The sequence below is a fragment of the Euleptes europaea genome, chromosome 12 (assembly GCF_029931775.1).
Source record: "Euleptes europaea isolate rEulEur1 chromosome 12, rEulEur1.hap1, whole genome shotgun sequence".
Lineage (NCBI taxonomy): Eukaryota > Metazoa > Chordata > Lepidosauria > Squamata > Sphaerodactylidae > Euleptes > Euleptes europaea.
In genome coordinates, this window is record NC_079323.1 from 68,267,470 (window position 1) to 68,534,223 (window position 266,754).

General features: G+C 45.9%; 1 protein-coding gene across 1 annotated transcript; it reads left to right on the forward strand.

Moving 5' to 3' along the window:
- Positions 1-106,466: 106,466 nt before the first annotated feature.
- Positions 106,467-241,172, forward strand: LOC130484989 (amine oxidase [flavin-containing] B-like). The gene is made up of 14 exons (XM_056858089.1): positions 106,467-106,559; positions 106,851-106,988; positions 190,955-191,059; positions 191,988-192,079; positions 197,978-198,119; positions 199,280-199,429; positions 215,723-215,882; positions 217,482-217,578; positions 218,769-218,822; positions 221,066-221,123; positions 221,596-221,693; positions 224,626-224,737; positions 239,805-239,867; positions 240,921-241,172. The coding sequence occupies exons 1-14, from the start codon at positions 106,467-106,469 to the stop codon at positions 241,077-241,079; spliced, it is 1,521 nt and encodes a 506-aa protein (XP_056714067.1). The 3' UTR covers positions 241,080-241,172.
- Positions 241,173-266,754: the final 25,582 nt, after the last annotated feature.

A 266,754-nucleotide genomic window follows, 5' to 3' on the forward strand; every position in this document is an offset into this window, starting at 1 on the left:
CCATTGCATTATTACATCTCAGTCAGCCTATCATACCATCTGGATAGCTGCTTGTTGTTGTATGAAAATATTCACTCATGAGAACTAGCCATGAGGATTAAAATGTCATGAGATGTAAACTTATCTTGAGAATTATTTTCCTTTCTCCAGCTGGCAATGAGTCATAGAGTGAGAAGGAAAAAGTTACATCTGTGCTAACATTGCAATTGTAAAAGCACAAATCTCTAACAATGAATATCCAGGCTTTTCTGTCTTAGAAACCTCTGCTGTGTTCTGTTTGCAGTTCAGTTTGTGTAGTTTGTATGTGTAGTTTTAGGTTTTACAATGAATAATTGCTGCATATGTACAACACAATCTTATAGTTCATGTGCTGATATGTCAGAGCCTGTGACAGAGACACTGTACTTCAGTGTTACTCCTCTGAAGATGCCTGCCACAGCTGCTGGCGAAATGTCAGGAAAGAAAATACCGAGACCATGGTCACACAGCCTGGATAACCTACAAGAACTGACATTAAAGTATGTTTATCATTATATATATATTTTCTTTTTAGACCATTACTTTTCAAAATTATTTAAGTCACAGGCTTAAGTCACTCCTGGGGGGGGCGGGTTGTGCGGTGGCTGGGAGTGTTGCGGACACACCACAACCAAAGAGGCTTCCTGGCCACTGCGAAGAAAAAAGTACCTATATTTAAAAATTATAAAATAGAAAAAGGGCAAAAATGCCCCACTGACATTAGCAGGGCTACACTGCCAAAAAAAAAAGGTGGAATAGCCACTCTGCCACGCCGAGGGGTGTTCCTGGGCTGAAAGGGGTTAGGAAGCTGCCTAAAGGCAGCTCCGCCCCAGAAACAGTCCAGGACCACCCACCCCCCACTCCAACGTATGCTGCCTATTCCAGGATTTAGTTCCCAGAGTAGCGGCACTGCCGGCGTAAGTGCCCCTTAAAGGTAAAGGTCCCCTGTGCAAGCACCAGGTCATTCCTGACCCATGGGGTGACGTCACATCCTGACGTTTCCTAGGCAGACTTTGTTTACAGGGTGATTTGCCAGTGCCTTCTTCCCTTTACCCCCAGCAAGCTGGGTCTTCATTTTACCGACCTCGGAAGGATGGAAGGCTGAGTCAACCTTGAGCCAGCTACCTGAAACCGACTTCCGTTGGGATCGAACTCAGGTCATGAGCAGAGCATGGACTGCAGTGCTGCAGCATTACCACTCTGCGCCACGGGGCCTCCAAGTGTCCCTTACCACAGGATAAATGGGCACTTGCGCTGGCACGGGGTCACACAGGCTTCTAAGGAGCTTTGCCCCAATCCCCCAGGAATGTACCCTAAAAGTATTGTATGATCAAGGATTTTTTGAATACCATGTTTATCAGAAGACAGTGATAATAAAATAACTTTACACTGTGTTTTCCCCCCCCCTTTTTTTTTTCTTTTACTAAAGTTCAAGAAGCACCTCTTACGCTAAAAAACTGTAGATCTCAACAATCCTGTCCTTATCTGTACATCAAAGATCCCTCTGTGGAGTTTTTCTTAAAACTCTGGACTACTCTTTTCACATTTCACATCTCCAATTCAAAAGAAAAGCAGAACAAAGCCATTTTTTAAAAGTATCTCACCTCATTTGGTATTTCTCCCATATCTGTGAATTTGAAGGAATCATTCCAGCTCGCATATCATGAAATTCTCATCATCTCTGAAAAAATACGTAAGAGTAGTGGTATATAGGACATCTTTTCATCTCTCTGAGAATGAGGTGTCACTTTTTACACGGTCTTATGTGTGTGTGTGTTTAGGTGTGACCCGTGAAGCAGCAGTGGGGCTGGGCAAGCCTCTCTGCCCTGGGATGGTGCTTATCAGGGCTATGCAGAGAGCCTGTTTTTTTTCCTACAGAGTGGCTGGCAGGGAGGGGTGTGTGGGGCCCCCTCTCTCTGTACAGGGGAGGGGGAAGAAGGGCTGAGAGGTTTCCCCAGTCGGTGGGTCTGTAAAGCCCCTCCGAGTGGTTTTTTAGCCCTTGCCACCTCCAGCCAGGAGATTCCCAAACAAGTGGTTTTTTACACACCTGATGGGTTTTTTAGCCCCCTGTGTTTAGGGCACAGAGTGTGCTTTAAGCTATAGCTTGTTTCAGATCCCCCTTACAGAACAGGCAGCCTGAAAAGTCCTGTTTTTAAAAAAGCAAGCCTTATTTTCTAGCCCAAGCCAGAGAGAGCCAGGCTTTCAGTCTCTATGTAGTTTTAAGCGCTCTCTTAGTGAAAAAGAACAGCCAGGACGGGGCTGTAGAGGTCTATACAAGGGGGAACGCCTCTAGGGAGGGGAAAGAGAGAGAGAGGGAGGAGCCAGCAGGAGGTTGGGCTGTGTGTATGGAAATGCCTGTGATCTGCCACCGCCTCCATTGGGGAGGGGGAGGGGGGAGGCACTGAATGGCTGCTCCGTCGCAAGGCTTTTTTGCCCCAATAAGTCCAGCAGTGGACCAGAGAAAAAGCCCTCCCTTCCCCCTCAAACAAGCCCTGAAGACCCAAAGCCCTGCTCTTTTTAAAGTTGTTTTTTCTTCCCCACTTTTACAGCCAAGACGGCTCAAAATCTGCAACCCCTCCTTGCAAAAAACAAAAAACAAAACTGAAGAGATAGGCAGAGGGTTTTTTACAGAAGGGAGCTGATTCCTAGCCCCACTCATTCCGTTCCTGAACAGACAGAAGAAAACAGACAGTCTAAACCAGCCCTCCAAAAATGCAAGTTCCTTGCAGGGAACTTTAGAGAGAAAGCAGATTTCGCCCAAACTAACTTCCCTATATCCAACCCCCCCCCCCCCACTAGCTGTTATCTCAGCCCAGGCTTCCTGTTTTAAAAGCCACACGCGTTCTGAGAGAGAGAGACGGCGAGAGAGAGAGAGCCTGGCTTTTCTATAGTCTCTCTTTTTAGTTTAAACCGACCTCATCCCTGCAGAGACGTCCAGCGAAAAGAGAGTTTTTAAAAACTGTACTTCAGCCGTCTCTGCAACGAAGAGGCGGAGTGGGGTCTTTGGAAACGCCTCCTTCTTAACACCTGATCCTGCTGTAAGAATTGGATAGGCTGCTGGCAGAACATGTACTCTCCAACTCAGGGAGGAGGGACGGTTGAGGGGGAAGCCAATGATAGGATCAGGCATAGCCATGCTGCATGCAGGGAAGAAGGTGCAAAAGCTCTGCCCTGCTTTTGCAAAGAATCTTGGGGAGAAAGGAGTATCAGAGACTTTATTTCATTCGGCCGACTCACAGTGAGAAGCCTTCAGTGCCAACCCCCTCCCCCTCTTATCTAGGCCCTGCAGCCGTCCATGTGCAGAAACTTTCTTTCAGGCTTGCTGTCAGTATCTGACCCATTCCTTTCATTTCTAACCATGCAGAGTGGAATTTTTTTAGGGAGACAGCCCCCTGACTGCCAGATGTCTTATCTTTTTTTTTCTAAGCGCCTCTGTGCCAAAAAACGGGACAGGGGAAAAGCCGGAACGGGCCGGAACGGACATTAAACAAATCATACCGCCACAGAAAGCAGTGGCATGCCTTGCAGGAGCTCCAGAACCAAATTTTAGAAATCAAAATGCGGAGAGAGCGCACAGTTATTAACCCTTTCCAGGCCAAAATGCCTCCGGAACGGCACAAAATGGCCCGGAACGGGCATGAAACAAATCATACCTCAGCAAAAAACAGTGGCAGGCCTTGCAGGAGCTTCAGAACAATATTTTAGAAATCAAAACGTGGAGAGAGAGTGCATTTATTAACCCTTTCCAGGCCAAAAAGCCTCCGGAACGGCACAAAATGCTCCGGAACGGCACAAAATGGCCCGGAACGGGCATTAAACAAATCATACCACATCAAAAAAAACAATGGAATGCCTTGCAGGAGCTCCAGAACCAAATTTTAGAAATCAAAACGCGGAGAGAGCACGCATTTATTAACCCTTTCCAGGCCAAAATGCCTACGGAACGGCCCAAAATGGCCCGGAACGGGCATGAAACATATAATACCACAGCAAAAAACAGTGGCATGCCTTGCAGGAGCTCCAGAACCAAATTTTAGAAATCAAAATGCGGAGAGAGCGTGCATTTATTAACCCTTTCCAGGCCAAAAGGCCTCCAAACGGCACAAAACAACCCGGAACAAGCATGAAACAAATAATACCACATCAAAAAACAGTGGCATGCCTTGCAGGGGCTCCAGAACACTACTTTAATAATCAAAACGCGGAGAGAGCACACATTTATTAACCCTTTCCAGGCCAAAATGCCTCCAGAAAGGCTCAAAATGGCCCGGAACAGCCCGGAACGGGCATTAAACAAATCATACCACAACAAAAACAAGTGGCATGCCTTTCAGGGGCTCCAGAAAAATATTTTAGAAATCAAAACGCGGAGAGAGCGCCCATTTATTAACCCTTTCCAGGCCAAAAAGCCTCCAGAATGGCACAAAATGGCCCGGAACGGGCATTAAACAAATCATACCACAGCAAAAAACGGTGGCATGCCTTGCAGGGGCTCCAGAACAATATTTTAGAAATCAAAACGTGGAGAGAGAGTGCATTTATTAACCATTTCCAGGCCAAAAAGCCTCCAGAATGGCACAAAATAGCCCGGAACGGGAATTAAACAAATAATGCCACATCAAAACACAGTGGCATGCCTTGCAGGAGCTCCAGAACAATATTTTAGAAATCAAAACATGGAGAGAGAGCACATTTATTAACTCTTTCCAGGCCAAAAAGCCTCCAGAATGGCACAAAATGGCCCGGAACGGGCATTAAACAAATAATGCCACATCAAAAAACAGTGGCATGCCTTGCAGGAGCTCCAGAACACTACTTTAATAATCAAAACGCGGAGAGAGCACACATTTATTAACCCTTTCAAGGCCAAAATGCCTCCAGAAAGGCTCAAAATGGCCCGGAACAGCCCGGAACGGGCATTAAACAAATCATACCACAACAAAAACAAGTGGCATGCCTTGCAGGAGCTCCAGGACAATATTTTAGAAATAAAAACATCGAGAGAGCACGCATTTATTAACCCTTTCCAGGCCAAAATGCCTCCAGAAAGGCCCAAAATGGCCCGGAACAACCCGGAATGGGCATTAAACAAATCATACCACATCAAAAAACAGTGGCATGTCTTGCAGGAGTTCCAGAGCCATATTTTAGAAATCAAAACGCGGAGAGAGCATGCATTTATTAACCCTTTCCAGGCTAAAATGCCTCCAGAAAGGCCCAAAATGGCCCGGAACAGCCCAGAACAGGCATTAAACAAATCATACCACAGCAAAAAACAGTGGCATGCCTTGCAGGAGCTCCAGAGCAATATTTTAGAAATCAAAACGCCGAGAGAGCATGCATTTATTAGCCCTTAGCAGGCCAAAATGCCTCCAGAAAGGCCCAAAATGGCCCGGAACAATCCGGAACGGGCATTAAACAAATAATGCCACATCGAAAACAGTGGGATGCCTTTCAGGGGCTCCAGAACAATATTTTAGAAATCAAAACGCCGAGAGAACCTGCATTTATTAACCCTTCCCAGGCCAAAATGCCTCCAGAACGGCACAAAATGGCCCGGAATGGGCATTAAACAAATAATGCCACATCAAAAACAAGTGGAATGCCTTGCAGGAGCTCCAGAGCAATATTTTAGAAATCAAAACGCCGAGAGAGCATGCATTTATTAGCCCTTAGCAGGCCAAAATGCCTCCAGAAAGGCCCAAAATGGCCCGGAACAGCCCGGAACGGGCATTAAATAAATCACACCACAGCAAAAAACAGTGGCATGCCTTTCAGGGGCTCCAGAACAATGTTTTAGAAATCAAAACGCGGAGAGAGTGCGCATTTATTAACCCTTCCCAGGCCCAAATGCCTCCAGAACGGCAAAAATGGCCCGGAATGGGCATTAAACAAATCATACCACAGTAAAAAACGGTGGCATGTCTTGTAGGCACTCCAGAGAAATATTTTAGAAATAAAAACGTAAAGAGAGCGTGCATTTATTAACCCTTTCCAAACCAAAATGCCTCCAGAAAGGCCCAAAAGGGCCCGGAACAGCCCGGAACGGGCATTAAACAAATCATACCACAGCAAAAAACAGTGGCATGTCTTGTAGGCACTCCAGAGAAATATTTTAGAAATAAAAACGTACAGAGAGCGTGCATTTATTAACCCTTTCCAGGCCAAAATGCCTCCAGATAGGCCCAAAATGGCCCGGAATTTGCCGGAACAGGAATTAAACAAATCATACTACAGCAAAAAAAGGTGGCATACCTTGCAGGAGCTCCAGGACAATATTTTAGAAATAAAAACATACAGAGAGCGTGCATTTATTAACCCTTTCCAGGCCAAAATGCCTCCAGAAAGGCCCAAAATGGCCCAGAACAGCCCGGAATGGGCATTAACCAAATCATACCACAACAAAAACAAGTGGCATGCCTTTCAGGGGCTCCAGAACAATATTTTAGAAATCAAAACATCGAGAGAGCACGCATTTATTAACCCTTTCCAGGCCAAAATGCCTCAAGAAAGGCCCAAAATGGCCCGGAACAACCCGGAATGGGCATTAAACAAATCATACCACATCAAAAAACAGTGGCATGTCTTGCAGGAGTTCCAGATACATATTTTAGAAATCAAAACGCGGAGAGAGCATGCATTTATTAACCCTTTCCAGGCTAAAATGCCTCCAGAAAGGCCCAAAATGGCCCGGAACAGCCCAGAACAGGCATTAAACAAATCATACCACAGCAAAAAACAGTGGCATGTCTTGCAGGAGCTCCAGAGAAATAATTTAGAAATAAAAACGTAGAGAGAGTGTGCATTTATTAACCCTTTCCAGGCCAAAATGCCTCCAGAAAGGCCCAAAATGGCCCGGAACAGCCCGGAACGGGCATTAAACAAATAATGCCACATCGAAAACAGGGGGATGCCTTTCAGGGGCTCCAGAACAATATTTTAGAAATCAAAACGCCGAGAGTACCTGCATTTATTAACCCTTCCCAGGCCAAAATGCCTCCAGAATGGCACAAAATGGCCCGGAATGGGCATTAAACAAATAATGCCACATCAAAAACCAGTGGAATGCCTTGCAGGAGCCCCAGAGCAATATTTTAGAAATCAAAACTCCGAGAGAGCATGCATTTATTAGCCCTTAGCAGGCCAAAATACCTCCAGAAAGGCCCAAAATGGCCCGGAACAATCCGGAACGGGCATTAAACAAATCATACCACAACAAAAACAAGTGGAATGCCTTTCAGGGGCTCCAGAACAATATTTTAGAAATCAAAACTCCGAGAGAGCATGCATTTATTAGCCCTTAGCAGGCCAAAATACCTCCAGAAAGGCCCAAAATGGCCCGGAACAATCCGGAACGGGCATTAAACAAATCATACCACAACAAAAACAAGTGGAATGCCTTTCAGGGGCTCCAGAACAATATTTTAGAAATCAAAACGAGGAGAGAGCGTGCATTTATTAACCCTTTCCAGGCCAAAATGCCTCCAGATAGGCCCAAAATGGCCCGGAAATTGCCCGGAACAGGAATTAAACAAATCATACTACAGCAAACAAAGGTGGCATGCCTTGCAGGAGCTCCAGGACAATATTTTAGAAATCAAAACGCCGAGAGAGAGTGCATTTATTAACCCTTCCCAGGCCAAAATGCCTCCGGAACTGCACAAAATGGCTCGGAACGGGCATTAAACAAATCGTACTACAGCAAAAAACGGTGGCATGCCTAGCCGGGGCTAGAGAACAATATTTTAGAAATCAAAATGTGGAGAGAGAGTGCATTTATTAACCCTTTCCAGGCCAAAATGCCTCCGGAACGGCACAAAATGGCCTGGAACGAGCAGTAAACAAATAATGCCACATCAAAAAACCAGTGGCATGCCTTGCAGGAGCTCCAGAACAATATTTTAGAAATCAAAACGCCGAGAAAGCGCGCATTTATTAGCCCTTAGCAGGCCAAAATGCCTCCGGAACGGCACAAGATGCTCCGGAAAGGCACAAAATTGCCCAGAACGGGCATTAAATAAATCATACCACAGCAAAAATCAGTGGCATGCTTTGCAGGTGCTCCAGAACAATATTTTAGAAATCAAAACGCGGAGAGAGCGTGCATTTATTAACCCTTTCCAGGCCAAAAAGCCTCCGGAATGGCACAAAATGGCCCGGAACGGGCATTAAACAAATCATACCACAGCAAAAAACAGTGGCATGCCTTGCAGGGGCTCCAGAACAATATTTTAGAAATCAAAACGCAGAAAGAGCGCACATTTATTAACCCTTTCCAGGCCAAAATGGCCCAAAATGGTCCGGAACAGCCCGGAACGGGCATTAAATGAATCATACCACAGCAAAAACCAGTGGCATGCCTTGCAGGGGCTCCAGAACAATATTTTGGAAATCAAAAAGTGGAGAGAGAGCACATTTATTAACCCTTTCCAAGCCAAAATGCCTCCGGAAGGGCCCAGAACAGACATTAAACAAATAACCGGACCACAAAAAACTGTGGGATGTGTTGAAAGCCCTCTTGAACAATATTTAGAAACTAATACTCAGAAATAGTATGCATTTATTAACCCTTTCTGGGTCAAAGTGCCCCCAGAACGTTCATCTTTCATTTTTAAAATAGCAGTTGAATATATCATTATGATATGACAGTGTGTCTCTCTGATTCTCCAAATTCCCATATGTCTTTTTTTAAGTGTCTAGCTACTTTTGTTGCATATATGTTTTCTACTTATATCTCTGCAATTAAATGGGCTAGAGACTTACTTGTTAAAAATGAAAGCTGGAAATTCAGAGAATCAGCTAGATACATTGTCATAACATAAGATTGTATAATGATGTCCATGTGCTGATAAGAGTCATGGTGCCAGAGGGAGTGAACTACTGCTTCCAGGGACAGGGGAAGGTAAGATGGCTTTTTTGTGCGTTGGCCTGGCAAAATTCTACTCACATTACAGCCATCCAGGGTTTGCTGAGATCTTTCTCACAAATTTGCGGCCAAGCAGATTTGGGAAAAATTAGAGACAAGCAGGGGAAATCCCAGGAGATGCACAAATGCATCTCTCTGGGCACCTGCTGTCCCTTTTGTCAAATCCCTCTTCAAATACCAAAGCTTCATGCAGCTTTCTAACCAACTCAAAAGTCAGCAGTTGTATTACAGTTTTTATTCACTTCCATCCACTGTACACAAGGCACATCCTCCCTACCTTCCCTTTATTATTGCACTCATGTTCATTCTCACCCACTGCCTGAACATATTTTAGGTGGCCCTACAGAAGGGGCTACAATCCCTCGGTTCAAGATACTACAGAAGTTTTAACCTTTGGCATGCCCAATTCAAGAAGAATTGCTGCAAGCCGGATTAAAGAATATCGGTGTTAGAAAACTTGGGACAACTACTGCCAGTTTGAGTAGAGGAAGGGCCGTAGCTCAGTGGTATAGCATCTGCTTGGCATGCAGAAGGTCCCAGGTTCAATCCCCGGCATCTCCAGTTAAAGGGACTAGGCAAGTAGGTGATGTGAAAGACCTCTGCCTGAGACCCTGGAGAGCCATTGCTGGTCTGAGTAGACAATACTGACTTTGATGGACCAAGGGTCTCATTCAGTATAAGGCAGCTTCATGTGTTCATGTATTCATGACTGGCTGTGGAGAGCAATGCTTAAATTAGTTTCAGTTGTTCAGTTGTTTATATACGTTAGTATGGCATCTCTTTTTTATCGTTATCTGGTTAAATACTGCACTTGGTCTTGTGGAACTTTAACAAATTGACTGATGTGCAAGTAGGGGACCTGCAAAAACTCTTGGGGAGGGGAAATACCCATTCGCCCCTTCCACAGAACCCCTGGCTCTGCACTGTGTAGCCTCTAGCCAGTTGACCCTCATTAGGTTGAGGCCATGCCTTAAGCCCCAAGCTACCACTGGACAGTCGTGGGGGGGGTGCTTGGCACTGAAAGCATGCCCAGAGGCCCTTTCAGCCCTGACCCACCACAGAAGACCCTGTTGCCTGCCACTCCCACCCAATCCTGTATTGTTCTCCCCTCCTGTCATCTGCCCAACTGTCCTTTCCATAGCCCTCTCTTAGGTCATCCCTACCTTTGCAAAGGGATCTTCAGGTACTAGGCAACCCAACATTTCAGACCATTTTCATGTGATTTTTGAGCGAGTGGAAACGTTGATGGCTAATTTGGATGGATTGTAACCCCCATTTTGGGGGTTACATTGGATGTCATCAAATTTCAGAAGCTAAGGAGGGTTGGTACTTGGATGACAGACCACCAAGAAAGACTTTGCAGAGGAAGGCAATGGCAAACCACCACTTCTCGCTTGCTTTGAGCTCCTAACTAGGATCCCCATAAGTTGGCTGTGTCCCCATACTCACATGCACAACCCCCATTTTAAATCCCACTTTTCAGATTTTTCTGCAGATGGGTATTCCTAAAAATTGTGGAAACATATCTGCTGGGGATGTAATTTAACTCCGTGCCATTAAGCTTTTCATGCCTATTTCCTTTATTAAAGGGACAAGACATTTTTCTCCAGACCTGTTGGAAACCCTTGTTACAGGCCACTTTCTCAACTACATTAAATGAACTTCCAGACAGCAGAATCACATGCACAGCATGTTTAAAGAATAGTTACCTGAGTAATCCTTTGCCTTTCAAATACATTTGCATGCTACCAAAAAGTCCACATATGTGGCATATTAATAGAAAGAAGTATGAACATACAATGTAACACACAAACTGTGCATTCCTGAGCTTTGGAGCCGAAAGTGCTTCCACTGAGAGCCCATGGCCACTTACTCCCCACCGCAGCCCATCCCCGTGTGGTCATGCAACCTATTGGCATAAGGGGGGCAGCGGACTCCCCATGGGGAGCAGAGTGGCCGAGGGTCCATGGGTCGGTGTTTTGCATCGCCGGGAGAAGTGGGATGTTGGCCCTGAGGTCATGGTGGCTGACAGCCCTTATCAAACCACCACACACCCCTGTGGCTTCTTCCATTGTCTTGGCCTCCCAATCCACAAGCTTTCCTGTCTGCATCTTCTTGGTGGTGCCTTGTTGGCAGGGGAGTGGTGGGAGGGCTGGGGGCCACCACAGCACTCTGTCCATGCAGAACCGCACTTTAATGCTGGCCGCAGCCATGAACGGGGGTCCTCTGGCGGTGTCTCTGCACATTGGACAGTGCCTGCTAAGGGCTCTCCGGGGAGGCTGAGGTTCAGTGCCTGGGCAGCTCTGACAGTGGCTGGCAAGCCCTAGAGAAGCTGCAGAGGGCATGGGTTGGCATTGCAGTGCTGGCAGCTCCCAGTCATCCTTGCGGACATTTGTATGGAGCTGGAGGTGTCCTTTGGTGCAGGGATGCTCGCGGCCGCGACCTCCCAGTGTAAGCGGCATCCATCGGGGGTGGGGGGGGGTGGCCTGCACTGCTCCCCTGCTCCCTGCACCCCGAAAAACCCCAGCAGTCGGGCCACCATGACATCTCAGCCAGGCGTCTCCACACAGGTGGCTACCTCACTGCTCAATCAGGCTCCATGGGTCTTGCTGCCTTCCGAGCTTGGACGTCCCATGGCACAGCCACAGGGATGGCCAGGGCCTGCACACTCACGGGAACAGCCGTCTGTACAGATGTGCAGTGTCAGGATCAGGCGTCTACCCCTAGCATCCCATAAGCAAACTCGTCCAGGCAGGTAGTCCTGAAGCAGTAATACTTTATTAGGAGCAAAAAGGTAGAGTAAAAGAACTGACTGTCATCAAACAGAAGAAGGCTGCTAATGGCGCTACATTGGCAGGTTAAAAAGCACTCTAGCCTGTGAAAGTAAAACAAAGTGAGGCAAACCCGAGATAAGGTCTTCCCAGGAAGTGTAGACTAAATATTACACAGCTGTGGAAAACAGGACAGATGAAATTGTACACAGAGTCTACAGGCATGAGAACCAAGGTCTTGACACGGAGCCAGAGGCTGACCTACTCATGTCAAGCAACCAGCAAAGGCCTGACAAACCAGCAAAAGCCTGACATTCAGTTCCTGTGTCTCGCCCCATTGGCTAGAGAGTCTCAAAGGCAGACCCAAGTAAAAAATGGGGCCGACGGAACTATCTGTCAGCCCCTGCCCCTAGCAGAAGTGCATTGGATTATGTGTGGCACCTCCACGCTTGGACGCTGGCAGACCTACCCCCCTCTTTAGGGGGACCACCTTTCCCTTGGTTCAAAGGCAAAGCTTGCAGCCACCCTCTTGCTGTGAGTGGCCATTGCCCCCTTTGCCAATCTGTCGCCTCCAGCGCTGGGAGCAGCCGATGCGTGAGATGGTTTCCAGGTGGTGGCCCAGGGGGTGTTGCCATGCAGCCATTGAGGGCTCCCACCTGTATAGGCACATGGGGGTGGCAGGACTATGTGGGGATGACGGAGGACATGCTGGACATCAGGGAAGGCACGGCGTGTTCAGATGGGTGGCTGCATGGCAGTTGTACTTGCCAGCACCGAGGACTGATACCTCACTGTGACTGGTGATGTAAATGTAGGGCGGGTAGCCACAGATCCATGGGAAGGTCACCTCATTCCCCACCATCTACCCCTCCCCCTCCTGTCTGTGCTCCCACTCCCCAAGGCCTGTTGCCTTCCAATAAAACTGCTGTCGCTGAAGGCACCGCCTCCTGACTCTTGTCTTGGTGGCGGGAGAGCAGCGGATGGATTGGGGGCTTCCATGGCAATCCCAGACCCCGGGGAGGGATGTGGGAGCCCATTGAAGGGGCACTTCTGCTGCCATCTCCATGGCAGCCACCTCTTGGTGGCTGTACTCTTGTGAGGCAGAGATTCAGTGGCTGGACAGCTCCCACACTGGCCGCAGAGCCAGAAAAGAGGTCGCGAGGGCAAGGGCCAGCATCGCTGCACTGGCAACTCCCAGACACCTTCATGGACATTCTCATGGAGGATCCACCGTCCTTTTGGTTTCCAAAATATAGTTCTGAAGTGACTGTAAGGCATGCCACTGTAAGCCTTACAGACACTTCAGAAGTTTAATAAGTGCACATTCTCTCCCTGTGTTGATTTCCAAAATATTGTTCTGGAGGCCCTGCAAGACAGGCCACGTTTTTTTTATTGTGGTATGATTTGTTTAATGCCCGTTCTGGAGGCATTTTGGCCTGGGAAGGGTTAATAAATGCACGCTCTCTCTGCGTTGTGATTTCTAAAATATTGTTCCGGAGCCCCTGCAGGGCATCCCACTATTTTTTGCTGTGGTATTATTTGTTTAATGCACGTTCCGGGCCATTTTTGGCCATTCTGGAGGCATTTTGGCCTGGAAAGGATTATTAAATTGTAAGCACTTGGTCCATAGAAATCCAAAAACCACACCAGGAGACTTGGTAGTCAAAAAGAGTAGGTTTACTGGTAACATAGGCATGCAGAGCTTAGAAATCCAAAGGCAGGAATTGGGGGGGGGGGGAAATGGCAAGCATTTGATTATATGGGAACACCAGAAAAGCAGCAGCAATACAGTCTCATGAAAGAACTCCAAACAGTCTAGAAACACCAAGGCTCCCACGGGTGCCTACTAGCTTCAAAGGGAATAGGAATGCGAGCGTTTAGATAAACAGTCCTTCAACGAGAGTCTGTGAGAAAACGAAACCATCTCAGATACAGCGAGCAGGCCTGACATTCTGCTCCCCTTAGCCCCCCCCCTGCAAGGGGGACGGCTTGTGGGGGTAGGCATCTTGAAAGACGCGCACTAGGGGCGGAAACATCTCGTGATCGAACCCATTCGTCATAGGCAGGGGGGAAGTTTCCAATGAACCAGGTACTGAAGAGAGCCATGACGGACACAAGAGTCCAGGATTTTAGCAACTTCGAAATGCTCCTCCCCACCCACCATCACTAGTTGCTCTGGAAGGGGTTTGGGATGCCATCGTGAGGACGCAATATGAGGTTTCAGGAGGCTCACATGGAAAACTGGATGGATGCGCCTTAGAGTCTTCGGAAGAGAGAGTTCTACGGGTTAATGATTCGAGCAATGGGATAGGGACCCACGTATTTGGCACCGAGTTTATTATACGGGCGGGTGGACCGGAGGTTTTTTGTTGACAGGTAGACCAATTCTCCCACTTTAAAGTCCTGACTAGGAGACCGGTGCTTGTCGGCTTGAGCTTTGTATTTACGTTTAGCCTGCTCCAGATTCTTTACTTGCAAGGGCCAGGTGGTATGGATTGCGTCCACCCAAGCTGCCACATCTTTACCACCCTCCTCCCCCAAAACGTCGATATGGCAAATGGGACCGAAGTCCTGGCCATATACGGTTTGAAATGGGCTGAAACCTGTGGATTGGTGTTCAGCATTGTTATAAGCATACTCAGCAAAAGGCAACAACCCAACCCAATCATCTTGGTGGTAATTCACATAACAACGGAGATAACATTCCAAAACTGCATTGACCCGTTCAGTTTGTCCATCAGTTTGGGGGTGGAAAGCACTAGAGAGACCCTGTTCCACCCCGACTAATTTGAGGAAAGCTTTCCAAAATTTGGCAACGTAACTACTTCCGCGGTCGCTCACAATCTTGAGTGGAAACGAATGCAGTCGGAAGACATGTGACACAAAGAGGTGGGCCAACTTCGGTGCGGAGGGAATACCAGCACACGGGACGAGGTGCACCTGTTTAGAAAACAAGTCGGTAATAACCAACAAAACCATTTTTCCCTCACTGAGGGGGAGATCAGTCATAAAATCCATAGCAATTACTTCCCAGGGTCTAGAAGGGATTGTAAGCTCCTGACCCTTCGAACCAGAAATCACCACAGAGTCATATAGAATCCAAGCAGATGGCTTTTACTGGTCAAAAAGGCAATACAGTGCATACAGGGAACTATGGCAGCTATGAGCGTCTCACTAGCCGAACGATAATATAAGGCAGTAAATGGCGGGAGATTATACAACATCAGCATACACAGACAGAGTCAACTTTCCCAGGAGCAGTATTCCCAGGCCTTGGTATGTGTGGTCGGCCTTGAGGCTAGACAGTACAGTACCGACACAGAAACAATACTGAAACCGAGATAGCAGCCTGACATCCTGCTCCCCTTAAGGCCCCCTCCCAGTCTGTAAGGGGGATGGTCTGTCCGGGTAGGCAGTGTGAAAGGCATCGATTAGTTTGGGGGCGGAGACATCTCGTGCGCGAACCCATTCGTCGTAGGCAGGGGGGAAGTGTTTCCAACGGACCAAATACTGTAGGTTTCCATGGTGAACACGAGAGTCAAGGATTTTGGAGACTTCGAAGTGCTCTTCCCCCCCCACCATAATGGGCTGTTCGGGGGGCGGATCGGGATGCCATTGTGGAGAGGCCATATGGGGCTTCAGGAGGCTAATGTGGAAAACGGGATGCACACGCCTCAGGGTTTTTGGGAGAGCTAATTCCACCGTGACAGGATTTATGACCCGTGTGATCGGGAAAGGGCCAATGAATTTAGCATTGAGTTTAAGGCACGGACGGGTGGAACGTAGGTTTTTGGTGGAAAGATAGACCAATTTACCCACTCGCAGTTCGCCCCCGGGGGAACGATGTTTATCAGCTTGTGCTTTGTATTTGCGCTTGGCTCGGTCGAGATTGCTAACGAGCCAAGGCCAAGTGGTACGGAGGGTGTGTGCCCAGGAAGCAACGTCAGGATCTCCCTCCCCCTCCACATTACTTCTGGGCGTAACAGGACCAAAATCCTGTCCATACACTGCATAGAATGGGCTAAAACCTGTAGATTGATGTACAGCATTATTGTAGGCATATTCTGCAAAAGGTAACAGTTCTACCCAGTTATCTTGGTGGTAGTTTACATAACAGCGTAAATAACATTCAAGGACAGCATTTACACGTTCAGTTTGACCATCGGTTTGAGGATGGTATGCAGTAGACAATCCTTGTTCAACCCCCACCAACTTGAGGAATGCTTTCCAAAACTTGGAAACAAAGCCACTGCCGCGGTCACAGATTATTTTGCGCGGAAACGAATGTAATTTGAAGATATGTGTCACGAAGAGGCGGGCCATTTTTTGAGCAGAGGGGATCCCTGCGCATGGAACTAAATGGATTTGCTTGGAAAACAAATCAGTAACAACCCATAATACAGTTTTTCCCCCGCTGAGAGGGAGATCAGTCATAAAGTCCATAGCAATCACTTCCCATGGTCTGGTGAGTGTTTCTAGAGGTTGCAGTAGCCCCGGGGGTTTGCCTTGTGATCGCTTCACTGTGGCGCAAACAGGGCAGCTGCGAATAAAAGAGTCAACGTCGGAACGCATTCCCCCCCACCAAAATTGTCTGCGCAATAAGTGGAGAGTTTTTAGGAATCCAAAGTGTCCAGCTGTTTTTACTCCATGAGCTAAGTGTAAGACGTCTTTTCGAAGTGCCTTGGGTACATACAATTTAGAGTCTTTGTACCATGAGCCTCCCTGTTCTATTACCCCAGGGGGTAGGGTGTGAGTGGAGCGTTCAGAAAGGCAGTGGTTCCGAAGAGTATTTAAAAAGGATTCGGAGATGGAAACCTTGGCGGGAACCCCCCCCCCCGGCTATAGTAGTCTTAGGACCAGCTATGGGGGTAGTGCTTACGTGCGGTGGTGCGCAGATTGTAGGCGGTAGGGCAGCCGGTGGAGTTGGAGGAGTGGAATCGTCGGTTCGTTGTTGTTGCGAGGGCGGTTGGGTAGCCGCTCGGGTTGGAGGTGCTGGAGAACTGGATCTGGGATGCTGTTGCTGAGATCGAGTTTGCACGGCCAGTACAGGAAGGGCTCCCCTTTGCGTAGGGGTGAACAGAGAGTCAGTTGGTCTCTCGAGTTTTACCGGGTATTGTGGCAACCGTGAGAGGGCATCTGCGAGAACGTTTTGCTTCCCAGGAACATGCTTTAGGACGAAACGAAACTGAGCGAAGAATTCAGCCCAACGTTGTTGTTTTGCTGATAGTTTATGGGACCCCGTGAGGGCAGCTAGATTCTTGTGATCGGTCCAAACCTCGAAGGGGATATTGGACCCCTCTAAGAATTGTCTCCATAGAGTCAGGGCATGGTGAACGGCCGCTGCCTCTTTTTCCCAAATGGGCCAGTTCAATTGTGCGTGCGCAAATTTTCTCGAAAAGTAAGCGCACGGGTGAAGGAGGCCATCCGGACCTTTCTGGAGGAGGGCCCCTCCCATAGCTACATCGGAGGCATCGACTTGCACAATAAACATTTGGTTTGGGTCCGGGTGCTGTAGTACGGGTTCGGATGTGAAGAGGCGTTTGAGAGCCGCAAACGCGGCTTGGCATTGATCAGTCCACAGGATTTTTGCGGAGGGTAAGGTAGCTGTGTTTGCTTTCCCTTTGGTTTTTAGTAGATCAGTAATGGGTAGGGCCACTTGGGCGAAGTTAGGAATGAATCCTCGATAAAAGTTCGCAAATCCCAAAAACTGTTGCACTTGCTTGCAGTTGGTGGGAGGAGTCCAATCGAGAACGGCTTGGACTTTGACAGGGTCCATGCGAAGACCTTGGTGGGAGATTATGTATCCTAAAAATGTGAGCTGGCTTTGATGAAACTCGCATTTAGCCAGTTTTGCAAAGAGTTGGTGGTCGCGCAGGCGCTGCAGAACTTCTCGGACTAGAGTTACATGCTCTTCCATGGTTTTTGAATAAATAAGAATGTCGTCTAAGTAAACCACCACCCCGCGATACAGCAAGTCATGAAGGATTTCGTTGATGAGTTGCATAAAGACCCCCGGGGCCCCTTTTAATCCGAACGGCATCACGAGGAATTCATACATACCGAAACAGCTAGAGAAGGCAGTGAGGTGCTCATCTCCTTCGCGGATGCGGACTCGGTAGTAGGCTTCCACCAAGTCTAACTTGGAGAACACCCGGCCCTCCTGTAACTGTCCCAAAATATCAGATATTAATGGGATAGGATAGGCGTTGGTTTGGGTAACCGCATTGAGTTTCCTGAAGTCAATGCATAAACGAAGGTCGCCCTCTTTTTTTCGGACAAAAAACGCGGGGACCGAGTTCGGGGCATTCGATGGGCGAATGAACCCTCTGGCGAGATTTTTGTCAAGGAAGTCCCGGAGAACAGTGCGCTCGGAAGCGCTCATAGGGTAAATTTTACTTTTGGTTAATGTGCAGTCCTTGACCACCTCAATTGTACAGTCCGAGGCCCGGTGGGGGGGTAAGGTATCACATTCTTTAAGGTCGAAGACATCCGCAAAGTCTCGATATACATTAGGTAGGACTGGAAGTGCTGGGACATCGGAGGCCAATGCTGGTACGGGCGGATATAACAGTGCAAAGTTCTGCCGGTGCTGATTGCACATGGGGCTGGCGAAGGAGATAGTGTTTGTTTCCCAGTTAATACTGGGACTATGTCCTTTAATCCAGTTAATACCCAAGACCACTTCAAAACGGATAGGGGCTATAGTGAAGTCTATTTGCTCCCAGTGGGAGCCAATTCCCATTGCCACCCCTATGGTGCGGTGATCAACTGGACCCCCCTGGAAATGGCTCCCGTCCATTTGGGCAAATTGGACAGGGGCGGGTAAAGCCTCAGATTCGGCTCTGAGTGCAGCAAAAGTGGCTTCGCTTATGAGAGTGCGACAGCAACCGGAGTCGATTAGTGCTTTGACGGGTAGTTGTGGGCCACCGTTAATGTGTTGTAAAACTGCATCCACGTAGACGGTGGAGTCCACTTCTTTGATTTTGGTAGGAGCATTCGGTTTAACAGGAGGATCCTGAGAGGTCTGTGGAGACGCTCCATTCACCACAGACCGGAGCCGTTTTTTGACAAGTCGAGGGGAGATTCCAGGTTTAAGGCTAGAGAATTCCAAGGATTTTCCTCATCCGAAGAGGGAAAGTTGTCCCCCAATGGGGCACTTGTAATCCGAGACCCGGCGGGGTCGTTGGTAGTAGGCAGGGAGGCTGGGTCTCCGGCATGGAGTGCAGAGGGTGTGGGTCTTCCCGGAGCTGCGCTGCGGGTGGCCGCGGTGCCTCTGCGTGGTGGACGACCTCTGGCGTGGGTCGTCGTGCTGGGACGAATTAATTCATGGCGGTGCGGGCAAACAGCTGCAAAGTGGCCCATTTCTCCGCAAGTAAGACAGGCACCTCTCTGAAATCGGACTTCACGTTCCTGGGGCGGACGTGGAGGATTTCGTGGGACGGGCGGTGGTGCCTTGGATTGAGGCTTTAGGGTGCCTTTTTCCTTGTGCTTTTGACGGACTAGGGAAATAAAGCGTCGGCGGCTTTCCACTTCCTCGGCCAATAGAATCCAGTCTTCAAGGGTATCGGGATCGCCCCGCATGTATGACCAGTTCAGAACGTCAGGGTGCAAGGCTTCCCTGAAATGATGAATTAGGGTGGTCTCGGGCCAGCCTACAATTTTGCTTGCCAGTCGTTGAAATTCATCGGCAAATTCTCGAACTGTAGCAGAGCCTTGTTTTAGTTGTAAGAGTTCCGTTTTGGCTCTTTCCCCCAGGAAGGGGTCTTCAAACCTCCTTCTCAGAGCAGTCATGAAGTTGTTGAGGGAACGAATAGCCCGAGAGCGGGTGTCAAACTGGAGGACCATCCAGTCAGCTGCTTTACCTGTCAGAAGGGAAGCTACATAACGCACCCGGCTATCTTCCGTGGGGAAAAGTTGTCCTTGTTCTCGCATATAACTGTCCACTTGATGCAAGAAACAAGGCAAAGTCTCGAGAGATCCGTCGTACGTAGTCCTCAATTTAAGTTGCTTCCAAGGGCCGGGCGCAGGTTGGCCCGGTTGCACGGGTGGTCCGGGCGGAGGAACAACGGGAGCTCCGGGAGGCAAGGGTGGAGCAGGCACATTAGCGGGTGGTTGGGGTGGCTGGATGGGCACCCCCTGACCCGGTATCGGAACAGGCTGTGCTTGGGCTATCAGGGTTTGTTGTAATTGCCTGTTATCCTGAAGCATACGTTCCATTAGTTCTTGGAGTTGATCAACACGGTCGGAGAGCTCCCGATTCTGGGCTCGTAAGAGATGAACCTCCTCACTTGGGCCACCAGTGCGATGAGGTTTACTGGTCCGGAAGCTCGTGGCCCGTTGAGAGCTATCTCCATAAAGATCCTCGTCTTCAGACTCTCCTGAGTCTCGACGTCGGTCAGCCAAACGGCGTGCGCGTTGGGTCGCGCGCGACGGGACAAACGCCGGGGAAAAAGACAGACCTGATAGCCCTTGTACAGTGTCCTTGGGGCGCGTATCCATTCTCGCCCGATCCCTAACCCTTGCTGCTGCCGCCTTGGCTGCGTCAGCAGCCTCTCTCTCTCTTGCGACCTTAGCCGCTTCGGCGGCATCCTTATCCGCAAGAACTTTGGCGTTCTCAAGTCTTAGGGCAGCCTCCGCCGTAATGCGCGGTAAAAGTTCTGTTTCCAGGAGTGAGAGTATGGGGTCGGATTCCCCGCCCAGCAAGGGTTGTATTCGAACCGCCAGTGCAGGTGCATCGGCTCCAAAAGTCGAGGTCAAAGCTTGAGCCAAGGTGGCGACCGGGGTGTCCTTTGTACATTCCACAAGGAGAAGAGCGGTGCGAATAGCGACTCGCTTGGCTTCAGCCTGACAGCTGGCCGCATCCGGGATCAGGGAAAAACCCTCCGGCGGGGCTCCTGCCATGGTAGAACTAGAGGAAAGAGTCTCTCGAGAAATAAGGTTATCCAAAAGTCCAGTTAGTACTTGTAAATCCTCAGTTGCCAACCGGGCATCGTCCAGTAATTGATCCAAGTCTTGAAGATCTAAACGAGTATCAGTATCCTCCGACGTCAACATCCAGAGAGTCCCTTTAAGAGATTGCCACTGCTCCTGTACCAGTCCCCTCAAGCGGCAAACCTCTAGGGTAGTTCTGAAGAGTTCAGCGACTATGTCCTGTAATAGGGTGGGATCCTTCCGAGAGGAATCCAGGATAGTAGGTCACTCGGAGAGCTTCTCAGCTCCCATCCAAGCGGCAGGCGAACCCCCCTGGGCTCCAGCCTGACTAGTAGTACAATAAAGAAGATGATGGATAGCTGCCATAATGTAAGCTCCTGACCCTTCGAACCAGAAATCACCACAGAGTCATATAGAATCCAAGCAGATGGCTTTTACTGGTCAAAAAGGCAATACAGTGCATACAGGGAACTATGGCAGCTATGAGCGTCTCACTAGCCGAACGATAATATAAGGCAGTAAATGGCGGGAGATTATACAACATCAGCATACACAGACAGAGTCAACTTTCCCAGGAGCAGTATTCCCAGGCCTTGGTATGTGTGGTCGGCCTTGAGGCTAGACAGTACAGTACCGACACAGAAACAATACTGAAACCGAGATAGCAGCCTGACAGGGATCTCCAACGGTTGCAATAGTTCAGGGGGTTTCCCTTGGGATTGCTTGACCGTGGCGCAGACTGGACAACTGCGGATGAAGGAGTCCACGTCGGTGCGCATGCCCGCCCACCAGAACTGCCTGCGCAATAAGTGGAGAGTTTTCAAGAAGCCAAAGTGTCCTGATGTTTTGGCACCATGGGCTAATTGCAGGACTTCCTTCCGAAGTACTTTGGGCACATACAATTTTGAGTCTTTGTACCAACAACCACCTCGTTCTAGTAGGCATGGGGGCAGCGCCTGAGCAGTACGTTCAACCAGGCATTGGGCACGAAGGGAGTCCAGGAAGGAGTCGGGCAGGGTCATCCCCACCGTGGAGGGGGGTGAAACAGGACTCACTGGCAGTGGCGGCGGGGCGGAGGGGAGGACTGGTTGAGTTGGGGCACTAGGCGCAGGAGGCGTAGGTGGGTCCAGTGCGGGAGTCAATTCCCTCCTGACAGAGGCTCTGCTGTGCGCTGCTTGGGGCTGGGTCTGAGGCAGAGTTTGGGATCGAGTTTGTACAGCCAAAACTGGTAGCGCCTCCCTTTGCGCCGGGGTGAACAAAGAGACCATTGGACGGTCGATTTTCACCGGATACTGGGGAAGCCTGGAAAGAGCATAAGCTAGCACGTTTTGCTTTCCAGGCACATGCTTGAGCACAAAACGGAATTGAGCAAAGAGGTCAGCCCAACGTTGTTGTTTTGCGGACAGTTTGTGGGCCCCCGTGAGGGCCTCTAGATTTTTGTGATCGGTCCAGACCTCAAAGGGGGCCCTGGAACCTTCCAGAAATTGCCTCCATGTAGTGAGGGCATGATGGATGGCTGCAGCTTCCTTTTCCCAAATTGGCCAGTTCAGTTGGGAGTGCGCAAATTTCTTTGAAAAATAAGCACAGGGGCGAAGAAGACCGCCTGGCCCTCTTTGCAGAAGAGGCCCCCCCCATAGCTACGTCAGACACATCCACTTGCACAATAAACATTTGGTCAGGATCAGGATGCTGCAGCACAGGTTCAGAAGTGAAAAGCTGCTTGAGGCAGATTGACATTGATCTGTCCAATGAACCTTGGCGGTGGGTAACGTGGCAGAGACCCCTTTACCCTTAGTCTTTAGGAGGTCGGTGATTGGCAGTGCCACTTGAGCAAAGTTGGGAATGAAACCTCGGTAAAAATGGGCAAAGCCGAGAAACTGCTGCACCTGCTTGCAGGTGGAGGGAGGAGCCCAATCAAGTACAGATTGTATCTTAGCAGGGCCCGTGGTGAGGCCCTGATGTGAAACTATGTATCCCAAGAAGGTTAATTGTTCTTGGTGGAACTCACACTTAGACAACTTAGTGTAGAGTTGATTGTTTCTGAGACGTTGTAACACTTCTCTGTCCAGAGTAATATGTTCATCCATGGAATTAGAGTAAATAAGGATATCATCAAGATAAACCACCATGCCCCAATATAATAAATCATGGAGGACCTCATTAATGAGTTGCATGAAGACCCCCGGGGTTCCTTTTAATCCAAAAGGCATTACCAGAAATTCATACATTCCAAAGCAGCTAGAGAAGGCTGTGAGTGGTTCGTCCCCATCACGAATCCAGACCCAGTAATCAACTTCGACCAAGTCCAGTTTGGTGAAAATGCGCCCCTCCCTTAGTTGTCCCAAAATGTCCGAGATCAGAGGGATGGGGTAGGCGTTGGTTTGGGTGACTGCGTTGAGTTTTCGAAAGTCAATGCACAAGCGCAAGTCACCTGTTTTCTTACGGACAACGAAAGCAGGGGCTGAGTTGGGAGCGGCTGATGGTTGAATGAACCCGTGAGCAAGATTTTTGTCTAGAAAGTCTTGAAGCACGGCGCGTTCGGAAACGCTCATAGGGTAAATCTTGCTTTTAGTCAGTTTGCAGTCTCCCACCACCTCAATCGCACAGTCCGTAGTACGGTGGGGGGGGGGGTAATGCATCGTTTTCTTTTACATCAAAAACATCCTCAAAGTCTCAGTATACTTCGGGTAATTGGGTCGACAGTAGGGCATCGGAGGCTAAGGCTGAGGCGGGTGGAAGAGCAACCGCGACCTCGTGTCGATGTTGGTCACACTTAGGGTTGGTAAAGGCAATAGTGTCAGCCTCCCAGTCTATGGAAGGACTGTGCCCTTTGAGCCAGTTGATTCCTCAAATGACCTCGTATCTGACTGAAGCAATGGTAAAGTCTATCTGCTCCCAATGGGGACCGATGCCCATCACTACTCCCCGTGTGCGACGGTCGACCGGCCCCCCTTTAAAGTGGCTACCGTCCATTTGGGCGAATTGGACGGGAGCCGATAGGTTTTCGGACTTGACTTGTAGAGCTGCAAACGTGGCCTCATTGATTAAAGAGCGCCCGCAACCGGAATCTATGAGTGCTTTGACACGTAACTGGGGGCCCTTTTTATAGTGTTGTAACACTACGTCCACATACACAGTATTTTCAACTTCACTCACCATGACAGGAGCCTTGGGTCTTGCAGGGGTTTCCGCAGGGGTCTGTAGGGACGCTCCACTCACCGCAGACCGTGTCCATTTTTTGACAGGTCAAGAAGAGATTCCAGATTTAGAGCTGGGGAATTCCATTGATGATCTTCGTCGGAAGAAGGAGAGCTGTCCCCCACTGGGGCACTTGTAATCAGGGACCCTATGGGGTCGATGGGTGCAGGGAGATTAGACGATTCTCTGCCGTGAAGTGCAGAGGGTGTGGGTCGTCCCGGCGCTGCGCTGCGGGTGGCCGCGGTGCCTCTGCGTTGAGGTCGTCCCCGAGCTCGAGGCAGTATGGCCGGCCGAGTGGGCTCTGGAAGTTGAGGACAAGCCGCTGCAAAATGGCCCATAACATCGCAAACGAGACAGGGCTACTCTCTGGAATCGGGACTCGCGATCCAGAGGGAGTTGGGTTGGTCTCCGCGGGCTGGGAGTCGAAGGTTTGGGGGGAGGTTTTTGACTGCCCCTCTCAAGGCGAACATGAAATTGTTGAGGGAGCGAATGGAGTGGGATCGCGTATCGAACTGGAGAATCATCCAATTGGCCACTTTCTCCATTAACAGGGAAGCAACGAAACGAACGCAGCTATCTTCGGTAGGGAAGAATTGTCTTTGCTCCCTCATATAACTATCCACATGATGTAAAAAACGGGGCAAAGTTTCAACTGAGCCGTCATAGGTAATCTTCAACTTCGGTTGCCTCCATGGCATTGGGGTTACAGGCGGGTATCCAGGAACTGGTGCTCCTGGTAACCCTGGTGCACCCGGTAGTACCAGTAAGGCAGGTGCAAAAGGCACTCCGCCGGGTGCTGCAGGGCCTCCGCCAGGAGCAACGGGACCCCTGCCAGGAGCTGCGGGTCCTCCGCCAGGGGCTGCGGGCCCTCCGCCAGGAGCTGCGGGTCCTCCGCCAGGAGGAACCACTGGTGCAGCTGGTTGCTGCGGTGGTTGTTGCGGCGGTTGCTGCAGCATCATGGGAGCCAGGGCAACGGGCACGGTTTGAGCCCGTTGTAACTGGTCATTGTCCCTGAGTACCATAGTCAGTTGGTCCTGTAAGTGCGCCACCTGCTCCATAAGGTCCAGATTTGGGTTTCGCAGCAAAAACACCTCGTCCAAAGAGCGCCGCCACCCGTGTGGCCACCGCTTTCGCCTCTGCTTGGCAGAGCTCGGGGGCTGGTGTGGCTGGGGTCGCCATGTCTGAAGACGTGGCAGGACGGATCAGGGCCGCAGTCAGAGTCGATTGCGTTTCACTGGCAGTTAGTCCCGCCAACAGGCTAGTCCACAATTGTAAATCCTCTGCCGCCAATCGAGCATCTTCCACCAACCAGTCAAGGGTGTGGAGGTCTTGGCAGGCGCTGGCATCTGCGATGTCGGACGTCCAGGGAACCGTCACGGCTAGAGAACGCCACTGAGCACGAACAAGTCCAGTCAGGCGACTAACTTCCACATCAGTACGCTGTAGCTCAGCCAAAACGTCCCGTATGAGCTCTGGGTCGTCAGCTGCTGTTCCTAAGGGAAGGGACCAAGGATGGAAGCCTTCCAGGGCTCCTATCAAGAACCCAACACCCGGGGAGCAGGTTCGCTCCCACCCGGGATCCCGGGCGAACTGCGCGGGGTTCCAGCCACAGGCAGGTCACTCGGAGAGCACCGTCCTAGCTCCAATCCGAGCGGGCAGGCGAACCCTCCAGGGCTCTATCCTGACAGATGAGGGAGGTGTGATTCCTGCCTTATGTAAGCACTTGGTCCATAGAAATCCAAAAACCACACAAGGAGATTTGGTAGTCAAATAGAGTAGGTTTACTGGTAACATAGGCATGCAGAGCTTAGAATGGGGGGGGGGGAAATGGCAAGCATTTGATTATATGGGAACACCAGAAAAGCAGCAGCAATACAGTCTCATGAAAGAACTCCAAACAGTCTAGAAACACCAAGGCTCCCACGGGTGCCTACTAGCTTCAAAGGGAATAGGAATGCGAGCGTTTAGATAAACAGTCCTTCAACGAGAGTCTGTGAGAAAACGAAACCATCTCAGATACAGCGAGCAGGCCTGACATAAATGCATGGTCAATTCGCATTTTGATTTCTAAAATATTGTTCTGGAACCCCTGAAAGACATGCCACTCTTTTTTGCTGTGGTATGATTTGTTTTATGCCCGTTCCGGGCCATTTTGTGCCGTTATGGAGGCATTTTGGTTCATTCCGGAGTCATTTTTGCCTGGAAAGGGTTAATAAAAGCATGTTCTCTCCACGTTTTGATTTCTAAAATATTGTTCTGGAGCCCCTGCAAGGCATACCACTTTTTTTTTCTGTGGTATGATTTGTTTAACGCCCGTTCCGGGCCGTTCCAAGCCGTTCCGGGCTGTTCCGGAGGCATTTTGGCCTGGGAAGGGTTAATAAATGAACGTTCTCTCCCTGTTTTGATTTCTAAAATATTGTTCTGGAGCCCCTGCAGGGCATACCACTGTTTTCTGCTGTGGTATGATTTGTTTAATGCCGGTTCCGGGCCATTTTGTGCCGTTCCGGAGGCATTTTGGCTTGGAAAGGGTTAACAAATGCACATTCTCTCCATGTTTTGATTTCTAAAATGTTGTTCTGGAGCCCCTGCAAGGCATGCCACTGTTTTTTGCTGTGGTATGATTTGTTTAATGCCCGTTCCGGGCCATTTTGTGCCGTTCTGGAGGCATTTGGGCCTGGGAAGGGTTAATAAATGCGCTCTCTCTCGGCGTTTTGATTTCTAAAATATTGTTCTGGAGCTCCTGCAAGGCATGCCACTGTTTTTTGCTGTGGTATGATTTGTTTCATGCCCGTTCCGGGCCATTTTGTGCCGTTCCGGAGGCATTTTGGCCTGGAAAGGGTTAATAAATGTGTGCTCTCTCCGCATTTCGATTTCTAAAATTTGGTTCTGGAGCCCCTGCAAGGCATGCCACTGTTTTTTGCTGTGGTATGATTTGTTTAATGCCCGTTCCGGGCCATTTTGGGCCATTCCGGAGGCTTTTTGGCCAAGAAAGGGTTAATAAATGTGTGCTCTCTTCGCGTTTTGATTTTTAAAGTAGTGTTCTGGAGCCCCTGAAAGGCATGCCACTGTTTTTTGATGTGGTATTATTTGTTTCATGCTTGTTCCGGGTTGTTTTGTGCCGTTCCGGAGGCCTTTTGGCCTGGAAAGGGTTAATAAATGCACGCTCTCTCCGCGTTTTGATTTCTAAAATTTGGTCCTGGAGCTCCTGCAAGGCATGCCACTGTTTTTTGCTGTGGTATGATTTGTTTCATGCCCGTTCCGGGCAATTTTGTGTTGTTCCGGAGCATCTTGTGCCGTTCCGGAGGCATTTTGGCCTGGAATGGGTTAATAAGTGCACGCTCTCTCCGTGTTTTTATTTCTAAAATATTGTTCTGGAGCTCCTGCAAGGCCTGCCACTGTTTTTTGATGTGGCATTATTTGTTTCATGCCCGTTCCGGGCCATTTTGTGCCGTTCCAGAGGCATTTTGGCCTTGAAAGGGTTAATTAATGCACGCTCTCTTGGCGTTTTGATTTCTAAATTATTTTTCTGGAGCCCCTGCAAGGCATGCTACTTTTTTTTGCTGTAGTATGATTTGTTTAACGCCCGTTCCGGGCTGTTCCGGAGGCATTTTGGCCTGGGAAGGGTTAATAAATGCAGGTTCTCTCCGTGTTTTGATTTCTAAAATATTGTTCTGGAGCTCCTGCAAGGCATCCCACGGTTTTTCTGCTGTGGTATGATTTGTTTAATGCCCGTTCCGGGCTGTTCCGGGCCATTTTGGGCCTTTCTGGAGGCATTTTGGCCTGGGAAGGGTTAATAAATGCAGGTTCTCTCCGTGTTTTGACTTATAAAATATGTTTCTGGAGCTCCTGCAAGGCATGCCACTGTTTTTTGCTGTGGTATGATTTGTTTAATGCCCGTTCCGGACTGTTCCGGGCCATTTTGTGCCGTTCCGGAGGCATTTGGGCCTGGGAAGGGTTAATAAATGCGCTCTCTCTCGGCATTTTGATTTCTAAAAAATTGTTCTGGAGCTCCTGCAAGGCATGCCACTGTTTTTTGCTGTGGTATTATATGTTTCATGCCCGTTCCGGGCCATTTTGGGCCGTTCCGTAGGCATTTTGGCCTGAAAAGGGTTAATAAATGCGTGCTCTCTCCGCATTTTGATTTCTAAAATTTGGTTCTGGAGCTCCTGCAAGGCATTCCATTGTTTTTTTTTGATGTGGTATGATTTGTTTAATGCCCGTTCCGGGCCATTTTGTGCCGTTCCGGAGCATTTTGTGCCGTTCCGGAGGCTTTTTGGCCTGGAAAGGGTTAATAAATGCACTCTCTCTCCACGTTTTGATTTCTAAAATATTGTTCTGAAGCTCCTGCAAGGCCTGCCACTGTTTTTTGCTGAGGTATGATTTGTTTCATGCCCGTTCTGGGCCATTTTGTGCCGTTCCGGAGGCATTTTGGCCTGGAAAGGGTTAATAACTGTGCGCTCTCTCCGCATTTTGATTTCTAAAATTTGGTCCTGGAGCTCCTGCAAGGCATGCCACTGCTTTCTGTGGCGGTATGATTTGTTTAATGTCCGTTCCGGCCCGTTCCGGCTTTTCCCCTGTCCCGTTTTTTGGCACAGAGGCGCTTAGAAAAAAAAAGATAAGACATCTGGCAGTCAGGGGGCTGTCTCCCTAAAAAAATTCCACTCTGCATGGTTAGAAATGAAAGGAATGGGTCAGATACTGACAGCAAGCCTGAAAGAAAGTTTCTGCACATGGACGGCTGCAGGGCCTAGATAAGAGGGGGAGGGGGTTGGCACTGAAGGCTTCTCACTGTGAGTCGGCCGAATGAAATAAAGTCTCTGATACTCCTTTCTCCCCAAGATTCTTTGCAAAAGCAGGGCAGAGCTTTTGCACCTTCTTCCCTGCATGCAGCATGGCTATGCCTGATCCTATCATTGGCTTCCCCCTCAACCGTCCCTCCTCCCTGAGTTGGAGAGTACATGTTCTGCCAGCAGCCTATCCAATTCTTACAGCAGGATCAGGTGTTAAGAAGGAGGCGTTTCCAAAGACCCCACTCCGCCTCTTCGTTGCAGAGACGGCTGAAGTACAGTTTTTAAAAACTCTCTTTTCGCTGGACGTCTCTGCAGGGATGAGGTCGGTTTAAACTAAAAAGAGAGACTATAGAAAAGCCAGGCTCTCTCTCTCTCGCCGTCTCTCTCTCTCAGAACGCGTGTGGCTTTTAAAACAGGAAGCCTGGGCTGAGATAACAGCTAGTGGGGGGGGGGGTTGGATATAGGGAAGTTAGTTTGGGCGAAATCTGCTTTCTCTCTAAAGTTCCCTGCAAGGAACTTGCATTTTTGGAGGGCTGGTTTAGACTGTCTGTTTTCTTCTGTCTGTTCAGGAACGGAATGAGTGGGGCTAGGAATCAGCTCCCTTCTGTAAAAAACCCTCTGCCTATCTCTTCAGTTTTGTTTTTTGTTTTTTGCAAGGAGGGGTTGCAGATTTTGAGCCGTCTTGGCTGTAAAAGTGGGGAAGAAAAAACAACTTTAAAAAGAGCAGGGCTTTGGGTCTTCAGGGCTTGTTTGAGGGGGAAGGGAGGGCTTTTTCTCTGGTCCACTGCTGGACTTATTGGGGCAAAAAAGCCTTGCGACGGAGCAGCCATTCAGTGCCTCCCCCCTCCCCCTCCCCAATGGAGGCGGTGGCAGATCACAGGCATTTCCATACACACAGCCCAACCTCCTGCTGGCTCCTCCCTCTCTCTCTCTTTCCCCTCCCTAGAGGCGTTCCCCCTTGTATAGACCTCTACAGCCCCGTCCTGGCTGTTCTTTTTCACTAAGAGAGCGCTTAAAACTACATAGAGACTGAAAGCCTGGCTCTCTCTGGCTTGGGCTAGAAAATAAGGCTTGCTTTTTTAAAAACAGGACTTTTCAGGCTGCCTGTTCTGTAAGGGGGATCTGAAACAAGCTATAGCTTAAAGCACACTCTGTGCCCTAAACACAGGGGGCTAAAAAACCCATCAGGTGTGTAAAAAACCACTTGTTTGGGAATCTCCTGGCTGGAGGTGGCAAGGGCTGAAAAACCACTCGGAGGGGCTTTACAGACCCACCGACTGGGGAAACCTCTCAGCCCTTCTTCCCCCTCCCCTGTACAGAGAGAGGGGGCCCCACACACCCCTCCCTGCCAGCCACTCTGTAGGAAAAAAAACAGGCTCTCTGCATAGCCCTGATAAGCACCATCCCAGGGCAGAGAGGCTTGCCCAGCCCCACTGCTGCCTCACGGGTCACACCTAAACACACACACACATAAGACCGTGTAAAAAGTGACACCTCATTCTCAGAGAGATGAAAAGATGTCCTATATACCACTTCTGTAAGTGTGGTTAACATTTACACCTGGTAGTATTTAGTGACATCAGGATCACATGGATTGTCATTCTCATAACTTCCTCAGTGAGATATAGAAGTGACCTGCTGTAACGGATAAACAATGTATTCATTATAAGAGGATCAAATTACCGTATATAATCACGTATAAGCCGAGTTTTTCAGCCAAAAAAAAAAGGGCTGAAAAAGCCGACCTCGGCTTATACGCGGCTCAATACGGTAGGGGAGGGGGGAGGGAGGGAGAGAGGAGGGAGGAGGGAGGGGGGAACTTACCGCCGCCACCATCGCCGCCGCCATTGCTGCCGTGCCTGCGTGGCTTCCCCCGGCCAGGAGCGCCCTGGGAGGGCCTCCAGAGGCCCCTGCCGGGCGCAGCGTGGACCCTGCCGGCCGGCGCTGGCCTGGGAGGGTCTCCAGAGGCCTCTGGAGGCCTCGTCACCGCCCCTGCCGGGCGCAGCGTGGACCCTGCCGGCCTGCGCCGGCCTGCGCACCTGGATTGAGGTAAGCCTGCGGGGGGGGAGGGGTTATAAGCCGACCCTCGGCTTATACGCGGGTGCCTAATTTTTCCCCATTTTGGGGGAGAAATTAGGCACCTCGGCTTATACGCGGGTCGGCTTATACACGGGTATATACGGTATGCAACTTTTGAAACACTTAGTTTAAAATGCTGGAGGCATAAAATGAAATCCTAGCTTTGGCCAAACGCTTTCTATACTGTTAAGTATGGTTCTTCTGAGGCTGCTTTCCTGTTGTGCACTCATTGCTGATGTGAGAGCAGAAGCATTGACTGTGGAAACCAAGTGTCCCAATGGGTATTTTCCAGGTTTTCCTTTATGCCTGCCATTCACGCCCCTCATTATTAGAGTGCATTTTGCTGACTTAAAAACAAATGGTGGCAGCATTATTCTGTTATGGGCGGATGGGTGGCACAAGGGAAAAGGAAGGGGAAATGTCACTGGATGTGAGCAGGGAGTTTTGGAAATCTGCACCTTCCCATCCACACAGTAGTTGACCTACTCTGACCCCAATCTTTCCAGATTTTATAAAATGTGGGGTAAGCCAGGGGAAACCATGGAAGGAGAATGATGTTTATTCATTTATTTGTTTTATCAATCTTATAGCCCTCCCTCCCCAGCAAAAGCAGGGCTCAGGGTGGCTCACATAACAATAAATATACAATAAAATTATATAAGCTCATAAAAACAATAAATTAAAACAGCCCTATAAAATAGGAAGATTGCGAAGACGCTCCAGAAAACCCCACTCCAGTCTGAGAACCAAGACAGAACAAATTCTCCTGTGGGAGTACTCTGTAGAGCATCTTAATCCAGAAGTTTAGGATGTAACTGAAATTTGATCAAGCTCAGGGTCAAACTAAACGAAGAGACAAGTTCAGTTTCCTCATGCAGATTGTGAAGATACTTGCTGTCACAATGCTATTTGTTCTTTCTAGTATTTTACTTAAAAGTAATATTGAATGAGATTATGTTATATGCTGCCTTTAGGTGGTGCTACTGTATAGCTGAATGTTGAGAGCTAGCACTCCTTTTTTGGCCACGCTGGTTGCTAAAATCATGCCTCCCATTCTCTCTAGAAATACTCTACTGGGGCGATAGCGCCGTTATTGCAGTACATTCAGTGTGATTTCACAGTAGCCTCACTTTGAATGATAAATAATGTTTACTGGGTAAGATGTTTGTTCTGAGTTTCATTTCAAGGATGTAGTTCAAAACACTACATGTTTCACGGCAAACCATTTAAATCATTAACTTAAAGCAATGGATGTCCTAAACAAAGGCACTTCTACTGTGTAACTGTTACAGGTAACAAATAGCTGCTGTTCTGGGATCCTTCTTGCTGTTGGCCAAATTGATGAGATGCTAGGAAACCTGTGTGAATGGATCTCCCAAGCATTTTTTAAAAATAAATAATGGTCACAAAGCCCCCCAATTCATATTGGAGCCATGGTATAGTGGAATTTTCTGGAGGGAGGGGTTTTCACCCATAGCTGCTACTGGCCTTATTAACATGCAGATAATATTCAGGCAACCTGAATATTCAGGGTGTAAATGGCAGCTCTAAAGGCCTCTCTGAGGAAACAAATAACCATTGTTTAGATAAGCTCTTGTGATCAGGCCCTTTCTAACTGGTAGTGAATGTAGTGTTAATCATATGTTTCATATATGGACTTTATATTTTTGACATGTAAGGATTGACTTCATCATGCTTCTACTTTTTTTAAGGTTGCTAACTCTAGATTGGGAAATTGCTAAGAAGTGGAAGTGGAGCCTGGAGAGGGTGAGGCTTAGGCATCACAGGGACCTCAGTGGGGTATAATGCCATAGAATCCATCATTAAAAGCATCCATTTTCTCCCTGTGAAATAATATCTGTAGTCTGGAGATTAGTTGTAACTCTGGGAGATCTCCAGGCAACCAGCAGGGGTGGGACAGGGACATGAGGGATAGCTGTCAGTGACAGCATGATGTAACTTCCAGGGAAAACCTAGAAATGATATCACACCTATCAAGGAATTGCTGGAAACTCTATGGTTCCCCCAGAAGTGGCATCACTCATTAGGCTTGATGGCCTTCTTCTTCCACTCTGAACAGCAGCAGAAAAGTAGAGCTAGGGGTGGGGTACTTGGAATAAACAAAACCAATTTTCCTCTATTGGGAGGCTGGAACCTGTTCAAAGGATAGGTGGGGGCTAGAGATCTCTTGGAATTACAACTGATCTCCAGACAACAGAGGTAAATTCCCTTAGCGAAAATGGATGCTTTGGAGGATGGACTCTGGCATTATACTCTGCTAAGGCCCCTCCCACTACCTTTCCTAGGCTCTGTTGGCAGAGTAATTGACACAGCAAAGGTGCACAACCTGATTAAAGGATAGATAAAGCTTTGTTCAGGAACTAACATACTTAATAGTGAAGAGGAGATGCAGAGATAGTGTCCTAACTACATCACTAGCTGAGAGAGAGAGACTAAGTGTGGAACTTCTGAGATGAAGCAGGATATTGCCCTAAGAGTAGCAATCTGGAGACAGACAAGGAGTGAAACTTAACAGAAGAGGAGGTGCTGCCCTCACTATCCTACCTAATTGTATTCTTGTTGCCCCCTGCATGGTCTTCTTTGTATACCAGATATTGCCTTTTCCAACAGGCTCTACCCCCAAATCTCCAGGGATTTTCCAACCCAGAGCTAGCAACCCTATAGAAGGGTGATCATTTGAGGGTATTATCATATTGTATACAGACTTGTGATTTGCTCACCCATGGGCAATGCGCGAATGCAGACAGAAGGTGTTACTGAACCATAAAATAACTAAACATGCTGTTTGGATGAAATAGCTGTTAGCCGAATTGCTCTTTAAGTGGGGAAATTAGTAAAGCAATCGGAAACTACAATATTTATAAAGCGGGAGCAACCTTTGTATACCAGAGCCGGTATTCTGTGACTTTTAAAATGACGACAGAGACAATGGAATCTGAATTAAGAGAGTTTATGTTTTCATACGTTCAGTGGTGCAACACAAACATACAGAGAATCTAAGAATTCAAAAAGAGAGTAGAGACAGATGCCAATTTAGCAGGAGATCGTTGGTGGGGAAATACTGCACCTTTTCCAGATGAGGAGTTGTCCCAAGTTCCAGTAGACTAAGACAGTAGAAAATAAAGAAGGCGAGGGTAAGGGATTCCCATGGGCTCGGCCAGCGAGGCGGGAGGGAGCGTGGTCAGGCTGCGCAAAACCTTAACCAGCAGAGTAATGGCAAAGATGCCAGGAAACACCTAAGGTAACATTATGGCAGTGGGCTACTCCAGATATACTGTTTCTCTGGGGGCGGGGTGATAGGATTACCCCTCCGAGGTTCCCAGGTGACAAAAAGGTGACAAAGGACTTAATGTTTGTTTACCGGGGTGTGGAGATTGGAATTTGGAAATCTATTCTCATTCCAGTGGCTGGTGCAACCCGGGAGGAACCGGGAGATCCTTGCTGATGGGCTTAACGATCCTAAAACAAAAGGTGCTATCATAATAACGTCCAGAGATCGCAATCTCGCATTGCTGGAAGCGCGAGTCATCGTTATCTTAATGTCTCTGAATGGCTTAGCTTAAGCAGTTCGATGTTGCAAGGGAGGGGAATGCAGATGCAGGCTACGTGCTTGTGCACTTTCTCTGACATGGCTTCTGCTGGAACGAAGATGACCAGGAACATGGCATCTCTCAGGCTCTCTGGAGGTTTCTCTGGCCTCGGTCTCTCAGCTGCCGGCTGCTCGGAACACACAGGAGCGGTCGTGTCAGTTTCGCTGGCGCGCGTTGCAGCCTTCCCTGTAGTGTTTAGGGCAGGCACGCGGCTGGAACAGGGGCACACACTTAGTCTGTTTGCGGGTGACATAACCTCCCTGTTTGTGGGAGGTTGGAACTCGTGGGCTTACATAGCCAATGTTTATTGGCAAAAGCTGAAGATGCCTTGGCGTAGCATGGAAGCAGGTATGGGAACATCGACCGGCCCAAGTGCGATAGATGTGACACACCTGCTCTCTGTGAGCCCACCGGGAGCCCAGGGATGGCACCCATGGGATTTACCTGGGCATGAGCCACTAGGTGTTCCCCACCACTTGGAAGGAGGCATCTGGACAGCCCCTGAGCTAGGCATGCCCCTTCCCCATGCCTCCTCCAAAATCCCTTATTGAGATCCCCATAGCTGAGAAAGGGGGCACGCAGGCCGCCTTTCTCCAAACTGTACCTGCCCAATGCTAACACTGAAAAAGAACTGTTTGCTTGTTCACTATGCACACCACAGCCTGGTTGTCACACCAAAAGCAGATGTGTCAATTCTGGAAGGTGTCTTGCCAAATAGTTACTGCTACCACTAGTGGAAAAAACTCCAAAAAGGTGAGGTCTTTCATGATGGATGTACCCTTTCAATGACCAGGCTATTCCTGTGCATACCATTTCCCATTAAAGTACACACCAAAACCTACACCACCCACAGCATCCCATTGAATCTGAAGAACCCGGCCCAGGTCTGAATGCTCCTGCCAACGTGACACGCCATTAAAACCTCTCAAAAATTCCAGCCAAACTTTGATGTCCTCTTTTAACTGCTTCATTAAACGAATTTGGTGGTGTGGCTGCTTAACCCCTGCCATGGCCCTGATAAGGTGAGCACAAATGGCCCTACCTGGGGGTATAACCCTACAGGCGAAGTTGAGGTACCCAATTACTCTTTTGGACTCTTTGTCTCTGGATGCTGTTTGTGGATTACCACGGGACAAGTGCTCCCATTTTGGCATGAATCCCTTCTCTATTTTTCCCTGCCTGGCTGGAGCCCTGGAGGGTTCGCCGGGGCCTCGGTTTGGAGCAGGGGACGTGCTCTCCGAGTAAATTGCCTGTGGCTGGAGCCCCGGAGGGTTCACCTAGGCCCCAGGTGGGAGCAGAGGCGCCGCTCCCTGGGTGGAGGGTTTCTGACCGAAACCCTGGAGGGTCCTGAACCTTGGTACCCTCCGTTGGAACCGTCGGACGAGTACCCCGACGACCCTTCTTTGCTAGATGACATCCTTGCTGAGGCGCTGCGAACGGATGCTGAGATCAATCGCCTGATTGTACTCCTTCGAGCTCAGTGGCGTAGTCTAGCTGACACGACCCCCTGGACAGACCCCGACGCAGACCAAAGTGCCCACCACGAACTCCGCGTACTGGATGGCTTGGTGGAGGAAGTTCGACTGGCGCAAGAGGATTTAGTAACTTTGACCTGTTTGCTGGAGGGGTTAACTATACGTGATGAACAAGAAGAACTGGTAGCGGCCCCAATCTGCCCTGTTCCACCCCGATCAATGGCGGGATCACAGGCGGAGGAGACTCCGGCCCCAACCGCTCCAGACCCCAACTTGTGCTTGAAGAAAGCATGGGATATAGCAGCCCGAACAGCCTTACTGTTTGTGGGACTGACCTCGACTACAGCCACGGTGGCTGACCTCACGAAGCTCCTAACCCCTAAGTTTGGAACAGACGCTGCTGCTCTGGCAGTTTGGGTTCAACCATTATTGGACCTACCAGATTCCTCTGAACTCCTTCTGCTTTTGGAGAACGAAGCTCTCCTGATCATCACTATGGCGATTGCCGCCAAGCTCGAGGCCGACCAAGTGCTCTCGGACCAACAGTGGGCCGAGGAACAGTTGCGGGCTGTGGATGCGGCGACTCGGGTGTGGGCTGCGCAAGAAGAGGAGCAACGTTTGGCAGCCGTTCGAGCCCGCACGCTCATGGGCGTGCGTCCCAAAGACAGCACCGACTTTGGATTTATCCCCTAATTTTCTCCGAGTTTTGGTCCATCTCGCGACACGCAGCGCGCACGTTGGCATGCAGGTCGCTTCACTGAGCCGGACTTCTCAGATGAGGAGGACCTGTATGGTGAGGAATCCCACTGGGCTACTGATCTACGGGTCAGCCAGTCCTGATGCACGGGGGGAGCTGGGGACGAAATGCGTCTCTTGTGAGTCCCAAACCGGGACTTAAATGATCGTGTGCCCCATCTGCAGGACCAAATGGAACAAGTGCTTTGGGAAAATGAACGTTTACAACAAGCTCTAACCACTCCAGTTCAACCGGTGCCAACTCACCCGACTCTGCCGGCTCCCCGACCGCAGATTCCTCCGCTGAGGGCACCACTTCTCTCCCCCCCCCGAGACTCCCACCACAGCCGGCTCCGGAACACCGGTTTTGCTGCCCCCTGGAGCGCCAGTTGTACCGGCCCCAGGAGCGCCAGTCGTACCAGCCCCAGGAGCACCAGTGTTGCCCCTTCCAGGGCAACTGCCAGCTCCCCTTCCCATACAGTGGAAACAACCTCGGTTGAGAATGACCTACTCAGTTGAAGCCCTCCCCTGTTTCCTACATCAGATGGACAGTTATATGCGGGAACAGGGACAGCACTTCCCCACCGAAGACAGCCGGGTGCGCTTCGTTGCCTCCCTATTGATGGGAAAAGCAGCCGACTGGATGGTCCTCCAGTTTGACACTCAGGCCCGATCCATACGCTCACTCAACGAGTTCATGCGAGCACTACAGCGCCGTTTTGAGGACCCTTTCCTGGGAGAAAAGGCCAAAGCAGCCCTCCTGCTACTTCGACAAGGCTCTACGCAGTGCGGGAATTCGCAGATGAATTCCAAAGGCTCGCCAGTAAAATAGTAGACTGGACTGAGACTACCCGAATACATTATTTCCAGGAAGCCTTACATCCTGAGATATTAAACTGGGCTTATATGCAACGAGACCCAGACACTCTTGAAGAATGGATTTTACTGGCCGAGGAAGTGGAGAGTCACCGCCAATTCATTTCACTGGCCCGCTGCCAAGCCAGGGAAGGGGGCACTCAAAAGCCCCCGACCAAAGCCGCAGCTCCTACACCGCGGAGACCAGCTCTACCCTCTCAGGACCGCACGTCTCGGTTTAAGAGGGGAGCCTGTCTCGTTTGCGGAACCATGGGCCACTTTGCAGTCTCCTGCCCACTTCGGCCGGACTGAGTGGTCCCTTTTCGGCAGGATGGACCGCCCCGGAATCAGGGGTGACCTCAACGCAGAGGCACTGCGGCCAACCGTAGCGCTGCTCCTGGACGGACTGCGCCATCAGCTCTCCACGTCGGAGAAGCGCCCCACGATCCTGCACCAGCGACCCATCGGGGTCCCGGATTACAAGTGCCCCACTTGGGGACAACTCGCCATCTTCAGATAAGGACAGAGACTGGGACTCCCCTGCTTTGAACCTCGAATCTCCTCTGGATCTGTCAAAAAACGGGCAGGGTCTGCAGTGAGTGGAGCGACACAGCGAACCCTCGCTGTTGTTCCTGCAAAAGCCAAAGCTCCGGTGAAGGTGAGTGAGGTCAAAGAGACTGTGTATGTGGATGTAGTATTACAAAGCCATAAAGGGGGCCCCCAGTTACAAGTTAAAGCACTCATAGACTCTGGGTGTGCCCGCTCCCTGATCAACGAAACCACTTCCAAGGCTCTCAAAGCCAAGTCAGTGCCCCTGCCTGCTTCCATCCAGTTCGCCCAGATGGATGGCAGCAACTTTAAAGGGGTCCAGTGGATCGTTGCACTCGCAGGTTGACAATGGGCGTCGGCTACCACTGGGAACAAATTGACTTTACCATAGCCCCTATCAGATACGACGTGGTATTGGGAATTAACTGGCTCAAAGGGCACAGCCCTTGTATTGACTGGGGGGATGGAACGATAACATTCTCCAATCCTAATTGCGATCAACACTGTCTCAAGGTAGCTGTTACACCTCCGTCGGCCTCGGCTTTAGTCTCAGACCCCCCCTCGTCCTTTCCTCTACCTGTTGAATATCAAGACTTTTCAGACGTTTTTGATCTACAGGAATGTGATGTACTCCCCCCCCCCCCACCGCCAGACAGACTGTGCTATTGAAGTGGTGGGAAATGAAAAACTGCCCAAAAGTAAGATTTACCCCATGAGCGCTACCGAACGTACCGTGTTACGTGAATTCTTGGACAAGAATTTAGCGAGGGGTTTCATACGGCTGTCTACCGCCCCTTCTTCGGCCCCAGCCTTTTTTGTGCGCAAAAAGACGGGTGACTTGCGCTTATGCATCGACTTTCGAAAACTCAATGCAGTCACCCAATCCAATGCCTATCCCATCCCTCTGATCTCGGATCTCTTGGGATAATTAAAGAAAGGGCGCATTTTTACAAAACTTGACTTGGTGGAAGCCTACTACAGAATCAGGATTCGAGAGAGCGATGTGCCTCTCACTGCCTTTTCCAGTTGCTTTGGCATGTATGAATTCTTAGTGATGCCTTTTGGACTAAAAGGGGCCCCGGGGGTCTTCATGCAGTTCATTAATGAAATCCTACATGACTTGTTGTATAGGGGCGTGGTGGTTTATTTGGATGATATTCTTATTTATTCTAAAACTGTGGATGAACACGTTGCCTTGGTGAGAGAAGTATTGCAACGCCTCAGAGACAATCAGCTCTATGCTAAGGTGTCTAAATGTGAATTTCACCAAAAACAGTTAACCTTCCTGGGCTATATAATTTCGCACCACGGATTTACCATGGATCCTGACAAGGTGCAGTCGGTAACCGATTGGGACCCACCCTCTACCCTGGGTTCGCTAACTTCTACAGGGGGTTCATCCCCAACTTCGCTCAAATCGCACTCCCCATCACGGATCTCCTTAAGACTAAGAGGAAGGGCACCGCCGCCTTGTTGCCCTCAGCTAAAATCAACTGGACCCCCAGTGCCAAACCGCCTTTGATACTCTCAAATGACTGTTTACCTCTGAACCAGTGTTAAAACATCCCGATCCTGATCAAATGTTTATAGTTCAGGTTGATGCCTCAGACGTGGCGATGGGGGGGCACTTTTACAGCAGGGGAGGGATGGTCTTCTGCATCCATGCACTTACTTCTCTAAGAAGTTCGCGCAATCTCAGCTCAACTGGCCAATCTGGGAAAAAGAAGCGGCTGCCGTCCACCATGCCCTTACCATGTGGAGACAGTTTTTGGAGGGGTCTAAAGTCCCTTTTGAAGTGTGGAGCGATCACAAGAACCTGGAGTTGCTCACAGGGGCCCGGAAACTGTCCGCGAAACAAGTTCGCTGGGCGGACTTCTTTGCTCAGTTCTGTTTCATATTGAAACATGTGCCGGGGAAGCAAAATGTTCTGGCTGATGCTCTATCCAGACTTCCCCAATATCCAACCAAGGTTGAACGCCCCACGGAGTCCCTGTTCACTCCTGCCCAAAGGGGTTTGCTGCCCACGCTAGCAGTCCAAACCCGAGTGCAAACCCGGCTCCCACCGCAACCCCCACAAGGGGAGGGCACTTCAGGCCCAACCACACCGGTCAACCCGACCGCGCCACCCCCCTCGCCTCCTTTGCCAGCTCCATCGGCGCCCAGTCACTCCGACAATCCAGCCGTCCAACCCCCCTCAGGGACATCCCCTCCCTCCACTACAGAGCCCACACCGCCAGATGGATTGGATCTCACAGACTCTTTTGTAGCCTCACTTTGTTCCGCTTGCCAAGCCGAACTCTCTGCGCAGACCCTCCCCTCCACTCTAACTGAACATAGAGGCTTATGGTACAAAGACTCTAAGCTGTATGTGCCTAAAAGGGTCCGGAAAGAAGTCCTACTGCTGGTCCATGGGGCCAAGACTGTGGGACAGTTTGGATTTCTAAAAACATTGCATTTACTACGGAGGCAGTTTTGGTGGGCGGGCATGTGGACTGACGTGGATTCCTTCATTCTCAGTTGCCCAGTCTGCGCTATGGTCAAAAGGGCCCAAGGGCAACCTCCCAGGTTGTTGCAGCCATTAGAGACCCCCACTCGACCTTGGGAGGTTATTGCTATGGATTTTATGACTGACCTCCCCCTCAGCAAGGGAAAAACTGTACTTTGGGTAACCACAGACCTGTTCTCTAAACAGGTACATCTCGTCCCGTGCGCAGGTATCCCATCTGCCCCAAAACTGGCCCGCCTCTTTGTGTCACATGTCTTCCGTCTACATTCCTTTCCGCTGATATGGCAAACAAGGGTGCGTGGGGGGAGAGAGACCTGTGATTGATATTTCAAGAAAACAGTTGATTTGCAGCTGCTGACTCAGAGGCCCTAATGGGCAGAAATCTCTGAGCCCCGATCATACTGAGGAAGGGATATTTATCCAAATCCAAGATATGACAACCCATCAACATTCAGGGTAGCGTTGATAACACTCCAGACATAGAGGCGGCGCAGTACAGTTCAGTTCTATCCAGTTCTTGTTATGGTTTACTGTAATCTTCCATGACTCTTGCCCCAGTTACTAGCTCACAGACACACAGGAGATTCTGCCCAGCAACAAGCTATTCCCTGGCTGTCCTAATACATTTCAATACATTTGCAGAAAGGGAAAGAGATTATTACAAATTGGTAAATCAGTGTATCTTCCATAGTCAGGGGAAGTCTACCTGCTGTCACACCGCGCAAGGTGATAAGCGACCGCGGAAGTAACTACGTGGCTAAATTTTGGAAAGCTTTCTTAAAATTAGTGGGGGTGGAACAAGGTCTCTCAAGTGCTTTCCACCCCCAAACCGATGGCCAAACAGAACGAGTGAATGCTGTGTTGGAATGCTACTTACGCTGTTATGTTAACTATCATCAGGATGATTGGGTTGAATTGTTACCCTTTGCTGAATATGCGTATAATAATGCTGTGCCTCAGTCAACTGGGTTTAGCCCCTTTCGGGCCGTTTATGGGCAGGACTTTGGTCCCATAAGCCATAACGATGTCTCCGGGGTGGAGGGGGGAGAAAGTGTTGCTGACTGGGTCCACACGATTCAGACAACCTGGCCTTGGCTGGTACGTAATCTAGAGCGAGCTAAACGTAAATACAAAGATCAAGCTGATAAGCATCGCTCACCGGGCAAAGACTACTCAGTGGGAGACATGGTTTATTTATCCACCAAGAATCTACGGTCCAACCACCCATGTAACTCAGTGCCAAGTACGTGGGTCCCTTCCCCATTGCTCATGTCATCAACCCAGTCACTGTGGAACTTTCACTCCCAAAATCACTCAGGAGAGTCCATCCTGTCTTTCATGTCAGTTTGCTAAAGCCACACGTGCCTTCCCCCGAGTGGCATCCTGAACCATTTCCTGATGTACCAGTGATGGTTGGGGGGGAGGAACATTTTGAAGTTGCGAAAATCTTAGACTCTCGCATCCGTCATGGGTCTCTCCACTACCTGGTCCGTTGGAAACATTTTGGTCCCGCCCACGATGAGTGGGTACGTGCACGTGACGTGTCAGCATCCCGTTTGGTCCACCAATTCCATACTGCCTACCCTGACAAGCCTGGACCGGTGGTGGACAGTGGAGGGGGGGCTAAAGGAGGGCAGAATGTCAGGCCTGCTTTCCACAGCTCTAAGCAGCCTGTCAGACTCTGACTTTTACTTTCGATTCTACCAGGTGCCTCTCAAGGCCAGACTTGCTAGCTGCTGCATTCCTGTTCCAGTGCTATCTCCCGTGGGAACGACTCCTCAGTAGAAGGGGGGCCGCCTTGATCTGTTGTGACTAATACTTTCCCTCATAGGCCTACTCCGTGCTCCCAGTTGCCATTCGTGCCAATGTACCTGTAAGCTCTGCATACCTGTATGTTTTCCATTAAATCAGCTCTCTTTTGGACTCTTTGTCCCTGGATGCTGTTTGTGGGATTACCACGGGACAAGTGCTCACATCTCTCCACTACAGGCAGGCTTTCAGACTGTTGTACTGGTAAGACAAGCTCTTCCTGACTTTCCTGTATATAGACCACCTATAAAACTTGCAGTGCCCAGCTTGTCTGAGTACTGGGACACAATAAGAGAGGAAAATTGATTTCTCATGGGCACTATCCAATAGGTGGCCACAATTGTCACAGTAAGATGTAAACACATGTACTGCTGTAATGCTTTTCCTGCTACCAGGGCTAGTTTTTTGTTTTGCCAGTGTATGGCTTAAGGTGCTACAAACCCTCATCCTCCCACATAACTACTTGGATGATATATCATATTGAGATGCAAAAAATTAATGTGTATATTCCTGACAAAGACAACTGCATAATGCCACCTCCAAGTTTCTGAAAAGCTATTATTGACATACAATCACTACCTACTACTGGTGCTGTAGAAAGCATTCAGATAATGTGCAAGAAGAAAACATTGACTTTCTTCTGCTTCCTGATAGGCTGTTCATTTTTTAAGGTAAAATCACCAGAGTTGGAAGACTTTCACAAAGTATGACATTATTTTTTGGCAGATTTATTGGATTTTTTTAAATTTAGATTTGGAGATCAGATATATATTCAAACAAAGGGTGTGGCCATGGGCTCAGCATGCACCCCCTCCGTAGCAAACATCTATATGATCAATTTTTGAAAATCAATATATTTATGCTAATAATCCTTTTTGTGACAATATTCTAGGTTAGACGTGATTTATTGACCATATGGCCAATTCTTATGCCTCAAAAGAAATGCTACTTCCTCCATAGATTATGAATCTGCTGCCAACTGTCTTTCAGCATCCCTACTAAATAAGGGCTATCCCATTAATATCATACAGAAAGCAAAAGAAAAATCTAATACATGGGACAGGGAAACCCTCCTACAAGAAGGTGAGAGACATAAAAAAGGAGGTCTTGTCACGGCTTGTGGCGTTAAGGGGTCTACACTCCTAGAATGTACCATCTACTGAGAAATGGAGCTATCTATTCAGTGAGACCTCACAGCCAGAAGTCAATGATAATTCCTACAAGGACTGTAGGCTTTCTATTGAGAAGTGCCAGAAAATTTATGAACAAGGGACTTCCTTTAAATAACATTTATTTCACATAACGTATATATGCATGTGAATACACATTCTCAAAACATGTCATAAAGTACAAACATTATGATTCTTTTACATGTTCAGTTATGTTAACATATGCAAGCAGTTTCATACAATCTTTATAAGCAATTTCTCTATGTAAGGTTTTCTAACCTTAAACCTTTATTACATTTCTCTTTATGAGATTCTAACTAGTATCTCTAGATTCGTTCAGAATACTACAGTTACTGAATCTTATAAAAATCTGATTAGTTTCACAGAGAGAAGATATGGTTAAATATAATGGGGAAAAGATCTGTTATAGTTAAAAGCTTCTTTATCCAAAGTACCTGAAATATAAACTATAAGTTATAGTAAATTGAGTACAACCTTATATTATTTCTAAAACCTCTCCAGCTCATATGCATAGCTGATATGTAGGATATTGCAAACCTTTTCTGTAAGGACATAGACTTTTCCCATGCTTCTATGTCTTTACCATATCTTTGATTCTCTGGTTCTTAGTTTATTTCAGAATTATAGTCCAAAAGCTCATTGAGTATTTCATGCCAGTTTAGGTTCATTGAAATACTGTTCTGAAGTCTATTTACCAGAGAAAACTGAAGTTAGAGCTATTTGAGCTATAGTCAATTATTATAGCTATGTGTAGTATCTTTACCCAATGTAATGTACAGAGGATGAGATACTATGAGCTTTTATATTTAAACCATTCTATGTTTATAGATGTCTGATCACTTTTAAGATCAGGAATGCTTCATACATGCTGATGGTATGTGTATCTCTTAACAGTCAGCAATGCAGAGCTTATATATTATGTACAATTCATTATGTGCAAGCTTAAGGCTGTATTAGTGTTTGTATGGAAGACTCAGCTATTCTCTAGCTTTGTCAATTTCAGTGAATATGTTTCCTGGACTAAGAGTCTCCATGAATAGGCCTAATAGATTTTGTATATGTTTTATGTAAGCATTTTATATGTGCCTTAAGCTTTGTTACAGAGAACAGAGATTCTCCTTTTTCCCCAGGAACATCTCTGGCCTCTTATTCTGAGTACAGAAGCCTCCCCTGCTATTGGTTCTTGTAGGTTATCCGGGCTGTGTAACAGTGGTCTTGGAATTTTCTTTCCTGACGTTTCGCCAGCAACTGTGGCAGGCATCTTCAGAGTAGTAACACTGAAGGACAGTGTCTCTCAGTGTCAAGGGTGTAGGAAGAGTAATATATAGTCAGAAAGGGGTTGGGTTTGACTATATATTACTCTTCCTACACCCTTGACACTGAGAGACACTGTCCTTCAGTGTTACTACTCTGAAGATGCCTGCCACAGTTGCTGGCGAAACGTCAGGAAAGAAAATTCCAAGACCACGGTTACACAGCCCGGATAACCTACAAGAACCAATGAACTCTGACCGTGAAAGCCTTCGACAATATCTCCCCTGCTATGTTGGGGGAGCCTCTGACTCCTTTCTTCCCTGTTTCTGGTTCTAAGAACTGTATGGACCAGTTCTGTAATTTGGGTTTCACAACTTCCATGTTTCTCAAGGAAAGTCAGACTATTTGGATCATTCAGTGAGAACCCATCAACTCCTTACTAGAATTAATGAGATGTCAGTGTTTCCAAATATGGAACTGATCCAATACTCTTAGACCCCACAGTAAGGTTTAGTAGGAATGCTAAGAGCCTCCATTATATGGAATAGTCTATCAGCAATCATTTCAGATATCCAGCCTTAGCAGGTCATCTTGAAATGAATCCCTCTCAAAAAGAGTCTTTCCCATTCTCACAAAGAACCTGTGAAATGGTATAGCTTCATATCACGCAAGACATGAAATAATAGAATGTAATAGAAATGAGTTATGGCCAGACAGACTTGCTGCCCTCTCTGTAACTCACTTCATGTGTCTCACGCAAGAGACAACTATAGGGAGTGAGGTCAGTCAGCGTCAGCCAACTTCCACCAACTCCCTGCTTTCCTAGTTTTACATCTTGGGAGGATGTCAGGGGAGACCCAGCAGCCAGACAGCATTCAGCTGTCCTCTACCAGTCCTCCTGCCTTTTGGCCGTTTGAGGCTTCCTTATATTCTCTCAGATCAGTGGTTATCTGAGCTGAGTCAGGAAGCTGCAGGCTTCTGTCATGGGTCCAACTTAGGTCTTTTTTTGATAGTGACTGGCAGTGTCATTTCCACCTCATCTATGGAGAAAGCATTAAGTCACCAGGTTTACAAGTGCAAGGTCACCATCTGTTGTACTGATGTACTGTCTTATCGGACATTGGCATAATTCCTTCCTTTACCCTGTATCTCAGAGCAGAGACCAAAAATCCCCAAAACAGATATGACCTTCTATTTTATGCCTGGAAAAGCACCTCAGATAAGTGAGTGCCGACTTTTCAGACCCAACTACCAAGCGGGCAACATGAAGTGCCTTTAACCTTGTAGCCGTGTAGTTATCCCAAAACAGCTGTAAGTGGCATGAAGTTTACCCCACATTACTGCATTAGGTCTTAAGGAATGCTTTTTACTTATATAGATCCAGAGGAAAACCATATGCTCAAGCCAATTATTGCCACGGCCTGCCACAGTCTCACTACCTGTTTACAATTTACTTACCGTACTAGAGGCATACAACAAATCATTTGGAAACACTGGCATCTTATTCAATCGATTCCTGGATGCCAACCCCCTCCTGTATTGATAACCGCAGAACTTGCTCTTTAAGGGATATGCTGATTCATTCAGACATTTCAAGAGCTGAGTCTAGTTTGTTTCCTGCGGGTCACTTCAAGTGTAGGGGATGTGCAGAGCGCCCGTTTTCACTTCCAGTTAAAGAATTCCACTGTGTCTCTACAGGTTTTCACTTTACTTTAAAACAGTTTAGTAATTGCAACACAAAACATGTGATTTACATTATTTGTTGTCCATGTGATTTATTGTATATAGGCATGAGCTGTAAGTCCATTAAATATAAGATCATTGAACATAGGTCAAGAATCAGAAATCAGGTGATGGAAGCACCATTGATTTGCCACTATGTGGAAAAAAAGCACTCTGATACAGACCTATTTTTTTTGTCATTTGGCAACTTCGTAGGGGTCTTTATGACCATACTAATGTAGAGAGAGTGCTCTTACAAAAAGTGACTGAGTTTATCTTTTTGTTTAAAACATTTGTTCCTCATGGTTTAAATACCTCTCATGATCTATCCTGTTTTCTGTAAAAATCCTTACTGTCACTTTAACATCTGGTCACAGTTGTAATTTAATTCACCTGCTTGTATTTTGGCAATAAAACCTCTGAGTTCTCAACATATGTGTGGATACTACACCTGACATTTGACATAATACATTCCTGGGAAGAGTGTTATTATACACTCCCTTTAAAAAAAGGTAAAGGTCCCCTGTGCAAGCACCAGGTCATTCCTGACTCATGGGGTGATGTCACATCCCGACGTTTCCAAGGCAGACTTTGTTTGCGGGGTGGTTTGCCAGTGCCTTCCCCAGTCATCTTCCCTTTACCCCCAGCAAGCTGGATACTCATTTCACCGACTTCGGAAGAATGGAAGGCTGAGTCAACCTTGAGCCGGCTACCTGAAACCAACTTCCATCGGGATCAAACTCAGGTTGTGAGCAGAGCTTTTGACTGCAGTACTGCAGCTTAACACTCTGCACCACGGGGCTCCTAATACACTCCCTTTAGGGTGAGCTTTATTTGTTTATACTAGAAGTATAATATGGTGTTGTTGTCTGTATACTGTATTGTGTATTTGCATGATTTATTATATCTTATTATAGTAACTTCTGAATCAACTAGGAAGACACAAAACGTCTTATATCGGAATACTGTCTTATCTCAACTTGCACACAATTATATACTTAGGTGCTCGCCCTTTGGAACTTTAGACTAACTGCTTTACAATGTGGTACAGCGAAGCTTCCAACTTTCCAGATAGCACAACGGCATTGTTTTTGCTACTACTCCCACACTTTAACATCAAAGCAAACTACTGACCTTTCATCACCAATTAGGACTCTAGTTGTGTTTGGGTAAAGCTGCAGCTGGATTTATTTACTTTAGACTTCTATGTTGTACTGTAAGTTACTGTTTTGCATTTTGTGTGGGTGCTCAATGTTAGAAGTGTATTATACATCAATATGAACACATGGAGCTGCTTTATACTGAATCAGACCCTTGATCCATCAAAGTCAGTATTGTCTACTCAGACCAGCAGCGGCTCTCCAGGGTCTCAGGCAGAAGTCTTTCACTTCACCTACTTGCCTGGTCCCTTTAACTGGAGATTCTGGGGATTGAACCTGGGACCTTCTGCATGCCAAGCAGATGCTCCCCCACTGAGCCACAGCCCCTCCCCATAACAATATAATACAATTTTTCTACAGCACACCAGTATATTATTACTATTTGTAGCATTACCATTAATACATTTTGACAGTACATGCTGTGAAATTTGCAGACCTGGCCACAGCGCAGCAAACCACTTAGGAGGAGGCTCAGCTATGCTGTCCATGTGTGAAGCATGAATCATATGTGGAAGAAGAGAAAGTGTGGCAGGAGCAGAATGATGTGACACTATCCTGTTGAGATCAACAGGAGCAGGGATTTCTTTTCTGCCAGACTGTAAGCATGGGTGGGGCCAGCAAAAAGTATGTCTGACATTTAAATATAGCGAGTGAAGCAGCCCTGAGAACAGATGCTGTGGATTAGATAGTTGCTAAGCACCAAAGCTAGCCTGATAGAAGGAAAGGTCTGCTTCTTGTTAATACCCTACATTGAGACAGATCTGGAAATGATTGGGAGATGAAAAACAGTCTTGTGATAGCAGGCTTATTTGATGCAAATGGAATGGCAAAGGAAGAAAGAGTGGGGGTTTTGTCAATAGGATTCAAATATAGTATCTCTCTAAGTCATTCAGATATTTTATAATATGGAAATCCCCCAAAGTCAGAGAATTTGTCCCCCAAAAGCAGGAAACCAACTGCTCATCCATAATTATCTTCTTCTTAATTACTGTTTTTTGAAAAAAGGTCATAAATGGGAACCGTCTCTCTAAAAGGGAAGATTTGCTACCTGATTTACAATGTGATTTTACTACAACTGCCAGAAATTTAGCCATAGGCAAAGTTACTTATTTATCTTCATCTCTTAGTAACCAAGAAGACTTAGCCTCAAAAGAGATGAGTCCTGCTTAAGCAAAGGAAAAATCAATTCAGCTCTCAAATCTGAAAATTCATGGCATCAACAGGTGAGGTGGAATGAGAATAGGATTTTTAAAGCTACAGTCTGGCAGCACCTCAAAGACTAATTTAATAAAATGCTACATACATTGTTTTTGTTGTTCTTACAACAGAGAAACTTAGCTTCTCCGAGTTGTTTTGAGTAAGGTTTTTTTAAAACTAGATTTTGTAAGAATATACATGGACTGCTGACTACATGAACGTTAAGGGATTATAGCAGAGGTGAAAAGACATACAGACAAGGGCTGTTTCTACACGCAGCTCTTACTCTGCCTTGCCTCCTGTCTGGCAGTGTTTTTTGGGGGCTTCCACGTGACAACGTTGCATGGTTGTCCCTCTTCTCAGTTTTCCCTGGCTCCATTGCAGATTTCCCCAAATCTCTTTTGGTATACAAAGATCAAGTTTATGAAAAGTGTGAATGGGAAGGTGTGGATTTCCACACTTCTCTGCCCACATGCAGTAGCACATTTCCCCTCCTCCCTATCATTTCTCCCCACCACTGGTGAGTTTTTTGCTGGCTTTACATAACAATTTCCTGTAGTTGCTGTATAGCCAGTGTTCAAACACTATAGCAATTTAGATTAAATGAGGGAATCAACCCCCCTCCCTTGGAAATGACCATAGGGCAAGGGGGCATGCTAACATAACTCCATGGGGAGGAATTGGGATGCCAGAGATGTTTTAAAGTCACCCTGGAGGACCAATGTAGAAGAAAACAATCAGAAGGCAACGCGTGGGAATGTAGCTTGCTATAGTTTACACTGAAAGAAACGACAGTCGAATAAAAGGAAAGGCAGGGAGCGCTGGTGAGGCTGTGGGGAGGAGAGAGGAAAACTATTTCCATCGCTGCTGAGAGTTGGTACAAACTCCCAAGGGCCTGGGGGGTCCTGACAAGGAGCCACTGGGAGACAGCAACAGCAGACTGGCTCTAGTCAAGCAGGGCCCCAAACAGGAGGGCGTCTTTGTCCGGGAGGTTGTGGTGACTTTCCCCTCTGGTAATCCTGAGGGAGAAGGCTGGAAGGAAGATAGCAGAACTGGGATGGTCTAGATGGGATTGTTGCAGAAATAAAAGCAAAGATGGTCTCTTCTCTGTTTTGAAGACGAAGCTGGGAAGGACCCCTGGCTCCCGTTGCCCACCCGCAGGCACGGGTCAAGCGAGGCAAGCGCCACTCCTGGGACTTGCTGGGGAGCCGGCAGGGAGGGGCGGCTGAGCTGCCCGCTGGGAGTCCCACCAGAAACGTGCGTGGTTGTGTGGAAGCACAGGAGGAAACCATCCTGGCGGTGGGGGGGGGGGGGCTGCGGCGGCGCTCTCCGGGTCACCCCAGGGCTGGCTTCGGAGGCAGGCGGGCCGGCCAGGTTCGAACCGGCGCCTGTGGGGCAGGGATCTAAGGGGTGGAATCCTCTGCCGCCTCGCTGCGTGGCTCTGGCCGGAGAGCCCCCCCCCCTGCGGGACGACGGTCTGCTCGGCCACGGGGCGCGCAGGGCCCCCGCCCCGCCCCGCCTCGCCTCGCGTGGGCCACGCGCTGCGGCCGGGCGCGGCGCTCCCTCCGCCGCCGGATTGGTCGCGGAGCAGCGGAGGGCGGGGCCGAGGGGCGTGGGCGGGGAGGGGAGGGGGGCGCCGCCGCCGCCGCCGCCGCTGCTGCTGCTCGCCCACTGACCGAGCGAGCGAGCGGGCGGCGGGTCGTGGGGCTGGGAGCGCCGCGAAGGAGGCCGCCATGAGCCGCGAGACGTGCGACGTGGTGGTGGTGGGCGGAGGCCTGTCGGGTGAGTGCGACGGCGGCGCGCGGTGTGGGGGGCGAGGGCGCCCCAGCCTGCCCCGGGGGGGGGGACGGGGCCCGCGGCGGACGCGAGAGGTTTCCTCCCGCCTCGTGGGAGCGCTCCGGCCCGCAGGCGACGGGAGGCCCGTCCTGGCTCCCGCGCCTGGAGATGCCGGGGCGGCGGGCTCTTCCCAGGCTCCTGCCGCGAGCTCGGCTTTCTCCAGCCGGGGGTTGGCGCTCACTCGCCCCAGACGCGCGTCACGGACAGCCGGCGCTGCGCCGGCGAAGACGGACCGTCGCTTGTTGACACCTATTTTCACAGCGACTCTGCAACACCCTGATGGTGCGCGAATTGCTCGGCTTGTGTATCCGTATTACCTAGGCGTAGGCACGTGTCTATTTTCTGAATGGGCAGTTTGTTCTGAATGCTGAATGTCATCGCGGGCCTTGAGATGGAATACGCACCCCCTTGAAGTTAAGTTTGAAGGAAACTAGACTACAAGGAAGCCTGTTGCAGACCCTGATGGGCAGTTATTTGCTCTGATGGAGCCCGTGGAACTGTTGCTCCTTAGTGATGTTGCCTCATACCGTTGCTTTGCTGCTGTCTGTAATGCTAAAAGCCTGGGCTGTGTTTGTTCGGCTGCACGCTTTCTCTCTCACACACACTTCTGCCTATTGATTAAAAAGGGAAAAGGCTCACGCTCTATCAGTGTTAGCTACCAAGTACAAGCAAAAAAGGATGGATGGTGCTTCTTATCTCCGCAGAAGAACCTTGGAGCCCAGGAGTGGAGTTCCTGCCAGAGGGTGTGGGTGTGGGTGGGGCTGCAAGCAGAACCAGGGCTTCCATTTTCAGACCACATCGTGTTGTTGTTGCTTTGCCATCAAGTCACCGCTGACTTCAAGGCAAGAGACGTTCGGAGGTGGTTATGCCACTGCCTCTGCCTCCACATCACGACTGCGGTATTCCTGGGATCTAAATACTAGCCAATCTGAGAGTGTGTGACTGACCCAAGGTCACCCAGCAAGCTACCGTGGCACGAGTGTGGGTTAAGTAATGCAGTCTTATTAAACATATGGTTAAAGGTTATGCCACCTCTTATACAGCCACTGTTGCTTGGGAAGGCTGTTGGTCTACAAGCTTTCCCTCTTTTTTCAAATGCAAAAACTAATGCTTTTTAAAGTATCACTTTGAGATTTTACTTTTACAGATGGATCTTTACTCACTACTGTTCTACCTCTGTTCTGAATTATGACCATTTGCTAGTTTGTTTTTATTGTCTATTTTCCTATTATATTAATAGTATATATTATTATTTACTATTCCTCTTTGGTATTTTAACAGCTGTATGCTTGGTACGTTGTGGCCTATTTAACACCATACCTTGTTTGGAAGCCTCTGGCAGGTGCATGAGGGAAAATTCAACAGATGCAGCTGCTCCCAGCTTGCCAGTTAGGGAGATCTGGGCATGTCAACTTGCATATGCGGTTGGTAGACAACAGCTTTCCTGTTGTAACGAAGAAAAAGTAACTACCTTGAGAGCTTTTCTGGGTGCATTAAGCCTGGTAGCTTATTGCTGTTGAATTCAGTTCTTGGTGGTCTCTGAGTACAGAGATTAAGTCTGAACATTTAAATAAAGTAACCCAATATTTTGTGATCAGTTTGAGCTAAATAATGTACAAAAAAGTAGATACAGTTTCTCAAAGCCATTATCAGTAAACCAGTCAGAACGTTTACATCAAATATTGGCAGGATGCTGTGGAACTATGAAAAGTAGACAAAGGTGAGAATGACCATAACCAAGTTTATATTCTGGCCTCTAATCACTTAGCACTTGACTGTATTCAAATTTGGCATTGCTCTCAAGTTCTATAATTCATGGATCCTATTGCCTAACATTTTTCTACAACTCTATGCATTTTACCTTGTTGATTGAAGATGATAGATGTTATCAGTGAACAACTGACAAAACTCTTTGCTCAGCCAGCAATTCACCTGATTTGTACCATCCTGTAATGCTTTAGAAAATCTAGTTAAGTGCTCCCCCCATTATTATTTTCTAAGCTTACTAATCCCAGGTGACATAGTATGTACTTCTAAGTCAGCAGAATGTCTTGAAAAAGCATGATAACATCAACCCTTGTCCCAACTTCTCCTCTCATTTGAGCAGACTTTACCCTCAAAGGCAAGAGGTTGAGGGTACTGAGAAGTCTTAGAATGAGTTAACCCTATAATAGCCCTATACAGTTTGATATCAGCATATGTTAAGCACCACCTACTCCCGTATGAACTTGCCTAACTAACCACAATGGTCATTTTAGAGACCCTGCTTTGGGTGCCCCATCACCTGAGGCTAGATGGGTAACCCAAGAAATGGCCTTCTTGGTCATGGCATCATTGTCCTTTGCCAAAATGGTGATGGTGATGATGATAATAATAATGACAATTAAAAATACATAGAATCATAGAGTTGGAAGGGACCACCAGGGTCATGTAGTCCAACCCCTTGCACAATGCAGGACATTCACAACTACCTCCCCCCCCCCACACACACACCCAGTGACCAGAAGATGGCCAAGATGCCCTCCTCTCATCATCTGCCTAAGGTCACAGAATCAGCATTGCTGACAGATGGCCATCTAACCTCTTCTTAAAAACCTCCAGGGAAGGAGAGTTTACCACCTCCCGAGGAAGCGTGTTCCACTGAGGAACTGCTCTAACTGTTAGAAAATTCTTCCTAATGTCAAGACGGAAACTGTTTTGATTTAATTTCAACCCGTTGATTCTGGTCCAACCTCCTGGGGCAACAGAAAACAACTCGGCACCATCCTCTTTGTGACAGCCTTTCAGGTACTTGAAGATGGTTATTGTTGTGTATGTATATAGTTGGGGAGTAAGCAAGGGAGACTTAGGAGCTTGAGTCCAGCACGAAGGATCCTAAACCCTGCTTACCCTATTGGCTAGGCAAATGGATCCTATTGGCCCTAAGCCAGCATGTCTCATTGGTCACCGAGAGGGTATTCCCCCCCTATCACGGTTCAGGGGGGGAGTGGCTGTGGGACGGCCAGGGGGCATATAAGCAGGGCACGTTCAGTGTATAAGTTAGTTCTGTGCTGAAATCAAATAAAGCTGTGTTTCTGAACTCCGTCTCTGACCTCGTGAATCCTTCCCACGCGGACTTAACAGTGGCGATGAAGACTGGGGAGCGGCCTGACTGACCTGCTGACCCACTCTCGTTCCACCGTTCATGGTGACCTGTAGGCAGCCCGGTCCGCTACGCTGAATCACACGCTGGCAGACCCGCAGTTCCCGCCTCGCTCCACGACCTCGCGGTGTCCAGGCAGCCAGCCCAATTGCTGATTCGCTGGATTCTCGGGAGAGACGACACTTGCCACACAATGGCCACCATCGGCTCCGTAGAAGCCTTCGACATCTCCCGCCCCTGCGAATGGGAGAGTTACGCCGACCGCATCACTTTCTTCCTGTCTGCCAACTCCGTGACTGACGCCGTGAAGCAGCGCGACACATTCCTCAGTGTTTGCGGTCCCCGGACGTTCCAGCTGGCCAAGACCCTGCTGGCCTCGGCGGCACTGAGCTCCTCTTCCTTCGACGCCATCATGAAGGCTCTGGGAGAGCACTTCGCTCCTCAGCTGACGCAGATGGCTCAAAGCCTGGAATTCCATTTGCATGACCAGGATCCCGGGGAGTCTGTCGCCGAGTACCTCGCGGCACTGCGCCAGGTTCTGTGCATTCAAGGACCTCGACAGGACCCTGCGGGGCCGCCTCACTTTCGGCCTCCGCGACGAGAAGATCTGCCGCCACATTGTGGCGAAGAAGGACGTGACTCTGGGCTCCACCGTCGAGGAGGCCACTGCGGCCGAGACAGCAGCCAGGGGCACCCACCGCCGCGACTGCCGCCTCAGCCCCGCCCCATGAAGCTGCCCCCGTCCATTTTGAGGATGCCAGCGACGGCGACTTCGCGGACGAGACCCACAAGATGTCTGCCAGGGCGCCCAGGCCATGGGACCTGGCGTCGAGGGCCTGCGCCAGCTGTGGCAACCCCCATGACCGCTGCACATGCTGTTTCCGCGATGCCCATTGCAGGGTGTGCAGTCGTTCAGGCCACATCGCCAAAGTCTGCCACTCGTCGAAGCGGCAGCCTCGCCAGGAGGAGGGCACCTCCCGACCGGTCCACACTCTCTCCGAGGATTATGACTATGAGTCCCCGAGCTGGGGCTGCGACCGCCGCCGCGTCCACACCCTCACTCTGCACAAGGTCCATGGCGTCGACATGCTCTCTACCACCATTTACATCAAGGGGACTCCCTGCGTGATGGAAGTGGATTTCGGGTCTGCGCTCTCCATCATTTCCGAGGACACTTTCTGGGACCTTGCCAAGCGTGCCCCGCTGCCCGAACTGGAGCCCTCTCGTCTCATCATCACGGATTTCCAACGCCGCCGTGTTTGGGTTTTGGGTGTCGCTCGCGTATCCGTGCGATACGGGTCCCTCATCAGCCACCTGTGCCTTGTCGTGGTCAAGGGCTGCCGCACCAGCCTTCTAGGGTTTGAGTGGTTCAAAGCCCTTGGACTGAATATCATGGGCCTCCACCACCTCAGTCAGGCGTCGCTCGACTCTGTATGGTCTGAGTTTGAGGATGTTTGGCGCAGCCCCCTGGGTTGCTACAAGGGGCCGCCTGTCTACCTCCTCATCGACCCTGCCACCGCCCCCATCCGCCTGAAGCCCCGCCGTGTCCTGTTCGCGCTCAAGAACCAGATCGACACAGAGCTCGATCGGCTCATCGCCCAGGGCGTCCTGGTTCTGGTACCCAACGCGTGGTAAGAGACTCCGATTGTGACTCCGTTGAAGCCGAATGGGGACGTCCGCATCTGCGCAGACTACAAGTGCACCCTGAATTGGGCTCTTCAGAGTCACGCATACCCCGTGCCTGTCGTCAGCCACCTTCTGGCATCCCTCGCTGTGGGCCGGGTCTTCGCCAAACTTGACCTGGCCCAGGCGTACCAGCAGCCGCCGGTTGACGAGTCTTCAGCGGAGGCGCAGACCATCGTCACACACCTGGGCGCTTTCTGGGTGACCCGCCTGCAGTTCAGGGTCAGCACCACCCCGGGGATATTCCAAAACATCATGGAGGACCTCCTGAAAGGCCTGCCCGGAGTGGTCCCATATTTCGATGACGTCCTGATTGCCGCTGCCTCCGAGGGGAACTCCTAGACCGCGTGCGCTTGGTTCTCGGCCGTTTCAGGACCGCGGGGCTCACCGTCAAAACGCGACAAGTGCCAGCTGGGCTTGCCGCAAGTGGAGTTCCTGGGCTACCTCATCGATGCTGCCGGCATCCACCCGACCCCATCGAAGGTGAAGAAGGTCCACAACGCTCCCCCGCCCAAGTGCAAACAGGAGCTTCAGGCGTTCTTGGGACTTTTAAATTTCTACCATGCCTTCCTGCCCAACAAGGCGTCAGTTGCCGAACCCCTCTACCACCTCCTGGACAATTTGTCTCGGTGAATGTGAGGCAGGCCGCAGCAGCGAACCTTCGAGGCCTCCTCTCCTCTTCCAGCCGGCTCATCCACTTCGACGAGAATCTGTCGGTGGTGCTGACCTGCGATGCCTCACCCTACGGCATTGGTGCAGTCCTGCAGCACTGGTTGCCAGACGGCCGGGAGGCCCCGATTGCCTTCTATTCCAGGACCCTCACCCCGGCCAAGCGGAACTACACGCAAATTGACTGGGAGGCTCTTGCCATCATGGCCAGCGTTAAGAAGTTCCACGATTTCATCTACGGGCGGCAGTTCACCATTGTGACAAACCACAAGCCGCTCTTGGGGTGGTTTGTCCCGGATCGCCAAACGCCACAGATACTGTCGCCCCGTATGCTCCGCTGGTCGATTTTCATGAACGCCTATGAGTTCCGGCTTCTCCATCGGCCTGAGAAGTCCATCGGCAACGCCCTCAGCCGCCTGCCGCTGGAGGCCTCTGATCCCGACCCTCAACCCACCTGCGAGGTGATGCTCCTGGAGTCGCTGCCCGAGCCTCCCCTCCATGCATCGGACATCGCCGCACACACTGCGAAGGATTGCACCCTCGCCCGGGTCCTTAACTGGGTGGGGAAGGGGTGGCCAACGACCCGGCCGGACTGGGAATTTGCACCATTCGCCTCTCGCCAGACCAAACTAACCCTGCACAAGGGGTGCCTGCTTTGGGGGAGCCTCGTTGTGATTCCAGCCAAACTATGCACAAGTGTACTGGAGGCTCTACACATTAGCCACCCAGGGGTCGTACGCATGAAGGCCCTGGCAAGAAGCTACGTGTGGTGGCCGGGCATCGACGCTGCTGTCGAGGAGTGGGTGAGCCATTGCCAACCCTGCCAGGAGTCACGCCCGGAGATGCCGCGGGCGCTGGAAGTCTACCCACACACCCTGGTCCCGCATCCACATAGACTTTGCGGGTCCCTTCCAGGGTAAGACTTTTTTTGATTATCGTGGACTCTTACTCTAAATGGCTGGAGGTGATCGATGTTGGCTTGTCAGATAGGGCTTCTGACAGCTCCGGTCCCAAACAAGATGGTTTCCCTGCAAACAAGATGGGATTCTCCGTGTACTCCTTCCCCCCGTTTTGCACATGAACTCCGGCCAGGGATTTACATTTGTATTGGGACCCGCCCGTGTAAATCTCCCATCTGATATCGGGTCCCGCGCACAAAGCCGGGAGCTCGGCCATCTCCTCCACTGATTGCTCTTAATGGTTTCTGTTTCAGTTTTACTTACGTCGTTACCGGCAGGAAACGACTACATTGTCTCTTTGTTCCTATATGTAAGCCCTTGGCCCAATCTGAACCAAAAACCACATCAGAGACAGTCAGGTCCAAAGAAGCTGGTTTTTACTGGTCAAATAGGTTAACAGAGCATAAAGAAAAGGTGACAGCAATGGAGCTTGCTGGCTTGCACTTGGTAATATAAAAGCATGAAAAAAAGCAAGAGATTACAAAACACAAACAGCGCTGTGGTTCTCACAGCTTCAAAAGAGTTTAGGTACACATAACAGTCCTTGAGGGCTGGTCAGTGGGAAACGAAACAAACTGAGACACAGGCCTGACATTCTGCCCCCCTTAAGGCCCCCCCATCTTGCAAGGGGGACAGCTTGTCAGGGTAGGCGGTGTGAAAGGCGTTCACTAAGTGTGGGGCGGATACATCCCGTGCACGCACCCACTCGTAGTAGGCAGGGGGGAAGTGCTTCCAGCGAATTAGTTATTGCAGGGACCCATTCCGTATATGTGAATCCAGGATCTTTGACACTTCAAAATGTTCCTCCCCCCCACCATCACGGGTTGCTCGGGAGGCGGTTCTGGGTGCCATTCCGGGGATGCGATATGAGGCTTGAGGAGACTGACATGGAAGACTGGATGGATACATCTTAAGGTTTTAGGGAGAGCCAGTTCCACAGTGACAGGGTTAATGATCCGGGCAACGGGATATGGCCCTATGTATTTGGCACTGAGTTTGTGGCAAGGGTGAGTGGATCGCAGGTTTTTGGTGGAGAGATACACCAAGTCACCAATTTGAAAGTCCTTGCTGGGAGAGCGATGTTTATCGGCTTGAGCTTTATATTTGCGCTTGGCTCTGTCTAGGTTTCTCACCAGCCAGGGCCATGTGGTGCGGAGAGCATGCGCCCAAGAGGCTACGTCAGGATCCCCCTCCGCCTCGGATACCTCTACAGGGGCAATAGGACTGAAATCCTGACCATACACAGCATAGAAAGGGCTGAATCCTGTAGATTGATGTACAGCATTATTGTAAGCATATTCTGCAAAAGGCAACAGTTCAACCCAATCATCTTGGTGATAATTGATATAACAACGTAAATAACATTCCAGTACAGCATTGACACGTTCAGTTTGCCCATCCGTCTGGGGATGATAAGCACTAGATAGACCTTGCTCCACCCCCACCAACTTGAGAAAAGCTTTCCAAAATTTAGCCACGTAACTACTTCCGTGGTTGCAGATTATCTTGCGTGGGAAGGAATGCAGACGGAAAACATGTGACACAAAGAGGCGGGCCAACTTGGGGGTGGAGGGAATACCTGCACACGGAACCAAATGTACCTGTTTGGAAAATAAGTCAGTAACAACCCACAGTACAGTTTTGCCCCCACTAAGGGGGAGATCCGTCATGAAATCCATGGCAATCACCTCCCAGGGTCTTCTGGGAATTTCCAGCGGTTGTAGCAGTCCCGGAGGCTTGCCTTGAGACTGTTTGACTGTGGCACAAATAGGGCAGCTGCGAATGAAGGAGTCTACATCAGAACGCATCCCCCCCCACCAAAACTGTCTGCGCAACAAGTGAAGGGTTTTCAGGAACCCAAAGTGCCCCGCAGTCTTAGCTCCATGGGCCAACTGCAGGACCTCTCTTCGAAGTATTTTAGGCATGTATAATTTCGAATCTTTGTACCAACAACCACCTTGTTCCAGCAAATCTTGGGGTAGGGTCTGGGCAGTGCGATCGGCTAAGCATTGAGCACGAAGGGAGTCCAGGAAGGAGTTGGAGAGGATCACCCCCCTCCCCCCGCAGAAGAGGGTGGATCAGGAGCTGTTGGCGATTGAGGGGGGGGGGAACTGGTTGCTGCGGGATGCCGGGTACAGGCGGCGCAAGGGGGGCTGGCGAGGGAGCCGGCTGGTTAGTGTTGGATACTCTGTCGACCACTGTGCGGTTTCCAGGCTGGGGCCGAGTTTGGGACCAGGTCTGCACAGCTAGTACGGGCAGAGCTCCCCTGTGTGCCGGGGTGAATAAAGAGTCTATCGGTCTATCAATTTTTACTGGGTATTGAGGCAACCTGGATAGGGCATCAGCAAGCACGTTTTGCTTCCCGGGCACATGTTTAACAACAAAACGGAATTGAGCAAAGAAGTCCGCCCAATGCTGTTGTTTTGCAGACAGTTTATGGGTCCCCGTGAGGATTTTTGTGATCGGTCCAGACTTCAAAGGGGACCCTAGACCCCTCCAGAAATTGCCTCCACAGAGTAAGGGTGTGATGGACGGCTGATGCTCCTTCTCCCAAATGGGCCAGTTCAGTTGGGCATGCGCAAATACAGATCCACCTAACGGTAATAGGATCTAAATCACATTTTCCCAATTTGTCAACTAGAATACTATGTGGAACCTTATCAAAAGCCTTACTGAAATCTAGATAAACGATGTCTATAGCATTCCCCTGATCCAGCAAGGTAGTAACTTTCTCAAAAAGGAGATAAGATTAGTCTGGCGTGACTTATTCTTGAGAAACCCGTGCTGGCTCTTAGTGATCAGATCCATCCTTTCTAAATGCTCAAGGACTGATTGTTTGATGATTTTTTCAAAAACCTTTCCCGGTATAGAAGTCAAGCTGATGGGTCAGTAGTTACCCGGATCTTCCTTTTTCCCCTTCTTGAAGATGGGGACAACATTTGCCCATCTCCAATCTTCTGGCACCTCACCTGTTTGCCAAGACTTTTCAAAAACAATGGAAAGAGGCTCAGAAATTACATCTGCAAGTTCTTTGAGTACCCTTGGATGCAGTTCATCTGGCCCAGAGGATTTTGTTTCATTTAAAGAAACTAGGTGTTTGTGTACTACCCTAGTACCAATTCTAGGCTGCAAATCCCTTCCCTCATCATGCATTTTGTTTAAGGCATGTTGAACACCGCTTCCATCACAAGAAAAAACTGAGGAAAAGTAGGAATTGAGGAGTTCTGCCCTCTCTTCATCTCCTGTTACAATTTCACTTTCCTGTCCCTGCAATGGGCTTATCTTGTCCTTATTCTTACTCTGTACATAGGAAAAGAACCCTTTTTTGTTGTGTTTAGCATCTCTGGCTAGCTTAAGCTCATACTGAGCTTTAGCTTTCCTAACACTCTCCCTTCAAGCACTAGTTATTTGTTTATATTCCTCTTTGGTTATAAGGCTCTCCTTCCACTTCTTACATGAGTCTTTTTTATTCCTCAAATTTTTAAAAAGCTGTTTATGGAGCCACCCATGCCTTTTTAGGCTCCTCCCATTTTTCCTTCTCATAGGAATGGTTTGTGATTGCCCCTTCAGTATTTCATTTTTAAGAAACTCCCGCCCTTCTTGAACTCCCTTCTCCTTAAGAATTTCCGACCATGGGATTCTACCCATCATAAGTTTAAGTTTGTTAAAATTTGCTCTCCTAAAGTCCAACCTATATGTCCGACTACGTACAGTTTTCCCTTTCCCCAAGATTGTAAATTCAAGATTACATGGTCACTACTACCCAGAGTGCCTACTACTTTAACCTCATCAACCAGTTTTTCCCTGTTGGTGAGAATCAAGTCTAAGATAGCAGATCCTCTTGTTTCCCTGTCCACTTTCTGAAACAGGAAGTTGTCAGCAAGACAAGTCAGGAATTTGTTGGATCTTGCAATTTTAACAGAGTTGGACTTCCAGCCGATAGCCCGGTAATTAAAATCTCCCATGACCACCATGTCCAGTCTCTTTGAGAACTTTGTAATTTGGTCCAGGAGTGTCTCATTCAAGTCCTCTGCCTGGTTTGGTGGACAATAGCAGTCCCCCACCATAAATATCACGATTATTTCTTACTCCTTTTATTTTTACCCATAGACTCTCGACTGAACTACCATGCTCAGATTCATGTACTTCTTCACATGTGTACACATCTTTGACATACAATGCTACTCCTCTCCCCTTCCTTATCTGTCTATCTCTTCTAAACAAGTTGTACCTTTCAATCTTAATATTCCAGTCGTGAGTGATATCCCACCAAATTTCAGTAATACCAATTAAGTCAAAATCCTCTTCCTGTATTAGGGCTTCAAGTTCTTCCTGCTTGTTTCCCATACTGTGCGCATTAGTGTACAGACATCGGAATCCATGGTTTATGTGCCCCGAGGTTTTAGTCTCTGAACTTACCCTCAAGTTTATGCTTCCTCGTATATACATGGCACTCCCCTCAAATCTTTATTGTCCTCATCTCCAGTTATTGTCATTCTAGGCTTTAAATTTTTGTCTCGCACCCCCATGGGATTTAGTTTAAAGCCCTCCTTATCAGGTTGGCAAGGCTCTCACCAAAAACATTTTTCCTATCCTCGTGAGGTGCAAACCATCTCCCGATAGAAGAGCTTCATCTCAAAGGCGTAACCCTAGGTTAGTCTATGGCTAGGGTTTCCACCTCAGGGTTGGGAAATACCTGGAGATTTTGGGGTGGAGCCTGAGTAGGGCAGGGTGTGGGGAGGGACTTCAGTGCCATAGAGTCCAATTGTGAAAGTGGCCATTTTCTCCAGGTGAACTGATCTCTATCAGCTGGAGATGAGTTGTAATAGCAGGAGATCTCCAGCTAGTACCTGGAGGTTGGCAACCCCATCTATGGCTAAAATGTCCATAAGACATTATATATGTATATTACAGAAGAAAATCTAAGTTACCATCTAGGAGCCATAGTAGCTTTTACAATAAATGTACAAATGCTGCCACAATTTGTAGCTGCACATACAGATCCCAGCACATAAAACAGGACTTAACCATGTTACAACTTTCTGTTTTTCCATCTCCTACCTGCAGGCAGTGATGTGTGTTTACCCCAAAAGCATAGTGAACTGCAATGAGGCTTGCCAACCTCCCGGTGGCACCTGTAGACCTCCCACTATAACAATTGATCTCCAAGCAACCAAGATCAGTTCCCCTGGATAAAAGGGCTGCTGGGGGGCGGGCTCTATGGCATTATACTCTGTTGAGGTCCATACCCTCCCCAAACTTTGCCTTCCCCAGGCTTCACCCCTCAAAATCTCCAAGTAGTTTCCAACCCAGAACTGGCAATCCTAACTGCAATTCCCACACAGCTTCGCATTAGGATATTTCTATTGTTAAGGCTTTCTGGTCTAATGCAGATCCAAAGCTTTCCCTTTCATCTGTTGACCTGTCTCTCTCCCCCCCCCCCAGTAGTGGCTTCTGGAGAATAAGATTTGAGGAAAAGGGCAGGGGCAGCTCAGCACGGAGCCAAATTTATTAACCAAACCACTCCTTCCTCCTCCTCCCCCCTCCTCCCCCCATCCCTTCCAGCTCAGAAACCTCACTAGTTGCCACTGTTTGACTTGTGCTGTTGCAGCGTTTACAGTGAAATGTAATATCTCTAACCGTAAAAGATAAAGCAACATTATCCTTATTATCAGTTGGACCTAAGAATATATTTGCCCTTATATCAGGATTTTATAATGGCTGCCTGCTATTCAAAGAGACTTTGATTTTGAAGGCACACTTTCGGTAAATTGTTGAAACTTTGAACTTAATACAGCAAATGTAATGTTGTACATATGCCACAGTATTGTTTCGGGGCTGGCAGTTGTGTGACTGGAGGACCAGGGTATCTGAAAGACCATCTTCTCCATATATTCCTGCCTGGGAATTAAGATCATAGCCCTCCTGACTGTCCCACCAATTAAAGACACTTGTTTGGTTGGATACATAGGAGAGGGCATTTACTGTGCAGCACCACAATTATGGAACAATCTCCCTTGAAAGGTACACCTGGACCCTTCATTGTCGATCTTCAGGAGGCAGTCAAATCTCTCTTATGTATGGGACTTTTACCTGAGGTTCATTGTTTGCTGGACCCACACTTTTCTGTTGGGAGTCTATGCACCGGCAGTCTTCAAGCTCAAATCAGGAAATTTTTCAATCCCCACCCCTTGAAATGCTGCTTTGCAATTGGCTGTAGTAAGAGAAACGTTCCCCCAACCAATCGCAGCATAAAACATTTTAAGAACCAAAACAAAAAACGGAGCTATTTGAAAGGAATGGGGGGACTCAAGCCTCATTTTTAAAAGCCTTCTGCTCAGAAAGAACTCTGAGGAATCAGGAAGTATATGACATGCTGCTTTGTAATTGGCTGTCTTCTTGCTGTGAGATAAACCAAGCTTCTGTGTCCCATGCTTTGCCTTATGGATGGGGATTTCAAGTGGGCTGAGCTCAGGGAAGAGGGAAGAATCGGGTTAATAGAGGGATGGGAAGTCCCTGGTTTGGCAAGGGCTGGCAGCGAGGTCATCTCTAATGGAGGGAAAACTCATGCATAACTCCAAGGAACTCCAAGGAGACAGACCGGGGTGTGTGTGTGAACATGAATTAAAGTAACTATGCATAAACGACCAAAGACAGCTTTATTTAGGACTGCATTTTGATTGATTTAGCTTTGATTGTTGGCAGTCCTAATTGGAGTGTTTGATCTGTGACTTTTATGGGTTTTATAATTGTTATTTTTATTGTGTTTTTCATAAAGTTTTATTTATATTGTAACCCCCCTTAAGTTCCATAAGGGACAAAGGTGGATAACAAATGTTTTGAAGAAATACATAAATAAATACTGGATCAATTGCACTGATTCCAGTTATATTCCCATTTATATTGGGTTGGATCCAACAATGACTCCTTTCTGAGAAGTCCTTCTGCATTGGAGTCATGGGAACAGACTCACTGAATCTAATTTATTGTTATGTAATAGCCAGTTCCTAAGGAATGTGTTGGTTATTATACATTACATTTAGCAGAGTAAGTAATAACAGATGGTAATGTTAGCTCAAACATAAAGATGTATCCCTTAGCTAACTAACTACGTATAACTCCTACACAATAGAAAAGCTAAATAAACTGAACCTAGATATAACACAATGTCACTTAAACTCCCCTCTTCTAGAAGAAACTGCTTTACTCTACACACTATTTGGCTATATGCAAAACTAGCAGTTTACTAACAAAAAAGCAGTTAACTCTCATGATTGTGGATGCTGAGACTTGCATATCCCAACAGAATGTCACAGAGGTTTTTATTTAAATTTCATGCATGTCCCAAAGAACCACATTATGAAAATTCACATTGGAACATTTTCTTGCTTCTAGTTCCTTCAGTACTTCGGGTTGCCAGCTGCAGATTGGGAAATTTCTGGAGCTTTGGGGTTGGACCTTTGGGAGGGCAGGGTTTTGGGAGGCGAGTGACGTCAGCAGGGTATATTGCCACAGACTTCACCCTCCCATGTAGCTGTTTTTTTCAGGGGAATTGTTCTCTGGAGATACGTTGTAATTCTGGGAGATCTCCAGGCCCCACCTGGAGATTTGCAACCCTACCAATACCATTTATCATTTTGCCTGAGAGAGCTTACATACTTCACATATAGTAACTAAGTTACTACACCTGTTCAACATGATGCTGTTCCATAGGGAACAGAAACCTCACATCAAGCATGAAATGCACCTGCAAATTCACTTTTCATTTACCCTAGACCTTGGAAACAATACATTCATGCATGTCTTGATAAAGGCTAAAGGGTGTTATGAATATTGGATGTGACAACATCCTAGAAGATGCATATAATTCAGTAGAACATATTATTTCAGTTGAAATAAGTATCATCTAAAGCAACCTTCTTTTTTGGATTTTAGCCTGAAGAGCTTTATGGTGGAATCCACCACATGGTTCTGAAGCCGCCCGTTCGCTGGTCCTGATTCTCCGATGCTGCTCGAGTTGTGTGGGCAAGGAGGTCCACGTCGGCATCTCGGGAGAATCGGTAAACCCAAGCGGGCGCTGCTCCGTGGTCGCTGCTTCTAAGTCAAAATCCATAAGGGAGGTTGCTCCCCGTTCTTCGCTCTGGCGGAGGACTTCTCCCTTCAGGAGCGAGCGTTCAGATTGCGCAGTCATACTAATACTACTTATTACTAAAACAAAAAATAGAAATAAAAAGGAAGGCTAGGATTCCAACCTACTGTCAAACTTCAGTACCTCGTTGCATTTCAGCAATAGTAAACTTCACTCCAGACGGTGCAGAGAGTTTAAAGTTTTATTAAGAAAGTAAACGGGTTCAGGATATCTAACAAACTTAAGGTTGGAATACGGATTGGGGAAATAGTGGTCATCTTTATAGGGAACATACAATACAATTGATTACATCAGTGGTAGGACATGAAAGGGTGCAGCAGAGTTGTTTTGAATATAAAAGGATACAAGGTGACAGTAAGGAAATGTTCGCCGGTGATTGCCCTCTACTAAACCTCCTGGTGAGATTGACTAGCAAGCGGCCCGGTGATCACTGGGCTCCCAGGCATTTGTTCTGTGGTGCCAGAGATCTCACCTGGATCTCTATTGAAACGCTAATGCCAGGCGATCAAAGGAAAGAGAACGGGGGTGGGTGGGGGGTGGGAAGGAGACACGGAGTCTGCTTATCCAGGGCTCGACTGGACGCCCTCGCTGACAATCATTCATGCCGTTGACTAGCACTTGCCTTCTGATTTTTTCTCATTGTGCTTAAACAGGAAGGAGATTGTCTTCATACTTTTTTTTTGGTTCTTGGCAGCTGCTCTTTCCATGCTGTTTATGCCACCTGGATCAGCCACTGAATCCAGCCTTTTGGTTTGCTGCATATTGAAGCAGCTGATCAAACAGTTCGTGCCCCACGTTTTAATTGCTGCACAGCTCATACACAAATCTTCAGCTTTATTTGATTTTAATTTGTTGGGGACCTGCTGAGGAAACACCATATATTGAAGAAAGATGCAGATTCTCTGTTTTTGAATGATGAGGCTAAATTATCTGGCACCTGAATCAAAAGAATTAAACCAGAGGAGATTGAATCTGAAATCTCCTGCTATTACAACTGATCTCCAGCCGATAGAGATCAGTTCACCTGGAGAAAATGGCTGCTTTGGCAATTGGACTCTATGGCATTGAAGTCCCTCCCCTCCCCAAACCCCGCCCTACTCAGGCTCCACCCCAAAAAACTCCTGCCGGTGGTGAAGAGGGACCTGGCAACCCTACCAGTGGTCTTAGAGTTATCAACTTCCTGGTGGGGCCTGCGGATATCCCAGAATGACAACTAGGGTCGCCAGTTCCCTCTTTGCCACCAGCAGGAGGTTTTTGGGGTGGAGCCTGAGGAGGGTGGGGTTTGGGGAGGGGAGAGACTTAGAGTCCAATTGCCAAAGCATCCATTTTCTCCAGGGGAACTGATCTCTATTGGCTGGAGATCAGTTGTAATAGAGGTTGGTAATCCTAATGACAGTGATCTCTAGAGTACAGAGATCAGTTCTCCTAGAGCAGTGGTGGTGAACCTATGGCACCTGTGCCAGAGTGGGCACTCAGAGCCCTCTCTGTGGGCACATGCGCTGTCGCCCCAGTACAGAGTTCACCTGAGTTCATTACTAGAAAGCCAGAGGGATGCGGGGCCTAGCTGCTCCCCTCCCCCTCTTCATGCACGCCTGAGGGCATTTCTCACATCACCCGCCCCTCTGCCCAGCAGCCCAATGGGAGCGCTTCCTCCCTCCCCTGTCTGGGGTAAGGCATGCCAAGGAAATGGGACCCCCCCCCCCCATTCCTTGTTGCTGAAAAATCTTTGGTCCAGGCCTTTGGCCTGGCTGGGGAAATCAAACTGCAAGACATTCCAGGATGTGGCTCAATTAACATTGGTAAAAAATGCAGTTGCTTCCCCCATCTGCCCCACTTGTTGTCATAGTAACAAATGGTCCTGCAATTAACTCTTATCCTGCCTCAGGGAACCCCAGGTGATCTGCTCTGTAAGCATTTGTCACCTTGGTGCTTTCTGTTGCATGCCGGATGTCATCAATCTTCGGTCAGTTGGCATCTCCGTAATCTTAGTGAGGTTTGAACTCCCCCCCCCCCCGAGATCCTGGAAAATAAAAGAGGAACACACACAACTGTGCGTTTGGTGGTCTAGACATGCTGACAGCATGTTGGATACCATCAATCCATCTGATTCCTGGGGCAGGGATATGCCAAATGGAACTCTTGGAACATTTATTGAATGCTGGACTGATATGCATCATCGCTTTTGGAACGGGTAACATTTTTGTAACTTGCTATGCTTTTGCCAAACTCTTGAAGCTAAGAATCCTACTGTGTAGCCAGCTGCTTAAAAGCTTTGTTGTTTTGATTTGCTTTTGCTTCACGAATCCTTTCAATTCTGAAACGAGCACAAACCTTTTGAATAACTCCATAAAATATACTTTCGGTTGTGGTGTCTGACCGGGGATTCCTGTGCTCAGCGTTTTGTTTAAAAGTGTCTCTTTGGCTACCTTAAGAGAGAAACCGGGAGTGGAGGCTCCTGTGTTTTCCTCTACAAGGCGGGTGGCTCACATGCGGCATGAGGGTGCGGTGCGGATGGCAGCCAGTTGAGTCTGTGGCAAAGGTGATTCCAGTGGTGGGGTTGGAGAGGAGCTAGGTTGGAGGGGAGCATAGCTCACAGCGTGGAATAGCTGGAGGGGAGCAGAGTGCTTGGGCCACAGCGCGGGCTTTGCGGCGCCAGCCCTGCACGTGCCGCTGGCCCTGCCTTGTTGCCCGCTGGCGGCTTATCTACAAGAACATTACACAAAACTAATTTTTATATGATCTTAAAGGTAAACCACAGAATTGCTTCTCCAATCCTATTGGAAAAGAAGTGCATGCAGAATTTCACATAGCTGTGAGTGTTCATGAAATACAGCATGATGCAGCTATCCAACTAGGATACTGCAGGTTTAATAAAAAAATAAATGCAATCTTGCACAGTATTACTATTATTGACAGTATTTATATTTCACTTTTCTAACTGCTCCCTGTCCCTAAGGGGCTCACAATGTAAAAAGAAGCAAAAGAACACCAGCAGACAGACACCAGAAAAGACACTGTTGGGGTGCGGAGGACCAGTTACTCTCCCTCTGCTCAATAAAAGAGGAACACCCACTTACCCAGCATGTAATTAACCTGTGGAACTCTTTGCCACAGGATGTGGTGATGGCATCTAGCCTAGATGAATTTAAGAGGGGATTGGACTAATTTCTGGAGGAAAAGTCCATCACGGGTTACTAGCCCTGATGGGTATGTGCTACCTCCTTATTATAGATGTGGGCCAGATACAGGAGCTGGACTAGATTGTTCAAAAGCATGCCAAATGCAAACTTTTACCTTTCCATAAAAAGTTGTTTGTATCATTGAAAGCTCTGTTATTGTGTTTTTCTTTTAAGACAAAAGATGTTAATGTAGGAGTTGTTTTTTTCTAAACTAAAACCTCAGTATTCAGGTTAAATTGCCATGTTTAGCACTTGGCGATAAATAAGTGGGTTTTGGGTTGCAGTTTGGGCACTTGGTCTCTAAAAGGTTCGCCATCACTGCCCTAGAGAAAATGGCTGTGGTTGAAGCATGCCCTCCCCAGACTCCACCCACAGATCTCCAAGAATTTCCCAACTTGATGTTGACAATTGACTACAGCTATTGTAACACTGAGCAGTGGAGCTGAAAAGTGGCTAAGTTTTTCCCCTCCTGATATTTTTCAAAATTAATGGAAAATTAATCCTCCAGGGACTGCACTGTTTTCATTGTTTCCTGGATAAATGAACTGTTCACTGATTTCACCATGTCTGAAATACCATAAAAAGCATATACGGGATGGAAGGTGGCATGGCATAGCCCGATCTCCTCAAATTTGGACAAGCTGGAATGTGTCCAGAGGAGGGCAACACAGATGGTGAGGGGTCTGGAGACCCAGTCGTATGAGGAAAGGTTGAAGGAGCTGGATATGTTTAGCCTGAAGAGGAGAAGGCTGAGAGGGGATATGACAACCATCTTCAAGTACTTGAAGGGCTGTCATATTATAGAGGATGGTGCCAAGTTGTTTTCTGTTGCCCCAGAAGGTCGGACCAGAACCAACAGGTTGAAATTAAATCAAAAGAGTTTCCGTCTAGACTTTGGGAAGAATTTTCTAACAGAGTGGTTCCTCAGGAGGTGGTGAGCTCTCCTTCCCTGGAGGTTTTTAAGTAGAGACTAGATGGCTATCTGTCAGCAATGCTGATTCTATGACCTTAGGCAGATCATGAGAGGGAAGGCATCTTGGCAATCTTCTGGGCATGGAGTAAGGCTCACTGGGGGTGTGGGGGGAGGTAGTTGTGAATTTCCTGAATTGTGCAGGACTAGATGACCCAGGTGGTCTCTTCCAACTCTATGATCTCAGAAGCTAAGCAGGGTCAGTACTTGGAAGGGAGACCTCCAAGGAAGATTCTGCAGAGGAATGCAATGGCAAACTGCTTCTGCTTAATCACTTTCCTTGAAAGCCCCTTGCTGGGGTTGCCAGAAGTCGGCTGCAACTTTACGGCACTTGACACACACAAAAAGCATATATATATCTTGAAACCAAGTACATTAGTAAAATTTTGAAACAATATTTCAAGCCATGTTATTGAGGATTTCAACGAGATTTCATTCCCATACAAGTCAGAGTGGACTATCTGGTGTTAGAAAAAGACCAGTTTTTGTTTAAAAGCTTCTTTAGCTACCGGTAATATTCCATAACCCCAACTCTGCTCCACAACTCACATTTCTTGTGCACTCTTGCCCTTTGTCATGAGATTTTTCTATGAGATCTCGATCTGTTTGATTTTAGTGCATCATGCTTTCCATCATACACCATATTTTCTTGTCAGTTTTCAGTGGCCACAGAATTGGAGTACATGTGCTTAATGCAGAATAGGAAAAGTTGTCTGCCTAAAAGTTTGAGGAATGGCTAGGAAACTTAGCAACAACGTCAACATGGAAAGCTGAGCAGTTTCAGCACCAGCTTGATAAGAGAACATAGCAGTGATTGATGTTGATTAAGCCCAGAGGTGAAGAGGCTTGATGCCAGGTTCAGTATCTCAGCAGCAGCTCAGTAATCAGATTCTTTATATTGTCCTGCCTGCTCTAATGATCCTAATGATATTAAAGACAGGTCTCAAGAAAAGTAATGGGATAAATGGAATACTGGGGCTTTCAAAGAAAACTGGGGAATTTCTTTTTAGAGCAAAAGAATACATTGCATTTGTTGGTTTCTGTCAGATAGGGCTTCTGACAGCTCCGTTCTCAAACAAGATGGTTCCCCTGCAAACAAGATGGAGTTCTCCGTGCATTCCTTCCCCCCCAGTTTTGCACACAAGCTCCGGCCAGAGATTTACAATTGTATTGGGACCCGCCCATGTAAATCTTCGATCTGATATCGGGTCCCGCGCACAAAGCCGAGAGCTCGGCCATCTCCTCCACTGATTGCTCATGATTGTTTCTGTTTCAGTTTTACTTAAGTCGTTACCGGCAGGAAACGACTACATTGTCTCTTTGTTTCTGTAACCCTATTGTATCAGCCCTATAAATGTATCCCCACTCCCCCTGTCATGTATTCCAACCTTGCGTGTCTCTTACTGAAATCACTGACTTCTGAAATAAATCTTTGAATCGCTGCTCTGCCTGGATTGAAGGTCTATTGCTGAAACGCTGTGAATTTGCTGGAGCCTGACAGTTTCTTTAGTAAACTGCATAGTTGAGGCTACCGTATTTTGGTCACATTATGAGAAGGCAAGGGTCACTAGAAAAGACAGTCATGCTAGGAAAAGTTGAGGGCAGCAGGAAAAGAGGAAGACCCAGCAAGAGATAGGTTGACTCTATAAAGGAAGCCACAGCCCTCAATTTGCAAGACCTGAGCAAGGCTGTCAAAGATAGGACATTTTGGAGGACGTTGATTCATAGGGTCGCCATGAGTCAGAAGCGACTTGACAGCACTTCACACACACAGACACACACACACAGAGTTGATCACCCTTGTGCTTGCAAACTAGTCTCTTTGCTATACAAGTTAAGGTGTGCATAATTATAACTAAGTTAAGAAGATGTTTTGATTAGGAGATCTGAACTACTACACAGGGCTAGCCCGTCCATCTGACAGAGGGGCCATTTAGAGAAAATACAGATCCTCAGGGCATCTCTAGGTAAATAACATCTGTTTTCCATCTCTGAATAGTCAGAATTGTCACTTATAGCATAGGCCTTAGGTGGCAAGAATTGAGGTACAATATAATCTGTTTTCCCAGGGTGCAGCAGTTATGTTGCCTAGTGGATTTGAGATTAAGCAAATAACAGTTTAACGTGACCTGAGACCAATTAATTATGTAATTTGATTATGTAAAGCTTATTAAGGCTTTTCATAGTTGTGGTGTTTGTGAGAGTGTAGCCTCCCATAGTAGAGCTCTTTTTCATGTCTAGAGTAATCTACAGATATCCTGCACTAAGCATAATGATTTGTCATTTAGTTGTAAAATTACTCCAAAGCTCAGTTACATCTTAATTGCCTATTCTCTACCATCTTTACAAGAGAAAGAAATCTTGAGGCACTGTTCTAAATTCTGTGTGAAACTGCATATTTAAAAACATGTATATTATTGTGAACACTTCCCCCCCTCTTATAGTTCCTGTGACTAAAATTAGCTTTGGTTATTGTGAAACAGCTAGTGCGGTTTACAACAACCAGAGCTGAGCTTGTCCTCTTTGGAGAAATGTACTTGCTACACATAGAGAAACAGCAAATGGACTTTCCTATGGGAGCCAATGCCTGGGCGCTGCTTCTGGCACTCTAAACAAATGTGGGAAGAGGATGTATTGAAGGAAATGGAGTTTTTCTTAAGAATGATCCTGAGTCTGATTAAGGACTAAATAAAGTGATTTTATTCAGAAATCACAAACTTGGTAAACGACTGAGAGACAGGCTTATTTCTAACTAGAGTCCATGGGCGAAAACGCATGGTCGCTTTATCCTCCTTTAATCACTGTTTTAGCCAGGATCGAACCCACATTAGGCTAAATGCATGCGTTCGATCCAGGCTGAATCCTGGCTGAAACAGGATTAAAGGAGGATAAAGTGACCATGCGTTTTCGCCCCATAACTAACAGGGCAACATGTGGCCTGTTGCTCCTCTCTTGCACTGTAACTAGAAGGAAGAGGAGGGGTGCATTATGGGAACAAACAAGAACACAGGAAGAGAAGGGAGAAGGATCACAACCTTTCTATCCAACTGTCACACTTGCTGCCCCCTGCTGATCTTCCTTTCTTTAATCAATGTTTGTGCACTAGACATTGTATTTCCAACACCCCTTCTCAAGGTCTAGGTTACAAAGTCTACAAGACTGAGGTTCTGGCATAGACCTTTAAACTTGTCTTTTGGGAGAGGCTTTGTAAGTATATCTGCAATCATTTTCTCTGTGCAGCAATATTTCAACTCAACAAGCCCTTCCTCTCGCATACTTCTTACTAAATGCTTCTTCACATCGATGTGTTTGGTTCTAGAGTGTATCTTTTCTGTTTGTGCAAGTTTTATGCACCCTTGATTATCCTCAAAGAGTTTTATCGGTTTCGGTTCTTCTACCCCAAAATCTTGCATCACTTGCAATATCCATTTCAGTTGTCTGCATGCTTCTGCTGCGGATACATATTCTGCTTCAGTTGAGGATAAAGCAAGAGTTTCCTGCTTTCTGCTACTCCAGCTGATTGCCCCACCACCATAGAGAAACAGATGTCCGCTAGTGGATTTTCTGTCCTTTGTATCTCCTGCCCAATCTGCATCCATGTAGCACACTAAACTGGGATTGTTGCTTGCTGGTAGCTTCAGGTGTGCAGTCCCACTTAAGTATTTGGCAAGGTGTTTCACTGCACTCCAATCCCTTTTGCTTGGCGACTCAACCTTTCTGCACAATATCCCAACAGCTGCTGCAATATCTGGGCGTGTCAGCGTACTTATGTACAGCAACTTTCCAATTGCTTCCCTATATAGCCTATTGTCGGGCAGAAGTTCATCATTTCCTTGTTGTTTTAGGTAGTTTATTTCCATAGGAATGGCTGCTGGTTTACAGTTTCTCATTTGCATCCAGTCTAGAAACTCTACAATCTTCTGTTTTTGGCTGGGAAAATAACTTCCATCTTTTTTTTTTTTTTAACTTTTTATTATTTTATTTGTATAAATGGAGGGTACAGGAAGAGAAAAAAGGGAAGGGGTAAACGTTATCGTTATAAAAACAATACAGTATTGTAAAATGATTTCTGATAGAACATAATTACAGAATATCTTTAGTTTGTTATACTTGCATCAGGCTGATTTCTAATGTTTTAAAAATTCATTTTCTGCTTGGCAGTTAATTAAGATAAGAAAATATAATACAGAGTTTATATAATGTTTAAACATACTTCGTTTAGGTTAGCTGCATTTCATGTAAGTATAAAAGGACGCCCACTTCTCCTCGAATTGCTCAGTGGATTCACTAGGTTTAGGATTTAATTCAAAAGTCATTTTGGCCATGGTTGCATATTCCAGAAGTTTTTATTTCCAGTCATCAATTTCAGGTATGTGAGTTTGTTTCCAGGTTCTTGCTAAAATTGTTCTGGCAGCTGTTGTAGCATATTTGAAGACGTCATGCGATTTCAAAGGTAAATTTGATGGCACTATACTGAGTAGATAAAATTTAGGATCAAATGTAAACTTCATATCTAACATCATCTGTAATTCCCGATGAATTCTTTTCCAGTATAGTTGTAGTTTTGAACACGTCCACCATACATGAAAGTAAGAGCCGTCTGACTCTTGACATTTCCAACATGCACCTTTTTTCCCTGGAATTGTCATCTGGGAAAGCATATTAGGAGTCAGATACCATCTGTAGAAAGTTTTGTACCAATTTTCTTTCACTTCTTGACAGACAGTGTATTTCAATTCGGAAGAACAGAGTTTTTCCCATAGGTCTATATTGATCATTTCTCCGAAATTTTGCATCCACTTTATCATATTTGTTTTCACTTGTTCTTCTTCTGTATCGTATTTCAGGAGAAGCTTGTATATTTTTCCTAAGACGTGTGAATCATTTTTAATAACTTCCATCTTCATCCCGTTCTACTTGCACCCCAAGGTAGTAAGTGATGTCTCCCAGTTCTTTTACTTCCACCTCTTGGTTCAGATGGTGGACTATTTCATTATAATCCTTCTTCTCCTCATAACATAAGATTAAATCATCAACATAAACTAAGATGTATGTCCATTTATTGTCTCGAAACCTGGAGTAGAGACATTGTTCAGCTTTACCTCGTTCAAAACCTTGTCTGGTCAACATTTGGTGCAATTTTTCGTTCCAACACTTAGCAGCTTGTTTGAGACCATATAAACTTTTGTGCAGTTTACACACGAGGTGCCTATTCTGAGATCCTTCAAATCCTGGCCGCTGCTCCATGTAAACATCTTCTTTTATTTGACCATGCAGAAATGCTGTTTTTATGTCTAGATGTTCCACATGCATCTTCCTCGCTGCAGCTATGCTCAGGAGAACTGTGATTGATGTGTGTTTCACCACTGGTGCAAAGGTCTCATCGTAGTCTTATCCATATTTCTGGGTGTAGCCTTTGGCAACCAGTCTAGCCTTGTACCTTTGCATTTCCCCTTCTGAATTGCATTTGGTCTTGAAAACCCATTTGCATCCGATTGTTTTCTTCCCCTGAGCAAGTTCCTGAAGAGTCCAGGTCTCATTTTTGATGAGAGATTCAATCTCCTCCTCTGCAGCTTTTCTCCACTTTTCTCCTTCTCTGGCAGGCATTTTTATTATGTATTCCCATGTGGAAGGCTCAGATACAGTCTCTGTTCTAGCCAAATAGGAAAGTCTGTTTGGTGGAATCCCTTTGGTTGTTCTGCCTGCCTGCCTGATGCTTGACTCTTTGGCTTCTGTAGCCCCTTCTGGCTCTTCATTTGTGTCAGGTTCGTGGTCCATAATGTAGAATTTTGTTTGTAGGTGCTGTTCTTCATCTTCCTTTGTCAGTGCTTGGTCACTCACACTTTCTTTCTTTCTTTCTTTCTTTCTTTCTTTCTTTCTTTCTTTCTTTCTTTCTTTCTTTCTTTCTTTCTTTCTTTCTTTCTTTCTTTCTTTCTTTCTTTCTTTCTTAGCTATTGCAGTTATTTCTTTGTCCTTTTCAATAACACATTCTTTTCCAAAAGACACATTCATGCCTGTTTCAGTAAGAACACTCACAGAAATCAGGTTAGACTTTAAGGCTGGCACATAAAAACACTTTGTTATTAGGATTTCTTGAATTTCTTCATTTGGAAGTTTGCATCTCAAAGTCCCTGACCCAACACCTGCTATTTATACAGTCCTGCCATCAGCAACATGCAGTACCTCCCTTTTTTCTTCCTTTAACATTTCAAAGAAGTTTTTGTTTCCTGTCATGTGTGCAGTACATGCAGAATCTATATGCCATACTTGATTCTTTCTCTGCCAGCACAAAACATTTCTTTGGAGGTTTTGATTTCTCATATGAGAAATTCCCCTTTTCTTCTCCTTCTTTCTTGGAGAAATTATTTCTTTGTTTAAAGAAAGGACAATTTCTTTTAATATGTCCACGCTTCCCACACTGATGGCATATGATTTCAGTTTTCTTTTTTAATTTTACAGCACTCATTGCATTCTCACAATCCCTCAATTCACACCCCTGTCTGAATTCTTAAACTCCTTATATCTATTATATTCTTCCAGCATACTTATTACTTGACTCAAGGTTAAGTCTTTCTTAGTTTCAACTTGGTTTATAAAATTTTCATACTCTGGGCGCAGACTTATCAACAACAGTGTTATCAAATCCTCATCAAGAAAGTCTTTTCCAGCTGAGCAGCTGTACTGTTTGCGCCACAGTCAAACGATCTCAAGGCAAGCCCCCAGGACTACTGCAACCACTTGAAATACCCAGCAAACCCTGGGAAGTGATTGCTATGGATTTTATGACGGATCTCCCTCTCAGCGGGGGAAAAACTGTATTATGGGTTATCACTGACTTATTTTCTAAACAAATACATTTGGTTCCATGTGCGGGGATCCCCTCCGCTCAGAAGTTGGCCCGCCTCTTCGTGTCACATGTCTTTAGACTACATTCGTTTCCGCGCAAGATAATCTGCGACCGCGGAAGTAGTTTCGTTGCTAAGTTTTGGAAAGCTTTTCTAAAATTGGTGGGGGTGGAGCAGGGGTTGTCTAGTGCATACCATCCCCAAACGGATGGTCAAACCGAACGTGTCAATGCTGTACTTGAATGCTATTTGCGCTGTTATGTCAATTACCACCAAGATGACTGGGTGGAACTGTTGCCTTTTGCAGAATATGCCTACAATAATGCTGTACATCAGTCCACAGGTTTCAGCCCGTTTTATGCGGTGTATGGACAGGGCTTCGGTCTTATCACCCCAATAGAAGGATCAGAGGGGGAGGGGAATGCCGACATTGCCTCTTGGGCACACACCCTCCGTACAACATGGCCCTGGCTGGTTAGCAACCTAGACCGAGCCAAGCACAAATACAAGGCGCAGCCTGACAAGCATCATTCCCCCGGTAGGGACCTGCAAGTGGGTAACTTGGTATACCTTTCCACCAAGAACCTGCGCTCCACCCGTCCGTGCCATAAGCTCAGTGCTAAATACATTAGCCCATTTCCCATCACCCGCCTCATAAATCCTGTCACGGTGGAACTGTCTCTCCCCAAAACTCTGAGGCGTGTGCACCCCGTTTTCCATATCAGCCTTCTAAAGCCCCATGTTGCTTCCCCACAATGGCACCCGGAGCCGCCTCCTGAACAACCCATAATGGTGGGGGGGGGGGAGAACATTTCGAAGTCTCCAAAATCCTGGATTCCCGCATACACCACGGGGCCTTGCAATACCTGATCCGCTGGAAACACTTCCCCCCTGCCTATGACGAATGGGTTCGCGCACGGGATGTCTCCGCCCCCAAACTCGTCAACGCCTTTCACAATACCTACCCGGACAGACCAGCCCCCTTGCCGGATGGGAGGGGGCCTTAAGGGGAGCAGGATGTCAGGCTGTTATCTCGGTTTAGATGTTTCCTTTCGTTTCTCTGCTGAACCGTCCAGACTTCAAGGACGGCTACACATATCAAAGCCTGGGAACGCCACTCCTGGGAAATAATGCTCTGTTTATGCTTTGTAATCTCCCGCCGTTTCTCTGCCTTATATTTCCAAATAACGGGCAAGACAAACCATAGCTGTCATCTTGCCTTCAATGCACTGTATTGCCTATTTGACCAGTAAAGCCATCTGTTTGGAATCTGATTGTCTCTGTGGTGATTTCTGGTTCGATGGGTCAAGAGCTCACATTGAATCCCTGCCTCTTTACACACTTCTTCTTGATTGGCTGTGAGAGAAGCCAATCTTCACTGCTTCCCCTGTATGGCTGTCAGCAAACAGAGTAGAAGAGGGGTTTGGAAAGGGGGGGAGGGAAGCTCAATCTGAGGCAGGCATATGCACGCTCTTGCAATCTGGTTTGAGCCAGGAAAGACCGTTTGACTCGGGCAAGAAGAGGAATGGGAAAAGCTGAGTTTGTTTAAGGTTGAAACGGGTTTGAGCCAAAAAGGAATGAAGTAACGTGCATTTTCAAAAACTTGATCCTGGCTGAAACAGGGAATGAAGGAGGCTAAGCCGACCATGCATAACCAACCTTCCTGGTTATGCTTGCCATGCCCCCTACCTGGTTGTGGGGAATGCCCCCTTGCCCCTGTGTGCGGAGTCCCTCTCTGTCCCTCTCGGCAGCCCATTCTATACTCTCTAATTGCGTGCCTTGAGCTGCTGCCAGCATCTCTGTCTTGCATTGCGCTCTGTTATTCTGGGTATTGTGTGTAATAAATGCAGAGCCACCTCACACTAATCAAGCTGATTACAAAATCACACACCCCTTGGCTCACTCTTCTTCCCTCCCTTCGCCTCTCTCAGTCTCACATGCTCCCCCCCCCCCCCCGCTTTCTGGTTTTAACTTTCTCCCCCTTTAGCCTTAACCCTCCAGCCCCCTTTTTAATCCAGTTCCAATTTCTACCCCTTCTAGTTGCCCTTTCTTCCCTCCCCTCCCCTGTTTTCCCCTCCCCTGTTTCCTCCCGGTTTCCTCCACCACTTCCACCTACTCCAGGAAATACGGGAGATGGCTGATGATGGGTCAGAGAGGAAGGGTTGGAAAGAGGCTGGCCAAAGAAGGGGTGGGAGGAGAAACTTGAACGGTGGGCGGCAGGGGCAAAGGGAGAGAGATCTGAAACAGAAAACTATTCATGATTTCTGCCACGCTTTGAATTTGAGACAAAAAAATTGTGATAAAAGAGGATCTTGGGGATTTGAGGCAGAGGCGTGGCAGATGCGAAGTGGCTGCAGAAGGAGGGGGAAATTGTGAAGAAACAAACAAAAAAAAGGAGTGGAGCACTTCCATGGGGATTGTGCAGCATACAGCCAAGAATAAATGGCCCTAGTCTTTCCCTAACCATCTCTCACTCTTCGTTGGGGATTGTTTAGGGAAGTTGTAGGCCAGAATGGATTCAGGAATGCTACTGTATAAGGCTTTCTGCCTCCTACCTGGAAATTGTTTTGAATTAGCTTATTCAGACAAAATGAACCATTATAACAGCACCTTCACACATGATGCTATAAGAATGTCTCTTTGTCCAGAATGCCTCATCCGTGACTGTTAGCATGATACAGGCATCAGAAGAATCACTTTTTAAATGTGACTGTATATTCTAGCCAGTGTTAAAACCATCAGGCAACTTCACAGCACTTAACAGAACAGGTGCCAAGCCCTCAACCCTCCACAAATATAAGCCATATGTTCTTAGCATAACTTCCACCGAAGGCCTATCTAAATAAGACTGCCTTACTTTGTCTGGAAATGAGCTATAGTGGGAGGGGAGTGCTCTTCTGGTGAGCTGATCCAAAGAATTGGTGCCACTCATGAAAAGGGGAGCCCCTAGCTAGTAGCCAAGCGATAGAGTTTAAAGAAGGCTGTGATAGCAAGAGAGATTAAGCCAAGTTGGACTACAGTAGAAGAGCAAGATTCAAGTCCAGTAGCACCTTATAGACCAACAAGGTCTTTAAGGGTATAAGTTTTCGAGAGTCAAAGATCCCTTCACCAGCCAAAAGCGAGGAGACGAATCTTACTCGGCTGTCTTCCGTGGGGAAGGAATGCCCCTGTTCTCTCATGTAACTGTCCACTTGGTGTAAAAAACAGGGCAACGCATCCGCGGAGCCATCAAATGTCACTCGTAGACGGGGTTGCTTCCACTGTACAACCGGGACTACAGGGGGTGGTGCTGGTGGTTGCCCTGGAGCCGGTAGTACCGGGGCTGGCTGTCCCGGCTCCCCGGAAGCGGCTGCGCTGGTTGCCCCGGCTGTGCCGGCTGCCCTGGTTGCCCTGGCTGTGCCGGCTGTCCTGGTTGCCCTTGTTGCGCCGGGGTCGGCTGTCCCAGCTGTGCCGGGGTTGGCTGTCCCAATTGCCTTGGGGGTTGTTGGTTTGGGACAGGCGCCCCTTGAATACGTTGCAGGCGACCATACTCGCGCATCACTAATTCCAGTTGGTCCTGCATCTGGGCCATACGTTCCATTAGCTCTTGGTTTTGAAACCGCAAGGCATGGATTTCTTCCTCAGTCCCCCCAGTCCGTCGGGCTTGGCTAACTTGGTAATTAGTATTCCAGTTGCCCTCATCAACGTACTCGGTCTCCTCTTCCTCATATTCGTGGACATCAGGAGCAAAGGTGAGCCGCTGTCTGCGTGCTACTTCGCGGTGTTGTCCTGGTTCCGGGGAGCCCCAGGAGAATGAAGGGAAAGACCAGTCCATCCCCCTAGTAATTTTTGAACGTGTTCCAGTCTCTGCCGTCGCTCGCGCCCGAGCGGCGGCCGCCTTCGCCAACATTTGTTCCTTTGCTCGCCTTTGGTCAGCGAGCGCTCGGTCTGCCTCGCATTTGGTGACTGCGCCGGTCGTCACAATTGGTTTGGCCGTTTGCTCCAAGAGTAATTGTATCTCCTTGTGTTGACCCAACAGCGGTTGGACCTGTTGAGCCAGATCCGCGGAGGAAAGACCAAAGTCCGGGCTTAAAACTTTCTCAACTTCCGCTACCATCTCTGTGTTTAGCGGTAAGTCCATGAGGGCCAGGACTGTCTGGGTGGCCACGTTCTGTGCTTCCCGGTGGCATACGGTGGGGTCCAAGACAGTAAGTGGAACGTCTCCCTCTCGAGCCCCCGCCATCAGGAAGCAGGACTCGAGCCCTTGGATGGGGGCCGCCGACTCCTGTCGTGGCTCGCTGAGCGTCAGCTCAGACAACAACCGAGTTAGCAAGGCAAGGTCCTCCTGCGCCAACCGGGTCTCTTCCAGTAAAGTATCCAGTCCCAAAAGGTCGTCGCGGGCACATAGATCAGCTTCCTGGGTCCTCCAGGGGGTCGTCTCTGCCAGGCGACGCCACTGATCAGTCACCAGCCAAACCAGCCGGGTAGCCTCTGTTTCAGTTCGCAGCGTCTCCTCCAAGACAGCCTGCAGTAAACCGGGATCCTCGGGAGCTTGTCTCGCGCCCCAAGCTGAGGAGACGAGTGCCTAGGCGAACCCTCCAGGGCTCTAGCCAAGGTCAGCAATTAAAACCGATGAAGACTGACTAGTGTCATAATGTAAGCTCTAGCCCTGCGGCAAACCCACAAACAGATTCCAGCAGACGGCAAGTCCACGAAAGCAGTTTTATTGATTAGACTCGACAGGTTACAGAAGCCATATTCAGGATGACACTAGTAAGGGGCTAAGGCATGGCACATGGCATATATGGAAAAGCAAAAGGAGATAACCAAGCAACCCCCCCTCCCAGAGGGAGGAAGGAGTACTTGGCATTTCCCACACTAAAGGAATCTGTGAAGGACTCTATGAAGTTTAAACACGGGGCACGGACTGGCCTTGGAGAGAACTGCAAAACAACACCTGGGAGCACAACGATGAACTGTCATCATGGCCTGCTCCTGACAACCTCCTTCAAACTCTATTTCTTTTGTTGGTTTTTAAAAAAATTATATGCCACCATTCTAGAAAAAAGCAGCAATGCCCTCTCTCTAGTTGCCACCTACCTCACTTCTGCAGGCAGGGGCACAGAAAGCAGGGCTTTTGGGTGTATCTTCATTGGTGGTTTCAAAGTGGTCATTTTGCAATTTGCAATCAAATTGAGGTTATTGCTCAAGGTTTACATTTTATAGTTGCACAGAGTTTGGCTATATCTTTAATATTGACAAAGTGTTTAATGTTTACAGATTCCTCTGTTTGACATCTTGATTTAATCTAAAGCTTTGGCTCATGATTGTGAAAAGATAAACAAACCACCAGGAATGCAAAAGATCAAAATCTGAGATCAAATAATTGTTGTGACTGCTGACATTTCAGTGAAATTCAGTAATTTGAAAACATATTGTTTACCCTTCACTGAGCAATTTCTGCAGATTAAATTTGCCTTCTGAAGCCCTCGGAAGGCGGCCCTCCTCACAGTTGCAGTATTTTCAAGGGGATGCTCTTTGGTAGCAGGTTGCCATAGTTACTTAAGAAGGCTTTGCTGCATTTCCCTTGCTTGACCTCTGTGTAAGCACTACCCTTTGTACAAATAAAATCTGTCTGATGAATGTTTGTTGTTTCTATTATTCTATTGATTTTTGTGTGTGTGTGAAATCAGATTTAAGATTTCTGAATTGCCACAAACACTCACAGCCCATTCCTGAGCTGCCGGCTGCTGAAAGCTCAAAAAAAAAAAAGCCTTTTAAAAACTTTTTGTTTTTTAAATGGGGCTTTTTGCCCCATTGAAAACAGGGAGGCTGCATATTTCTTTATTGGGTCGTATTGCTGTAACACAAATGAACATTTTGCCAAGGATGTTGTTCTTGTTTCAGAACTTACCAATACTCACGCAAACAAAATATTTTGATGTATGGAGGAAAGACCTGTTGAACTTTATTTGGCAAGGGAAAAAACCAAGAATTGCATATAAATATTTGGTAGATGCAAAAGAAAGAGGTGGCTTTTCTCTTCCTAATTGTAAACTTTATGCGGAAGCTTCAACTATGGTATGGTTAAAAGATTGGATAATGTTGAAAAATGCACGTTTACTGGATTTGGAAGGCTTTGACAATAGATTTGGGTGGCATGGGTATTTGTGGTATGACAAAACTAAAATACATGTGGCTTTTCAACACCATATTATTAGATCATCATTGATAAAAACCTGGTTGAGATACAAACATCTGTTGGAGACAAAGACACCACTATGGATATCTTCTCAAGTAATGTTAACTTTGCGACCATTAAGACCATCACAATTTATAATATACCAAGATCTTTTAAAATGGGAAGGGAATAAATGTGCACTGAAGGATTTTTTTTAAATTATTTTTATTATTTTCTACAATTCAACAAAAATAAACATATCTCAACAATATATTCAGTTGTAACTACTTGTAACAAAAAAAGCTCATTGCTATTACTGAGAATATGTTATCTATAGTATTCAATGCTATCTGCTATATATGACTTTCCCGCATCTTCTTCAGTCACTAATTCTACTGGTTAACACTTTTGCATTTCAAATTGATTTCTAATCCTTATTTTCTCTCATACAGACTTGCTTTAAGCTATCTATACTACTTCTATAAGCAATTTCAAGTCCTACATAGTTATAATATTATCATCATTGTCTCTATGTAACATTCTATTATTCTATAATGAAGGAATTAGATCAATACATAAACAAATTTTCCCTTTAAAAATTCATCAAAGTAAATCCACCGTGCCTCCCTTACACCCCAAAAATAAGCATCATCTTAGCCATTATCTTGTTTTGGGAGGGGATCTACCAGTCCTTCTTTATTTCCTAATCTCCAACCCCCATTTTTCAGTATAGTAGCTGCAATTCTGGCCTCTGAAAATGTCTTTGTTTTTTCTTGGTTAACTTTAAACCCCGATACACTTCCAAAGTCGTCCAAAGTTTCCAGCAATATCTTCAATTGATTGTGTTGGGTTCTCCAAAATTAACAGAAGGTCATCCGCGAAAGCTCCCAATTTAAATTCATGTTTTTTAATTTTTAATCCGCGAATGTCCTCCATACTCCTTAGCTTACAACATAGTGATTCCAACACCAACAAAAATAGTAATGGAGACAGGGGACATCCCTGTCTAGTTCCTTTCTTGATTGAACAATTATCAGACATCAATTCATTCACCAAAATTTTTGCCTGTTGGGATGTGTATATGGCCGATATACCTCTCAAGAAACGGTCTCCAAAATTTAATTTTTCCAATATCTTTTTCATAAAATCCCAGGAGACCATATCAAAAGCTTTCTCTGCATCCAAAAATACAAAGGCCGCCATTTGTTGAATATTCTGGTCATAATATTCCAATGAGTCTAATAAAACTCTTATATTATCTTTAATTTGCCTTCCTGGAACAAAACCTGCTTGGTCTTCATGTATAAGGTCCTTAATAAAATGCTTTATCCTATTCGATAAGACCGAAGCATAGATCTTATAATCCACATTTAACAGCGAGATAGGTCTATAGTTTGAAGTTTTTTCTGGATCTCTTCCTTCCTTAGGTATCAACGATATAAATGCATGTGACCAAGTCTCTGGGGATGCTCCCTTATCCAAAATTGTATTACAAAGTAATACAAAAAAATTCACTAAATTGTCACTGAATGTTTTATAAAATAGTGCAGTAATTCCATCTGGTCCTGGTGTCTTATCCGTTTTTTGTTTCATTATTGCTTCTTGTAGTTCCTCCTTTGTAATTGGAACATCTATCCATTCTTGTTGGGGCTTTGAAAGGACATTCATCTGTATTGAATTTAAAAACTTGTCCATTTTCTTTTTTGAGATATTTTCTTTCTGATATAACTTAGTATAGAATGAAACAAATTCTTTTTGTATATCCGTAGTTGTATAAACTGGTCCTTTAGCGGATTGAATTTTTGTTATAATCTTCTTTTGAAATGAATCTTTCAGTTGGGTTGCTAAAACTTTTCCAGGTTTATTAGCATGTTCAAAGTATTTTTGTTTAGCAGATTTTAAATTTTTGTTCATTTCCTCCATTATTATCAAATTTAGTTGGTGTTTAGATACAGAGATCTTCATTTGTATGTCATTTTTCTCTTCTTCATATAGAGCCATAACCAGTTTTTGCTCCAAATTTTGTAAATCCCAGAGTATATTATTGGTAAATTGTAGTTGGGTTTTCTTCCACGCCGTGTGTTTCTGTATCATGAATCCTCTTAGAACAGCTTTGAATGCATCCCAAACTGTATTTAGCGAAGTTTCCCCATTAATATTGATTTCAAAAAAATCTTTAATTAGGTCCTGTAGTTCTTTTTGAATCTTGTTATCCTTTAAAAGTTTATCATTTAATCACCATCTAAATGCTTGTTTATTGTTCCATTCAAATGTAATTGGATTGTGATCAGAAAAAGTTCTTGGTACAATTTGAATTTTACATAGTTGCGTAAAAATAGATTTACTAGCCCATATCATATCTATCCTTGAGTGTGCATCATGTCTTGCTGAATAATAAGTATATTCTTTAGCTGTTGTATTCATTGTTCTCCAGATGTCTTGTATTTCCAATTCCGAAGCCATGGTGAAGAAGGTTTTAGGCAAACATCCTTCATTTTCGTCTTTTGCTTTTGATTTTTTATCCAAAGTTGAGAGGATAACACCATTGAAGTCGCCCATCAAAAGAATCTGATCATTTGCATATTGGGAAATCAGTTCGTGTAGTTGTCTATAAAATTTTGCTTTTCCTTCATTAGGTGCATATATTCCTACCACAATCGTCTTTTGCCCCAATATTTTAGTTTTGATAATTACAATTCTCCCTTCATCGTCTTTGTACAGTAATTCAGGACTAAGGCTAGAATGAGCATATATCACTACTCCCTTTGTTTTTGTTTTGGCCGATGCGACAAATGCTTGTCCAAGCACTTGTCTATCCAGGTATCTTTTATGCTTTGTTGCTATATGAGTCTCTTGCAAACAAATTAGGGAGTATTTGTATTTCTGTAAATATTTAAAAATTCTAGCCGTTTAGTTTTTTCATTCAACCCATTTACATTCCAAGAAATTACTTTTGCCATGGTGTAATAATTATTGAAGCAAAATATTCAGTCTATAACTCAGCACCTCCCTCTGCTCCCTGTAATTCCTCTTCTTCTTCTTCTTCCTCTTCCTTTTGTTCCAAGGTTAATCCTTTAAGTTCTGTCTTATATTTCCTCAAAAAATTTCCCACATCCATTGGTGATAAGATTGTCATTTTCATTTCTTTGTAAGTGAAGGCCAAGCCTTGTGGCATAATCCAACGATATTTAATACCATTAGCTTTTCAAAACAGACACAAATTCTTTGTAATTATTCGTCTGTGAAAGTAAATGTCTTGGTATGTCCTTTAGAAGTATTAGAGGAGTATCTCCTGCAGAAACCGGGTTGTCATAATGGATCTTCATGATCCTATCCTTAATCCTTGTATCATAAAAAACAATCATGAGATCTCTTGGTTTAGATCTTTTCATTCTGGCAGGTAATGGTATTCTATAAACTCTGTTAATGGCTTGGCTCAACACTTGTTCTTCTATTTGAAATAAGTAAGCCAGATTTGGAACTACAGTTTCTTTGTTATCTCCCATCATATCTGGTAAATTGCGCAGACGAAGGTTGGTCTCTCTTACTCTCATCTCCATCATGGCTATCTGGTCTTTGGCTGCTGTCTGATTAGTTTGTATTGTTTCAATCTGTTTTTCTTGGCTTACTAATTTTTTCTTTGTATCCTTGTGTTCTTCCATCACTTTCTTAATTGATAAGTCCATTGTTTGCATATCCATCTTCATAGTATTCATTTGAGTCTGTACCTCTTTGAGGTCTACTGTAACCACATCCAGTTTCTGGTTGATGGCTTGAGATGCTTGTCCAAGATTTGTCATCATAGAAGTCAGCTGTGCCGTCTGTGTTGACATCTGTTCAAACTGCTTAATTGTTGCTTCTGTTTGTTTGGCTAACATGTCTTGTAATTTCTTCTCCATAGTTAAGGTTTGAGCAGTGTCTTTCAATTTTGTGTAGGCAGGGCTATGTAATGAGCCAGAACGGGGGCGAGATCCAGACATTTACATTGAAATAAGGCTGGTAAAATACATGTTGTCAGACAGGGCCCTCTGACTTGTAGTTGATAAAGAATGATTCAATGATCAGCTTAACAATTTTTCCGAATTGAAAAGGTCCAAGTTTCACTTTAAAACAGCTTGTTAAAGATTTGGAATACCAGCGAGTTTTGCCGGACGCTCTAGGTCGGATCAAACCAGGAAGTATTCCGGAAGTTGATTTCGCCGCTAACCTTCTACCGCCTCTTCTCGATGGTTGTTTCCTTCAGGAATTATTTCTATGTTGCTCGAGTGCGACGTGTATCCTGTCCTACGACTTACTTCCTGTTGTTGTGGGTCAGATGATAGAGAGGGTGGTATAGAGGGTCTTCTGGTCCAAGGAATCCCTTGCTATGCAAACGTGGCAGGAAGTCCTTTTTCACCGGGAACTCAGAGAGTAATTCTCCCTCCCCTTCCCTCTAGGTTGCTTCTCATTGGTAAAGATTTTAGTCCGTCTCATAAGCGTCCTTCTAACTCTTTGTTTTGATTTAAGCATTAAATCGTCATCTCCTTAGAAGAACCTTTTATTTCCATTGACATAATTGTTGTCGTATCTTGGGTCTTCATATCGTGGATCTCCTCAATAATTGTATCCAGTTTTCCATTAATTCCATTAATTGATTTAAATAGGATATTCATCATCTCAGCTGGTTGAAATACTTGATGTGAGAGCGCTTGTTGTTTTTCAAAGACTAAATCTTGTTGCACTGCAAACATGTCCATTTGTTTGAGTAACATCTCTTCCATCCTCTTGTTTGACATATCTGCTTGTATTCTTATATAGAAGCAGGCTTTGTAATTTTCAAGATATTCTCAATTACGCTTCAAAGCGGCACAGATAAAGAAAAGGAAGTAGACAGGAAACTGCAGTATCATAGACCCTGCGTCGTCTCCTCTCAGTGGTTAAGTGGTAGGAACGATCTGATGGTTACACCGGGGAGATTCACTTCAAGTCTTCCAATCTGCCCTGTCTTTTCAATGGTAACAAAGCCCTTCTTGTTATCTTCTGGTCTTAAGAGGCGACATGGCTGGATTGATTGAATCAAAGAGAACCGGAATTGGGGGGGGAAGGTTTTCGTCTCCCTCCCTCCCCTCAAAACATTTAATTGGTAGTTGTAAAGTCATTCAAAAGTCCCTTTTATTGCGTCTACTCACTGATCAAGTTGATAAGGTCTTAGTCGGTTCATTTAATGGCATTTGTTTATTTAAAAAGTCTCGTTACGCTGGGCAGGGAGTCGTCGGTTTTCGTAGGTCTTTTTATCGTCATTCAGGTATTCTCAATCAAGATAAAGGCAAAAAGTGTCTTTTTACTCACACTGACTTCCAAAGGTGAGGCTTCTTGTTCTTTTCATAGATTCTTTGATGTTAATGTATAGAGGAGGTCAAAGCCTAAATACAAAGAGTCATTCGTGGCAATGGTAGCCCCTATGTGCCGGCGGGGACAACTCCCACAACTCCGAGAGGCTTAATAAGGCTCTCTCAGAGAATATGGGAGTCCAACCGCTCTTGAAGGCTGCAGGGGAATTTCCTGCTTCTCGATCCACTGTTTAGGACCCAGTTGGGGTGCTTTCTGCACTCCAAATCTAAACGACTCTTGGTGTCTCCTGGGATTTCTTAAAGAAAAATCAATTCTACAACAGACACTTTTGGATAATACTGACCATCTAATTTCCAGGATGTACAAGCTTTTATTGTTGCTATATACAGAACAAGAAAGAATCAAGCCAACAATGATTACCTGGGCACAAACAATTGGTCATTCTATTTCCTTGAAAAGTTGGGAAAGACTTTGGTCAAGAGACATGAAAAAGATTCTTTCCCAATCGATAAGGGAAAATATCTACAAAATGATGTACAGATGGTACCTGACACCGAAAAAAATGTCTGCAATGTACAGTACAATGTCACCAAACTGCTGGAAATGTCAGGATAAAGTTGGCTCTTTTCATCATGTTTGGTGGCTTTGTGATAAAGCTAAAAACTTTTGGGATATGATATACAATGAGCTAAGGTTAATTCTACAACAAAATATCCCTAAAACATCAGAGATGATGTTGTTAAGTATTATACCGGACTATATTATAACACAACGGACCTTTTTACTCTATGCCACCACAGCTGTGAGAATGGTCTATGCAGCTAAATGGAAAATGACTGAAATACCGGACAAAACTGATTGGATTCATAAAATGTTTGAACTAGCAGAAATGGCAAAATTGACTGAGTTAGTAAATCAAAAAGATAATGATGAATTTGTTAAGGAGTGGGAGGCGTGGATTGTTTATTGCAAAAATGAACTTAATGGGCAAAATGTTAAAGGTTATAACTTAGACTAAGTTAATTTTCTTGTATCTACTTTTTTTCTTTTTTAATAACTGTAGAAGGTTTTATAAAAAAATTTTTTTTATAAAGAATTACAAAATAATTGCTAAGAGGATTACGAAGATAAATCAGAGATAGAAGAAGGAAGTGGGGAAGTTAAAGTAGGGGAAGATAATTGTTATATATATGTTAGTTTTAATTGAGAATTAGAAAAGATTGAAAGGCAATGTTAATTGATTGTAGTCAGGTCTGTGTCTCAGTTAGTTTCGTTTTCCCACCAAATGGCCTTCAAGGTTTGTTTTGCTTTTGTAGACTCTTTGAAGCCGACAGTAACCCGTGAGAATCACGGTGCCCTTGGACTGTTTGTAATTTGTAATCTCTTGAAACTGTGCTATGCTGTTGAATGCTTTTTTCTATGCTTTTATATTATCAAGTGTAAGACAATTTGCTCCATTGCTGTCTTAGCTTCTCTGTGCTCTGCTAACCTTTCTTACCAGTAAAGCCAGCTTCTATGGACAATTTCGTCTCCTGTTGTGGTTTGTGGTTCTGGTTAGGCCAAGTGCTGACATTAAGACAGCAATCATCTTTCACCTGTCAGGCTGGAGCCCAGGAGGGTTCGCCTGCCACTCGGATGGGAGCAAGGGCAGTGCTCTCTGAGTGATCTACCCATGGCTGGAGCCCCGTGTGGTTCGCCCTTGGCCCGGTGGACCTGATCCCCGGGTAGCGGGTTCCTGCTAGGAGCCCTGGAAGGCTTCCATCCGTGGTCCCTTCCGTTGGGAACACCGACTGACGACCCCAAGCTCGTATGGGACGTTATAGCTGAGCTACATCGAACCGATGCAGAAGTCAACCGCTTGACTGGACTGGTCCGAGCTCAGTGGCGTTCCCTAGCCGCAATGGTCCCCTGGATGTCTGACATTGCGGATACCAGCACCTGCCAAGACCTCCAGACCCTTGATCGGTTGGTGGATGATGCTCGATTGGCAGCTGAGGATTTACAATTGTTGACTAGCTTGTTGGCTGGACTCACTACTTGTGAAATGCAACCGACTTCGACCGCGGCCCCGATCCATTCGGTCGACATGGCGACCCCGGTCGCACCACCCCCCGAGCTTTGCCAAACGGAGGCAGATGCGGTAGCCACACGGGTGGCTGCCCTCTTCCAGGGCCACACTGTGGCCACTATTTCAGTGGCGGAACTCACGACGCATCTCACCCCTGATTTCGGTGCAAATGCTGCGGCCTTGGCGGTACAGATCCAACCGCTGTTGGACCTGCAAGATCAGCGTGCAGAGCTCCTCTACGTTTTGGCACAAGAGGCTCTTCCCCTCGTTACCACACCACTGACCGCCAAACTGGCAGCCGACCAGACCCTGGCTGAGCGCAAGAAAGCGGAGGAGCAAGCGCGGGCGACAGCTGAAGCCGAGGCAAAAGCTCGGGCAGAGCAGAGGGAGAGGGAGCGCTTAGCCCTTGAACCCGCACGGACCGGCGCATGCCCTCGACAGCCCGGGGGCTATGAATTACCTCCGTTCTCCCCGTCTTTTGTTCCGTCCCATAGCGTTCAACGGTCCCGCAGGTTGGCGGGGGATTTGCCCGAGATACCAGGCAACTCCGACGATGATGACTTATATACTGGAGAATCTCTCTGGGCCGCTAATCTACGGGCCAGCCAGTCTCGCCGGACTGGCGGCGCTGACGACCAAGTATTTTTGCTACGTAACCAAAATATGGATCTTTTGGAACAGGTAGCATGCTTACAAGATCAACTGACCTTAGTACTCAGGGACAATGACCAGTTGCAACGGGCTCAAACTGCGCTCGTTACTCCCGCACCCGTGATACCGCAGCAGCCGCCGCAACAACCAGCTGTCCCGCTGATTCCTCCTGGCGGGGGTCCCGTCGCACCTGGTGGGGGACCCGTAGTCCCGGGCGGAGGTCCTGCAGCTCCTGGCCCCGCAGTGCCTGTTGCACCTGCCTTACTGGGAATTCCAGCCCCTGGATACCCGCCTGTGCCCCCAATGCCATGGAGACCGCCAAAACTGAGGGTTACTTACGACGGCTCTGTTGAGACCTTACCCCGTTTTTTTGCATCATGTGGATAGTTATATGAGGGAGCAACGGCAATTCTTCCCAACCGAAGATAGCCGCGTCTGCTTCGTTGCCTCTCTATTAACGGAAAAAGCGGCCGACTGGATGATTCTACAGTTTGATACACGGTCCCGCTCCATTCGCTCCCTCGACAATTTTATGTTTGCTTTGCGATGGCGGTTTGAAGATCCCTTCATGGGAGAGATGGCCAAAGCGGAACTTTTACAACTCAGGCAAGGCTCCTCTCTGGTTCGGGAGTTTGCAGATGAATTCCAAAGACTTGCGAGTAAGGTGGTGGACTGGCCTGAAGCTACCCTTATCCACTACATTTGCGAAGCATTGCACCCAGACATTTTGAACTGGTCTTATATGCGAGGCGACCCAGATACCCTTGAGGACTGGATTTTGCTGGCTGAGGAAGTTGAAAGCCGCCGGCGGTTTGTTTCGCTAGTCCGAAATAGAGCTAAGGAGAAGGGCGGACAAAAACTGCCCACCAAATCTTCGACTCCCAACCCGCGGAGACCAACCCGGCTCACTCTGGATCGCGAGTCCCGTTTCCAGAGAGGGGCTTGTCTCGTTTGCGGGGGAATGGGTCACTTTGCAGCTGCTTGCCCTCAACGCCCAGATACCACTCACCCAAGCATACCGCCTCGAGCACGAGGACGACCTCAACGCAGAGGCACCGCGGCCACCCACAGCGCAGCGCCGGGACGACCCACACCCTCTGCACTTCATGTCGAAGAATCGTCCAACCTCCCTGCACCAATCGACCCTGTAGGGTCCCGGATTACAAGTGCCCCAGTGGGGGACAGCTCTCCTTCGTCCGACGAGGATAATCAATGGAAATCCCCAGCTCTGAACCTGGAATCCCCTCTTGATCTGTCAAAAAATGGATACGGTCTGTGGTGAGTGGAGCGTCCCCACAGACCCCTGCAGAATCTCCTGCTAAACCCAAGGCTCTTGTCATGGTGAGTGAAGTTGAAAACACTGTTTATGTGGACGTAGTGTTACAACACTATAAAGGGGGTCCCCAATTGCGTGTTAAGGCATTTATAGACTCTGGCTGCGGGCGCACTTTAATCAATGAGGCCACGTTTGCAGCCCTAAAAGTCAAGTCTGAGGCCCTACCAGCTCCCGTCCAATTCGCCCAAATGGATGGTAGCCATTTCAAAGGGGGACCAGTCGATCATCGCACACAGGGAGTGGCGATGGGTATCGGTTCCCATTGGGAGCAAATAGATTTTACCATATCTCCCATCCGGTATGAAGTTGTTTTGGGGATTAATTGGCTTAAGGGTCATAGTCCCTATATAGACTGGGAGGCTGACACAATTACATTTACCAATCCTAAATGCGAACAGCACCGACTTGAAGTCGTGGTTGTACCTCCACCCGCTCCAGCCGCTCCAGCCTTAACCTCCAATACCTCATTGCCAACACCATTACCCGAGGTATACCGAGACTTTGAAGATGTTTTTGATATAAAAGAATGTGATGCTTTGCCCCCACACCGTACCACAGACTGTGCAATTAAAGTAGTTAAAGACTGCACACTGACTAAGAGCAAGATTTACCCTATGAGCATTTCTGAACGTACTGTGTTACGAGACTTTTTGGATAAAAATCTTGCTCGAGAGTTCATTCGACAAACAAATGCTCCAATTCAGCCCCTGCTTTCTTTGTCCGTAAAAAGGAGGGTGACTTACGTTTATGCATTGACTTCCGAAAACTCAACGTGGTTACCCAAGCCAACGCCTACCCCATACCGTTGATCTCAGACATTTTGGGACAATTACAAGAGGGGCACATTTTCACCAAATTAGACTTGGTTGAAGCTTATTACCGGGTCCGGATTCGTGAGGGGGACGAACCCCTCACAGCCTTCTCTAGCTGTTTCGGGATATATGAATTTCTTATGATGCCTTTCGGGTTGAAAGGGGCCCCGGGGGTCTTCATGCAACTCATTAATGAAATCCTCCATGATTTACTATACCGCGGCGTGGTGGTTTATCTTGATGACATCCTCATTTATTCGAAATCCATGGATGAGCACATTGCTCTGGTCAGGGAAGTGTTGCAACGTCTGCGTAAGCACCAGCTCTATGCAAAGCTGTCTAAGTGCGAATTCCACCAGGAAAAGGTAACATTCTTGGGGTATGTAGTCTCCCATCGAGGCCTCAGCATGGACCCTGCTAAAGTCCAATCGGTACTTGACTGGACTCCTCCCACCACCCGTAAACAAGTACAACAGATTTTGGGCTTTGCTAATTTCTACCGCGGTTTCATTCCCAACTTTGCTCAAGTGGCGTTACCAATAACCGATCTTCTGAAAACAAAAGGTAAAGGGGTCTCTGCTACGTTGCCTACCGCCAAAATACATTGGACTGATCAATGTCAAACTGCTTTTGAAACCCTCAAACAACTTTTCACTTCTGAACCTGTGCTACAGCATCCTGACCCAAACCAAATGTTTATTGTGCAAGTCGATGCATCCGTTGTAGCCATGGGGGGTGGGACACTCTTCTCCAAAGGGGTCCAGACAGTCTTCTTCACCCCTGTGCTTATTTTTCAAAAAAAATTTCGCACGCCCAACTGAACTGGCCCATTTGGGAGAAGGAGGCATCAGCCGTCCATCATGCTCTTACTTTGTGGAGGCAATTTTTGGAGGGGTCTGGGGTCCCCTTTGAAGTCTGGACTGATCACAAAAATGTAGCTGCCCTCACGGGGACCCATAAATTGTCCGCGAAACAGCAGCATTGGGCGGATTTCTTTGCTCAATTCCGATTTGTTCTTAAACACGTTCCCGGGAAGCAAAACGTGCTTTCTGATGCTCTTTCCAGGTTGCCCCAATACCCAGTAAAGATAGATCGTCCTACAGACTCTTTGTTCACCCCGGCACACAGGGAGGCTCTGCCCGTGCTAGCCGTACAGACTCGGTCCCAAACTCTGCTCCGGTCCCGAGCAGTGAACAGCAGAGTGTCGGGCACACATGAGCCGGCTCCCTCACCAGACCCACTCGCGCCGCCTGTCATCGGCGCCCCGCAGCAACCAGTTCCCCCCCCCACTCCGTCGCCATCGGATCCTGATTCATCCTCCTCTGCAGGGGGGGGAGTGATCCTGTCCAATTCCTTCCTGGACTCCCTGCGTACTCAGTGCTTGGCCGAATGCAGTGCTCAGACTCTACCCCAAGGGTTGCTTGAACAAGGTGGTTGTTGGTACAAAGACTCAAAATTGTACGTGCCTAAAGTACTTCGGAGAGAAGTCCTGCAAGTAGCCCATGGAGCTAAAACTACAGGGCACTTTGGTTTCCTGAAAACCCTTCAGTTGTTGCGCAGACAATTTTGGTGGGTGGGCATGCGTTCGGATGTGGATTCCTTCATTCGCAGCTGTCCTATTTGTGCCACTGTCAAACGATCCCAAGGCAAGCCCCCAGGACTGCTACAGCCACTAGAAATTCCTAGCAGACCCTGGGAAATAATTGCCATGGATTTCATGACCGATCTCCCACTGAGTGAGGGGAAAACTGTGTTGTGGGTTGTTACTGATTTGTTTTCCAAACAGGTCCATTTGGTTCCGTGTGTGGGTATCCCCTCCACCCCCAAGTTGGCCCGCCTTTTTGTGTCACATGTTTTCCGTTTGCATTCCTTCCCGCGTAAGATAATTTGCGACCGCGGAAGTAGCTACATGGCTAAGTTTTGGAAAGCTTTTCTCAAGTTGGTGGAGGTGGAGCAGGGTTTATCCAGCGCTTATCACCCCCAAACGGATGGGCAAACTGAACGGGTCAATGCTGTACTGGAATGTTATTTACTTTGTTATGTCAATTACCATCAAGATGATTGGGTGGAGCTGTTACCCTTTGCAGAATATGCTTACAATAATGCTGTACATCAATCTACAGGTTTTAGCCCTTTCTACGCTGTGTACGGTCAGGATTTTGGCCCTATTGCTCGTGCAAATGTAACCGAGGGGGAGGGAGATTCCGATGTAGCCTCTTGGACTCAGACTCTTCGCACCACCTGGCCCTGGCTGGTGAAAAATCTGGACAGAGCTAAACGCAAATATAAAGCTCAGGCAGATAAGCATCGCTCACCCAGCAAAGACTTTCAGATTGGTGACTTAGTGTACCTTTCCACCAAGAACCTGCAGTCCACCCGCCCTTGCCATAAGCTCAGCGCCAAGTACATGGGGCCATATCCCACTGCCCGGATAATTAACCCCGTCACTGTGGAACTGACTCTCCCTAAAACCTTGAGACGTATCCACCCTGTCTTCCATGTCAGCCTCCTCAAGCCGCATGTCGCTTCCTCGGAGTGGCACCCGGAACCGCCCCCTGAGCAACCTGTGATGGTGGGGGGGGGGAGGAGCATTTTGAAGTGTCAAAAATCCTGGACTCCCGTGTACGTCATGGTTCCCTTCAATATCTGGTTCGGTGGAAACATTTCCCCCCCGCCTACGATGAATGGGTGCGTGCCCGAGATGTCTCCGCCCCCCACTTAGTACATGCCTTCCACACCGCCTACCCCGACAAGCCCTCCCCCTTGCAAGATGGGAGGGGGTCTTAAGGGGAGCAGAATGTCAGGTCTGTGTCTCAGTTTCGTTTTCCCACCAAATGGCCTTCAAGGTTTGTTTTGCTTTTGTAGACTCTTTGAAGCCGACAGTAACCCGTGAGAATCACGGTGCCCTTGGACTGTTTGTAATTTGTAATCTCTTGAAACTGTGCTGTGCTGTTGAATGCTTTTTTCTATGCTTTTATATTATCAAGTGTAAGACAATTTGCTCCATTGCTGTCTTAGCTTCTCTGTGCTCTGCTAACCTTTCTTACCAGTAAAGCCAGCTTCTATGGACAATTTCGTCTCCTGTTGTGGTTTGTGGTTCTGGTTAGGCCATGTGCTGACATTTGTATCGAATATATGAAAAAACAATAAAAAAAAACAAAAAAAAACAGGGAGGCTGCACCAGCAAAAACACAGGTTCCTCCCGGTGGTGAACCAGAATGAAAGGGGACAGGAGGCTGCCTACAGGCAGCCTTGCCCCCAGGAGACAGATAGAGGAAAGACCAATCCTAGCCTCCATCTTTAACATCCCGGTTTCCAAACACACCCAAGAATTCGATACGCATGGTGGTACTTGAAGTATTGTTCTGAGAAATTTAGCTTGGACCCACTCCAGCAGGGCATAGCTGGACATAGAAGAACCCAGTAAGGTTCCACATAGCATCTGGGTCAAAGACTTCACCTGAATGTCAGCTCTAGTCCCATGATAATCCCATAAACAGACATCCGTAGACAAGTAGTCCAAAAGAGAGTTGATTTATTGGGAAATCCACAGGTTAACAGAAGCTAAGAATCAAATGGACACTAATGAAAACTATAAGCACGGTACAGGGCATATATGAAAGAGCATAGGGCAAATCAGGGTAGATCTGGATGCCATGGCAACCCCCCTCCCAGGAGCTGTCAGGGAGGTAGGATTCTACCGGCATTCCCACAGAGTCCAGTCTAAACACGTTGTTTGCAAAGCTAGAGCTGGCCTTGGCCAGCACCTGGAGAAACCACAACATTCTTTTCTCAGGCCATGCCTGACACTGAAACAATCTTGTGTGTGTAAAGTGCCGTCAAGTTGCAGCCGACTTATGGTGCCCCCTTTTTGGGGTTTTCATGGCAAGAGACTAACAGAGGTGGTTTGCCAGTGCCTTGCTTTGCACAGCAACCCTGGTGTTCTTTGGTGGTCTCCCGTCCAACTACTAACCAGGGCTGACCCTGCTTAGCTTCTGAGATCTGACGAGATCAGGCTAGCCTGGGCCATCCAGGTCAGGGCGAAACAATCTTAGGGCAGCTGGAATAAAGTAGACTCCTCTTGTATGAATTTTTTTTTACTATATTATAAGACAATCTTTCAGCTAAATCCGCAGCCTGCCTGTGATGTTCTGTCTTTAGTCCAGTCAATTGAAAAGTCACCCCTAGGTATTTGATGGACTGTACCTGTTGGATTCTTTTCCCCTTTATATACCAGGCCCCTTTTTATGATGTTTACCAAAAGTAATCACCTTAGTTTTTTGTCATTTACTATAAGCAATTCCCTTACAAAAGTCAGCTAGGCTAGCTAGGGCTCTTATGCCATCTGGGGCCCTTGAAAGAATTACCAGGTCATCTGCATAAAGGAGAAATGGGATGTTTTGCTGGGCCAGTTTAGGTGGATGGAAAGCATCAGAATTCAGGCTGTCTGCGAGATTATTGATGTAAAAAATAAAGAACATAGGAGTCAGCAGGCAGCCTTGCCTGACTCCCTTGAATGTTTCAATGGATTCGGCGAGGTGCCCATTTCTATTACATCTTATTTTTTATTGTTCGCTTGCGTAGCGCACTTATTAGGAAAAGGAGCCTCTTGTCAATGGTAGTTGCTTCAAGTGTTGGTTGCTTCAAGCAACCAGTAAGTCCAGAGAGTACTTAGGCACTGTCATGTACATCTTAGACTTGTGAATTTCTTTTGTTAATCATTACAAGTAATTAAAAATTAGGTGTTGCATAATGATCATAATAAATAGGTAAACAAATTTTTTTCCATCTAAACAGCCTGTAATGAAAAAGCTATGATTTTTTAAAAATTTTGTTCTGGTTTCTTTCATTATTGCAGTCTCTACCTCTCTTGATTTCACTTTTACAGGGCAGCCAGCATTTTCCTAATAATAGCATAGAGAAAGCCCAGTTTTCCTTGAGTGGATGGGAAGAGAGAAGAAGAATTGGTTTTTATGTGCCGATTTTCTCTCCCACTTAAGGAAGAATCAGACCGGCTTACATCACCTTCCCTTCCCCACTTCAGACACCCTGTGACGTTGGTGAGGCTGAGAGAGCTCTAAGAGAGCTGTGACTAGCCCAAGGTCACCCAGCTGGCTTCATGTGTAGGAATGGGGAAACAAATCCATTTCACCAGATTAGCCTCCCCCACTCATGTGGAGGAGTGGGGAATCGAACCCAGTTCTCCGGATCAGAGTTCACCACTCCAAACCACCGCTCTTAACCACTACACCATGCTCTGGGCATTCTGGATTGCATGCAAGATGCAGCCAGTAGGGTTACATAGATAAATCAGGAGAACTGAAATTGTATTCTTTGCAGCTGGGGATGCAAGACTGTGTGAAGAAGATGTGAGAGACTGACCTAAGCTACCACTTAAATTAAGGTCAGATTTGTTCTACACTGTTTTTTGAGTTCTAATGTTGTGTTATTTGTATCTTACCTGCTGCAAAATGTAGAGCATAAGACCAGGTGTCCTCTTTTGTCTAACTGCTCTGTTCTTGCAAAATTGTTCTTTATTTCCTCAGAAGCTGAGCTCTTGCAAGGGGAGAAGTATGATTTGTTTATCTTGTGACATACATTGTTTAGGTATCTTGTGGCCAGTACTATATATTGGGAAAAGAAACAGCAGAACAGCAGAAATTAATATTCTATCACATTTAAGGTGAAACTAACTCAAAATACTAAAGAGAATATGCAGTGACTTACAATTTTATGTGTGTTTATGAGTTATAAGTTCCATTTTATAATAGCAAACTGGAGGCTAAGGGAGGTTTTCAGGTTAATGCAGCATTGTAACTGTATTAAAAATTGTAATAAAATTGGCTTATGGGAAAATATATTATTAGATATTGTTTCCATGCGACATCTCTAAAATGGATAAGAATTGTGGCACAGATGGGGTTCATGAGAATGTTTGCCGTTACACGTATTGAGGCACTGTATGATAAATGGTTGACTGTATCTAGGCAAATTGCACTTGTTTGTCCTGAAAGTCCAGTAGCCACACCAAGAGACAGATAGTCCAGAAGAGTTTCCAACGAACAAGATACTGGAGAGAACCATGATGCCAACGGGAGTCCATAATTTTAACAACCTCGAAATGCTCCCCCCCCCCACCATGACCGGCTGCTCAGGAGGCGGGTCGGGATGCCACTCTGGAGCGGCAAGATGAGGCTTTAGGAGGCTGACATGGAAACAGGATGGACGCGCTTCAGAGTCTTTGGGAGGGATAGTTCCATGGTTACTGGGTTAATTATCCGAGCAATGGGGTAAGGGCCCACGTACTTGGCACTGAGTTTACCACATGGACAGGTGGATCGTAGATCCTTGGTGGATAGATACACCAAATCCCCAACGTTAAGGTTTTGACCGAGGGAGCGGTGCTTATCCGCTTGAGTCTTGTATTTACGTTTTGCCCTTTCCAAATTCTTTACTAGCCAGGGCCAGGTAGTGTGGATAGCTTGTACCCAAGATGCCACATCCTCACCCCCCTCCACCCCAGAAACATCGATTTGCCCAATAGGACTAAACTCCTGACCATATACAGCATAGAAAGGACTGAAACCAGTAGACTGATGTACAGCATTATTGTAAGCATATTCAGCAAAGGGCAACAATTCAACCCAATCATCCTGATGGAAATTGACATAACAACGAAGATAACATTCTAACACAGCATTGACACGTTCAGTTTGCCCATCAGTCTGGGGGTGGAATGCACTAGAAAGACCTTGCTCCACCCCCACCAATTTAAGGAAAGCTTTCCAGAATTTGGCCACATAGGTGCCCCCCCCCCCCCGTCGCTCACTATCTTCCACAGGAAGGAATGTAGTCGGAAGACATGACACAAAGAGGCGGGCCAGCTTCTGGGCGCTGGGAATATCTGCGCACTGAATGAGGTGCACCTGTTTGGAGAAAAGATCTGTAACAACCCATAAAACAGTTTTACCCTCACTGAGAGGGAGGTCTGTCATAAAATCCATGGCAATAACTTCCCAGGGTTTGGAGGGGGTTTCTAAGGGCTGCAAGAGTCCGGGGGAGGGGGTTCCCTTGAGAACGTTTGACGTGGCACAAATTGGGCAACTGCGGATGCCTGCCTACCAAAACTGCCTGCGCAATAAGTGGAGGGTTTTCAAAAATCCGAAGTGTCCTGCAGTTTTGGCTCCATGGGCTAATTGCAGGACTTCTTTTCGCAGCCCTTTAGGCACATACAGTTTAGAGTCTTTGTACCAGTAACCACCCCATTCCAGGAGGGAAGGGGGAAGTGTTTGAGCTGTGCATTCAGCCAGGCATTGGGCACGAAGAGAGTCTAGGAAGGAACCGGGCAAGTCTACTCTGGCTGTGGATGAGGGTGGAGCAGGACTAGATGGCAGCGTTGGTGGGGCGGAACGTACAACTGGTTGATTCGGGGTTCTTGGCGCAGGAAGCGCTAATGGGACTGGCAAGGGAGTCGGGCTGATCGGCTGCCTAGATGCCCCCCCCCTCAGGGGCGATGGTGTCTGCCGGTCGGGATTGGGATCGAAGCAGAGTTTGAGACCGGGTTTGCACCGCCAAGGTAGATAAGGCACCCCTTTGTGCTGGGGTGAATAAGGAGACCGTCGGGCGGTCGACTTTCACCGGATACTGGGGCAGTCTGGAAAGAGCATCTGCTAGTACTTTCAGCTTTCCAGGAACATGCTTAAGCACAAAACGAAATTGAGCAAAGAAGTCAGCCCAACGCTGCTGTTTCGCGGACAATTTGTGGGTCCCCGTAAGGGCTTCTAGGTTTTTGTGATCTGTCCAGACTTCAAAGGGGACCCTGGAACCCTCCAGAAACTGCCTCCACGTAGTGAGGGCATGGTGGACAGCGGCAGCTTCCTTTTCCCAAATTGGCCAGTTCAGTTGGGAGTGTGCAAATTTCTTAAAAAATAGGCGAAGGGGTGGAGAAGGCCGTCTGGACCTTGCTGCAAAAGAGCACCTCCCATGGCCACGTCTGATGCATCCACTTGCACTTCAAACATGTGGTCCGGATCAGGGTGCTTCAACACCGGTTTTGAAGTGAATAGCTGTTTCAGGTTGTCAAAGGCAGTTTGACATTGAGTCGTCCACTGAATCTTAGTGTTGGGCAATGTGGCAGAACCTTACCCTTGGTTTTAAGGAGATCAGTAAGTGGCAGTGCCACTTGAGCGAAGTTGGGAATGAAACCTCGGTAAAAATTGGCAAACCCGAGGAACTGTTGCACTTGTTTACGGGTGGAAGGAGGAGCCCAATCGATTACGGATTGTATCTTAGCAGGATCCATGGTGAGCCCATGGTGTGAAATGATGTAGCCTAGGAATGTCAATTGTTCTTGGTGAAATTCACATTTAGAGACCTTAGCATAGAGTTGATTGTCTCTAAGACATTGCAACACTTCTTTGACAAGAGCAACATGCTTGTCCATAGAATTGGAGTAAATACGAATATCATCAAGATAAACCACCACGCCCCGATATAATAAATCATGGAGGACCTTGTTAATGAGTTGCATGAAGACCCCCGGAGCCCCCTTTAATCCAAAAGGCATCACTAAAAACTCATACATTCCAAAGCAGCCGGAAAAGGCTGTGAGGGGTTCATCCCCGTCACGAATTCGGACTCGGTAATAAGCTTCAACCAAGTCCAGTTTGGTGAAAATGCGCCCCTCCTTTAATTGTCCCAAAATATCCGAGATTAAAGGGATGGGGTAGGCGCTGGTTTGGGTAACTGTGTTGAGTTTTCGAAAGTCAATGCACAAGCGTAAGTCACCTGTCTTCTTACGGACAAAGCGGGGGCTGAGTTGGGAGCAGCTGATGGCCGAATAAACCCTCGAGCGAGATTCTTATCCAAAAAATCCCGCATTACGGCACGCTCCAAAACGCTCATAGGGTTGATTTTACTTTTGGATAGTTTGCAGTCTCATAGCACTTCAATAGCACAGTCTGTCCTGCGATGGGGGGGGGGGGTAACACATCGCATTCTTTCACATTGAAAACATCAGCAAAATCCTGGTAGTCATCGGGTAACAGGGTTGAAGGGGGGGCATCGGAGACTAAGGCCGAGGTGGGTGAAAGGACCACCACGAGTTCGTGGCGATGCTGTTCACAGACCGGGTCAGTGAATGTAATAGTATCAGCCTTCCAGTCTATGGAGGGGCTGTGCCCCTTGAGCCAGTTAATTCCCAGTATGACTTCGTACCGTATGGGAGCTATGGTAAAGTCTATCTGCTCCCAATGCGAGCCAATACCCATCACCACTCCCCGGGTGCGACAGTCCACAGGACCCCCCTTAAAATGGCTGCCATCCATTTGGGCGAATTGGATGGGAGCCGGTAAATTCTCAGATTTGACTTGGAGAGCTGCAAAAGTGGCTTCATTGATTAAAGAGCGCCCGCAGCCAGAATCTATGAGAGCTTTAACATGTAACTGGGGGCCTTTTCTATAATGTTGTAATACTACGTCCACATACACAGTATTTTCGACTTCACTCACCATAACCGGAGCCTTGGGTTTTGCAGGAGAAGCTGCAGGGGTCTGCGAGACGCTCCACTCACCGCAGACCGTGTCCGTTTTTTGACAGGTCGAGAGGAGATTCCAGGTTAAGGGCTGGGGAATCCCAATGACGATCCTCGTCTGAGGAAGGAGAGCTGTCCCCCAATGGGGATTTGTAATCCGAGACCCTGAGGGGTCAGTAGGCATAGGGAGACTGGAGGGTTCCCCGACGTGGAGTGCAGAGGGTGTGGGTCGTACCTGCGCTACACTGCGGGTGGCTGTGGTGCCTCTGCGTTGAGGTCATCCCCGAGACCGAGGCAGCGCATCCGGTCGTGGAAGATCCGGACACTGAGGGCAAGTCGCTGCAAAGTGGCCCATAGCACCGCAAACAAGACAGGCTCCCCTCTGGAATCAAGACTCGCAATCCTGAGGGGTCCACATAGGTCTCTGCGGGCAGGGAAGCGAAGTTTTGGGGGGAGGTTTTTGGCTGCTCTTCTCTTTGGTCCTATGCCGGACCAGGGAAACAAATTGTCAGTGGCTCTCCACCTCCTCCACTAGTAAAATCCAATCCTCCAGGGTATTGGGGTCACCACGCATGTATGACCAGTTCAGAATGTCCGGATGCAAGGCTTCACAGAAATAGTGGATAAGGGTAGCTTCAGGCCAGTCCACTATTTTACTAGCAAGTCATTGGAATTCATCCGCGAATTCCCAGACTGGAGAGGAACCTTGCCTGAGTTGCAAAAGTTCTGCTTTGGCTCGTTCCCCCATGAAGGGATCCTCGAAATGCCTTCGCAAGGCAAACATAAAGTTGTCGAGGGAGCGTATGGAGCGGACTCGCATGTAAAACTGGAGAATCATCCAGTAGGCCGCCTTTTCCGTTAGTAGGGAGGTAACCAAACGGACGCGGCTGTCCTCGGTAGGGAAGAATTGCCTTTGCTCCCTTATGTAACTGTCCACATGGTGTAGGAAGCGGGGCAGAGTCTCAACCGAGCTGTCAAATGAAATTTTTAGCTTGGGTTGCCTCCATGGGACTGGAGGCACAGGTGGATGTCCCGGATGCGGTGCCCCTGGTACTCCGGGCGCACCCGGTAACAACGGCAGGGCAGGGACTCCTGGCACAACGGGCCCTCCGCCAGGTGCAACAGGTCCTCCGCCAGGAGCAACGGGCCCTCCGCCAGGAGGAACCACTGGCGCAGCTGGCTGCTGTGGCGGCTGTTGTGGCAGCTGCTGTGGCGGTTGCTGTGGCGGCTGCTGTGGCGGCTGCTGCGGTGTAGCTGGAGCCGGGGCAACGGGCACAGTTTGGGCCCGTTGTAACTGGTCATTTTCACGGAGTACTAGGGCCAGTTGGTCTTGTAAGCACGCCACCTGTTCCATAAGGTCCCGATTCTGGCTCTGCAACAGAAACACATCGTTGCCGGTACCGCCAGTGCGGCGGGACTGGCTGACCCGTAGGTTAGTAGCCCAGAGTGATTGCCCACCGTATAGGTCCTCCTCGTCGGAATCATCCGGTACATCGGATAAAGTTCCCGCGAACCTATGGGTGCATTGGACGCTGCGAGACGGGACGAAAGTCGGGGAGAACGAGGGAAATCCATAGCCCCCGGTGTTTCGAGGGTGTGTGCCGAATCGCGCCTGTTCGGCAGCCAAGCGTTCCTTCTCCTTCTGTTCAGCCCGAGCCTTGGCCGCGGCATCCGCCGCTGCCCGCGCCTGATCTTCGGCCCTTTTGCGTTCAGCCAAGGCTTGGTTAGCCTCAAGTTTAGCGGCGAGGGTTATGGTAACCAGTGGGAGAGCCTCCAGTTCCAATGTCAAGAGGAGTTTGGAGGGGTCGGTAAGATCCAGCATCCGCTGAATCTGCACCTCCAACGCCGCCGCACCAGCACCGAAGTCAGGGGTCAGATGCTTTGTGATTTCAGCCACAGACATCGTGGCCGAGGTCTTGCCCTGAAAGAGCGCAGCCAGCCGTGTTGCCACCGCTTTTGCCTCCGCTTGGCAAAGCTGGGGATCCGGCGCGGCTGGCGTCACCATGTCTGGCGATGCAGCAGGACGGATCGGGACCCCTGCCTGATCCAACTGCGTGTCACTAGAGGTTAGTCCCGCCAACAAGCTAGTTAACAACTGTAAATCCTCCACCGCCAAGCGAGTGTCCTCCACCAACCAGTCCAAGGTGTGGAGGCACTGGCATCCGTGACTTCGGACGTCCAGGGAACTGTCACGGCCAGAGAACGCCACTGAGCCCGAACAAGTCCAGTCAGGCAATTGACTTCCGCATCAGTACAATGTATCTCGGCTAAAACGTCCCGTGCTAGGTCGGGGTCGTCGTCCGCCGTCCCCAACGGAAGGAACCAAGGATGGGAGTCTTCCAGGGCTCCGGGCAGGAACCCACCACCCGGGGAGCGAGCCTGCTCCCACCCGGGTCCCGGGCAGGTAACTCGGATAGCACCGTCCCAGCTCCAATTCGAGCGCCAGGCGAACCCTCCGGGGCTCTAGCCTGGCAGGTGAAAAGAGAGAAGGGTTCCTGCCTTAATGTAAGCACTTGTTTGTCCTGAAAGTCCAATAGCCACACCAAGAGACAGATAGTCCAGAAGAGTTGGTTTATTGGTACAGGTATGCAGAGCTTAGGGATCAAAAGGCAGGAACGAAGGGGGAAGGATGTACACTTGGTTATATGGAGAAACACAGACAATACAGTCATATCATGATAACACCGTCAGACTACCGGGCTCCCCCAAAGCTCCCAGGCTCTGAGAAGCTATGCCAGCTGGAGGCTGTTCTGATAAACAACCTTGAAGCTGGCGGCAAACGGAGAATCCAAAAGTCAACCTGACAATTGCACAGTGACATTTTAAATGTTGGCTATGCACTGTTTTCCCTTTGAATCCTTTTGAATGTCAACATTCAAGTATTTCAACATCTGACATTTTTGATAGATTCCGTTTTCAAAGTTAAGTCTTCCATTTAGTGTTGTCAGCTCCAAGTTGGGAAATTCCTGGAGATTTTGGAGTTGGAGCCTGAGGAGGGTGGGGTTTGGGGAGGGGAGGGACTTCAAGGGAGTATAATGCCATAGAGCCCACCTTCCAAAGCAGCCATTTTCTCTAGGTGAACTGATCTCTGTCGCCTGGAGATCAGTTGTAAAAGCAGGAGATCTGTAGCCATCACCTGTGTGAGGTACTGTGTTGGTTTTCTCTTGGCTTAGCCCGTACAAGCGGCTAGAGTCTGGTACGAGAGTCTGGCTCTTGACATGAGTCAGGCCTCTGTTGGTATATTCTCACTCCCAGTGCATCCCTCCTCCCCGTGTCCTTGACTGCTAGCAAGCAACTGCTAACGAGCAAGTCCTTTGTTTTGATGTCTGCCTTGCCTTCCTGCCCAAGACTGTGTTATCAATTCCTTTCCCAGGCTTCTGGGTTATGCACCTGTGATGTAGACATGCTTAAAGCTATGCAGTATTTTTTAAGTAGTCATTAGCAGCTTTGCCTTTGCGAGTGCCTAGCTGTGCCTGTTGCTTCTACAATAAAGTTTACCTGCTTCTGACCTGACCGTCTGAGTGAGTGACTTTTGGGGAATTGCCCAGGGCGGCTGGAGAACCTCACAACCTGAAGGTTATTCAAATATAAACAGCCACCATGGCCAAAAATAAAATATAGACTATTGTATGATGTTTTAAATATAATATATTGTAACCCAAAATACCTTGTTACCTCACAAGGATATGTTGTAACCTTGTTGCTTCACAAAGGTTCCAGTAAACAAATATTTGTTTACTGGAACCTTTGTGAAGCAACAAGGTTACAACATATCTTTGTGAGGTAACAAGGTATTTTGGGTTACACTATATTATAATTAAAACATCATACAATAGTGTATGTGTGTGTGTGTGTGTGTGTGTGTGTGTATACACATACACACACATACAATAGTATGTATATGAAACACCAAAATAGAAATCAAACAGTTATTCAGTTAAACAACCATAACAAGACAGACATCCAGTATAGGTCCTGTTTCAAGGAGAATTTCTTCAGTTGGTGAGTATGGTTGTTCCAACTAATAAGTTAATGTTAATAATTGCAAATAATAATTCTTCATCTTTGTTTTTTCTTTCTTTTAGGTGCTGATGTGCTGTTTGCTTTCAATGTAGCTTCAGCAGGCTGTTGTTGCAGCTTCAATAATATTCTAAAAAACATGTATACATATACATTACAGTATAATAAAGTGCCTTCCAAAGTAGCCATTTTCTCTAGGTGAACTGATCTCTGTCGCCTGGAGATCAGTTGTAAAAGCAGGAGATCTCTAGCCATCACCTGAAGGTTGGCAACCCTATTTCCATGGTGCTGTGAAATGCCTTTGATTGTGGGGAAAGTGTAATGTTGCTTTTCATTTGTTCTTTAGGTATGTCAGCAGCCAAGTTACTGTTTGACTCAGGACTGAATGTTGTTGTATTAGAAGCCCGTGACAGAGTTGGAGGCAGAACATTCACTGCAAGAGTAAGTAGCATCACGATGATGCAGAAGTTATGTATACAAGCAGATAAAATATTAATTCAAGTACTTGTTGAACTAGCAGCACACAATATGATTTTATACTAATATCTCTGCCAAGCATAACTTGGGAGCTGCTTTTGTTCATATGCTATTTCTGCACAGTTTTAGGAGCATCTATCTTATATATTTACCCCATATCACGAAATTGGGGGTTTGCTCTAGAAAGTTATGCTTTTGGCTTTCGTTCAACATTTATTTACAAAGAGCTTGTGTTTTTTTCCTCATTCCAACCAGAATAAGCAAGTCAAGTACGTAGACTTGGGAGGAGCTTATGTGGGGCCAACACAAAATCGTGTCTTGCGGCTCTCTAAGGAGTTAGGCCTTGAGACATACAAAGTCAATGAAGAAGAACATCTTATTCACCATGTCAAGGTAAGATCAGATCTGGTTTCAAAATGGTTTTATGGGACTAAGGTAGCTGCTTATGCATCCTTCATATTTGTCTGGGGATATGGGTATTATTGAATTCTTAAATTCTTAAATTCACTTGAAATTAGGAAATGTATTTAACAATGTTGGAAGTATAAAGCATTGTTTAGTATCTGTGAACACTAATCCACACATTGTGTCAGACAGTCAGAATAGAAGCAAAATGGATGGCAGAGAAATACCCAGATTTGAATGGATGGATGCCTTTGATTGTGGGGAAAGTGTAATGTTGCTTTTCATTTGTTCTTTAGGTATGTCAGCAGCCAAGTTACTGTTTGACTCAAGACTGAATGTTGTATTAGAAGTTAGAAGTTAACTGAATATGCAACTATGGCAAAATTAGAAGTTAGAAGTTAGAAGTTAGAAGTTAACTGAATATGCAACTATGGCAAAATTAACATCTTTTACACATAATAGACCAATTTTAGAATTTCAGGAAAAATTGAATGTCTTTTTCAGTTATATAGTTGAAAATTAAGAATAAAATAAAATTAAAATAGAAGAAAATTTAGGTAATACATGTTTTATAATAAATATGATATCAGATATGAAGATATATTGAAAATATAGAATAATGCAACTCAAAAGAAGTGAACTACTAAAATATAAATTTTAAAGGTATACACATAAATTGTACTAATATGATTGTTTATGTTTAATGTTCATGGTAAAACTTTTAAAAAGATAGTCAGAATGGCTAGCATTTACCTTCTGTGAAATCTCTTGAATGAAAAGACAAACAATGATTCTTACATCACTTCCTCAGGGTAGTAGCCTCTGCTATGCAACTGTTCCCTGTGCTGCACATGTAACTTCACAAATCATAGCCTTCTATCAAATAAAACTACCCTCTGACTCCTCCCTGTACCAGAATTGCCTGTTCCAACAACAAGGGCACTACTGATGTGGAGATGAGCCATAACAAAGGCTTTTCCTATGTGACCAAGGGCTTTAGATGTTATCTTGTGGTACAGTGGTTCCCATGGAAGGGGCCCTTATAAGAGCAAACAACAGTTACCGTATATACTCGGGTATAAGCCGACCCGAGTATAAGCCGAGGTGCCTAATTTCACCCAAAAAATGGGGAAAAATTAGGCACCCGCGTATAAGCCGAGGGTGGGAAAGGAGCCCCCCCCCCCCCCGCAGGCTTATCTTACCAGGCCGCCGCCGCCTGCCCGCACGCCTTCCCTGCAGGCCAGGAGCGGCCCGCAGGGCCTCCCAGCTGGGAGGCACAGATCTGTTTAAAGAGCCCTCCGTGCACCTTCATGGAAGCCCCGTGGGAGGCGCAGATCTGTTCCCCCCGCCCCGCCCGGCTTCACGGGGCTTTCCTGAAGCCAGGCAGGGGGGTCTTTAAACAGATATGCACCTCTCACCTGGGAGGCGCAGATCTGTTTTCCCCCCCGCCTGGCTTCACGGGGGGAGGCGCAGATCTGTTTAAAGACCCCCCCACACACCTTCATGAAAGCCCCATGAAGCCGGGCGGGGGGGGGACAGATCTGCGCCTCCCACCTGCAGAGAAGGCGCGCGGGCAGGTGGCGGCGGCCCCCTCCCTGCGCCCAGGTGGCCCCGCGGGCCGCTCCTGGCCTTCAGAGAAGGCACGCGGGCAGGCGACGGCAGTGGTAAGTTCCCCCCTCCCTCCACCTAACGACCCGCGTATAAGCCGAGTTGGGTTTCTCAGCCCTTTTTTGGGGCTGAAAAACTCGGCTTATACGCAAGTATATACGGTATATGTCTAAAAAGTGATGAGAAAATTCTTCTATAATTCTTTCATGCCTAAACTGATTTGTCACACTGTGCTGGCCCACTAGGGCGGGGTGCTCCTATAGCAGCACGGTGCTCTGAAGAGGCCTGCAGCAGGCAGGGCAACAGGCTGGAGTTTCTGAAGCCGAGGATTCTACAGCTGGCAGCTTTATTAATTGGGAGTGGGAGTAATAGACGCAGTCCAGTAACAGTCCAAGGTCAGTCAGGGTGAAAGGCAATCCGTCAGAGCGAAAGGCAGAGTCAAGGTCGGGCCGGTCCAAGGTCAGGCAGGGAGTCCAGAAGAATTCAGGGTCAAGAAAGCAGTCCGAGTCGATACAGCGTCAGCCAGAGTGGAGTGCCGCAGGTTCGCCACTCGTTGCTTCCACAGCTTCTGCTGACTCAGCCCTCCTAAATACTTGCAGCTGTCTGGGGGAGGCAGCTTCTGTAAAGACTCACTCACTGTCTTCATGGCTGTCCTGGTTCCTTCTTTGTTGTTCCAACCTGGCTGAACGCCGGCGTTGTTCTGCCAGGACCCGGCCCATTTTCCTTCGACGAGTCCCAGGAGACATCTGTTCCTCATGGTCTCCCGGCTCCCTGGGCAGCTTCCTTGATGTTCCTGGGACGGCCGGCGTCTGGTCTTCTTTCGGCTGCTCTGTAGCCAGTGACTTTAAGGTATGTCTTGGCAATACAGCGTCATCAGCTGTTTTCTCTGTCAGTGTGGGTGGGGAAGGAGGACTCTGTCCCTGGATCTGGTCTCCGTCAGAGTCTGAATCTGTTGTCAGGCAGCCTCCGCCACACACTGTCCCACAGAACAATTTTAAAAGATCTTAAATTCACCATGCAATCTCCTTTCCTGTTCAATAAAACCAGATTGAGTCTGTGTAATCTGGTAATTGTTCACTGACCCATATTAAATAGTTTAGTGGTACAACTGTCCCTGGGGATATTACCGAGAAGTTCTGCCCAGTCGTATCAGTAAGGCCATTTATGCATGGTCCATTTTGATGCTCGCTGAAAGCTCTTTTTAAAATTGCTACTTTAAAAATGCCTATTCACAGTCCCGACACAAAAGGAGAAATTCCACCCCCCACTCACCTGTTCCTACGTTCCTGTTTGCATAGCCATTTCCATGTGCATAGCTAACACACCGCTGTTATTTTGCATGATTCCTTCAGGGGATTCTTCGCGGCAGGGGCAGAGCAAACACCAAAGGTCACATTAAACAGATTTTTCTGCAAATCCTAGGTTTTGCAGAAAAATCTGACATCCTTAAAAATACATGGGGGTTAAATCCACACACACCCCCAATAAAAAAGAGGGAGGAAAGCCTTGGTGGGCTGCCTGGAGCAGCTGCAAATGAGCCTCCAAGAGTGGGACTGTGGGGGCAGCATCCACCCTCCTCACCACATGCAGCAGACATTAGAGGATGGGAAACTGCTGCTCCAGCTGGGGATGGAAACGGCAGAAGATCTTTGGGCAGGAGAGCTGATGGGAATGTTCTGAGGGTGCCTGAGGCAGCGGCTATGGAGATGCAGGGTGAGAAGAGCCTCCTCCTCCACCAGCTACCAGCCTATAGTGTCGAGGTACTGTGCAGCAGTGGAGCCCTGAGGGTGGCATCGCTGCAGGGACAGCAAAGTGGGCAGCTGGCTGGGTGATGGCGTTGTGTCTCGCTGACCAGTAGAGGGGCAGCAATGTACATGGATGGGGAAGAGCGGGAGCTGCCCTGTTGCAAAACCATGGGCACACATCCACTCCCTCCACTGACCAGCCTTGCAAAGCAGCCCTTCTTAAGGCTAACACACCGTCACTTTGGACATGGAAGCCTCATGGGGCTGCCGTGAGAGGGTCAATCTTGCCCACTTTGGCTGCCCAGTGGCTCAGTCAGGCAGCCTTAGCCAGGCAGCAGCAGACGGTTTGCCCAGGTGCAGGGCTCCTGCAGCAGCAGACGCAGCTTGCAAGGCAGGGAGGGCAGCTTCCCCCTGACTAACAGCACACCCACCACCTGCAGCCATCACCTCCCCCCTCCCATGCAGACGAGAATTGGGTGGGTGGGATTCTACCCTTAACCTGAACCTCCCTTCTAAAGGGAAGAGACAAATGGGGTGGGGTGTCAGATCCTTGCAAAAGGATGGGGGGTGATCAAGCTAGTAAACCCCCCCAACAAGGTTGACAGATAAGAGGAGGGGAGAAATTGGGGGGTGGGTAGGTTTGGTGTGGGAAGGGACTACAATGCCATAGAGTTCAATTGCCAAAGCAGCCATTTTTCTCCAGGTGATCTGATCTCTGTCGGCTAGAGATCAGTTGAATTAGCAGATCTCCTGCTACTACCTGGCAGTTGGCAACCCTAGCAAAAGGGGAGGGGTTAGAAAGAGGGGGAAGATTGTTAGAGAAAGGGGAAGAGGGGAGGAAGCATGGGTGGGAGGGATGAACCTTCTCTGTAAGTTTCTTGTGGGCCCCATCTTGTAACAAACAAAAAGTAAATAAAAAGGTGACAACAGGCAAAATGTTTATCCATGTAAACATACCATCCATGCCTATCTCATTTATGTACTTACCACAAGTATCTGCCATTCATGTTTAACTTTACCACAACACCTGTGCTCTTTCCTGTGCTACCAATTGCTGGCATAGTACTGTTACACGTGAATGACCAAAGCATGTGGTAGATGCATTTATTCAAGACAAGGTGCATGTGGAACGTCTTACAAATTTAAGCACTTTATTTTGTAGCCACTGTCATGTCTGTCTCAGCCCTTAAATGATTTTAAAATGCAATCAAGTCTGAGGAAGAAAGTCAAATGCTTTCAGTGGTCAGAGATAAATTAGTATTAAATCTTGCCTGCTAAATGTTGCTGCTCAAAGAACCAGTGGATTTGCTCTTTGGAGATTTGGACTCAAGCCTAATTTCAGATGTGAGGATGTGTCAGGAGCAGGCCATGAGGATGGTATGCAGTAGTGCGATTGTGCTGCTTCCAGGTGCTGTTGTGCTATTCTGTCCAAGGCCAGTCTATGCCCCGTGTTTAGTCTTCATAGATTCCCATACTGTGGGAATTGCCAAGTACTCCTTCCTGCGTCCTGGATGGGGGCGGTTGCCTGGGTAACTGGTTATCTCCTTTTGCTCTTCCATATATGCTGTGTACCTTGCCTTTGACCCTTACTAGTGTCCTTTTGAATATGGCTTCTGAAACCTGTCGATTCTACCCAATAAAACTGCTTTTGTGGATTGGTTGTCTGCTGAAGTCTGTTTAATGGGGCTGCAGGACTAGAGCTTACTTGCTGACCTTGGCTGGAGCCCTGGAGGATTCGCCTGGACACTCGTCTCCTCGGCTTGGGGCGCAGGACGAGCTCCCCGAGGACCCTGGCTTTCTGCATGCTGTTTTGGAGGAGGCGCAGCAGACTTACGCGGAGTCAACCCGGCTGGTTGGGCTGGTGATTGATCAGTGGCGTCGCCTGGCAGCAGTGACCCCCTGGAGGACTCAGGACGCTGATCTGCGTGCCCACAATGACCTTTTGGGACTGGATACTTTGCTGGAGGAGTCCCGGTTAGCGCAGGAGGACTTTGCTCTGCTAACTCGGTTATAGGCTGAGCTTACGCTCCACGGGACACAACAGGAGTCGGCGGCCCCAATCCAGGGGCTCAAGTTCTGTTTCCCAATGGCGGGGGCTCTTGAGGGAGATGTTCCGCAAACTGTTCCGGATCCCACCCTATGCCGCCGGGAAGCACAGAGCGCTGCCGCCAGGACAGTCCTGGTCCTCATGGACTTACCGCCAACCACGGCAATGGCGGCCATGTCGAGAAGGTACTAAAACCTGAGTTCGGTCCTTCCTCTGCGGATCTTGCTCAACAGGTCCAACTGCTGTTGGGCCAACACAAGGAGCTCCAAATGCTCTTGGAACAAGCGGCCGAACCAATTGTGACGGCCACCGTGGTTGCCAAACTTGAGGCAGACTGAGCTCTCGCTGACCAGAGGCGGGCAGAGGAGCAACTGTTGGTGGATGCGGCCGCCGCTCGGGCGCGAGCGACAGCAGGAACTGGAGCGCTGTTGAAAGTTAGCGGGGGACTGGACTGGTCTTTCCCCTCGTTTTCTTCGGGCTCCCCGGAACCTGGCCTGCCCCGGGAGGTAGCGCGCCGGCAACGGCTCACCTTTGCTCCTGATGTGCAAGAATATTCGGAGGAGGTGGACTTGTATGCAGAGGAGGGCAACTGGAATATGAACTACCGAGTCAGCCAAGCCCGATAAACTGGGGGGGCTGAGGAGGAGATCCATGCCTTGATATTTCAAAACCGAGAGCTGTTGGATCGTATGGCCCATATGCAGGACCAAGTGGACGTGTTGATGAATTAGTATGGTCGCCTTCAGCGAGCTCAAGCAGCGCCTGCGCTGGCACCGGTCCCAGGCCAACAACCCCCTGGCCAGTAGCCTCCGCTACAGCCGGCCCTAGGGCAACCTCCGGTGCAATCGCCTCCAGGACAGCCGGCCCCGGTGCAACCGCCTCCGGGGCAGCTGGCCCCGGTACAACCGGCTCCCAGACAGCCGGCCCCGGGACACCCCATCCCTGGACAACCGCCAGCAGGGCCGCCAGTGGGACTGGTCCAGCCTGTGGTCCCGGTCGTGCAGTGGAAGCAACCCCGTTTGCAAATGACTTCCGATGGCTCCGCGGACACGTTGCCCCGTTTTCTGCATCAAGTGGACAGTTACATGAAAGAACAAGGGCATACCTTTCCCACGGAAGACTGCCGAGTGAGATTCGTTTCCTCGCTCTTGGCTGGAAAGGCTGCAGAATGGATGGTCCTCCAGTTTGATACCCGGGCTCGCTCCATACGGTCACTTAATGAATTCATGCAAGCGTTAAGGAGACGTTTTGAGGATCCATTTCAAGGGGAGAAGGCTAAAGCGGCCCTCCTACAACTCCGTCAAGGATCCTCCTCAGTCCGAGAGTTTGCGGATGAGTTCCAAAGACTCGCTAATAAAATAGTAGATTGGACTGAAGCTACCCGGGTGCATTACTTCAGATCAGCATTGCATCCTGAGATTCTAAACTGGGCATACATGCAGCAAGACCCAGCCACCTTGGAAGAGTGGATTTTACTGGTGGAGGTAGTGGAAAGCCGCTGCCAGTTTATTTCCCTTGCACATCAGCAGGCCAGGGAGGGGGGAAGCCAGAGAAATCCTCCCAAACCTGCCGCTCCTCAGGCCCCGCGGAGGCCGGCTCTACCTCCGCAAGACCGAGCGTTGTGGTTTCAAAGGGGAGCCTGCCTCGTTTGCGGTGCCATGGGTCACTTCGCTGCCACTTGTCCGTCACGTCCGGGATTGCTGAGTTCCACTCCCCAGCCAGAGGGGACTCCTCACGGGAGAGGACGCGCTCGGGGGAGGGGTACCGCAGCCGAGTGGGGCATCGCTCCAAGACGAAAAGCGCCCCCAGCTCTGCACGCCAGAGAAGTGACGATGGACCTTTCGCCAGCGGACCTGTCGGGGTCCAGAATTACAGTTACTACTCCTGGGGAGAGTAGCTCTGCATCTTTAGAGGAGGGAGACCACTGGAACTCCCCAGCCCTTAACTTGGAGTCTCCCCTCGAACAGCCAAAAAACGGACTGGGTCTGCGGTAGAGGGAGCGATACCGCAGACCTCCACAGGTGTTCCTGCGAAACCCCAGGCTCCTGTCATGGTGAGTGAAGTAGAAGAGACTGTGTATGTAGATGTGATATTACGACATTATAGAAAAGGTCCTCGATTACAGGTTAAAGCCTTAATAGACTCTGGATGTGCCCACTCGTTAATTAACGAAACCACCTTTAAGGCGCTCCAAGTGAAGTCAGTCCCTTTGCCGGCACCTGTTCAATTTGCTCAAATGGATGGCAGTGATTTCAGGGGGGGCAGTTGACCGTCGCACTGACGGAGTGGCATTGGGAATTGGCCACCATTGGGAACAAATCAACTTCACTATTGTACCCAATGTTCAATATGCTGTGGTGTTAGGAGCAAATTGGCTCAAAGGACACAGCCCCACCATAGACTGGGAAGCTGAGACTTTAACGTTCAATAGCCTGCTATGTGAGTTACACCGATATGAAGTGGCCGTTAAAACCATAATCAAACCAACTCCTGCCCTGGCCTCGGACACCTCCAGTCCAACCCAATTACCACCCGACTATCAGGACTTTGCAGACGCATTTAATGTGCAGGAGTGTGATGTGTTACCCACCCACCCACCGCCGGACAGACTGTGCTATTGTGGTGGGGGATGGAAAACTGCCAAAGAGTAAGATCTACCCAATGAGTCCTACGGAACGGATGGTACTCAGCGAACTCTTAGACAAGAACTTGGCTCGCGGTTTCAAAGAGTAAAATCTACCCAATGAGTCCTACGGAACGGATGGTACTCAGCAAACTCTTAGACACGAACTTGGCTCGCGGTTTCATCCGACCCTCCACCGTGCCCTATTCGGCACCGGCTTTCTTCTTGCGTAAGTAAACAGGAGATTTGCATTTGTGTATTGACTTTACTCAAACAGATGCTTATCCCATCCCCCTCATTTCTGATCTCTTGGGACAATTGAAGGAGGGACACATTTTCACCAAATTGGACTTAGTCGAGGCTTATTACAGAGTCAGAATCCGGGAGGGGGATGAATCTCTGATTGCCATTTCCAGTTGCTTTGGGATGTTCGAATTTATGGTGATGCCTTTTGGATTAAAAGGGGCCCCAGGGGACTTCATGCAACTCATTAATGAGATCCTCCATGATCTACTGTTCAAAGGAGTGGTGGTTTATTTAGATGACATTCTCATTTACTCTAAAACCATGGATGAGCATGTTGCCTTGGTTCGAGAGGTGTTGCAATGTCTCAGAGACAATCAGCTGTATGCTACAGTGTCTAAATGCGATTTCCATAAGAAGCAATTGACTTTCCTAGGATATATTATCTCACACCAGGGACAGACTATGGATCCTGAAAAGGTGCAAGCAGTGCTCGATTGGGAACCACCCTCTACTCGTAAACAGGTCCAAAGATTCCTTGGGTTCGCAAATTTTTACAGGGCTTTCCTCCCACATTTCGCTCAGATTGCGCTACCCATCACGAACCTTCTTAAGACTAAGGGAAAGGGGAGTACAGCCACCTTACCCAACGCCCGGGTGTAATGGACCCCCCAGTGTCAAGCTGCCTTCGATAGTCTTAAGCAGCTTTTTACATCCGAACCTGTTTTGCAGCACCCGGACTGTAATCAAGCATTCATAGTTCATGTAGATGCTTCCGATGTAGCGATGGGGGGTGCGCTCCTGCAGTGGGGGGAGGATGGACACCTGCATCCATGCGCTTTTTTTTCTAAAAAGTTTACTCCATCCGAACTCAATTTGGCCGTTTGGGAAAAGGAAGCCGCTGCGGTGAAGCATGCCCTGACAGTGTGGAGGCAGTTTTTAGAAGGTTCCCAGGTGCCCTTTGAAGTGTGGTCCGATCACAAAAACCTAGAGACCCTAACGGGGGCTCGCAAGCTGTCCGCGAAGCACGTGAGCTGGGCGGACTTCTTTGCCCAATTTCGATTCATTCTAAAATATGTACCAGCGAAGTGATGCGAGAATTCTGCAAGTTCTCTCCCTTGAGCTCTTTATTTTTTTTAGACTCCTCTGGCTGCTACTTACTAAGCAAAGCCAGAGTGTGTAATAGGAAAAATGTACTTAGGACAGTCTCAGACTACACTTACATTACAGTAAAGCATATAGGTTTATCAAACTTAAAGAGGTTGTAAGGCAAAGAGAAAAATAATACTTAGACAGATTTAACAACATCCCACATAGAGACTGATACACAGACAGACAGACAGACAGAGCCGCTCTGGGTCATTCCAAAGGAGAGACCGAATTATTTCTCCCTGGGAAGGACAAAGGACTGGACATTTGGATCGCCCTTTTATAAGCTGGACCGTGAGGAGAGGGTCTCAAATTACCCCTCCCTGTCACATTCTTTAGGAAATAAGTTTCCACAAATTATGACTAAAATTGTTTAGAAATATCTTGTTCCATAATAATTCTTCCAGTGTCGAGTCTGCTAACTGATTGTCCTGTCCATCACTCAATGTTCATAAACAATTTCCTCCCTTGCGTGAGCAGACAAGTTGCCGCCTGCTTGAACGGCCTTGCTATTATAAACATAAATTTTGGGCATCCGATGTGCTGTGGGTGATTTAACTGCTAGCAATGCAAATCTCCTGTTACTTTCTAAGGTCAGGAACCTAAAGGGAAAGTTGGGGTCAGCTAAAGGGCTGCTTTCTGAAAGCCTTAGTCAGGTTTTGTGTGACTATAGGTTATAATATTAAGGTATGCATGTTGTTATTTTTAACCCAAACTCATTTAATATAAACTAATATATTTAATATGAACTAATGTTCAATAAAAAAATTCTCACGACAGTCCCCCATTTCTGAGTTAAAAATAACCCAAATTACTTATCAGGTGGCAGTCTAAAAGTGTAAATATTGCTGGCATACAATGTGAGAGGCAACAAAGCATAATTATAATAGTAACAGAAATAAATAAGATCACAATTATAATGTACACAAGTATGTTAACCCATCCTGTTAAACTTGGAAACCAATTTTGTACCTGGGGTTTGTGAATGCATAAGTGTGGTTGTGCTGTGCAGGTCGCTCCCATTTTCCTATCAGCTAGCTGTTGAATCTATTCCATACATTCTATTTCCTTAACTTATTGGACACCTTCCCTTATACTTTCTAATATATTCTCCTATCTGCCTACCCTCGTTTTGTGGAGCTTCTATAAAACTCCTCCTTCAATGTGTGTGTGGGCGTTGCAAGGTGGTATGAGGTTGCTGGGTCTGTGAATAGATGTAATATATATTGGGACCGCTTTATTACAATTTGCTATAGAGTTAAATGTTGTCATACTGAGGTCCCCCATTTGTTTATAACAAATGCTTGCTTTGCATAAACTATGCCCAGAGTCAAGAATTCTGGGATATATTTAAAATAACTAAATTTGGAGTATTTCAGATTAGTTTGCTGGCTAGAACTGTGAGCAGAACAGCCATGTATTGTAAAGCCCTTTCACAGATTCAACAATTTCATACCCAAACCCATACAGAAACAAAACAACATACCTCCCACCATCAATTGACGTTCACAATCATTGCTTAGTACCAATCTGAGAAACACTGCACACACACGCACCTACAAAATTCCCTAAATTGTTCTGGATTGTTGTGGGGTGTTGGGATTCCCTTTTTCTTTATTAAAGCTTCTTGGGGATTGGCGAGGGATTTCTCCCAGAGTCCTGTCCAATGGGGATACTCCTGACTATGAAAAAAACAATTCTCTTACTAATCTAGATGGGAAAGCAATACTTTGTACATTTACTGTCAGCAAGTATTCGTTGTTGTAGATCAGAAACTCAAAGTTCAAAGCAAAACGAGGGCAAAAGTTTAAAGCAAAGTTCCAAGCAAAGTTCAAAACACAAGGCTTCAAGGGTCATGAGGTGTCTCGGGCGGCAGGTGGCATGATGTAGAAAAATATAGTTCACACTGGGGCACTGGGCTGGTGGTCGCAGGATGCGCCTCCTCTTGTAGCGTAAAGAGAGGCGGGGGAATTGGGCTAGGGTTGTCGTCTCCTTGGTTGGCCTGGCTCTCGGCTGGCACGTTCCTCAGTCGTCTCAGGGTTGATAAGCTTCTGCGCATGTGAAGCACGGATCCACTTGTCTCTTTCCTGGACTTTGGTGGCAGTAGCTGGTTTACCAGGAGCGGTTTGTGCGGCCCTTTCCACTTTGGCTAGAACTTGTTGTGCCTGCGGAATGTCAGTGTCCACACCAGGTCCCCTGGCTGGATGTTATGCTACCGTCAGCCGATACGGATTGTGAGTTCTGCACCTCTCCGTGGAGGACCCTCAAAAGTATTGAAAAAGACAAAACATATTTAGTAATCATGTCACGTTCCTCCGTTAGGCTGGTGTAGTGAGGAGTATTAAAAAGAATAAGAAAAAGAATAAAAATAAATAAATAAAAACAGGAATAAATTATGGCTGTGGGGAATGGGTTCTCCCACGACAATCCAGTATTAGTAAATAGCTTAACTAATTAGTAAAAAACTTAACTAATCATTACATAACATAACTACATAACCTAACTAAATTAAAAGATTACAAGTTCCCCCAACTAACCTCCCCCCATTCCCATCTGGGCCACTTAGTGGGCCTCATGAGCTAACGTGTACCTCCATTTGTAAAACCAGGGCTTTCCACGTTGCCAAAAGGGGCAGCATGGTCTGCCTGGGCATTGACATAGGTGTCAAAGGTGATTAGTTTTTCAGTAGCAACCAGAGTTCTTGGAAGGTTGCATTTACTTTCCCCTCCTTCATATCCCAAGCGGCCGTTTGGCAGGCCTGTAAGGAAATGAAGCTAGGGGGTCCAAACAGTTGATTAGCAGTTCTATTAAAAGGTTGGGGCTCTTCAAAAGTTTCAAAAATGCCAAACGTAAAATAAAAGACAAAAAAAATGGAAAAAGACCAAAATGACATAGGAACATATATTTAAAAAAAGAAAAAGGGACCAAGCAAAAAAAATGTGGATATGCCCCTATAAAACTTGTAATTTTAGCATAGAACTGCAAAAACTTCCAAATTCAAGATGCAAAAAATAAAAATAAAAATTGGCCCATATATTCTGTGCATGTGTACAGTGCACTTTGGAAGCCGGGGTGGGTTCCAGGTTGGGAGAGCAACGAGGCTTCCAATGTTTCAAAACTGTTTTTCAAATTAAGGCAAAAAAATACATTGAAATGAGAACAAAACAATAAGCATAAAAAAATAGGGCTCCTGTGCTTCTTGGGTATTGAGGTCCTGGTGTGAATATGCTAAATTTAAGCAAACCACAAGGTTCCTGCAAGGGGAGGGGCCCAAAGAGGACAGAAAGCAATGGTACCTCTGTGCATGTACAGAGTGCCAGGGCTTGCTGTGCAAGCCAGAGAGCAAGACTTCAAAAGGGAGATTGGATAGTGCAGACCTTGGGCGCAGGGGCTGATACTCCTTGGCCATTATAACCTTTTCAAAACAAAACAAAACAAAAAATTCTTTTAAAAGCGGAGCTTGGGGGGGGGGGCAGGACAGAGCCGGAGAGCTTGTCCTTGTACATTTTGCTTGAGGGTTTTAAACACCGGCTGGAAGCGGTCTAATCTTTAGAGCACAGAGACAATTGACACTTTTATGAATGCTGCATTTATTGATGGATAATCTAGTGCAAAGGAATTTGTTTCTTTACAGGCAAGGCCGTTGGGGGGTTGTTGCCTCCAGTTGCCTTTCTGCTCTGACTACATTTTGTGCGACTCTCGAGAAGTACGTCTTATCTATCTGAGGCAAAGAGTAGACAGGGCGCTCTCAAAGTACACCCAGGAGGTGTGATCTTTGGAGGGGGGGGGTAGGGTGGATGCATTTGTACAGCAAGAAGTTTGAGCTGTAGAGAGAGTCACTGGGCCTGATGATTGCGTTTCCATCCCCATCCCTCGGAGAGAAGGCAGAGGGGCTGCTTTGGCAAGACATGACGGGGTGAGGCCAGCCTTTTCTTTTTGCAATTAACAGTTTCCTAGACTTGTCCAGATTTTCTAGAGGCATGTACTACCCTATACATTTGCAATCTATACAATTGCTCATAATATTGTCTTTGCCCCAGTTTAATGCTTGCTTTAATGTATAAAAATTTTTTTGTCTGAGGCGGCCAAATGGTGGAGGACATTTGCACTCGGATCGCTGGATTCAGAGTTCTGAGTGCTAACCATTACACTTGTTCCAAGGGAGAGGCCTGTGGGCCTGAGGTGGAAAGGGGATGAAAAATTCTGAGTCTTTAGGATGGGCTCATTTTTCCTTTAAACTTTTATAGTCAACCCTTCAATTGTAAATTTCTCTTCTTTCAACAGAAACTCACCTGAATTAGCCCCTTAGTTTTAGGTTGGTCTCTCAAGACCACTATATGCTTTACCAATTGAGAGACGTTTTCATCAGACGGTCTCTGTGTAAGAAGGGTCCTTGCTTGATATTTGGTAGACAATTTTAAAGCCTTTTCTAGTGCCAAGTTACAAGCTTCTTCTACCGTTTTGGTGGCAGCCACACCACTTCCTTAAACAAAGTGTCCAGCATCAAAGTTGGATCTAATAGCCTGGACAAATTTGTCATTGATCCGGGGTGTCCCAGTCCAGATATTTTCTGGAAGTTTGGCAGACTCAACATCAATGCAAAACCAGATTCCCCAGTCCTTTCAGTTTTTATTTTTTTTACATCTGACCTCCAAAACAATAGCTAATACTTAAACCAAAATGCAAAATCATTTGCATTTTCATTGCAAAATCATTCCCTTTCTGCGGCTCTGGGGGGGCATTTTTGAGGGTAGAGGTCCCAAACTTTCAGCGGAGCTTCAAAGGACCCTTCTTGCCAGACCCCCCAAGTTTTGTATAGATTGGGTCAGGGGGGGCTGAGATATGGGCCCCAAAAGGAGTCCCCCCACCCTTAATGTGCATCTCTGAGCAGAGCTTGCCGCCCACGCACAAAGCTCCCAGCCCCGACAAACAGCTGATGAGAGCAAGGGCAGGGCAGGTGCAAAGAAGTTTGCAAAGCAACACAACTGCAAAGCAACACTGCAAAGCAACACCTTTGCAAACATGCAAAGGGCGGGACAGGTGCTAAGAAGTTAGCAAAGCAACACAACTGCAAAGCAACACTGCAAAGCAACACAACTGCAAAGCAACACCTTTGCAAACATGCAAAGCAACACCTGACACCTGGGAGTTTGCAAACCATGGAAAGGGACAGAGGCAGCTAGCTATGCATAATGAGCAGGAGGAGGTGGAATTTCCCCTTTTGCATGGGACTCGGGACCAGGCAAATGCATTCTTTAAGTCACCATTTGAAAACCAGTTTTAGCAAGCATCAAAATAGACCTAACCATCGTATGAATGAGGGAAAACCTGAGGACATACAATTGAAGCCCCCCCCTCAAACCAGGGAGAGAGAGACTCGAGGGGGCACACCCCCCCAGGCAGAACGGGCGAAAGCCCCCTTTGGCTTCCCCCCCACCCACAGAAACTGCTCCCTCCCCACACACACACAGACTCTGCTTCCCCCCCCACACACACACACAGGAAAAAAAGTATAGATTAAAGCCCCCAAAGGGGTCTTACTGTGGCTGTCTTCTGTTCCATCAAGAGGGGCTGGGAGGAGGACTGGGTAATCCAAGACAATTCCATTTAAGCACGGGACGTTTTGCTCTGGAGATGCATACAGGATCGGGTGATCCATTCATCCCAATAGGGAAAAGGGGAAAGCCCATATCTCGAGGTCCCCTGACCCAATGTTTACAAAACATGGGGGGTCTCTTAAGAAGGCTTGTCTGAAGCTCCGCTGAAAGTTTGGGGTCTGCACCCCCAAAAATGCACCCCTGCAGAAAGAGAAAAGGGGGGGAGCTGATATTTCTGCCCCCATTGAACCCATCTTTACAAAACTTGGGGAGTCTCTTAAGAAGGCTCTTCTGAAGATATCCTGAAGGTTTGGGGACTGCACCCCAAAAAAGCGCCCCCTGCAGCCACGGAAATGGAAAAGGGGAAGGGGTGGAGCCCATATCTCGGGACCCCCTGACCCAAAGTCTACAAAACCTGGCTTGTCTAAATCTCCGCTGAAAGTTTGAGGTCTGTACCCCCAAAAATGCACCCCCTGCAGCCACGGAAAGAGAAAAGGGGGGAGCCCATATCTCGGGACCCCCTGACCCAATGTTTACAAAACTTGGGGGGGTTTCTTAAGAAGGCTTGTCTGAAGCTCCACTGAAAGTTTGGGGTCTGTACCCCAAAAAATGCACCCCCTGCAGCCACGGAAAGGAGTGAATGTGCACAAGCACCCCCCCACACACGAGTATTTCTCTCACTCTCTCCCCCCGGCCCGGCCGCGCATCAGCTGATTCCTCCAGTACTCAGTCCTGACTGATTGGCCAGAAGAAGACCCAGCTTGGCCACCGATTGGCCGGGGAAGGAGAATGCTGCTTACTGATGCCCCGAATTTGCCGGATTTATTTGTGAACTCCCGAACTCGCTGAATTCGGTTCCCCCGGTTTCCCGCCATTTTTGAGTTCGGTTCGTCCCGAACTAAAAACCGCCGAATCGGGAAATTCGGCTGTTTTTCAGTTCGGGACGAACCGAATTGACAGCCCTACCCTAATTAGCAATTCATTAAAGGTACCAGTTAAAACACACACACAATCTTATTTCCTATGAGAGCAAAACACGTTACACAGCTATGTCCTCCCTGTGCCAGATAGATGTCTCTGGTCCAGGGAGGTTTTACTGCAACTGCAAATCATGACTAAAAACTACACATTTTCAATTTTAGAGTTAAAAAAAGAAAAACAGGCCTCCATACTAAGAAGGCTCTCTTTTCCTGGGTGGCACTCTTTCAAAACTGTGCCAAAAACTAAGTATTAACTTTTCCATCATTAATCAGAACAACCCTTTATTTCCTCCCATATTTCTTTTGTATTCACACACACACACACACACACAATAAACATTATAAAGGGAAAAAGGGATTAGTAGGGTGGCTGAATACTAGGACACATAACCTAGCACTGTTTCATGGCCGGCTCTGTCCCCCAGTAAACTTATAAACTAAAGCAGAGATGACAAGGAGGCTGGTCATCTGTTTGCATACAGACAAGCTCATAAATTTAACAGGAGCTGTCCGCCTAAGCCCAGGGTTCCCTCGGTTTTAAACAAGTTAAGTCCCGGCTTTGGGAGGCAGGCTTATTTGAAGCTAATAGGATATAAATGTGTGCTTAAGGAACACTTGGTTGGGTAAGGGTCACAGAAAAGGGGTCACACAACATACACACACCTTCACACACTCCCTCCCCTTGTCGTACCCTTTATATAATAACAGTAAATAAGATCACATAAAGAAGAAAACCTTATAACAATCCGAAGTCAATATAATCACATAAATACTTAGTCACCCGTTCTTCGGGGGGGGGGGAATTCCTTTCAAGGAGGGGTGAGTATCTTAAGTTTCCTTCTTGGGCAAATGCTATGTCTCTTGACATTAATTGAAAGAAACCAGAGGAAAGTACAGAAAACTCATCAAATCAAATTAAAACTCACTCATTCACCCAGGGACTCAAGAAGAAAGAAAAAAAATAACTAAAAAAAGACACACCACATCAAACTTCCAGAGTAAATTACACACCATAATAGAAAAAAAAAACTCTGGATATAACACAGTACAGAAAAGAGAGTTCCTGAACAGTCCGAATTCTTATACCACAGTCAAAATATACTCAAGCTAAAACACTAGTCGCCGTGTTCCTGAGAAGGAAAACAAAATCTTTCTTCTTAAGGAAGGGGCGATAAACTGGATTACCTTCCTACACAAATGCTGTGTCTTCTTGACACTAATTCAAGAAAAACAAACAAAGGATAGAATATAAAAACACATCAAAGTAACCAAAAATGCTCCTTTCTGTAGGGACCCAGTACAAAACAAATAAACAAACCAAATAACCCTTAAAGCAAACACATTACACAAATACTCACTGTCTCAAATACTTCAGGCAATAAATTCTTCACATTATCCCTAACTAGCACTCTGCCTCTAACCCTAGTTTTCTGCCACTTTACACCATCTAGTGGCTCAAACAGCAACTTAATTTACACTCACTTAAACAAATCTTCAATCACTTTAATCTTTAACCACAAAATCTTCACAAAACCATAATCTTCAATAAAAAAAACTTCACTATCTTCACTAATCTTCACTATTATCTTCACAAAACTCAACAATAAAGATAAACTTACTCTTAAACTTAAAATTAACACTTCACTGAACTGAACCTAAGAAAAAGGAAAGAAAGGAATAGGAATATACTTATCCAACTGGAGCAGACAGAAAAGATGCCAAAAAATCTCGGTAGAACCTCCAACTGATGCGAGAATTCTGCAAGTTCTCTCCCTTGAGCTCTTTATTTTTTTTAGACTCCTCTGGCTGCTACTTACCAAGCAAAGCCAGAGTGTGTAATAGGAAAAATGTACTTAGGACAGTCTCAGACTACACTTACATTACAGTAAAGCATATAGGTTTATCAAACTTAAAGAGGTTGTAAGGCAAAGAGAAAAATAATACTTAGACAGATTTAACAACATCCCACATAGAGACTGATACACAGACAGACAGACAGACAGAGCCGCTCTGGGTCATTCCAAAGGAGAGACCGAATTATTTCTCCCTGGGAAGGACAAAGGACTGGACATTTGGATCGCCCTTTTATAAGCTGGACCGTGAGGAGAGGGTCTCAAATTACCCCTCCCTGTCACATTCTTTAGGAAATAAGTTTCCACAAATTATGACTAAAATTGTTTAGAAATATCTTGTTCCATAATAATTCTTCCAGTGTCGAGTCTGCTAACTGATTGTCCTGTCCATCACTCAATGTTCATAAACAATTTCCTCCCTTGCGTGAGCAGACAAGTTGCCGCCTGCTTGAACGGCCTTGCTATTATAAACATAAATTTTGGGCATCCGATGTGCTGTGGGTGATTTAACTGCTAGCAATGCAAATCTCCTGTTACTTTCTAAGGTCAGGAACCTAAAGGGAAAGTTGGGGTCAGCTAAAGGGCTGCTTTCTGAAAGCCTTAGTCAGGTTTTGTGTGACTATAGGTTATAATATTAAGGTATGCATGTTGTTATTTTTAACCCAAACTCATTTAATATAAACTAATATATTTAATATGAACTAATGTTCAATAAAAAAATTCTCACGACAGTCCCCCATTTCTGAGTTAAAAATAACCCAAATTACTTATCAGGTGGCAGTCTAAAAGTGTAAATATTGCTGGCATACAATGTGAGAGGCAACAAAGCATAATTATAATAGTAACAGAAATAAATAAGATCACAATTATAATGTACACAAGTATGTTAACCCATCCTGTTAAACTTGGAAACCAATTTTGTACCTGGGGTTTGTGAATGCATAAGTGTGGTTGTGCTGTGCAGGTCGCTCCCATTTTCCTATCAGCTAGCTGTTGAATCTATTCCATACATTCTATTTCCTTAACTTATTGGACACCTTCCCTTATACTTTCTAATATATTCTCCTATCTGCCTACCCTCGTTTTGTGGAGCTTCTATAAAACTCCTCCTTCAATGTGTGTGTGGGCGTTGCAAGGTGGTATGAGGTTGCTGGGTCTGTGAATAGATGTAATATATATTGGGACCGCTTTATTACAATTTGCTATAGAGTTAAATGTTGTCATACTGAGGTCCCCCATTTGTTTATAACAAATGCTTGCTTTGCATAAACTATGCCCAGAGTCAAGAATTCTGGGATATATTTAAAATAACTAAATTTGGAGTATTTCAGATTAGTTTGCTGGCTAGAACTGTGAGCAGAACAGCCATGTATTGTAAAGCCCTTTCACAGATTCAACAATTTCATACCCAAACCCATACAGAAACAAAACAACATACCTCCCACCATCAATTGACGTTCACAATCATTGCTTAGTACCAATCTGAGAAACACTGCACACACACGCACCTACAAAATTCCCTAAATTGTTCTGGATTGTTGTGGGGTGTTGGGATTCCCTTTTTCTTTATTAAAGCTTCTTGGGGATTGGCGAGGGATTTCTCCCAGAGTCCTGTCCAATGGGGATACTCCTGACTATGAAAAAAACAATTCTCTTACTAATCTAGATGGGAAAGCAATACTTTGTACATTTACTGTCAGCAAGTATTCGTTGTTGTAGATCAGAAACTCAAAGTTCAAAGCAAAACGAGGGCAAAAGTTTAAAGCAAAGTTCCAAGCAAAGTTCAAAACACAAGGCTTCAAGGGTCATGAGGTGTCTCGGGCGGCAGGTGGCATGATGTAGAAAAATATAGTTCACACTGGGGCACTGGGCTGGTGGTCGCAGGATGCGCCTCCTCTTGTAGCGTAAAGAGAGGCGGGGGAATTGGGCTAGGGTTGTCGTCTCCTTGGTTGGCCTGGCTCTCGGCTGGCACGTTCCTCAGTCGTCTCAGGGTTGATAAGCTTCTGCGCATGTGAAGCACGGATCCACTTGTCTCTTTCCTGGACTTTGGTGGCAGTAGCTGGTTTACCAGGAGCGGTTTGTGCGGCCCTTTCCACTTTGGCTAGAACTTGTTGTGCCTGCGGAATGTCAGTGTCCACACCAGGTCCCCTGGCTGGATGTTATGCTACCGTCAGCCGATACGGATTGTGAGTTCTGCACCTCTCCGTGGAGGACCCTCAAAAGTATTGAAAAAGACAAAACATATTTAGTAATCATGTCACGTTCCTCCGTTAGGCTGGTGTAGTGAGGAGTATTAAAAAGAATAAGAAAAAGAATAAAAATAAATAAATAAAAACAGGAATAAATTATGGCTGTGGGGAATGGGTTCTCCCACGACAATCCAGTATTAGTAAATAGCTTAACTAATTAGTAAAAAACTTAACTAATCATTACATAACATAACTACATAACCTAACTAAATTAAAAGATTACAAGTTCCCCCAACTAACCTCCCCCCATTCCCATCTGGGCCACTTAGTGGGCCTCATGAGCTAACGTGTACCTCCATTTGTAAAACCAGGGCTTTCCACGTTGCCAAAAGGGGCAGCATGGTCTGCCTGGGCATTGACATAGGTGTCAAAGGTGATTAGTTTTTCAGTAGCAACCAGAGTTCTTGGAAGGTTGCATTTACTTTCCCCTCCTTCATATCCCAAGCGGCCGTTTGGCAGGCCTGTAAGGAAATGAAGCTAGGGGGTCCAAACAGTTGATTAGCAGTTCTATTAAAAGGTTGGGGCTCTTCAAAAGTTTCAAAAATGCCAAACGTAAAATAAAAGACAAAAAAAATGGAAAAAGACCAAAATGACATAGGAACATATATTTAAAAAAAGAAAAAGGGACCAAGCAAAAAAAATGTGGATATGCCCCTATAAAACTTGTAATTTTAGCATAGAACTGCAAAAACTTCCAAATTCAAGATGCAAAAAATAAAAATAAAAATTGGCCCATATATTCTGTGCATGTGTACAGTGCACTTTGGAAGCCGGGGTGGGTTCCAGGTTGGGAGAGCAACGAGGCTTCCAATGTTTCAAAACTGTTTTTCAAATTAAGGCAAAAAAATACATTGAAATGAGAACAAAACAATAAGCATAAAAAAATAGGGCTCCTGTGCTTCTTGGGTATTGAGGTCCTGGTGTGAATATGCTAAATTTAAGCAAACCACAAGGTTCCTGCAAGGGGAGGGGCCCAAAGAGGACAGAAAGCAATGGTACCTCTGTGCATGTACAGAGTGCCAGGGCTTGCTGTGCAAGCCAGAGAGCAAGACTTCAAAAGGGAGATTGGATAGTGCAGACCTTGGGCGCAGGGGCTGATACTCCTTGGCCATTATAACCTTTTCAAAACAAAACAAAACAAAAAATTCTTTTAAAAGCGGAGCTTGGGGGGGGGGGGCAGGACAGAGCCGGAGAGCTTGTCCTTGTACATTTTGCTTGAGGGTTTTAAACACCGGCTGGAAGCGGTCTAATCTTTAGAGCACAGAGACAATTGACACTTTTATGAATGCTGCATTTATTGATGGATAATCTAGTGCAAAGGAATTTGTTTCTTTACAGGCAAGGCCGTTGGGGGGTTGTTGCCTCCAGTTGCCTTTCTGCTCTGACTACATTTTGTGCGACTCTCGAGAAGTACGTCTTATCTATCTGAGGCAAAGAGTAGACAGGGCGCTCTCAAAGTACACCCAGGAGGTGTGATCTTTGGAGGGGGGGGGTAGGGTGGATGCATTTGTACAGCAAGAAGTTTGAGCTGTAGAGAGAGTCACTGGGCCTGATGATTGCGTTTCCATCCCCATCCCTCGGAGAGAAGGCAGAGGGGCTGCTTTGGCAAGACATGACGGGGTGAGGCCAGCCTTTTCTTTTTGCAATTAACAGTTTCCTAGACTTGTCCAGATTTTCTAGAGGCATGTACTACCCTATACATTTGCAATCTATACAATTGCTCATAATATTGTCTTTGCCCCAGTTTAATGCTTGCTTTAATGTATAAAAATTTTTTTGTCTGAGGCGGCCAAATGGTGGAGGACATTTGCACTCGGATCGCTGGATTCAGAGTTCTGAGTGCTAACCATTACACTTGTTCCAAGGGAGAGGCCTGTGGGCCTGAGGTGGAAAGGGGATGAAAAATTCTGAGTCTTTAGGATGGGCTCATTTTTCCTTTAAACTTTTATAGTCAACCCTTCAATTGTAAATTTCTCTTCTTTCAACAGAAACTCACCTGAATTAGCCCCTTAGTTTTAGGTTGGTCTCTCAAGACCACTATATGCTTTACCAATTGAGAGACGTTTTCATCAGACGGTCTCTGTGTAAGAAGGGTCCTTGCTTGATATTTGGTAGACAATTTTAAAGCCTTTTCTAGTGCCAAGTTACAAGCTTCTTCTACCGTTTTGGTGGCAGCCACACCACTTCCTTAAACAAAGTGTCCAGCATCAAAGTTGGATCTAATAGCCTGGACAAATTTGTCATTGATCCGGGGTGTCCCAGTCCAGATATTTTCTGGAAGTTTGGCAGACTCAACATCAATGCAAAACCAGATTCCCCAGTCCTTTCAGTTTTTATTTTTTTTACATCTGACCTCCAAAACAATAGCTAATACTTAAACCAAAATGCAAAATCATTTGCATTTTCATTGCAAAATCATTCCCTTTCTGCGGCTCTGGGGGGGCATTTTTGAGGGTAGAGGTCCCAAACTTTCAGCGGAGCTTCAAAGGACCCTTCTTGCCAGACCCCCCAAGTTTTGTATAGATTGGGTCAGGGGGGGCTGAGATATGGGCCCCAAAAGGAGTCCCCCCACCCTTAATGTGCATCTCTGAGCAGAGCTTGCCGCCCACGCACAAAGCTCCCAGCCCCGACAAACAGCTGATGAGAGCAAGGGCAGGGCAGGTGCAAAGAAGTTTGCAAAGCAACACAACTGCAAAGCAACACTGCAAAGCAACACCTTTGCAAACATGCAAAGGGCGGGACAGGTGCTAAGAAGTTAGCAAAGCAACACAACTGCAAAGCAACACTGCAAAGCAACACAACTGCAAAGCAACACCTTTGCAAACATGCAAAGCAACACCTGACACCTGGGAGTTTGCAAACCATGGAAAGGGACAGAGGCAGCTAGCTATGCATAATGAGCAGGAGGAGGTGGAATTTCCCCTTTTGCATGGGACTCGGGACCAGGCAAATGCATTCTTTAAGTCACCATTTGAAAACCAGTTTTAGCAAGCATCAAAATAGACCTAACCATCGTATGAATGAGGGAAAACCTGAGGACATACAATTGAAGCCCCCCCCTCAAACCAGGGAGAGAGAGACTCGAGGGGGCACACCCCCCCAGGCAGAACGGGCGAAAGCCCCCTTTGGCTTCCCCCCCACCCACAGAAACTGCTCCCTCCCCACACACACACAGACTCTGCTTCCCCCCCCCCCACACACACACAGGAAAAAAAGTATAGATTAAAGCCCCCAAAGGGGTCTTACTGTGGCTGTCTTCTGTTCCATCAAGAGGGGCTGGGAGGAGGACTGGGTAATCCAAGACAATTCCATTTAAGCACGGGACGTTTTGCTCTGGAGATGCATACAGGATCGGGTGATCCATTCATCCCAATAGGGAAAAGGGGAAAGCCCATATCTCGAGGTCCCCTGACCCAATGTTTACAAAACATGGGGGGTCTCTTAAGAAGGCTTGTCTGAAGCTCCGCTGAAAGTTTGGGGTCTGCACCCCCAAAAATGCACCCCTGCAGAAAGAGAAAAGGGGGGGAGCTGATATTTCTGCCCCCATTGAACCCATCTTTACAAAACTTGGGGAGTCTCTTAAGAAGGCTCTTCTGAAGATATCCTGAAGGTTTGGGGACTGCACCCCAAAAAAGCGCCCCCTGCAGCCACGGAAATGGAAAAGGGGAAGGGGTGGAGCCCATATCTCGGGACCCCCTGACCCAAAGTCTACAAAACCTGGCTTGTCTAAATCTCCGCTGAAAGTTTGAGGTCTGTACCCCCAAAAATGCACCCCCTGCAGCCACGGAAAGAGAAAAGGGGGGAGCCCATATCTCGGGACCCCCTGACCCAATGTTTACAAAACTTGGGGGGGTTTCTTAAGAAGGCTTGTCTGAAGCTCCACTGAAAGTTTGGGGTCTGTACCCCAAAAAATGCACCCCCTGCAGCCACGGAAAGGAGTGAATGTGCACAAGCACCCCCCCACACACGAGTATTTCTCTCACTCTCTCCCCCCGGCCCGGCCGCGCATCAGCTGATTCCTCCAGTACTCAGTCCTGACTGATTGGCCAGAAGAAGACCCAGCTTGGCCACCGATTGGCCGGGGAAGGAGAATGCTGCTTACTGATGCCCCGAATTTGCCGGATTTATTTGTGAACTCCCGAACTCGCTGAATTCGGTTCCCCCGGTTTCCCGCCATTTTTGAGTTCGGTTCGTCCCGAACTAAAAACCGCCGAATCGGGAAATTCGGCTGTTTTTCAGTTCGGGACGAACCGAATTGACAGCCCTACCCTAATTAGCAATTCATTAAAGGTACCAGTTAAAACACACACACAATCTTATTTCCTATGAGAGCAAAACACGTTACACAGCTATGTCCTCCCTGTGCCAGATAGATGTCTCTGGTCCAGGGAGGTTTTACTGCAACTGCAAATCATGACTAAAAACTACACATTTTCAATTTTAGAGTTAAAAAAAGAAAAACAGGCCTCCATACTAAGAAGGCTCTCTTTTCCTGGGTGGCACTCTTTCAAAACTGTGCCAAAAACTAAGTATTAACTTTTCCATCATTAATCAGAACAACCCTTTATTTCCTCCCATATTTCTTTTGTATTCACACACACACACACACACACAATAAACATTATAAAGGGAAAAAGGGATTAGTAGGGTGGCTGAATACTAGGACACATAACCTAGCACTGTTTCATGGCCGGCTCTGTCCCCCAGTAAACTTATAAACTAAAGCAGAGATGACAAGGAGGCTGGTCATCTGTTTGCATACAGACAAGCTCATAAATTTAACAGGAGCTGTCCGCCTAAGCCCAGGGTTCCCTCGGTTTTAAACAAGTTAAGTCCCGGCTTTGGGAGGCAGGCTTATTTGAAGCTAATAGGATATAAATGTGTGCTTAAGGAACACTTGGTTGGGTAAGGGTCACAGAAAAGGGGTCACACAACATACACACACCTTCACACACTCCCTCCCCTTGTCGTACCCTTTATATAATAACAGTAAATAAGATCACATAAAGAAGAAAACCTTATAACAATCCGAAGTCAATATAATCACATAAATACTTAGTCACCCGTTCTTCGGGGGGGGGGGAATTCCTTTCAAGGAGGGGTGAGTATCTTAAGTTTCCTTCTTGGGCAAATGCTATGTCTCTTGACATTAATTGAAAGAAACCAGAGGAAAGTACAGAAAACTCATCAAATCAAATTAAAACTCACTCATTCACCCAGGGACTCAAGAAGAAAGAAAAAAAATAACTAAAAAAAGACACACCACATCAAACTTCCAGAGTAAATTACACACCATAATAGAAAAAAAAACTCTGGATATAACACAGTACAGAAAAGAGAGTTCCTGAACAGTCCGAATTCTTATACCACAGTCAAAATATACTCAAGCTAAAACACTAGTCGCCGTGTTCCTGAGAAGGAAAACAAAATCTTTCTTCTTAAGGAAGGGGCGATAAACTGGATTACCTTCCTACACAAATGCTGTGTCTTCTTGACACTAATTCAAGAAAAACAAACAAAGGATAGAATATAAAAACACATCAAAGTAACCAAAAATGCTCCTTTCTGTAGGGACCCAGTACAAAACAAATAAACAAACCAAATAACCCTTAAAGCAAACACATTACACAAATACTCACTGTCTCAAATACTTCAGGCAATAAATTCTTCACATTATCCCTAACTAGCACTCTGCCTCTAACCCTAGTTTTCTGCCACTTTACACCATCTAGTGGCTCAAACAGCAACTTAATTTACACTCACTTAAACAAATCTTCAATCACTTTAATCTTTAACCACAAAATCTTCACAAAACCATAATCTTCAATAAAAAAAACTTCACTATCTTCACTAATCTTCACTATTATCTTCACAAAACTCAACAATAAAGATAAACTTACTCTTAAACTTAAAATTAACACTTCACTGAACTGAACCTAAGAAAAAGGAAAGAAAGGAATAGGAATATACTTATCCAACTGGAGCAGACAGAAAAGATGCCAAAAAATCTCGGTAGAACCTCCAACTGATGCGAGAATTCTGCAAGTTCTCTCCCTTGAGCTCTTTATTTTTTTTAGACTCCTCTGGCTGCTACTTACCAAGCAAAGCCAGAGTGTGTAATAGGAAAAATGTACTTAGGACAGTCTCAGACTACACTTACATTACAGTAAAGCATATAGGTTTATCAAACTTAAAGAGGTTGTAAGGCAAAGAGAAAAATAATACTTAGACAGATTTAACAACATCCCACATAGAGACTGATACACAGACAGACAGACAGACAGAGCCGCTCTGGGTCATTCCAAAGGAGAGACCGAATTATTTCTCCCTGGGAAGGACAAAGGACTGGACATTTGGATCGCCCTTTTATAAGCTGGACCGTGAGGAGAGGGTCTCAAATTACCCCTCCCTGTCACATTCTTTAGGAAATAAGTTTCCACAAATTATGACTAAAATTGTTTAGAAATATCTTGTTCCATAATAATTCTTCCAGTGTCGAGTCTGCTAACTGATTGTCCTGTCCATCACTCAATGTTCATAAACAATTTCCTCCCTTGCGTGAGCAGACAAGTTGCCGCCTGCTTGAACGGCCTTGCTATTATAAACATAAATTTTGGGCATCCGATGTGCTGTGGGTGATTTAACTGCTAGCAATGCAAATCTCCTGTTACTTTCTAAGGTCAGGAACCTAAAGGGAAAGTTGGGGTCAGCTAAAGGGCTGCTTTCTGAAAGCCTTAGTCAGGTTTTGTGTGACTATAGGTTATAATATTAAGGTATGCATGTTGTTATTTTTAACCCAAACTCATTTAATATAAACTAATATATTTAATATGAACTAATGTTCAATAAAAAAATTCTCACGACAGTCCCCCATTTCTGAGTTAAAAATAACCCAAATTACTTATCAGGTGGCAGTCTAAAAGTGTAAATATTGCTGGCATACAATGTGAGAGGCAACAAAGCATAATTATAATAGTAACAGAAATAAATAAGATCACAATTATAATGTACACAAGTATGTTAACCCATCCTGTTAAACTTGGAAACCAATTTTGTACCTGGGGTTTGTGAATGCATAAGTGTGGTTGTGCTGTGCAGGTCGCTCCCATTTTCCTATCAGCTAGCTGTTGAATCTATTCCATACATTCTATTTCCTTAACTTATTGGACACCTTCCCTTATACTTTCTAATATATTCTCCTATCTGCCTACCCTCGTTTTGTGGAGCTTCTATAAAACTCCTCCTTCAATGTGTGTGTGGGCGTTGCAAGGTGGTATGAGGTTGCTGGGTCTGTGAATAGATGTAATATATATTGGGACCGCTTTATTACAATTTGCTATAGAGTTAAATGTTGTCATACTGAGGTCCCCCATTTGTTTATAACAAATGCTTGCTTTGCATAAACTATGCCCAGAGTCAAGAATTCTGGGATATATTTAAAATAACTAAATTTGGAGTATTTCAGATTAGTTTGCTGGCTAGAACTGTGAGCAGAACAGCCATGTATTGTAAAGCCCTTTCACAGATTCAACAATTTCATACCCAAACCCATACAGAAACAAAACAACATACCTCCCACCATCAATTGACGTTCACAATCATTGCTTAGTACCAATCTGAGAAACACTGCACACACACGCACCTACAAAATTCCCTAAATTGTTCTGGATTGTTGTGGGGTGTTGGGATTCCCTTTTTCTTTATTAAAGCTTCTTGGGGATTGGCGAGGGATTTCTCCCAGAGTCCTGTCCAATGGGGATACTCCTGACTATGAAAAAAACAATTCTCTTACTAATCTAGATGGGAAAGCAATACTTTGTACATTTACTGTCAGCAAGTATTCGTTGTTGTAGATCAGAAACTCAAAGTTCAAAGCAAAACGAGGGCAAAAGTTTAAAGCAAAGTTCCAAGCAAAGTTCAAAACACAAGGCTTCAAGGGTCATGAGGTGTCTCGGGCGGCAGGTGGCATGATGTAGAAAAATATAGTTCACACTGGGGCACTGGGCTGGTGGTCGCAGGATGCGCCTCCTCTTGTAGCGTAAAGAGAGGCGGGGGAATTGGGCTAGGGTTGTCGTCTCCTTGGTTGGCCTGGCTCTCGGCTGGCACGTTCCTCAGTCGTCTCAGGGTTGATAAGCTTCTGCGCATGTGAAGCACGGATCCACTTGTCTCTTTCCTGGACTTTGGTGGCAGTAGCTGGTTTACCAGGAGCGGTTTGTGCGGCCCTTTCCACTTTGGCTAGAACTTGTTGTGCCTGCGGAATGTCAGTGTCCACACCAGGTCCCCTGGCTGGATGTTATGCTACCGTCAGCCGATACGGATTGTGAGTTCTGCACCTCTCCGTGGAGGACCCTCAAAAGTATTGAAAAAGACAAAACATATTTAGTAATCATGTCACGTTCCTCCGTTAGGCTGGTGTAGTGAGGAGTATTAAAAAGAATAAGAAAAAGAATAAAAATAAATAAATAAAAACAGGAATAAATTATGGCTGTGGGGAATGGGTTCTCCCACGACAATCCAGTATTAGTAAATAGCTTAACTAATTAGTAAAAAACTTAACTAATCATTACATAACTACATAACCTAACTAAATTAAAAGATTACAAGTTCCCCCAACTAACCTCCCCCCATTCCCATCTGGGCCACTTAGTGGGCCTCATGAGCTAACGTGTACCTCCATTTGTAAAACCAGGGCTTTCCACGTTGCCAAAAGGGGCAGCATGGTCTGCCTGGGCATTGACATAGGTGTCAAAGGTGATTAGTTTTTCAGTAGCAACCAGAGTTCTTGGAAGGTTGCATTTACTTTCCCCTCCTTCATATCCCAAGCGGCCGTTTGGCAGGCCTGTAAGGAAATGAAGCTAGGGGGTCCAAACAGTTGATTAGCAGTTCTATTAAAAGGTTGGGGCTCTTCAAAAGTTTCAAAAATGCCAAACGTAAAATAAAAGACAAAAAAAATGGAAAAAGACCAAAATGACATAGGAACATATATTTAAAAAAAGAAAAAGGGACCAAGCAAAAAAAATGTGGATATGCCCCTATAAAACTTGTAATTTTAGCATAGAACTGCAAAAACTTCCAAATTCAAGATGCAAAAAATAAAAATAAAAATTGGCCCATATATTCTGTGCATGTGTACAGTGCACTTTGGAAGCCGGGGTGGGTTCCAGGTTGGGAGAGCAACGAGGCTTCCAATGTTTCAAAACTGTTTTTCAAATTAAGGCAAAAAAATACATTGAAATGAGAACAAAACAATAAGCATAAAAAAATAGGGCTCCTGTGCTTCTTGGGTATTGAGGTCCTGGTGTGAATATGCTAAATTTAAGCAAACCACAAGGTTCCTGCAAGGGGAGGGGCCCAAAGAGGACAGAAAGCAATGGTACCTCTGTGCATGTACAGAGTGCCAGGGCTTGCTGTGCAAGCCAGAGAGCAAGACTTCAAAAGGGAGATTGGATAGTGCAGACCTTGGGCGCAGGGGCTGATACTCCTTGGCCATTATAACCTTTTCAAAACAAAACAAAACAAAAAATTCTTTTAAAAGCGGAGCTTGGGGGGGGGGCAGGACAGAGCCGGAGAGCTTGTCCTTGTACATTTTGCTTGAGGGTTTTAAACACCGGCTGGAAGCGGTCTAATCTTTAGAGCACAGAGACAATTGACACTTTTATGAATGCTGCATTTATTGATGGATAATCTAGTGCAAAGGAATTTGTTTCTTTACAGGCAAGGCCGTTGGGGGGTTGTTGCCTCCAGTTGCCTTTCTGCTCTGACTACATTTTGTGCGACTCTCGAGAAGTACGTCTTATCTATCTGAGGCAAAGAGTAGACAGGGCGCTCTCAAAGTACACCCAGGAGGTGTGATCTTTGGAGGGGGGGGGTAGGGTGGATGCATTTGTACAGCAAGAAGTTTGAGCTGTAGAGAGAGTCACTGGGCCTGATGATTGCGTTTCCATCCCCATCCCTCGGAGAGAAGGCAGAGGGGCTGCTTTGGCAAGACATGACGGGGTGAGGCCAGCCTTTTCTTTTTGCAATTAACAGTTTCCTAGACTTGTCCAGATTTTCTAGAGGCATGTACTACCCTATACATTTGCAATCTATACAATTGCTCATAATATTGTCTTTGCCCCAGTTTAATGCTTGCTTTAATGTATAAAAATTTTTTTGTCTGAGGCGGCCAAATGGTGGAGGACATTTGCACTCGGATCGCTGGATTCAGAGTTCTGAGTGCTAACCATTACACTTGTTCCAAGGGAGAGGCCTGTGGGCCTGAGGTGGAAAGGGGATGAAAAATTCTGAGTCTTTAGGATGGGCTCATTTTTCCTTTAAACTTTTATAGTCAACCCTTCAATTGTAAATTTCTCTTCTTTCAACAGAAACTCACCTGAATTAGCCCCTTAGTTTTAGGTTGGTCTCTCAAGACCACTATATGCTTTACCAATTGAGAGACGTTTTCATCAGACGGTCTCTGTGTAAGAAGGGTCCTTGCTTGATATTTGGTAGACAATTTTAAAGCCTTTTCTAGTGCCAAGTTACAAGCTTCTTCTACCGTTTTGGTGGCAGCCACACCACTTCCTTAAACAAAGTGTCCAGCATCAAAGTTGGATCTAATAGCCTGGACAAATTTGTCATTGATCCGGGGTGTCCCAGTCCAGATATTTTCTGGAAGTTTGGCAGACTCAACATCAATGCAAAACCAGATTCCCCAGTCCTTTCAGTTTTTATTTTTTTTACATCTGACCTCCAAAACAATAGCTAATACTTAAACCAAAATGCAAAATCATTTGCATTTTCATTGCAAAATCATTCCCTTTCTGCGGCTCTGGGGGGGCATTTTTGAGGGTAGAGGTCCCAAACTTTCAGCGGAGCTTCAAAGGACCCTTCTTGCCAGACCCCCCAAGTTTTGTATAGATTGGGTCAGGGGGGGCTGAGATATGGGCCCCAAAAGGAGTCCCCCCACCCTTAATGTGCATCTCTGAGCAGAGCTTGCCGCCCACGCACAAAGCTCCCAGCCCCGACAAACAGCTGATGAGAGCAAGGGCAGGGCAGGTGCAAAGAAGTTTGCAAAGCAACACAACTGCAAAGCAACACTGCAAAGCAACACCTTTGCAAACATGCAAAGGGCGGGACAGGTGCTAAGAAGTTAGCAAAGCAACACAACTGCAAAGCAACACTGCAAAGCAACACAACTGCAAAGCAACACCTTTGCAAACATGCAAAGCAACACCTGACACCTGGGAGTTTGCAAACCATGGAAAGGGACAGAGGCAGCTAGCTATGCATAATGAGCAGGAGGAGGTGGAATTTCCCCTTTTGCATGGGACTCGGGACCAGGCAAATGCATTCTTTAAGTCACCATTTGAAAACCAGTTTTAGCAAGCATCAAAATAGACCTAACCATCGTATGAATGAGGGAAAACCTGAGGACATACAATTGAAGCCCCCCCCTCAAACCAGGGAGAGAGAGACTCGAGGGGGCACACCCCCCCAGGCAGAACGGGCGAAAGCCCCCTTTGGCTTCCCCCCCACCCACAGAAACTGCTCCCTCCCCACACACACACAGACTCTGCTTCCCCCCCCCCACACACACACAGGAAAAAAAGTATAGATTAAAGCCCCCAAAGGGGTCTTACTGTGGCTGTCTTCTGTTCCATCAAGAGGGGCTGGGAGGAGGACTGGGTAATCCAAGACAATTCCATTTAAGCACGGGACGTTTTGCTCTGGAGATGCATACAGGATCGGGTGATCCATTCATCCCAATAGGGAAAAGGGGAAAGCCCATATCTCGAGGTCCCCTGACCCAATGTTTACAAAACATGGGGGGTCTCTTAAGAAGGCTTGTCTGAAGCTCCGCTGAAAGTTTGGGGTCTGCACCCCCAAAAATGCAACCCTGCAGAAAGAGAAAAGGGGGGGAGCTGATATTTCTGCCCCCATTGAACCCATCTTTACAAAACTTGGGGAGTCTCTTAAGAAGGCTCTTCTGAAGATATCCTGAAGGTTTGGGGACTGCACCCCAAAAAAGCGCCCCCTGCAGCCACGGAAATGGAAAAGGGGAAGGGGTGGAGCCCATATCTCGGGACCCCCTGACCCAAAGTCTACAAAACCTGGCTTGTCTAAATCTCCGCTGAAAGTTTGAGGTCTGTACCCCCAAAAATGCACCCCCTGCAGCCACGGAAAGAGAAAAGGGGGGAGCCCATATCTCGGGACCCCCTGACCCAATGTTTACAAAACTTGGGGGGGTTTCTTAAGAAGGCTTGTCTGAAGCTCCACTGAAAGTTTGGGGTCTGTACCCCAAAAAATGCACCCCCTGCAGCCACGGAAAGGAGTGAATGTGCACAAGCACCCCCCCACACACGAGTATTTCTCTCACTCTCTCCCCCCGGCCCGGCCGCGCATCAGCTGATTCCTCCAGTACTCAGTCCTGACTGATTGGCCAGAAGAAGACCCAGCTTGGCCACCGATTGGCCGGGGAAGGAGAATGCTGCTTACTGATGCCCCGAATTTGCCGGATTTATTTGTGAACTCCCAAACTCGCTGAATTCGGTTCCCCCGGTTTCCCGCCATTTTTGAGTTCGGTTCGTCCCGAACTAAAAACCGCCGAATCGGGAAATTCGGCTGTTTTTCAGTTCGGGACGAACCGAATTGACAGCCCTACCCTAATTAGCAATTCATTAAAGGTACCAGTTAAAACACACACACAATCTTATTTCCTATGAGAGCAAAACACGTTACACAGCTATGTCCTCCCTGTGCCAGATAGATGTCTCTGGTCCAGGGAGGTTTTACTGCAACTGCAAATCATGACTAAAAACTACACATTTTCAATTTTAGAGTTAAAAAAAGAAAAACAGGCCTCCATACTAAGAAGGCTCTCTTTTCCTGGGTGGCACTCTTTCAAAACTGTGCCAAAAACTAAGTATTAACTTTTCCATCATTAATCAGAACAACCCTTTATTTCCTCCCATATTTCTTTTGTATTCACACACACACACACACACACAATAAACATTATAAAGGGAAAAAGGGATTAGTAGGGTGGCTGAATACTAGGACACATAACCTAGCACTGTTTCATGGCCGGCTCTGTCCCCCAGTAAACTTATAAACTAAAGCAGAGATGACAAGGAGGCTGGTCATCTGTTTGCATACAGACAAGCTCATAAATTTAACAGGAGCTGTCCGCCTAAGCCCAGGGTTCCCTCGGTTTTAAACAAGTTAAGTCCCGGCTTTGGGAGGCAGGCTTATTTGAAGCTAATAGGATATAAATGTGTGCTTAAGGAACACTTGGTTGGGTAAGGGTCACAGAAAAGGGGTCACACAACATACACACACCTTCACACACTCCCTCCCCTTGTCGTACCCTTTATATAATAACAGTAAATAAGATCACATAAAGAAGAAAACCTTATAACAATCCGAAGTCAATATAATCACATAAATACTTAGTCACCCGTTCTTCGGGGGGGGGGAATTCCTTTCAAGGAGGGGTGAGTATCTTAAGTTTCCTTCTTGGGCAAATGCTATGTCTCTTGACATTAATTGAAAGAAACCAGAGGAAAGTACAGAAAACTCATCAAATCAAATTAAAACTCACTCATTCACCCAGGGACTCAAGAAGAAAGAAAAAAAATAACTAAAAAAAGACACACCACATCAAACTTCCAGAGTAAATTACACACCATAATAGAAAAAAAAACTCTGGATATAACACAGTACAGAAAAGAGAGTTCCTGAACAGTCCGAATTCTTATACCACAGTCAAAATATACTCAAGCTAAAACACTAGTCGCCGTGTTCCTGAGAAGGAAAACAAAATCTTTCTTCTTAAGGAAGGGGCGATAAACTGGATTACCTTCCTACACAAATGCTGTGTCTTCTTGACACTAATTCAAGAAAAACAAACAAAGGATAGAATATAAAAACACATCAAAGTAACCAAAAATGCTCCTTTCTGTAGGGACCCAGTACAAAACAAATAAACAAACCAAATAACCCTTAAAGCAAACACATTACACAAATACTCACTGTCTCAAATACTTCAGGCAATAAATTCTTCACATTATCCCTAACTAGCACTCTGCCTCTAACCCTAGTTTTCTGCCACTTTACACCATCTAGTGGCTCAAACAGCAACTTAATTTACACTCACTTAAACAAATCTTCAATCACTTTAATCTTTAACCACAAAATCTTCACAAAACCATAATCTTCAATAAAAAAAACTTCACTATCTTCACTAATCTTCACTATTATCTTCACAAAACTCAACAATAAAGATAAACTTACTCTTAAACTTAAAATTAACACTTCACTGAACTGAACCTAAGAAAAAGGAAAGAAAGGAATAGGAATATACTTATCCAACTGGAGCAGACAGAAAAGATGCCAAAAAATCTCGGTAGAACCTCCAACTGATGCGAGAATTCTGCAAGTTCTCTCCCTTGAGCTCTTTATTTTTTTTAGACTCCTCTGGCTGCTACTTACCAAGCAAAGCCAGAGTGTGTAATAGGAAAAATGTACTTAGGACAGTCTCAGACTACACTTACATTACAGTAAAGCATATAGGTTTATCAAACTTAAAGAGGTTGTAAGGCAAAGAGAAAAATAATACTTAGACAGATTTAACAACATCCCACATAGAGACTGATACACAGACAGACAGACAGACAGAGCCGCTCTGGGTCATTCCAAAGGAGAGACCGAATTATTTCTCCCTGGGAAGGACAAAGGACTGGACATTTGGATCGCCCTTTTATAAGCTGGACCGTGAGGAGAGGGTCTCAAATTACCCCTCCCTGTCACATTCTTTAGGAAATAAGTTTCCACAAATTATGACTAAAATTGTTTAGAAATATCTTGTTCCATAATAATTCTTCCAGTGTCGAGTCTGCTAACTGATTGTCCTGTCCATCACTCAATGTTCATAAACAATTTCCTCCCTTGCGTGAGCAGACAAGTTGCCGCCTGCTTGAACGGCCTTGCTATTATAAACATAAATTTTGGGCATCCGATGTGCTGTGGGTGATTTAACTGCTAGCAATGCAAATCTCCTGTTACTTTCTAAGGTCAGGAACCTAAAGGGAAAGTTGGGGTCAGCTAAAGGGCTGCTTTCTGAAAGCCTTAGTCAGGTTTTGTGTGACTATAGGTTATAATATTAAGGTATGCATGTTGTTATTTTTAACCCAAACTCATTTAATATAAACTAATATATTTAATATGAACTAATGTTCAATAAAAAAATTCTCACGACAGTCCCCCATTTCTGAGTTAAAAATAACCCAAATTACTTATCAGGTGGCAGTCTAAAAGTGTAAATATTGCTGGCATACAATGTGAGAGGCAACAAAGCATAATTATAATAGTAACAGAAATAAATAAGATCACAATTATAATGTACACAAGTATGTTAACCCATCCTGTTAAACTTGGAAACCAATTTTGTACCTGGGGTTTGTGAATGCATAAGTGTGGTTGTGCTGTGCAGGTCGCTCCCATTTTCCTATCAGCTAGCTGTTGAATCTATTCCATACATTCTATTTCCTTAACTTATTGGACACCTTCCCTTATACTTTCTAATATATTCTCCTATCTGCCTACCCTCGTTTTGTGGAGCTTCTATAAAACTCCTCCTTCAATGTGTGTGTGGGCGTTGCAAGGTGGTATGAGGTTGCTGGGTCTGTGAATAGATGTAATATATATTGGGACCGCTTTATTACAATTTGCTATAGAGTTAAATGTTGTCATACTGAGGTCCCCCATTTGTTTATAACAAATGCTTGCTTTGCATAAACTATGCCCAGAGTCAAGAATTCTGGGATATATTTAAAATAACTAAATTTGGAGTATTTCAGATTAGTTTGCTGGCTAGAACTGTGAGCAGAACAGCCATGTATTGTAAAGCCCTTTCACAGATTCAACAATTTCATACCCAAACCCATACAGAAACAAAACAACATACCTCCCACCATCAATTGACGTTCACAATCATTGCTTAGTACCAATCTGAGAAACACTGCACACACACGCACCTACAAAATTCCCTAAATTGTTCTGGATTGTTGTGGGGTGTTGGGATTCCCTTTTTCTTTATTAAAGCTTCTTGGGGATTGGCGAGGGATTTCTCCCAGAGTCCTGTCCAATGGGGATACTCCTGACTATGAAAAAAACAATTCTCTTACTAATCTAGATGGGAAAGCAATACTTTGTACATTTACTGTCAGCAAGTATTCGTTGTTGTAGATCAGAAACTCAAAGTTCAAAGCAAAACGAGGGCAAAAGTTTAAAGCAAAGTTCCAAGCAAAGTTCAAAACACAAGGCTTCAAGGGTCATGAGGTGTCTCGGGCGGCAGGTGGCATGATGTAGAAAAATATAGTTCACACTGGGGCACTGGGCTGGTGGTCGCAGGATGCGCCTCCTCTTGTAGCGTAAAGAGAGGCGGGGGAATTGGGCTAGGGTTGTCGTCTCCTTGGTTGGCCTGGCTCTCGGCTGGCACGTTCCTCAGTCGTCTCAGGGTTGATAAGCTTCTGCGCATGTGAAGCACGGATCCACTTGTCTCTTTCCTGGACTTTGGTGGCAGTAGCTGGTTTACCAGGAGCGGTTTGTGCGGCCCTTTCCACTTTGGCTAGAACTTGTTGTGCCTGCGGAATGTCAGTGTCCACACCAGGTCCCCTGGCTGGATGTTATGCTACCGTCAGCCGATACGGATTGTGAGTTCTGCACCTCTCCGTGGAGGACCCTCAAAAGTATTGAAAAAGACAAAACATATTTAGTAATCATGTCACGTTCCTCCGTTAGGCTGGTGTAGTGAGGAGTATTAAAAAGAATAAGAAAAAGAATAAAAATAAATAAATAAAAACAGGAATAAATTATGGCTGTGGGGAATGGGTTCTCCCACGACAATCCAGTATTAGTAAATAGCTTAACTAATTAGTAAAAAACTTAACTAATCATTACATAACATAACTACATAACCTAACTAAATTAAAAGATTACAAGTTCCCCCAACTAACCTCCCCCCATTCCCATCTGGGCCACTTAGTGGGCCTCATGAGCTAACGTGTACCTCCATTTGTAAAACCAGGGCTTTCCACGTTGCCAAAAGGGGCAGCATGGTCTGCCTGGGCATTGACATAGGTGTCAAAGGTGATTAGTTTTTCAGTAGCAACCAGAGTTCTTGGAAGGTTGCATTTACTTTCCCCTCCTTCATATCCCAAGCGGCCGTTTGGCAGGCCTGTAAGGAAATGAAGCTAGGGGGTCCAAACAGTTGATTAGCAGTTCTATTAAAAGGTTGGGGCTCTTCAAAAGTTTCAAAAATGCCAAACGTAAAATAAAAGACAAAAAAAATGGAAAAAGACCAAAATGACATAGGAACATATATTTAAAAAAAGAAAAAGGGACCAAGCAAAAAAAATGTGGATATGCCCCTATAAAACTTGTAATTTTAGCATAGAACTGCAAAAACTTCCAAATTCAAGATGCAAAAAATAAAAATAAAAATTGGCCCATATATTCTGTGCATGTGTACAGTGCACTTTGGAAGCCGGGGTGGGTTCCAGGTTGGGAGAGCAACGAGGCTTCCAATGTTTCAAAACTGTTTTTCAAATTAAGGCAAAAAAATACATTGAAATGAGAACAAAACAATAAGCATAAAAAAATAGGGCTCCTGTGCTTCTTGGGTATTGAGGTCCTGGTGTGAATATGCTAAATTTAAGCAAACCACAAGGTTCCTGCAAGGGGAGGGGCCCAAAGAGGACAGAAAGCAATGGTACCTCTGTGCATGTACAGAGTGCCAGGGCTTGCTGTGCAAGCCAGAGAGCAAGACTTCAAAAGGGAGATTGGATAGTGCAGACCTTGGGCGCAGGGGCTGATACTCCTTGGCCATTATAACCTTTTCAAAACAAAACAAAACAAAAAATTCTTTTAAAAGCGGAGCTTGGGGGGGGGGGGGCAGGACAGAGCCGGAGAGCTTGTCCTTGTACATTTTGCTTGAGGGTTTTAAACACCGGCTGGAAGCGGTCTAATCTTTAGAGCACAGAGACAATTGACACTTTTATGAATGCTGCATTTATTGATGGATAATCTAGTGCAAAGGAATTTGTTTCTTTACAGGCAAGGCCGTTGGGGGGTTGTTGCCTCCAGTTGCCTTTCTGCTCTGACTACATTTTGTGCGACTCTCGAGAAGTACGTCTTATCTATCTGAGGCAAAGAGTAGACAGGGCGCTCTCAAAGTACACCCAGGAGGTGTGATCTTTGGAGGGGGGGGTAGGGTGGATGCATTTGTACAGCAAGAAGTTTGAGCTGTAGAGAGAGTCACTGGGCCTGATGATTGCGTTTCCATCCCCATCCCTCGGAGAGAAGGCAGAGGGGCTGCTTTGGCAAGACATGACGGGGTGAGGCCAGCCTTTTCTTTTTGCAATTAACAGTTTCCTAGACTTGTCCAGATTTTCTAGAGGCATGTACTACCCTATACATTTGCAATCTATACAATTGCTCATAATATTGTCTTTGCCCCAGTTTAATGCTTGCTTTAATGTATAAAAAAATTTTTGTCTGAGGCGGCCAAATGGTGGAGGACATTTGCACTCGGATCGCTGGATTCAGAGTTCTGAGTGCTAACCATTACACTTGTTCCAAGGGAGAGGCCTGTGGGCCTGAGGTGGAAAGGGGATGAAAAATTCTGAGTCTTTAGGATGGGCTCATTTTTCCTTTAAACTTTTATAGTCAACCCTTCAATTGTAAATTTCTCTTCTTTCAACAGAAACTCACCTGAATTAGCCCCTTAGTTTTAGGTTGGTCTCTCAAGACCACTATATGCTTTACCAATTGAGAGACGTTTTCATCAGACGGTCTCTGTGTAAGAAGGGTCCTTGCTTGATATTTGGTAGACAATTTTAAAGCCTTTTCTAGTGCCAAGTTACAAGCTTCTTCTACCGTTTTGGTGGCAGCCACACCACTTCCTTAAACAAAGTGTCCAGCATCAAAGTTGGATCTAATAGCCTGGACAAATTTGTCATTGATCCGGGGTGTCCCAGTCCAGATATTTTCTGGAAGTTTGGCAGACTCAACATCAATGCAAAACCAGATTCCCCAGTCCTTTCAGTTTTTATTTTTTTTACATCTGACCTCCAAAACAATAGCTAATACTTAAACCAAAATGCAAAATCATTTGCATTTTCATTGCAAAATCATTCCCTTTCTGCGGCTCTGGGGGGGCATTTTTGAGGGTAGAGGTCCCAAACTTTCAGCGGAGCTTCAAAGGACCCTTCTTGCCAGACCCCCCAAGTTTTGTATAGATTGGGTCAGGGGGGGCTGAGATATGGGCCCCAAAAGGAGTCCCCCCACCCTTAATGTGCATCTCTGAGCAGAGCTTGCCGCCCACGCACAAAGCTCCCAGCCCCGACAAACAGCTGATGAGAGCAAGGGCAGGGCAGGTGCAAAGAAGTTTGCAAAGCAACACAACTGCAAAGCAACACTGCAAAGCAACACCTTTGCAAACATGCAAAGGGCGGGACAGGTGCTAAGAAGTTAGCAAAGCAACACAACTGCAAAGCAACACTGCAAAGCAACACAACTGCAAAGCAACACCTTTGCAAACATGCAAAGCAACACCTGACACCTGGGAGTTTGCAAACCATGGAAAGGGACAGAGGCAGCTAGCTATGCATAATGAGCAGGAGGAGGTGGAATTTCCCCTTTTGCATGGGACTCGGGACCAGGCAAATGCATTCTTTAAGTCACCATTTGAAAACCAGTTTTAGCAAGCATCAAAATAGACCTAACCATCGTATGAATGAGGGAAAACCTGAGGACATACAATTGAAGCCCCCCCCTCAAACCAGGGAGAGAGAGACTCGAGGGGGCACACCCCCCCAGGCAGAACGGGCGAAAGCCCCCTTTGGCTTCCCCCCCACCCACAGAAACTGCTCCCTCCCCACACACACACAGACTCTGCTTCCCCCCCCCACACACACACAGGAAAAAAAGTATAGATTAAAGCCCCCAAAGGGGTCTTACTGTGGCTGTCTTCTGTTCCATCAAGAGGGGCTGGGAGGAGGACTGGGTAATCCAAGACAATTCCATTTAAGCACGGGACGTTTTGCTCTGGAGATGCATACAGGATCGGGTGATCCATTCATCCCAATAGGGAAAAGGGGAAAGCCCATATCTCGAGGTCCCCGACCCAATGTTTACAAAACATGGGGGGTCTCTTAAGAAGGCTTGTCTGAAGCTCCGCTGAAAGTTTGGGGTCTGCACCCCCAAAAATGCACCCCTGCAGAAAGAGAAAAGGGGGGGAGCTGATATTTCTGCCCCCATTGAACCCATCTTTACAAAACTTGGGGAGTCTCTTAAGAAGGCTCTTCTGAAGATATCCTGAAGGTTTGGGGACTGCACCCCAAAAAAGCGCCCCCTGCAGCCACGGAAATGGAAAAGGGGAAGGGGTGGAGCCCATATCTCGGGACCCCCTGACCCAAAGTCTACAAAACCTGGCTTGTCTAAATCTCCGCTGAAAGTTTGAGGTCTGTACCCCCAAAAATGCACCCCCTGCAGCCACGGAAAGAGAAAAGGGGGGAGCCCATATCTCGGGACCCCCTGACCCAATGTTTACAAAACTTGGGGGGGGTTTCTTAAGAAGGCTTGTCTGAAGCTCCACTGAAAGTTTGGGGTCTGTACCCCAAAAAATGCACCCCCTGCAGCCACGGAAAGGAGTGAATGTGCACAAGCACCCCCCCACACACGAGTATTTCTCTCACTCTCTCCCCCCGGCCCGGCCGCGCATCAGCTGATTCCTCCAGTACTCAGTCCTGACTGATTGGCCAGAAGAAGACCCAGCTTGGCCACCGATTGGCCGGGGAAGGAGAATGCTGCTTACTGATGCCCCGAATTTGCCGGATTTATTTGTGAACTCCCGAACTCGCTGAATTCGGTTCCCCCGGTTTCCCGCCATTTTTGAGTTCGGTTCGTCCCGAACTAAAAACCGCCGAATCGGGAAATTCGGCTGTTTTTCAGTTCGGGACGAACCGAATTGACAGCCCTACCCTAATTAGCAATTCATTAAAGGTACCAGTTAAAACACACACACAATCTTATTTCCTATGAGAGCAAAACACGTTACACAGCTATGTCCTCCCTGTGCCAGATAGATGTCTCTGGTCCAGGGAGGTTTTACTGCAACTGCAAATCATGACTAAAAACTACACATTTTCAATTTTAGAGTTAAAAAAAGAAAAACAGGCCTCCATACTAAGAAGGCTCTCTTTTCCTGGGTGGCACTCTTTCAAAACTGTGCCAAAAACTAAGTATTAACTTTTCCATCATTAATCAGAACAACCCTTTATTTCCTCCCATATTTCTTTTGTATTCACACACACACACACACACACAATAAACATTATAAAGGGAAAAAGGGATTAGTAGGGTGGCTGAATACTAGGACACATAACCTAGCACTGTTTCATGGCCGGCTCTGTCCCCCAGTAAACTTATAAACTAAAGCAGAGATGACAAGGAGGCTGGTCATCTGTTTGCATACAGACAAGCTCATAAATTTAACAGGAGCTGTCCGCCTAAGCCCAGGGTTCCCTCGGTTTTAAACAAGTTAAGTCCCGGCTTTGGGAGGCAGGCTTATTTGAAGCTAATAGGATATAAATGTGTGCTTAAGGAACACTTGGTTGGGTAAGGGTCACAGAAAAGGGGTCACACAACATACACACACCTTCACACACTCCCTCCCCTTGTCGTACCCTTTATATAATAACAGTAAATAAGATCACATAAAGAAGAAAACCTTATAACAATCCGAAGTCAATATAATCACATAAATACTTAGTCACCCGTTCTTCGGGGGGGGGGGGAATTCCTTTCAAGGAGGGGTGAGTATCTTAAGTTTCCTTCTTGGGCAAATGCTATGTCTCTTGACATTAATTGAAAGAAACCAGAGGAAAGTACAGAAAACTCATCAAATCAAATTAAAACTCACTCATTCACCCAGGGACTCAAGAAGAAAGAAAAAAAATAACTAAAAAAAGACACACCACATCAAACTTCCAGAGTAAATTACACACCATAATAGAAAAAAAAAACTCTGGATATAACACAGTACAGAAAAGAGAGTTCCTGAACAGTCCGAATTCTTATACCACAGTCAAAATATACTCAAGCTAAAACACTAGTCGCCGTGTTCCTGAGAAGGAAAACAAAATCTTTCTTCTTAAGGAAGGGGCGATAAACTGGATTACCTTCCTACACAAATGCTGTGTCTTCTTGACACTAATTCAAGAAAAACAAACAAAGGATAGAATATAAAAACACATCAAAGTAACCAAAAATGCTCCTTTCTGTAGGGACCCAGTACAAAACAAATAAACAAACCAAATAACCCTTAAAGCAAACACATTACACAAATACTCACTGTCTCAAATACTTCAGGCAATAAATTCTTCACATTATCCCTAACTAGCACTCTGCCTCTAACCCTAGTTTTCTGCCACTTTACACCATCTAGTGGCTCAAACAGCAACTTAATTTACACTCACTTAAACAAATCTTCAATCACTTTAATCTTTAACCACAAAATCTTCACAAAACCATAATCTTCAATAAAAAAAACTTCACTATCTTCACTAATCTTCACTATTATCTTCACAAAACTCAACAATAAAGATAAACTTACTCTTAAACTTAAAATTAACACTTCACTGAACTGAACCTAAGAAAAAGGAAAGAAAGGAATAGGAATATACTTATCCAACTGGAGCAGACAGAAAAGATGCCAAAAAATCTCGGTAGAACCTCCAACTGATGCGAGAATTCTGCAAGTTCTCTCCCTTGAGCTCTTTAATTTTTTTGGACTCCTCTGCCTGCTGCTTACCAAGCAAAGCCAGAGTGTGTAATAGGAAAAATGTACTTAGGACAGTCTCAGACCACACACACATAACAGTAAAGCATATAGGTTTATCGAACTTAAAGAGGTTGTAAGGCAAAGAGAAAAATAATACTTAGACAGATTTAACAACATCCCACATAGAGACTGATGCACAGACAGACAGACAGAGCCGCTCTGGGTCATTCCAAAGGAGAGACCGAATGATTTCTCCCTGGGAAGGACAAAGGACTGGACATTTGGATCGCGCTTTTATAAGCTGGACCATGAGGAGAGGGTCTTAAATGACCCCTCCCTGTCACATTCTTTAGGAAATAAGTTTCCACAAATTATGACTAAAATTGTTTAGAAATATCTTGTTCCATAATAATTCTTCCAGTGTCAGGTCTGCTAACTGATTGTCCTGTCCATCACTCAATGTTCATGAACAATTTCCTCCCTTGCGTGAGCAGACAAGTTGCCACCTGCTTGAACGGCCTTGCTAATATAAACATAAATTTTGGGCATCCGATGTGCTGTGGGTGATTTAACTGCTAGCAATGCATATCTCCTGTTACTTTCTAAGGTCAGGAACCTAAAGGGAAAGTTGGGGTCAGCTAAAGGGCTGCTTTCTGAAAGCCTTAGTCAGGTTTTGTGTAACTGTAGGTTATAATATTAAGGTATGCATGTTGTTATTTTTAACCCAAACTCATTTAATATAAGCTAATATATTTAATATGAACTAATGTTCAATACAAAAATTCTCATGACAGGAAGCAAAACCTTCTAGCTGACACTTTATCTAGACTTCCCCAATATCCCACCAAGGTTGATCGGCCCACAGAGTCGCTCTTCAACCCTGCCCAACGAGGTCTATTGCCCACTTTGGCCGTACAAACCCATTCTCAGACCTGATCCCCACCGCCGCCACTTTCGGTGGGAGGGGAAGCCCCACACCCAGCTGAGCCGGCAGCGCTGCCCACCTCGCTTCCTCCTCCCCCTGAGCGGCTGACAGCCACGGTTCCCGAGGTGCGGGGACTTGAGCGCCCCGTTCAGTCGCTCCCTGCACCTGTGTTGGCTCCGTCCCTGGTCAAGCTGCCCGCCGGCACAACTCCGGAGGGGGTGGAAGGACTGACTGATTCCTTTAAGGAGATCCTCCTCCGCAGTTATCAAACAGAACTTTCCTTGCAGGCCCTTCCAGCTACTCTAATTAAACGTGGGGAGTTTTGGTACAAAGATTCTAAATTGTATGTTCTGGAAGTGTTGCGGGGGGAGGTTTTGGGTTTGGTTCATGGTGCTAAGACCGCTGGACATTTCGGTTTTCTCAAGACATTGCATTTGCTACGGAGACAGTTTTGGTGGGCGGGCATGGGGTCAGATGTGGACTCCTTCATCCGCAGCTGCCCCATATGTGCAGCAGCCGAACAATCTCAGGGCAAGCCGCCCGGACTTTTACAACCGTTAGAGACTCCCTCGAAACCATGGGAAGTAATTGCAATGGACTTCATGACAGACCTACCCCCTAGTGGGGGAAAGACAGTTCTTTGGGTGATTACTGATTTGTTTGTGAAACAGGTCCATCTTGTACCCTGTGCAGGTATCCCTTCCGCCCCGAAATTGGCCCGCCTCTTTGTGTCACATGTCTTCCATCTCCATTCCTTTCCACGCAAAATAGTCATGGACAGGGGTTCAAATTTCTTGGCCAAATTTTGGAAGGCTTCTCAGGTTTGTCGGAGTAGAACAAGGACTGCCTAGTAGAACAAGGACTGCCTTCCATCCCCAAACGGACGGTCAAACTGAACGGGTGAATGCGGTGTTGGAATGCTATTTACGCTGTTACATTAATTACCATCAAGATGATTGGGTAGACCTGTTGCCTTTTGCTGAATATGCTTATAATAATGTGGTTCACCAATCCACAGGGTTCAGCCCTTTCCAGGTTGTTCATGGTAAAGAGTTTGGCCCCGCTGGTCATGTTGATGTTTCTGAGGAGGAGGGGGGAGCTGACGTGGCTGGATGGTTACGTTCAATTCAAACAACCTGGCCATGGCTGGTTAAAAATCTGGAGCGAGCCAAACGGCGTTACAAGGCTCAGGCTGACAAACATCGTTCCCCCGGTAAGGAATGCAAAGTGGGGGACCTTGTCTATCTGTCCACCAAGAACCTACGATCCACCCGCCCGTGCGATAAACTCAGTGCCAAGTATGTGGGTCTGTTCCCCATTTCCCGGATTATTAATCCAGTGGCTGTGGAACTCTCCTTGCCCAAGTCTCTACGAAGAATTCACCCTGTGTTCCATGTCAGTCTTTTAAAACCGTACATTCCTTCCCAAAAATGGCATCCTGAGCCACAACCCGAAGTGCCTGAAATGGTGTGTGTGTGTGGGGGGGGGGAAGCATTTTGAAGTAGCTAAAATACTGGATTCTCGCATTTGCTATGGTTCCGTTCAGTACCTGGTCCGCTGGAAACATTTTAGTCCTGCCCAGGATGAATGGGTGCGTGCCTGTGATGTCTCTGCCCCCCGCTTAGTACAAGAATTCCATGCCGCCTACCCTCACAAACCCACGCTGGGAGGGTGAAGGGGGGGTCTTTAGAGGGGCGAAATGTCAGGAGCAGGCCATGAGGATGGTATGCGGTAGTGCAATTGTGCTGCTTCTAGGTGCTGTTGTGCTATTCTGTCCAAGGCCAGTCTATGCCCCGTGTTTAGTCTTCATAGATTCCCATACTATGGGAATTTCCAAGTACTCCTTCCTGCCTCCTGGAGGGGGGGGGGGTTGCCTGGGTAACCGGTTATCTCCTTTTGCTCTTTCATATATGCTGTGTACCTTGCATTTGACCCTTACTAGTGTCCTTTTGAATATGGCTTCTGAAACCTGTCGATTCTAACCAATAAAACTGCTTTTGTGGATTGGTAGTCTGCTGAAGTCTGTTTAATGGGGCCGCAGGACTAGAGCTTACAGGATGTTATTCACCATGTCAAAGTCCCATTTCTACTTTTCATGTTTGTAACTTGAATAGCACTTTATCTCATTCAGTTGTTATGAAATAAGAATTATATGGGATTTTACAAGCTTGTCTGATGATCGTATAGCAGCATTTTTATATTTAAAACTGACAAAACAGGTTTTGCAAGAAGGCAGTGAGGTGGAAGGGATTCACCTCCCTGTGTCTTTGAAAGCTTTACTATGGATCATGTAAAACATCTTGTTGCTTTACTGCTGAGTGCTTCAGAGTTAATTAAATTCACTAATTGAAGTGCTCTTAAAGTTCAAGTAATATGAGCCTTTCTTTGTAGTACGCCATTAGCAGAATGCTTCCTGAGTAGGAGAGAGTGTGTGTTAGAAAATAATTATTATGCTTGGATAGGGCAATGGTTGTTCTAAAAATGAATATTTTATTCAGATTAGTAGTTTTAATGGACTCTGATTGCCCTCTGTGACTTGAAAAAATGGCAGAAATTGTTGGCAGATTATGTATGGAATACACACACACGCATATATATATATATATATGAGGGGACCCCGCAGTACTCGCACAGGGGATCCTTCCCTCTCTTAGCTTTAACCCCACCACCATCACTGCCAGAGGCCTGTCAGAGTTCCCACTTCAAATTAAATTTAAATTAAATCTGAGAGAGGGAAGGGATCATCGCCCCCGTGGGCATTGCAGTTCCCCCCTCCACAAGGCCACAGCTGCCAGTGAGGCCACTGCAGCTCTGGGCCCTCTTCCACAAGGCCTGCTGGGCTCCCCACCCCAAACACAAATACTGGCCAGCCCTGCATGGCTCCTGGCCTTTGCCACCTGGCTTGCTGAGGGTCCCCAAACCCCTCTACCCTTGCAGCTGCCACCTATGAGCTCTGTGCATCTCCCATCCTCTCACCCCCTCCACCAGTGACATTGATGGTGATAAAGCCCAATGTGGCTCCTGGCCCTTCACCTCCAGGAGTGTTGCAGCTCCCCAAACCCCTCCACCCTCACAGCTGCCATGGGCAAGCCTGGCACAGCCTTCACCCCCCCCACACACACACACACATCAATGCCAGCGAGCCCAGCATGGCTTCTGGCCTCCAGCGATGGCCCCGCTGCACCTCCTGAACACTTTAACCGTCACAGCTGCTGCTGGCCGGCCCGTTGCAGCTCCCAGCCTCCTCCCCAGTGCCTCCTAGATTACACCAACAGAGCTAAGTGCATTGCCTGTGCATATGCAGATGACACTTGTATTTGGGGGGATTTAACCCACCAATGTATTTTATGGGTGTTTTTCTGCAAACCTGGTGGGGTCCCCCAAGTTTGGAGAAGAATCTCCTTTCAGTGTAGGCCAGATCCATGGATTTAGGTATCTGCAGATTGGCTCACACTTGAAAAATAGATATCTAGGTAAATAAACATTGCATTAGCAAGACAAAATGGTGAACTGAAATGGCCTAATTATATGGGGCATATTGCATTGGTAGGGTTGCCAACCTCCAGGTATTTAACAAGACGAGCAGCACCAAGGCTCATAAACTTAATAAACTTAATACAACTTAAAAATGCTCACACGCCAAAGAATTAAAGATATAACCAAGGTAGGTACCAATCATATGTTAATAGTCCAATAGGTTACAAAAATACAGCATCTCAATGCCGGTGAAGTAACCGGGCATTGTGACGCTGTATTTTTGTAACCTATTGGACTATTAACATATGATTGGTGCCTACCTTGGTTATATCTTTAATTCTTTGGCGTGTGAGCATTTTTAAGTTGTATTAAGTTTATTGAGTTTATGAGCCTTGGTGCGCTCGTCTTGTTAACTAGTGTTTACTCAGCACACGTATCAATTGATTCAGGTTTAACCTCCAGGTATTAGCTGGAGATCTCCTGCTATTACAACTGATCTCCAGCCAATAGAGATCAGTTCACCTGGAGAAAATGGCCAGTTTGGCAATTGAATTTTATGGCATTGAAGTCCCTCCCCTCCCCAAACCCCACCCTCCTCAGGCTCCACCCCAAAAACCTCCCACTGGCTGTGAAGAGGGACCTGGCAATTCTGTGCATTGGATTGCACAGTTCTTTTAACTGTGGCACTTTGCTCTGATGCAAGAAGCTTTCCCTCATGCAAAGAGGCTCTTCTGTCAGCAGGGAAGAGGAATGCTGCCTAGGCTGGAGCGCTGTTGTGGGGGTGGGGCCATCGCCCAGTCATAGAGTATCTGCTTGGCATGCAGAAGGTCCCAGGTTCAATCCCTAGAATCTCTAATTAAATGTATCAGTAGCAGGTGATGTGAAAGATCTATACCAAGACCCTTGAGATGTAGGTTTGCCAGGCTGCAGCTCCAAATCCCCCCAAAAGATTGAGGGGTGGGGCCTAGTGTATTGACCTCACAGTGGTGTGCTTACATCATTTCTGGTTGAAACTGAAAGTAAGATAGTGGATGTGCTAGCATTTTACAAAAACTCTATGGTTTTACCATAGAGTTTTTGCAAAATGGTGGCACATCCCCTATATCCCTTCTGGTTATAACTGGAATTGACATAAGCACGCTGGCACAATGCCAGTGTGCATTCATTCCCCTTACTTATTTCCTCCTACCACTGCCCTAGGCGCCAGCAGGCAACAAGAGGGAATACCAGGAGGCATTCCTACTGGAGAGTCACTGCCGTTCAGTACTAACCTTGATAGACCAATGGACTGACTCAGTATTAGGCAGCTTTATGAGAATGTGTAGAAAAGTGTCTTTGTTACTGGAACAGATCCATGAGATCCAATCCATTATGTTAGCTCAGCTGGTTAAGCTGTTTAGTTTTGTGAGTTAATTTAAATGTAAGAAATCCATGATACATCATTGAACAGAGCTATTTTGCAATTCCATGAAATTCCAAGGTTCATGTAAAAAATTATAAGAGCTCTTACCCTAATCGTTGCATTATTTATGAGATAAATGGAACCCAGAAGAATATTTTAACTTAAAAACTCAAGTGCAGCAACTATATAAATGTAAACAAAAAGTGGGAGAGGCTTATCCAGGCCACGAACTCAAGAGATTCTAGAAAGTTTTGGGCCTTAGTGTCAGATGACACTAGGGGGAGATGCCTCCCTAATGCGGTCATAACAGCACAGACTTGGCAAGAATATTTTATGAAGGTTTTCTATGAGGACATGGAGACTAGGACAGAGGGCCCCGTAATAAAGTTAGATGATGTGGAGGAGTGTCCTCCGGTTACAACAAAGGAGGTCAAATGCCTTATTGACCAGTTAAGACCGAGGAAGGCAGCAGGACAGGATGCAATTAGCCCTGAAACCATCAAAGATTTCCCTGTTTGGTGGGCCTCTTTTTTGGCCAACCTGTTTACAGCAGTTGATAAGACTGGCCACACCCCAGATGCTTGGACAAATGCCATCCTGGTCCCAATATACAAAAAGGGCAACCGCTTTGCTCCCCAACAACTATAGGCCTATAAGTCTGCTTTCCACAATAGGGAAACTATACTCCAGACACTTGCTTAACAAACTTATAGCATGGATGGCAGAGCAGAAAATTTTAGAACCTGAACAAGCTGGATTCTGTAAAGGAAAATCGCCACTGGACCATTGTATTATTCTATCACATTTGGTTAATAAATACAACAGTAGGACGGGCCCCAAACTTTTGGCAGCCTTTCTGGATTTAAAAGGAGCATTTGACTCTATATCTAGAGATCTGCTCTGGGATAAAGCAAGGCTATATCTAGAGATCTGCTCTGGGATAAAGCAAGGCTATATCTAGAGATCTGCTCTGGGATAAGGGGTAAAGCAAGGCTGTTTATTGGCACCTCATCTTTTTAATTTATTTATAAATGACCTTGCACTCTTTCTGAGTACACCCCCTAAATTGGGCTCAATACACGTCCCGTTACTCCTATACGCGGATGATGCGGTAGTCCTTTCCCTTACAAGAGTTGGCCTGAGACGGCTACTATCACGATTCCTAGAGTACTGTGATCAAAATAGATTAACAGTGAATTTTGAAAAAACTAAAATCATGGTCTTTGCTAAATCATGGACCCCTCTTAAATGGAGGATAAGAGGAAATGAGATTGAGCAGGTAAAATGGTTTAAATACCTTGGTATTCACTTTCACTATAGAGCCAGTTGGGTGACACACAGGAAACTAGCAATAACTACGGTTACGAATAGCATTTCAGCAATCACCTGGTTTTACTATACTAAGGGCCATCAATATGTCCCTGCAGCTCTCAAAGTTTTAATGCTAAGGCAACTTCTTGTAAGCACTTGTCCCCGTAGAACTCCCAAAAGCAACATCCGCAGGCAGGTAGTCCAAAGGAGAGTTGACTTTATTGGAAAACATACAGGTATTCAGAGCTTGCAGAAGTAAAAAGGCAGGAATGGGGGGGCAAGGACATACAGCAGAATATATGGAGGAATAGTGGTCATACAGGTCATATCAGATACTACAGGTTGACATGGCACCCCAGGCTAACGGTGCCAGGCTCCCACGGGCATCAAAGGCTGGAGAGGAATGCAACAGTTAGATAAACAATCCTTGAACAAAGCATCTGCGAGAAGACAAAACACTTCCAAATGCAGAAAGAGGAGAGCAGGCCTGACATTCTGCTCCCCTCAGGGCCCCCTCCCGCTGTAAGCACTTGTTTGTCCTGAGAGTCCAATAGCCACATCAAGAGACAGATAGTCCAAAAGAGTTGGTTTATTGATAACAGGTATGCAGAGCTTAGAAATCAAAAGGCAGGAACAAAGGGGGAAGGGCGTACATTCGGTTATATGGAGAAAGCCAGACAATACAGTCATATCAAGATAACACAGTTCACACTACCAGGCTCCCACAGAGCTCCCAGGCCCTGAGAAGCTATGCCAGCTGGAGGCTGTTCTGGTAAACAACCTTGAAGCTGGAGGCAAATGGAGAATCTAAAAGTCAGCCTGACATTCTGCTCCCCTCAAGGCCCCGTCCCGTCCCGAAAGGGGGCGGGTTTGGCGGGGTAGGCACTGTGAAACGTGCGCACCAGTCGGGGGGCGGAAACATCGCGGGAGCGCACCCACTCGTCATAGGCAGGAGGGAAGTGCTTCCAACGAACAAGATACTTGAGAGAACCACGATGCCAACGGGAGTGCAAAATTTTAGCAACTTCGAAATCTTCTCCCCCCACCATGACCGGCTGCTCAGGAGGCGGGTCGGAATGCCACTCCGGAGCGGTCACATGAGGCTTTAGGAGGCTGACATGAAATACAGGATGAATGCGCTTCAGAAACTTTGGGAGGGACAGTTCCACGGTTACAGGGTTAATTATCCGAGCAACGGGATAAGGACCCACATATTTGCACTGAGCTTACCACACGGATGGGTGGATCGTAGATTCTTGGTGGACAAATACACCAAATCCCCTACATGAAAGTTCTGACCGTGGAGCGGTGTTTATCCACTTGAGCTTTGTATTTACGTTTTGCCCTTTCCAAATTCTTTACCAGCCAGGGCCAGGTGGTGTGGATTGCTTGTACCCAAGATGCCACATCCTCACCCCCCTCCACCCCAGAAACATCAATTTGCCCAATAAGACTAAACTCCTGACCATATACAGCATAGAAAGGACTGAAACCAGTAGACTGATGTACAGCATTATTGTAAGCATAGTCAGCAAAGGGCAACAATGAACCTCCCAGGGCCCCCTCCCAAAGGGCCAGGCAGGTCAGGGGTATGGAGGTTCTCCACAGATTCCCAGGACCTATCCTCCGGTCCGTATACCTTCCATTCGACCAGGTATTGGAGGCATTCCCTGCGTCATCGTGAGTCTAAGAGTCTGCTGACCTCATACTCCTCCTGCCCATCCACGATTACTGGAAGGGGTGGTGGTTCTGGTGCACGAAGAGGGTGCGGGGGTGCCACAGGAGCGAGAAGGGAATGGTGGAACACTGGGTGAATGCAAGGCAGGTCAAGATGAAATGCCATGGGGTTCAATTGCTCCACAATCTGATAAGGCCCAATGAATCGATGGTCCACTTTTTTGGACGGCTGTTGGCTTCAGATGTACTTGGTGGACAGCCATACCTGTAAGCTCTAGCCCTGCGGCAAACCCATAAACAGATTTCAGCAGACGGCAAATCCACAAAAGCAGTTTTATTGGTTAGAATCGACAGGTTTCAGAAGCCATATTCAAAAGGACACTAGTAAGGGTCAAAGGCAAGGCACATAGCATATATGGGAGAGCAAAAGGAGATAACCGGTTACCCAGGCAACCCCCCCCCCAACACGGGGCTTAGACTGGCCTTGGACAGAATAGCACAACAGCACCTGGAAGCAGCACACTACCACATACCATCCTCATGACCTGCTCCTGACATTCTGCCCCCCTAAAGACCCCCCTTCACCCTCCCAGCATGGGTTTGTGAGGGTAGGCGGCATGGAATTCTTATACCAAGTGGGGGGCAGACACATCACAGGCGCGCACCCATTCATCCTGGGTGGGACTAAAATGTTTCCAGCGGACCAGGTATTGAAGGGTACCGTAGCGAATGCGAGAATCCAGTATTTTAGCTACTTCACGGGGCTTAGACTTACTCGGCTGTCTTCCGTGGGGAAGGAATGCCCCTGTTCTCTCATGTAACTGTCCACTTGGTGTAAAAAACAGGGCAACGCATCCGCGGAGCCATCAAATGTCACTCGTAGACGGGGTTGCTTCCACTGTACAACCGGGACTACAGGGGGTGGTGCTGGTGGTTGCCCTGGAGCCGGTAGTACCGGGGCTGGCTGTCCCGGCTCCCCGGAAGCTGCTGCGCTGGTTGCCCCGGCTGTCCCGGCTGCCCTGGTTGCCCCGGCTGTGCCGGCTGTCCTGGTTGCCCTTGTTGCGCCGGGGTCGGCTGTCCCAGCTGTGCCGGGGTTGGCTGTCCCAATTGCCTTGGGGGTTGTTGGTTTGGGACAGGCGCCCCTTGAGTACGTTGCAGGCGACCATACTCGCGCATCACTAATTCCAGTTGGTCCTGCATCTGGGCCATACGTTCCATTAGCTCTTGGTTTTGAAACCGCAAGGCATGGATTTCTTCCTCAGTCCCCCCAGTCCGTCGGGCTTGGCTAACTTGGTAATTAGTATTCCAGTTGCCCTCATCAACGTACTCAGTCTCCTCTTCCTCATATTCGTGGACATCAGGAGCAAAGGTGAGCCGCTGTCTGCGTGCTACTTCGCGGTGTTGTCCTGGTTCCGGGGAGCCCCAGGAGAATGAAGGGAAAGACCAGTCCATCCCCCTAGTAATTTTTGAACGTGTTCCAGTCCCTGCCGTCGCTCGCGTCCGAGCGGCAGCCGCCTCCGCCAACAGTTGTTCCTCCGCTCGCCTTTGGTCAGCGAGCGCTCGGTCCGCCTCGCATTTGCCAACTGCGGCAGCCATCACAATTGGTTCGGCCGTTTGCTCCAAGAGTAATTTATCTCCTTGTGTTGACCCCACAGCGGTTGGACCTGTTGAGCTAGATCCGTGGAGGAAAGACCAAACTCCGGGCTTAAACTTTTATCAACTTCCGCAACCGTTGCTGTGGTTAGCGGTAAGTCCATGAGGGCTATTCCAGAAATGGAATCCTCCAGACTAACAAAGACTACAGTCCACAATAGCCATGCAGATTAGCTTTGGATTCCACATGTTAACAGATCACTTCAGGATACAATGGTTCCATATAAACATACCCCACCCTCATTAGCACATTATCTTGATACTTACAGGACAATGATTAGCATATTACCTTTGATACTTTTTGCAGGACAATGATTCAGCTCAATCCCAACCCCTTTCTGACTATATATTTCTCTTCCTACACACTTGACACTGAGAGACACTGTCCTTCAGTGTTAATCCTCTGAAGATGCCTGCCATAGCTGCTGGCGAAACGTCAGGAAAGAAAATACTAAGATCACGGTCACACAGCCCGGATAACCTATAAGAACCAATATCCATTATAAATCTTCAAATGTAAATGAATAAACTTAATTGAAACATGCAAGGTCAAAATCGGTTTTTAAGTCCCCGGGAGCAAGAGTTCTAAGCATATAAATAAAACACATTTCTTGTCTAACCAAAATTTGTTGTATATTACTTTCATTATGCTGATGGCCACAGAAAACCCACAGGACAAAAAAATCTAAAATCATTTTCACTATGTCCTTGTTCTGTAAAATGGGCTACCAGAGGGGCTTCCAAGACTCTTGCCCAGATCCGAGACCTATGTTCACCCACTCGGACTCTTATGGATCTTAAAGTGCTCCCAATATACAATTTCCCATAAGGACAAGAGATGGTATAAACCACCTTGCTAGTCCAACAGTTGGAAAAGTGCTGCAACTGGAAGCAGAACCCAGTGGTGGTAGAGCTAATGTCTTTTACTGGAAAGCATAATGCACAGACTGAGTAGGATCCACATTTGGAATGACCGGTAGTGGAATGACGAGTAACCTGTGTAGGAAAATCAGAATGAACCAGAGATCATCAATGTACTGCTTGAAGAAGAACATCTGAGCATGGAAAGGATTGTTGGGAAACAAAAATCTGGACTCAAAATCAATCATATAAAGATTGGCTATTGCCAGGACGCAATAGTAATTTGAGCCTCGGCTACCTGGTGGTTGGCAACCCTACTAATCTTCCTTCATTAACTTCAGTAGTGTGTGTGGTAATCTGAATGTTTTCAAAGCTAAATGTATTTTACTCCATACATGCTTCCCACCTGATTGATATTATATATAAAAATTAATTTCTTAATGGAGGGTAACTTCAATTTTATTGCTTTCTCATTTTTTTTTGTACCTAGAAAAATTTCAACCAAATCTACAATACATATTATTAGAAAATATATGTTTACCTGCCTGAGATCTGTGAATAACACTGCTACATTCCTTTTAGGTTTTGTTTATTTTGCATTCTAGTATGGAACTGAGGTTGGGTATTGAAATGTTTATTTGCTAGATTCTTGTTCATGAATAAAATATGGGAGACTGCTGTTAACATTTGGATTTAATTAGCTGCAAAGTAAGTGATTGCGATCTTGGAAGGCAACAGATTTTGTAGTGTTCCTTTGTAGCAATAATGCTGGTGATACATGTGTACACGAGTTAAATACGGTGATTTATTCAAGTCCCCAACCTGCTTCACCAAAATTAATGGCAGTTTCCCTCGGCATAGTTTAAATGGACTTTAAATGACTAGATTAAATTGCCTCCATTTTTCTCTTTTAAGCTTTTCTTTACAGACCCATCTAATTAAAGGGAAAAAATGAAGCTCTTCATTTTCATCTATTTAAAATGACCTAAAATGTCATTATTCTTTTGGGGTTTCTCCCAACTTTTGAAATATTGGATATGATGGATTTTGTAGCTGAGCTTATGGTAAAAAGGTAAAGGTCCCCTGTGCAAGCACCAGGTCATTCCTGACACATGGGGTGACGTCACATCCTGATGTTTCCTAGGCAGACTTTTGTTTACGGGGTGGTTTGCCAGTGCCTTCCCCAGTCATCTTCACTTTACCCCCAGTAAGCTGGGTACTCATTTTACCAACCTCGGAAGGATGGAAGGCTGAGTCAACCTTGAGCTGGCTACCTGAAACCAACTTCTGTTGGGATCGAACTCTGGTCATGAGCAGAGCTTGGACTGCAGTACTGCAGCTTACCACTCTGCGCCACAGGGCTCCTTGAGATTATGGTAGCATATATATGAATGAAGTTCTTCTTCTGTTGCATTGTAACTTCATTGCCTTTCAACAATTGTCAGAAATAAAGCCAATAGAATGTTAGAAAGCCCAACTGTGAAATTACATGGAACAATTTGTGTAACTATAGTAAATATATACAAATGGCTTACCACATAAACCAGCCACAATATGGAGGCAAGTTCAGGGGTGGCAGTAATATGAGAAGTGATTCATCACATCTAGAAATGAGTTTCAATTTTTTTCAACTGTCATGGCTTCCCATCAAGGAATGTTGGGAATTGTAGTTGTATGAAGTTGCTGGTGATATCTAACAATTCCTTAGCAGTCCACAAAGCTACTGGTTTACAACCAGAAGTGCCGCATCGCAAGGGGCTGTTTACCACTCAGCCGTTTACTCCCAGTTTGAGTGGTAAAGGGCCCCTGGTGATGCATTTACACTCGGAAGTGCCACATCGCAATGGGCCTTTTACCACAAAAACTGGTAGTTTGAGTGGTAAACGGCCCCTTGCGATGCAGCACTTTTGGTTGTAAATCAGAAGTGATGTGGCACAGTGGGTAGATGCACATGCATGCTTTGCCTGCCGACCCTCAGCTGGTCGGTGGGCAGCCAGGTGGATTGGCAGGGGTTTGCCCACCACCACCTGGCACTTGGCATCCCTAATGTGCCAAAATAGGATTTAAGATCAACAGGATGCACAGGGTGTAAGCACTTGTTCCCGATGTACTCCCAAGCAACACTCGCAGACAGGAAGTCCGAAATAGAGTTGACTTTAATGGAGACCATACAGGCTTATACAGAGCTTGCAAAAATAAAAAGGCAGGAATGGAGCAAAAGGGACATACAATGGAATATATGGGGGAATATCATATCATGATAGCACAGGTTGGCATGGTAACCCCTCAGTCCAACAGGCCAGGCTCCCAGGCTCCCACGAGCTCCCGTGAGCTTCAAAGCCTAAGAGGAATGCGATCGTTAGGAAAACAGTCCTTGAGCAGAGAGCATCTGTGAGAAACCAAAACTACTCCTAAATGCAGAGAGCAGGCCTGACACAGGGCAAGATTTTTTAAAAATAGGACAAATTCCATAGGGTAGAGCAACCGTCCCTCATCATCAGCTTCTGGGAGCTTCCTTTGGAGGAAAACCATCACAATGAAGTCCCTCCAACTCCCAACCTGGAGAAATGACTCAGAAGGATGTCACAAAATAGACCTGTGCTGTAATATGAAAGCCTCTAACAACAACCACAATTGGCAACAGGAAATGTAGTCCACCACTTAGAAAGATGCTTGCTTCTTCTAATGAACTTTCTTATCATGCCGATGTGTTAAACTTATTATGTATTAAGACACATGTAAGTGTAATTGACATCTTTTGACTGATTAAGCCTTTGGCACAAATGGAAGAACAGATATCTGGAAATTCCATCTCATGAGATTGTTTCCATGTTTGACATTTACTTACCGGTGATCCAAAGCTGAAATCACAGGATCATACACCTGTGGGCAAAAGAGAATAAGAAAGTTCATTAGAAGAAGCAAGCATCTTCCTAAGTAGTGGACTACATTTTCTGTTGCCAATTGTGGTTGTTGGACATGTGTTGATGTAATTTACCTATTCAGGGCTCTTAGAGCTGGTTTGGTATTGTCATTGTTATGTTGTTATAGTTATGTTTTCAGTTACCTTGTTTAAGTTTGTTATGATTACATTTATTAGAGATTAGCCAGTGTGCTGTTCTGTTTTGTAGAGATTTTTTCAGAAGGATGTCAGTCATAACCAAAGAAGAATATAAACAAATAACTAGTGCTTGTAGAAAGAGTGTTCGGAAAGCTAAAGCTCAGTATGAGCTTAGACGAGCAAGAGATGCTAAACACAACAAAAAAAGGGTTCTTTTCCTTAGTACAGAGTAAGAATAAGAACAAGGACAAGATAAGCCCACTGCGGGGACCGGAAAGTGAAATTGTAACAGGAGATGAAGAGAGGGCAGAACTCCTCAATTCCTACTTTTCCTCAGTCTTTTCTTGCGATGGAAGCGGTGCTCAACATGGCTTAAACAGAACACATGATGTGTAAGTACTTGTCCCAACGACAACCAAAAGCCACACCAGGAGACTTAGTAGTCCAAAAGAGTTGGTTTAATGGTATCACAGGCAAGCAGAGCTTAGAAATCCAAAAACAGCAATGGGGGGAAATGGCATGCACTTGATAATATAAGAACATTGAAAAAAGCGTTCAGCAATACAGTCTCATGAGATCACTTCAAACTGTCTAGAGGCATCCCAGCTCCCACGGGCACCTGCTAGCTTCAAAGGGAACAGGAATGCAGTTTAGGGAAAACAGTCCTTGAACAATCCTTGGAGGAAAGTCTGTGAGAAAACGAAACTATTTGAGACACAGCGAGTAGGCCTGACATTCTGCCCCCCTTAGGGCCCCCTCCCGTCCTGCAAGGGGGACGGCTTATGGGGGTGGGCAGTGTGGAAGGCGCACACTAGGTGCTGAGCGGAGACATCCCGTGCACGAACTCATTCATCATAGGCGGGGGGGGGGGGAAGTGTTTCCAACGAACCAAGTATTGCAGAGAGCCGTGACGCATATGAGAGTCCAGGATCTTTGACACTTCAAAATGCTCCCCCCCCCACCATCACAGGCTGTTCTGGAGGCGGTTCCGGGTGCCAATCTGAGGCGGCAACATGAGGCTTGAGGAGGCTGACATGGAAGACAGGATGGATGCGCCTCAAGGTTTTCGGGAGGGTCAGTTCCACAGTGACTGGGTTAATCAGCCGAGCATTGGGATACGGCCCCACGTACTTGGCACTGAGCTTATCACACGGCCGGGTGGACCATAGATTCTTGGTGGATAGGTACACTAAGTCACCAATCTGAAAGTCTTTGCTGGGAGAGCGATGTTTATCTGCTTGAGCTTTATATTTGCGTTTGGCCCTTTCTAAATTTTTTACCAGCCAGGGCCAGGTGGTATGGATAGCTCGAGCCCAAGAGGCTACGTCATCACTTCCCTCCTCCCCCGCAACATCAACATGACCAATAGGACTGAAATCTTGACCATACACAGCATAAAACGGACTAAAACCTGTAGATTGGTGCACAGCATTATTGTAAGCATACTCAGCAAAAGGCAATAATTCAACCCAATCTTCTTGGTAATAGTTGACATAACAACGCAAATAACATTCCAGTACAGCATTTTAGGGCTGTCAATTCGGTTCGGCCCGAACTGAAAATCAGCCGAATTTCCCTTGATTCGGCGGTTTTTAGTTCGGGAGGAACCGAACTCAAAACTGGCGGGCAACCGGGGGCCCCCGAATTCAGCGAGTTCGGGAGTTCGCGAATAAATTGGGCCAATTCGGGGCCGTCAGTAAGCAGCATAACCTTCAGTAAGCAGCATTCTCCTCCCCCGGCCAATCGGTGGCCAAGCTGGGTCTTCTTCTGGCCAGTCAGGATTGAGTACTGGAGGAATCAGCTGATGTGCGGCCGGCCGGGGAAAGAGATATAGAGAGGGAAATCCTCATGTGTGTGTGAGGGGGTGCTTGTGCACATTCGCTCCTTTCCGTGGCTGCAGGGGGCGCATTTTTTGGGGTACAGACCCCAAACTTTCAGGGGATATTCAGACAAGTTTTCTTAAGAGACTACCCAAGTTTTGTAAACATTGGGTCAGGGGGTCCCGATATATGGGCTCCCCCCTTTTTCTTTCCATGGCTGCAGAGGGCGCATTTTTGGGTGTGCCAACCCCAAACTTTCAGCGGAGCATCAGACATGGCTTCTTAAGATACCCCCCAAGTTTTGTAAACATTGGGTCAGGGGGTCCCGAGATAAGGGCTCCACCCTTTTCCTCTCCCCCCTTTTCCATTTTCGTGGCTGCAGGGGGCGCTTTTTTGGGGGTGCAGCCCCCAAACTTTTATCATAGCTTCAGAGAATCCCTCTTAAGAGACCACCCAAGTTTTGTAAAGATGGGTTCAGTGGGGGCTGAAATATCGGCTCCCCCTTTTCTCTTTCCGTGGCTGCAGGGGGCGCATTTTTGGGTGTGCCGACCCCAAACTTTCAGCGGAGCTTCAGTCAAGGCTTTTTAAGAGACCACCCAAGTTTTGTAAACATTGGGTCAGGGCCCCCCGAGATATGGGCTTTCCCCTTTTCCCTATTGGGATGAATGGATCACCCTCGAGAGATGCATACATATGGATCTTATATTGGATACAAATGGAATCATATTGGATTACCCAGCCTCCCAGCCCCTCCTGCTGGAACAGAAGACAGCCACAGTAAGACCCCTTTGGGGGCTTTAATCTATAACGTCCCGTATGAGCTCGGGGTCGTCAGCCGCTGGTCCTAAAGGAAGGGACCAAGGATAGAAGCCTTCCACACCGCCTACCCCCATAAGCCATCCCCCTTGCAGGACGGGAGGGGGCCCTAAGGGGGGCAGAATGTCAGGCCTACTCGCTGTGTCTCAAATAGTTTCGTTTTCTCACAGACTTTCCTCCAATGATTGTTCAAGGACTGTTTTCCCTAAACTGCATTTCTGTTCCCTTTGAAGCTAGCAGGTGCCCGTGGGAGCTGGGATGCCTCTAGACAGTTTGAAGTGATCTCATGAGACTGTATTGCTGTCTTAATGTAAGCACTTGTCCCAACGACAACCAAAAGCCACACCAGGAGACTTAGTAGTCCAAAAGACTTGGTTTAATGGTATCACAGGCAAGCAGAGCTTAGAAATCCAAAGACAGCAATGGGGGGAAATGGCATGCATTTGATAATATAAGAACATTGAAAAAAGTGTTCAGCAATACAATCTCATGAGATCACTTCAAACTGTCTAGAGCACTGGTTCCCAACCAGGGGTCGTGAACCCCCAGGGGTCCACGAGAACTAAATTAAGGTCCGTGAAACAAAGTTATAAACCCATAATAAATTAATATTTTCAATTATAAGTTCTCTATTATAAAAATATATATTCAAAAAATATTCTAAGTTTAATGTTTAACTAACAGTTATGATTAAAGTTTATTTTCAAATTCTCGGAATTTTTATTTTGAACCTTGGGGTCCCTGCACTGAACAAAAAAGTCCTAATGGTCCCTGGTCAAAAAAAGGTTGGGAACCGGACTTCCGGTGGTGTCGCTGTGGTGAATGCCACGTTCTCCCAGGGGCTCCTGGGGGAAATCCAAGTTTGCGTTAATTTTGGGGTGTTTTATTGCACCCCAACCCGACCCTTGCAAGTGGGTTGGATAGCAGGACTTCCCTGCAGCCCATTATGCAGTTTGACCTCCTAAATACTCTGAGGGAGCTTTTATAAGTCCCCCGGAGTTTTGGATGCCGGTCCTGCGGGCACCGAGGGAATTAAATCGCCAGAACGCAACTTCGGCATAAGACTCTACCCTCCACCACCTTATGATTAACACAAGGACTACTTTAAGATAAGAACCTCACCTCTAGATGCCCAAGTGAGTACGCAAGAATCCTTCGTTTTTTACTGGTGTTACCGAATAACCGGGGGGTAGATGAAGATATTCCCAGTACCCTTGCTCCTCCCTTAATCGAATCGGATAAATTTGATCTATAAAATCCATCAGGAATAGCTGCAGGAGCCTTATCAAGTCGATCAGCTTCAACCAAAACAATGAGTTAGAAGGACGGCTATGTGATGGACTCAAACTTTTACCAATGAGAAGCACTTTCAAAGGAAGGGGAGGGAGAATTACCTTCTGTTTCTCCGGCGAAAAAAAAGGACTTCCTGCCACATTGTATAACAAGGGACTACTTTGACAGGAAGACCCTCTATACTATCCTCTCCCTCTCTATCTGACCTACATCAACAGGAAGCAAGTCGTAGGACCGGATACACGTCGCACTTGAGTAACATAGAAATAGTTCCTGAAGGAAATAACCATCGAGAAGAGGCGGTAGAAGGTCCGCGGCGAAAATAACTTCCGGAATACTTCCTGGTTGAGCCGACCTAGAGCGTCCGGAAAAACTCGTTGGTACTCCAAAACTTTAAGAAGCTTTTTTAAATTGAAAATTGGATCTTTTCAATTCGAAAAAACTGTTAAGCTGATTGTTGGAACATTCTCTATTAACTACAAACTAGAGGGCCCTGTCTGAGGACATGTATTTTACCAGCCTAATGTCAATGTAAATGTCTGGGACTCGCCATCGTTCTGGCTCATTACATAGCCCTGCCTATACAAAATTAAAAGAAACTGCACAAACCTTAACCATGGATAAGAAACTACAGGAAATGTTAGCCAAACAAACAGAGGCAACAACTAAGCAGTTTGAACAGATGTCAACACAGATGGCCCAGCTGACATCTATGATGACAAATCTTGGCCAAGCATCTCAAGCTATCAACCAGAAACTGGACGTGGTTACAGAAGATCTTAAAGATGTAAAGACTCAAATGAATACTATGAAGACTGACATGCAAGCAATGGACTCATCAATCAAGAAAGTGATGGAAGAACATAAGGATACAAAGAAAAAACTAGAAAGCCAAGAAAAACAGATTGAAACAATACAAACTAATCAGATTGCAGCCAAGGATCAAATAGCCATGATGGAGATGAAAGTCAGAGAAACCAATCTTCGTCTGCGCAATTTACCGGATATGATGGGAGATAACAAAGAAACTTTAATTCCAAACTTGGCCTACTTATTTCAAATAGAAGAACAAGTGTTAGACCAAGCTATTAACAGAGCTTATAGAATACCATTACCTGCAAGAATGAAAAGATCAAAACCAAGAGATCTCATGATTGTTTTTTATGATACAAGGATTAAGGATAGGATCATGAAGATCCATTATGACAACCCGGTTTCAGCAGGAGACATCCCTTTGATACTTTTAAAGGATATACCAAGACATTTACTCTCACAGAGGAGTAATTACAAAGAATTTGTATCTGTTTTGAAAGCTAATGGTATCAAATATCGTTGGATAATGCCACAGGGCTTGGCCTTCACCTACAAAGAAATTAAAATGACAATTACATCTCCAGCGGACGTGGGAAAATTTCTGAGGAAATATAAGAAAGAACTGAAAGGACTAACTTTGGAACAAAAGGAAGAGGAAGAAGAAGAGGAGTCACAGGGAGCAGAAGGAGGTGCTGAATTATAGACTTGATATTTTGCTTCAAAAATTATCACAACTTGGCAAAAGTAATTTCTTGGAATGTGAATGGCTTGAATGAAAAAACTAAATGGGCTAGAATATTTAAATATCTACAGAAATACAAATACTCCCTAATTTGTCTGCAAGAGACTCACATAGCAATAAAACATAAAAAATATTTGGATAGGCAAGTGCTTGGACAAGCATTTGTTTCTTCGGCCAAAACAAAAACAAAGGGAGTAGTGATATATGCTCATTCTAGCTTTAGTCCTGAGCTATCATACAAGGATGATGAAGGAAGAATTGTAATTATCAAAACCAAAATATTGGGGCAAAAGACAATTGTGGTAGAAATATATGCACCTAATGAAGGGAAAGCAAAGTTTTATGGTCAATTACATGAACTGATTTCCCAATATGCAAATGATCAGATCCTCTTGATGGGAGACTTTAATGGCGTTATCATCTCCACTTTGGATAAAAAATCAAAAGCAAAAGACGAAAATGAAGGATGTTTGCCTAAAACTTTCTTCACCATGGCTTCAGAATTGGAAATACAAGACATCTGGAGAACTATGAATACAACTGCTAAAGAATATACTTTTTATTCAGCAAGACATGATTCACACTCCAGGATAGACATGATATGGGCTAGTAAATCTATTTTTACGCAACTGCGTAAAATTCAAATTGTACCAAGAACTTTTTCTGATCACAACCCAGTCATATTTGAATGGAACAATAAACAAGCATTTAGATGGCGATTAAATGATACACTTTTAAAGGATAATAAGATCCAAAAAGAATTACAAGATTTAATTAAGGATTTCTTTGAAATTAATTTAAATGGGGAAACTTCATTAAATACAGTTTGGGATGCATTTAAAGCTGTTCTAAGAGGATTCATGATACAGAAGCATATGGCGTGGAAGAAAACTCAACTACAATTTACAATAATATACTTTGGGATTTACAAAATTTGGAACAAAAACTTGTTATGGCAATACATGAAGAAGAAAAAAATGAAATATTAATGAAGATCTCTGTATCTAAACACCAATTGAATTTGGTAATGATGGAGGAAATGAATAAAAAATTAAAATCTGCCAAACAAAAGTACTTTGAACATGCCAATAAACCTGGAAAAGTTTTAGCAACCCAACTGAAAGACTCATTTCAAAAGAAGATCATAACAAAAATTCAATCCGCCAAAGGACCAGTATATACAACTATCGACATACAAAAAGAATTTGTTTCCTTCTATACTAAGTTATATCAGCAAGATAACATTTCAAAAAAAATAGACAAGTTTCTAAATTCAATACAGATGAAAGCTCTTTCAACAACCCAACAACAATTGATAGATGCTCCAATTACAAAGGAGGAACTACAAGAAGCAATAATGAAACAAAAAACGGATAAGACACCCGGACCAGATGGAATTACTGCGTTATTTTATAGGACATTCAGTGACAATTTAGTGGAATTTTTTCTATTACTTTGCAATACAATTTTGGATAAGGGAATATTCCCAGAGACTTGGTCACATGCATTTATATCATTGATACATAAGGAAGGAAGAGATCCAGAAAAAACGTCAAATTATAGACCTATTTCATTGCTAAATGTGGATTATAAGATTTATGCCTCGGTCTTATCGAATAGGGTGAAGCATTTTATTAAAGATTTAATACATGAAGACCAAGCAGGCTTTGTTCCAGGAAGGCAAATCAAAGATAACATACGAATTTTATTAGATTCATTGGAATGTTATGACCAGAATATTCAACAAACAGCTGCCTTTGTATTTTTGGACGCTGAGAAAGCTTTTGATATGGTCTCCTGGGATTTTATGAAAAAGATATTGGAGAAATTAAATTTTGGAGACCATTTTTTGAGAGGTATATCGGCCATATATACATCCCAACAGGCAAACATTTTGGTGAATGAATCAATGTCTGATAATTGTTCAATTAAAAAAGGAACTAGACAAGGAAGCCCCTTGTCTCCATTACAATTTATTTTGGTGTTGGAATCACTATGTTGCAAGATAAGAGATACGGAGGACATTCGCGGATTAAAAATTAAAAAACATGAATTTAAACTGAGAGCTTTCACGGATGACCTCCTGTTAATTTTGGAAAATCCAACACAATCAATGAAGATATTGATGGAGACTTTGGACGACTTTGGAAGAATATCGGGATTTAAAGTTAATCAAGAAAAAACAAAGACAATATTCAAGAATCTGACAGAAAGGGAACAGCAGGACTTTATATCATATACAGGTTGGGAGAAAGCTAACAAGGTCAAATATTTGGGAATTTGGATCTCTGCGAAGAACAAAGAACTGATAACCAATAATTATTTTAAATTATGGGATAAGATAAAAACTGACATGATCATTTGGTCAAACAAAAAGTTGTCACTCTTGGGTCGTATATCAACAGTCCAAATGAATATTTTGCTAAGGATACTTTTCTTATTCCAAAACTTGCCTATAATATCACATGTTAAGTATTTTGACACTTGGAGGAAAGACATATTAAATTTCATCTGGCAAGGGAAAAAACCGAGGATTGCTTATAAACACTTGGTGGACTCTAAAGTTCGAGGAGGCTTAGCACTACCAAACTTTCAACTTTATGCTGAAGCGACAGCTTTAGTTTGGCTAAAGGACTGGATTAACCTATCAAATACACGCTTGCTAGATCTTGAAGGTTTCAACAATATAAGTGGATGGCATGGCTATTTGTGGTATAACAAAATTAAGACACAAGCATCATTTCGTAATCATATAATCAGGTCCTCCCTAATTCGTATTTGGATGAGATATAAACATATTCTTGAACCAGCAACACCGATGTGGATATCACCCCAAGAAATGTTGACATTACGCCCACTTAGACCGGATAAATTTGTTACTTATCAGGAGTTAACAATTTGGGAAGGGAAAAAATGTTCACTAAAAGACTTTCAGTTACTTAAAGACGATTTACAATGGCTTCAATATTATCAAATCAAATCAGTCTTTGCACAATATATGAAAAATGGATTTTCTAAAGAAAAATCGCCTTTTCACAGGATGTTATTAGATAATAATACTCAACTGATTTCCAAAATGTATAATCTTTTATTAACAATATATTGTGAGCAGGAAACAATTAAATCAACAATGATCAACTGGGCTCAAACTGTGGGACATGATATCGTTTTAAGTAAATGGGAAAGACTATGGTCGAAAGACCTGAAAGGAATAAATGCACAGTCAATTCGAGAAAATATTTACAAAATGATGTATAGATGGCATTTAACACCAAAGAAGATCGCAAGGATTTACAAAATGACATCCCCTTAATGTTGGAAATGTAATAAAGAAATTGGTTCTTTTTATTATATTTGGTGGACTTGTGATAAAGCTAAGGATTTTTGGGACATGATTTATAATGAACTAAGATTAATAGTACAAAAAATATACCCAAAACACCAGAAATGATGCTATTAAGTATGATACCTGATGACTTGTTGATACAAAGGACTTTTTTGATTTATGCGACAACAGCTGCAAGATTGCTTTATGCAGCAAAATGGAAAGGGGCAGATACACCTGGGAAAAAAGACTGGATTATAAAAATGTTTGAACTGGTGGAAATGGCAAAACTTACAGCTACTTTAAACCAAAAAGACAATGTACGATTTATGGGGGAATGGGAGGCTTGGATGAAATACTGTGAATATGAATTAGGACTGGGGAAAATGGAAGAGTACCTTTTAATCTGACCTAGACAACACTATTAACATAAAGAAGTGTAATTAATTATATTAACAGATTATTGTAAATGAAACTTAATTGAGATATAAGAACAATTAAGATCAGATCGTATCACGATGGGATAGAATATTTTATTAAGAGGCGGATGGAGATGATGGGGAAGTCAAAATTTTTCCTATATTTTTATTTTATTAAGTACTTAAATAATTATAACAACATTAGTTATGATTTAGATTTTCATATTACTTTCATTGTTGTTTGTAAACATGGAAAATTTATATTATAAAAACCAATAAAAATTTTCAAAAAAAGAAGGTTGGGAACCACTGGTCTAGAGGCATCCCAGCTCCCACAGGCACCTGCTAGCTTCAAAGGGAACAGGAATGCAGTTTAGGGAAAAAGGTCCTTGAACAATCCTTGGAGGAAAGTCTGTGAGAAAACGAAACTATTTGAGACACAGCGAGTAGGCCTGACATGATGAGGGAAGGGATTTGCAGCCGAGGATTGGCATTGGGGTAGTGCACAAACACCTAGTTTTTTTAAATGAAACAAAGTTCTCGGGGCCGGATGAATTGCATCCAAGGGTACTTAAGGAACTTGCAGATGTAATTTCTGAGCCTCTGTCCATTTTTTTTGAGAAATCTTGGAGAACAGGTGAGGTGCCAGAAGATTGGAGGCGGGCAAATGTTGTTCTCATCTTCAAGAAGGGGGGAAAGTAGGATCTGGGTAACTACCAACCCATCAGCTTGACCATCAGGATGGTGCTGCTGCACTCATCTTGTTTGTGGCTTCCTAAAGGCACTTGGTTGGCCACTGTGTGAACAGACTGCTGGACTTGATGGGCCTTGGTCTGATCCAGCAGGGTCTTTCTTATGTTCAATACCGGGAAGTGATTTGTGATTTTGTATTGTGGGATCCTGCATGGCAGGGGGTTGGACTAGATGGCCCTTGTGGTCTCTTCCAACCTTGTGTGATTTTGTGATTTGAAAAGTTTTCGAACAAATCATCAGTCAGTCCTTGAGCATTTAGAAAGGATAAATCTGATTACTAAGAGCCAGCACGGGTTTCTCAAGAACAAGTCATGTCAGACTAATCTTATCTCCTTTTTTGAGAAAGTTACTACCTTGCTGGATCAGGGGAATGCAGTATACATAGTTTATCTTGATTTCAGTTAGACTTTTGATAAGGTTCCATATAGTATTCTAGTTGACAAATTGGGAAAATGTGGTTTAGATCCTATTTCTGTTCGGTGGATCTGTAACTGGTTGACAGATCGCACCCAAAGAATGCTTGTTAATGGTTCCTCATCCACTTGGAGAGAAGTGGCTAGTGGCGTGCCTCAGGGATCAATCCTTGACCGTGTGTTATTCAATATCTTTATAAATTACTTGGATGAAGGAATAGAGGGGATGCTTATTAAATTTGCAGATGATACTAAATTGGGAGGGGTAGCAAATATGGTAGAAGACAGAGCCAAGATACAGGATGATCTTGACAGGCTGGAGAATTGGGCTAAAACTATTAAAATGCACTTCAACAAAGATAAATGTTAAGTTCTGCATTTAGGTAGGAAAAATCAAATGCATAATTATAGAATGGGGGAGACTTGTCTTAGCAGTGGTGTGTGCGAAAAGAATCTTGGGGTCTTAGTAGACCAAACACTGAACTTGAGTCAGCAGTGTGATGCGGTAGCTAAAAAGGCAAATGCGATCTTGGGCTGTATCAACAGAAGTATAGTGTCCAGATCATGCAAAGTGATGGTATTGCTTTAGTCTACTCTGGTTAGACCTCACCTAGAGTATTGTGTTCAGTTTTGGGCACCGCAATTCAAGATGTAAACAAGCTGGAACTTGTCCAGAGAAGGGCAACAAAGATGGTGAAGGGTCTGGAGACCAAGTCATATGAGGAAAGGTTGAAGGAGCTGGGTATGTTTAGCCTGAAGAGAAGACTGAGAGGGGATATGATAACCATCTTCAAGTACTTGAAGGGCTGTCATATGGAGGATGGTGCAGAGTTGTTTTCTGTTGCTCCAGAAGGTCAGACCAGAACCAATGGGTTGCAATTAAATCAAAAGAGTTTCCGTCTAGACATTAGGAAGAATTTTCTAACAGTTAGAGTAGTTCCTCAGTGGAACAGGCTGACTTGAGAGATGGTAAGTGCCCTGGAGGTTTTTAACAGAGGCTAGATGGCCATCTGTCAGCAATGCTGATTCTATAACCGTAGGCAGATCATGAGAGGGAGGGCGTCTTGGCCATTCTGGGCATGAAGTATGGTTCACTGGGGGTTTGTGGGGGAGGTAGTTTGGAATTTCCTGCATTGTGCAGGGGGTTGGACTAAATAACCCTGGTGGTCCCTTCCAACTCTATGATTCTACGATCTATAACAGGTGGAGTTGAAAGTTGCTGAGAGTTCCAAGGGAATCAACAGGGTTACATCTCTCTCTTGATATCCAGGCCAAGGCCATCCTCTAGGACAGGGGTCTCAAAACTGCGGCTCTAGAGCCGCATGCGGCTCTTTGGCCCGTTGAGTGCGGCTCTCTGAACTTGGTTTGGAGCCCCTGCTCTTGCGCTCGTTTGCGCAGGCAGCCGGGCTGCGGAGCTGGCACACCTGAGAGAGAGAGAGAGTGGGCGAGCGGGTGCACTGTCTCTTCCCCCCCCCCCCGCCATGGAGAATGGCCGGGTCCCCTTTTCCCTTGCCCTCAGTGGTTGGGAGGCTAAAGCCTCCCCTCCCCTCTATCGCGCGATTGCTGGGCGGGTGGCTTGGCAGTTCCTGCCCCCCTGCCTATCAGCTGTTGGGTGGGGTGGGCTTCCTTTGGTAGACCTGGCCTCTGGCTGAGTCCCATTGGGAGGACATGTCTACCCACTGGCTTTCTTGGCGGTAGACCTGGACTCCGAGGAGGGGAAAAAGTCCCCCTTCAGAGGCCAGGTCTACCAGTTGGCTTCTATGGGCCTCCGGAGGCCAGGTCTACTGCCAAGAAAGCCAATGGGTAGACTTGGCCTCCCAATGGGACTCCGCCGGAGGCCAGGTCTACCAATAGGCTTTTATGGCGGTAGACCAGGCCTCTAGACGAGGACTCCGGATGGGGAGGGGGAAATGGCAGGGACTTACAATTTAATTTTTATCAATAAATAAGATCACTATTAAGTATGATATCAAGTTTTATTCAGTGTACCTATAGTTTAATTAAGACTTAAAACTTTAATTACAGATTATTAAGTTAATAAACAGTGTACCTACCTATATAGTTTAAGAAATTTGGCTCTCAAAAGAAATCTCAATCGTTATACTGTTGATATTTGGCTCTTTTGACTAATGAGTTTGCCGACCCCTGCTCTAGGATGACCAAAGCACTTCCCATTCCAAAAATAGTTCTGATGCCAGAGAGATAGGACAGATAGGACTGAAATATTTTTAAAGAATTCCCTTTTTTTGCTAAAATGGAAACAATTATCTCCTCATGCTGTCCTTGGTGTAGAAAACAGTTATTCTTTCCAGTTGGGTATTGTCTTTGTTATTACTTACAGCAATGATTTTGCTTTGAGATTACGCCTTTCAAAGTATAGCTTTCCCATTTGAATTTGATTTCCTCTGACTTTATTAGTATCAAGTTTAAGTGTTTCTCATGTGCATTATCCAATTGATATTTGTAGTCACCAGTTGCTTTTGGTATCAATTTCTGTCCTAAGAGATATTCTGCAACCGCTGCACATTAAAACAATATCCTGTCTACCTTTCATCAAAGATTATTGTTAGATACGAAATAAAATGAGACAACAGTGACCATATTGTTTCCTACTAGGCAATTCATATCATGATCAATTTATTAACAGTGAAAATCAGATTACCATGCTTCTTTAGCACTTAATTTGAATTACTTTGCCAATTTAAATGACACTGTATTAAATACTTATTAAAACTGAATATTATACACAAGTAAGCCAATCCAATTAAAGCAAAAAATGGAAGGCAATTTAGCTGCATTGATAGAAACAAGGAGGCTAATCTACTTTAAATTCTTTATATTGGAGTATTTAGATTGCAGCTACTGGTGCTTTGCCATGAAGGATATAACACGCAATATAACACGCAAGGAGAGAAACACCATAAAGACCCTCAATGCAGATCCAGAAATCATTATTCTACCAGCTGACAAAGGCAATGCCACAGTGATCATGAAAACAGAAGAATACAAAAAGAAGATTGAGGAACTTCTGGACCCTGCCACATACAAAAAAACTAAAACAAGATCCAACCTGCAAAATTACCAGGAAAACTAGCATACTGATCAAGAATTCCACTCTTCATCCGGACACACACAGAAAACTATGCAAGACAGAAGCACAACCACCACGATTATATGGACTACCTAAAATTCATAAGGATTCCGTCCCACTCCGACCCATCGTGAGCGCCATTGGTTCCCCAACATATGAATTAGCTAGATATTTGACCACCCTCCTACAGGTCCACATTGGAAAAACCACTTCTTACATCAAAGATTCAACTCACTTCATCAACAAAATCAGTCCGTTGAGACTCAATCCACAGGATATATTAGTCAGTTTTGATGTTGTATCCCTATTCACCAAGGTTCCAGTAAAAGACACAATCTCATTGATTAACCAGATTTTTCCGGAAGTTAGAACAGCCTTATTTCACCATTATTTGACAACAAGTTATTTTCTATGGGATCAAGAATTTTATGAACAGATTGATGGAGTAGCTATGGGAAGTCCTCTCAGTCCAGTAATAGCAAACATTTACATGGAATATTTTGAAAAGACAGCATTAGAATCGACACCTTACAAACCTACAGTCTGGTTCAGGTTCGTGGATGATACGTTTACTATTTGGAGCCATGGTGAAGAAAAATTAATGGACTTTCTAAACCATCTCAATAATATCCATCCAAACATTCAGTTTACCATGAAAAAAGAAATTGAGGGTAAACTCCCATTTCTTAATACCGTTGTCATCCGTAAAACAAACTTTCAGTTAGGTCACAAGGTCTACCGGAAACCAACTCATACAGATCGCTACTTACACAAAAACTCCAACCACCACCCCCGACAGAAAAGAGGAATAATCAAAACATTAATGGACCGTGCAAGACGGATCTGTGAACCACAGTTTCTCAAGGAAGAAATTAATCATCTAAATCATGCACTGCTAGCAAACAGCTATTCCAGGAATGAAATCCGAAGGGCCATTAAACCAAACAAAAATCAGAAAACTCAGGAAAAACAGTCTCCCATAGGAAAGGTATTCCTGTCATTTATTAAAGGAGTCACTGATAGGATGGAGAAACGTTTGAAAAAACATAACCTACAAACAGTGTTTAAACCAACCAAGAAAATACAACAGATGCTACGATCAGCAAAAGAGACCCCCTCACCTCTGCAGGAGTATATCGTATACCTTGCAATTGTGGACAGGTTTACATCTGGACCACACAACGCAGCATACAAACAAGGATAAAAGAACATGAAAGATACTGCAGACTTGGTCAACCTGAGAAATCAGCAGTGGCTGAACATGGACTGACACAAACAGGACACAGGGTCTTATTCCAACACACTGAAATACTGGACAATTCTACCAACTATTTTGTCAGATTGCACAGAGAAGCCATTGAAATTCATAAACATCAGCACAACTTTAACTGAAAAGAAGAGAGTTTAAGAATGAATAAGGCTTTGCTTCCTGTCCTGAAAACCTCCAGACTAACAAAGACTACAGTCCACAATAGCCATGCGGATTAGCTTTGGATTCCACATGTTAACAGATCACTTCAGGATACAATGGTTCCACATTAACATACTGTGAGGGTCTCTGTCTTTGTGTCTCTGCTTTCCATCACCTGCGGTGTTATCAGTGAACTCGTAAAAGCAGTTCACACCTTCTGGTCTCAGGCGCCAGGCCTGATGGCCCATGTATCTTCCCCCCCGCTGTTCTTCCTGCCAGTACTCCCTCAGGCCGGTGCGGCCTTGGAAGTGTGATAGCCGCACCAGACTTCCTGGGATCCGTCTGATGTTTTGTATTATGCCAAGCTTGTAACTTCCCATAACAATAAGTGTGAACCCCAGTGCCCCAGTGCCCTGGAGTCAATATATTCTGTAAACCCGTATAGCCCCTCACTTGCAACTTTCTACCTGTGCCTGTCTCACCTCCTGAAGGCTTCAATAAATCTATTGTTTCTGTATTAACGTCTGAGCAACTGATTTGGAGAAGCAAACTCAGAGAGGGGGATCTCTCACATTAAGTTGCAAGTCTTTGCCTCTCGGACTGCAGCTGTACCGCTTTGGACAGAATGTCAGCCGACGAGGACACCACCCCTAACCCCGATGCCCCCAAGGAACCGGACGAGCCGGAGAAGCCGGACCCGAAGGAGGAGGGAGCCAAGCCAAAGAAACCGAAGGGTCGCGCCCCCGACCAAGATCGGGACGGACGTCCCCGGGGGCTTACTTATTGGCTGGACTCTCCCAAGGGCTGGTCGCTCTCGCGGACTGCGGCGAAGGATCGCCGGTTGGCCTTCCCCAGCACGGGACTCGAAGGGGACCCGGCCCGCAAAGAGGCCCTCATGGAGGAAGAACGAAAGCAGTGGCAGGAAGACCGCCGGGCTATGCAGGAGCAGATGGAGATCATGCAACGCGTAATGGGTGAGATGGCCACGACCCTAGATGCGCTGAAGTTGCAACCTCCAGCCGGTGCTCCCCCAGACGGGGCGCCGGTAGTTCCGCCCGCAACCCCTGCCCCCCCGGCCCGTCGGGACCTGAAAGTCACGTATGACGGGTCGGGAGACCAGTTGACCTTTTTTATGGTCCAAGTAGACATTTTTATGCGGGAACAAGGCCGAACCTTCGTTTCTGAGGAGTCCCGGGTGCAGTACGTGGCTTCCTTACTGCAAGGGGAGGCGGCTGCCTGGATGGTGTTGCAGTATGAACTCCGCTCGCCGGTGCTGCGAACCCTGGACGAGTTCATGGTAGCACTCCGAAACCGTTTTGAGGACCCGACTCTGGGTGAGCGGGCTAAAGCCTCCCTGATGCAACTGCGCCAAGGGACTAAGTCGGTGGCGCAGTATGCAAGTGAGTTCCAGTCACTGGCTAGCCGAATTCTGGACTGGAGTGAAGCTACCTTGGTACAATGTTTCAGGGAGGGTCTCAACCCAGACCTCCAACATTGGGCCTTCATGCAAGGGAACCCCCCGGATGTGGAAGGTTGGGTTCGCCATGCTGCTGACATCGAGAATCGCAAACAACTCCTGAACTTGTCCAAGCAACGGCTTGGGCGAGACCCCAGGCCCCGAGGTGACCGTGGCCGGGAACTCCGGCAAGGGGGTGGCGGGGGTCTCTCGGCCGCGGAACGCCGCAAGCGGTTCGAGGCCGGCGTCTGCCTGATCTGCGGGGGAAAGGGTCACTTTGCATCGCAATGCCCCTCTCGCTCAGGCCGTCCGACCCCCCCCCGCCAAACCCAGGCCGAGCCGACGAAACCGGCCGCCGACAGCCAGCCTCGCCGCAGAAGTGGACCACTGAGCCGGCGCTCCGGCGCACCCTCCGCTCTCCACGCGCGCCCCCAGGATGGGGCATCCGACTCTACGGTCCCATCGGGGTCCCGGATTACAAATACCGCCTTTGATTCGGACGGCTCCCCGGAAGCCACCACCCCGTCCCCCTCTTCCAGCGAGGAGGAAGAGTGGGAACAGCCGGCAAAAAACGCCGTCGGTCTGCTGTAGAGGGGGCTCCGCAGCAGACCGTCCCTATCGTTGTGCAAGGAGCTCCACCGATGGTAAGCGCCCAAGAGGACAATGTATTTGTGCGTGTTCATCTGTCCCTACCCAAAGGGGGTCCCCCGTTAGAGGTCCCCGCGTTGGTCGACTCGGGGTGTGCCCGCACCATGATAAATGAGGAAACTGCCAAGAAGTTGGGTGTCCGGCGCAAGCGGCTTCCGGGACCCCTCCGTTTTTCCCAAATGGACGGGAGTGACTTTAAACGGGGCCCTGTGACCCACAGAACTGCAGCCGTGATTATGTCCGTGGGGGAACATTGGGAACGGTTGTATTTCACCATCGCCCCTATTGTAACCCCTGTGGTGTTGGGGATGAACTGGTTAAGGGGACACAATCCCTCCATTGATTGGGTTAAACGGGTGCTTTCCTTCCCCGAAAACCCCTGTGGGTTGCATGACAAGGAACGGGTACTCAGAACTCCAGCCGCCGCACTGGTAGGGTCCCCCGCCCCAGTCTCTCCTCAATTACCCTCTGAGTACTCGCAGTTTACTGATGTTTTCGATGTTAGAGAGTGCGACGAACTGCCTCCCCACAGAGAAACGGACTGTGCCATCGAGATTGTAGGGGAAGGCAAACTGTCTAAGGGAAAGGTTTACCCCATGAGCCCTAGTGAAAAGACTGTATTGCGAGACTATCTGGATGTCAATCTGGCGAGGGGTTTCATACGCCCCTCCAAGGCTCCTTATTCAGCCCCAGCTTTCTTTGTAAAGAAAAAGACGGGAGATTTAAGACTGTGTATTGACTTTCGCAGACTGAACGCAGTCACCCAGTCTAATGCTTACCCCCTCCCTCTTATTCCTGACCTTCTAGCACAATTAAAGGAGGGCCGAATCTTCACCAAACTGGACTTGGTAGAAGCCTACCACCGCATTCGCATCAAAGAAGGAGACGAACCCAAAACGGCCTTTTCCAGTTGTTTTGGGATGTTTGAGTACCTGGTCATGCCGTTCGGACTTTCGGGGGCTCCGAGTGTCTTTATGCAATTAATTAATGAAGTTTTGCATGATTTACTGTTTCGGGGGGTGGTGGTATTTCTCGATGACATTCTTATTTACTCTGAGACCATGGAAGAACATGTGCGCCTAGTACGAGAAGTGCTCCAGCGGCTGCGGGAGCACAAACTGTATGCTAAGGTGTCCAAGTGTGAATTCCACCAACCTTCTATTACATTTCTGGGGTATGTGATTTCCCACCAAGGGTTGGAAATGGACCCCGCCAAGGTCCAGGCGGTGCGGGACTGGGAAACCCCCACTACCCGCCGCCAACTTCAACAGTTTTTGGGGTTTGCCAACTTTTACCGGAATTTCATTCCCAACTTTGCCCAAGTTGCGCTTCCCCTCACTGCCCTGTTGCGTACCAAGGACAGGGGGGCTAGCGCCGCACTCCCCTCAGCCCGTCTGCAATGGTCTCCCCAGTGCCAGCAAGCTTTTGAACGTTTAAAGCTACTTTTTTCATCCGAACCCGTTTTGGCTCACCCGGATTGCACCAAGCCCTTCGTGGTGCAGGTGGATGCCTCGGATGTAGCCATGGGCGGGGCCCTATTGCAGAGGGATGAGGGGGGACGGTTGAGGCCATGCGCCTACTTCTCCAAGAAGTTTTCCCAGTCCGAAATCAACTGGGCCATTTGGGAGAAGGAGGCAGCAGCGGTCAAACATGCCCTTACCATATGGAGACACTTCTTAGAGGGGGCCGAGCTGCCGTTCGAAGTGTGCACAGATCACAAGAATCTTGAGGCTCTCAAGGGAGCTAGAAAACTCAATGCCAAACAAATTCGGTGGGCCCAATTTTTTGCAAAATTCCGGTTCACCCTCAAACATGTCCCTGGCAAAGAAAATGCCCTAGCTGATGCTTTGTCACGACTTCCCCAGTATCGCAACGATTTCGATCGCCCCGTCGACTCCCTGTTCACTCCCGAACAGCGAGGGGAAGTCCCTGGCTTGGCCGTCACCACCCGATCCCAAGCCCGCCAACCGGAGACCCCCCCTACGCTCAAAGGTATCCCGGAAGCATTTCAACAGCGACTCCGGGACGCCTCCTTACAGGAGGAGGAGCACCATCTCCTCCCCACTGGCTTGGAACGAACCAACACTTGGTGGGTGCAAGGGGGGAAACTATATGTCCCATCTTCCCTTCGCAAAGAAGTATTGGGACTTGTACATGGGGCCAGGCTAGCGGGTCATTTTGGTTTCATAAAAACGCTTCACCTGGTTCGAAGGCAATTCTGGTGGCCCGGTATGAGATCTGATGTAGAGTTGTATGTGCGCAGCTGCCCCACCTGCGCCACAGCCAAGAAACGGATGGGAAAACCCCCGGGGCTTCTCAAACCGCTTGAGAACCCCTCCCGTCCCTGGGAAGTCATCGCCATGGATTTTATCACCGACCTACCTCCAAGTCGGGGGAAAACGGTTCTCTGGGTTATCACAGACCTCTTTTCCAAACAGGTTCATTTCGTTCCATGTGCAGGTCTTCCTTCAGCCCAGGGCTTAGCTAAACTGTTCATCACGCACGTCCTCAGGCTACACTCGATCCCGAGGAAGGTCCTCTCCGACCGGGGGGTCCAGTTTGTTGCCAAATTCTGGCGGGCTTTCCTAAAGTTAATGGGAGTGGAGGAACAGGGCCTTTCTTCCGCCTATCACCCCCAAACGGATGGTCAAACGGAACGAGTAAATGCGGTAGTAGAATGTTATTTGCGTTGCTATGTAAATTTCCACCAGGACGACTGGGTCGACCTGCTGCCATTTGCCGAATATGCGTACAACAATGCGCCTCATTCCTCTACCGGCTTTAGTCCCTTCCAAGTTATATACGGGACGGAGTTTGGCCCTTTCGGTTCTGCCCCCGTCTCGCCAGAGCTCCAGTCTACCCCTGATCTTCAGGAGTGGATTCAGGTGGTTAAATCCACCTGGCCATGGTTGCTCAAAAATCTGGAAAGGGCAAAAAGCAAGTACAAGGAACAAGCAGACAAACACCGGTCTCCGGGATGGGAACTCAAGGTGGGGGAGCAAGTCCATCTGTCCACCAAAAACCTCCGCTCTCTTCGCCCCTGCAAAAAACTGAGCGACCGTTATGTAGGACCTTTCCCCATTACCAGAGTAATCAACGAGGTTACCGTGGAACTGAGTCTCCCTAAGACTCTCAAGGGAGTTCATCCAGTCTTCCATATAAGCCTCCTCAAACCTTATGTAGCAGCTCCCCAGTTCCACCCCCCTCCCGCTCATGAGATTCCTACCGTAGTAGGAGGGGATACCCATTTGGAAATATCCAAGGTTTTAGATTCCAAATGGAAGAAAGGGAAACTGTTTTACTTTGTTCGCTGGAAAAACCTTGGCTCCGCTCATGACGAATGGGTGGCCGCACCCCACATGGCGGCTCCTCGCTTGGTCCGAGAATTCCACCTCGCTTATCCCGATAAGCCTCGTCCTCTCGGAGGGGGGCCTTAAGGGGGGCAGAATGTGAGGGTCTCTGTCTTTGTGTCTCTGCTTTCCATCACCTGCGGTGTTATCAGTGAACTCGTAAAAGCAGTTCACACCTTCTGGTCTCAGGCGCCAGGCCTGATGGCCCATGTATCTTCCCCCCCTCACTTGCAACTTTCTACCTGTGCCTGTCTCACCTCCTGAAGGCTTCAATAAATCTATTGTTTCTGTATTAACGTCTGAGCAACTGATTTGGAGAAGCAAACTCAGAGAGGGGGATCTCTCACACATACCACACCCTCATTAGCACATTATCTTGATACTTATAGGACAGTGATTAGCACATTACCTTTAATACTTTGCAGGACAATAACTCAGCTCAAACCTAACCCCCTTCTGACTATATATTACTCTTCCTACACACTTGACACTGAGAGACACTGTCCTTCAGTGTTACTCCTCTGAAGATGCCTGCCACAGCTGCTGGCGAAATGTCAGAAAAGAAAATACCAAGACCACGGTCACACAGCCCGGTTAACCTACAAGAACAGATTATTGTATTCGTCTGTGAAACTGAAGCTGACACACCAGCAGTTGAAAAAAATCTGCTAAGGTTTGTTTGATCCTGGGGTGAAAAAGAAAGCAAGAACTTCCCAAATGCCACGTTCACCCACAGGTTTTAGAGTTCTGAGTTACCCAGGGTTGGCTCCAATGAAAGATTTTCCCTAATAAAGGGGGCCGATTTTGCCAATTTCCCCCTCCCAGCACAGATCTCTGTCCCTCAAGAGCAGCCCTTCAGTGGGTATTTTAGACTGCAGCAGGAGGGAGGATGTGAGAACATTGCTCTCCGCTGATGGAAATCTCTTCCATCAATGGAAATTTTCAGTTGGTCCAAGCTCAGGCATTGTTTCCAAAGTGGAACAAATACTCCGAACATCTTTTATTGTTTATTTCCTGTTTTTGCGCAGAGCCCTGAAGTTCCTGGATTTCTTTGTATCTTTCCCCCTCTAGATTACTGATGTACACATGTGCACTTGGGCTTGCCAACTCCACACTGGGAAATTCCAGGAGATTTGAGGGGGGAGCCTGAGGAAGGCTGAGTTTGGGGAGGTGAGGGAGCTCAGCAGGGATATGATACTTTACAGTTCACCCTCTGAAGCTGCCTTTTGTCTAGGGGAAGTACTCTGTAGCCTGGAGATCAGCTGTAATTGTAGGAGAGCTTCAAGGTTGGCAACCCTATGTACACTGAAAAAAAAACACTTCAAAAATTAATCTTAATGCAATTACATGTATGATTACATCAAAGTTTTTTGGGGGTAGTGTTTCACCCTTTGTGCAGGAACATATATGCAGTAAAACACGTGATGCATGTTGATGCATTCATATGGATGACATTAAGGTTGTTTTTTCCATTGATTTATCAATGCACACATATGCATCCGTTAAGCAAAGAAGGGACAAAAAGGGGGCAACTGAAACAAAGTAAATGGAACTTGCAGCCAAGCTGTGCGTACTTCAGTTCCAGAATTGGTGTTTTAGAAATTACAAATTCTTCTAGTTAAACAGAGACATGGGGAGTCACAAGCCTAGGATTCTCCACCCACTCTCTGTTAGAGCTTAATAATAATCAAGTAAAGCAGAGGCTTTTTGACATTGAACGTCAAAATGAGCTTGTGAACTCTCCGGCTTTTTTTGCCCCAGTGTCAGGCCTGTATCTCAGTTGATTTGTTTACTTTCGTTTTCCCACTGGCCAGACTCAAGGATTGTTGTGCATACCTAACTCCGTTTGAAGCTCTGGGAACTCAGCTCTGTTTGTGATTTGTAATCTCTTGCCTTTTTCTATGCTTTTATATTACCAAGTTCAAGCCAGCAAGCCTCATTGCTGTCACCTTTTCTTTATGCTCTGTTAACCTTTTTGACCAGTAAAAACCAGCTTCTTTGGACCTGACTGTCTCTGATGTGGTTTGAGGTTCGATTGGGCCAAGGGCTTACATTGTGACAGCAAACCACTTTCTTTCTTCCGTCACGCTGGAGCCCCGGAGGGTTCGCCTGCCATTCGGATGGGAGCGAGGAGAGCGCTCTCCGAGTGATTCGACCATGGCTAGAGCCCCGTGAGGTTCGCCCCGGGCCCGGTGGGTTTGATCCCCGGGTAACGGGTTCCTGCTGAGGACCCTGGAAGGCGTCCAGGCGTTCCTTCCGTTGGGAACATCGTCTGCCAATCCCGACCTCGTACGGGACGTTGTAGCTGAGCTATTTAGGACTAGCACGGAGGTTAGTCGCTTAAATGGACTGGTACAGACCCAGTGGCGATCTCTAGCGATAACCCCCTGGATGTCCGACGCTGAGGATGCCAGTGCCTGCCTAGACCTCCAAGCCTTTGATCAGTTGGTGGATGATGCCCGAGTGGCGGCTGAGGATTTACAACTGCTAACTGGCTTGTTGGATAAACGTATTGCTCGTGAGACTCACCCAAATCTGTCCACGGTCCCAAGTCGTCCTGCCGTCTTGGCGACGGGAGCCATGGCGGGAGCGGCGCCGGAAGGTGTTTCTCTGGTGCCAAATGCAGCTGACTGCTAAGCAGAGGCGCAACGGATCGCTGTCCAAACGGCGCTACTGTTTGTGGGACTACCGAAGGATACCACGGTAGCCAATCTGTCACAATTGTTGACCCCAACTTTCAGGACTGGTGCACCCGCTCTAGCGGTCCAGGTTCAACCGCTGCTGGGCGGGGAGTCTGAACCGCTCCTCGCCCACTTGGAGAAGGAACTTCTACCGCTTGTTACCACTGCTGCTGCCCTGAAGCTCGAGGCCGCCCAAGCTCTCGCGGACAGAGAGGCAGCTGCGGCGGCTGAGGCGGCGGCCAAAGCTGAGGCCGAGCGGGAAAGGGAGCAGCAGTTGGCTGCGGAACGGGCGCGGGCGGGTGTGCACCCCAAAGACACCGGGCGAACCAGCCCCTCGTGGGGCCAACGTTTTCTCCGGCTTTTGCTCCGTCTCGCACCACCCAACGCGCGCGTCGCCTCGCAGAACAGCTTCGGGGCTCCAACGATTCTGACGAGGAGGACTTGTATGAAGACGGCTCTCATTGGGCCACGGGTTTGCGGGCCAGTCGAGCACATCGTACAGGTGGACCTGAGGAAGAGGTGCACCTATTGTGAGCTCAAAACCGGGAGTTATACGATCGTGTAGACCGTCTCCAGGATCAAATGGAATGCTTGTTTCAGGAAAACGAGCGCTTACAGCAGACGCTGATGACTCCAGCGCAGCCCATTCTCCCTGGGCCCGCAGCACCGGTTCACCTACCAGGCCAGCCGGTTGTGCCAGCTCAACCACCCGCTCAACCACCTGCTCTCCCCCTGGTCCCTGGAGCCCCGGTTGTGCCAATTCCCGGGGCACCCGTGCAACCAGGACAGCCCGTGCCCGGCCAGTGGAAGCAGCCTCAGCTGAAAACGACCTATGATGGTTCGCTCAAGACTTTACCCTGTTTTCTGCATCAAGTGGATAGTTACATGAGAGAACAGGGGCAATACTTTCCCACAGAGGACAGCCGAGTCTGTTTCGTAGCTTCCTTATTGACGGGGAAAGCATCTGACTGGATGGTCCTCCAATTTGACACTAGATTGCGATCTATCCGCTCCCTCAAAAATTTCATGTTTGCCTTGCGGAGACGGTTTGAGGAACCCCTTTATGGGAGAACGAGCCAAAGCAGAACTGTTACAACTCAGACAGGGCTCCTCTCCAGTCCGGGAATTTGCGGATGAGTTCCAGAGACTGGCAAGTAAGATTGTGGACTGGCCTGAGGCCACCCTTATTCATTATTTCGGGGAAGCCTTACACCCTGACATTCTGAACTGGTCGTATATGCAGGGTGATCCCGAGACCCTAGAAGATTAGATTTTGCTAGCTGAGGAGGTCGAGAGCCGCCGACGTTTCATTTCCCTGGTCCGACAGCGAAACAGGGATAAGATCGCCCAAAAACCCCCACCGAAAGCGCAGCTTTCCAGCCTACGTAAACCTACGCGGCCACCTCTGGATCGCGAAACGAGGTTCCAGAGAGGGGCTTGCCTTGTTTGCGGGGAATTGGGCCACTTTGCAGCGGCTTGTCCTCAACGCCCAGAGACCACTCGCCCCAGCATACCACCTCGAGCTCGAGGACGACCTCAACGCAGAGGCACCGTGGCCACCCGCAGCGCAGCGCCGGGACGACCCACACCCTCTGCACTTCACGTTGAGGAATCGGCTAACCTTTCTACACCAAGCGACCCCGTAGGGTCCCGGATTACAAGTGCCCCGATGGGGGACAACCCTCCTTCTTCTGACGAGGATGATCTATGGAATTCTCCAGCTCTAAACCTGGAAACCCCTCTTGACCTGTCAAAAAACGGATACGGTCTGTGGTGAGTGGAGCGTCTCCACAGACCCCTGCAGAATCTCCTGCTAAACCCAAAGCTCCCGTCAAGGTGAGTGAAGTGGAAACCACTGTTTATGTGGACGCAGTGTTGCAACACTATAAAGGGGGTCCCCAACTGCCTGTCAAGGCACTTATTGACTCTGGCTGCAGCCGCACCTTAATTAGTGAGGCCACGTTTGCAGCCCTCAAAGTCAAGTCCGAAGCTTTACCAGCTCCGTCCAATTCGCCCAGATGGATGGGAGCCATTTTAAGGGGGGACCAGTCGATCATCGCACACGGGGAGTAGTGATGGGTATTGGTTCTCATTGGGAACAAATAGACTTTACCATAGCCCCCATCCGGTTCGAAGTTGTCCTAGGGATTAATTGGCTCAAAGGTCATAGTCCCTGTATAGACTGGGAAACGGACACTATTACCTTTGCCAATCCCAAGTGCGAACAGCACCGACAGGAAGTCGCGGTGATGCCTCCACCCACTCCGGCGTTAACCTCCGATGCCTCATCGCCAACGCCTTTGCCTGAAGCATACAGAGACTTTGCAGATGTCTTCGATATTAAAGAATGCGATGCCTTGCCCCCCCTTGCAAGATGGTAGGGGGCCTTAAGGGGGGCAGAATGTCAGGCCTGTATCTCAGTTGATTTGTTTACTTTCGTTTTCCCACTGGCCAGACTCAAGGATTGTTGTGCATACCTAACTCCGTTTGAAGCTCTGGGAACTCAGCTCTGTTTGTGATTTGTAATCTCTTGCCTTTTTCTATGCTTTTATATTACCAAGTTCAAGCCAGCAAGCCTCATTACTGTCACCTTTTCTTTATGCTCTGTTAACCTTTTTGACCAGTAAAAACCAGCTTCTTTGGACCTGACTGTCTCTGATGTGGTTTGTGGTTCGATTGGGCCAAGGGCTTACACCCAGTCAACAATAGGTATGTGTTAGCGCCTGCAGAATATCTTTCATATCTGGAAACGAACAAACAAAGAAGGGCTTTTTCGCTTGCTAGAAGCTCTGCCCTACCCTTGGTGATCCTGGAAGGTAGATTCAAGAGATTACCAAGATCAGAATGGGGATGTCCTTGCAAGTCGGGAGAAGTTGAATCTATTGCACATGTCTTTTTCAGGTGCTCTTTCTATCAGTAAGTCCGATACAAGCTAATCTCCCCTCTCCTTAATCTAATAAAGGACAGCTCCGAGGATGGGAGACTGAGGAATCTCCTATGGGAAGGATCAGACCAGAGGGTGAAACAAGTAGCTAAATTCTGTGGTGCAATATATAAGATCCGTCAGACAAAGCTGGGGCTTTGTAACTCAACTTAAAATGGAGAATGTTTTTATTAATTCGAGGTCTGTTTACATTGTTTAAACTATCTATGAATCATATACCCTCTAGTTTTAGATACTGTATATTCTTCAATTTTATTCTGTAACTGATATGAATGTTTTTAATGGCATTTGCCGTATTAATAAATCTGAATCTGAAGAGACATGGAATGCACCACAAGGTATAATTTCAGATAATAAAGGAATGGGGTAAGGGAAATCAACTCCTTTTCATTTTCAGTTTATGTCACTAATGTATGTTGTACAGTGTTTAAACAATTCAGAGCTTGCATTCAGTTCAGGGGATTTTGTGCAAGGGTAACAAATCACATCAACATCTCTGTAGATACTTAATATTACTTTTTATTATGTGATTTCAACTGAAATTTTAGAAACTGGTTAAAGGCTTCTGTATTCTTGAAGGCTTGTTTCTGGAAGAGGTTTATAATTTTGATTAACATCATTTCATAATTTCCTAAGCCAAGTTGTCAGTTAATAGTCTGGTTCAAGTTTTTCTTTTTCTTTTTTATCTTCTAGGGCAAATCATATCCTTTCAAAGGCCCTTTCCCTCCTGTGTGGAATCCCATTGCTTATTTGGATTACAATAATCTGTGGAGGACGATGGATGAAATGGGGAAGGAGGTATGGCCTGTTGGGTGATGGATATTTCTCGCTATAAAACATACGGTGCAGAAATACTCTGGTCTAAGTCCATTGAAAGCCATGGGATTAGCCTGGAGTATCACTGCATAGGATTGCACTGTAGGGATGCATACTAATTTGTGAGTAATTCTCATAGAACTACCTGGGAATTCTGTGTGTAAAGTTTTGTCAAGCTTCAATCAACTTGCAGTGACCTCACAGGGTTTTCAAGGTGAGTGGTTAAGCACAGGTGGTTTGCCATTGCCTTTCTCTGCAAAGTCTTCCTTGGTGGTCTCTGATCCAATTACTGACCCTGCTTAGCTTCTAAGACCTGCTGAGATCAGGCTATACAATACCATTCCACAATCCCCCTGGAAATTACTTCCAAGTAAAAATCTAAGCTGTAAGTAGGATAAGAATATTTCACCCCATCGAAACATATATAACTTTTAAAAGGTCAAAGCTAATCTGTTTCAGGTGGAGTGATTAATGTATTCTTAAAAAAAAAAACAGGTATCCAGTGTAACTCTAAGAAGAGTTCAAGCCTTCTAAATTCCTTACCTTCTACAGACTAGGAAGAGTATAACTCTGTTTAGGACTGCACTGTTAACCTTTTAATTTGACATCTGCTGTGGATAAAGATGGATCTGGGAGTCCCATGTTTATGTGCAGACATATTGTGTAGCCTTCTGCCTTAAAACAAGGCATACATTGTCATCCATGGTTCCTCATATGCAAAATGGACAACAATATCCTAATGGAGTTTTACTGTTAACACAATAAAAACACAATAAAAATAATACAGCACCCGTTTGTGCAACTTCCTGAGCATCTGGTTGGTCACTGTGGGAAACTAGATGGATCACTAGTCTGATCCAGCAGGGTTTTTAAAATGTTCTTATGAGATATGGCTCTTCTTCTCTCTTAGATTCCAAGGAAAGCTCCCTGGAAGGCACCACATGCTGAGGAATGGGACAAAATGACTATGCAGGAGTTTCTAAACAAAGTGTGCTGGACAAAGTGAGGATTGTTTTTGTATATAATAGCTTTAAAGACAGATACCAATAGTACCTGAGAGAAACTGGATACTAAACTTCTTGCAAAGGAGTCATTTCCATTACCCCGAGGGCCAAACTTGAGATGACACCTGGGGGAAGGGCCTTATTTGCTCTATTGGAGAGCCGCATGTGCACTGATAGGCTGTATGTAAGCCCTCCCCCAGTGGGGCAAATGATACCTCCAGAGTGTTTCAATTCAGAGAAACAGCACGGGAGGCAAGGCTTAAGCCCCCCCCCCCCTTCTGCCACAGCCCTGATCCGAATTGGGTCCCTGTGGTGCTTGGGAAATTAGTTATCAGCAGCTGCTGGTAAATACTATGTCTAGTTTGGCCCTCAGAGTGAGACATCAAACTAACTGTGGTTAGAATTAGCAGCCACAATGAAATAATTTGTGTACAGAGATGGTCATTCTCATTATTCTTCCACTGACAAATAGAGCAAATTTTCCTTTGTGTGAAATAGCAAGCTGGAACGTTAGTCTGTGTGGTTGCAAGTGCATGGCGTATTAGACAAAATGTTGGGTTTGGCAAGCTGAAATGCAGCAAAAGAATTGTGTCACAAAACTGTGTATATTAGATGATTTCTTATAAACTGTACATATTTCAAGCAGTATATCATTCAGGGCAACAGTATGTGAAAAAGAGTCATCTGCTTCCCTACAGGAATTACATTTATGTAAAGGAAGAAAGTAAAATCTTCCTAGGGTCAGAATTCATACAGTCTAGTATGGCAAGTAAACTGTACATTCTGGGTTGATCGGAGAGAAATTATTTATTTAGGGTACATTTCAAAACAACACAAGGGTACACCATGCTTTCAGTGGGACTTCCATGGCTTCCATCTGGGGGGATACCTCTCTACACCATTCAACAAGCCAGTTTCCAGACAGGGAGAAACTTAGGAGGGGCTTTGACAGTGCATGCCTATGGCTGGAAACTACTGGGGTAGTTCCAGGATGCATACACACTGCTTCTTTGTTTTTTAATACATTTATATTCTGATCCTACTGGTAGCCAAAATGATAGTTTTGGAGCATCCCTTGATCACCTGCCTCCTCAGGAAAAATACTAAAAAGGCTAGAGAAATAGTTCAGCTGCTGCTTCCAGACATGGATGTCTTTCATAGAATCATAGAGTGGGAAGTGGCCACCAGGGTCATCTAGTCCAACCCCCTGCACAACTACCCCCCCACAGCCCCAGTGACCCCTACTCCATGCCCAGAAGATGGCCAAGATGCCCTTTCAGAGAAATGTGGCTTTGTTGAATGTCTAATAAATTTCAAAACTTAGCAAATAGTAGGGGGGAAATCACCTAGACAATTCTTGGGTTATTTTTATCATTTATTTATTTGCGTGTGCAGGACAGGTCAAGAACATGATGAACAGCTGCTTTGTCATAAATGTCAAAAACATATAGTCAATAATTCATAACATTGCAGGTTTGCTGTCTCAGCATTTGACCACTTGGAAATATAACTCAGCTGTCATAAAGATGCATGACAAGAGATCAAAAGACAGAGTTCCTAAAGAACAGATCCAGCTTTAAGCATTGTGTGCTCTTTCAGCTTTGAACAAGTGGAAGATGTTGATTTCTGTAAAGAACTAAACCAAGAACAATTTGAAATTGCATGAATAGCATTTCCTTTTTGTTTTAGTTTTTTTTTTCTTGGCCCTTTGTACAACTTTACATTCTTTCTTAATTAGCCTGCCCCAATATCAAAGTTATTTACTAGATGACAAATAAATACTAACATCAGAATATTTGGCAGGAAATTAATAACTGAACTAGGAGTCTTTAGCTGTGAATCATGAGATTTATAAACTTTAGCAGAGTTGATCAGTATTTGCAGTGAAGCATTAACAAACTGTAGGCCTTCCAACAGCAGAGAGACCTTCAAGATATAAGTACTTACTTACAGGCAGAGAGGAAGCACATCAAGAGACAAGAGGAAAACAAGAGAAACATTCAGTAAGCTTTGATCGGTTGATAGAATGCATTACATCTCCCTCTAGAGTTCAATTCCACAAAAGTGGGCTTGATGGCATATTTCACTGAAGTCCCTTCTCTTCCTAAACCCTGCCATCACTGTTTCTACCCCCAAATCTCCAAGAATTTCTCAGCCTGGAGTTGGCAACTCTACAACAGCTGGCAACCCCTGGATGTATTTAAGGAATAGGGACTGGTGTGATGACATCACTTCCACTGAAGGTAAAATAATAGAGGTCCCCCCCCCAATCCTAGAGAGTCCTAGAGTGTCCCATGATGTCACTTACGGTTATCACCGGAAGTAATGTCAGCATGTTGGTACAATGCTGACATGCTTCCCCATTTCCTCTCACCAGCTCTTCAGGTACTGGTGAGCAACAAACTAGGTTGCTGGGAGGCTACAGTGGGAGACATAGCAATGCTGGGCAGGAAGTAGGTTTATACTCCTCTCTTGTATGTGTGTTGAAAATATATGTGGAAGTGTTATGTGTAGGACCTTCCTTTTTCCACATAGATCTCCCCCCTTCTTTATTTCGCTGTGCTTTATTTTCCTCTACATTTTTGATTGCTGTTTTATACATCATTCTTAGCCCAGGCTAGGGTCACCAACACCCTAGAGGAAAAGAATGTCCTGTTCCTTTAGCAGAAGATTAGAATATAAGACCATAAAAAGAGCCTTCTAGATCAGACCAGTGGTCCATCTAGTCCAGCATCCTGTTTCATATTGCAGCCAACCAGTTGTCCTGGAGGGCAAGCAGGTAGGGTTGCCAACCTCCAGGTACTAGATCAAAGATGCACTGGTACTAATTAGACAAGTTGTATAAAAGAATAATACCAAGCTCGAGAATTTCTATGAAAACTTATATTCTAAATGGTGAAATAAGTGCTATTACAACTGACCTCCAGCTGATAGAGATCAGTTCACCTGGAGAAAATAGCTGCTTTGGCAATTGGACTCTATCGCATTAAAGTCCCTCCCCTCCCCAAACCCTGCCCTCTTCAGGCTCTGCCCCAAAAATCTCCCACTGGTGGTAAAGAGGGACCTGGCAACCCTACAAGCAGGCCAAGCCACTCCGTAGCTGCTGCCACCCTGCATTGATATTCAGTTACCATGGTTGGTAGCCATTGATGGCCCTCTCCTCCATGAACCTGTCTAACTCTCTCTTAAAGCTGTCTATGCTCATGCCCATCGCTACCTCCCCTGGCAATGAATTGCACAGTTTAATTACTTGCTGAATAAAGAAGTATTTCTTTTTGTCTGTTCTGACCATATTTCCCAAAAATTTCATTGGATGCCCCCAAGTTCTAGTATTTCATCCCAGGTAAGGTATCCCAACCTCCTAATTATCATGGTTGCCCTCTTTTCCCGCAATGTCCTTTTTGAGACCAGACCTACACACAGTGTTCCAAATGAGGCTGCACCATAGCTTTATACAAGGTCTTTACAACGTTGGCCAATTTGTTTTCAATCCCTTTCCTAATAGTTCTTACTGTGGGGTTTGCCTTTTTCACTTCTGCTGCACACTAGGTTGACGCTTACATTGAGCTATCTACGATGACCCTCAAGATCAGGGGTCCTCAAACTTTTTAAACAGGGGGCCAGTTCACTGTCCCTCAAACACTGTTGGGGCCGGACTATAGTTTGAAAAAAATATGAACAAATTCCTATTCACACTGATTCTAAGAATGTTCTTCTAAGCTCCTTGAAGGAAGGGTACCATTTAATCCCAAAAAAGTTCGTAAAACAATTAACGTAAGAAAGGCCATGCTGGATCAGACCAAGGTCCATCAAGTCCACCAGTCCATTCACACAGTGGCCAACCAGGCCAACACAAACAACTGTATTGGAATTCGTCTTATGTCTTGTTTGTGGAAGCCCACAAACAAGATGACTGCAGCAGCATTATCCTGCCTGAGTTCCACAGCACCTAATATAAAAGGCCTGCTCCTTTGATCCTGGGGAGAACAGGTATGCATCATGACTCGCATCCGTTTTTACTAATAGCCATGAACAGCCCTCTCTTCCATGAACATGTCCACTCCCCTCTTAAAGCCTTCCAAGTTGGCAGCCCTCACCACATCCTGGGGCAGGGAGTCCCACAGTTTAACTATGCGTGGTGTGAAAGTCTGCTTTATGCGTCTTCATCCTCCACGGCAAGGGGAAGCGTCACCTGTCACATTTCTGCCTGTCGCAGCCAGCTAGGGAAAGAGGAGGAGGCGGGGGGAGAGGCCGCCCAGCCCCACTCCCTTCCACCCAAGCCAGGCTTGAGCGGGGATGGGCGGGCGGCTCCCCGCCACTCCCTTACTTGGAAGTGCCGGGTGGCTTTCGCCTTGTCCTCCAGGTCGGTGCGGTCTGGGTGCACCCGCAGGGAGGCCTTGTAGCCGCGGCAGATCTCCTCGGCCGAAGCGCCGCGCGGCATGCCCAGCACCTGGTACAAGTCTCCGGCGCCGAAAGCCTCGCGGCACTGCTCCAGCAGCCCCATCCCGCCCACCGCTGCCGCGCGCCCTCCCCTTCCCAGACTTGGCGGCTCGTGCTTTTCCCGCCAGCCACGCCCCCCTGCTTTACAGCCGGGCACCTGTAAATGTTGCGATAGGCAGAAAGGTGAGGGGCGGAAAGGGAGGCTCACCATAGAGAGGGGAAGGGCTAGAGTGACACGCAGCTTCCTCCCAGCATTACCTTGCGGCTGCAATTTTTTAAAGGGGCCGGGTTCAGGACCCTGACGGGCCGGATCCGGCCCGCGGGCCGTAGTTTGAGGACCCCTGCTCAAGATCTTTTCAATCTCAGTCTCAGCCAGTTCAAACCCTATCAATGTATAATTAAAATTAGGATTCTTTTGTACCAATATGTGTCACATTACCTTACCCATGTTGAATTTCATTTGCCACATGGTTGCCCACTCACCCAATTTAGATAGATCCTCCTGTAGTTCTTCTCGGTTCATCTTGGTTTTCACCATCTTGAATAATTTGGTATCATCTGAAAACTTGGCTACTACAACGCTCAGCCCCAATTCAAAATCATTTATGAACAAATTAATAAGGACCAGTCCCTTGTGGGACTCCACTACTCACTTCCCTCCATTGTGAGAACTGTCAATTTATTCCTGTTCTCTGTTTCCTGCCATTTAACCAACTTTTAATCCATGAGAGGACCCATCCCCTTATTCCATGACTGCTAAGCTTATTCAGGAGTCTTTGGTGAGTACCTTGTCAAAAGCCTTTTGAAATTTCAAATATATGATGTCTACTAGATAGCTCTTAGGCACATGCTTGTTAACCTGCTTAAAGAACTCCAAAAAGACAATAACTTAGTGGGATATTATTGTTATTGACCTCCATGTAATGAAAAGCTTCAGGTGCCTGTTTCCACATATTAAGCATCTATTTAAGGGGACAGGACTTTTTTTTGTCTGTCGTCAGCTCTAGCCCTGGTCCCTCTGTTCACATCCTCTTGTTTTCTTATTTCCTCTCATCATTTTAATCCTTTTCTAGTTCACTCCCCTCCACCTTCATCTGTTTACAGAACTCCACCCCCTTCTATGAAAGTCTCCTCTTGGATGCAGGATTTAATTTGAAAAAGAACTTTGCAGGGCACATCTAAGGGCACGTGATTCTAAGGGAAGTTTCTGTTAAATCTTGTTATTCCTGTTCCCTCCCTATTCCAGAATTGTCTTTAGCTAGGTACACTGCAGGGGAAAATGGAACATGGCATTTGGTCTATTCAGTTCAGAACAAGGGAGAGTTCAGAGAAGCTTAAATACATAGTAGGGAGTATTGCAGCATTTCAATTTTTTCAGATGCTTTGGTATCTTCCAAGAGGGATTCTTTGGTCTAAGAAAAACAATGTCATGCCTTTAATTTACTTTTGCTTGCAGTGCTGCCAAGCGGTTTGCTACTCTGTTTGTGAATGTGGATGTTACTTCTGAACCACATGAGGTGTCTGCTCTCTGGTTCCTGTGGTATGTTAAGCAGTGCGGAGGGACAACCAGAATATTTTCAACTACCAATGGAGGCCAGGTATAGTAAGCTATACCTATCCAAGTCAGTAGTTTCTCAGTTCTGAGGAAACATGGTGTAGATTTTTGGTAGTTTAATGTGTTGTGAGGTTTGTTTGTTTTTTAGCAGATGAGAGTAATTTAATTAATCTTAACTCTATGTGGAGGCACAAGCAGTAGGCAACATCTCCACTGTTGCTGTACCATGCCATACAATAGCACAGAAATGGGAGAAGAGCAGGAAAACCACATATGATTTCTCTACATACAGCCTAAAGCTGTTCTGACATCTAAGGAGTCAATGACCTGGAATATCAGTTATAGCAGAAATCTATTGTGATGGATTATAGTTGACAGACTACACAGCAAAATAAGATTTGACCATGTGAAGTGGCTTTAGTTTGTTGGAATTATTTGTTCTCACTGTCAGCAGCTCTCAAGAATCTCAGGGGTTGGAACCAGTGCAGCGTTGCTATGGGTGTGAGGACTACTGCCATGACTTCCAGAACTCACTACTCACAAGGCAGTCCAGAATACCTCCCAAATCTGATTCCTGGAGTCTCCTCTCCTCCAGCAGCAGGATTGGGGTTCGGTGAATAAATTCGGCAAATTTGGGGTTCGGCTCCCCCCCCGCACGCCTTCACGGGGCTTCCCTGAAGGTGCACGGGGGGCCCTTTAAACAGATCTGCGCCTCCCGGCCAGGAGACACAGATCTGTTCCACCTGCAGATCTGTTTAAAGGGCCCCCCGCTCACCTTCAGGGAAGCCCCCTGAAGGCCTGCGGGCGGGCCGAATTTTCCCCTGAACTCCAGATCTCGCCCAAATTTCGGGGATCCGAAGCGGGGCAGTTCGGACGTTGGCACGGCCCGAATTTAAAAGAGCCGAATTTTGCCAAAGCCGGACTGTACCGAATTTTTTTTTTTCAACAGCTCTACTCACCTCCTTTCTTTAATACCTGAGATGGAATCTGGGGCCTTGTGCATATATCGCATGTGCGCACCCTTGGAGCTCTCAAACAATATGCAAAAGGAACTTTATAGTATGCAGAAGTGTTTTCACAATACTATACCTATGGGTAGTTAAAAAAATTAAAAAGTAGATTACTTTGTAGTTCATATGGATATTATTTTACCTTGCCAAATTTGCCTGTAGTACCATGTTTTTTTCTCTATCCATCTTCCAGGAGCGGAAATTTGTTGGAGGTTCTGGTCAAATTAGTGAAAAAATTATGGAATACCTTGGAGACAATGTTAAACTAGAGAAGCCTGTAATCAGCATCGATCAGACAGGTGAAAGTGTCATAGTGGAGACACTAGACCACAAAACGTATGAGGTGACTTATAGTTAGAATCCTAACATCTGGAAAGATTGTATTTGCCAAGTATGGGGAAATTAATACAAAAGATAAATGTATATTTTGTTTCCCACCCACCCTCCAAAACCCTTAAAATGTACTGAAACCATCAAAAATACATACTTTTTATGCTTTTTTATTTACTGTTAAATTATTTCCAGTGATTTATTTGCTCCTGTTCCTATTGGTGGTGGTAGAAAGTGCCGTCAAGTCACAGTTGACTTATGGTGACCCCGTAGAGTTTTAAAGGCAAGAATTGTTCAGACATGGTTTGCCATTGCCTGCCTCCATGTGGGCTGAGAGAGTTCTGAGAGAACTTTGACTGGCTCCATAGGCATTAACTATGGGGGAAGCTGAGGAGCTCGAGCCCCCCCCCCGAATTTGGCCAGGGGGGTTAACCCCCCCAGGCAACCAGTGCCCACATGAGTGGCTCAGTAACAATGGTAGCTGAAGCACAGTCCTGTCCTACATTCCTATTGTATCATATTACAATTTCCATTATTCTTTGGGGCTTTGTTCCTGTTTGCTAGTATGTATTTGTGACTTTACTAAGAATTTATACATTGCGTTAAAAGACCTGTTCCTATGGCCCAAACAAAGGATCTTGCCACTGAACCCTGCAGGTTTGTTCTCACCCACAACTACTTCAGGTGTGGTGAGGAGTTATACCTTCAAATCAGTGGCACAGCCGTGGGTACCCGCATGTCTCCACAGTATGCCAACATTTTCATGGCGGTCCGAACAGCATTTTCTGAACTCCTGCCCATTGGCACCTCTCCTTTACTTGAGATTCATTGATGACATTTTCTTTGTCTGGACTCATGGCAAAAAAGCCCTCAAAAGATTTCACCAGGCTTTCAACAACTTCCACCCAACCATCAATCTAACTATGAATTTCTTTGAACAAGAAATAAGCTTCCTGGACACCACAGTACAGATATACGAGGGACGCGCAAACACCACATTATACTGGTCAGCAAATGTATCTACATGCCTCCAGGTACCACCCCAACCATATCAAACAGTCCATTGTCAAGCCCTATGCTATAGTCGCATCTGTTCCAACCCCTCAGTCAGAGATACTCACTTGAAGGAGCTACAGTGAGCATTTTTGCAACTACAATATCCTGCTGATATGGCAAAAAAGATGATTGGAAATTCCAGAATGATACCCAGGCACACTTTGCTACAAGACAAACCCAAAGAAAATGACAATAGAACACCTCTGGTGGTCACATACAGCTCAAAACTCAAACCAGTCTAACGTATTATTATTATTAATGACCTACAAACAATGCTGGGTTGTGATACTTCCCTTCTCTGAGAAGAGAGCTTCTAATGTGAAGCAAAAGCCAGGCCGACAGTACCAAGATGCTTCAAAAAGAACCTATGAATGGCTCTCATGATGTGGCAATGGAAAAAGCATATTGTGACATCCGTCGCTTAGCAGCAAATGACATGAATGTTCCTCTTCCAAACACATCAAGAGACAAGGATGCACATGAAACTTTTGTTCAAACTGGCTTCTCAGACTGGAAGAAGTCACTGTTTAGATTTCAGACCCATCAGAATTCTAACTTGCACCGTGCAGCTGTCCAAGCTATGGCCTCTGTTAAAGCAGGAGTAAATGTACAGAGCAAGTTTTCAGAAGGCCAGCAGAAGCAAATGCGAGATGCTAGAAAGGCACTGCTGACCATTTTAGCCTCAGTAAGGTACTTTGCCTGTCAGGGCATTGCAATATGCAGCCATGATGAGGAAGAGTCAAACCTGAAACAGCTCTTGCTGCTACCTGCTACAGATGTTCCACAGCTGAAATCATGGTTGAATCATACAAACTACAAATGGATTTCACCTACCATTGTGAATGAAATGCTTGAGATCATGGCTCACAATGTTCTATGTACACTAGTGAGAGGGATTAAAGCAGCTGTTTAATACAATGTAATTGTTGATGAGACCACAGATATCACCACACAAGAACAGGTTTCATTTTGCTTCCGCTTTGCTACAGAGGATATGTTTGTGGAGGATTTTTTTTTAATGAAATTGAATCCACCACTGTTAAACTCTCTTTTCTGTTTTGACAGATGTACTCTGTCGCTTTGATCTTTGTGGACCCACGGGCAAGTGGCTCCAAGGAAGGAGGGGAGTAAGAAAATAAAATAAACACACATACACTGTATTCTTTGGGAAATAAAAATGGCCACAGTTTTATTGATCAAACCAGAATGGAGCGTTGACGGAAAATCATGGGGGCGGATCCAAGATATCGGGTCACCACCCTGTAACCCGATAGTATCGAACCGATCGATAAACGCTCCCCCAACACCCGTGGGGGTACCACACCGGAGTAGCGCTTAGGTGGTCCCACCGGACGCACATCTCTGTGTAGAGCCAGCGCCACCTGGGATTGTAGCTCCCAAACAGGTCCCCGAGCCGGGCAACGCTGTTGAGCTCCATCCCAAGACCCCTTATGGGGGTCCCCACAAACAGGAAGGAAACACCCATCTTCCCTTCTTGGATCAGACCCCATGCAAAAACCCGCCAAAGAGCAGGGCATCCGCCCTGCTCCCGCCAATGCTTCTACTGCTGTGACCAACAAAGTAGCGAGCCCCGAACAGCATGCAGCCACAAATCGTGACCCCAGTCCGACAAGTGCACACCATCAGGGCGATACAGCTCTGGTAACCGGAATGAGATCTCTGTGTGGGGAATCACGATGCCCCCAAGTGACTCAATGAAATGGCCCACTGCACGGGACAACTTCCATCTGGCAAAATCCACTCGGGCCGGCTCCTTCGCGCCATGCCACACCCGCCGTTGCAACAGTTCTGACCAAAACAGCCGGGTGTCCGGCACCTCTTCATGCAAAGTCCCAAAGTCTCTTAACATCCTAGAGCACAAGTCCATTCCGTTCTGAGCCAGCAGGTCGTTCTCCCCCAGCTGAACCACTATGGCAGCCAGAGCTCCGAAACGGGCAATGGACGTTCTTATCACTTGCGAAAAGGAATCCCAACGCATCCCACGTCGCCCGATCACCTCACAGACTAATTAGTTTGAGCAGACTAATATGGAACACTGGATGCACCCCTCTGAGCGTTTTAGGAAGCTCCAACTCCACAGTGACTTCATTGATTACTCGGGTGATGGGGTAAGGACCTACATACTTGTCACTGAGTTTCTTGCAAGGACGTAACGATCGCAGGTTTTTAGTGGAAAAGTACACTAGATCTCCCACCTTCAATTCCCACCCAGGGGAACGGTGTTTGTCAGCTTGTTCCTTATATTTACGTTTTGCTCTCTAGATTTTTCTGAAGCCAGGGCCAAGTGGTCTGTACCACTTGCACCCAGTCTTGTACTTCATTCACCCCCTCAATCTCAGGGGTGAGAGCGGTTGTACCTAACGGCCCAAACTCCCTCCCATACACAACTTGGAAGGGACTGAACCCTGTGGAAGAATGAGGAGCATTATTGTATGCATATTCAGAAAAGGGTAAAAGATCCACCCAATCATCTTGGTGGTAATTCACATAACATCGCAAATAACACTCCACCACAGCATTAATGCGTTCCGTTTGTCCATCAGTTTGAGGATGATAGGCGGAGGACAATCCCTGCTCCTCCACCCCCAACACTTTAAGAAACGCTTTCCAAAACTTGGCAACGAACTGGGGTCCTCTGTCGGAGAGGACCTTCCGTGGAATTGAATGATGTTTAACCACGTGTGTAACGAACAGGTGGGCCAACTTCTGGGCAGAAGGCAACCCAGAACAGGGAACAAAATGAACCTGTTTGGAAAACAAATCATTTATTACCCACAACACAGTCTTACCCTGGCTGGGAGGCAGGTCAGTAATAAAGTCCATGGCCACTACCTCCCAGGGAACAGTTGGGGTTTCTAGAGGCTTTAGAAGTCCTGGTGGCTTTCCCATACGTTTTTTTGCAGTGGCGCAGGTGGGGCAACTGCGCACAAACAAATCCACATCGGCCCTCATACCTGGCCACCAAGACTGGCTTTGCAGCAATCAAAGACTTGACAAACTCAAAGTGCCCCGCAGTTTTGGCTCCATGAACCATCTCCAACACCTCCCTCCGAAGTTTTTCAGGTACATACAGCTTGCCCCCATGAAACCATAAAGTCCCTTGACGGGTAAGGGCTTGAGGGAGGGTTTGGTTCCCCTCCTCCTGTTGAGCGGCTTAGTTTTATTTGAAAAGTTTCTGGGACTCCACAGTGGGGGGTAGAGTCCTTAGCTCGAGCTTGAGCTCGAGTAGTCACTGCCAGTCCGAGAGTTTCCCCTAGCTGCTCTCGGGTAAACCGACTCAATCGGCCGGTCAAAGTCATTGCGGTATTGGGGGACCCGAGACAAGGCATCTGCCAATGTATTGTCCTTCCCTGGTACATGTTTAAGGATGAACCGAAACTTAGCAAAGAACTGCGCCCAACGAACTTGCTTGGCTGACAATTTTCTAGCCCCTTTCAAGGCTTCCAAATTTTTGTGATCGCTCCAGACCTCAAAGGGGACCTCAACCCCTTCCAGAAAATGCCTCCAGATGGTGAGAGCATGTTTTACGGCCGCCGCTTCCTTCTCCCAGATGGCCCAATTGATTTCTGCTTGGGAGAACTTTTTGGAGAAATAAGCGCACGGCCTCAGCTGACCACTTTCATCTCTTTCCAAAAGGGCACCCCCGATGGCAACGTCAGAGGCATCTACCTGTACCACAAAAGGCTTCTCGCAATCGGGGTGCACCAAAACGGGTTCGGACGTAAACAACCGTTTGAGTGTATCAAACGCTTGCTGACATTCTGGAGTCCACAGTAGTTTGGCGGTCGGCAAAGTAGCTGCCACTCCTTTCCCTTTTGTGCGCAAAAGCGAGGTAAGGGGCAGAGCTACCTGAGCGAAGTTTGGGATGAAGTTCCGATAGAAATGAGCAAACCCGAGAAATTGCTGTAACTGTTTGCGCGTAGTGGGGGCGTCCCACTCAACCACTGCACGAACCTTCTCAGGGTCCATTTTCAAACCTTGATGGGACACCACATACCCCAAAAAGGTAATGGAAGGCTGATGAAAGTCACATTGAGAAACCTTGGCATACAGTTTATGGGCGCTATCGTTTCAACACCTCTTGCACTAAACGTACGTGTTCCTCCATCGTTTTGGTGTAAATAAGGATATCATCCAGATAAACAATAACTCCACGGAACAACAAATCATGTAAGACCTCATTAATCATTTGCATGAACACACTCGGAGCCCCCGTTAATCCGAATGGCATCACCAAATACTCAAACATTCCAAAGCAACAAGAGAAGGCTGTTTTAGGTTCATCCCCTTATCTTATTCTGATGCGATGATAAGTCTCCACTAAGTCCAATTTAGTGAAAATCCGGCCCTCCTTCAAATGTGCGAGCAGGTCTGGAATGAGAGAAAGGGGGTTAGCATTAGACTGAGTGACCGCATTCAGTCTATGGAAGTCAATACAGAGTCTCAAGTCCCCCGTTTTCTTCTTTACGAAGAAGGCGGGTGCCGAATACGGTTCCTTCGAGGGGCGGATGAACCCCCGTGCTAAATTGGCATCCAGATAGTCTCGTAACACTGTCTTTTCCTTGGGACTAATTGGGTAAATTTTCCCTTTTGAAAGTTTACCGTCTCCCACCACTTCAATCGCACAGTCAGTATCCCGGGGGGGGGGGTAAATCGTCACATTCCCGGACATCAAACACGTCTGCAAACTGGGTATACTCCTTGGGGAGTTGGGGTGCCAGAGTCTTGACTGACGGCAACTCCGTCAAAGCGGCCGCCTGATCTCTGAGTGCCCACTCTCGCCTGTGTCGGTTACACAGGGAGCCCGGGAAAGTGAGAGTCCATTCAACCCAATCTATCGCCAGATTATGTCTCAGTAGCCAGTTCATCCCCAAAACGACAGGGGCCTTAATGGGGGCAATGGTAAAATAGAGTTGTTCCCAATGTTCTCCCATGCCCAGTACCACCCTGGCCGTACGATGAGTGACTGGTCCCCCCTTAAAGTCACTACCATCCATCTGGGCAAACTGTATGGGTTCGGGTAACCTAACCCGTTTAACTCATAGTTCTTGAGCGGTCTCCTCACTTATTAGGGTGCGTGCACAGCCCGAGTCAACTAGGGCCGCTACACGTACTAGAGGTCCCCCTCTGGGCAAAGTAAGGGAAACCTTCACATATACATTGTCCTCCTGGTCGCTTACCATGATCGGAGCTCCCTGCTCAAGGTCTGGAGCGGTCTGCTGAGGAGCCCCCTTTACAGCACACCGATGGCGTTTTTTGCCGGCGGGACCCACTCCTCCTCGTCACTAGAGGAGGGAGAGTCAGAATTTGTAATCCGAGGCTCCAATGAGCCCAAGGTGTTGTTTGTATTCCGCAGCCCCGATGGGCTAGTAGCTGTCGACTGTCCCTGGTCGGGCTGCACTTGCAGGGCCGAGGGGGTACTCCGTCTCCCTGGTGCGCTGCTTTGGCAACGAGACTGTCCCTCGGAGCGCGCTCTGTCCAGTTCGCTTGCTGCAGGCTGAGACGGGCTCGGCTTCCCGGCACGGGATGGGCATTGAGAGGCGAAGTGTCCCATACCACCGCAAATGAGACAGGACCCGCTCTCGAAACGTTTCCGGCGTTCAGCTACCGACTGCCCCCCCCCAAGGGGAAGCGAGAGTCCTTTGGGGCGCCCGGCCTGTCTCCACGGGGTTTAGCCTCTCGCCCCGTCCTCTGCTTGGATGGGTGCAATAACTGCCTTCGGTTTTCGATGTTGGCTGCATGCCGGACCCAGCCCTCCACGTCCGGAGGGTTTCCTTGCATAAAAGCCCAATGTTGCAGGTCGGGATTAAGTCCTTCACAAAAATATTGAACCCGGGTGGCTTCACTCCAATCCAGGATCTTACTCGAAAGCAGCTGAAATTCGCTGGCGTACTGCACCACTGATTTAGTCCCTTGGCACAGCTGCAGCAAAGCGGTCTTGGCCCGCTCACCCCGGTGCGGATCTTCGAACCGGTTCCGAAGGGCTATCATGAAGTCATCGAGACTTCGCAGCACATGGGAGCGCAATTCATACTGCTGTACCATCCAAGCTGCCGCCTCTCCCTGTAGCAATGAGGTGACATACTGTATGCGGCTTTCATCCGAGACGAAAGTCCCAGCTTGCTCCCTCATAAAAACATTCACTTCGATCAGAAAATACGACAACAGATCACTTGACCCACCAAAGGTGATCTTCAAGTCCCGCCGCACCGGCGGAACGGGACGATCTGGCAGAGCAGGCGCCATGGGCTGTCTGACGCCTACGGGCGCTGCAGGCTGTGGTGGGTTCTGCCGCAAGTCATCCAACTCGCGGGCCATGTCAATCATTGCAGCCTGCATGGCATCCATCCGGTCAGCCATCTCCTGCCACTCCAAATGCCACTGCTGACGTTCCTCTTCCATCTGGTGCTGCCACACCGCTTCTTTTCGGGCCGGGTCCTCCTGGAGCCCAGCACCCAAGAATCCAGGTCTCCGAGCCCGTGTGTCCACCCCCGACACTGCCCAGTGTCGAGGGGACTCCAACCAGGCACTCACCCGGGTCGTCTTTGACTTTGCGCCCAAGCCAGATCCAGAACCGGCCCCGCTGGGTGTTTTATCCGCCGGCTTCTCCCCCTTGGAGTCAGGATCGGGCCCCACTGGCACAGTCTTGTCATTGTCCTTCTTGTCATATCCATCTCCTGCCATAGCTATCCAAACGTTGAATAGGAGCAGAGAATGAAGCAAAGGACTTGCAGCTTAATGTGAGGCTCTCCAGCCACCCTGGGCTATTCCAAAAAAGCCACTCGCTCAGATGGTCAGGTCAGAAGCAGGTAAACTTTATTTAGAAACAACAGGTTCAGCTAGGCCCTCGCAGAGGCAAAGCTGCAAGTGATTACTTAGAGAACAGTGCAAAGTTATAACCATGACTACAAAGCAGGTGCCCAGTTCAGTGTTTTGGGAAAGAATTGATAACGGCGTCTAAGGCAGGGCGGCGACGCAGACATCAAACATAGGCATGGACTTGCTCGTTAGCAGTTGCTTGTTAACAGTCAAGGACACGGGGGGGGGGAATCACTGGGAGTGAGAACTTCCCGGCAGAGGCCTGACTCATGTCAAGAGCCTTTGTGCCAGACTGTATCCGCTTGTACGGGCGAAACCGAAAGAAAGGCATGACAGTACCTCACTCCGATGACAACTCAGGTTGCCAAATTTTGTGCTGTCTCTATGAAGTTTCGTAGACTTCTGCTAGAATGATGTTATTGGCACTTATTGCACTTTTTTCTACTCCATCCACTTTTATGTAAAGTGTTCTTAAAATTTATATAAATATTTCTTATTTTTAAATGCTTTTTTATATTGTTCAGGTGAGGTTTATTGTTGTATAGTTTTTGCTGGTCTGATTGACTGTACCAATAAATAAATAATAATAATAAAAAACTGACTTGGATGGTGCCTCTGACTACAGTTCCTTTGGGACACGTTTTTGGATATTGCAAGGGAGAATATTTGATTTTACTCTAATTTTTAAAATGTAAAAAAAGGAACAGTTTGCATTGTTAATTAAAGGTTAAAGTTGTATTTCAGCTGTATGAAGATAATTTGTTGAAGCCCCCCTAAATTTCTTGAGAGCACCTCCCTAAACCCTCATGGCCCCTCCCTGTGATGTCACTGGCCCCTCCCTGTGATATCAGCAATGCCTCTTGCTCATCCCCCCCCAGGAAATTGGAAAGTCTGCACCCCTGATTGGTTCAAGGTCACCCAGCAGGCCTCATGTGAAGGAGTGAGGAATCTAATCCAGTTCTTGACCACTATACCACGCTGGCTCTACCTGTGCTTAATTACCTGTTCTAAACCATTTGTCAAGGTGTCATGAGCACAGTGGGCTTTAAAAAAAGGATAGGTACAAGAGTGTTTTGATTGTCAAAGGCAAAGACTTTGATTTTCAAAGGCAAATAAATTTTAATTACAGCAAAAAGTTAGAGGGGTTTTATTGTTTCCTTTCTCACTTCTAAAATTTCCAAAGGATTCTAAGATACCCATATCTTATTGTCAGGAGCAGGCCATGAGGATGATTCGTGGTTGTGCTTCCAGGTGTTGTTTTGCTATTCTGTCCAAGGCCAGTACATGCCCCGTGTTTAGTCTTCATAGATTCCCATACTGCGGGAATCGCCAAGTACTCCTTCCTGCCTCTGGGAGGGTGGTTGCCTAGGTTACCAGTTATCTCCTTTTGTTTTTCCATATATCCCATGTACCTTGCCTTTGCCCCTTACTAGTGTCCTTTTGAATATGGCGTCTGAAACCTGTCGATGATAACCAGTAAAACTGCTTTCATGGATTAGCCGTCTGCTGGAATCTGTTTATGGTTTGCCGCAGGGCTGGAGCTCACATTAGGACACTAGTCATCCTTATTGCCCTTGTGTCAGGCCTCCTCACTGTATCTGAGATGGTTTCATTTTCTCACAAACTCTTGTTCAAGGACTGTTTATCTAACCGCTCGCATTCCTATTTCCTTTGAAGCTAGTAGGTGCCCGTGGGAGCCTTGGTGTTTCTAGACTGTTTGGAGTTATGTCTTGAGACTGTATTGCTGCTGCTTTTCTGGTTTTCTGGTTTCCCATATAATCAAATGCTTGCCATTTCCCCTCCATTCCTGCCTTTGGACTTCTAAGCTCTGCTTGCCTCTGTTACCAGTAAACCTACTCTTTTGACTACTAAGTCTCCTGGTGTGGTTTTTTGGATTTCTATGGACCAAGTGCTTACACCTTGGCTGGAGCCCTGGAGGGTTCGCCTGGACACTTGTCTCCTCGGCTTGGGGCGCAGGACGAGCTCCCCGAGGACCCCGACTTACTGCATGCCGTCTTGGAGGAGATGCTGCAAACTGACGCGGAGGCCACATGGCTGCTTGGCCTGGTGATTGATCAGTGGCGTCGCCTGGCAGCGACGGCCCCCTGGAGGACCCAGGACGCTGATCTACGTGTCCGCGATGACCCACCTTATGCCACCGGGAAGCACAGAGCATTTCTGCCCGGACAGTCCTGGCCCTCATGGACTTACCGACAACCATGGCAATGGCAGCTGATGTCGAGAAGGTACTAAACTCTGAGTTTGGTCCTTCCACTGCGGATCTTGCTCAACAGATCCAACCGCTGTTGGGCCAACACAAGGAGATCCTAATGCTCTTGGAACAAGCGGTCGAACCAATTGTGATGGCCGCCGCGGTCTCCAAACTCGAGGCGGACCGAGCGCTCACTAACCAGAGGCGGGCGCAGGAGCAACTGTTGGGAGATGCAGCCGCCGCTCAGGCGCGGGCGGCGGCAGGAACTGGAGCGCAATCTAAAGTTAGCGGGGGAATGGACTGGTCGTTGCCCCCATTATCTTTGGGCTCCCCGGAACTTGGTCTGCCCCAGGAAGTGGCGCGCAGGCTCACTTTTGCTCCTGATATACAGGAATATTCTGATGAGGAGGACTTGTATGTAGAGGAGGACGACTGGAACACGAACTACTGAGTCAGCCAAGCCCAACGGACTGGGGGGGGCTGAGGAGGAGATCCATGCCTTGTGTTTTCAAAACCGAGAACTGTTGGATCATATGACCCATATGCAGGACCAAATGGACGTGTTGATGCGTGAGTACGATCGCCTACAGCAAGCTCAAGTGGCTCCTGTGCAGGCACCAGTCCCGGGCCAACAACCCCCCAGTCAGCAGCCTCCGATACAGCAGCCCCCAGGGTAGCCGGCCCTGGTGCAACAGCCTCTGGGGCAGCCGCCACCGGGGCAACCGCTGGCACCACCCCCTGTGGTTCGGGTCATGCAGTGGAAGCAACCTCGCTTGCGAGTGACATTTGATGGCTCCGCAGACGCCTTGCCCTGTTTTCTACACCAAGTGGACAGTTACATGAGAGAACAAGGGCATACCTTTCCCACGGAAGACAGCCGAGTAAGATTCGTTTCCTCACTTTTGGCTGGAAAAGCTGCAGAATGGATGGTCCTCCAGTTTGATACCCGGGCCCGATCCATACGGTCGCTTAATGAATTTATGCGAGCATTAAGAAGACGTTTCAAGGATCCGTTTCAGGGGGAGAAGGCCAAAGCGGCCCTCCTACAGCTCCATCAAGGATCCTCCTCAGTCCTAGAGTTTGCGGATGAATTCCAAAGACTCGCTAATAAAATAGTGGATTGGACGGAAGCTACCCGGGTGCATTACTTCAGAGCAGTGTTACATCCTGAGATTCTAAACTGGGCATACATGCAGCGAGACCCAGCCACCTTGGAAGAGTGGATTTTATTGGCAGAGGAAGTGGAAAGCCACCACCAATTTATTTCCCTTGCCCGACGGCAGGCCAGGAAGGGGGGAGCCCAGAGAAACCCTCCCAAGCCCGCCGCTCCTCCGGCCCCGCAGAGGCCGGCTCCACTGCCGCAGGAACGAGCGTTGCGATTTCAAAGAGGAGCCTGCCTCGTTTGCGGTGCCATGGGTCACTTCACGGCCACTTGCCCATCACGTCCGGGTCTGCTGAGTCCCATTTCCAAACCAGAAGGGACACCCCGCAGGAGAGGACGCCCTTGGGGGAGAGGCACCACAGCCGAGCAGAGTATTGCTCCAAGATGAAAAGCCTCCCCAGCTCTGCACGCCGGAGAAGTGACAACGGACCTTTTGCCAGCAGACCCGTCGGGGTCCAGGATTACGATTACTACCCCTGGGGAGAGTAGCCCCGCTTCTTCAGAGGAGGGCGACCACTGGAATTTCCCAGCCCTTAACTTGGAATCCCCCAGCAAACAGCCAAAAAACGGACCGTGTCTGCGGTAGAGGGAGCGATACCGCAGACCTCTGCAGGCGTTCCTGTGAAACCCAAGGCTCCTTTCATGGTGAGTGACGTAGAAGAGACTGTATATGTAGATGTGATATTACGACATTATAGAAAATGTCCTCAATTACAAGTTAAAGCCTTAATAGACTCAGGTTGTGCCCGCTCGTTAATAAACAAAACCACCTTTAAGGCGCTCCAAGTGAAGTCAGCCCCTCTGCCTGCACCTGTCCAGTTCGCCCAAATGGGTGGCAGTGATTTCAGGGGGGGGCAGTCGAACGTCGCACTAATGGAATGGCAATGGGAATTGGCCACCATTGGGAACAAATCAACTTTACTATTGTGCCCAATGTTCAATATGCTGTGGTGCTGGGAGCAAATTGGCTCAAAGGACACAGTCCCACCATAGACTGGAAAGCTGGGACCTTAACGTTCAATAGCCCGCTATGTGAATTGCACCGATTTGAAGTGGCTGTTAAGACCGTGATCAAACCAACTCCTGCCCTGGCCTTGGACACCTCCAGTCCGACCCAATTGCCACCCGACTGTCAGGACTTCGCGGATGTATTAAATGTCCAAGAGTGTGATGTTTTACCTCCCCACCGCCAGACGGATTGTGCTATTGAGGTGGTGGGGGATGGAAAACTGCCTAAGAGTAAGATTTACCCAATGAGCCCTACAGAACGGAGAGTGCTCCGCGAGTTCTTAGACAAGAACTTGGCTCGCAGTTTCATCCGACCCTCCACCGCGCCCTGATCGGCACCGGCCTTTTGTGTGTGTAAGAAAACGGGAGATTTGCGTTTGTGTATTGACTTCCGGAAACTCAGTGCTGTTACTCAAACAAATGCCTATCCCATCCCCCTCATTTCTGATCTCTTGGGACAATTGAAGGAAGGACACATTTTCACCAAGTGTCAGGAGCGGGCCTGTTTGGCTCCTCGGCTCCTCTGAGGTGTTATGACTTTCTCGCGGCTTCTCACAGCTGCCTCGCTTTGTTGTTCTAACGGACACTTTATCTTGTGCATTCCTCTCCCGTGGGAAACTGTGTTACTATGCCAACCTGCCATATCAGCTATGCTAATATATATTACTGATTTGCGCCAGCCAGCCATTCTTGGCTTAGTTAATTTGCAAGCACTGTTAACCCGTTTGATTTCCAATAAAGTCAACTTGCCTTAGGACCACCTGTCTGGGTTGTTGCTTTTGGGGATTCTTCGGGCCAAGGGCTTACACCAAGCTTTGGTTTGGGTTTTGGGTTTGGTTCATGGTGCCAAGACCGCCGGACATTTCGGGTTCCTCAAGACATTGCATTTACTAAGAAGACAATTTTGGTGGGCGGGCATGCGGTCAGATGTGGACTCCTTCATTCGCAGCTGCCCCGTATGTGCAGCGGCCAAACGAGCTCAGGGCAAACCGCCCAGCCTTTTACAACCTTTAGAGACCCCCTCTAAACCTTGGGAAGTAATTGCAATGGACCTCATGACGGATTTACCCCCTAGTGGGAGAAAGACAGTACTTTGGGTGATTACTGATTTGTTTTCAAAATAGGTGCATCTTGTGCCCTGTGCAAGTATCCCTTCTGCCCTGAAATTGGCCCGCCTCTTTGTGTCACATGTCTTCCGTCTACATTCCTTTCTGTGCAAGATAGTGATGGACAGGGGTTCAAATTTTGTGGCCAAATTCTGGAAGGCTTTTCTCAAACTGGTCGGAGTGGAACAAGGACTATCTAGTGCCTTCCATCCCCAGACAGATGGTCAAACTGAACGGGTGAATGCGGTCTTGGAATGTTATTTGGGCTGTTATGTTAATTACCATCAAGATGATTGGGTAGACCTATTGCCAAATATGCTTACAATAATGTGGTTCACCAATCCACTGGGTTCAGCCCGTTTCAGATTGTCCATGGTAAAGAGTTTGGCCCTGTTGGTCATGTTGATGTTTCTGGGGAGGAGGAGGGAGCCAATGTGGCTGAATGGGTACGTTCCATACAAACAACCTGGCCATGGCTGGTCAAAAACCTGGAGCGAGCCAAACGCAATTACAAGGCTCAGGCTGATAAACATCGCTCCCCCGGTAAAGATTGCAAAGTGGGGGATCTCGTCTATCTGTCCACCAGGAACCTACGATCCACCCACCCGTGCGATAAACTCAGTACCAAGTATGTGGGTCCGTTCCCTATTTCCCGGATTATTGATCCAGTGACTGTAGAACTTTCCTTGCCCAAGTCTCTACGGAGAATTCATCCTGTGTTCCATATCAGTCTTTTAAAACCGTTTGTTCCTTCCCAAAAATGGCATCCTGAGCCACAACCTGAAGTGCCTGAAATGGTGGGGGAGGGAACATTTTGAAGTGGCTAAGATACTGGATTCTTGCCTTTGCTACGGTACCCTTCATTACTTGGCCCGCTGGAAACATTTTGGTCCTGCCCAAGATGAATGGGTGCATGCCTCTGATGTCTCCTCCCCCCCCCGCCTGGTACAGGAATTCCATGCCACCTACCCTCACAAACCCTCGGTGGGAGGGTGAGGGGGGGGTCTTTGGAGGGGCAGAATATCAGGAGCAGGCCATGAGGATGGTTTGTGGTTGTGCTTCCAGGTGTTGTTTTGCTATTCTGTCCAAGGCCAGTCCATGCCCCGTGTTTAGTCTTCGTAGATTCCCATACTGTGGGAATCACCAAGTACTCCAGTTATCTCCTTTTGCTTTTCCATATATGCCATGTACCTTGCCTTTGCCCCTTACTAGTGTCCTTTTGAATATGGCGTCTGAAACCTGTCGATGATAACCAATAAAACTGCTTTCGTGGATTAGCTGTCTGCTGGAATCTGTTTATGGTTTGCCACAGGGCTAGAGTTCACACTTATGGCTAACGTGAGCAGGGTGCTTCAGTCTGCATGGTTCTCCCATCAACCCACCAAACTAATGAGAACAACAAACTTTATGTCCTAGTCTCCTGCTGTAAGTATGGAGGTGGTCTGAAAAGACAGAAAATAGTACATTCCAACACATTTCGAGCACTACTGGTTGTATGTGTGGTTCTGTGCCCATTTGGGAGTGTTTGCTACTATTTTAATTTGCTTTTGGAGTAGATTGGGTGTGCAAAAACAGGCAATGTTTATGTAGCAGCTTAGTTCTCTTTACTTTCTTGTGGTAGTGGTAACTGGTGAGGTGGTACAGTGGTAGTAAATGATAGGAGCTGTGATAGACAAATGGTCCAGTGCCCCCACCAGTTGATGTTGAGGGCATTTTAGAGGCAGAAGTCGGCACCTCACATGGGTTGGTAACATTAGCAATCTCTGCAATGCAAGACTACTAGCTCATTAGCAGCTATGCACTTGTGTGCTGATGACCTTGCTTTCCCCTGAGTGTGAGGGTCTGTACGCCTTTGCCTTGTGTGTTCCCCCCCCCCTGGACTCGTAAAAGCAGTCCAGGCCTTTTGCCTTTCCTTGGTTCAGGCGCTGCGTCTAGCAGGCCCCGGATTGGAATGTCTCTTCCCACGTCCACCTCCCTTGCTCTCTCCGACTCCCTCCCACCAGCTATGGCCTTGGTAGGCAGATAGCAATAACGAGCTTCCTGAGGTCTTTGATGTTCCTGTACCATGCACAATTATCTCGTAGATTCCCATAACATACATTTGACATCTGCTTCCCTGTAGGGGTTATAATTCTGTCTTTGTGAAATTGTGAGCACTTGCAACTTTACCAGTGTAAGGCCTATACTAACCTGAAGCTTCCAATAAAGTTCCTTGTTTCTGCATGACCGTCTGAGCAAGTGATTTTATGGAGTTTGCACAGGGAGGTTGGGAACCCTCACACTGAGTCTACATCCTCCTATTTTGTTATCAGTCATTGGCTGCAGCTATTCAGTGTTTCTGCGCCACCCCAACAACTACCTTTGCTGATGAAATTCTCTGCACCATCTATAATTAGAAATGGCTGAGTCCTGCTGTCTGGAATAGGACTTGTGCAACAAGGAACAGTCTTAATGCTCATCTGCTCATGTCAGTATAAGACTGTGTGATTCCATTTCAATTTATTATTGAAGGATGGGGTTGTATTATACAATAGCTTAAGTTGAATCACTGCAAGCTATCTTCTTATGAACACTTTGGTACAGATTAAGAGGCTATCTTCTGGAACTGTGCAGTTATTTGAAGAATGTTTTTTTCATGGTGAAATTTAACCCAGATAAGTTTTGCGGTCTTTTGATCATAAAAGCCTTTTCAATGGCTTGCTTTTTGTCCATTTAGAAAAGTGTGAACATACACTTTTGTTGTTTTGGTAGTGATAGCTTTGACCATAGCTTAGTGAGAAATGCATTGCCATTCATGCAAGTGAAATTTTAATCTTCTTAGATACAGGGATTATGCATTTTCTATAAAATAGGATTTGAGATCTACTGTAACATTTTAATTGCCTGATGAAGATCGATTCAATTTTTGTATTTCTTTTTAAGGCTCAGTATGTTATTAGTGCCATCCCCCCAGCTCTTGGTTTGAAGATTCACTTTAATCCACCTTTGCCTTCACTGAGAAATCAGTTGATTAATCGAGTTCCTATGGGATCAGTCATCAAATGTATAGTGTACTACAAGGAATCATTCTGGAGAAAAAAAGGTATTTTGTTTGAACGGAGGTACAAGTGAGTGAGGATAATGTGCTTCAGTTTACAGTAATTCATCTGTCCATTTTTGGGAGCAATATCAGCCTTTTAAAAGGAATGTAAAAGACGTTCAGCTGTTTTCCCTAAAGTTTGCTGTGTGCATGTCCAGAAGTGTCCTACTGCTGCTTCTCATTAATGTGGTATCCAAAGACATGTCACTACAAGCAAACACATTTTAGTGTCTTAATATGTAGGAAGAACCAAGCAGACAGGCAGAAACTCAGGTCTGCCCGTGAAGTGCTACCTTTAAATGTTCATTTGTTTTCAGTTCTTCTCATGCTTTCTTTCCTTTTGGCATGTTCTTTACTACAGATTAAGTATCCAGAAATCCAATATCCAAAAGACTCTAAAATCCAAAAGACTCTAAAATCCAAAACTTTTTGAGCACTCACAAAGGGTAATAAAATGACATGTGTGCAGCCAAGGGAAAGTCACAGCATTCCTCCCCCCTCAATTAACCGCCTCAATACCTGAATGGGGGGGGGGAAGGGAGCACTTGGCTGCTCTTGTCTTCATTTCTGTTTATAGATTCATTGTTATATTGGTAAAATAAATATGGCAGACAAAAAAATTTAACAGGCATGTGTCCTGAGTGTGATTCTCTGCTTTGTTTGTTAAAGCACTACGGGGCTCAGTTAAAAAAGAAACTTTGAGATCAGGAGTGAACACAGTTGGGCAGATCCCCCCTCCCCCCCCACAAACGTCCTCTTAAAGGCACAAAACCCTTTTTATTTGCGAGTGATAGCTAACAAAAAAAAACCCCACTATGGGTGGATGAATTGGAAATGGTGGGGGGCATGGAGCACTATTTTACAGCCAAAGCAAAGAAGGACCCCCCTCCCCAAAATTTTGTTTCTGGCAATCTCAAAGCTGGGGTCTAGCGCCAGCAAACTTTAAAGAACTCTGGCAGTTGAAACTGACCAGAAAGGTCACATGTAAGGTGTGTGTGTGGGGAAGAAACACCCCGCTACGTTCCCAAGAAGTTAAAACATGTTAAAGTTAAAGCACTATTCAAAGAAATTGCCTCTGTAAGCTTCGCTTTGGGATCGAGGCAGAATTTAAATTTGTGATAAAATGGTTTCGTGAAACCGCAGAACAAGTGCAGGGTGGCTGTGAAGTGAACCCTGAAAGATGGAAAAACCATGAAGAACTCAAAAGAAGACCCAGGGCAGTTTCCAGGGATCGCGCAGCTAATAACTAAGCATAAATGGCCTTAGTGTCAGGTACATCTCTCAGTTCTTTGCTTTGTTGCGTAAATTTCCAGGCTCATTCCCAGTAATCTCTAATTAAGGGATCCCAGGTAGAAAGAGTGACTTCCTTATAAAACCCTAGAGAAGTGTGTGTGCGCATGTGTGCATGTGTGTGTGTGTTGCAATATTTAGAAATGTGCTTTTTGCAATTTTTACATATGTTTAATGTAATAAATATTCCTTTGGTGCCTCTGCTAATAAAGTCACCTGAGAAGTATAGTTAGAAAACATGAGATGGATATCATTTTATATGTTACAATACCTGGACAACTGACATTTTGAATGACTTTCATTCTCATTAAGATTACTGTGGTACTATGATAATTGAAGATGAAGAAGCAGCAATTGGTTTGACTCTAGATGATACCAAACCTGATGGAAGTTTTCCAGCCATAATAGGGTAAGACTCTAAAAAGTCATCTATTGGGTGTTGTACAAGAGGAAAGGTGAACTGTTAGGAGAATCTTATATGTATCTTGACTGAAGTATGTACCATATGTTTGGAGAGTGATGATAAGACTGTCTATGGTAGGAGTGAAACAATAAAGATTAGGCTGTACCCAATGAGCAGAGCCAACTCACCCTTATCACATTTAAGACTGCTAAAGAGTCTGCTTTCAGATCTTCACATTTTCCTCTCATCCATGTGAGCTAGTGACTCAAGTGTTTTTTTTTAAATGAAAGTGGAGATTTTCAGGGTGTGTGCCAGATTCTCTACATAGTAGATGTGCTGATACAGAGAGGGTACTGAGGTTTGCATAAAATCTTGCTCTCCATAGTGCCTCATAAATTATGGGACGTGTCATGAGCCAAGAGTGGAGTGACTTTCCTGCCTCCTCAATTCCACTACAGTACCAGAAATTCTGGTTATGGGCAGAACATAGAACCCTCACAAGCAGAGTGAGAAGGAAAGTGTCTGCAGAAGGAGGGGAATCAGTGAAAACTAACACTCCCTCCATTGACAGAAAACAGAGGTTGGATAAAACCTTGCGGCTTTGTATGTTCCTGTGTGGTTTTGAAAGTTATCCCTAAGGAAGGATCTTGGTATATATTCAGAACATGCTGTAGATTTAGCTTGGTTCAGTCTAGTAAATTTAACTGTACATCTATTTGGTTTTACTTGTATGTCTTTTCTGATGGATTGGTGCAGCCTTTTCCTGTACTTCTAATAATTTTAAGGTGGTTTCACGTGGTATGTAGGACTACTGAAACAGAAAGCATACCTGCTTTCCAAACTTCTCTGGAAATGAAGGAGCCCTTTTTTCATATTTGTCCACTGTGTAATATGTGTGGTCCCTTATTAAATTCCTAGATTAGGAAATGCAAGCCCTCTCTCTTTCCACATTACCCTGGAAACATGGAAGGAAGAAAACATACCTCAGTCATGCTTTCTGTTTTGGTGCTTTTATGAATAATGGAAAACTGCCTTAAGATATTACAAAGGTTAGGAAAAGGACTTTAGGACTTAACCATATCAAACTGACACCAGCATATTCCATTTTAAAGTTAATGATTTATATGTTTTATGTTTATATAAAAACCTTTTATATTTCTCTTAATTAATTAGCTGTTTGTGTTTTTAAAATTTAGTTTCATCCTTGCACGGAAATGTAGAAGATTAGCACACCTTAGTAAAGAAGAAAGGTAAGAACAATAAATCACTACCTGTAGGTTTCAGCTGACAAAGATTTCAGTCCTTTCATTAAATGCTTGTATGATATTAAAAATAAGTATGCCTTGATGATTTGGATTATGATGCTTTGAGTTTCACTTTTTGTATATATTTATTAATGTTGTTCATGCAGAGTAGAAATTGGATTCATTTCAATTAACCACACATTCCAACAAATGTTGATTTTATATTCATACTATAGAGATGGGAAATGCAAAGGCACTTTTAGAGTCCAATTTTTTAGCAGGAACATCCTTTGAGCTTTTACTAGATATGATAAAATTAACATGAGTACACAGGCATGAGTCAATTACAGAAGCATTATTATGGCATCTTCAATTGCATTCACACTATGAGATAGTTATTATGAACTTCAAATTATTTCTGTTGGGTAGTATCACTACAGAGAGAACTCTACTTTAAAAGTAGCCTGGAATTTGCACAGCTGTTGGTTTTAATATTTCATTTGCTGTGAAAGAAGTCTAATTACTTGATGTGTGCAGCATGTAGCATTTCAGGGTGCCATAAACTTCAATAAACAAAGTGCCATAAACTCCAAGTACCATATTGCAATTAGTATCCGTGTACTATTGAACATCTGCACCCCATTTTGCTGTGAAATGAATGAATGCTCACGTTATTTATAGGGGAATGCCATAAAAGAACAGTATTGGTAGGTGAAACGTGTATCTGACTGAAAATACCTCTTTGCTTTGAAAGATTAGCATTTAGCACTAGGACAATCAATATTTCCCATTGGTGAGGTCAAAAGTATTTAGCTGGAACATTAATTGTTTGTGAGGAGAAGTTTAATGGCAGTTAACCTGAAATCATATGTCACTTGTAACCAGAGTCAGGGCTGATTCACACATTATAAAGTACTTGTGGGTACCGGACAAGTTTCTATCAGACGTGTACTGGGGGTTCCCCACTGTAATTCCACTTCTTTTGCATGGAAGGGTCCTATTTGGATGGAGAGAAGAGGCTGGAGTCTCTCACTATGCCAGTTTCTCAACCTGAAATGGCGTTGAGGAGTTGCTATGTGCCCACTTGGGGAAACTTACATGTAAGTTTCTTCACCAGCGCAAGTATTGGTTCACCAGGGCCATTTCAGGTTGGGAAAACAGTGTTTGAAGAAAGCATATGCTCCTTCTCCTACTTGCTTTGGTCTCAGTCTGAACCAGGCCTATGCATGCCTGGTTACTGACTTCTCAGGAGGCACATGTCTGACAGAAAGACCTTGTGATGGCCACAAGGACTTTATAAGTTGTGAATTGGCCCTCAGTTTCTATCCTGGATTCTGTACTCAAGAGGGGAGAATAGATATATGTGAGTATAACAATGAACCAGATGCGTGCACATATCAGTTTAATGTTAGCTTAAAGCAGGGGTGGGGAACCTTTTTTCCGCCAAGGGCCATTTGGATATTTATAACATCATTCACGGGCCATACAAAATTATCAACTTAAAAATTAGCCGACCAAGCCCCAAGCAGGCAGCTGCCCCAGATGACCAAGCAGGCAGGCATCCAACCGGTGGCACACTCGCTCACCTGGTGGCACAGGGTGGTCTGTCGCACCAGCCAGGTGTAGTCATTCAGCCACACGCTGGAGTTGCTCCTGCTCCGCATGGTCAGGGCCGGATTCTACAGCCAGCTTCTGCTACCTCCGCCTGCAGGGATGAAATGAGGACACACTGGCTAAGAACTCGGGGCCAACCATGCATTCTGGCCCTGCCCCCTTTAAACCCCTCCATTGTTGCCACTTTCTCTCCCAGCCCTCTTGTAGTACAGAGAGAATACGTTTCTCCACTGCCCGGGTGGGAAAGGATTTATACAGTTTCTTGGGCAGTCCTAGCAGTTCCATAGATAACGACTCTTCTGCAAGGGGGGAAAAGGTTCCTTTTCTCAGCAAAACAAACTCACATCTGTCTTGAATAGAGGCTATACCTGTCTGTGGGAGGGAGTGGATCACCAGTCTTAGATCCTTCTGAGCTAGAGACCTGAAGACCCACAAAGGGCCAGACCAAATGATTTTGCAAGCCTTAAATGGCCCCCGGGCCTGACGTTCCCACCCCTGGCTTAAAGTGATGTCAGAATGCAAACTAAAACTTAAAATGTAAACATTTACATGCAGCTACTGGACCTTACTATTCTTTATTTTCTTGAAGTAAGTAAAGATACTATATTTTGGGCTTGTTTACTTTTCTTCTACAGGAAAACTTTGATCTGTGAGCTCTATGCAAAGGTGTTGGGATCACAGGAGGCCTTACATGTGAGAACTTAATAACCAGTGTATTATCCTTTCTGTAGCATGCACAAAGAATTAATTTAGTGATCTGTTTATGAATTTTCAAGTTTGATTTCCAAAATATCGAAACAGAAATAGTCAACAAAATTCACTGCCCATTTGATAATTGATATGCACCTTCATTTTTGTATGAAAGCCAAGAATTAGTAATTTAAAGGAACTTCCAGAAAATGGAAGGAAGAAATTAAAACACTGGCATAGATCCACAAGTAATTTCCATAAACAGAAGGGATTTTTGTCCGCATGGTTCAACTGCTTCACCTCTCCCCTCTTACTTCAGCCCAAATCCGCCTTGCCCTCTCCAAATGCTGCTCAGGGAACTTCCTGAGTTGCTGTTTCCTTCATTGGTGAAGGAAATACATTCTGTATATTATCAGAGGAACTCTCCTGTTCAAGATTCCTCTTCCCTTCACACTTTGTTTAATTTGCCTTCTAGCCAGTGCATTATGAAGAGAAGAACTGGTGTGAAGAGCAATATTCTGGAGGGTGTTACACAGCCTATTTTCCACCTGGGATAATGACACAGTATGGAAGGTATGATAACAGCAAACAGGGATGTCTCATTCATGGCCTTGGCCAAAAAAAATTAAAAAGAGCAGTAAGATTATAGAACAGTAATGTGAGAAAGTGTTCATTCTCTAATATGTGACAAGGCAGCCCAATCTGAAGGGGGGCAGTTCCATGGCGGCCAAGAACAGCACAGCTGCGCCACCCTCCTTTGCTTCCCGGCTGCTGCAGAGGCATAAAAAGCTTTTAAAAAATAGAGGAAATGGGGGAACGGAGCTGCGTCACTGAAAAAGGTGGCACAGCCCCGCCACCACTTGAGGGGATGTTCCCGGGGTGAAAGAGCTGTGGAAGCTGCCTAAAGGCAGCTCCACCCCCAGGAACTCCTTGGGAATGCCCCCCATGCAGGCATGGGCTTTCCCTTCTGGGAAAGTCCTGCTGGTGTGACTGTGCTGGTGGCGGGGGCTGGCAGCACCGGGACGCCGGTGTGTTTGCCCCTGTGTCGGCATATGTGTCGCCTTATTCTGTGATAAGGTGGCATGTACGCTGACTCTGGGTCATGCCAGCATCTAAGGAGCTTTGCCCCCACCCTTTTGGAATGGTGTGGGTTGTTTTCTTCCTAGGAATTAGTTAAAGTTATACAATTTGTTGCTGACTGAAAGCCACATTAATTGTTAATTGGTAACAATTAAAATAAGAATTACAACTTGGGAAAATGTGGTTTAGATTCTATTACTGTTAGGTGGGACTGTAACTGGTTGACAGATCACACCCAAAGAGTGCTAGTTAATGGTTCCTCTTCCACTTGGAAAGGAGTGACTAGCTGAGTGCCTCAAGGATCTGTCCTGGGCCCTGTGTTGTTCAATATCTTTATAAATTATTTGCATGAAGGAATAGAGGGGATGCTTATTAAATCTGCAGATGATACTAAATTGGGAGGGGTAGCAAATACGGTAGAAGACAGAGCCAGGATACAGGATGAACTAGACAGACTGGAGAATTGGGCTAATACCAATAAAATGCATTTCAACAGAGATAAATGTAAAGTTCTGCATCTAGGTAGGAAAAATCAAAGGCATACTTATAGGATGGGGGAGACTTGTCTGAGCAGTAATGTGTGCGAAAAGGATCTTGGGGTCTTAGTAGACCAAACACTGAACATAAGTCAGCAGTGTGATGCGGTAGCTTAAAAGGCAAATGGGATCCTGGGCTGTATCAGCAGAAGTATAGTGTCCAGATCATGCAAAGTGATGGTATTGCTTTACTCTGCTCTGGTTAGGCCTTACCTAGAGTACTGTGTTCAGTTTGGGGCACCACAATTTGAGAAGGATGTAGACAAGCTGGAACGTGTCCAGAGGAAGGCAACAAAGATGGTGAGGGATCTGGAGACCAAGTCCTATGAGGAAAGGTTGAAGGAGTTGGGTATGTTTAGCCTGAAGAGGAGAAGGCTGAGAGTGGATATGATAACCATCTTCAAGTACTTGAAGGGCTGTCATATAGAGGAGGGTGCTGAGTTGTTTTCTGTTGCCCCAGAAGGTCAGACCAGAACCAATGGGTTGAAATTAAATCAAAAGAGTTTCCATCTAGACATTAGGAAGAATTTTCTAACTGTTCGAGTGGTTCCTCAGTGGAACAGGCTTCCTCAGGAGGTGGTGAGCGCGCCTTCTCTGGAGGTTTTTAAGAAGAGGTTAGATGGCCATCTGTCAGCAATGCTCATTCTATGATCTTAGGCAGATGATGAGAGCGAGGGCATCTTGGCCATCTTCTGGACATGGAGTGGGGGTCACTGGTGGTGTAGGGGGGAGGTGGTTGTGGGTTTCCTGCATTGTGCAGGGGGTTGGACTGGATGACCCTGGTGGTCCTTTCCAACTCTATGATTCTATGATTCAATATCAACACCGATGACATAGTATGGCTGTTTAATGCAAATAACCATTTTTATCAAAAGAGTACATCTTTATTCTTTGAAAGACTCTTAAGCATACTTCCTAAATCATGTGTTGAATGCTAGCTAATTGCTTACATTATTACAGCAATTAACATCCTTCCACATCAGGCAAATCCACATTTCTACATTTATAATATGTGAGTAACAAGTCCACTAAGTCATCAAAATTATTAAATTGTTAGCATTAATCTTAAAAGTAATCTTTCATGTCCAGAATCAGTTCCCTTGACCCAACAAGAATGATTTCTACAGGGAGAGAGTTTTCTGAACATACCAGTTCCCTTACTCTATTGGTTTCCACAGATGCAGAAGGATGCCGCATAGGGTAATAAACCCACGTCCAGATCCTGGGGTTGGAACATGCATCATGCAGCAACTTGTACTGTTTCAGATCTGAACATGTAGTTCCTTGTGGATGAGTTGGTATGGTCATCTATGAAAGGATCTATTATGGAATAGAAGATAGGAAGGGTCTTAGTTTAAGCCCTCCTGTCCCTTAATGGACTGCATCAAACATCTGTTTGGAAGATGCATACCTTACAGGTCATCCTGACAAACCATGTGCAGGTACTGACTGAAGCCAGGATGCTTTTTAATGTGTTGATTTGATGGCAAATGATATGTTGCTAATGGTGGTCTTGTCTTCAGTCACTATCAGCTAGTCCTTTATCACATATATATTTAATAAGGCAGCATGGTATAGCTTGATCTCATAAGATCTCAGAAGCTAAGCAGGGTCAGTACCTGGACAGGAGACAACCAAGGAAGACTCTGCAGAGGAAGGCAATGGCAAACCACCTCTGCTTCTCACTTGTCTGGAAAGCCCCTGGCTGGGATTGCAGTAAGTCAGCTGCAACTTGACAGCACTTTTCGCACACACAGTTGTGTTGCACTGAGTTGCAGTGATGGAGTGTTGCAGTCTAAAAGTCTCTTTTACAATTCATGACATAACCTTGGCTAATTTACAATCAGAAAAATGTGTAATGCTTTTCATATTCTCTTTTCTTTTTGAAGGATCATTCGCCAGCCTGTTGGGAGGATCTTCTTTGCTGGCACTGAGACAGCTTCAGAATGGAGCGGCTACATGGAAGGTGCAGTACAGGCTGGAGAGAGAGCAGCCAGAGAGGTATAGAGGACACTGTTCACCGGAGGCATATTCATTCTCTCTCTCTCTCTCTCTCTCTCTCTCTCTCTCTCTCTCTCTCTCTCTCTCTCTCTCTCTCTCTCTCTCTCTCTCACACACACACACACACACACACACACACTTTCTCTCTCTCTCTCTCTCTCACACACACACACACACACACTCTCTCACTCTCACTCACCCCGGTCAAGCTGAGAGCAGCCTTGGAACACGTTAAAGTTAAAACACATTAAAGTTAAAGCACTATTCAAAGGAATTGCATCTATAAGCTTCGCCTCAGCGTCAGGCTGTTATGAATCAGAGTCGATAAATCTTGATTGTGGTTACAGAAGAGTCAGGTCGCAGCACACAACAAAACAGAGACAAAGACTTTTGTCTTAATCAAACAAAATTCCTTTACTTTTCTAAACAGGGTAGGGTAACATGGAGTAAAAACAAATAACAGTTCTTACTTTCTCGTTCCCTATAAAAACTTGCTAGATATTCCAGCAGGTAACTACGGCTTAAATCCCATTGTATGTGTCTCAGCTCAGGAGAGCTAAGACAGGCATCTTACTGGTTTGATTTTCAACAGAAGACTACATGCTCCCAAGCTTGTCCTCTTTAACAAAACAAAAGAGCAATAAACTATAATTGCTTTTACGTGACCCGAGAACATGTACTCAATGGCGATTCCCTGACCAATAGAATACTGACATATGTCATTACATCACTTTCTTGAGACTAACTAAACTGTCAACACAAACAATTAACTCTTAACTGTCTGACAGAGATGGAACCCGCATTGTACCTCCAACACAGGCTCATCAAGCTTGCAGAGGCAAGAAAGAATTTCAGGAGGACAGACCAAATCCATCATAGTGAGGGCAGCCAAGCACCAGGTAAACGGCAGAACAAAACAAAATAAAAGCCAAACAGAGGCAAAGAAACTGAAGCAAATCTGCAGAGTCGCTGGCTGTTTTCAGCTGAGACTTATTCATATATATATATATATATATATATATATATATGAATAAGATATATATATCTTAATTTATTTTGATATTATTTTATATAATTAAAATCATACAAAATTATATAATTTTAATGAAATTAAAATAAATTTTAATTTTATTTCTTTTTATTAGTATAGACTTTATTATTAATTATATTGGCACCATGTCCTCTAAAATGGGTAGAAAAAGAGGATTCCCCTCTGATTCTAATATTGAAAACCTCCCCTCTAGCAAGCAAAGTAAGATGGACGATTTTTTTACGCCTACTAACACCAGTAATAGGTTTTTTTTTTCTTTTTTTTATGGTGCTACCAAGTGTTGAATTTTATTTGCTTCTTTGGGTTTCTGATTGCATACAGAAGTATGGTAAGGTTATCCTCCACACCCAATACATCAACACAAATGACCTGTTTACTGGGAGAAAGTTACCACTGGATAGGTAGGGTTTCCAGGTCCCTCTTTGCTTTTTTAAAAAAAGAATTTTTTATTCTTTTTAATAATATCACATCAATTTTCATTATATTCATTTAAAGAAAAATAAAATAAAAAATACAGATATAATCGTTACCAAGAAAAAAAATATTGACTTCCCCTCCATCCTCCTCTGACCATTTGTATTCTTAGTAATCCCTTTTGCGATAGTTTTCTATAAACATCATTCTCTATCCTTGGATTATATTAAATGCCTCCCTATTTAAAAACTAACTATATCATTCTTATATAACATTCGTAGATATACCTTAGGATTAACATAATTCAAATCCTTAGATATTTACTAAGTTAAATTCATTTCCACAATACTTTATCCATGCCTCCCATTCTCCCACAAATTCCCCATTGTCTTTTTGATTTATCAATGCTGTGAGTTTAGCCATTTCTGCTAGTTCCATCATTTTATTTATCCAGTCTGTCTTGTCCGGTACTTCAGATAATTTCCATTTTGCAGCATACACCAATCTTGCTGCAATGGTGGCATATATCAAAAAAGATCTCTGAGTTATAATAGTATCCAGTATAATACTTAACAATATCATTTCTGGCATTTTAGGGATATTTTGCTGTAAAATCAGTCTAAGTTCATTATAAATCATATCCCAAATTTTTTTAGCTTTTTCACATGTCCACCAAATATGGTGGAAAGAACCAACTTCACTTTGGCATTTCCAACACTTTGACGACATATTTCCATACATTTTTGCCAGTTTTTTTGGAGTCAAATACCATCTGTATATCATCTTGTAGATATTTTCTCTTAGTGATTGTGAAAGTAAACAATTCATATCCTTTGACCACAGCTTTTCCCACCTATTCAATGGTATATTATGTCCTAATGTTTGAGCCCATGTTATCATCGTAGGTTTAATTTGATCTTTTTCTGTATAAATCATCAACAACATTTTATATATCTTGGAAATTAAATGATCATCTGTATCTAACAATGTTCGTTGAAGGATTGATTTATCTTTTGTAAAACCTATTTTCATATCCTGGGTAAATACAGACTTTATTTGATAACCTTGAAGCCAAGTCAAATTGTCCTTCAATACTTCATATTCTTTTAAAACAGCTTTGTTACCTTCCCAAAGTAGAAGATCCTGATAAGTTATAAATGAGGAAGGTCGCAGTGGTCGTAGTGTTAACATTTCCTGTGTTGAAATCCATAAAGGTGTTCTAGTCTCCAAAAGATGCTTGTATCTTAACCATGTTTTTATAATTGAAGATTTAACAACATGATGTTGAAAAGTTAGATGTTTCTTAAGTTTGTCATACCATAAATACCCATGCCACCCAAATCTATTATCAAAACCTTCTAAGTCCAATAACCTAGTATTTGTTATTTGAATCCAATCCTTTAGCCATACCATTGCTGAAGCTTCCGCATATAGTTGGACATGTGGTAAAGCAAATCCTCTTCTTTCTTTAGAATCAACTAAGTATTTATAGGCAATTCTAGATTTTTTGCCTTGCCAAATAAAGTTCAATAGGTCTTTCCTCCAAACATCACTGTACTTTTTCTGTGCAATTATAGGTAGATTCTGAAACAGAAATAACAGTCTTGGTAAAATGTTCATTTGAATTACTGAAATGCGACCCAGAAAGGAAATGTTTTTATTGGACCATGTTATCATGTCCGTCTTCACTTGTCCCCATAATTTGACATAGTTATTGAATAGTAAATCTTTACTTTTATTTGTAATCCATATACCTAAATATTTTACTTTGTTGGCTTTCTCCCATCTTGAAGCGTCTGTAAACTCAGTTTGTTCTTCTTTTGTAAAGTTTTTAAATAATACTTGAGTTTTTTCTTGATTAATTTTAAAACCCGAGACCTCTCCGTATTGTTTCAATATCTCCAGTAATTTAACAATAGATTGATTCGGATTGTCCAATATAAATAATAGATCATCTGCAAAAGCTCTAAGTTTAAATTCATGGTTCTTTACTTTGAGTCCTCTAATTTCTTTTGCCTCTCTTATTTTACAACACAATGTTTCCAAAGTCAAAATAAAAAGCAAAGGAGAAAGTGGACATCGTTGTCTAGTTCCTTTTTGAATTTCACAGTTTTCTGACATAGACTCATTAACCAGTATTTTAGCTTTTTGTTTGTTATAGTTGGCATCAATACCTGTCCTAAATCGTATACCAAAGTTCATCTTTTCTAAAACCTTTTTCATGAAGTCCCAAGAAACCATATCGAAGGCCTTTTCAGCATCCAGGAAAATAAAAGCAGCTTTATTTTCATTATTTGTTTCATAGTATTCCATTGCATCTTGTAGAATTCTCATATTATCTTTTATTTGTCTTCCCGGCACAAACCTGCCTGGTCTTCATGAATCAATGCTTTGATATTTTGTTTTAAATGGTTGGATAGTATTGAGGCATATATTTTATAATCCACATTTAGCAAGGAAATTGGTCTATAGTTGGTTACCTTTTCTTGATCTTTCCCTTCTTTATGTATTAAGGAAATATAAGCATGAGACCAAGTCTCCAGAGAAAGTCCCGTGTCCAATATTGTATTACAAACCTTCAAGAAGGGGTTCTTTAGATCATCTTTAAATGTCTTAAAAAATAGAGCTGTAATTCCATCTGGGCCAGGGGTTTTATCAATTTTCTGTTTAAGTATTGCATCTTCAAGTTCTGTTGTAGTTATAGGAGTGTCCAAAGCTTTTTGTTGTTCAGAGGTTAGCCTATTAATATTTACAGCTTTCAAATAATGATCCATCTTTTTTTCTGATATTAAATCTTTTGGATATAATTTAGTATAAAATGAAACAAATTCTTTCTGTATATCTATTGACCGGTCCCTTAGCTGACTGTATTTTGCTGATTATCTTCTTCTGTGTGGAGTCTCTCAATTGACTGGCTAAAAATTTACCTGGTCAATTAGCATGTTCAAAATATCTCTGTTTGGCGTATTTAATATTTTTATTCATTTCTTCCATGACTACCAAGTTTAATTGATGTTTAGCCATCTTACTCTTTGACAAAATATTTTTCCTTTTATCTTCATCGGATTCCAAAATAAGTAGTTGTTCTAAATTTTGTAATTCCCAAAGTAGGTCATTTGTTTGTTGTAATTGTTTCTTTCTCCACGCAGCATGTTTCTGAATCATAAACCCTCTCAACACAGCCTTAAAAGCATCCCATATTGTATTTAGACTAGTTTCTCCATTAATGTTAATCTCAAAATATTCTTTAATAAGTTTATGCAATTCTTTCTTTATATCATCCGCTCACAAAAGTCTATCATTTAATCTCCATCTAAATGCTTGTCTGGTATTCCATTCAAAAGAGACCGGATTATGATCTGAAAATATTCTAGGGATAACTTGTATTTTTCGTAGCTGTGTAAATATAGATTTACTTGCCCAAATCATATCAATACGGGAGTGTGACCCGTGTCTTGCGGAATAAAACGTATATTCCTTAGAAGAAGTATTTCTTGTTCTCCAAATGTCCTGTATTTGTAACTCATCCACCATTTTGAAAAATGTTTTAGGTAAAGAACCTTCGTTATCAGCTATAGCTTTGGATTTTTTATCAATCACACAATCAACAACTCCATTGAAATCACCCATTAATAATTGTTTATCTGTGTGTTGTAACAAAATCTCATGAAGTTGTTTATAAAATTGAGCTTTACCTTCGTTAGGTGCATAAATGCCTACCACTAAAGTTTTTTGACCAAAAATCTTGGCAGAGATTACCAATATTCTACCTTCTTCATCTTTGTAAACTAGTTCTGGAGCAAATGAGGGTTGAGTATAAATAACTAACCCTTTAGTTTTTGTTTTCGAAGAAGAGATAAAACATTGACCCAAAGTGTTCCTTTCCAGATATTTTTTATCTTTTTTAGAAATATGAGTTTCTTGTAGACATATCAATGAGTATTTTTGTTTTTGCAGAAATTTAAAAATTCGTCCTCTTTTCACTTTTTCATTTAATCCTTTTACATTCCATGAAATAACTTTAGCCATGATGTCCTAGTATTTAAAGTCCTCCTGTAGCACCTTTAATTGAGTCCTCATCTTCTTCTTGGCTAGAGTCTGGTTTCTGATCCGATGTTAGGTCTGTAAGTTATTTCTTATATTTTCTCATGAATTTGCCCACGTCATCCATTGTAGTGACTGTGTATTTTACCTCTTTATAGGTGAATACTAATCCTTGAGGTAACAGCCATCTGTATCTTATTCCACTTTTCCTCAAGGTTGATGTAAAATCTTTAAAGCTGGCTCTTTTAGCCATCAAGTGACTTGGTATATCCTTGAGAAGTATCAAGGCATTTCCTTCCAGGACGATTGGTTCTTTATAGTGTTGTTGCATCATAACATCTTTCATCCTGACATCATAAAAAATAATCATGACGTCCCTTGCCTTGGCTCTTCTCAAATTAGGAGGCAAAGGTATCCTGTAAATTCAATTTTTGCATGTTCCAATTCTTCTTCATCCAAGCGGAATAATGCAGCTAATGTCTTCACCAGAGATTCTCTTGTTTGACCACAGTCTTCAGGTAGATTGCGCAAATGTAGGTTTAGTTCTCTGACTCCCAGGTCCATCATTGCAGTTGGTCTTTCATAGAATCATCTTGCTGCTGTATTTTCTCAAGTTGTTTGTCATGGCTATCTATCTTCTTCTTAACTTCCTTGTGTTCTTCAGTCATTTTCTTAACAGATGTGTCCATTGTCTTCATGTCGGCTTGTAATGTTGAAACTTGTGTTTTTATCTCCTGTACTTCTTTAGTTCCCATATCTAATTTCTCTGCCAACATATCCGTCAGTTTACTCATTTGCACTTCTTATTGTTTAGAGAGCTGTTCCATTAGTTTTTCCTGTTGTTTGGACATTTGTTCCATTTGCTTAGTATAAGTATCAGTTTGTTTGGCTAGAAGATCTTGTAGTTTTTTATCTTGCTTATCCATTGTGGTGTCTGTAGAGGTCTTGATTGTTCCAGGGGTATGCAGAGAGCCAGATCATTGTCTTCGGACAGACTTATAAAGCTAGCAGAGGATCGAAATGTAGGCAGGTTTTAAATCATGTAGCTTTCCAGCATGCTATATCTAGTGGTGCCTCCAAGTTAATTCGCGGCAATTATTTTAATTTTAGTCTTTGTTTTATAGGAGAAAATTGATATAAAAGCTTTTAGGTACCATAGAGTAGATATGTCGCTCTAGCTCGGCTTTGACAGGAAGTAGGAAGTATCGCGGACCTTCTGCCGTTCCTTTCTATGGTTGATCAGGACAGATATACCTGTTGCACCAGGAAACGCGCTTCTGGTCCTACGATGGTGGTTTGCAACCGATGTTCTCTGTCTTTGCCTGTTGCGTTGACTGGTACCTCTATAGTGCCACACAGTCGGAATTTTTCACCGCAGCAGCCATTGCCAAAAGGAGGGTCTAAGGCGACTTCCTCTTTCTTTCTCGAATTTCACAGCATTTTATTGGAGGTCAGTATGTCAGTTCAATGTCCCTTTTGTTTAGTCTAGCATGCTGTTTAATTGATAAGCCTCCTGCTGGTTTTTCACACCAAGTTAAATACATTTGATTGATCAAAAGTTGGGGTGGGGGGGAGGCAGGGATTCCCCAGTTATCAAATTCTTAAAACCAAGTTGTTTCTCAGGATAAAAGCAGAGGGGTTCTTGTCACTCACTTGGATTTCGGAGGATGAGGCTTTCAGTTCTTTAAGTTGGTTGCATAGATGGTATAGGGTGTCAGGCCTGTCTCTCAGTTGGTTTCGTTTTCCCACTGACCAGCTCTCAAGGACTGTTATGCATATCTGAACTCTTTTGAAGCTCTTTTGAAGCTGTGGGAATCACAGCGCTGTTTGTGTTTTGTAATCTCTTGCTTTTTTCAGGCTTTTATATTACCAAGTGCAAGCCAGCAAGCTCCATTGCTGTCACCTTTTCTTTGTGCTCTGTTAACCTATTTGACCAGTAAAAAACCAACTTCTTTGGACCTGACTGTCTCTGATGTGGTTTTTGGTTCAGATTGGGCCAAGGGCTTACATTGTGACAGCAATCAGTTCACAATTTCTACGACCTGCCTAGCGGCATCCTGGAGGACTTGGATCACTGGGCCCTGCTGCTGGGGTCGTCGACTTGCCCTGACGACCCTACCCTCCTGCGGGATGTGTTATTGGAAGCAATACGGACTGATGTGGAAATCAACCGCCTAGTGGAACTTATTCGAGGCCAGTGGCAATTACTAGCCGCAGCACAACCTTGGACCTCTGAGGACTCGGATCAGGACGCCTACCACGACCTTTTGATCCTGGACGGGCTTCTGGATGAAGTACATACTGCCCAGGATGACCTGGTCACCTTAACTCGCTTGTTGGCGAGGTTAACTTTGCAGGAGGCTCAACAGCGACCTTTGGCAGCATCCCCAATCCGCCCTGCCATATCCCGAGCCATGGCACGACTGGCGCCGGAAGGTGTTTCACTGGTGCCAAATGCGGCTGAATGTCAAGCAGAGGCACAACGGACTGCTGTACAAACGGCGTTACTGTTTGTGGGACTACCTAACGATACCACGGTAGCCGATCTAACACAGTTGTTGACCCCAACTTTCGGGGCTGGGGCACCCGCACTAGCGGTCCAGGTTCAACTGCTGCTGGGCAGGGAGTCTGGACCGCTCCTCGACCTTTTGGAGCAGGAGCTTCTGCCGATCGTTACCACAACTGCCTCCTTGAAGCTCGAAGCCGTCCAGGCTCTCGCGGACCAAAAGGCTACAGAAGCGGCGGCCAAAGCTCAAGCCGAACAGGAAAGAGAACAGCAGTTGGCTGCCGAACGGGTGTGAGCGGACGTACGCCCCAAAGACACCGTGCGGACCGGTCCCTTGTTGGGTTCAACGTTTTCTCCGGTCTTTGCTCCGACCCGCACTACCCAACGCGTGCGTCGCCTCGCAGAACGTCTTCAGGGCTCTGACAACTCTGACGAGGAGGACTTGTATGGGGACGGCTCGCATTGGGCCACTGGTCTGCAAACCAGTTGAGCACGTCGTACAGGTGGTCCTGAAGATGAAGTGCACCTCTTGCGAACCCAAAATCGGGAGTTAAATGATCGTGTAGACCGCCTCCAGGACCAAATGGAACGCTTGTTCCGAGAAAATGAACGCTTGCAACAGGCACTGACGGCTCCGGCCCAACCGATTCCAGCACAACCTGTCCTCCCTGGCCCAGGGGCACCAGCTCAGCCACCAGCCCAGCCACCTGCCCAGCCGCCAGCCCCTGGAGCCCCGGTTATACCAATTCCCGGGGCACCCATGCAACCGGGACAGCCCATGCCCGGTCAATGGAAGCAGCTTCGGCTGAAAATGACCTATGATGGTTTGCTCGAGACGCTGCCCTGTTTTCTGCATCAAGTGGACAGTTACATGAGAGAACAAGGGCGATACTTTCCCACGGAGGATAGCCGAGTTCGTTTCGTAGCCTCCTTATTGTCAGGGAAAGCAGCCGACTGGATGGTCCTCCAATTTGACACTAGGTCCCGATCTATCCGCTCCCTCAACAATTTTATGTTTGCCTTGCGGAGACGGTTTGAGGTCCCCTTTATGGGGGAACGGGCCAAAGCAGAACTGTTACAACTTAGACAGGGCTCCTCTCCAGTCCGGGAATTTGCAGATGAATTCCAGAGACTTGCCAGTAAAATTGTGGACTGGCCGGAGGCCACCCTTATTCATTATTTCAGGGAAGCCTTACACCCTGACATTCTGAACTGGTTGTATATGCGGGGTGATCCCGAGACCCTGGAGGATTGGATTTTACTAGCTGAGGAGGTCGAGAGCCGCCGACGTTTCATTTCCCTGGTCCGACAATGGAACAGAGAAAAAAGCACCAAAAAACCCCCCATCGAAAGCGTCGCTTTCCAACCTGCGAAAACCTACGCGGCCACCTCTGGATCGCGAAACAAGATTCCAGAGGGGGGCTTGCCTCGTTTGTTGGGAATTGGGCCACTTTGCAGCGGCTTGTCCTCAGCGCCCAGAGACCACTCGCCCCAGCATACCACCTCGAGCTCGAGGACGACCTCAACGCAGAGGCACCGTGGCCACCCGCAGCGCAGCGCCGGGACGACCCACACCCTCTGCACTTCACGTTGAGGAATCGGCTAACCTTTCTACACCAAGCGACCCCGTAGGGTCCCGGATTACAAGTGCCCCGATGGGGGACAACCCTCCTTCTTCTGACGAGGATGATCTATGGAATTCTCCAGCTCTAAACCTGGAAACCCCTCTTGACCTGTCAAAAAACGGATACGGTCTGTGGTGAGTGGAGCGTCTCCACAGACCCCTGCAGAATCTCCTGCTAAACCCAAAGCTCCTGTCATGGTGAGTGAAGTTGAAAACACTGTTTATGTGGACGTAGCGTTACAACACTATAAAGGGGGTCCCCAATTACCTGTTAAGGCACTTATAGACTCCTGCTGCGGCCGCACTTTAATCAATGAGGCCACATTTGCAGCCCTAAAAGTCAAGTCCGAAGCTCTACCAGCTCCCGTCCAATTCACCCAGATGGATGGGAGCCATTTCAAGGGGGGACCAGTCGATCATCGCACACGGGGAGTGGTGATGGTTATCGGGTCTCATTGGGAGCAAATAGACTTTACCATAGCCCCCATCCGGTTCGAAGTTGTTCTAGGGATTAATTGGCTCAAAGGTCATAGTCCCTATATAGACTGAGAAGCTGACACTATTACCTTTGCCAATCCCAAGTGCAAACAGCACCGACTTGAAGTCGTGGTGGTGCCTCCACCCGCTCCAGCTTTAACCTCCGATGCCTCATCGCCAACACCTTTGCCCGAAGTATACCGAGACTTTGCGGATGTTTTTGATATTAAAGAATGCGATGCTTTGCTCCCCCCCACAGTCCCACAGACTGTGCAATTGAAGTGGTAAAAGACCGCACACTGACTAAGAGCAAGATTTACCCTATGAGCGTTTCCGAACACGCTGTGTTATGTGACTTTTTAGATAAAAATCTTGCTCGAGGGTTCATTCGGCAATCGAACGTCCCCAACTCAGCCCTTGCATTCTTTGTCCGGAAAAAGGAGGGTGACCTACGTTTATGCATTGACTTCCGAAAGCTTAACGCAGTTACCCAAGCCAACGCCTACCCCATACCATTGATTTCAGACATTTTGGGACAATTACAAGAAGGACACGTTTTCTCCAAATTAGACTTGGTGGAAGCTTATTATCGAGTCCGTATTCGTGAGGGGGACGAACCCCTCACCGCCTTCTCTAGCTGTTTTGGAATGTATTAATTTCTTGTGATGCCTTTCGGGTTAAAAGGGGCCCCGGGGGTCTTCATGCAACTCATTAACGAAATCCTCCATGATTTACTTTACCGCGGCGTGGTAGTTTATCTGGATGATATCCTCATTTATTCAAAAACCATGGAAGAGCATGTTGCTCTGGTCAGAGAAGTTTTGCATCGTCTATACCAGCTCTATGCAAAGCTGTCTAAATGCGAATTCCACCAGGAAAAAGTGACTTTCTTGGGGTACATAATCTCTCATCGAGGCTTTAGCATGGACCCTGCTAAAGTCCAATCGGTACTTGACTGGACTCCTCCCTCCACCCACAAACAAGTGCAACAGTTCCTGGGCTTTGCTAATTTCTACCGTGGTTTCATTCCCAACTTTGCTCAAGTGGCGTTGCCAATCACTGACCTCCTGAAAACAAAGGGTAAAGGGGTTTCTGCTACATTGCCCACTGCCAAAATACTTTGGACTGATCAATGTCAATCTGCCTTTGTAACCCTCAAGCGGCTTTTCACTTCTGAACCTGTACTACGACATCCGGACCCAAACCACATGTTTATTGTACTGGTCGATGCGTCCGATGTAGCCATGGGGGGGCTCTTCTCCAGAGAGGACCGGACGGTCTCCTTCACCCCTGTGCTTACTTCTCAAAAAAGTTTGCGCATGCCCAACTGAACTGGCCCATTTGGGAGAAGGAGGCATCAGCCGTCCATCATGCCCTTACTCTGTGGAGGCAATTTCTGGAGGGGTCTAGGGTCCCCTTTGAAGTCTGGACCGATCACAAAAACCTGGCTGCCCTCACGGGGACCCATAAACTGTCCGCAAAACAACAGTGTTGGGCGGACTTCTTTGCTCAATTCCATTTTGTTCTCAAACGTGCCCAGGAAACAAAACGTACTTGCTGATGCCCTATCCCGGTTGCCTCAATACCCAGTAAAAATTGATCGGCCGACAGACTCTTTATTCATCCCGGCGCACAGAGGAGCTCTGCCCGTACTGGCCATGCAGACCCGATCCTAAACTCTGCCCCAGCCTGAAAACCGCACAGTGGCCGACAGAGTATCCAACACCACCCAGCCGGCTCCCTCGCCGGCCCCCCTTGTGCCGCCCGTATCCGGCGTACCACGGCAACCAGTTTCCTCCCCCCCTCAATCGCCAACAGCTCCTGATCCATCCTCTTCTGCGGGGGGCGGGGGAGTGATCCTCTCCAACACCTTCCTGGACTCCCTTCATGCTCAGTGCTTAGCCGAACGCACTGCCCAGACCCTACCCCAAGGTGTGCTTGAACAAGGTGGTTGTTGGTACAAAGACTCGAAATTATACGTGCCTAAAATACTTCGGAGAGAAGTCCTACAATTAGCCCATGGAGCTAAAACTGCAGGGCACTTTGGGTTCCTGAAAACCCTTCATTTGTTGCGCAGACAGTTTTGGTGGGGGGGGATGCGTTCTGATGTGGACTCCTTCATTCGCAGCTGTCCTATTTGTGCCACGGTCAAACGGTCTCAAGGCAAGCCCCCGGGACTGCTACAACCGCTGGAAATTCCCAGCAGACCCTGGGAGGTGATTGCCATGGATTTTATGATGGATCTCCCACTTAGTGGGGGCAAAACTGTACTGTGGGTTATTACTGACTTATTTTCCAAACAGGTACATTTGGTTCTGTGTGCGGGTATTCCCTCCGCCCCCAAGCTGGTCCGCCTCTTTGTGTCACATGTTTTCCGTCTACATTCCTTCCCGCGCAAGATAATCTGCGACCGCGGAAGTAGTTTCGTGGCTAAATTTTGGAAAGCTTTTCTCAAGTTGGTGGGGGTGGAGCAAGGGCTATCTAGTGCTTATCATCCCCAGATGGATGGGCAAACTGAACATGTCAATGCTGTACTGGAATGTTATTTACGTTGTTATGATAATTACCACCAAGATGATTGGGTTGAACTGTTGCCTTTGGCAGAATATGCTTACAATAATGCTGTACATCAATCTACAGGTTTCAGCCCTTTCTATGCTGTGTATGGTCAGGACTTCGGTCCTATTGCCCCTGTAGAGGTAACCGAGGGGTAGGGGGATCGTGATGTAGCCTTTTGGGCGCATTCTCTCTGCACCACATGGCCATGGCTGGTGAGAAACCTAGACAGAGCCAAGCGCAAATATAAAGCTCAAGCAGATAAGCATTGCTCTCCCAGCACAGACTTTCAAATTGGTGACCTGGTGTATCTTTCCACCAAAAACCTACGATCCACTCGCCCTTGCCACAAACTTAGTTCCAAGTACATAGGGCCATATCCCATTGCCCGGATCATCAACCCTGTCACCGTGGAACTGACTCTCCCTAAAACCTTAAGACTTATCCACCCAGTCTTCCATGTCAGTCTCCTCAAACCTCATGTCGCATCCTCGGAATGGCACCCAGAACCGCCTCCCGAGCAACCCGTGATGGTGGGGGGGGGGACATTTTGAAGTGTCAAAGATCCTGGATTCACATATACGGCATGGGTCTCTGCAATACCTAATTCGCTGGAAGCACTTCCCCCCTGCCTACGACGAGTGGGTTCGTGCGCGGGATGTATCCGCCCCACACTTAGTGAACGCCTTTCACACCGCCTACCCTGACAAGCCATCCCCCGTGCAAGAGGGGGGGCCTTAAGGGGGGCAGAATGTCAGGCCTGTCTCTCAGTTGGTTTCGTTTTCCCACTGACCAGCTCTCAAGGATTGTTATGCATTCCTGAACTCTTTTGAAGCTCTTTTGAAGCTGTGGGAACCACAGAGCTGTTTGTGTTTTGTAATCTCTTGCTTTTTTCAGGCTTTTATATTACCAAGTGCAAGCCAGCAAGCTCCATTGCTGTCACCTTTTCTTTGTGCTCTGTTAACCTATTTGACCAGTAAAAAACCAACTTCTTTGGACCTGACTGTCTCTGATGTGGTTTTTGGTTCAGATTGGGCCAAGGGCTTACATAGGGTAAGGGAGAACGAAGCCTTAAGCCAAAATAAATGTCAGCGGTGAATTCCAATCCCCTCAAGCCCGCGGGACCAAACATCCAAGCCTCCGGGAGTCTTAAAAAGCACTCTTGGAAAGCTCAGGGGTCAAACTGCTCTTCTAGGGCAGCAGGAGCAATCCTGGGTCCCGATCCAGCGTTTAGGAATCGGGTGGTGGTGGCAGAGCACCCCAATTTGACATTTTTTGGGTCTCCAACCGGGACACCCCGGGGAGACAAATTCGCTTCGTCCACCGTCCTTACCGGAAGTTTCACACCAGTAATAGGTTTAATGTGCTCCAAGATTTGCCTACTGACCTGTCTACTGACCCCATTGCCCCTGATGTTCAGGAGAGTACACCATTTAGCCCAAGTTTTGCTTTTACCCCCAAAATACCCTCAATTGTTGACAAGCCCCAGGCTTGCATAGAGAAGGAAAAAGGAAACACTGACCAATATGACACCTTAAGTCTCCCCCCCTTTTTTTCCCCTTAGTGGGAACAACAAAAAGCAAAGGGTTGCCACCTGTACGGTCCCTACAGCTTTTAGACTTGTGCACCATCGTGTTAGGTTTTTAGAATTTTATTGATGGTTTTATTATGGATTTTACTGTATATTTATATGGTATATTGTTGTATTTTAAAAATGATGTTACCCACCCTGAGCCGGCTTGCTGGGGAGAGCGGGTTATAAGTCTAATAATAATAATAACAATAACAAAATAATAATAACAATAATAATAATAGCCTCTCCGTCATTCCTTATCTCCAAAACCCTCCAGAAGAGTTATGCCAAGTTGAATATTTTGGCAATACAACTCTTACACTTAAACTCTTATGATTTTGTACCAAAAAGTCTTCACCAGGAAAACAATTTCTCTGGACCTATACACAAAACCCCGCTCTCTCAAAGGCATAGAGCACAAAGGTCCAACTATCCTAATCACTCTATTCTTATTCCTGATAGCTTTAGGATCTACTTAAGCATATGTTCCTATCAGGGTTGTGTCATAAACTGGCATGGGAAATGGCATGGGAAATGGCAAATTAAAGAGCATTTAGCGTTCTTATTGCACAGCCATCCAAGGGATATTGTCCTGAAACACTTTGATAGACTCCCAGGCTTATTAAGAGAATATTGTCTGTCCCTTACTTTCTATTCCCCACCCCACCCCTCCCCAGCGCTGATTCTTGAAAACCAGGACCGATTAATGATATTTGGCATTTCCCTCAAAGAATCAACATAAGGGCCAACAGCTGCTCATCATGTATGTGTCTCCTGTTCAAGAATAAATCAGACGTAATAAGCAATGTTCTCACTTTTCAGATACTATTCACTATGGGGAAAATTTCGGAAGGAGAAATCTGGAAACAAGAACCAGAATCACATGTAAGTTTTTATTTAGTTGCAGTGTTCTTTTGCTAATAATGCTAATGCTGAGGTGAAATAATGCTTCACTTATTTGAGCATCTCCTCAAAAGATGCATTACATATTCATATAAAAGCTTAATCTTTTCAGTTATCTTTTCCTTTCCAACTTGAAATTTGCCATTTTCATTGCCTCTGTATAAGTTTATTTCTTTATGTATTTGTACATAAGCAGGATTTTACTTGTTTTGTTGTTGTTGTTAATTGATTTTTTTTTATTTTGCCCCAAGGAGAAAGATACTGTTAGAACAGACCATTATCCTGACCAACAGCGGGAGCTACAAAAAAGACTTAGTCAGTAAGGAATTGGAAATGCAGCTTCTGTTCAGAGAATGAAGGGAAGAGTTATAGTTGTTGCCAGGTTGCTCCCAGTTTTTTTTGCAATAAATCCTGAGTTAGTGGTGCTAGGCTTCTGCTTTCTTTGACAAGCCATTAAAACATGGTATCAAAAGTGCAAAACAGTAAGGAAAGCATATGTCTGTTCTCTATTTTAAATGTGATCATTCCATTTGTTATACTTTTGATAAATACAGTCTTGTCCCATTTGTAAAGGAGCCCTGTGGCTCAGAGTGGTAAGCTGCAGTACTGCAGTCCAAGCTCTGCTCACGACCTGAGTTCGATCCCGACGGAAATCGGTTTCTGGTAGCTGGCTCAAGGTCGACTCAGCCTTCCATCCTTCCGAGGTCGGTCAAATGAGTACTCAGCTTGCTGGGGGTAAAGGGAAGATGACTGGGGAAGGCACTGGCAAACCACCCCGTAAAAAACAAAGTCTGCCTAGTAAACGTCGGGATGTGATCTCACCCCATGGGTCAGGAATCCTTTACCTTTACCTTTTTACCCATTTGTAAAGAATGTTATAATGAAAATATGAGGAGGCAGAGCAAAAAGAGATAACTAACAGCCAGGGGCTTTCATCTGAATACACTTCTGTTTTTAGTGTATTAAAGTTTCTGACACTTTGTTCTGTCAAAGTGGTGGTGAACTCACCCTAATCATTAATGTTGTTGCATCTAGGATGTCCCAGCCCTGCCAATCACTAGTACCTTTTGGGAAAGGAACCTGCCATCTGTACCAGGACTGCTGAAGTTAATAGGATTTTCTACTTTTTTCACATCAGTGGCTGCAGCTGGACTCTTCGCATATAAAAAGGGCCTGGTGGTGCGAATGTACTAATGTGAAGCTGTTTTCCTTTGTGTGCATTTGCACAATTCTTTTATCTTGCTGAGCAGTGATTATTGCAATTATCTCATACACTTACCTTGTGTATGGGACTAATATGTTTTCCTAAGCAACTGTACAATTGGCAACCAACATAAAATGTATAGGGGCCTGGAGCACAGTGTGTGTTCTCACCAGTTTTGTTGTTGTTGTTAAAATCAGATTCTACATACATCTCAACATAGTGTCAAAGTGAAAATTATTGCACAGTGGGAGGCAAGTATCTGTGTGAACCTCTCCTTTGACCCCAGTGAATTGGGGGCCTAATAAGTAAAGAAGAGGAAGTTTCATTTTAATAATAAATTAATGAATAAATTCATTGAATAAATTCGAGTGAATAAATTCTAGCAAGAAAGCTACGTATGGATTACAGTCTGTATTTTCTAGCAAGACTTGTGGTTGCTGTTCAGAACCTATTATTAAATATTAACTGAAAGTCAATATTCTTGAAGCTGTCACTTCAGTAGAGTTCCTAAAACAAATTAAGCATTTGAAGTTAATATCTATCTACATGCAGCTCCTATAATTCAAGAACAACCACACCTGAGTGGATCCAGCACTTATGTATTAATATTTTAAGACTGAGGCCTATGATTCCATATGCTTTTCTTTTATCTTAATCAGATCTCTCAAAAATATATGGGACCAGGCTAAAGGATGAGGAGGAATCTGGCACTAGTATATGTATCATTATGACATCTCCCCCTCCCTTTCTTTTTCTGGAATTATGGAATTCCATCAACATAGGTACAGATAAAGGTGACTGTTACTTTTCCTTTCTTGTGTCTTTAAGATGCAAATACAGAACCAGGAAAGAAACTACACAACACAAAATCTCTAAGGAACTATTTCATATTGAAACAGATCATTGGTCCCTCAAGCCCAATATTGCCTATTTTGACCAATAGCAACTTTCCAAGTTCTCAGGTAGATGCTTTTTCCCAGCCTTTCTACATTCTTTTTAATAGAAGGTATGACAGATCAAACCCAGTACCTTTTGTACACCAGGGACTGAGCAATGCCCCTATGGTCAGGGAGGGGGGGAAGGCCTAGGACAGTGGTGGCGAACCTATGGCACGGGTGCCAGAGGTGGCACTCAGAGCCCTCTCTGTGGGCACGCGAGCCGTCGCCCCAGCACAGAGTTTGCCTGAGTTCATTCCCCCGGCTGAGGAGGCTGGGGACCAGCGGTGCCTTCCCGGCTCCTCCGGGAAGCGCCGGGCTCCTTCCCAGTGCCTTCTCCGCAGTCGCCGGCTGCGCGCTCCGGAAGTGAAGACAACGATGAGCCTTCTGCCAAGAACTGGAAGAGGTGGTGCCGGGACGGGGCTGGACCGGGAGTGGGACGCCTGGGCGGCCCTCTGCGGCAGGCTGGTTGGTGACTACAGCGCAGGGGGTTGGCAGTGAGGGCCGAACAGGGGCCCGCCTCGCGTTTGTGCTGGAGCCAAGCCCTTTGCTTAGCTCGGGTTTCCACTCTGCTCGTTCATGCAACCGAAGGTGCCTCTGAGCGCATGCAGAGGGCTGTCCCCACCATCAGCAGTCTTTTTTAATTCGTATGAATAGTTGGAAAAAGAGCCAAACGGAAGTTGTGGGGGCTATGCTCCAGCTGCTTTCCTTCCCCCGCTTGGCCACCCATGCAGGGTAGCCAACCTCCAGGTAGTAGCAAGAGATCTGCTATTTCAGTTCACCTCGAGAAAATGGCCGCTTTGGCAATTGGACTCTATGGCCAAACCCCACCATCCTCAGGCTCCGCCCCAAAAATCTCCCGCAGGTGGCAAAGAGGGACCTGGCAACTCCATGTGGACTTCTAGCTGTTTTGGCACTTTGCGATAAATAAGTGGGTTTTGGGTTGTAGTTTGGGCACTCGGTCTCTAAAAGGTTCGCCATCACTGGCCTAGGAAAATGGCCCTGCTCCTTGACACCCCCCCAAAAAGAGAAAGGGAGTAAGAGCTACCTTTCCTGCTTGGCCAGACACTGCCTTTCTGAGCTGTGGGGCTGGGCTGGGCTGTGCACCTCCTTTCCTGGGCCACATGGTCCGAGTAGGGAAGGCAGGCCATTGGCCAAACAGGAAAAGCCCTGGTGGCTATAATAGCCAATCTGCCCTGCTTATGGTCCCATGACATCATGGGAGCCAAATGCATAGAATTTACTAACCACCTTCATGAAATTTTCAACATTCATGTCAGAGAATGTGATTATTGCAATATTAAGAGACTCTGTGCCTGGAGCAAAGTGCTCTTTAATACTCCTGACACTGTGAGAAGCATTCAAGTTAGCAGTTTGTAACTGGACCTAAAGAAAAGGAAATTAGTGGCAGGTTTTGTGGGAAGGAGCTTTTATGTGGATTCACCAGACAGAAGTGGAGCATGGTCAGGAAACAGTACCCATGGCAGGACAACAATGAACTGAGTAGCACAGAGAAGTCACTCCCTAGGGTTTTGGTTTCTAGGAAGAAACAGTCGCTACACTTCCAAGCTTTTCTTTGCAAGTATGAGGAGCTGAGACTCATGTCATGCATTGTTTGTACTGGACATTACAAAGAATACAGTTAGAAGACATTTAACAGCCATCGGCAGCCAACATTCAGTTGGTATGAGGTAATTGTAGTTGTTGACATTTTAATTTTGAGAGTATAATTGGTTCTGTGTTGGAGCTGCATTGAACACATGAAGCTGCCTTATACTGAATCAGACCCTCGGTCCATCAAAGTCAGTATTATCTACTCAGACCAGCAGCGGCTCTCCAGGGTCTCAGGCAGAGGTCTTTCCCATCACCCACTTGCCTAGTCCCTTTAACTGGAGATGCCGGGGATTGAACATGGGACCTTCTGCATGCCAAGCAGAGGCTCTACCATTGAGCCACAGCCCCTCCCCTAAGGAGGATAGAAGATAGGACATTCACAAGATAGGACAAGATAAGCCACTCAAAGGGAATATTAGACAATTGTGAGTGTAATTGTAAGTAAGGATACATCCCTAGGAGTGTGTGGCTGGAGTGAACAAAAAATTCCATTCAAATAGGCCTACTTGAAGTGTCCTTAAACTCAAAAGCTTCAGCTGCGCCCATCTTTCTGATTTTAGCCAGCTAGGATGTAGCAGGTACAGGAATTCAACTGTGAAGGATAAGAAAATTGATTGTAATGACTGATCAGTTTAGAAACACTAATCTTTTCAACATATGTTCAAAACTTAGGTTTGATATTTCATTTTTGATGGTGTATTCCATTTACTCGGTTTCTTCTATTTCTTGTATTAAATTGAAATGGATATTTCTAGGAAAATTGGACTTACTTCTTTTAGGGCCTAATGAGTGGTACTCACTGGTACTGGGTTACCGGTACCTTTTGGGGTGGGGGTGGGGAGGCTGTTTCAAGACCTGAGGGGGGAAGTGATGTGACGGGATGTGACATCGGGATGTGACATCACGTCGGGATGTGACATCACCTCATGGGTCAGGAATGACCCGGTGCTTGCACAGGGGACCTTTACTTTTTATATATATATATGAGTACTCCCCTCCTTTTTAACACAGAAAGCACTGAGGGCATGTACCAGGCATCTCAACTATGCAGATGACCTAACATGGGTGCCAGCACTGATTACTAGTTAGGCAGGGAGAACAGGCAGCAGAAAATTTATTCAAACCAAACATGTTTCTTCTTCAGCCTTTTAGAGTCCATAGTGCTAATCATACCTGAGGCGACTGGGGCAGGGAGGGGAGAGAGTGCAGGGTTCTGTATAGGGCTGTCAACAGACCTGAGAAAAAATGTCCTATCCATTTAATAGAGACTTAATATGTGTGGAAATGGGCAGCTGAAGCTTTTCATAGCATGGAGGTAAATAACATCACTTGGTAAATAACATCCTATTCTGAAAAAAGTAATTTAATATCAAAGAGCAATCTAACATGGAGATAACTAGGTCCAAATCATAGAGATATGTTTTTCACTTACCAGATAGAAACATTACCTCCTTGAACAAGCTGTTTTTCAGTCCTCATAGCGATTTAAAAAAACCCTAATCTTGTATTGTATTTATTTAAAAATTACAATGCCAGGCAACATTGCTATAAAAGAACATGAGAACCTGCCTGGCAAGACCATCAGGGCCCCCACCTGCCATAGGGGTTGCCAACTGCAGGTTGGGCACTTGCTGCAGATTTGGAGGTGGAGCCTGGGGGGGGGCAGGGGTTTGGGGAGGGGAGGGACCTCAGTGGGATATAATGCCATAGAGTTCCCCCTCCAAAGGAGGCATTTTCTCCAAGGGAACTGATCTCTGTAGTCTGAAGATCAGTTGTCATTCAGGGAAATATCCAGGCTCCACCTGGAGGTTGGCAACCCTACCAAAGGCACATCAACTTGAGCACTGTGTCGATTCAGCAGCAAGCCAGATGCCCCAGGAAGTTCTCAAGCTGGGCATGTTGGAGAGTATTTCTTTACCATTATTACAAAAAAGACTGTTAATGACAAATAGCATGAGGTATGGATTTGGTTGACATTTTTAGCCAATGATGGCTCTTCTGTGCAGTGCTTTTAACTCTACTGACTTAGTAAGAATAGCATATTTGATGCTGTGCATATCGTTTAAAAAACAACAACACCAAAACAAATTAATGTGTTTGTGTATTGAAGTGTGTTTTGATTCTGATGCTCCTCTCAGTTTGCCCTGTCAGCCAGGGCTGTGATAGGCCACATCACCAAAGCTTGTGTTCCTGTATCTTTTCCCAGTTCTGGAATGGGCAACAGGCAACACTTTCACACTTTGGAACACTATGCTGAGGCCAACACTTTGGAGGGGAGTCAGACAATCTGTTTATCCCTTTGGAATTCCAGGCACTAAGGAAGAGGTATTTGTACTGTGGGCAATGAATTAACTAATGTTGGCATACATTGGATGGATGTGTGCCCAGCTGCCAATTTCAGTGCTCAAATGGATATTATGGTATAGAGTGGTCAAACATGGGGTCCAGTGAACTGCGAATGCCACAGTACCATTGACACTAATGAAAGTCGTTGAAGGAGTTTGATAACAGTTTAACCCTTTGCTTCTTGTGGGAAAGTATTATCATAAGGATGTCATCCTGCATTTCAAAGCTAGCAGGATTTGCAAACGCTATAAAGTCCAGGAAATAATGCAGAAAGCCCAAATGGGTGCTGCTCTATATCTGTTAATTGACTCATTTTGATCTATTTTAAAGCATTGTTATTTGTTTATGTGCTGTACAGCTGTTCTGGTGTTCTTGAGGTCAATGTGGTCAGGGAATCAGCTGCCACATTAAGCAGTGAGAGAGTTAACAGTGGCTTATAGTGCTTGGAAGTCCTGCACAGTTTTTGCACCACCAGCTGGGTAGCAAATGCAGGAGGCTTACGACACCTGTGGTGAGTTGCGGTAAAGTGGTGGGCATTGACTGGCATTCAGTTTAGTGGCTCATGTTTGCCTTGCCTATTGTTCCTCTGTAAAAAGGGCCGTAACTGGGGGGTGGGGGCAGCCACTACCCCTGTGGCATGCAGAGAGGGCAGCAGAACTGCCTCTCCTACCCAGCATAGAGGCACCTAATGGAGAGGCAGTTCTGCCTCCCACTCTGCATGCCACAGGGGCGGCAGCTGCCCTCCCCCACCCCCAGTTATGGCCCTTCTGTGAGAAATGGTTACTAATTTCTTCTCAATTGTACTTTATTTTACTCACATCTGCTTTTCCTCCATGATGCTCAGCCTCACTTACAAGGGGCTCCAAGGTAGTCTCCCATTCAGATCCAGAGTAGCTCAAAATAGCAACATCATCTGCCTTCAGGCTATTAAAGGGCTGTCCTTCCCTATTTGATTTATACTTTGGAAATCCCATGCTCCAGAGAGAGTCTTCTCAGCTCCTGCATGAGGGAGTATGATCTATTACTTAAGGTTTGGAAACTAGCTAGTCTGTTGCATGCATGATACCAGTACAGAAGCATTAAATCATGGAATCATAGAGTTGGAAGGGACCACCAGGATCATATAGTCCAACCCCCTGCACGATGCAAGAAATTCACAACTACCTCCCCTCTCCAACATCCCTAGTGACCCCCTACTCCATGCCCAGAAGATGGCTAAGATGCCCTCCCTCTCATGATCTGCTTAAGATCATAGAATCAGCATTGCTGACAGATGGCCATCCAGCCTCTGCTTAGTCTTGAAGACCAGGCTGGCTAGTATCAAAACTGTGTCCAGTGGCAGACTTTTAAAATTAACTTAAATTCTGTAGATAGAGAAAAGAAAATACTTGCTTGCCTCTCAGAAAACAATTTTATGCACTAGAAGACTGTGTTTAAAAATGGAGGAGCTAAATCATGGGAGACGCCCAATTCTCTGTGCAAATATGAAGTATGCAATTAGAAGTAGGCTACAAAATATACCCTTTGATTAAACAAAATATTCCTTCCAGCATCTCTTCCTTGAAACCTTAGCAACTGCTTAGCTTCTGTTCCAAGAAAAATAATAGTAACATGTTCGAAGTAAGGTGATTTTTCAGTGTTAAATACATTACATGCTGCAGCTGATTCTTTGCATCCTTTAATCACATACTGGTCACTAGTGTTTGTCTGTTTTGTATATCAAAAATGACATTACAATATAGAGATATGGATTCTGTATGTTATGGTTTGTTTGTGCCTTATATAACTGTGTGATGTTTTTCTCAAGTGCCTCTATGGCGGCTATCTCTCTACTGAGTCCCTTCTTGCATTCCTTTTTTATTCAATATGTATTCTAGATATTTTTATCTGGCAGCTGTGAACCTTTTAAAACCCAAATTAATAAACACTGTCATGCACAATGTATTCTGAGTTTCCATTTTATATTGCCATGAGAGTGGGAACAACACAAAGATACAGGCTAGATATTTTCCCAGTTTACTTTTCCATAGAAAATCTTCCATTTCCCAAAATCCATTGTTTCATAAAATTAATAACAAAGATTTATTTAATTCATTTATATTCCACCTTTCTCCCCGATGGGGAGATGCCATGTTTGATTACAATGTTAGGCAAGGTTGGCCATTTCAAAGTTGTAATTAGTTGTTCAGGTGATTACACTGAATAATTGTGTGGAAGAGTGTATGTATGTTTTATTGATTTGTAAATGGGGATGGAGTTATAAAACACAAATAAATATAATAATCCAAATTAAAAACTCCAGTTTATGAATTTATCTGATTGGGCTGTGCAGGTAAGTAAAAACCAAAGCTAACATGGTGGAAGGGACAGTATAAACAACAATCTGATCGAATCTAGTAATGCCAGTGATGATGCAACAGACAATTACATTGAAACTGAGATGCCCATGTGAGCTCCACAGAAGAGAGTTAAATTCTGTTAACATAGATGTGTCTGACTCCAGAGTCTTTCGGGTGGAGTCCAGGACTTCTGCACCTTCCAGGGCTCCTTTTCTCTCAACAAAGCCCCTAGAGGAAGCCTCAGTACAGTGAGGGAGGTTCTTGTCTACCCAACTCCCTCTCCCCTACCACTGCCCGGCCCATCCACATGCTACATGGGCAAGGTGTTGCCCTTCCTCCTTGGCTTCACCCTGGCTCGCTGTTTAAAAGTTCCCCAAGGGCCAGGCCATCCCTGGGATCCTCCAATCCCCTTCCCAATAGGACCAGATTCCCCTGACTGCTTAAACATTTTATGTTAGCTTCTGAGTCCCTACCAGATCTATTAAGATGGACTCAGTTGAACTCCCATAGATCATCTTGGGATAAATTAATGGAGGATAAGCTTGTTGAGTTTAAGGTTTAATGTGTTTAATGTAATTCTCTTCTATTGATATACCAATAGGCACGGGGTGAACTTTCCCACCGTTTAAAGCCCGGCTTCTCCATTGAGATACATTGCAAAGATCACACTAAAGCATCTGAACACAGCCACTTTGCCAATGCATTTCAATGGAGGAGGATGGGGCGACCCCTTCCAGACCCCATAACTCCGAACCCCCTGACCCAATCTTTACACTTGGGGGTTCTTGCAAGGAAAGTCCCTTCTAGCTACCCTGAAAATTTGGAACCTCTACCTGCAAAAACCGCCCCCCAGGAGCAGCAGAAAGATGTTCCCAAAAAAGCCAGATTTTAATCCAGCTTTTTGAGGAATGGCAAATTTAGCTTTGCCAACCTCTCGGATTTTGTGGACTCAGTAAACCCAAACCCGAATTTTACTGAATTTGCATTTATTCAGTATTTTTCTGGTTCAGTTTTTACCGAATCAACAGCCCTACTGAGTAACTCCCAATGACTTAGCCATTATGCGGTCCTTCCTGAAGTTGTGCAGGAAGTCATCGGTAGACTAAAGTGCGCTTTTTCATCAAATGGCATGTTCTCCAGCCTAGACTTTGCCTCTGGAGGCAGGTTAGAGGATCTAAGACAAGCGTGATGCCTGAGCGCCATGCTGAAGGCCATAGCTTTACTAGCCGCATCAGCCGAGTGGCAAGTGGCATACAGCTGGTGGCAGCCCAACCTATATCCCTCATTCTGCATGGCCTTCCCTACAAGTTTTTTGTCTTCAGGAAGACAATCAATGAGTAGTGTTAATTTATCCCAAAGCAGCATTTGGTAGTGAGACATAAGAGCTGAATGGTGGAGACGTGCAGCCCTAGGGAGCCAGTGGAATAGAATCGCCTACCCATGAGGTCCAACTTCCTGCCTTCCTTGTTGAGTGGAGCCGAATGTGGACCGGTTTCCTCCTTTGCTGGAAGAGTCTCAGCAACTAGAGAGTTATTCTGAGGATGTTGGTACAGGAATGAGCTATGCTCATTCTGACCTTTATAAAGATTTTCTATCTTTCTAGGGATGGGTGGTGTTAGCCAAAATGCCCGGTTATTAATTGTTATATGGCGGAATTAGCGAATCAATAACCGGCAATGGGCATAACTTGAGCTGGGATGCAACCTTTATCTACCAGAGTCCATACCATGACCAGTAAAGAGGCAGAAGCAATGGAATTAGGTTAAAAGGAATTTACTCAGATTATATGTTCACACGCACATACAAAACTGCACATACACATCACATAACATACAGAGTCTAGGAATCAAAGAGAGGAATAAAGAGACTTTTGCCATGTGGCAGGCAGAGGAGGAAATATACTGCACCTCTCTTCAGAGTAGTTGTCCGTCCTGAATTCCATGCAGCTTTGGGGGATAAAAAGGGGACAGGGGGGGGGGCTAGGTGTCCAAGCATGAACACCCACTCTGGCAGAGTGCCAGGCAGTATGGAGGGGAAGGCCCAAGGGAGAGAGAGAGAGCGAATGGGCTGGGAGCACCCCCGTTATACTGTTTTTCTGGGGGCAGGGAGAAGGGTTTAACCCCTCCTAGGTTCCCAGGTGGCAAAAAGGTGACAACAGACTTAATCTGTGGCTTGGGGTGGAGTAGTGAGAATTTGGAAATCTATTCTGATTCCAATGGCTTTTGCAACTGGAACTTCTCTGCTGACGAGATTAACATTCAGAACAATGGGAGCGATCTGTGCAAACGTCCTGGGGTCGCTGCGGCTGGGTTGGAGGGATGACTCATCATGATATCTGGATTGCTGCTGATGGCCCATTAAGCGGTGGATGATGCAAGGGTTTTTTTTGGCAATGACTATGTGACAGCCTGCTTCTCATGACATGGCAGAGGTCTGGTCAGTAGTTGCACAGGAACATGGAGTCTCTCTGGCTCACTGGAGATGGCCCTTGCTTCTGTTTCCTAGCTGCTGGCTGCACGGAGCTCACAAGAGCGGCCGTGTCAGTTTCAAATGGACCACGCAGCGACCGCCCAGTAGCATTTGGAGCGGGCGCGTGGCTGGGAAGTAGTCATGTGCCTGCATAGCGGGTTGCCAGGTCCAGTCCAGGAGTTTTAGGCAGGCCCGTATGCTAACAGTGGGTACGAAGATGCTTGGCCCAGTTCTTCTGAGTCATTTTTCTAATGCCCTTCACCATATGCGGCTCATGCAAGATATCCATAATGGGGTTCACATCCTCTGTTTCTGAGTGCGTAACCATGACCCCCAGAGCAGTAGCCACCCTGGCCAATTGCTTGTTGTAAGCTTTAATGCCCTCGGTGGGGGACACAGGAAAGGGGTCCCCAACCACCTCATCTGGAGATGGGAGAGAAGCCAAGTCCGAGTCCTTGTCTGAGACTCTGGTTTGGTCATTAGAGCTGGGCCCGTCCAGTAGGGACACTTGCCTAGTAGAGGATGAGGTTGATTGGTGCTTTGAAGCCTCATACTCTCTTGGATCATGCCTCTCACTAGGTCTGGAGGGTCTGTTGGAGCAATGTGGTGCTGGATCCGACGCTCTCCCAGAACGGCACCCTTCTCCAAAGAGTCGACAGAGTGATGCTCCCTTGGTACGGATGTGTCAGAACCATGTGATCTTGTTTCCGAAAGCCTCTCAGAATGGTGTGAATGTGACAAGGCTGTCCCCTGTCTCCATTGTTGTTTAACTTGGCTATGGAAGTATTGGCCAGTAAGATAAGATTGGACTCTTCTGTTATGGGCCTGAAATATGAGGATCAAAAGCACAAGATAAGAAGTTATGCAGACGATGTGGTGCTGATTTGTCAATGCTCTCTGAGCTTGCTACAAGCGATTAAATTTTGAATTCATCAGTTTAGTTACTTCTTTGGATATAAACTTACAAGCATAAAACCAAAATGATTCTTCACAATGTTTCAAATGGTGAGAAGCAAGAAATAATAAATATACTTCATTTCTCCTTAGCAAAAAAAGTATGAAATACCTTGGAATTCACATCCCATCTGAAGGAGACATGCTCTATGAACTCAATTATAGTGTTATGGGACAAAAAAGAGCAAGATTTAGATAGATGGACTAGCCTGCAGATCTCATGGCTTGGCCGGATTGCAACCATTAAAATAAATGTATTACCTAATTTAAACTTTTTATTTCAGACACTTCCAGTTTATTTAAAGGCAGTAACCATTAAAAAGTGGCAACAAAATATTAATAAATTTGTGTGGAACGGGAAGAAACCAAGAATCAGATTTAAAGTTCTCCAAGACAGAAAAAAAGTGGTGGAGTTGCGCTACCAAATCTTAAACTTTATTATCAAGCAGCTTCTAACAGATTGGATAATTCATCCTGAAGATAGGAAGATCAGACTGGAAAAAGCTGGTATGGACCAAGCGTTCCACTCCCTCTTATGGAAAAAGAAAGATACTAAGACTATAGTAAGACTAAAAGAAAGATACTAAGACTATAGATCCTACAGGTTATGACAGTAATATTAGAAGTCATCTAGTGAAGATTTGGGAATCACTGAAGATAAATCTAAGTCCTTCCCCATCAACATTAATGTCACCCACGGAAGCGTATTTGGATTTTGCTACTAGAAAATGCAATGGTTATGTGACTGATCATGATCTGCTATCAAGAAATGGCCAAATAAAGACTTTACAAGAACTTCAACATGAAAATATAAATATCTCATGGTTTGTTTACCATCCAATAGTTCACTACTTGAGAAAGGACTATCATGGCGAAGGTAACATGAGAAACTTAATGGAATTTGAACAAATAATAACCAAGTCACAAGACCATTTGTTGACTAAACTATATCAACTTTTATTGACTCATGAAACAGCGTCGGAACAAGTAAAAACCTGTGTTCAAATGAATGCAAAAGTTTGGTGATATGATCCTAATGAAAACCTGGGAGCGACTTTATACTGAAATAAAATTTTCCTCTTTGCAAGCTATAAGAGAAAATTGGTACAAGATGTTTTGTAGGTGGTACCTTTCACCAAAGGATCCTCTAAAGATGTACAAGACAATCCAAGCTAATTGCTGGACATGTTCTGAAACAGAAGGAACCTTTTATCATCAATGGTGGACATGTAAAAAAAGCCAACAATTTTGGAGGACAATACATAAAGAAATTCAAGATATGCTACAGGTGAACTTTGAGTTAAATCCCAAATACATGCTGTTAGGCATAATACCTCAAGTGAATTTAACTTACAGAGAACTCTTCCACTATGTGATTACTGCTACCAGGATTCTATATGCAACCTATTGGAAAACCTGCACAATTCCAGACATGGCCAAATGGATTAATAAATTATTTGATTTTGCGTTGATGTCAACATTAACACATCTGAGGAAAAGGAATTCAACAGACGATTTTAAGTTAAAATGGCAGCCATTATATGATCACTGTTTGCATGCTCCAAACTCTTTTGTCTCTTAGTGTGTAAAGAGGCAGAATGTCAAATTAGTATTCAGTATTTGAAGTCTGTAGTCATAGCTTAATTTAGAAATGTGTATGTATTAAACTGGAACAGTTATTATTTGATCATTAAGTAAGTGCTTCAAACATTTTTGCTCTTTTGTGTGTAATTAAGAAGATAATCAATCCAATAATTAGCATTAGAAACTACCAATATAAGTGTAATGCGGAAGGATGCATGTATGTATTATTATATTGAAGCCCAGACAGAGACATATTTTTCTTTCCTTGATTCCCCCCTTTTCTTCCCCCTCTTTCTTTTTTCTATACCCCATTATATAAAAATAAAATATAATTTAAAAAAGAATGGTGTGAATGTGGAACTAAGCAATGGTTCGAATGAGGGGACCTTCCTTGAGGTGAAGGAGAAGTACAGCAGGAGCAGTCCGAACGGCGATCCCACTGAGAGTCTCCTCGTCGGTTCCGATGAGAGTGACTAGAACCCTGAGAGTCACTCTTGTAGTCAAAATCTGGTACCACGATGACTTCATCAGATGAGGAAAAATAAACAGCTCCAGCTTTAGGGGAGCATTGAGAGGTGCTCCACCAGTGTAGAGGTGAGCAGGAGCCCTGTTGATGCTGGGGTGCATGCTCCCTCAAAAGCGTATGGTGCTGAGGAGAGCCAGAGTCCCTATGATGTCAGGGGGAGGTATGGTGCCGAGAAGGCGCATGGTCCCTGAAGTGCTGGGAGCTATGCAAAGAGCAGGGAGAATGGCTAGCATGCTTAGAGGTCGCCACGTTCTCCCGCTCCCTGCTGGTCTTTTGTTTTGATGAGCAAGGTGAAGGCAAGCAAGTGGCCTCAGCCTGATCCTTCTCTTTTGAATCTCTGCGTGCCGATGGTGCCGAAGGGGAGGATCGACGTCGAGGGGAATGGTTCCTATCGTCAGTACTGACCACTGCCGGCATCGTACGGCGAGAAGAAGCCTTGCCATTCGGGTCCTTCTCTCCATGTCTCTTTTTCTTAGCTTTCTTAGAGACTGGTTCTGAGGCTGACCTCTTCCTTGCGTTTTAGCGGAGGAGGTAGATGGGACAGAGGAAGGTTCTCCCAACTTGGGGTCCCCCTGGGTCGGGAGCAGAGATTGTTTGTAGAGGGCTGCCTTTAAGTGCAAGGCCCTCTCTTGATGAGCTCTGGGGGTGAAGAGGCCACAAGCCTTGCAAGTCGAGGGGATGTGGCTTTCACCCAGACAAAAAAGGCACTCAGAGTGCTCATTGAGGTTTGCCATCTTGGTGTTACACGAGGTGCACTTCTTAAAAAGTGCCATCGGGGCAGAATTAAAGGAGAAGTCTCAGTTTAGTCTCATGAGGGGAAAAACTTTAGGAAACTCTCCAATCGCGTCCGTTCACCCTGGCAGTGAAGATAGAATTGAGGGATGGCCTCTCCCCACCCCTCCCATCATGTGGCTGTTTTGGCGGGAAAAGCCATTGACAGAGGGGAGGGGGAGGGTCCCTTGTCTCTAGGCAGAAGCTTTCCATACAGAAAAGTCTTCGTGGCTGGCCTGTGCAGTACCCATGTGGGACTGCACAGAGGCCACAACAGTGAAGTTATTTTCTCAGTGTGAAGTTTTGGAACACTGCAAAATACATTATTGTGATTTAAGACTGTGGCTGCTCAATGACTTCATATGCTAATACAAACTCACCATAAATGCCCCCAAACAAACAAGTTTGGTTGGTTTACTTGCAGAAGTGGACTCAACCATCCTTCTGGACTGAGATCATGCACACATTATTTTATTTATTTATTTTATTTATATCCTACCCTTTTCCAACCAAAGTTGGGCTCAGGGCAGCTCACAACCAGAAATACAACAGTATACCAACAATACATCTTAACAATATATATAAATTCTACTTAAAATCCCATTAACTAAAATTCTAAAATTTGACAATTCTAAAAAAAATCCTGATGGCACTTTTCACATTTATGACAATAACAGGGTTACCATTTAAGAGGGAGGAAGAAAAAGAGGGACAAGGAATAGGGAAGGAAAAGAACATATCAGGAACAATTTAGGAAATGGGGCTAAGATAGGGGATAAGGTGGGGAGGTCAGCTAAGATGGAGCCATCACTGTCCTCAACCATAGGCCTGGCAGAACATCTCAGTCATACAGGCCCTGCAGAATTGAGCCAGGTCCTGCAGGGCATTGGTGTCTAATATTACATATTTAAACTGTCAAAAAGGGCAAGAGTCCAGTAGCACCTTAAAGACTAACAAAAATATTTTCTGGTAGGGTATGAGCTTTCGTGAGCCACAGCTCACTTCTTCAGATACAGCTAGAATGTGAATCCCTTGGTCTTTAAGTAGAGGAACAAATCCAATCAAGCCTGCTATTCACATTTACATACTGTTCCTCTACTTAAAGACCAAGGGATTCACATTCTAGCTGTATCTGAAGAAGTGAGCTGTGGCTCACGAAAGCTCATACCCTACCAGAAAATATTTTTGTTAGTCTTTAAGGTGCTACTGGACTCTTGCCCTTTTTGACTACTACAAACAGACTAACACGGCTACCCACTGTGAATTATATTTAAACTGTGGTTGCCTACTCAGAATTATTTAGGATAGTAGAGAATAAACGGCCAATAAATATTCTTAATTTTTTGTTGCTTTAAGATAATTGGATTAGAAGTGCATTTAGACAGCTATTCGATTTTGTATAGTAATAATTTGCAAGTCTTAATTACCTGTTAATCAGTTGCTACAAATGAACTTTTATTTAACAACCGCGATGTTCTAGGTTCTGCATAGAACTCATCCCAACATAAGTTGGGATTAATAACATACGCAAGAGGAGCTGTGTGTGCATAAAGCACAAGGGTTCAGCCTCTGGGTTTGTGTGCATGGCACTTGCCATTTATAATGGAAGGCTGTATATGTGGGTTACCATCTCTGGGTTGAGAAATTCCTGGAGATTGGGGGGATGCCTGAGGAGGGGAAGGACCCCAGCAGGGTATAATGCCTTACAACCCACCCTCCAAAACAGCCATTTTCTCCAGGGGGAAAACAGAGTTTTACATACCTGTAACTGTTGTTCATCTGGTGGATCTTCTATGCAGGCACACATTGGGACTGCGCAGACGCAGGCCAGCCATGGATAAGATTTGTTAGCTTCTAGCAAAATTGAAAGAGTGCTCCCCCTCCCCTGGGGCATGCAATCTTCCTGCCATTTATCACATGATCCAGGGGGAGGGAGCACTCTTCCCTCCAGTTCTCCAACCTGCCACAACGGAACCAACCCCTATATCTCGGAGAGGTCTCACAGCGGGGAAGGATGGAGGGATGTGTACCTGTATAGAAAATCAACCAGATGAACAACAGTTTTATTTAAGTGAAACTCTGTTTTTCATCTGTGTGACTTCTATGCAGTCCCACATTGGGAGAATAGCGAGCTCGCTTACCAGGACGGTGGGTGTGGGACAGTCACCGAAATAGAGACTGCAATACTGCACGTCCCACAGCTGCAACTCTGGCGGAATCCACATCCATGGCGTAGTGCTTCATAAACGTGGAAGGCGTGGACCACGTGGCAGCTTTACAGATGTCCCGAAGATCTATCTTGGACGAGAATGCAACCGATGCTGCATACGCTCTGGTGGAGTGTGCTTTGATCATGGGAGGACACTCCTGATGTGCCAACTCATAGGCTATTTTAATCGTTGAAGTAATCCATCTAGAGAGGGTCTGTGGGGAGGCTCAACGGCCCTGACAGTGGCCACCAAAACAGACAAAGGTTGTCATCCTTACGGAAGGTTTGTGATCTCTTTATGTAAAAAAGGAGGACTCGTCGAACATCTAGGGAGTGTAAGGCCCTATCGGCATTGGAGGATGGGTGAGGGGAAAAACAGGACTATGTCCTGAGCAAGGTGAAAGGATGAGACAACCTTGGGTAAAAAGGAAATCTTGGGCTTTAACACCACTCTGTCTGAGTGGAACTTAGTATATGGCGGTGAATGGGAAAGCGCTGAAAGGTCGCTAACCCGTCTAGCCGATGTGATCGCTACCAAAAAAGCAGCTTTGAAAGGCAGCAAGGCCACCTCACAAGTGGCTAACGGCTCAAATGGGGGTCTCATAAGTTGAGATAAAACCAAAGAGAGGCTCCATTGGGGAACGGGAGGGGTGATGGGAGGGTATAGATTGGTGAGACCTCTCAAAAAAAATTTGGATAATGGGTGAGAAAAAACTGAGAATGAGTCGATATCTGAGTGAAAAGCTGAAATAGCGGCTAAATAAACTTTAATGGAGGAGTTAGATAACCCTACATCCTTGAGAGAAAGCAAATAGTCAAAAACAACAGACAATGGGCAAGTAACTGGAGATATATCTTTACCCTTTGCCGACTCCGAAAAACGCTTCCACTTAGCATCATAGGATTGATGAGTGGAAGACTTCAGCGAATGTAACAACACCTTTGCCACCCTATCGGACCACTGCCCTAGGATCTTATCCTTCGTGCAGCTAGTTGGAGGTCGGGAGGAAAGTGGAGGGGGTTCTTGGGGAGGAGGACATACTCCTGTTGCGCGAGTGACATGAGCACTGCAAACCATGATCTCCTGGGCCAAAATGGAATGACAATGATGGCATCTGTCCTGTCTTGGTTCAACTTGGCTATGACATTGTGAAGTAGAGGGAAGGGCGGAAAAAGGTAAAAGAGGGTCCCGTTCCACACGGCCTGAAAGGTGTCTCCCAGGGAGCCTGGGCTGGCTCCTGTCCTTGAATAAAAGCGTGGACACACGGAGTTGAGATGTGTGGTGAATAGGTCTATCTGTGGATATCCCCACCTTCGGAATAGTGGACGAAGGTGGTTTGTGTCTAATGTGAGCTCGTGTGCCTGATTTAGAACGTCTGCAAGCGTGATGCTTGTGCCGGTGATGTGTATCACCACGAAAGTGACATGATGCGTTATGGCCCATTCCCAGATCTCGTTGGTCTCCTTGGAGAGCGAAACGGACCCTGTTCCGCCTTGCTTGTTCAGATAGTATTGTGCGGTGGAGCTGTCCGTAGCAATCTGAATGTAATGTCCTTCCAGGTGTCCTGCAAATGAAGATAGGGCAAGGTGGATGGCACGTAGCTCAAGAAGATTTATATGTAATTTAGACTCAAATGGGGACCACGTGCCCTGTGCTCTAAGGTCACCACAGTGGGCCCCCCATCCCGAAAGGGAAGCGTCAGTGAACACATGCATATCTTGGGAGGGAGAATGAAAGGGAACTCCTGAAAGGGTATTGGTGTCAAGCACCCACCATTGCAGGGAGGCAATGACATATCTAGGGATAGAGAGACGCTTGTATTGAGGGTCCACATTAAGTCTAAACGCCCGGAGAAACCAATTTTGAAGCAGGCGCATACGAAGGTGTGCAAACTGCACCACAGCCATGGTGGAGGCCATGAGGCCTAACAATTTCTGTATTCTATGGGCCGTCTGGAATGTTTCTCGTGAACCTGGACACCAACGTCGTAATGGCACAGGCTCTCTGCATAGGGAGAAATGCTCGGGCTTGGCTGGCATCTAAGCGTGCTCCAATAAACTCCTGCACCTGTGCAGGAACGAGTTTGGATTTGGTAAAGTTAACCAAAAGGCCAAGATTATTGAGGACCGAAAGGATCAGGTCAACCTGCGCAACCAGCTCTGCTTGTGAAGTGCCCACTACCAACCAATTGTTGAGGTAGGGGAAGATTACACAACCCTTTAAGGCCAGGTGTGCTACCACGACTGCCAGGCACTTAGTAAAGGCCCTAGGGGGTGTAGATAACCCAAAGGGCAAGACATTATATTGATAACATTTCCCATTACACTCGAATCTCAGATACTGTCAACATTCCATGTGGATTGCAATGTGGAAATAAGCATCACGGAGATCCAGCACTACAAACCACATATGTTTGCTCAACAGAGGAAGTACTTCCGGGAGAGAAACCATTCAAAATTTCCTGGTTTTAACAAAAACGTTGAGCTCCCATAGATCCAATATAGGCTGCTTCCCCTTTTTTATCAATAAGAAAGAAGCGGGAGTAAAACCCGCACGCTTGCTCAGAAGGTGGAACCTCAGAAATAGCCCATTTAGAGAGGAGATTTTCTACCTCTCGGACAAGGAGGTCAGGGGCCGGAGTGGGTGAGCGGACCACAGCTCGATATGGAGGTAATGTATCAAACTCTATGAAATATCCAGTGTTTATTATTTTCAAAACCCAAACATCATTTGTAATAGCAAACCAAGCATGATAGAAAGCAGACAACCGGTCAGAGAAACAGACAGAAACCTCTAGTCATGCCTGTTTAGGCTTATTGAAATGACCAGGAGACATCCTGGGGCCTTTGCGGCCTCTAGGTTTGTTCTGGAACTTCCTTTCCTGTTGAGTACAGGGAAAGGAAGGACAGAATTAGGTTTGCTGAAAGGCTCCCTGAAATCTATAAGGGCGGGAAGACTGCGTGGTCTGTCGACCAAAGTAGCAACTTTTGAAATCGGGTGCTTGAGGTGCAATTCCTAGTGACTTTGCGTTTGTCTTATTTTTCTTAAGGCGGTCTAGGAATGTGTTAGTTTGGTTGCTGAACAAAGAAGTTCCCTAGAAAGGGAGGTCCTCCATACGTGACCTAGTGTCATAGGGAAGGGCAGACTGACGGAGCCAGGCATGTCTGCGAATGACTTTGGCGGAGGCGATAGCCTTACTAGATGAATCCGCCATGTGGCGTGCCGCCGTTAGTTGTCTCGCTAGAGACATGCCCTCACTTTGAATGGCCGTAGCCGAACGGCGTTGATCGTCTGGGAGAACAGAAATCTGTGGGGAAACGCGATCTCAGAGAGAATATTGATACCTAGGATAATAGCTAGGAAATTGGAAATTCTGAGGCCTACTGCACTGGAAGTGTATATTTTTCTGGCAAGAGCATCGAGCTTGCGCCCTTCCCTGTCTTGGGTAGAAGAGTGCGCCTCCTGATCAATATTCACTGGGTAGCACCTCCACAACTACTGAATTGGGAGGGGGATACTGGTATAAAAACTCTCCACCCTCCCTGCGGATTTTATACAGGTTCTCTACTCTTTTGGAGGAGGAGGGAACCGAAGCCGGTTTGGCCCAATTGGTGTGAACCACTTCTAATATGCTCTTTATCATAGGAAGGGCTACTGGCCCTGCATCTGGGCAGTGAAGAATATCCATGATCTCATCAATGGGGCCTGAATCTTCAGGTTAAAATCAATATTGAGGGCCTTAGCCATGCGGATAACTTGTTCTGCATATATATGAACATCCCCCGTAGGGGAGACAGGCTTAGAGTCCCCAACAGTGTCCTCAGGCGAGGGCAATGATGTATGGGATTCTTCATCCGAGACTGGAGACAAGGCTGCATTGGACTCAGAATGAGCAATGTCTCTCAACATAGAAGGAGATCTGAATAAGGGTAGTTCGCGGTGAGACGCTTGCCTTGGCCTGTCTGGAACTTCAGAAGTGTTGTCAGGATGGCGAGCTGGATAGTGCTGGGAATTGCGGATGTTGTGGTCATCGTGTTGGCGCCGACGAGAATTACTCGACGGCGAATACCTATGGGAGCGACGGTTCCAACGATGATCAGCCGACGCTTCTGAATATAGCGAGGGTGTAATGGAGTGTCAGTCTCAAGAGTACAGGCGTCGAGGACTGTGTCGTTGCCGATGCGATGAGCGGTACCGGGAAGAGGACCAGCTTCTGGAAGAGTAGTGGTGCCGACAGGCAACTGGAGTACGGGAGCGGTATGAATGGCTGTGACTGGTTGATGATTGACTGTGACATATGGTGTGATGCTTGGATGAAGACTGGATTGGATGGATCGGCTCCGATGGTCGGAATGACTCTGACGGGAATCTGATCGGCGTCGACGGGAAGGTGAACGGCTCCAACGGGCAGAACGGCTCCGAAGTGTGGATCGGCTCCGATAGGAAGCTGAATGGTGCCGACGGGAGCGAGACAATCAGAGCTCCTAGATTGTTGCCGAGAAGGTGATCGACGTCGAGCCCGTTGACCAGGTTCGAGGTGGGACGAACCTTGCAGCGATACTGCCGGACTCTTGTCGAGCGAGGGCTGTCGTGAGTCATGGCGGGCTTCTACAGAGGGCTCTGGATGAACGGCACCATCGTGAACCATTGCAGATTCCGACGTGTACCCTGTCTCGATCTTGAGAGGCGTTGGGTGTTTCGTGGTCACCGAAGGCACGTCCTTGTACAGATGAAGAGGTGCTGTTTGAAGAGGACATTCTCTTCCTGGGCCCTGCTCGGGTTTGGAACCGAGGGGGTAGCAAGGGAATGAGGCAGTGAGTCCTCGATGGTTATGGGCTGACACCCTTCAACATCAGAAGCCAAGTAAGCCAAAGGATGAGGTGACTTGGTGTGAGATTGGCGTCGAGGAGACACCGAAGCCGATCGGCGCAGAAGCGACCTCAGGGAATGCGAAGGTGATCGGTGTCGAGGTGACCTGGAACGAGACTGGTGACAAGACGAGCCACGGCCATCTTGCGACTCTGGCGCAATAAACTTTGCCGGTCGGATGATCTGTGAGGCTGGTGCCTTGGAAGGCTTACCCCGCTTGGACTTCCCTTCCCTGGCTTTGGTGGATTTTCTGGTTGAGGGACCCGGTTGAATGCTAGACTTCTTGGTAGAAGTGGCGGGTTCAGCAGACTGACCTCGTGGACGAAGAGACTCTTTGTAAAGATGAGAGAGGAGATGGGTCGAATGGCCTCTCAAGGTCTTGGTTGTAAGTTTGGCGCAACTCTTGCAAGTTGCGGGAATGTGGCCTTCCCCCAAGCAAAGAAGGCACTCACTGCGAGGATCAGTTTTTGCCATTTTCGTACCACAAGTGGTTCATTTCTTGAAAAGGGGAGCCTTTTTAGACTCCATTGCTAGAGCCAGAAGCTAGCATGTTCTCCCTCTGTGGCGGCAGAAAGGGAACTGGGTCATGTGATAAATGGGCGGGAAGATTGCATGCCCCGGGGGAGGAGGAGTACTCTCTCGATTTTGCTAGAAGCTAACAAATCCTATCCGTGGTTGGCCTGCGCCTGCGCAGTCCCAATATGGGACTGCATAGAAGCCACAAAGATGAACTGATCTTTGTAGCCTGGAGATCAATTGTAATTCCAGATTTCCAGGACCCACTGTGGATTTCCAGGCAACTCTAGCTGTATATGGTAACTGCTTCACTCTAAATACTTCTCCCCCACACACACACCCAAGGTGGTCAGAGCTGCCACTGTTGTCCATGCAGAATTCCCAAGTGTTTCATAAAGAATATGAAAATGTTTATGTGTTTCAGATCGTAGGCAATTTGTAAAAAATAATCTTCTAAAACTAGAAACAACTCAACTTGAATCTTCAGAAGAGGGGTTTAATTTGATCCTTTATTGGAAATTCAGAAACACATCAACCGATACATTTTGCTAACTTAGAGCAGTAAAGAGGTACAGACTGTATCATCAATTTTACAAAAGGAGTTTAACAAATCCAGAGTCCCTTATCACCAATTCATCATTAGTCTAATAGTCATCTAAACATCTGCAGTGTTGACTTATTGATCCCCTGATCAGTGGATTCCCAGATTAAGTCGGCTGAGTTCCTGTCTAAGATGCTTCTGATGGGGGAGATTAGAATCATAGAATTGGAAGGGACCACCAGGGTCATCAAGTCCAACCCCCTCCACAATGCAGGAAATTCACAACTACCTCCCCTCCACACACCCCTAAAGACCAGAAGATGGCCAAGATGCCCTCCTTCTCATCATCTGCCTAAGGTTACAGAATCAGTATTGCTGACAGATGGCCATGTAACCTCTTCTTAAAAACTTCCAGGGGAGGAGAGCTTACCACCTCCTGAGGAAGCCTGTTCCACTGAGGAATCACTCTGTTAGAAAATTCTTCCTAATGTCTAGACGGAAACTCTTTTGATTTAATTGCAACCCATTGGTTCTGGTCTGGCCTTCTTGGGCAACAGAAAACAACTCAGTACCATCCTCTATATGACAGCCCCTCAAATACTTGAAGATGGTTCTCATATCCCCTCTCAGTCTTCTCCTCTTCAGGCTAAACATACCCAACTCCTTCAACCTTTAATCAAAGGACTTGGTCTCCAGACCACTCACCATCTTTGTTGCCCTCCTCTGGACACGTTCCAGCTTGTCTACATCTTTCTTAAATTGTGGTGCCCAAAACTGAACACAGTACTCTAGGTAAGGTCTAACCAGAGAAGAGTAAAGCGATACCATCACTTTGTGTGATCTGGACACTATACTTCTGTTGAGGCAGCCCAAGACCACATTTGCCTTTTTAGCTACCGCATCACACTGCTGACTCATGTTCAGTGTTCGTCTACTAAGACCCCAAGATCCTTTTCACACACACTACTGCTCAGACAAGTCTCCCCCATCCTATAATTATGAATTTCATTTTTCCTACCTAAATGCAGAACTTTACATTTGTCTTTGTTGAAGTGCATTTTATTAGTTTTAGGTTCCTCATCTTTTGCTCCCCACTGCTAAATTCTGCGCCATTGCAATTAAAATACGCAAAAATAGGGTGGAAAAAAACCCAATAAACTCTTTTATACTTCTATATTTTTAGTAATCTTAAATTGGCAATCCACTTTTGTGTCATTCACTAATTTTGTGTATCTTATTACTACCAGATTGTTTATCAATTTTTGTAATTTGTAATAGTTTTTACAGTTTTATCAAGTTGGACAATTGATATACTAACTTCTGGCTGGTCAAATAGACTGTATTAATAAACTTGACTTGACATCTGCAGTGTTACCTAAAATAATTATTTCCTTTTCAGAGAACTATGTATTCCTACTTTATTGATTTGCTTACCAATGAGCCCTTGTTATGTAACGGCTGAAGTGCTGGACTTAAACAGGGCATACCCAGATTCAGTTTCATACTCAGGCACAATTCTTATTGGGCAACCTCATCACTTGATCTAACCTACTAGTCATGATTGTTCTGAGAATAAAAAGAGGATGGGTCATAATGCCATAAAGAGACTTTTGACATGGTAAAGCTACTGTAAAGGGAATTCTCCCTAACGTTTGTTTGATTAGTGTATGTGTCATCTTTGTAAAATTGTTTCTGACTATTTAGTTAAGCGTGTAATATACAGACATTTTAACTAAGTATACTTTTCCCCCTGGATGTATATGAAAATATTTTGGGTTTGATCTAAGCAAGGGCCAGGGAAAAGGGCTTGCAAAAGCTTCTCTTACCCATCTACCCCTTTCCCCCCCAACAAGGAAAGATCTCAGAAATAAGCTGATGCCAGAGGTCACAGGGCTCTGGTGTACAAAGGCCATGGGACCTAGGTTCTGCAAGGAGAAGGGGGAGCTGGGTGACATTTACCCCCACCTTGCTTTTATGCCAACACACTTTCATAGAATCATAGAGTTGAAAGGGGCTATACAGGCCATCTACTTAATGCATTAATAATTTGAGATATGCCGATGACACTACATTATTGGCAGAAAATAGTTAAGATTTGTAATGACTACTGCTGAAAGTTAAAAGAGAAAGTGCCAAAGCATGACTACAGCTGAACATCAAGAAAACAAAAGTAATCACTACAGGAGAATTACACAACTTTAAGGTTGACAGTGAGGAAATTGAAATTGTTCAAGACTTTCTATTCCTTGGCTCCACCATCAACCAAAAGGGAGACTGCAGCGAAGAAATCTTATTCACATCCACCCATTTTTCCAGTGTGTTCAGATCTCATTGAATTCTATATCTTCTGGGGAGACTGCTGCTCCTCCCAATGTGGTGCCAGGAGTATTCCCTCTACCCCCTATCCAGACCATTAATAAAAATATTGAAAAGTACTGACCCCAGAACTGAGCCCTGTGGCACCCCACTGGACACCTCTCTCCATTCAGATGAAATGTAATTGACAACTACTCTTTGAGTGTGGTTATCCAACTAGCTCTCTTTCTTATGTCAGAAGAAGCACCAGTGGAAGAAGACGGGCCAGTTGAAGCCAGCTTTCCTTCCCCACTGTAGCCACTTGCAACATAAGCTTTTCAGAGTCCTTAGCATGCTGAAGGGTAGGGAAGGAAAGACTTGCATTTGTGAATGCTTTTGTACTTGCTATCCATCAGTCCCTTGGTATTTAACAGATCGTTGATAAGCACACTGAAAGAGTTATGTAAAATTCTCAAGTACATGGTAGACAAAGATATTGAGGGTTCAATGGGAGGAAGAACAACTTAAGTTGTAGGAAGGTTTCAAACTCTCTGTTGAGTGGTAGGACATTAATTCTAGAGGAATAATCCTACGGACCCTACAGCCCCTTCCTCTCATGGAAACTCACCTGAAGAGCTATTTGAATAAACAAGAGGGCAGTAATTACTTGAAACCTAATTCTGTGGAAATTCATCATGTGAAAATCTTTTATGTGAATTGGTTCAAAAGTGGCACTTCACAACATGGCAAGTAAAACACAATAAGCTGCTTGCTGCCATGTGGGGGGGAACTACCTGGCCCACCATATGCTACAAGAAGCAAAAGCAAATTCCACATGGCTGCATTGCAAGTGCCACCAGTTTGGTTTTTAACAAAATTAGCCAGACCAAATTAAAACTTCACTTCCTATTTCTTCCCAGCAACAATTTATAGAATGCCTTTGTACTGGATACAAGAACAGGCATATTTGTGTTCTAAGAAATGCAGCTTAACAATTTCCCCAAAATAAACCTCAGTTGGTTTCATGTAACAACCAAGAAAAGTGTTCATGTCCGTAAGACAATGTTGTAATTAATAGACTTCCAAAGAATTATTCTCACTAAGGTAGTAAAACAAAGTCTGGACTACAGTACTTCAGACTCATCTTTCCTGATACCTAGTTTTTCTAAGTGGAGAGAAATATTTTGTACAAATGAGTATAATAACACAAGCCCTTGTTTGCAGTCGGAAGTGGCACCAGTCCAGACACAGACTGACCCTTCAGTGAAGGTCCAAATATTAGAGGCAACTATATTTATGTATTGCCAAGGAGGAAAAGGTCACAGGAGAGTGATCTGGAAAGTTGAATATTAGAATCGTAAGTGAAGCTGCCATTAAGTGACAACTTCAAGTACATGCAAAGTATTCCAAGAGCAGGGGATTTGCAGCTGAGCATAACAGAAATGGCCTTGCTTTCAGAAAAAGGGATTATTTAAAGCTGCTATGGCCTTAACTAGACACAGGGCACTCCAGCTGAGAATACAACCCATGTTAATTCATTCAATGTATTTTGTGGCAGTAGGATTATTTTTAAAAATGTAATAATCATAAATGTCTGTCCTCCTTAATTTCGATTTTAAGTAATTTCTTAAAAGAAATATTTGTTTATTGTGTGGGTATTTAGAAAATCTCTATGCCACCTCTCCAGGAAACCAGG

Bases quoted from the DNA above. Each gene is read 5' to 3' on its own strand.
- LOC130484989 (XM_056858089.1), top strand. From the start codon at position 106,467: ATGTCAGCAGCCAAGTTACTGTTTGACTCAGGACTGAATGTTGTTGTA. The intron at 106,560-106,850 runs GTAAGTAGCATC...CATTCCAACCAG, and splicing joins GCAGAACATTCACTGCAAGA to AATAAGCAAGTCAAGTACGT. The intron at 215,883-217,481 runs GTATTTTGTTTG...ATTCTCATTAAG, and splicing joins ATCATTCTGGAGAAAAAAAG to ATTACTGTGGTACTATGATA.